This window comes from Canis lupus, chromosome 21 (assembly GCF_048164855.1).
Source record: "Canis lupus baileyi chromosome 21, mCanLup2.hap1, whole genome shotgun sequence".
Lineage (NCBI taxonomy): Eukaryota > Metazoa > Chordata > Mammalia > Carnivora > Canidae > Canis > Canis lupus.
In genome coordinates this window covers 54,867,759-55,156,116 of record NC_132858.1, presented here as the reverse complement: position 1 = coordinate 55,156,116, position 288,358 = coordinate 54,867,759, and the positions used below count along the sequence as shown (strand labels likewise).

Genomic DNA, 288,358 nt, shown 5'->3' with positions numbered 1-288,358 from the left:
GTTTGTTTTGGTTTCAAGTCAGATTTTCTAAATTCTGGACTTTTCGGTTTCTGCCTTTCTATCCAAAGCCATGTAAATAGGTAACAGTTATTTATTTCTTTATTTTAAGGATTTTTATTTACTTATTTGAGAGAGGGAGAGAGTGCACACACACAGGAGCGGGCGGGAGGTGGGGTGGGGAGGGGCAGGGAGCCCGATGTGGGCCTCGATCCCAGGACCCTGAGATCAGGACCTGAGCTAAAGGCAGACACTTCAACGACAGAGCCCCCCGCCCAGTCGCCCCTAAATGGTAACAGTTATTTTATTTTATTTTATTTTTATTTTATTTTATTATTTTATTTTATTTTTTATTGGTAACAGTTTCTTTTTTTTTTTTTTTTTTTTTTTTTTTAAAGATTTTATTTATTTATTCATGATAGTCACAGAGAGAGAGAGAGGCTCAGAGACACAGGCAGAGGGAGAAGCAGGCTCCGTGCACCGGGAGCCCGACGTGGGATTCGATCCCGGGTCTCCAGGATCGCGCCCTGGGCCAAAGGCAGGCGCCAAACCGCTGCGCCACCCAGGGATCCCGGTAACAGTTTCTTTAAAGGGGGAAGTCCATATGCTTCCTTGGGAACGTTCAAGTGTGGTCAGATGTTAAGCTTTAAGATTCAACGCAGTTAAGTAGGTTGACCAAAGCCACGGAGCCAGTACGTGGGGGGACCGGGGTCTGAGTCCTAGGCTGTTGTACACTGATAATCGTGGGCTTCCAGTGGCACCGTCTTAGGTTCGTGACCAAATGGTGATGAAGTGTCATCTTGTGCGTGACGGAGAGAGTTCTAGGCACGTGAAGAAGGGAAAGCTCCTGCAGGTTCAGAGCACCTGCCTCACATTCGTGTCCGGGAGATGTGGGGTCAGCTTGACCAAGCATTTATCGATGTGGGTTTATGCCCTATTTGAGGCCGCCTAGGACAAAGTAAATACCCGTGTCCTTCAACGTATGCCATCTCGAGTTGGAAGGAGGACAGAAGCGTTTACTTCCAGGAGCTCCCTGAGGGCAAGCGGGGGGAGGATTCCCGTGGGCAGTGGACAGAACAACAGATCTCCAGACGTGGGCGGGACCCCAGGCGTTGTCAGGCCCGCAGCAGGCAGACTGGTGGCCCGAGGCCAGCTCCAGCCCAGGGAGGTGTTCTGCTTGGCTCACCACACGGAAGGCGTCCGTTTGGCTAGTACAGATATTTAACAAATGAGTCGCTCGTGTCTATACCTCGATTGCCAATTTGCTGTCAAAATGGAATGATTCCCAAATGGCAGCCACCTGCCGACGCTGTGCTGGGCTGCTCCCGTGGAAGGGCCCTTGCCCTCCAGCTGACCGCAGCCCACGAGGCGCGATTCACCCTCGGCCCTACGGCCACAGGGCTGTGTAATGCCTCTCTGGTTACGGGGGGGAGAGATGCCCGCTGAGGAGCCCGGGTCCCATGCTAGCATGCCCTGCCCCTTCCGTGTGAGTAGAGTCAGCGTCTTCTAGAACTTCGAGGACAGAGAACTTGCCAGCTAAAGAGCTCTGTGTGAGCCATTTTTCCGTTGTGTCCCTGTGTCCCTGAGCAATTCTCAGACCTCCTTGTGGTACAGAGCGGAGAGTATCCTGATTATCTCTCTGTTTATGAGAAGTAGATGAAATATATGTGAAAGCAATTTGAACCTACACATCTCTGAACAAATTAAAAAAAAAAAAAACAGAAACAAAAAAGCCTGCAGCTAGGTTGGTGTGGTTTCTCGATGTGTCTTGTTGCCTGTGCCATCTCATGGGGATGACTACCCCCTGGCGGGGTGTTTGGTCCCTGGTAAGCCTTCCTGCAGAGGCTTGTCATCAGGGAGGGGCTCTCTGGGGCCTGCCCATAAGTATTTCCTTGGTGAACGGCATCTCTGAATCTGATAAATCCCCCAAAAGAATTTATTCTTGTATGCTTTTTAATTCAAGACATTTTTTTCTTTTTCTGTTTTTTCTTTTTTCTTTTTCTTTTTCTTTTTTTTTTTGGATAAATGTTTGCCAGGCACTGCACAAGGTACTGGAGACATGATGACAAACCTTGGAGTGCCTCCAGTAAACAGGCAGTGACCCCAGAGTGTGTGATATGCTGTGAGGAGCATCATGGGGCTCTGCAGGGTACACAGGTGGAAGCCGCCCATCGAGACTCTCTGGTTGCTGGCTTGTTTTTAAGCGACCGAGCAATCCTGGGGCAGGTTTCTAGGGAAGAGATGAGAGTTTGTCTCGAAGAGAACAACTGAGAGTCTGGGTGGAGGATACGATTTTCCACCCCAGCCTACATACCCTATAGCCATCCTTCGTGGTATGGTTCTGACCACATAGCTGGAAATCCTTTTCTTGCTGCTTCTGTTCCAAGCCTGAGATCCTGCCAGCTGGATTTCACTTCTCATTCTATTTCTGTCGGGCACTGGGGTGCGGCCAGGACATGGAGTGCCTTTCGAATCTGCAGAAAAGGATGATGTCAGGCATCTGCCCATGGCCCTGCAAGTTCTCTCGGAAGCCCTAGGCCCCTGGAAAAGCATAGGGATGGAAAATTAAGATGGCATGTGGCTCTGAGCATTTCCAGAAATGATTTTGCTTTAAACATGATGAGACCACCCCTTGCTTGCCTGGGAATATGTAACAACGATAGCCTGAAAACCTACCACTTACAAAACTCGTGAAATCCCAGATATCATATAAAATACATTTTCTTAAAAGCACAGCTTAAATGGCAAAAAAAAAAAAAAAAAAAAAAAAAAGTAAGAGAAATTAATCCCTGGAAGTAGAATCCAGACAGGAAAGTCAGCCCTGCAGCAGTGGCCACCTGAGAGCATCTCCTGATGCCGGGGGTCCAGGCCGTGGGTACTCAGGGCCAGGCTGGGGCACGTGACAAGCCCAGGGCCCCGAGGAGAGAGCGTCAGGTCAGGATGAGTCGCAGGAGACCGTGCTCCCCTCAAGAGCACGTCCTGCAAAGAAGCAGCAGACTGCCCTGCGTGGGCCTCAGGGCTGAGCCCAGTCGACAGGCTTGCTCTGAACACTTGCTGTCTCCAGGGCACACAGTCTCTTATGAGCATGAAGCCCGTATTCATACTCCCCTGGGTGGCCCCCTCAAAACCCGGGTGGGGTATTTTCATTTAAAGGATCCACTGGTATCTGACAGTAGCCGATGCTCCCAGGAGGAATGCACACTCCACCCGGGCTGCAAAGAATCTCCACAAACAGTGTTCCAAGGAATGTGACAGCACAACGGAAATCACACACGAGGAGGGGCATCATAAGCAGAAGTCCGCTGAGACCAAAGTAGTCCAGTAGGACCCAAATGTGGGGGTATAAATAGGGCTACTTAATGTGCAAAAATATACATGTTGACATAAACTGTACGGGTAAGCATAGTCCGGATACTAGTCAGCTTCATGAAAGAGGTGGGACTTCTACAAAGAGAGGATATGAGAGTCTGGATTAATGCTCAACAGGGGACTCAACAGCACATCAGGTGGTTTACGGGTCAATTCAGCGAACCGGCAGATAGATTTGTAGAGGTCACCCAGGTCAGACAGGGACGCACAGATGGAACATAGGAAGGAGATGTTTGGATCCATGGAGGACACGGAGAGGACATTCAATAAGGATCAGATCAGAATTCTGCAAGAGGTGATAGAGAGAATATGGGAGAAACGAGGGGTTGGTGTCTCAGGCTTTTGGATGGAAAGACTGCTATTTTCTGATTCAAGAATCCCCCCTGAACCTAAAGAAAGAGAAACCAAAAGGTTGTCCGACCCCCTTGCCATGTTATAGTGAGACGGCAAAGCACCCAAGGCAAGAGGTTTTAAGAGCAACCAGAGAGAAAAGACTTGACCTGCAAAAGAGCAGCATCTAGGTGGACGGCTGGCTTCTTGTCAACAGTGGAAAACCCAAATGGTAGAGCATCTTTAAAGGAGCAAAGAGGGAAGAAGAGTTAATCCAATTTCTATATCCAGCAAAACTATCCTTCAGGAAGGAGCCTGAACAAAGATATTTGATTTTTTTTAGAATTATTTTTGTTTAAGATTCCATTTATTTATTTACAGAGTGTGAGTTGGGGAAGGGCAGAGACTCTCAAGCAGACTCAGCACTGAGTGTGGAGCCTTACCCGGGACTCAGTCCCATGACCCCCGAGATCATGACCTGAGCCGAAATCAGGAGTTGGATGCTTAACTGACTGAGCCACCCAGGTGTTCCCGATCAAAGATTTTTTTTTTTAAAGATTTCATTTATTTATTAGAGACACACACACACAGAGATACAGACAGACAGGCAGACAGGCAGAGGGAGAAGCAGGCTCCATGCAGGGAGCCTGACGTGGGACTCGATCTCGGGTCTCCAGGATCATGCCCTGGGCTGAAGGCGGCGCTAAACCGCTGAGCCACTGAGGCAGCCCCTATCAAAGATATTTTTAAACAAAAATAGAGCGCATGCTGTCAAACGAGCATGCAGGGCAGCCTCTGACAACCACCTTCAGCAGTGCGGGTGCTGAATGCCCCACCTGCCTGAGGAGGGGAGTGGTCTCCGGGCTGAATTTTGGGTTGGGCACTTTATTTTTGAACAAACAGGAAATGACCTTTGATAGAACTTAAATGTTCTTGGATAAAGGTTATTATGGGCGGGGTGGGGGGGGCAGCTAGCTCAGCTCTAGGCCCAGTAATGCCACAGGTGAGCGGTTCCAGAGGCCCCTCCTGCTTTCCAGGGCTGTTGGACACAGACGCCACCAAGCTTTTATGGCCTATGGGTCATTGTCCTGACCTTCCTGTGGTAACACGTCCAGGCGACAAGCCCCCCTTGCTTGGCGTGCCATTCCTGTGCTCCACGAGGCAGCTCGGAAGAAAATGGTAATGCCTCTACCCGGATCTGCCGGTGGGTTGGTCCTTCTGGAGGGTCTCTCTGCTTTCCCCGTGGGTTGACGTGCTACACAAACATATTTCCCTCATTCAGCTTTATTTCTTTTTTAAAATATTTTATTTATTTATTCATGAGAGACACAGGGAGTGGCAGAGACACAGGCAGAGGGAGAAGCAGGCTCCATGCGGGGACCCTGAAGCAGGACTCGATCCCAGGACCCCGGGGTCACACCCTGGACCAAAGGCAGATGCTCAACCACTGACCCACCTGGGCGTCCCCCTCATTCAGCTTTAAAAACAATTTCTTATTTATATTTTACTTTCAAACCTCATGTGTCTCTTGAAAAAGTATCTCGGTGTCTCCATAGAGGCTTAAGGCAGATAAAACACACGCTTAGTTTCAGGCGAGCCCAGACTCATTTATTAATCCCCGTCAGGGTGTCAGAAGTGATCACCGTGCTCCTGGTCACACTGTGGCATCCTTGACAGTTATGTTCCGGGGACACGAGCCTTCGGCCAGCGGACGGGCTATCACGGTGGCGTCTCTGTCCCCACGGGAGCAGTGCAGGAGGCCAGCAGTCCCCTGTCTCGTCCCTGCGCACCTGTGCCTTGACCCGCTGGTAGCTTCGCCGTGTCGCACATGCGGACGTGTCAGGGGTGCAGAGGTGGGCAGGGAAAGAAATCCGACAAGGCCACTGCCTTTCCGGGAGCCTGTGCGGAGCAGGACGGGGCAGCCTGAGGGATCAGCTGTGTTCTGATGCCAGCCTCAGCTCAGGTCGCCTCCTGCTGATGGCAGAGTCGCCCTCTGGTCGCTGCGGCCTCCGGGAAGCCAAGTAGGAAAGCACATCTTGCTCCTGGGGGCGGCGGGCGGCTGTCAGGACCACGCGGCTTGTGAGAGAGCCCAGCTTAGAGCCCCGTGGAAGGGACCTCGTTACCTGGAGGGACGGCTGGCGGCGTCCTGTCGTGATTCCAGGAGGTTTGGAAGAGGCCCAGCTCCAGGGAGAAGCACGGGGCCCGCGTGTTAGGCGACAGCGCCCGCTGCCCCGGGCTCCGGCCCTGGTCCAGCACCTTCTGGGTAGTTGGCAGCTCACACTTGCTGAACGGAGCCTCAAGGCAGCCAGACTCTGACCTCAGATGCTGTCCAGACAGGTGTCTGCGGGCCACCTGAACCCTGGGGAGTACGAGCCCTGGGCCTGGGGCCTGGCCAGCTTGGGGGAGAGGAAATGCACCTATTCCTTGGCCACTTTGATTCCTCTCCGCGAAGATGCGCCTTATTACTGTCCTCTCAAATGAGGGATGCCGCAGCTGAGCGGCATGGCTTAGTTTTCTTCTGGGGTCTGTGTGCGCACCTGTGAGGACGACGTCGGCCTCTTGTGTCCCGTGCGTTGTTTCCCTTCTAGTGCGTCGCAGTCCCCACCCCTCCCTACTAGGCACCTGTTGTTCACCAGCTTGTTTCCTTACCCTGTAGGCCCCTGAAAAAAAAAAAAATCTAAATTTGTGACCCTTGCGAGAGCCAATCCCCCATCACACCCTCACATCCACCTTTGAAAAGCCTCGTCTTTGGATCATTTTAGTCATTTGTATATTAAGGGAGGGGCCGGGGTCTCCGCTTCTTTCTCTCGGGGGTTTACTCGGCTCTCACCCTTCACTCCAATTCTGAAACAAGAGACTTTAAAATGAGGAAGTCTGGCTTCCGGAACATTTCTCGCAGGGCTGTCGTCCACGGGGTGTGACCCCGGGGTGGGGGGGGGCACTGCCCTGTGGGCCATGTGTCCCCTCTGCTCAGGGCTCGGGTAGGAATCTGTGCATGAGCCGGGCGTCTGCTAAGGGAGCTGCACCCTCTGCTGCCGGGTCGGGCGGCCGGGGCCGTGAGCGGGGGGCCAGGGTGCGGGCTGGGGCTGGCCCTTGGGAGCACGCACATGCCTCCACCGCACACGCTCACAGACACTTGCTTCTCCCCGTGGGGGAGGCCGGGAGCCCTACCCCGAGGTGCCAGCGGACCTGCTTCATTGGCGGCCGGGAGGTGGCCGCCCTCTCCCCGCGTCCTCCCGTGGGCAGTGCTCCCGCGGGGGCCCCAGCCTCCTGACCTCGGCTCCTAGTGTCCCCGCCCCCCCAACGCCGTCCCTCTGAGAACGAAGGCTTGGCCTGGGAGTCCTGGGGGGATGCCAGCCACGCAGCCCAGAGCGGGAGGCTGGCGTGGTCCGACTGCGTCCCGGGGCTGCATCTGGAGCCCAGGAGGAGTGGCCTCCTCGCCGTTGTCCTGACCCCGCAGCGGGTGCCCCGAGCACAGCGCACTGTCCACACTGCCAGCCCGGCCCCTCCTGGGTCAGCTTCCGGGGGACGGTTCTTAATTAAGTCCCTTGGTGTGCACGTCCGTCTCTGACAGAAAGCGGAAGGACAAAGAGAACAAAACAATGCAATCCTCCTTCCCGACGGGCGCGGGAGGCAGAGGCTTCCTAGGGCTGCGGGGCCGGGGCGGGTGTTGGAGGCGGGAGGGTGGCCTGGCAGGAGCCGCATTCCCCTCGGGCCCGGGAGGCAGGTGCGGAGGGGCGTGCGGGAGGCCTGGCCCTGAGGCTGGGGGCGCCCTGGGGGCTCCTCTGTGGTCCCTCAGGTGGGGGCGGGACAGGGCCCTGCGGTGCCGCCGCCGCCTTCGTGACATGGCTCCAGGGGAGGAAACTGGCTGGGCCCTGGGGACGGGCTGAGAATCGGTGACAGCGCGGTCCCCCCACTCCCCAGCTTCCTGCAGGGGCAGGGGGGAGGCTGGGAGAGGCGGCCGGCTGGTGCCTTCCTGGGACTGCCCCGGGGGTAGGGGGGTGGCCTCACCGGGTCCCTGTCCAGGCTGCCGTGCACGTGTTCCTGGCGACGCTCAGACTCCTGGGTGTGTTTTGCTCCAGAAACAAACAAACAAAAAAGGTACAGAAACCCCCACCTGAAGGGCAGCGCCCGCAGTCCTCTCGGGCTCCCAGGTCGCAGGGCTCCTGCAGCAGCGGTCCCACCTGAGACTTCCCTGTGGGCAGTGGGAGCCCGGAGCTCGGGCGCCAGCTCAGCCGCTGGAAAGGACGCCTCTGCCATCTGGTGACCAGAACGCAACTATGACTCGTGGGCCGGCTGCCTGTCATCCCCACCCGGAGCCACCCGGCCGTCTGCCCGCGCCCCAGGCACCTCGTGGCCCCTTCACCAGGGTCAGGATGTGCAGGTGGGGCCCAGGTGCAGGGGCGGGGGAGGGACGCCCCGTAGCTTTGGGACGATTGCCCTGGCCTGTGGCCCCCGCATCTGCCGACGGGCGAGACCATGGCCCTTGGAGCTCTTGGGAGTCTCATGGTTTGGGGTAGTTACTCGGCATTGCAGGATTCCTCCCTGCTTGAGGACGTCTCTCACCTCCTTCGTTCCTCCGCAGACCGTGCCGGGGGCTCACGCCGCCATAGGGTGTTGGGGAGGGTGGCTCGGCCCCCGGAGAGGGGCCCTGGCAGGTGCGGGGCTCCCGTGGGGCTGAGGCCGCGTGTGGGTGCTGTGCCCCCCAGGGCTGCGGCCGGGGCCTCCCTGCAGGGGAGCTTGGGGCGTCTGTGCCGCCCTGACCCCCCAGGACCCCCTGGCCCCTCGCCCTCCCCCCTGCGCTGTCCCCGCCGTCCTTGGCCATCGTCCCTCCCTTTCCGATCAGAGGCCACAGCTTTGCCTCGCAGGTTCTGACCACGCACGAGCTGAGTCCGCTCCGGCCACTCTTGCCCTTCGTCAGCGTCTCATTGACGCGTCCTCGTCCTACCCGGGCCGAGCACCGTGCCGCACAGTGACCTGTCCGCTCCTGACCGCGGGGCTGCGGGACCCCTCAGGGCAGGGGGGCCGTGGGGTCGCACAGATGTGGGGGGCCGGCGTCGGGACCTGGGGAGGCTGGTCCTGCAGTCGCCGTCCTAGGACCTGTGTGTCCGTCGTCACCAACCCACAGGCCGCGCACCGTCTGCTGGCTCAGCGAGCGAGTCTGGGTCCCCAGCCACTCGGACGGAGCAAGAGGGTTAGGAGCGGAGGCAGGAGGGGCTCGGTGTGACCTCTGACCCCACCTGGGGACTGCTCCGGCTGCTCCCGCAGGGTCTGGGGGCCCTGCCTCCCCACGTCGGGCAGGCGCCGCGTCTCTGGTGCACCCGGCTCACCCGCTCTCGCCCCATCCCTCCGGGGACAGGCCTTCTGTTCCGCGTGTGGATGACACGTGGCCCCTGCCCGCGGAGAGGCTCGTCTGTGTCCCCCCGCCCGGGTGTGGGCACCCCGCGTGGCCCCCCTGTTTCCCAGGTGCTGAGCGACCCTCCTGCAGCCGAGCCGTCCATCACCTTTCCAGGGTTTTCCGTCGTAGGTGGTGAGCCGGGCTCACTCCGTGACCACCCCCGTGTGACTGATGCGCGGTCTCGGCTTTGAGTCATCCCGAATCCGGCGGCTGCTGCCCTGGTGCTTGGGAGCCCCGAGCTCCTGGGCCTCCGGGGAGGGGGGGGAGGGAGCGGCCGCCCAATGCCAGGCCCTACTCCGTTCTCAGGTTTGTCTCACTTCACGGCATTGCCGACCCCGGTAGTTTGGGGGTCACGAAGGGAACAGCTCTGCTGATGGCAGACACAGAGCCGGGGACAAGTCTAGCTGACGGGGAGCCCCGTGCTCTCAGCCCCTCTTCTGCTGCTTCTCTCTGGGCTGACACCCGCCCCATCTCCCCGCATGCTCCAGCATTTTGGGGACGGTCTGCCTCCCATGTGCCTGCCCCTAGGGAAGCCTCTGCCTCCAGCCTGGGATGGCTTGCTGGCCACCAGGAGCCACCAGGAACCACCAGGAACCTCCAGGAACCACCAGGAACCTCCAGGAGCCACCAGGAGCCACCAGGAGCCACCAGGAACCACCAGGAACTTCCAGGAGCCACCAGGAGCCTCCAAGAGCCACCACGTCGGGAGCCACTGGGGTTTCGCGGCCGCTCCTCCGGGAAGCGTGGTACAAAGTTCCAGACTGGACTCTAGCAACGGTGACAGGATTCGGGGGACCCGCGGCGTGGTGCACCTGTCCCGCGGCCCTGTCTGGCAGCACACACCCAGAGAGAGGCCGAAGCTGTCGAAGCTGCACTTGGGGGACGTGGGTGGCTGACTGGCCAGCGGACGAGCGAACGCGGTGGGCGGGAAAGACGCAGTCTCAGTCTCCCCGGGGGGACGGGACTTGGGACACGCAAGACCAGGCTTCCTCGTGGTCACGGCGACTGAGATCCCAGCTATGATGTCGCACGAGGCGCGCTTCCCGCCGGCCGACGCCTGTCGACAACCCAGCTGGCTGATGTAAAACATACGAGACGAGGTCCAAGAGATGAGGTCCAAGGGGCGCACGTCGGCCTCTTTAGGACCGTCCCACCCGCCTGTGCCCCTCTGCCATCGACATCCTCACTGATGGCGTCCAGGCACTTGATTCAAGCAACACCCTCCGAGTGGGCGTCCCTGCACACAGAAGAGCCGCTCCCCTCGAGGCTGGGGCGCCTGTGCCCACGCGGCTGGTTGGAAATAGGTGCGACCTGGATCTCCCGGCCCTACTGCTGGCGTCCGGGCTGCGGACACAAGCACCTGACCGGGAGGCCGTGTGGCCGGGGCGCCAGCTCCGTGCCTCTCCCAGGGCCCGCGGCGGCTGCCCGGCTCGCGCACCCGCCCCAATTCCCGCCCGCGCTCCTCCTTCCTTCCAGAAACAGGGCGGGAGCGGGACTCGCCCGTCTGACTTCGGGCCCGGGGTGGGCGCAGGGCTACCGCGGAGCCGGCCGTGCGCGTCCACCTGGTCCCTGCTCTGCCTCCCTCCGGCCCGCGGTGCAGACGCTCCCTCCACGCCCGGGGGTTCCTGGAGGCCGTGCGTGCAAATCCTGTCCATCCGCACTCGGGGCTGCGCCCGGAGGATGGCAGGGTGTGTGTCGCACGCCGTGCTGCACACGCTGGACGAGCCGCTTTGCCAGCAAGGGGCACTGTGGTGTCGAGGTTAGGTCACCGCTGGCCACGCGTCTGTCGGGGAGAGGACAGCTTTGGAAGCAGAGGCAGGGGGCCAGTCTGTCGGCAGAGAGGCGCCCGGAAGTTGGCGCGGCCGGTCCCAGAGGTGGAGGTGGGGACGCGGCAGGAAGCGGGACACGGGACACGGCGATGGCGGGAGGCCTTGCGGAGCTCAGGCTGCTGGGGGAGGACCACGCGGCCTCAGGCCTCCCACGCAGACACAGCGGCCAAGTCCTCCCCCCGCGCCACATGGGCACATGGCGTTGGGGTGGCAGCGTCGGGGGCTCATAGCTCTGCAGGCTTCCCGCCCCGGTGCTGCGTGTGGCCTGGGGGGCATCAGGGGTGACGGGCTCCACGGGGGACCGTGCCACAGGTGCGCCGCGGGAGGCTTCCCAGAGGGGATGCGCTCGGGCTGAGCGTCAAGTGCAGAGGGTCCAGCCGATGCTGAGCCCTCCCTGGGCGACGGGACAGCACACGTGGCGGCGGAGTGCAAAGCCCGTGTCCGCGTGGAGCCGTGCTTGGCTCGCATGGGGCCGGCCGGGCTTTGGTCGGCTGCATTGTCGCCGGCCGGGTGGGTGGCCCGGGGCCCAGCAGGAGGTCTGTGCCGTGGGCTGGGGGCCCCCGCAGGCCCGCAGGGGTCCGGTAAGTGAGTGGATTCCCGGGATCTGTGACTAGATCGGGGAGCTCGGCTCAGAGGGGACCCTTCCCTGGTGGGTCGGCGGCGCCCACGTGTCCTCCGAGGGGATGGGGGTCTGGCCGCCTGTGTGGGCCACTGGGCTCAGCGTGGGGCTCAGCGGGGCCGGACCCCTGTGCGAGGGCGGAGCTGGGCCGGTGGCCGGAGGTGAGGTCGGAGCATGATGCATGCGCACCTGGGATGGTCCTGCCTCTGAGCTTCAACTCATGTGTAGGATTCATTTATTTGAGAGACGGAGGGAGGGAGGGAGGGAGGGAGGGAGGGAGGGAGGGTCGGAGGGAGACAGGGAATCCCGGACTCCGCGAACAGCGAGGGGCCACAGGGCTCGACCCTGCGCCCCTGAGGCCATGACCTGAGCCAAACCCTGCTCAGCCGTTGGAGCCCTGAGCCACCTGCCGCCCCCCCACCCCCCTGCCACTTCATGGTCTTGAGACATCGATGTCCGAGCCGTTGGGGCAGGATTCCTACACGTTCTGCGGCAGCAAAACTCCCCAGGGACCTTGATAGGGTTGCAGAGCCTCCAGGGAAAGAGGCTCAGGCCGGGGCACCGTCGGGCCTGTGTGTGCTGCAGGCGGGAGGGGCGCCGGGACGCGTGTGCCCAGGCCTGTCCTCCCAGGTGCCCTGCCCCGCGTGGGGCTGTGGGCTGAGGTCCACTCTGTCGCACGGCCCGGCGTCTGCGTCCTTTGGGGCCTGTGGTCGCCCCTTCGTGGCTTGTCCTGGAGCCCCCCTGGGGACACAGCTGGAGGCCTGGCCGCCCCTTCCTTCAAGGCCCCACGAGCTTCCCGCGTCCCCACAGGGCAGCCTGGGCCATGGCGCCGGCCTGTGCCCCTCTCTAGGACAGACCCCAGCGATTCCGGGCCCCCTTGTTCCTCTAGGACGACCGTCCCCTCCAGCTGGGCTGTCCTCGCCCAACCCAGGGCCCCCATGGGGCTCTGACGCACCAGGAACCCCGCCTTCTACCTGCACAGCCTTTCCCTGTGGTGCCTGCTACCTAGTCCACCTTGCGGGGGGAGGGGGGCATTGCGGGGGGGCGGGTGCAGAGGCCCTGCCAGGAGCAGGGGAGCCCGCAGTGCCCACTGCCCTCCTGGGAACCACAGCCCCACTGCAGCCAGACAGACGGGCGTCCGCTCCCCAGGCCCCTCGGTCTCCCTCACACCCGGGCACACACTTGCTCACACGCTCACTCACACACACCGCCCTCGCACTTGGCGCTCACTCGCAGCTCGGCCAGCTACAGGCCAGAGCTGGACCATGGCCCTGAATCCTGCCCAGGTGATCTCCAGCCCCCCGAAGCAGCCAGGGGGTGGGGGGGTGGAGGGGGTGCAGGTCTGAATTCTCCTTTCTGCGGGCAGGGGCGGCGGGCGGAGCTGGCAGTGGCCCACCTGGGAGGGCATGGGGCTCGACCAATGGGGCAGTGGCTGCAGCGCAGTGGCAGCCTGGGAGAGGCCTGGGTCACCCAGGTCACCCAGCAGGAGGGAGCCCCGAGGTGCTTGGTGGGGCCACACCTACATTCCCTTCCGGGGGCAGCCTCCTCAGGAAGCGTGGACCTGAGGCTGTCCTGGGATGGCCTCAACAGGGACCTCCTTCCTCACCCTGCCCCCACTCTGCTCTGCCGTCCACCTCTGTGGGGGGGGGGGCACCTGGGGGGGGTGGAGACCTGTGTGCACCAGGCGGGGGGGGGGGCGGGGGGGGCTATGAGCACCAGGCTGGGGGGGGCTATGAGCACCAGGCTGGAGGGGGCTGTGTGCATTGGGCCAGCAGCCAGTGACACGCAGCCCCCCGCTCGGCCTGGGGCTGGAACCTGTTTGACGTTGTAACACACCTGGGCGTCCGCAGGCGGTCGGGGGGGGGGGGGGGGGGGACGCGGTGGGGGGAGGGGCACACGGAGTCTGACCCCGCCTCTGTTACAGGTGTCTCCGTGCGAGCGCTGCCGCTGCGAGGCCAGCGGGGAGGTGCTGTGCACAGTGTCCGCCTGTCCGCAGACGGAGTGCGTGGACCCTGTGTACGAGCCGGACCAGTGCTGCCCCATCTGCAAGAACGGTAGGCCCGGCGCCCCAAAGCCCCAGAGCCACCCCTTGTCGTCCCCCACCGCCCCCAGACCCCGTGGGGGCCTCACGCCTTCCCCCGAACCCCCCTACCCTCCAGGGCCGTGCCCTCCCCCCATATCCTTCATCTGCTGCCCCCTCCCCCCGTGGGGCCACCCCCTGCAGTCCCCTCACTCAGGTTGGCTGCCTGCTTCCTGGGGGAGGAGGGGTGTCTGCGTGGGAGGGCTTGAACCCCTGTCTACCAGCCTCACATGCACCCCACGTGGCCATCAGAGCTGTCCCCAGGACGGCGTGCTCCCCGCGGGTGTCAGCCCGTGTCCCTGATCTGTCAAGGAGTGCGTTGGGGAGAAATTCAGTTTCCAGAGTGCGGAGAGTCACTTATTTTAATTTAACTTTGTTTGCTCTTTGCAAAGCAGTTTCTCTCTTTCCAAGACAAATCAAACTTGCCGGTTGGGCTCATTTACTTTTCATTACTAAGTGAATTAAACTTGGGACGTAATTGAATATTTTTCATAAGTAAATCAGGCAGGAGGAGAACCCCTCTGCAGCGAGAGCCCGTGGCAGAGCAAAAGCCTCAAGGATGTCCTTGATCACCGCTGGCTCGGGGAGAGCACTGCCTCATCCTGGACACTGGGAGTTGCCTTGTGCGTGGAAGTGCCGAGTGCCACGTGAGCCTTCAGGGGTTTGAGTCCCTGCGAGCAGGACGGGGTGTCTGTCGCTCTGGGGCCCGGCGCTAGGACTCGAGGTCAAAGCTGCAGATTGGCTCCCGACAATGCAAGCAATTCCCCAGCCCGAGCAGATGGGAGAGGGGTGGCCGTGTCCCCAGGTGGCTAGCTCGTCGCCGTGGGGTCGCGGGGCCCCTGCGATCGGGCTGTGAAGGTGGCGGGTGATGAAACAAGGCTGTTGGTGCCTGAGAGGAGCCTGAGCTCTGCAGTCAGGCCATTGGAAGCCGGGGGGCCGCAGAGGCCCTGGTGCACACAGATGCTGGGGGCTGCAGCTGCGGGGCCCAGGGGGCCGGAGGCTGTGGATGCCCTGCAGGGGGTACATGCAGATGCTGGGGTTTAAGGGGGTTGGGGGAGCCACAGAGGCCCTGCAGGGGTGCATGCAGATGCCAGGGGCTGCGGGGGCCGGGGGCCATGGATGCCCTGCAGGGGGTACATAGATGCTGGGGGCCGGGGGGTGCCCTTCAGGGGTGCACACAGATGCCAGGGGCTGCGGGGATCACAGGGGCCGGGGGGCCGGGAGTCGTGGATGCCCTCCAGGGGTAGGGGTACATGCAGATGCCAGGGTCAGGGGGTACCCTTCAAGGATACACGCAGATGCCAGAGTTTGCCACAAGCACAGACAGAGGAGGGAGCGCAAGCTTCTGTGAAAGAAGGACGGTCCAGGAGGAACAGGCTCGGGGGCTCGGCCTGCACAGCGCTCTGACCCTAAGGGGACAGTGTGAAAGGGTGGGGAGTGCACCCCGTGGTGTTGGCCGCGTGGACTGTGCCGAGTGTGAGGAAGGGAGCACAGGCTTCGCTTTTTACAACTCGGGTCTCACCCCCGGTGTGCAGAGCGAGGGGCCTGCGGGTGCCGGTGGGCCCCTGAGGTCCGGGCGGCGCGTGTCCAGGCTGCGGTTCCTGCTCGGAGGCAGGGGCGTGCACTGCACAAGTAACCTGGCGGGGAGTCCGCGCTGTTTCATGAGTGGCTTACCTGGGGGTGCTCAAATATTCGGTTTCTTAAGAATCCAAGATAGCGTGTGTCTCTCTGGCCAAGCGCGGTAGGAAACAAAGTTTGGGCATTAAAGAGGGAGTCTGGGCGTTTCCAAAAGATGGAAGATGCGATGTCAGCCTCTGAGGAGGTCCTAATCCTTGGAACTTGGCAAAGGTTTCACACCCACAGAGAAGCTGGACCGCCCGGACGGTGCCCGGTGTGTGCCCTGCACTGCAGTTACCTTTCAAGACCCTTTTGCCATTTTTCTTCATCTCTAGGGTCCCTGTCCTTGTCCCCGCTCCTCCCCGTCTCTGGGTATAACCCAGCGCCCTCAGTACATTTACTTCGTCGCTCTTTCCCTTCATACACCCTGGAGACCTTCCGTTTACACCACCCCTCGCACGAAGCCTACACGGTGCATTTCCAGATTTTTCTTTGTAGCTGTTTGCTCTTAGGATTTACCCCAGTTAAGGCACAAGAGTCAGTGAACGATGTTTAGAAATCGTGTGAAAAAAAAAAAAAGAAATCGCGTGGATTAATTCTTTTTTCTCATCCCCATGACGTTGGTTTTATAAGTGAAAGTTTGCGCCTCTTGATCCCCTTCACCTGTTCCTCCCAGCCCCACCCCTTCCCCTTGGCGGTCACCAGTTGCTGGTTTGTTCCTGAATTAACCCCTAATTGGTATGCGCATGTTAAAGTTTCAAGGATTCTCACTTTGAGAGACGGCTGGGGATGGAAAGAGGCAGGATTCCGGGATGGCATATAAGAGATTCTTAGAAGGAGCTTAAATATGTTTCTTAAAACCAGATTCAAGAAGGATTACAGATTATAGGATTTGTATGGAAAGGCCTGATCCAATTATGTCAAAACATCAACAACTTCTTATTTGCAGGAGTACCAAGTAGAAAGAAGTTTAAATGTGCCCAATGGTATAAACACTAATGAGTTTTAGCATATTCACCAGATGCAACGGGGCTTTCTGCCGGCCACAGATAGCATTCTGACCCCGACAGGGTGGATGGCGTTGGGATTCTTACCAAAAGGTTGGCTTGAAAAAATGAATTTCTATTGAACGTGAATGCCCTGTAATAATTAACTGAGTTTAGCGACTCATTTATGGTAGTCCATCCCACCACCCGCACACGGAAAACAATGTTTTCGTAAGAAAATATTACACGTGGACTCACAGATTATAAGACATCAAAATCAATGCCTTACACAAAATGAAATGGGTGGATATTTAGTCTGGGTAGACTACGAAGGTTGAAATCCTGATCTCAGGAAACAGGCCTTTTCTCTGCATCCTCTAGTGTCTTGACCTGTAGCATGAAATCCTTCCTTCTCCCGACGGAGGGAGAATTGGAGATTGGTTGCCAGCTGCCAACGTCAACATTCAAAAGTTTGAATCCAAGAATGCATGAGATATAAATAAATGATCACAACTCAAGTACGACTTAATATATTCACTTTGGTGACTTGTATAGTTCAGTCCCCCAGGGATTTTCTTTTGATAAAATGGCTTGTGTGGCGCTGCTTTTTTTCTTCTTCTTCTTCTTCTTTTTCCAAGTGATACAAACAGCAAATGTGATTTATATGGATTTTTCAAGATTTCGTGTTTGCTCTGGCGACAGGTGTGCTCGCAGGGGGGTTCCCAGCACTCATCCCACCCAAGCCCCTTAGTCTCAGGACACTTGTGACGTGAGAGATCAGGAGACTGTGCTCTGCACCTGGGCACGCTCTTCCTTCGTGCATGCAAGCAGGGCACGGCCTTGACTCTGTTGGGATCAGCTCTGGTTCTCTAAAGGGGAAGAGCACACCCAAGGGGGCATGAGGCATTTCGAGAGCACCAAGGCCCTGAGTTTGAAGATTGTACATGTGCAGTGTCTCTGCCACGAACAATACAGTTGACCCTTGAACAACATGGGTTTAAACCATGTGTGGGTCCACTTATATGCAGATTTTTTTCCCAATAAAGACAGGACAGTTCTATAAATGTCTTTTCACTTCCTCATGAATTTCTTAACATTTCCTCTTCTCTAGCTTACTTTCTTGTAAGAGTACAGAAAATAACACATACAGCATACAAAATACGTTAATCAATTCTTTGTGTTATTGGTAAGACTCCTGGTCAACCCTAGGCTGTGAGTAGTTAAGTTTTGGGAAGTCAGAAGTTATACACAGATTTTTGACCGCACAGCAGTCAGTACCAGAAACTCCTACACTGTTCCAGGGTCGACTAGTTACTTGCAGCTTTATTTCCACAAGAAAATAAATATGGCTTTTGGGGAAGGAAATGAAAACTTTTATTAAAAGTTTTTAAGAAAAATATTTTATTTTATTTTTATTTTTAAAAGATTTTATTTATTTACTCATGAGAGACAGAGAGAGAGAGAGGCAGAGACACAGGCAGAGGGAGAAACAGGCTCCATTCAGTGAGCCTGATGTGGGACTCGAACCTGGGACCCCAGGACCACACCCAGGACCGCTGAAGGCTGCGCTAAATCGCTGAGCCACCTGGGCTGCCCAAAAAATATTTTATTTTTAAGAAAAATACTGAGACTTCAAAGCACTAGGAGCCTTCCATGAAAAACACATGAGAAACAAAGACTAAGAATTTGGGTTTTCTGTTTTTTGTTGTTGTTCTCTCATGTATTTCAAGTGGGATAAGATCATAATTAAACCACATGTGGTGAGTTGGACAGTACTGAGTGGTGTGTGTGCATGTGCGTATGTGTGTGAGAGAGAGAAGGAGAGAAATTCCTATCAAGGTCCTTCTCACAAGGAAAAACCTACTCTCATTTGACCTCATCATTGAATCTTTCCAAAATCTTTACCAAAGAAATAGTACCAATCTTATGGAAATGCTCAGATGACATGATTTTCTCCATTAAAAATATGAAGAAAACTACAAATATCAGAATTAACCCTTAATACAAAGTTGTTGTACAAGGTCAATATGCAAAAATTAGCCATGTCTCTATACACCAGCAACCAATAGAATGACTTCAAAACTAATCTTTAAAATAGCATCATACACATTAAATATTGTACCGTGTTCATAATTGGGAGACTCAATAATGTGAAAATTGTCAGTCTGTCTCAAAGGAAACTCTTGGTTCAGCACGATTTCAGTAAAAATGAAACCCAATGATTTTTGGGTATGTGTGTGGATGTTAATATTAACATTGATGTTAATAATTAATAATAAATAAATAAATAAATAGCATTAATATTAATATCCAAAATAATTGTAAAATCCACATGGAAATATAAAAGTTAAAGGCTAGCCAGGAAAACAACATAGCTGGAAAATGTATGCTACAAAAGTAATGAATATACTGTGATACAGTCTTGAAGATAAAACGATTGATCACTGAGAGAAGAATGGAATCAGAAAGGACCCAGACATAAGGGTCACTAGATGTACAGCTAAGCTGGTCCTGCAGTGTGGTGGAGAAGGGGTGTCTTTCCAGTAAATGGTGCCCGTTTGATTGGATACGAGGTGTAAGATACCTTGCCTTCTACCTCACACTGTACAAAAAAATCAATTCCAGATAGGATTTAAATATGAAGGTTAAAATAATAATGCTTTTAGAGGAAAACATAGGAGACCATTTTTATGATTTTCAGTAGGCAAAGATTAACTTAAAAGGACACTAAGAACATTAACCATGATGAAAGGAATTGATAAATTAGACTTTGTTAAAATTAAGAACCTCTGTTCATCAAACATTTTTTTTTAAGCCAGCAGGGCAAAGCAAACCATATATTTGGGGAAAAATGCAGTACATATATCTGATAAAGAACCAAACAACCCCAACACATTAAAGCAAAGTTTAGAGATAAAAAAGAAAGAAAAATGTGATGAGGATTCCCAATGCTCTTTTGACCTCAGTGTCCTTCTTCTCTTTATTGATCAGAGAGACAGGTATTCTCACTGAGTTTTGAGCACTGCCACTCCCCACTCCTTCCACAACATAGCACTGGTATGACAGGGCCTATTCTTGGTGCAAAGACATGAGTGGGGGAAGAAAAAATTAGATTTCTTATTTCTTATTTTGGTGAAATTAAATCAGTATTACTCTAAAGGATATTGTGATAAATTGAGATGCATGTTAAAATTCTTAGAATGGTAATTAAAATCAACAAAGGAATTAAACATGGCACGCTAAAATTATTTATCTGACTTTAAAAAGGCAGTCAGGGAGGAACAAGATAAAAGGCCAGAAAACATGCGGAAAACAAATGAAAAACGTCTGGGTGCTTAATAACAAAGCCCCAAAATACATGAAGTAAAAATTGACACAGTTCAAAGGAGAAATAGGAACTTTGAATAACTATAGTTAGAAATTTCAACAAACATTCAATAATTCAAAGAGAAATTAGAAAATTACCAAGGATATAGAAGACTTGAATGACTCTCAACTAACTTGACCTGACGTATGTGTAGAAAATGGCGCCCAGCCACTGAAGAATTCCTTACAAGGAAGGGTGGACGGTCTCTGGTGTAGACCATTTGTCAGGACATAAAACAAGTCTTCACATATTAACATAAAGGACAATCACATAAAATATATTCTTTAATCATGACAGGATTCAACAGAATTGGGATCCCTGGGTGGCTCAGCGGTTTAGCGCTGCCTTCAGCCCAGGGCATGATCCTGGAGACCCGGGATCAAGTCCCACGTCGAGCTCCCGGCATAGAGCCTGCTTCTCCCTCTGCCTAACTCTCTGCCTCTCTCTCTCTCTCTGTCTCTCATGAATAAATAAATAAATAAAATCTTTAAAAAAAGGATTCAACAGAATTAAATTAAACAAGCACTATAAACAAAAATCTTGTGAAACTAAATAAAAACGTACTATATGTCTGAATATTGAGAATATGTGTCCACATAAAGATGTGTATGGAAATGCTCATAGCAGTATTATCCATAATAGCTAAAAAAAAAAGAAAAGAAGAAAGAAAGAAAGAAAGAAAGAAAGAAAGAAAGAAAGAAAGAAAGAAAAGAAAGAAAAAAGAAAGAAGAAAGAAAATGGAAATAACCCAATGCCCAAGGACTGGTAAATGGATCAACAACGTGAGGTATACGTACATAATGAGATACCGTTTACCAGTAAAAAATGAGTAATGGGATGTGCTACAACAGAACGGCCCTCAAAATCATCGCTGAATGAAAGAAGCCGATCACAAAAGCCGACCTGCTGTAGGAGTCTATTTTTGTGGAAGGTCTAGAGTAGGCAAATTTACATATAACAGAGAAAGTCTGTCACTAGAGGCCTAGGCCTGGGGTCGAAGAGGGAGGTTTCCCTGCGAATGGACGTGAGGGGATTTATTGAGGTGACGGAATGTTTATAAATTGGGTGGTTAAATATATTTACTAAAATTATTAAACTATATACTTAAAATGGGTAAGTTTTATGGTATTTAAAATATCTCAATTATGCTGCCAGAAGTATTGACAGTCTCTTAAAAAGATAGACAAAGTTGGGGCGCCTGGGGGCTCAGTTGGTGAAGCATCTGACTTCGGCTCAGGTCGTGATCTCAGGGTCCTGGGATTGAGCCCCGCGTTGGACTCCATGCTCAGCGGAGGAGTCTGCTTCTCCTTCTCCCTCTGCCCCCACTTCCTGCTCATGATCTCTCTCAAATAAATAAATAATTTTTTTTAAAAAAAAAGAAAAAGTGTAACTTTTGTAATTTGCCTCGACTCACTCCCGAGGCTACGCTAAGTACGCGCCCTTTCATCGTCCCTCGGAGACCGCCTTTTCAAATCCTGGTCTGGGGCCTTTGATAACTATGGGCTCTTCTAATGAAGCCTGTTGAAGCTGAGCCCCTGCTGGGTGTTGGGCCCCTGCTGGGTGTTGGGCCCCTGCTGGGTGTTGAGCCCCTGCTGGGTGTTGGGCCCCTGCTGGGTGTTGGGCCCCTGCTGGGTGTTGAGCCCCTGCTGGGTGTATACTGTCGTTGACGTTCAAGAGCTAGAGGGTGGTAAAGAATAGCAGACGTACAATCCCAGCCGAGGTGGACGGCTTCTCCCAGACTGGCCGTGCTCCGGCTCCCCTGTGCTAGCACCGACGTCCGGCTCCCCACACGTACCCCGTCTGGTTATCCTTTGCTTGCATTGTAGATACCTGTCCTCCTTCCAGTGCTCACTTCTCCTAGTCATTCTAGACTCTTCCTCTTCATGACTGAACTCCCCAGAACCTGGGGCCGCCAGTACCAGGAGAACGGGGGCCGCGAGGTGCCTGCAGGCCTCAGGCAGGTAGATATTGTGCTCTTGTGGCAGCCCAGACCCCAGGATGCAACTTGCACCCACCTGAACCCTGGTGAGCCTCAGAATTGCTTCTAGGGCTTATCCAAACACAACCCTGCTGCGCACCCCTGCCAGAGCTCCTGACCTAGAAGGTTTGGGGCCTGAGAATTTGTATTTTTTAAAAGGAAACTTTATGCCCAACATGCAGCTTGAATTCTACCCAGAGATCAAAAGTCTCACGCTCCTGCTTTGGTTGCTCCTGGGGTGGGGAGCCCCCCTGGAGAACCATCGATTTCAGGCAGGCACTTTCTCACTCTGTCCTCCTGGTCAAGTGTAAGAAGAGAAGGACACGGAGGAGCTGTGAGGCTTTACACATGCATGACATCATCCAGAAGTTTGGATGCATTTCCTTTTTTTTTAGAAAGGTTTTATTTATTTATTTGAGAGGTGGGGAAAGAGAGCAAAGAGAGAGGGAGAATCAGACTCCCACTGAGCAGGGAATCTGATGCAGGACTCGATCCCAGGACCCTGAGATCATGACCTGAGCCAAAAGCAGACACTTAACCCACTGATCCACCCAGGCACCCCTGGATGCGTTCCCAAAGGCATTATTTTATAGCTGGTGTTTCTCTAGAGATTTTAGAGTTTATGGAAATCTATAACAGGTAAAAGATTGAACTATCAGGGCGGAGAGAAAATGACTTGCGTGACAAATCAGAAAGGCTCCTCGCGGCCTGTGCTCTCCATCACCCCACACGGCTCATAGGGTAGATGGGCCGCGGATTGGACTCTCAGCTTCCTAGAAGCCAAAGCAAGAGTGAGAAGGGTAAGAAATGGGACCTACAAAGAGAAATACACCACAATTCTGCTTTTCAGTAGTGAACAGTTTGCCTTGGAATAACACAAGAGTGGATTTTTTTTTTTTTTTACAAATATAAAAGCTTTTAAGGGCGCCTGGCTGGCTCTGTTGTAGATGCAAGCGGCTCTTGATCTCAGCGTCATGAGTTCCAGCCCTGCGTTGGGTGGAGGGATTACTTTAAAAAAATCTTTAAAAAAGAAAAGAAATGCAAAAGTTTTATTCGGTTTCTATTAGCATTTCTCAACACATAGATCAAGTGCTCAACTCCTCTGAGTGCTGACGTGTTTCTTCTCCACGCGTCTTTTACTTAGATTTTGGTGTTGTGGGAAGAGTGATGCAGATGGCATCCCATTAATGCTCATAAAGTGAGCATCAATCATCCTTTCTTTCTTTCTGAAGATTTATTTATTTATTTATTTATTTATTTATTTATTTATTTATTTTTAGAGGGGGTGGGGTGGGGGTGGGGGTGGGGAGCAGACTCCTCGCTGAGCATAGAGCTGATGCGGGGCTCCATCTCATGACCCTGAGAGCATGACCTGAGCCAAAACCAAGAGTCAGATGCTTAACTGACGGAGGCACCATTTGTTCTTTATTTTTTTCATTTTTTATTTTTAGATTTTATTTATTTATTCGTGAGAGACACAGAGAGAGAGAGGCAGAGACATAGGCAGAGGGGAAGCAGCCCCCACGCAGGGAGCCTGACGTGGGACTCTATCCCGATCCCGGGACCCTGGGAATGCGCCCTGGGTCCAAGGCGGATGCTCAACCCGCTGAGCCCCCCGGGCGTCCCTCATTTGTTCTTTAGGGAAGCTCTTGAATGTCCCCTGGTGTCCTCCTGGCTCCCTTCACCAGCCCCTCACTCCCTGGAGGTTGCACATTCCAGGCTCAGATCCTCGGGATCCACAGGGGAGCTCGGATGGCTCTCAGGGCTCCTCCTTTCTGTTAGATAAAGGGATGAATAGAGCGTGAAATCTTAAATTCAGGAGCTTAGTTTGTCTTCATCTCCTCCTGAGATCTTTGCCTTAGCTGCTCTTCTTTGTAAATGTGTGAGTAGCTTAAAAGGACCCTTCTGTTTGCAAACATCGGAATCCTATTTGTAAGATAAATAGCTCAAGTGAGACCTGGACTGCCCCAAAGTGCTTGCTACCTGATTATCATGAAGAACTGCTTTCCAGAGTGAAGGGTAATTCTTAAACTCCCGGGCAGGAAGTGTATGACGGTGGCTTTTGTTGTTGTCATTGTCGTTTCCTAAAGTCAAACTGCATTTGGCCATGAATTAAAAAAATAAATAAATAAATAAATAAATAAATAAATAAATAAATAAATAAATAGAAATAAAAATAAAAAAGAATTTCAGACAAAGCAGGGCCTCTCAGGTCAGCAGCTCGCGTCCACCAGGCTTGGCCATTTCCGTTGTGTACTGTACCTGGGATCTTGCTGGGGACCGGACCTGGAGTCCCTCTTTCGTCCCCCTTCTTTGTGAAGAGGTGTGTTCGCCTGTCCTCACCTGGAACACCTTCTCTGGGCTGCTTCTGAAGGCAGGTTCGTGGCACTGTTGCTGCTTCTCAGAGGCCAGAGCCCTAATCACCTTGCATCCTGATGCAGGAGCTGGGGGGACATCATGAGTTAGACGTGGTCTTCTCTTGAACACTTGGCTTTTTTTTTTGGACGATGAGAGAGGAGTGTGTATACGTGCACGTGTGCACTCACACAGGTGCATGGGCGCATATATGTAGCTCTTATAAAACATTGAGGCACCTCTTACCTATTTTACTGCAGGTACAAAGAGGAGTGGAGCGATGGTGCGGGCCCTTAATGAGCTCACAGTCCAGGGGGACGCTAGGCCTGTAAGTGACTCGTGTCTGCTGCTTTGCTGGGATTTAGGATGACAGCGGGGAGGGGGACCTCTGAGTAACACGGCAGTAAGCGTTACCGTGTGAATGGCCTTTATTTGTTTTTGCATCATTTCATTTGGATCAATTCCCAGCAGTGAGACGATTAGATCAAAGGGTTGGAACATTTTTATGATTCGGATACATATCGTCATGTTGTTTTGAGGAAGGGGGTGCGCATTTATAAAGTTTTTGGTCTTGTGGTAACCTTGCTAATCCTTTTAATTTATAGAAAATGTTGTTGTTTTCATACTAAGCACCCAGACTCTAAAATATTCCATGGCGTTTTTTTTTCTTCCCTGCAACGTAGTCTACTCTGCTGCCTTCTTTTTTTTTTTAATGTATTTTTTATTGGTGTTCAATTTACTAACATACAGAATAACCCCCAGTGCCGTCACCCATTCACTCCCACCCCCCGCCCTCCTCCCCTTCTACCACCCCTAGTTTGTTTCCCAGAGTTAGCAGTCTGCTGCCTTCTTAACAAAATAACTTGGAGCAGGACTTTAACAGCCCGTGATGTCTGAAATTTGCTGCTGTGGAAACCACATCCCAGGGGCCCTGCAATGCAGACAGGTGTGGAGAGAGAGTTTGCTCAAGGCCCTGGGTTCCTCTGTGCCTTTTCGTATCCGTAGAGGGGACGTAGGGCCACATCAGTGGAGGTCTTGTAACAGTCAAGGCGCAGGGTGGGCTCACAAGGGCTTCATTGGTTCAGTCCAGATTCTGACATCATCACAGTCTGCCCTAGGAGGTGCATTGGCAAACGGGAAGAGCTCTGGAAGCACACATCCTGAGAGGGAGCCAGCCCCCTGCTCCCCACTGCCGAGCTGGGAAGCTCCTGGGAGAGGAGGAGGGAGCTCTGGACACGGGAGGAGCCAGGACGGTGGTCCCGGGCGGGGGACACGTGCAGGAGTGAAGGGGCTGGGATAGCCTGGACGGGGGAGAGAGGACTGGGGGACTGTAGGATGGGCGCAGAGAAGCTCGCCAAGGAGCTTTGTGCCAGGCCAGTGGTCAGGGAGGCGCCCCACAGGGGGCTTTAGGGTAGACGAGGCACGAATGTATTTGAACCGAAGCAGCCAGTCTGGGTTGGGGCTCGGCCCCGGGGACAGCGGGCTGTGGGCTGGGTGGAGGCGGAGTCTTTGTGGACGCCCTTGCTGGGCATTTGGAGCTGTCAAGTTAGGCTAGATTCCTTGAAGAGGTGTGGAGACCCCTGGCTTTGGAGCCAAGCAGGTGTGACTTTCCGGCCAGCCGAGTCCCCGTCCCCTGGGGCCGGCCCGTGGGCGCCCTGCGGGGAGGCTCAGACACATCAACGCCTTCTGCGGGGTCAAGACTCAAGCTCCCTTTCCTCCGTCCCGAGCTCCGCTGCCCGTTGTGCTTCTTCACAGTCACACTTGTCGCCAGGTTATCGCCGGAGGGACCCCCAGATTCGTAGCAGGGACGCTGTGGCCTCGTGCCAGGCCTCAGGCAGACGGAGGGGGCCGAAGGGCTCGCGCTTCCCTGTGTCTCCGGACTATCGAGTCATGGTCTTTGGCCGTTACTCATCTGGTAAGAGCCGCTTGGTCGTTAGCCCGGGGGCCTACGTGTCCCCAGCCTGTGTCCTGGGCAAAAGGGCAGTCAGTTGTCGCCCTGTGCGGTCAAGCCGTCCGTGCGGAGGCGGGCGGGTGTCTCCGCGCGTCCAAAGCACGGTCCTGGGGCCCATCACCGCAGGAGCGTGAGCCGCATCCGGGGCGCTCGGCGGGGTGCGTCGGGGAGACACGGGCCGACGCTGTGAAGACAGGAGCCCGCGGCCCGGTTCCCCAGTCGGCCTCCACGTCCAGGAGAACGAGCCACGGAATATTCTTGGAGCGGAGCTCGGGGCTGCGCCGGGAATATAAAGTACCGTCTCTGTTGATCAGAAGACACATTTGGCGCTTACGGAAAACCCACACCTTCTATTTGTCTTGCAGGAAGATAAACCTTAGGTGTAAAGGTGCCCATTTCCCCAGGAGGGATCCATCAACCACCGGTTCTGAAAATTGTATCTCATCTTTTCTAGAACAAATGCCTTCACTTAAGGGTGCTTACGGTTTGGTAACCCCGATGGCTGTGTGCTGAATTTATCTTTAACCAGACATTTGCTGAGTCTCTTGAAAGCACATCAGCCAACACTAAGGAAAGCATTATCATACCGGACAAATCATCACCAGTTCTTTCATGAGAAGCAATTAAATTTCATAGATAATGAGAATTGGGAGCCCTGAAAGGAGGGTCTGGGTTTTAACCTGTGTCCATTTAAAAAAAAAAAATTTATTCATGAGAGACACAGAGAGAGAGGTAGAGACCCAGGCAGAGGGAGATGCAGGCTCCCTGCAGGGAGCCCGATGCAGGACTCGATCCCGGGACCTGGGAGTCACGACCTGAGCTGAAGGGAGATGCTCCACCCCCGAGCCCCTCAGAGGCCCCTTAACCTCTCTCTGTTCCAACTTGATTCTCAGAACACGGGAGACAAAAGCAGTTGTTGGAACAAATCTGTGGTCGCGTGAGGCGCTGACCCTGGTGGGTAGACCTCGGACCCCATCAGGAGGGAGGCGCTTCCAACCGTGAGAACAATCCCTCAAGAGTCTGCAAGGCCCTGGAGCCCACGTCACACGTGGACAGGAGCGGAGGCTGCTCTTTGGCTGTAACGCGCACATGTGTCCCACATCGATACTCAGCAACCCACTTTGGACGCACGGAGAGAACAGGGGTGCTTTGTCCGGCGAAGGCACCATGGTTTCTTGTTTTTCCCCCCGTCTTACTTGTATCAGTAAGTCATTTTGTACATGAACAAGATACTCGCTTAAAATAACATGCGCACGCTTTGCAGACCCACAGAGAGACGGAGAGACTCATAAAATCCAGGCAGGGGACCTGGGAACCCTGGCAGGGTGGCGGGCGGGTTCCACTCGGCCCTGCCGCCGCCTGCATCCCCTCCGGTCCTCACTCTCCTCATTTGTAAAAAGAAGTAGGTCACATGGGAGAGAAGACATATGAAGGCGCCTTTGGGATTTCTTTAAAAGGTTATTATTTAAAGGGGAGGAAATGCCTTAGAACATAAAAGAGGTATGACTAATACGGTTTACCTTGAACCACGCGGGTTTGAACTACGCGCTTCTACATGGATTTTTTTCAATAAATTTAAAGGACTCTAATGCATTTTCTCTTCCTGATGATTTTCTTTTTTTTTTTTTTTGAGATTTTTTTTTTAAGAGAGATTGAGCACAAGCAGGGGCAGAGGGAGAGGAAGAGGGAGTGGGAGAGACAGGCTCCTGGATGAGTGGGTAGCCCGACACGGGGTCAGTCCCAGGATCCTGAGATCATGACCTGAGCCGAAGGCACACATTTCCCCATCTGAGCCCCCCACGTGCCTCCCGATGATTTTCTTAAAAACATCTTCTTTTCTGTGGGCTCCTTTATCGCGAGAACACGGTATATATTACATACAATGCACAAAATACGTGTTGGCCAACGGCTTAAGGTGTCGGTGAGGCCTCTGGTCAGCAGCAGGCTGTTAGTGGTTCTGTCTGGGGGGTCAAGAGTAACATGGATTTTCGACTGTGTGGGTGGTCAGTGCCCATAACCTCCGTGTTATTCAAGGGTCAGCTGTATTTACGAGACGTGTTGCACAGTTTACCCCTGAAAAGTGCAAATTTACTTACCTCCTAACGCTTAGACCTTTGGAGCCCTCCCACTGGCCCCCGGGCACGGCACGGCACCCGCACCCCTCTGCAGCCACCTTCTCGTGTTGAATGGACATGGAGCTGCGGGCTCATCCCTTCGCCTGCTCTTCCTCCGTTGCTCAGTTCCCCGGAATGCCTCGAAGCCCTTCTAGAACAAGCAAACCCCCATCTGTTTTCAAGGGCCAGTGCCCGTGCACCTCGCTTGCCTGTTCCCAGGCCCCCCACCCTGGCATCCAGACCCCGAGGAACCATCCCTTGGTGGCCTGGTTCTCCCCAGGAGCCTCAGGACAGCCCAGGGCTAGGGGACTGGGCTAGCTCATCTCATGCCCCATGGGGACGGCTGCGCAGACTAACGTGGAAGCCACTGTGCCCTGGGGTCATGTATCTCCAAGGTCTTTATCTCATCGGAATGAAGCCAGCCCAGAGGGGCCAGCTGCCCTGCGAGCTTTGAGAGGGTGACCACGCCACGCTTCTGGAAACCCCCGGAGGAAATTGTGTCTCTTAAGCCCCAGTGGCTACTTCACCGGCCCTGTACCCCTGGGCTTCCCTGGGCTTCCCCGGGCTCCGAGCCATCTCGGGCCACGCACGTCCCTCACGCCACTGCTTCCAACTGCAGGCCCTGTGAACGCTACTTGCCAAGGCAGCCTCGTGTTCATTATCTCAGCTAACAGCCTCGGGATGACGGGGATGCCTGGTCTGCTCCCTCCAGGCCCCAGCAGTACTGAAAAGCCCGAAGGAAGGGCTCATTCGTTAAGATCTTATAAGCAGGCGAGAAGAAGATGTTTGTTTTAAAGAAAACCAGTTTTGCCCCGTCTAGTCTCGCTTTAGAAGAGCTGTGTCAGAGAATGTAAATTTATTTGAAAAAATAATAATCACAACGAAATGCAGTGTCTGCAAAAGGGGGCTTTGACCCGCTGGTGAAAGGTCTCCCTAGTAACAGCTTGTTCACAAATTCTAATGGGCCTGAGGATCATCCGGGTTTTGCTTTGTGTTCTGAGGGGTGTGCATCCGTACGAGCAAGTGCTGGGAATACAGCTTGGCTCCTCCCATCCTTTAAACCGATGGTGCTGTTACGGCTTCTGACTAAACGGGTAGAAATCGGTCATTTGAAATGACCAAAAAGTTAAAAAGTGACAATCATACCCCAAAGAAGCAACGTGCATCCGCGTAAGCCGAGGCGGGTGCATCCACGGGGAGCAGTGCAGGGGATCCCGAGAAGGCGGTTGGCGTGCGCAGAGGGGAGCCGTCCCGCGGCCCGGGGTGCGCTCCGGGGAGCTCTGTTCGCGGCTAATCACTTCATGAGCAATGAGCTAAAAAAAGGGGGGGGGGAAGGAAAGGGATAAGATTCGGGGGAAAAGTGAACATTTAGCAAACAGTATTGACTTTGTATTTCTCGAGGCTCTTTTTTTTTTAAAGATTTTATTTATTTATTTATTTATCCATGAGACACACACACACACACACAGAGGCAGAGACACAGGCCGAGGGAGAAGCAGCCTCCATGCAGGACTCGATCCCAGGACCCCAGGGTCACGCCCTGAGCTGAAGGCAGACGCTCACCCCCTGAGCCACCCTGGCATCCCCCACTCTTTGTTTCAGCTCAGGTCCAGATCTCCTGGGTCGTGAGATCTAGTCCCATGTCTGGCTCCCCACTCGGCAGGAGTCGGTTTGGATAGTCTCTCCCTCTTCCCCACTTGTGCGTGTGCTCTCTCTCCCTCTGTCTCTCTCTCAAATAGATTTTAAAAAATAAAAATTAAATTTAAAAAAGAAAACATTGCTACCAGTTCAGAAGTTAGTACTGATTTTAAGAAGACTGTCTAAAAATGATGATTTCAGGTGGGAGGCTACCGAAGGTGTATTTAGCTGGCCTTCTCTGAACCATGAATTCTCATGAGAGTCACTAATGGTGGGTTAATGCACTCATTTTCAGTTGCATGTTTTTGGGTTTGTTTTTTGTTTTGTTTTGTTTTGTTTTTTTGTTTTTTTTTTTTTTGGTCTTTGTACAAAAGGTAAAACAACAGCTCTTAATCTGGTATCTCCAATACCAGAAGAAAAATGCAGGGGGAAAAAAAGCCAGTTTTCTATCAGTTTCTCCTATACCTCGGATAGAAAATCAACTTCATTATTTTCCAAACCAAAGTCAGTTTTGTTTTGTTTTGTTTTGTTTTTGAGATTCAGTTCCTGGAATCAAAGCAAAATTTTTGAAAATTAATTCTATCAAAAGTAAAACATGAAAAGCAATTGCTAAGTCTATTTTTGATGCATTTTAATGAGTTAAAGGTTGCAAGTAAAATCATTGTCTGGCTGCTATTATGAATACATTTTTGGCAGAGTATCACCATAAAAACATGATCTTGGGCGCCCGGGTGGCCCAGTGGGTGAAGTGTCTACTCTTGATTTCAGCTCAGGTCATGATCTCAGGGTCATGAGGTCAAGCCCCGGGTCGGGCTCTACCCCAGATGTGGAGTCTGCTTAAGATTCTCTCTCCCTGTCTCTGCTTCTACACCAGCCCCAACCCCCGCCTTGCTCTCTCTCTTTGCGAAGCAAAACAAAGCAAAACAAAACAAAACAAAAAAACCCACTGTGATCTTGCTAACTTCATAAACCAGTAGGATAGAAATGCATTTGAAGTTGAGTGTGGTGCACACGATATTTGCGATTGCATCCCAGCAAACCGTGGTAGTATCCGAGAGATAAATATGGAGGCTCTAATTGTCAAAATTTCAAACTAATCCAAGCACATCATTTTGTGAAAAAAAAAAAAAAAATCGCTGGCTGATTTGTTGGTGCCTCTTTCGCCTGCTGGGTTTTCTTCAGAAACAGGTGAACCTTGGAAGGTCTGTAAAGTCAGCCTAAGTGCCTAACAGTGCTTTTTGACATATATATTTTTAAAATAAAGGCATTGTCTGTATATTTCTTTTGAGATCAATTGGAAATCTTTGGTCAAATATTCGACAAATAGAAGATTTTAGCTTTTGACGTCTTAGAAAGTTACCACTGTGAAAGCCAAATTTTTGAACCAGATAGTACCTCGATGGCTCTGGGCAGACTGAGCAGTGTACACAACGGGCCGCCACCGTGTGTGATTTAGTTTTCACATCATCATGTGTAGGGATATATCGGTGTGAGAAGAATATTTCTATGGAGCTCGTATGTTAAATTGGATCTCTAGGTACTCCGTACTGAAATGACACAAAATTTAGAAGCTCTGTGGCTTTTCTAGCATTTGAATTCTGGGAACACTAAAAAAAAATTTGTAAACAGAGACAAATTATATGGTGAATTTTGTCTTAAAACATATTTTTTTTTAAGGAAAATTACTCTGCAGTGCTATAAGGGTAGTACCTATGAAAATATTTGGGGATCCCTGGGTGGCGCAGCGGTTTGGCGCCTGCCTTTGGCCCAGGGCGCGATCCTAGAGACCGGGGATCGAATCCCACGTCGGGCTCCCTGGTGCATGGAGCCTGCTTCTCCCTCTGCCTGTGTCTCTGCCTCTCTCTCTCTCTCTCTCTGTGACTATCATAAATAAAAAAAAAAAAAAAAAAAAAAAAAAATCTTTAAAAAAAAAAAAAAAAAAAAAAAAAAAGAAAATATTTGGCATACCCATAAATACCATTATTAGAAATGAAAATGTCTGCTGCTTAGCACTTTTTCTGAGTTTGCCAGGTAGTAGCTCAGCACCCATAGAGAGAGAATTTTCTCAATTAAAAACACACTCTTTAAAAAAAAAAAAAAAAAAAAACACACTCTTTAGAGAAGTCTATTCAATTTGCTAGTAATTCCAAATTTATAGGCCCCATAAAATATAATTTGGAAAAAAATTCCATGTAATTTTATGGAAACATTTAAAATAGTAAGACTATTGAAAAAACTCTCTTGAAAATGGGGTTGTATCCTGAAGAAACTGAAATGAAGTTTCTGGACTATACCAAAAATAATGATTCCCGGTGTAGGGGAGAAGAGAGTTTTCCTTGTCCCTTTTCAGGGCCCTGGCTGGGTCTCAAAAGAAAACTGATAGAGACAGATCAAGAGAAAAGCACACAAATTTCATTAAATTTCTACACATTTATGGAGTCTTCACAAGGGAATAAAGACCTGAAAAATGACCACAGCAGGCAGCTCTTTGACCTTTTAGACAAACAAACATCACACCTGGGAAGAACTGCCAAGCATGTTTGGGCCCGGGGGTAGTTGGTGTCGAAGAATCACGAGGCTGGGGCTCCCACCTGGCTCACTCAGACGAGATGGGACTCCTGATCTCAGGATTGAGCATCCGAGCCCCTTTGGGGTGTAGAGATTACTAAAATAAAAGAAATCAACTGAAAAGAAGGAAGTACTAGGAAGGATGGTTTAGCAAGGTTGGTTTGTACAGATTTTCCTTCCTGGTTAAATTAATTTTGTTTGATCATATATAAATGTCACAGTACTTTAAGCTCAGTTTTAGCGTTTACAGTGTTGCAGCAGTTTTAGTTGATACGTAACAAAGAGCCCTGTTTGTGACTGTGTGGTTCACCTCTCAGTCCCCACCAGACACCTGTTCTGAGGCAACTGTTGGTCGGATTTCTGTCTGAAGAGGTTTTTTTTTTTTTTTTACCTATCATTTATGGAATTTCACAAAAATGGAATCATAGAGTGTGAGTCTTTGTGTCTGGCTCGTTTCACCTGCCAGGTTTTTGAGATTCATGCACGCAGTTGTTGCACGCACCGGTCCTCTTACCCGCTGAGTAGCATTCCGCTGTACAGCGCGGCTGATTGCGTTCCTACGTGGAGACCACAGCTTATTGAATTCCACTTATGAATATACTGCGGTGCGTCCATGGACGACTTGATGGTCACTTGAGTCGTTCCCAGTTTCTGACCAGTATGAGTAGGGCGCCTGTGAATCTTCACGTATAAGCCTTTGTGCAGAGCTAGGGTCTCGCAGATTCCTAGCGAAGGGATTGCCGGGAGAGAGTGTGTGTGTTTGACTTTGACAGCACAAAGGAATTCAGATCCCTGGAAGGAAGACCTCTGTTAGGACTCCAAAAGGCAAGGCTCCGGGGGGCCACACAGCTGGTGCATCCAGGGACAGGGTGAAAGCAAACCGCAGCCATAAGAGGTGCCTTGTGTATGGCAGGCGACACTCAGGTGACCAAGCGGAGCTACCTAGACTTCCTGGGGGCCGGGTTTTCAGTAATTCCGTGGTCCCAGGTGAGAAGGGGCCATTCTTGGGTGTGAAGTATCAGGGTTTTGGCAGCTGGAGATGTGTGGGTCCCAACTCAGGAGCGTTAGTGTTTGCTAAGGGAAGGAGCTGGACTGAGGGCTTAGTAAACCGCCTTCAAAGGGAGATTGACAGTTTCAACCATGACTTCAAAACTGGGTCCATGCATTCTGAAATATATTGCACACTCACGTCACATCCTTGCCGGTGCTTGGCATTGGCAGTGTTTAGTTTCAGAAATTCTGGTAGTTCTAGTGAACTTCAGCTTGACTTTCCCTCAGGGCTGTTGCTGCTGAGCATCTTTTGACATGCTTATGTCATGAAAGGCCTGCTCAAGTCTCTGGCTCATTTTTTTTTTATTTTTTTTAAATTTATTTTTGATAGTCACACAGAGAGAGAGAAAGAGAGGCAGAGACATAGGCAGAGGGAGAAGCAGGCTCCATGCACCAGGAGCCCGACGTGGGACTTGATCCCGGGTCTCCAGGATGGTGCCCTGGGCCAAAGGCAGGCGCCAAACCACTGCGCCACCCAGGGATCCCTCTGGCTCATTTTTTTATGGAGTTATTTGGTTTTCATGATTGACTTCGCGTAATGCACCTCCTTTGTGATCCATAGTGACTACTTTCTCTCAGCCTGTGTCTGGCTTTTCCATTTTCTTAATGGCATCTTTCAAAGAGTGGAAGTTTTAAATTTTGGTGAAGTCTAATCATCAGTTTTTCTTTTACAGTTTACACTGTTTATCTATGACGTGTTTGCCTAATTACAGATTAGGAAAATTTATTTTATGTTGTCCTTCCGACGTTTTATGATTTTAAGTCAGATTTGTTGACTGTGGTCCATACTCGTAATAAATGGTGGAAGATTAAGGGTGATGCTTACGTTTATCCCATGTTGATATCCGAGCACTGTATGTTGAAAAGAACATCTTTTCCCTATTGAATTGTCATGACTTTTTTTTTTTTTTTTTTTTTTTGTCAAAAAGCAATTCATTGAAGTTTGGCCTAATTCTTGACCATCTTTATTCTAGTCCATTTATCTACCCATTTATCTTTATGCTAATGTCAGACCCTTGATGATTGTAGAATCATATTAACTCTAATATAATTGGGAGTTGGGAAATGTAAGATTTTTTTTTAAGATTTTATTTATTTGAGAGAGAGAATGGGCGGGGGAGAGGGGCAGAGGGAAAGAGAGAAGCAGGCTTCCCACTGATCAGGGAAACTTTCTGGGATCATGACTTGAGCTGAAGCCAGATACTTCCCTGAGTAAGGGGCCCCCGGAGCTATAAGAAGTTCAACTTTGTTTTTAATTGCTTTGTTTTTTGCATTGTTGTGAAAATTTTAAATCAGGTTTCAGTTTCAGCCTATTTGGATTTTGCTTGAGATCTATTGAGTTTAGAGAATAATATCAAGGAGAATAGACAACTTAGCCAGATTGAGTCTTCAGGTCCTTCATGGTATGCCCCTCCATTTGGGTCCTTAATTACTTTAGATGATGTTTTAGAGTTTTTTTTGCACAGATCTTGCACAACTATTGTTAATTTAATTCCTAGTATTATTTTTCCCTAATGTGAAATGGAAATGTTTTATTGCATTTCATTTTCCAGTTTTTTGTTGCTTTGGCATAGGAATGCATTTGATTTTTGTTAATTCATCTTGCATCTTCCCACCTTGCTAAATACACCAGATTCGCAAGTTTTTCAGCCATTACTTCTGTGGTTTTTTCTCTCTCCTGTCCTCCTTGGATTCCAGTACACATAGGAAAATTTCCTATATTGCCCCACAGGTCTTTGAGGACATAGTATTGTTTCTCTTATTTCCTTTCTGTTGTTTAATTAGATGGTTTCTATTGACGCACCTTGAAGTTCACTGATTCCTCTGCTCTTCAGTGTGCTGTGGAGTTTTTGTCATATTAGGAATTCCACTAAATCATTTTTTAATTTTCATTTCTCTGTGTCCAATTATTAAGATTCATTAAGACCATATTTAAGGAATATGTATATATCTTTTTTATGGATTTATTTTTTATTTTAGACACACACACACACACAGAGAGAGAAGGGGAAGGGGCAGAGGGAGAGAGAGAATCTCCAGCAGACTCTGGATGCAGCAGGGAGCCCGACATGGGGCTCAGTGTGGGGCTCAATCTCACAACCCTGAGATGGTGACCTGGGCGAAATCAAGAGTCAGATGCTTAACCAGCTGAGCCACCCATGCGCCCCTGGACATATCTTAATAGATGCTTTGATGCCTTTGTCTGTGGATCCAACATCTAGACCCTCTCAGACTTAGTTTCTAATAGTCTTGTTGCTTCTGCTTGGGGTAGACCTATTTGTTGTCATTTCTTTTTGTGGCTGCTGATTTTTGTTTAAAAACTGTACATTATAGATATGCTGCTGCAGCAACTCTGGATTCTGTTGTTTCCTCTAAGGATAGACGTCTTTCTGCTCCTGTGGGTGCTAGGCTTACCTGAACTCACACTGTAAATGCAGGCCTCTCCCAGGAGCCTGGCAGCCTTGCCCTGTCCTTTGTGCTTACGGCTGCTTCTTTTCCAGCCAGGCCCTCTTGGGTCTTGCTGTACCTGGGCAGGTTAGTGGCCAGCTGTGTACTCATGCCATTTATGCTGTGATTAGGTCCAGCTTTTTTTTTTTTTTTTAAGATTTTATTTGTTTATTCATGAGAGTCACAGAGAGAGAGAGACAGACGAAGACAGGCAGAGGGAGAAGCAGGCTCCATGCAGGGAGCCCGATGTGGGACTCGATCCCAGGACTGTGGATCATGCCCTGAGCCAAAGGCAGATGCTTGACCACTGAGCCACCCAGGTGTCCCTGGGTCCAGCCTTTCCATCAGCTTTCTTGTTTCCAATTTTCTCTCCGACTTTCCAGCTTCTCTACCCATCCCACCTGTGTCTTCTGACATCTGCCGCCAGCAAGACTTCAACTTTATCTTGCACAAACTACACTTCTGCTGGGAAATGCATGTTGTCAAAGGGTAGCATAGTCACAGATGTGACTCGCTATGCTCTGTCTTTCAAGGATAGACGTCCTCCGCATTTGCACCTACTTTATAGCAAGTTCCTCCGACTCTGTGCTGCACATGTGTACTTGCTAGGAATCCAGGTCGATTTTGTACTTGGATTTTGCATCTTATCCTTCTGTGGCAACTCTCCCTTCAAGCCTGTAAACTTCCAGCTGTTCGATCAATGCTGACTCTGTCCTTAGGGCAGTGAGACTGATATTTCAGTGACTAGAGGAGAAAGAGGGTGTTGGGAGTGCCTTCAAGCAAAAAGCCACACCCTCATTACTCCCATGCTTTGCTGTCTGTGCCTGTTAAGCATAAACACTCTTGGGTTTTTTGCCTGCTTTTGGTGGCTTTCCAGTACCTTCTAATAGTTCATCTTTTTGTGTTGTTTTCATCATTGTCAACTGTAGGTTTTTTTCAACTGCATTACCACCATTACAGGATGTCTACTACTTTTTTAAATGAAAATGTGAGAATTCTTTAACACATTCAGTTCAATAATCCACAAATAAAATCTTGTAGCCAAAAAAGAAAAGAAATGGCTAAAAGTTTTAGGACCTCTAAAAAAAGTAATCATAGACTAGGCCATTAATAGATTATTGATGGATTCAAGAAGGTGAAGCCCATAATCAGGGAAGCAATGATTTTCAGTCACGTACCTGCCACATGCCGAATGTGGTTCTAAGTACAGGGTATGCAGATAAGCAAGTATGGGTCTGTATCTGGAGGTACCTATGTGCCTGGCCTGAACAATTCCAATTAAAAAAGAAAAATTCTCCTCTCCGTTATTTTTAGCTTAATGAAGAAATCAGGCTGAAATCATATAATGTTTAGCAATGAATGGAGGGTGCCTGGGCAGCATAGTCCATTTAGGATCTGACTGTTGGTTTCCACCCAGGTCACGATCTCATGGTCATGAGATCCAGCACAGCATCTGGCTCTGCACTGAGCGTAGTGCCTGCTTGTCCCTCTCCCTCCCCCTGCTCACTAGCTCTCAAATAAATAAATAAATAAATAAATAAATAGAAATAAATTTTACCTGTCAAAAAAATGAGTGACAATTTTTTAAGGATTTATTCATTTCAGTGAGTGAGTGTGCAGTGGGGGAGGAGGGAGTGGAGTGCAGAGGAAGAGGAGAGAGACTCTCAAGCCGACTGCACTGAGCCCAGAGGGTGATGTGGGGCTCAATCAATCTCACAACTCTGAGATCAGATCTGAGCTGAAACCAAGAATCAGACGCTGAACCCGCTGCACCACCCAGGTGCCCCAATGCGTGATAATTTTTATTATTGATATTTTTGTATACTACAACCTGGTCAGAAGTTTTTAGCAGGTACGTGTTAAGTCTATAGTAGATTTCTTTTGCGTGGAGATAGATTTGAATTCCTTTTTGAAACTTTGGAAAACATTATCACAAAAGCTGACATAAGTTATTCTGACACCTAATTAAGTGTACTGTATAAATATACATATGAATTCAGCAAGTACTATGTATTATTTGCCCTGTGGTAAATTTAGCATTGCATGAATTATTTATATTTTCTAGGGTGAAACTTTCATCTTTAGCAAGTCAGGACAAAATAATGTATTCACAACTAATTTTTCTTTGTCTTATATACACCGTATGTATACATATCTCATCTCTGTAACTTTCCCCTGTTTTAATATAATATTTACTGTATTTTCAGTTATTCTTATAATTTCTTTGTGTGGTGTTTCATATTCTTCTTTTTAAATATTTATTTATTTTAGAGAGAGAGGGAATGAGTGGGAGGGGCAGGGGGAAAGAGAGAGAATTCCTCAAGCATATTTCACTTTGAGTGCGGAGCCTGGATAAGGCTCAGTCTCACAACCATGTGATCATGACCTGAGCTGAAATCAAGAGTGAGATGCTTCACCAACTGAGCCACCCAGGTGTGCCTCAGTGTTTCATAGTCTGATACTACAGTTAGATATTACAGATTTCAGTTGTGTTCTTGAGTTAAGGCTTGTAATTTTTGTATTTTTTATAGTTTTCAATGTTTTTGGTTTTTCATACTCGATTTTTATACATTTATATTCATGCCAGGTAGCTTGAAGCTTTGCCCATTCTAAAACTTTAGTGTATATATTTTGATCTTCAGTGTCTTTTTTTAGTTTGAAAAGTTTCAATTGCCTTAAATTTTATTATTCATCTTAAAGGCAGCAAGGTCTAATTTTTTACACAAGAGTTCAGCACATTTTGGTATTTTTAGAGATACTGAATCCCATTTTCCCATAGGTTCAGCATTGTTGCTAGTCTTTTGTTGTCTCTCTTTTTATTGAGGTATAACTGACACATATTAGTTTCAGATTTGCAACATTATAATTGAATATTTGTGTACACTGTGAGATGATCACTTGCAGTAGGTCTAGTTAACATCCATTACCATACAGAGTTACACATTTTTCTTCTTATGACCAGAACTGTTAAGATTTACTCTCTTGACAACTTTCAGATATGCACAATATTGTGAATTATAGTCACCTCTCCATCCATTGCATCCCCATGACTTATCTATTTTATGAATGAAACTTTGTATTTCTTGACCCCTTTCACCCACTTTACCACCTCTAGACACCATCCCCTCAGGCAGCCATCATCCTGTTCTCTTTATCTCTGAATTTTGTTGTGTTGGTTCATTTGTTTTGTTTTGCAGATTCCACATATAAGTGAGATCATATGGTTTCTGTCTTTCTCTGTCCAACATAGTTCACGTAGTAATAACCTTGGATCCAACCATTGTGTTGTAAATGGTAAGATTTCATTCTTTTTTTATGGCCAGGGAGCATTCTATTGTATGTATGTATCACATCTTCTTTACTCATTCATTCATCAGTAGACCCTTAGGTTGTTTCCGTATCTCAGCTTTTGTAAAAACTACTGTGAAAACAGAGGAGTGCATATATCTTTTCAAATTAGTGTTTTGGTTTCCTTTGGATGAATACCCGGAAGTGGAATTGTTGGATCATATGGTGGTTTCATTTTTAATTATTTGAGGAACCTCCACACCATTTTCCATAGTGGCTATGCCTATAGTGAATAAGAGTTCCCTTTTCTCCACATCGCTGCCAATAGTTGTTATTTCTTATCTTTTGTATGTGAAGTCATATCTCATAAGTGGTTTTGATTTGCATTTTCCTGATAATCAGTGATGTTTAGCATCTTTTCATGTGCTTGTTTGCCATTTTGCCATCTGGATGTCTTCTTTGGAAAAATACCTCTGCCCATTTTTAATCAGATTATTATTATTATTGTTTGCTGCTGAGTTGTGTAAGTTCTTTATTCATTTTGTATATTAACCCTTTTTCAGATATATTACTTGCAAATATTTTTCCCAGTTAGTGGCATGCCTTTTCATTTGTTGACGACCTTTGCTGTGCAGAAGCTTTTGATGTAGTACCACTTGTTTGGGATTTTATTGTCTTTGCTTTTGGGTTTCAATCCAAAGAATCACCAGGACCAGTGTCAAAGAGCTTGCCACCTATGTTTTCATCTGTGAGTTACATGGTCTTGGGTCTTACATTCAAGTTTCCAGTCCACTTTGAGTTGATTTTTGCATATGGCATAAGGTAGTAGTCTAGTTTCATGTTTTGCTTGTGGCTGTCTAATTTTCCCAACACTATTTTTTGAAGAGACCCTCCTTTTGCCATTTTATGTTCTTAACACCTTTGTTATGAATTAATTGACAATATATGTGTGAGTTCATTTTTGGGTTCTCTATTCTGTTTTGCTGATCTATGTGTCAATTCTTATGCCAATACCATGTTGTTTTGATTACTGTAGCTTTGTGATGTCATTTGAAATATATGAGTATGATGCCTCCATTGTTGTACTTTTTTTCTCAGGCTTGCTTTAGCTCTTTGGAGTCTTCTGTAGTTTCATACAAATTTTATGATTGTTCTATTTCTGTAAAAAAATACAATTGGAATTTTGATAAGGATTTCATTGATCGCTTTGGGTAATGTGGACATTTTAATAATATCAATTTTTCCAACCAATGAGCACAAAATATCTTTCCATGTATTTGTTCTTTCTGCAACTTCTTGCATCAGTGGCTTACAGTTTTCAATGTACAAGTCTTTCTCCTCCTTGGTTCAGTTTATTCCCAGGTATTTTATTCTACTTGATGCAATTGTAAATAGTATTTCCTTAATTTCCCTTCCTGGTAGTTCTAGTATATAGAAACACAACATAGTTTTATATGTCAACTTTGTACCACAACTTTACAGAATTTATTAGTTCTACCAGTTTTTTGTTGAAGATTTTAGGGTTTTATATATATATATATATATATATATATATATATATATATATAATCATGTCATTTGTAAATAGTGACAATTTTACTTCTTCCTTTCCTGTTTGGATGGCTGTTATTTCTTTTTCTTGCCTAATTGCTGTGGCTAAGACTTTCAATACTATGTTGAGTAAAAGTGGCAAGAATGGGCATCCTTGACTTATTCCTGATCTTAGAGGAAAAGACTTCGGCTTTTCCACTCTTGAGTATATTTGCTTGGATCATGCCCTGAGCGGAAGGGAGATGCTTAACCACTGAGCCGCCCAGGCATCCCTGTGCAGCTATTTTTATTTTTGTCTTTAACCTTCATACTAGCTTTGTAAGTGAATAATCCACTGCCTTTACTATGTATTTACTTTTATCACAGGAATTTTTACATTTCTTGATTACTAATTAGTACCCCTTTTATTCAGCTTAAAGAATCTTTAACATTTTTAAAAGATTTCATTTATTTATTTATTTATTTATTTGAGAGAGAGAGAGAGAGCTCATATTAGTGGGGGAAGGAGCAGAGGGAGAGGGACAAGCTATGCTGAGTGCAGAGCCTGATGCAGAGCTTGATCTCTTGACCCTGAGATCATGACCTGAGCCAAAATCAAGAGGTGGATGCTGAACTTACTGAGCCACCAAGGTGCCCCTCCCTTTAACATTTTAACAAAAGACTGGCTCTGTGGTATGGAATTCTTTTAGCTTTTGCTCATCTGAAAAACTCTATATCTTTCCTTCAATTCTGAATGATAAACTTTCTGGGTAGAGTATTTTTGTTAGGAACTATCTCTTTTAGTGTTTTGCATGTATTTTACCACTTCCTTCTGATCCGTAAAGTTTCTGCTGAAAATCTCCTAATAGTCAAATGGAGGTTCCTTTGTATGCACCAAGTTGTTTTCCTCTTGCTGCTTTCAAGATTCTCTCTTTAACTTTTGACATTTTAATTATATGTTTTGGCGTGGATCTCTTTGGATTCCTCTTGTGTAGAAGTTTCTGGATGTCTATTTTCTTCCCCAGGTTAGGTAAGGTTTCAGACATTACTTATTCAAATATGTTTTCCACTTTTCTCTTTATCTTCTCTTCATGGGACCTCTATCATGTGAATATTGTTCCCTTTGATGTTATCCCATAGGTCCCTTAAGCTATCTCCAGTTTTTAAATTCTTCTTTGTTTTTTTTTTTGTTTTTTTTTCTGTGTGGGTGAGTTCCACTGCCCTGTCTTTCAGATCACTGATTCTTTCTTCTACTCCATCTAGTCTGCTGCTGAACCCTCTATTGTAGTATTCACTTCAGTTATTTTGTTCTTAAGCTCTGTGACTTCTGTTTGGTATATTTTTATGAAAGAAGAAAAGAAAGAAGGAAAGGAAAGCAAGAAAGCAAGCAAGCAAGCAAGAAAGTGAGGAAGGGAGGAGGGAAGGAAAAATATATACTTTCTTATATATCTTTGTTGAAGTTCTCACTATGTTAACCCATTTTTCTGGGTTTAGTGAACATCTTTATGATCATTACGTTGAAATATTCACCAGGTAAATTACTTATCTGTGTTTCATTAAGGTCTGTGTATGTGTTGAGGTTTTATCTTGTTCTTTCACTTGGAGCATATATCTCTATTTCCTTGTTTTGTTTCTTTCTATGTATTAAGCAAAACAGATACATCTCTCAGTCTTGAAGAGTTGGCCTTGCATAGGAGATGAATCTTATCATTCCACTTTGCTCTAGCTCTTGTTGTCTTTCTGAGCTTTGTGATTCTTTTTTTTATGGAGCCTGGTTTATTCCTAAAAGATCCAAGATGTTGAAGGTGTCAGTGTTCCACAGGGAGAGATGTCAGTTAGTACCTAATTTCAGGCTGACTGGAAGCAAGAAGACCCTCAGGCAGCAGCTTTTGGGTTTTCTAAGATTTTATTTTTAGAGAGAGAGCATGAGTGTGAGTGGGGGGGTGGGCAGAGGAAGAGAGAGAGAAGCAGCCTCCCTGCTGAGCTTGGAGCCTGATGCAGGGCTTAATCTCACAATCCTGAGATCATGACCTGAGCCAAAATCAGGAGTTGGTTGCTTAACTGACTGGGTCCCCCAGACCCCCCCAGGCAGTAGCTTTTAAAGTATTCAAACATCTATAATCCTCTGAAACCACAGTTGTAATCCTTGCTGGTCACTAGACTAGGTGATCAGGAGGCAATGGTTGCAAAAATCAGAGCCCTAGACAAGTGCAGAAGCTCCTTTCTTGGAGATACTGGTGAGATTTAGTGAGACTGAGCGAGAACCCAAAGATGGTGTCCCCCTGATCCTAAGAACACCTTTATAGCCTCTAGATATGATGTAAACCTGGAGCCTGTCCCTCAGGCTGAAGCCCTAGGACAAGTAAATAGGCCTTTTTCAGAGAAAGACAGGAGGTCTAGTTCAATCCACTATCTATGAAGTACTGTGGGGATAGTAACCTGCCAAGAACAATCTCTCCAGTAGTTTCAGATCCATGGGACCCAGAAATGCAACATGTCCCCCACCCAAGAACCATGTGATCCAAGGGCATCCCCTGGGTGGGCTGCATGTACCCACTGGCTTTAGCAAGTTGTCAAGATAGCACAGAGCCACGGTGTGTCTGCAAACTTTAGAGTACCAGCAGGAGAGCTCAGGGCTGGGATCCACCTGCCCATTTTAGTGGGAGCAGCAGGAGAGCTTAGGGACTGTGTGCACCTGCCAGAGCTAGCAAGGTAGCTAGCAAGGTAGGGAAACAGTGCACAAATGACAAACCACACTGCCTCCACGTCAGGAGACAGTTCTGATAGGCCCCAGCCCTCCAGCAGACCCTTCAAGATTTGCAAATGAATCTCCCTAACTTATAGTCTAGGTACTTCTTAAAATGCTGCTTTTGTGCCAGGCCAGGGTGAGTGAGTCTGCACATGAGTCCTTTAAGAGCAGTGTTACAGTTCCCTGGGTCTACTGGACGTGAGCCCTGTCGGTTTTCGAGGCCAGATGTTCTGGGAGCTCCTGTGTCCAGTGCAGCTCCTAAGGGCTGGCATAACTGCTGTGGGGCAGGAGCCCCTTGCTTCTCAGAGAGAAGCTCAGGATTTGTGAGATCTCTCCCCGTGTGGGTCACTGCACCAGGGGTGGCACTTTGGCAAGACCGTATCTTGATATGGTCCTTTTAGCGCTTGTGAAGGAGCCGGTCAGCCAGTTTTCAGGTGTTTCTCTGAGGAAATTATTGGATATGCAGCTGTAGGTTCAGTGTTTCCATGGGAGGAGGGGAGTTCTGGATCTGCTTGTACCGCCATCTTGGTGGCCTATTGTCTTCTTTTATTTCTATATTTATTATTCTAATCTCTTTGTATGAGACAAGAAGTAATTGCATGTGATTAAATTTATTTTCTAGGACTGTTTTTGAGTGTAGTTGACACACAATGTTACATTAGTTTTAGGGGTATGACTTATCAATTGAAGAGATTTATACATCATACTGTGTTCACCATAAATGTAGCTACCAGCTATCCCGTTCCATTATTACAATAATTGACTATATTCTCTGTGCTGTGCCTCCTATCCCTGTGACTTACTCACTCTGTAACCAGAAGCCTGTATCTCCCATCCTCTTCACCCATTTTGCCCATCCCCCACCCCCTTCCCCTCTGGCACCCATCAGTTTGTTCTATTTATAGATCTAACTTGTTTATTCATTTTTTTTAAGTTTTATTTATTTGTTTGAGAGAGAGAGCATGAGACTGGGAGGGGCAAAAGCAGAGAGAGTAGCAGAATCCCCACTGAGCAGGGGGCCTGACGCAGAGCTCGATCTCCCAGGACCCTGGGATCACAACCGGAGCCAAAAGCAGATGCTTAAACTACTGAGCCACCCAGGTGCCCCATTTATGAGTGGAATTATATGGTATTTGTCTTTCTCAGTCTGACTTACTATAATATTACATTTTAAAAAGGTGCTTTCATTGCTTTCTGCCATTCTTACAGGAAATCCTCTTGTTTACGATAATCACCATGTGAGATGTCCACTTTATACAGGGAACAATTGTACACTATCTGTAATGTCCTATGGACTCTCTGCCTCCCTGACTTTCTTTGAATCTTCTCTGATGGGGCATCAGGGACAGGTCCTCTGGACATCCCTTCACTTCTTAGTTCTTTAGTTTTGTAGCCTGAGGCTGATGTCTGAATATGTTTTCAAAGTGAATTTTGGTTGTTTCTGTATTCTGATCAAGCTTGTATTGAGGCATGACTTACATGCAGTAAAGTGCATGTATCTTAATTATCCAGTTTGATTTGATGTGTACATTTATGTCATGTACATCCACCTACCCATCACCCCAGAAAATTACTTCAGGTACACAGCATTTAATCTTCACCCCACTCCACTTGCCAGAGGAACCTATGTTCTAGTTTCTATTTCTATAGATAATTTTTGCATGTTTGTAGACTTCATATAAGTGGAGTCATACATGAGATATTATGTGCCTGGCTTCTTTCACTCAAGCAGCATTTCTGGTAGTCTTCCATGACTCTGGCTTATTTGTGTTTTGGCTTCTTTTTCTTGCTGAGTGGTTCTCTGCTGTACAGGTAGGCTACAACCTGGAGATCTATTTCCCTGCTGATGGACATGTGAGTCGCTTCCAGGTCTGGCTATAATGAATGCAGTGCCATGAACGTTTGTGTACCAGTCCTTGCATGGACATACACTTCTGCGGCTATTGACTGAACCATAAGAAGTCGGCCGTGCATTAGGTCTATGTTTAAAGTCACAAGAAATTGACAATTTTCAAGTGTTTGATACCATTTCACACATCTCTCATGGAAGGCTTGTCTTTATCCACTTGGGGCCTTTTTACTCCAAAATGATTAACACATTAAACACCATCAAGCCCAGCTATGGTTCTCGAGTGCATCCAGCTCCTGGTTTTGGTGGGAGGGATGATGTCCTGAGACTGTTTACTTGCTGGAAACAGTTCCAAGTACCTGGAAGCCGAGCTTCCCAGGGCTTCATTTGTATATCAGCAACTCTTTTTTTGGTTATTGTTGCTTCTCTACTTAATCTGCTCTCAGATCTCTGTTGCTGCTTATAATGATTTTTCCAGCCATGGGAGTGTATTCAAGGATTTTTCTTGTGTCCTCCAGCTACTGAGACATTTTTCTTCTGCCTTCAAAAGAACGTCAACACAGCGGAGGGTGGTGTTTGAAGGGGTGGCTTCCCTTCTCTTGGCTGTGTTTGTTTTTTCCTTGAAGGTCTCCCCTGGTTCCAAGTTCCCAGGAGCAAATCTGAGGCATTCTCCTTTTCTCTGTTCTTACAAGTCATAGGATTTTCAATTTTCCTTTAAAGTTTAAAAAAGTATGGGATGCCTGGGTAGCTCAGCAGTTGAGCGAATGCCTCGGGCTCAGGGCGTGACTCCAGTTCCTGGGATTGAGTCCCACAGCAGGCTCCCTGCACGGAGCCTGCTTCTCCGTCTGCCTTTGTCTCTGCCTCTTTCTCTGTGTCTCTCACGAATAAATAAATAGAATCTTAAAAAAAAAAAAGTTTTAAAAAAAAGTTTTAAAAAGTATCCTTAGCAAGTAGAAGTCCCAGAATGGAAGTGAAGCCACTTCCTTAAGAACTCTGGGTGGTGCTGGGTGCTCTATGTGGTTGGAGTTCTCTGATCTCTCTGGAGTCTTGATTTCCTGGTAGGGGGAGTTAACTGGAATTTGTGAATTCACCTTGTGTTGCTTTTGTTTTCCTGTCCATTTGTCTGGTGATAGTTTTCCTGGACTAGCATATATCTCACATTAATCTTCCATTGTTCCTTTCTAGTCAGTAGTGTTAACCTTCTGGAAAGTTCATTAATCCCAAGTCCTCTGAATTCATGTTTTAGCATGCACAATGCAATAGTGTGTGCTTGTCACTTCCTCTAGGGAGTAACCCTTCTTCTGCTGCTTCGGGAAGGCTGTTCCTGGCTCCCAAGGAGAGGACACGTGTCCCCAGCTGCCTGTTCTTGTGTTGTTCCAACAAACTTGCTTCTGGCGGTTCTTTGGGGTTGTCCTAATTAATTTTGAGTGAAATATTATTCTTTTTTTGTGAAATATTATTCTGTGCTTTAGATTATTTGTACTTTAATCTTTTTAAGATTTATTTATTTTATTTTAGAGAGAAAGAGCATGAGCAGGAGGGATGGAGGGAGAAGGAGAGAGACAATCTCAAGCAGACCTTGATTCTCTGTGCTGAGCACTGAGCCCAATGTGGGGTCCGATTCCATGACCATGACCTTGAGATCAGGAGCTGAGCTGAAACCAAGTGTTTGATGTTCAGCTGACTGAGCCACTCAGGAGCCCTTGGTACTTTAAGTTTTTAAGTTGTTTCAGCCACAGTCATAAAAAAAGAATCATTCCATGTAGTATGGACACCAGGATTTAGGGATGATACTACAAAAGTTGTATTTCTTTAGCATAACTATTTAATCTGGAGAAGAGAAGATTATAAGGTTTCAAGGGAGAAATGTAATAACTGAGCCCTTATTTAATGGGGAAGAAACTAGATTTATTCTGCATAGCTTAGAGGGCCCTGTGGATAGAATGAATGCACAGGTGGCAGATTTTGGCTCAGTGTAAAGAGAAACTTTTAATAATGACTAAGGGTGCATTTGTCATGATGAACACTGAATAAAGGACAGAAATGTTGAGTCACTATAGTGTACACCTGAAACTAATACAACACTGTGTTAATTATACTGGAATTAAGAAATTTAATTTAAAAAAATCCTACTTAGTAGGACTAGACTTTCATTCAAGAGGATTATTGCAAGGGGGGAAGGGAGCATTGCAAAAGCCAAAAACACTGTGGCCATAAGACCTGCAGGTGGCCTCAGGCCATATGGGTTTTCTTTGATAGGAATAAACAAGGCAGAGATAACTGGGTTTGGGAACATAGGATGAAGGGAAGGAACATTCTACCTGAGGCCAATGTGTTCCAGGTAGGGGCAGCATTGTTTGCTGCTCAGGCTGACAGTGGACCAGAGGAGAGGTTAGCATGCGTTTTGTTCTGATCGATCAGGGGGGATAAATCAGTCCCACTAATCACTTATGAGAGCAGAGTAGGAGTATAGAGGTTCTGTGTCTGGCTCTGTCATGAGTGAAGAAGGGAGCATCTATGAAACTCATCTAAGTCATGTGGGGAAGAGTCATTCTTGGTAGTCAGTCATTTTCCAGAAGGCAAGACGATGGACCTACCAAAGAAGGACCTACAGAAAAAACTCAGCATTGTCAAGACTTTCTCATGTGTTCTTAGCTTCTTGGCAGTGATCTGTGCCCCATAGTCATTTTGCTTTCCTCGACCATTTATCAAATGCCTACCACATGCTCCACTAGGCCCCAGAGTTAATGATGTGGCCCATAAATTGACCCCGCCCCAAGGAGATCACCCTAAAAATGTTTCAGGGAGAAAGGCATTTCCACAATTGCAGCTCTAGACCATGTATGTCTTGAGTGGGAAATGCACAGAATCCAGGAAATCAGGATGAGTAGAATCAGGACTAAAGACACCCCAGGAAGCCTATGTGACTTGCTAATGGATTGAGTTGGGGCATTAAAGAGAGATGTGCAGATTAAGTACAAGAAATTCAGCCTAAGCAGCTAGAAGAACAGCATTGATATCTGTTGATGCTGAGAATGTGGGCACACCAAGATGGTAGGGATGGGTTAGGAGTCCAGTTTTAGATGAGTCAAGTTTGGCAAGGCTGTTAGAAATTCAAGTGGTTTTATCACTTAGAGAATTGGAGTCTGTCAGGAGGCGTCCAGGCCGGAGAGGCAGATGTGAAAGTGGTCTTTGCATCATCATATCCAGGGTCTGGAAGGTTGGCCTTGTACCACGGGGACAGTATATTGGTTGGGCAAGACTAACAGTGGTTTTCCAGAGTCATGGGTTGATGCATAGATTTGGGAATGAGGTAGGGTTACTATTTTCCAAAAACAATCCTCCCTGATCCTTGAGCAGGGCTGCTGCGTTTAACTGAATAACATTTTATGGGTTATGTGGGCCTTGGGGCAAACTTCAAGGTTGACTTGATGCAATTCATTTGGTATGTTCCTCTGTCTTCTGCTCATTATCCCCAAGGGCTAATTCATTTCCAGGAGGGACTCTGTGGGAATTAAATAGTTCAATTATATGGAGAGTGAATCTAGGCAGAGAGCTTTCATCACACATTAAGAAGCCCATGCTGGAAAGAAGATACAAAGCTTTACGAACAGAATTCCCATTATGCAAATATATATTCTTCCAACAAGCTAATGAGCAAGTTGACTATTCAGCAATTTCATCAGTCCTACTAAGTGTCAGTGTCAGTGTCTGCATTATAGGCTGAGGTATCAGTAGAAAATGTAAGATTTTCTGGAAACATGGGAGACAGTGCTGAGGCTCATGAGTCTTCCTACTACTCACAAGAAATTCTGGAAAAAATATATATATTTTTGTTTTTGAAATGTGTAGCTTCATCTGAAAGTGAAAAAGTAAGTAAAATCCCCCAGGTGCTAGGCATGAAGTGGAAACCAGATTAATATCAGACAGTCATTATCACAGTGACCTGGCAGTTTGGGACTGGCTGGAGGCCCCAGCGATTGGCCTTGTGGTCCCCCATGGGGATGGGGCATTTGGCTGTAGGTGACACAGGTAGGAGAGGAAAATAAATCCCTCTAACTTTATGAGTTCTTGCCCAAGGCCCCTGTAACAAAAGACAGACTTAAATGGGAGAAAAGTAAACAGATTTATTAACTGTACACTCCATGTCTACTTGGAGAGACCCAGAAAAAGCAAATAAGTCCCCAAGATGTTGGGGCGTGGAAGCCAGTTATGGGAGGTGATCAGGAAAACAGCAAACTAGGGTAAGGTTGTTAGGAGATTTAAGGCACTGCCTTTCCCAACAATAAGAGTTTCTTATGATTTAGCCTGCTTTCTCTTCCGGATATGAATCATGATTTCTCTTATAAATTTTCCTCCGAAAGGGCAATCTCTGTTTGCAGAGATTTCCCTGTGTTTGCAGCCTCTCAAAAATAATCAGCCTCAAATGGTCCTTATACTAAAGAGGCATATTTTAGGGTGGTGTATTCTGCTCCCCATCACACACATGGGCTTGGGGTGCAGATTTTTCTGTGTGCAGGGTGAGGATCAGAAAAAACAGGGTTAGAAATTGTCAAGGGGCAGCAGCATGGACAGTTGTTGCAAGGGGCAAGACTGAATCTCTTCAGCCCACTTCAGTCGGGGAGAGAGACCAGTGTAGACAGAGCTCAACGTCAGCCAAGATAGGTAAGGAAGTTTCTGGCAGAGAACAGAGGGAACAAAGGGGTTTTGGGGAAGTGAAAAAGGGGAGCAAAGAGGGGATTTGGAGGCTAGGGAAATGGAAGTTTCCAGAAGAGAGGTGATGGAGAGTGACCGAACGTGGCTTGGCTGTGGGTTGGATGAAGTAGTTTAGCAAAGTTTAGCAGCTTTGCATTTTCTTGAGCAGAGACTCCACAAAGACTAGAGGAGCTGGGGTGGCCTCAGTGGGCCATGCAGGTGGGAGCCAGCTACAGACAGGTTGGAGCATGCAGGTGGGAGCCAGCACAGTCTCAGGGGGCCTATCACACTTGGGAGTTCAAAGCTCACAAATTAACATTTAGACACATGGAACACTGTGGAAGGAAGCTCACACCACCCCTGTGACATTTTCACAAATCAGGAACAAAGGAATCCCTGAAACTATAAAACTGCACTGAAAATAAGGTCACAGTGAAAAATAATGATGGACTCACAGTATGAAGCATAAAATAGAGAAAAGACACAAGCAATATTTAGAAAAAGACATGAGACCTAGTCACAACTATAATTGGGTTTATAATATTTAGAAGAATACAATGAATAATTTTGTGCAAAAATATTGAAAGTGTGAGTGAAATAGACATTTTTGGAGAAAGATAAATTTCCAAAATTGATCCAAGAAAAGAATAAAAATCCAAACTGCCATGCAAACATTTAAAAAAAAAAAATGGAATCAGTGACTTAGTCTTTAAAAGTCTAATCACAAAGAATAGGTCCAGATTGTCTTACAGACTTTCAAGAAACAGGTAACCCTTGCACTTCTATACAGGGTGTGGTTGACAAAGGGTGCCAAAGTCACTCAGCCCTTCATGAAGCAAAAGAAAAGAAAAAAATCTTTGACAAAGGTAGTGTCTGTAACAGTCCCACAAACACAGATAAAACAATTACTACATAAAATATCATCAAACCAAATCCATCAAAGTGGCACGAAAACCCCTTGATGATCAAACAGCATTTATCCATGAATTCAGGGACGGCTACGATAAGAAAATCAGTTGAGATAATCAGTCATATAAAGGGATTAAATGTGCGATTCTTTTAGCAGGCTTCAAAGAAGTATCTGACAACACTCGGTTCTTATTCATGACCAAAAAATAAAAACCACCATAAATGAGGAATAAAAGCGAAGTTTAAAATCTGATACAGTATGAAAACAAGACAAGGACCTAAAGGAAATATATTTAAAGGTGAAACATGTTAAGTATTCTCTTCAAGAAAAAGGAAAGACTACCCGTTCTCATCATTTTCCTTTTTTTTTTTTTTTTTTTTTACTCAACATTTTATTGGAAATCCTAACAAATACAATGAGACAAGTGGAAGACACACGGGAATAAGAATTGGAAGAGGGGTGAAGGCAGTGTAGTAACTGGACTGATGTGAGTCCTAGTGTCAACCCTATGGGATGTCATCACGCAAAGGAGGCTTTATTTGCAGCAAATCATGGGGAATAGCTTCCACAGCCCTGGCTCCCCAAGTAAGGGTGAGTGGGTTCCTTCTATTTAGGGTCAAGATGACTGAACACTCAGGGGAATGTAGTCATCACATGTGAGGGTGGGCTTACGAGTGCACAGGTGTGCTTAGAGCACATGCCTCGACGTGGGTGGGATGTGAGCTTAATGACGCGTGTGCTCCTCCTAGAGTGGAGACCTCAACATTATAATGAAGCAAAGGTATTTCTTGGCTCATTTGCACTGGTGTTGACTTGGTGGCTGAGCTCAAGCGGCCTCGGCTGCCTTAGGCTGGCTAGTTCTGAAGAGTCTGGGGCTATTCTGTGATCTAAGACCAATAGGGTCAGGAATGGAAGACCTGGCTTGCTCCTGGGCTGGGACCGTACCAGTTGACCTAGAGTCCAGGCTTCTGCAGAGACAGTAAAGTTTCAGTTCTCTTCCCAGAAGACAGAATGTAGAAAATCCAAAGAATCTAAAGATAAGCCATCCGAGCTAGTAAGAGAGTGCACTAAATTGTCAATACGAAAATAAAAAGGAAAAGAAAAGAGAAGAAAAGAAAAGGAAAGGCCAGTGGTTTTCCTATGCACCAAAACCAACTAATTAGAAAGTGTGATAAATGGGTTATTGACTGATGTCACTGGAAGGACACATACAAACTATCGTCATTGGCCATCTGGCTTGTTAATACTTTTCGTTTCCTTCCTGACATATTTTCCCCCATTTTGTTATAATGACCATCAGGGGAAAGAAGAAAATGGAAGCCTTTATCGTGATGTGGGTAAGTTCCTTATACAAAACAATTGAAGATAAATTCAGTTGCTTTAGATAAAAATGTCATTCCTTGGCGTTCTCTTCCCGGATGTCGTCTGTAGATAGTAGTGAATAGAAGCGGGAGGACAAGGCTTCGTTAAGCGGCTTTCATTCTGGTTTTAACCGCAGTCTGTGATGCTGTTTTCTTAGATTATTAACCCAATACAGGCATCAGGCCGCCTCTTTAATTTGGACACAATATTTCAGCTGGACCATTCCAGAGGTGTATTGGCACATAGAAAAGAAATCAGTAGCAATCCTTGACTTAAAGTAAATTAAGAGATAGCTGACTAGGTTGACGACGTTCATTAATATTTTTATGATTTTACCAACAATATCACAAGAAGTAGTGTTTTGTCCAGGGCTCTTATTCCAGACTCATTTAAAATCTATACTTAAATGCACACCAAATTCATAAAAGTATTTCTTGGGCTCTGGCAAAATAATTCAGAATTTGGGGACACAAAAGGATAGTTGTGCGCTCAAAAGGAAACCAAACCTCTATTTAGTTGTAGACGTGTCTATATTATGTGGTCTGCTCGGAGAGAAGTCAGGTTCACACAACCTTTGTCCTGCCCGTGAGCAAAATTTCAAAAGACGCGAGAACGTGCGCACAATTAATTGCTACAGAATATAGTCAGTGATTACTCGAAGTTTGAGTCTTTGAAGTCTAAGTTATTTGGTTTGTGTGACATCAAAAATTGGCTTCTTGAGATGATGTCACGTGGCAACCATTGAAGTGAGTTGAGAAACTTAACTGAAACGACCCAGTTCTTTTCAAACATTTTTATTAAACATATTCCATAGAGATGTGAGGATTTTAAATTAAGAATTGCAACTGTGATATTCAATGAGGGAATATTTAAATAACCAGAGCTCTGTGGAACTCAGTGGACCATGCAAACGTTTTTCATACTGCCTTGTGTAATCAAACTTAATTAAATTCAGACATACTTAGAATAATTGGTGAAAAAGGGTGTCTGTCGTTTGCAAAACTCTGGCATTCAGTGCGAGGGAAGCCATACCAACAAGGGACCTGGATCAGGCGAGAGCACAGCTGAGGACCCTGGGGTCCAGGATGTGTGACGGGGAGCTTTTGCATCCCCCCTTCTTGGGCACCAGTGGAGACCCCGTACTCCAAGCCCTCCCCAGAGGCCCGAAGGCCGTGCTGGGCCACGGAGGCGCTCCGGCAGCGGCTCCCGTGCACCCTCCGGTGCGGGCCTCTGCACCCTGCGCTCGCGGGCCGCCTCTGATGATGTTGGGCCGCGAAGGGCCGTCGGGTCACGGTCAGGGTCAGGTTCCCACAGAAGCACCTGTTTGAACTGTCCTTTGCTTTCGCTTATGGTGTGAATTGTGAGATGATGTTTCTCCCCCCAGATATCTGGGGCCCTGACTTCCACGCAGCACCAGGAGCTTTATGCCTAATAAGCTGCAGACTCACCGGTTGGGTCTATGGGTCGGGCGTCCGGGAAGCTTCTCGCGGGCCTGCGGCAGCGGCCCAGGGCCTCCGGTTCGCTCTGAGCCGGCCCGAGTGTGGCCCGTGGCGCCCCATCCTCGTGGGCCCTGAGGCCGCGGTAGCCTCAGGTCAGTAAGGCCACGGGGACGTGATGCAGGGGGGCGGGGACCCAGACGTGGTGGCCGCGGCTCAGGAAGGCACCCACCACCTCGCGCGGAGCTAGAAGTCGCACCTACACGCAGACGCCTTGCAGGCCCGCTTGGCGGTGCAGGCCGCTGGGGCCCATGTCCTGCGGGACCTGGACACAGGCCTCCTCCAGCCGACCTCCCGGGAGGCCAGGCGTCCTGCGGGCCTGCCCTCCCTGGCGCTCGTGCGCACCTGCCTCCTCACCTGCCTCCCCATCCGGTGTCCTTGTGCACATGCTGCGCGATGTGCCGTGGGCCGCGGGCACGCGTGACGCAGAGCCCGTTGCGGGGAAGCAGAGCTCGCCTCTCCCCATGGCCCAGCACCAGAACCTGTGTGGGGTCTGGCCTCAGCCCTCGGGGTCACCAGCCAGGTGCCACAGCGGGCTTGATGGAGAACGGGGTGATGTCGGGAGCATCACGGAAACGCTCGGGCAGCCCGTGCCGATTTTTCCCTCATGTGCTTGCATGAAAAGTAATGGCTGTTGCGACACCGCGGCTTACACGAAAATGCTGTTGCAGGCAATGAAAGTCTTGGAAAAAAATCTCTCCTCCATCCACCTTAACAGAATAGGGGGAAAAAATGCCATGACTTATTTTTATTTTACTTTACTCTTATTTTGCTTTATCTTATTTTATTTCACTTTTTTTAAAAATTTTACTTTGATTGTAAGCAGATGCCTATCAGGCATGGCAGTTCAGGCAGGTCAGTGTGGGAGAACAGAAAATTCCAGATAACAGGAGCACAAAGCATGGGTCAGAGTCCGAATGTGGGCGGGGGGGATCCACCCTGGGGGGGGCACTGGATGGCGTGAGATGAATCTGTGGGATTCATGCAGAAGTAGATAAACAGATCACCCCGAACCCGTGTCAGTGAGCTTAACTGGAAGCCCTTGCCAGAACGGTCCACGCCCGTGCACCTGGTTAACTGTCATCGACGCTACTGAGCATCAACACGGGAGATGATGTAATAAGCAGGGCAAAGGCAACGTGAGCGATTGCTGTGGGGCTGCGGACAGAAGAGAGCCCCGCGGGACCTGCAGGAAAGAGCCGTGCTTGCCCTGCTGAGTCACGGGGCCCGATGCCTCCGTGAGGTCATCCACGTGCTTTGGCGCCCAGACGGCTTACTTCCCATGACCCAGAAGACACAGCAAATATAGGAACTCCAGTACTTGCCCATATTCTTGTAAATCCAGATTCAAATTCTGCTTTTTAAAAAAAAAAGATTTTCATTTACTTATTCATGAGAGACACAGAGAGAGAAAGAGGAACAGACCCAGGCAGAGGGAAAAGCAGGCCCCGTGCAGGGAGCCTGATGCGGGACTTGATCCCGGGACCCCGGGGTCATGCCCTGGGCCAAAGGCAGACGCTCACCAGCTGAGCCAGCCGGGCTGCCCCAAATTCTGCTTTTTAACTTCATTTTCTCTGGGTTGAGCCGCTGTGTCGTGGGGCCCAGTTACTGCAGGCCCCGGAGGGTGCAGGCTGCAGGTCAGCAGTCGCCAGGCCCACAGCTTTGCGGGGTAAGGAGGGGCGTGGCTTGGGGGCGCCGGCTGGCACCGGGCGCAGGTCTGGAGGTTGGGGCACATGCTCTCAGTCGTCGTTCCAGGGCCGGGGTCTGCTGGTGACGGGTCCGGGCAGCAGGGACACAGCCCCTGCCCGTCCTGTTTCCCTAAAGCAGCTCCTTGGGGAGGACAGACCAAAACACTCGAGAGTCCCCCTCAGCGCACGGAAGGGGTTCCCATCCCAAGTGCCTGTGCTCCTCCCTGCCTGCCGTCCTTGTTCCGCGGTCCCCAGGGGGCTGGGGGCTGGGGAGCCCGCTGCAGGGCTCCTACGCAAGCACGGCTAGGGTCTGGCCCCAGGCCCACGAGTGGCCCCCCAGGTCCCGGACACCTGCCTGCATCCTGGGGACAGGCCCCGTCGGACCGTGTGACGGTGCCGAACGCGGACACACCTGCTTTGGGGAGGCGCCGCAGAGTCCTATGGGAAGGCGGCTGGTGCAGGGACCGTCCCCATGGGGTAGGGCCACGTCTTCTGACGCATGTGTCAGGGGCGTGCTCGGGCTGAAATACCGCAAGGATGGGTTTCGGAGTCACGGCAGTGACCACGCCTGGAGACCCCGTGTGAGTGAGCACACACGTCCACACACACCCTCTCCTTCCGCCCCGGATGCCCCCCTGTGCTACTCCAACGGGAGAAGCTTCTGGAACTGGGGCCTCGTGCCACGTGCCACAGAGAACCATAAAGCTTACCCAGCTCTTATGGGTCATTGGTCTGAAATGTCAGCACCTCCTGCCACGAATTATAATTTGTGTCCAAAGCACCACGGGGGCTTGTTGGCTTGACACCGGGGACGCCTGCTTGTGAAGACGGACCTCGTTCTCGGCCCAGAGATTCCTTCTCATGTGAACGTCTGACCCGTGTCACACAGACGCGCGGCCACCTCTTGCTGAGTCCTGCAGTCTCATGGCCTGGCTCGCTCTTCACGCTTCGTTCTTTTTTTTTTTTAATTATTTATTTATTTGGGGGAGAGAGCAAGCGAGTGGGAGGAGGGGCAGAGAGAGAGAGAGAGAGAGAGAGAGAATCTCAATCAGGCTCTGCGCTGACGGAGGAGTCCATGGCAGGACTCGACCCCGTGACCCTGGGATCACGACCTGAGCCGAAAGCAAGAGTCGGGTGCTCAGCCCACTGAGCCCCCGGGGGCCCCACGTTGGTGCTTTTGTAGTGAAACTACTAAGTGTCGAAGGGGCGTCCCTGGCTGGGGCGAAGGTCACTATTGAAGTTACTGACCCACGTGCACATGGGCGTTTGCGTGGAAACTGTGGCCCAGAAGCCCTGGGGAAGCTGGGCTGGGCCCTGGACATCACGCGCTGATTGCCTGCCTTTGCAAAAGAGCAAACTGAGGCCAGAGCTGGGGAGGAGTGACTCGCATACGTAAGGTGGCTGCTGTGTGTCACAGCCAGTGACCCCCCAGACCAGAGGGTCCCGCGTGGCTGGCCTCCCTTCCCCGCCTCTGCGCCCCCTCTACTTGGGAGACCAGGTTTTGCTGCTGCTTCGTGGCTGATGGGTGAGGAAGCCTTATCAGGGGCGCAGGTGAACGGGGTGTTGTCCGCGAACCGCCCAGGGGACTTCCTAGGACAGGGCGAGGACCATGCCCGGAGCCGGGCGGTGGGGATGACAGCCGGGGCTCCCCGCAGTGTGAGGTGGGGAACAAGACCCCCAGCTGAGCCGGCGCGGTGCTGAGCGGCTGGAAAGGTGCAGAGGTGCAGGTGATGGCTGCCCAGGCCCCGGTGGCCATCCTCCCGCTGGATGTGGGCGCCCGCACCCTCCACCGTGGCTTCCCCGTGGGGGGGGGCACCAGGCCTGCCCTCCTCCACCCTCCCCCAGCAGACCCTGGGACCCTGGGCATGGGTCCCCCCACCTGGTCCTGCATCGCATCCCGCAGGCTCCCGGCCCAGCCCAGCCATAGGCCCCCCCACCCCGCCTCCCCTCCCTGACGCCCTTCCTTCCCTCTCCATTCTTCTCGGAGAGAATAACGGGCTGGCCTCCCACCTCCGCTTCCCTCTCACCCACCGCCTGACGTCTAAGGTGACAGTGGCCTCAGGGTGTGGAGCGGCTCACCTCCCCAGGCGCCGGGCGTCACGTCACAGGGCTGGCCCCTCGCTCAGGCTCCTCGGCTGTCCTGCTGCTGCCTTCCTGTCCCCCCAGGCCGTGCTGCTCCCCACGGGCCACTCCCCACGGGCTGTGCTGCTCCCCATGGGCCGTGCTGCTCCCCATGGGCTGTGCTGCTCCCCACTGCTCCTCACAGGCCATCCTGGTCCCCACAAGCTGCTCCATCCTGGTCCCCATGGGCTGGTCCTCACAGGCTGCTCCCCACAGGCGATCCTGGCCCCCCTGCCCTTGTGGCTCCCCACACCTGCAGGCCACAGTGAGGTGTCAAGAGCCTTCCCCTCCTCCCGCTGCCTCTGCACCTGCCGCTCCCTGGGCTCAGCCCCCCCGCCCCGGTTGGGCTGCAACCCCACGGGCCCCCTCAGGACACCATTGTTAGCATCGCCTTGGCCAGGAGTGTGATACTGGGATGCTCTGCCGGCTGCACTCAGCGGGCCCACCACGCGGACGGCGTCGGGCATCCACGGACCCAAGAGTCGCTCACACGCTAGTCCCTCACCAGGGATTGGCGGTGCTCGGGGCCCCTGCATTCCTCCCACCCCCACGTGCACCTGCCTTCCCCAGCACCCCCCACCCCCAGGCCCAGGGCTCAATTCCTAATCACCCTGACGCCTTGGCAGTTTCTCGTGGATGCGGTAAACTATTACGATACAAATACCTGATTGTTCTTAGAGAGAATACTTCGCGGCCTGGCGCCCCGGGCGTGTGATTGCGCAGCGTGAGGCTGTGACTCTCTGCCCGCAGAGTGTGGCTCGGGCGAGTTCCAGCTGTGGACGGCCTCGACGTGTCGGCTCCTTGTTTGCAAAGTGTCTTAAGAGAACAGCGAGCTGCAGGGATGGTCTGGTTGCAGGAGGAGCGGAATCGTAAAGGTCACCCCGCGCCGGGACCTTCCGTCCTAGTGATTGTAAGAAGTGGGAGGGAGAGCGTGTCCCAAGGTAACGAGCAGCCGGGTGACACATGGCTTATCTGACAGGGTCGGGCAGGTGACCCTGGACAAATCATGTGCCGTCTCTTGCCTTGTGTCTCCGATCTAACTCGGTGTAGTCGTGGGCCGCGGGGGCAGGCCTGTCGCAGGGCCAGCAGTGCCCTGGCTCGCCAGCCGGCCCGTTTCTGCGCCCCTCCCGGGACACGCCCTTTGCAGGGCCCTGGCTGGGTTATCAGGGCAGGGGAGCCCACACCTGGGGAGACCAGGGCACCTGGGGAGACGGGGGCACGCAGCTGCAGACGTCACGCCAGGATCCCAGGGGGCGGCCTGAGGTGGAGGGAGATGGACGCACCTGCACCAGAGCCTTCCTTGTGCTTTGCATGGTGGGGAGCGAGGCAGGGCGGGGAGACTGACGGGGGTGCCCTGCTGATTCCAGAGCTCCTGTGCCCTGCTCCCGCCCTGGTGCCCGGTCCCTGGCCCCCGTCTGGCTGCTTGTGTGAGGACGCCCCGAATTGCGTCCTTCTGTAATACAGGTGTGGTGCTTATCTGATACCTGTTGTCCCAGGGGCTCAGTCGGTGAGCTCAGGATGCGCACTGAGGGAAGATTCTGGAACCTGGGAGCCAACCTGAAAGTAAAAGCCCTTCAGGGGTGCACGGGTGACCGGGAGATGAAGCAGGGGTCCCTGGCACTTTGTGAGAGCAGCTGTGCCTTTGCCTGCCATCGCAGGGGCAGGTGGGCTGCGGGCGGCAGGTGCTCCTCGGGGCGTTGGGAGAACCTGTGGTGCCAGACACGCCCCGGGGCTGTCAGGTGTGTGGCGGTCCCCAGCTGGGGGTACAGCTAACACAGGGGCTGCCATTTCCGGGCGAGGGCCCAGGTGGAGCCAGGCAGAGAAGCCCATGGGCCTAGACATGTGTGGAGTCCTCCGCCCTCCTGCTGTCCTCGTACCTGTGGCCTGAGCCAGCTAAGGGCTCTGGGGCCTTGTCGCCTTGGCCACCTGCCTGCTGGGGTCGCTGTGCTCGTGCACATCCGCTCAGAGGACAAAGCGGAGGGGGCCTGGCCAGTGTCATGTGCAGGGATGGCTGGGGTGGGGGCGGGGGTACTCGTTCCCATCGTGAGACCAACGTGGAGGCGCCGGGGCCTCAGGCGGGCACGAGCCCAGCTCTCAGTGTGGCTCAGGTCAGTTTGTGACCTCAGGGCTATGAGGTGGAGACGGACCCACGTGGGGCTCCAGGCTCATGGGGCGTCGGTGGTCTATCTGCAGATCTCTCTCCCCCGCTGGCCCCTTCCTGCACTCTCTCTCTCTCCCTTAAATAAATACGTCTGTTAAAAAAATCAGTTAGCTACAGACTTATTTTGATTTATTATTATTTTTTAAAGATTTTATTTATTCATGAGACACACACACAGAGGCAGAGACCCAGGCAGAGGGAGAAGCAGGCTCCATGCAGGGAGCCCGACGCGGGACTCGATCCCGGGACCCTGGGGGTCACGCCCTGGGCCGAAGGCAGATGCTCACCCACTGAGCCACCCAGGTGTCCCAGTTTATTCCTTTTTCATTTCCATTTTTATACCGAGGTAGAGTTGACCCATGCCGTGTCTGTGTCTGGAAGCATGTGTGCATTTCATCTGACTTAGGGAGCACACTATTCATATAAAATCTAATCCTTCTTACTTTTGCAGGTTCCCATTTTTATTTCCACCTTTAGTTCTTTGTCTTCTATCTCTCTCTCTCTTTCTCTCTCTCTCTCTCTCTCTCTCTCTTTTTTTGGCCTCTAGCTACAATTTGTCTACAGCGTTGATCTTTACAAAGAACCAGCTCTCTGTTTTTCGTTTATTCTCTCAATTGTCTTCCTGTTCTCTGTGTCATCTAGGCTTTCAAGTTTATTGTTTCCTTTCTCCTGTTAGCGGTGGGCCTCATGTAGGCCTTTTCCCGAGTTCTTTAAGGTGTAAGTCTGGTGGATTGATACAAGAGTCTCCTTATAACGTAAGGATTCACAGCTATGAATTTCCTTCTTAGCACGGCTTTTACTGCATCCCATAAATTCTGATGTGTTTTCATAAGTTTATTTTTTATTTTTTATTTTTTTGTAAGTTTATTTTTTTATTATATTTTTTCATAAGTTTATTATTGAAAAACTGGAGATGTGATCGCTACAACGTGACAGAGGCAGTGGTCAGATTCTCGTGGCTGCACCAGCAGGTCGGCCTGGCTGTCGCGTCCGAGGCTGTCGCAATCGGCTTGTGTGGTGATTTTTCTCAACCTTTTTTGTGCAGAGTGTGTACCTTGTCATCGTGCCACCGAGTCTCTGTTCCTTAGCAGCCGTTTCGCATGTGTTGTGTCAGAGATGTCCTTGAGTGTCAGGGAAGAGATGGCAGGCTGTGCAGACAGGCTGTCCACACCCGGCCCCGGCCCCGGCCCCGGCCCCGGCACCGTGCTTAGCGGGGCTCCTGCGGGCTGCACGGATCGGCCAGCCCGAGGTGGGAGCTTAGGGTCTTTGCAGGACTTTCCTGGGCACGCGTGTGGCTTGCAGTGCGTCCGTGGCTCGCGAGCTCCCCGCCTCAGCACCTGGGAGCGCTCGGCACCCCAAGGACACTTGGCCCCGGGCTTCCCCTCCTTCGCTGCGGGAGGCGGCGGGCTGCGACGTCCATGAGGCCGGGGTGCTGCAGGCGGTCACCGTGCACACTGCACCCTGAGCGGCGGGGTCCGAGCTCACAGAAGCCCGTAACGGTCCTGCCGGGCCTGGCAGCTCCAAGCACCCGTCCACGTGCTGGGTGCCGCTCCCCGTGCCCAGGCCCGGCTCCCACGGGAGGGGCAGCTGCAGCCTTCGAGGGGCACACGGGGTGGGGGGGCCTCCGTTCCTCTGCTGCCTGCCCCTTGGTCCCGCGGCCACGGCTCACGGGTGGCGCCTGCTTGTCGGCCCCGCTGCCCGGCTCTGCCGTCTGGCCCACGCGGCCCCACGTGTCCTGAAAGGTCTCGTTCTTGGTTGTAAATAATCATGAATGGTACACGGCATGTGCCACGTTTTCCAGCTGGAACAGGTCGTGTAGAAATGTACTTCGGTCCATTGCTTTCATGAGCACATGGACGTGAGCGAGGGGGACTGTCCTGGAAGCGGGGCCGGGGCGAGGCGGGCAAGGTGAGAGTGTCTCGAGGGGCTGCAACCAGAGTGCACCTGACCTCCCCTCCGTCGGATCACAGGTCCTCTCCCTTCCGCGGGGTCACCTGTGTAAGTCACTGAAACATCAGCCCCGGGGGGCATTTCCCGGCACCATGGCCGATGCCGTCGTGATCTCAGCAGCCGTCTGGACCAGCTGAGGCCTGCACTCGCCTGACATCCTTAGCGTCGAGGCCACGCCGTGTGCTTCCCGGGGCCGTGTCCTCCTCTGAGAGCCTTTCTCTCGTTGGCCATAGGAGAAATGAGAGACTCTTGTGTTTCACCCCTGAAATGCCTGGCCCCCAGATTCCAGTACATTCTGCTTCTAAGCGAAATAGCTCCTCCTTGTCCCCCCATTCACACCCTGCCATTCCCGGCTGGGAGGACAGTGACTCCCAGGTGCATCCCAAAGCAAGTGAGGTGCCAGCTGCCCTGGTTGTCACATGTGCCAGCAGTGTCACCCCCACCAGATCCGGCTTGGCTGGCGGCGTCCGTCTGCACTACCCGCCCAGCCTCCGCCGGTGGCCCAGGCCCCACGCCTGCACCACACGGCAGCTCGCAGCTGGTCCCTGGTGACCTCGGGGCCGCAGGACAGGTGACAGGTCGGGCCAGCGGGTGAGCCCTTGGCAGGCCCACTCATTAGCTGATGCGCCACAGGCTGGAGCAGGTCACACGGCCACATCCTGGCTCAGAAGATGGAGAATCTGACCCTGGTTCTTCCTGGAGGGAGACGCGGGGTCTCGTCACACAGGGGTGCCAGGAGCCGCGTCGGCAGCGCGAGGAGAGCTGCGGTTTCCCGTTCACTAGAAGGGGGCCCGTGGGAGCCGCTGTCTGTCGGGGCTGGACCCGCACCTGGAGCCGGGCTCTGAGCGGCGCAGCCCTGCGTCCCCGCTGTGGGCTTGCACGCGCGTTTGCTCCGTGCCAACCTGGGCAGCGGGGTGGGGGGACGTGCCGAAGGCGGTGCGGGCCGGGGGATCCAGGGAGGCCCCTGGGGCCTCTTGCGGCTGAGAGAGGCCTAGGTGAGACTCCACCGGGGCAGGCGTCATCGTCGGGCCCGGTGACCTTCATTATCCCGTACGTCGCTTCAGAGACTATGGCTCGTGGAATTCAATGGCAACACCCAGCGCTCTTGCCAGCGGTCCGGGGCAGGCTTCGCTAGAGTCCAGCGTATGCGGAACAGGGTGCGGGAAAAATCTTTCTGCTGTGGCCGCCTCGCTGCACGGAGACAGACTAACCGCACCGCCTCCCGACTCCTCAGAGAAATTATGTTGCCCCCAAAGCTGTCACTGCGATATGTATTTAAAGATCTTTCGCTCCCGGAGATGGCCGGGGAGGAGGAGCAGGGGGAAAGCGCGGAGAGCTGTGCCTCAGCCCCTCGTCGGTGCCGGAACCTGCCTGGGCCTCGCGGTGCGCCGACCGGCCACGCCGCGTGTGCTGGCCCGGGGCCCCGTGCAGGGCATGGCCCCGTGCTGCGCTGGAAGGACCAGAGGCCCGAGCAGCTCGCCCCTGCAAGCTCTGGCTCCGGGAGCGGCCCGGGGTGAAGACCGGAGAACCCTGGCCCTGAGGGACACCCGCCAGCTTGCCACACGCCGGGGCTGAGAACGTCCCCCCGGATACCTGTAGGAAGACCGGGCTCTTTCCAGGTGCCCACTGTCCCCAGCAGCACGGGTTGGTGGTTTTTTTTAAGAAAATCCCATTGTGGGTCACAAGGACTCAGCTGATAATCCATTTTCCCAACAGTAATGGCGCTCTTGTCCCTTGAGGTAACGCTCCATCCATCGGTAACCTCTGTCTCCCCAGAGCTCAGGGCGAGGTGACGTTCAGTTAGCAGAAGGCATCAGCTGTTTTAATTTATTTAATTCCATTTATTTATTTATTTTTCACTGCTTTAGGCAGACGCCAGGTTTGGGCCTCCTTGGCCACGTGAAGTCTGTGACTTTCTCAGGGAGCACGGGCGGTTGGTCTCCGTGACGCTCGCTGAGCGCTGGTGAGGCGAGGCGCATCGTGTTCAGGTCACCGTGTGCGCTCGGGGCTTATGTTTATATTTCACAAAAGCACCTGAACCCCCCGGAAGGAGAGAAGGTGCTGACAAACGATCCCAGATGTGGATTCCCGTACGCCGATCATCAAGGTCCCCAACGTTCACACAGCACGAAAACGCTCCCGCGTGGGGAGGCAAGGAAGACGGTTGCGTGGCAGGAATTGTTCTTGCCTCAAATATGTGCAGGGCAGCCTCGAGTATGATTTTCAGAGGGATAAGCCACAGCGTGAGAACACGTCGGTGCCTGCGGATCTTTCTGAATGGCTACTCTGCAAGTGCTGGGACGTTACGCTGTCCCGCAATTCCTCCGTAACTGCAGACGATGACGAGCTACCTGCTGAGGCCCTGCAGGAGTGGCATGTGGCGTCCTGTGGCTTCGGAGAAGGGCCGGGCTTCGGCCAGTGCGTGCGATGAGCGCTGCGGATGGAGGACGTGCAAGGTACACGGTGGCCGGAGGTAACGCTGAGCGGGTCTGCAAGGCGGAGCTCATGAGTCCAGGTCGGGGAGCAGCAGGCCAACAGATGAAAGATTTTAAAAAATCAAGGCCCTGCTAGAGTAGGAGAATCACAGACGAGGGGAAAGAACGGTCTCACGGTGCCACAATCACCATGTGTGTCACAGTATTTTTAGGTTTTAAGTAGCTTAGATTTTTATATTTGATCCTTTTGCAAAAAAAAAAATTGTTTTTTGGTGTTTTTTTTGTTTTTTGTTTTTTTTTGTTATTGTTGTCCTTGTTTTGTGGTTTTTTGGAGAGCACGAGAGAGCAAGCAGGGGACAGTCAGAGGGGGAGAAAGATCTTCAGGAGGTTCCATGCCCGGCCCAGAGCCCGACTTGGGACTCTGATCTCACAACCCTGAGATCATGACCTGAGCTGAAATCAAGGGTCAGATGCTCAACCAAGGAAGCCACCCAGGCGCCCTGATCCTTTTGCCAACTTTTAAATCCTTAATGGGACACTTTGCTGAAAGTAATTGAAATAAGGGTCGTAAACGAAGACTTACCAGAATGGTTAAAAATGCGAAGCCTGCCGGTAGCAGGAGACAGGGGACGTACAGCCGCCGGGGGCTCCCGGACTGTGCCGAGCGCCTCCACTCCTGGATACAGACCCAGGAGGAGCCGTTGCACCAAAAGACATTTGCAGAACTGGGCATATCTGTTTTAGTCAGAAGAGCTCAAAATTCCAAGCGGTGTCGGTGCGCATCCAGAGGAGGATGGACTAACAGACTGTGACAGACCCCAGGGTGCAGCATCACTCAGCCGTCGAAAGGGATGAACTACCTCTTGCACGCGAGCCCCGGTCCAATCTCAAGAGTGTTGTTCCGAGAAAACGAAGCCTTGAACAAAACAGTGCGTCTGTATGATTTTATGTATTTGAAGTTTAATCTACCCTGGGGGCCTGGGGAAGCTTCCTGGGCAAAGAAACGTTTCCGTCGGTGATGGGCATAGGTGGTCCTTCTGCGTGGGCATATGCAAATGTCCTCCAAGCTGTGAGATTTGTATTTTTTACTCTGTATAAAACTTAAGGTTTTTTTAAAGATGAGTAAAGGATAGGGGGGCCTGGGTGGCTCAGTCGGTTAGGTGTCCAACTCTTGATGGCGGCTCAGGTTGTGACCTCAGGGTCGTGGGATGGAGCCCTGAGTTGGGCTCTGCACTCAGCAGAGATTCTCTCCCTCTCCTGGTCCCTCTACCCCCTCCACACACACTCTCACTCTTTCTTTCTCAAATAAATAAAACATTCTAAACAAAATTTTTAAAAAAGACGAGTGAATGATAGATGATAATGGTGATGGTCACCCGGGCAATCATGCACCGGGCATGTCTCCAGGATGGAGAGTCTCAAACCTGCACACGTGAGCTGAGGCTGCAGGTGCCTTGTGCACGGGAGAGGGCAAGAGAGGCTCCCCTTTGGGGGAAGGAGTTGGGGAGCCGTGACATCGTCCTGGGCCGATGACAGAAAGCTCCCCCCATTCACTGGGCTGGGAAGGTGCTCTGTGCACGAGTCATGAGGACAGTTGAGTCCTCGCCGGAGACGAATATCTTTCTTCCATCTCATTTTACACTGATCTTCGTGGAGGGTCCTAATTCAAGAAACTTTTGGGGGGTGCCCGGGGGCTCAGCGGTTTAGCACCACCTTCGGCCCAGGGCATGCTCTGGGATCGAGTCCTGCGTCGGGCTCCCTGCATGGAGCCTGCTTCTCCCTCTGCCTGTGTCTCTGTCTCTGTCTCTCTCTCTCTGTGTCTTCTGAATAAATACATAAAATCTTTTTTTTTTTCAAAAAAAAAAAAAAAAGAAATGTTCAAGAAACTGGTTAGTGACAGGTGAATTCCATAGAGCCTGGGCGAAACTGCTCTGGGAGGTGAGACACCTTCTGAGAAGAACATCCTTTGGAGAACGAGTTGACCATTGAAAACGAGGAACTGTACTAAACACTACAAAGCCGTGGAAAATACCCCATGGAGCCGACACGTTGGAGAACTTAGTCGGAAGGATGCAGAGAGAATGGAGCGTTTCAAAATGGACCTCAAACAAGTGTATTCCGTTAGAAATACATAAAGGGCAGGGCGCCTGGGTGGCCAGGTGGTGGAGCCTCCGACTCCGGATTCAGCTCAGGTCACGAACTCTGGGTTGTGAGGTCAGCCAGCACCCTGCTCTGCGCTCAGCACGGAGCCTGCTTCTCCCCACCCCCGCCCGCCAGGCTGCCCTCCCCCTGCTCAGGTGCGCGCTCTCCCTCTCGCTCTCTCTCTCTCTCTCTCCCTAAAATAAATAAATAAATAAATAAATAAATAAATAAATAAATACATAAATCTTTAAAAGAAAGAAAAAAAAAAGGATGAAGGGGTATAGTCTCCATTTGCAGTGAAATTTTACTGGGAAATGTAAGATGAGTGACAATACGGGTCGCCAGTGTCTTCATGAGACTCCGGCTGCCTCGGGTGAACAGTGGAGCCTAAGGCTGACATCCGGTGGGGCCTCCAGGCCCAGGGGTTGTTCTGGGGAGCGCTGCAGGGAAGGCCTGCGGGGAGAGGACGGGTCCGTGGTGGGCTGGCTGAGGAAGGGCACGCACGCGGTCCTCAGTGACTTCAGGGGCGACGTACTGGTAGACGGGATGCTTGGTGGGGTTTCCAGGGTGTGGTTTCAGGTAGAAAAGCAAGAGACAGAGACGTGGTTTTCCGTAAGAGAAGCGTTAAACAGAACAAACCAAGACCTGTGTGTTTTTCTTCATCCGGTTCCCAAGTGACAGGAGGATGGGAGGAAGCACGCGAGGGTGCAGCACTGTGGGTTTGCACACACATGGGGTGGGGATTTGGGTGAAGGAAGGGGGAAATCCAAACACATGAATAAATGGCTTCTTTCTTTCTGAGGGACTTCGAGGAGTAGGAGGGGAGAGGGGACCTCCAGCAGGCTCTGCGCTGGGCTGGGCTCAATCTCACGACCTGGGGATCATGGCCTGAGCTGAAATCAAGAGTCTGATGCTTAACTGACTGAACCATCATGTGCCCCTAAACAATTTCTTTAAAAAATAGAAATGACAGGGACGCCTGGGGGGCTCAGCGGCTGAGCATCTGCCTCTGGCTTGGGGTGTGACCCCGGGTCCCGGGATCCAGTCCTGCATGGAGCTCCCCACAGAGAGCCTGCTTCTCCCTCTTTCTGTGTATCTGCCTCTCTCTGTGTGTCTCATGAACAAATAAACAAAATCTTAAAAAAAAAAAGAAATGACAGTAGAAAATAGCATGGGTTATATAATCAGACTTCTGGGAAATTGCACACCCAAGCACACATGTACATGGGCATGCACAGCACAGACACAGGGAAAGAGAGACGGAGAGAGAAGCGGGTGGGAAGAAGGAGGAGACAAGGAGAAGTGACAAGACCATGTACATGAACAATCACTAAGAGCAAACCAAGGAAGAGCACCATAGAACAGCTGGGTACAAAGCAGAAAAAAGTAGTTACGCTACAGAAAGAAGTAGAAGCAAACCCCAAACCTCTAACTGCAGTGGACTGGTCCCAGTTAGAGGGCGGATGGGGGAGCAGGGGGTGGAGGGGGCAGATGAAAGGGGCTTGAGAAAGTGCCCCTTCTGTGTCCTGGGACAACCGCCCGCACGTCACACCCAGCTGTGTCCCAGGGAAACCACGGGAGAAATCCTTGTAAATCATCCCAGAGGAAAAGCAGTTGCCCGTGGACGGCGTCCATGCACGGCGACGAACGTTCGTGTCCAGGCGCGGAGAGCAGGTGGTTTGGGCCTAGAGCCTGCAGTTCATCAAATTCCCTTTGCAGACGAGGCCGGAGGAGACCCCTGCGTATCCACAAGGATGAGGAATGCGCCGCTGCCCGGTATTGCTGAGAGACGCAGGGCAGGTGCACCTCAGCAAATCGAGTGTCATGCACGCAGGAGGGGACGGTTCCCAAGAGTGTGCCCCCACGCAAATAATCTCCAAACGGGTGATTTTCAAAAGTCTGGCGGTGGGCATGTTGCAGCAGCAGGGGCGTCGCGGGCCCAGAGAGCGGGCAGGTCCCCGTGGGAGCCCTGGCAGGGAAAGGCCTCCCTCGCGTGCACACCTAAGTCCTGGCTGGCTCAGACGTCCGTGTGTGAGAGCAGGTGATCGGGTCTTCGGGAATCTTACGGGCAGTGAAGATGTTCTCAACCAAGATAAAAATAAAATAAAATAAAATATAAGAAAATAAAAGAGAAGAAAAGAAAAAAACCGTGTGACATTTTTTTTCTCCAGTAAAATATAACAAAGGCTGCGAAGATAAGGACTTGGTATCCGAATTGAATTAAACTATGAACGAATAAAAGTGTTGAGAAGGGAGCAGGTGCAGGAGAAGGAAATATTGCTGAAAATAGTCTACGGAGCACATATCCAAACTTGCTGGTTGCAAGGGGACCGCCAAACACTACCGAGGAAAGCGAAGCCCCACCCGGTACTTAGAGGAATGATCGTGACAGCCACCGGCGAGGATGTGGACGGCCGTGTTGCACCCAGAAGGGCAGCTCTGGGGAAAAAAGGGAAAAAAACCTGGCTGCGTATTTTACGTTTGTAAGTGAGCACAGCAAAGCAATTTGCAGCAACCGTGCATCTTTGATTCCGGGGAGAGAGAGAAGCCCACGTGGAATTCGTACAGGGACCTGGGACCGCGTGCACGGGTGCGACTGTTTTTAGTGACAGAAGAAGGAGGCAGGAGTCCGAGTAGCGGTCATCGGTGGAAGGGTGGAGAGGGGACTCGTGCACCCTGTGCACTGTACTGCTGCACGGCGCCTGTTGCCGGGCGCGCAGAGCACGATTGCAAGACGTGGTAACTACGTGAAAACAGAGGAACCATGATGCGTCCGTGTGAGCATGTGACGGTGTACTGGTTTCGGTGTAAACATCAAGCAAATAATGAAAATCAGTGCATTTTGTTGATGGGGGTGTGTGTCCGTGGAGCCGCAGCGCACAGCACAGCTGGATGGGGTGCTCTCTGCCGCGGGGGACAGAGGGGGACTGGTGGGCGGGCAGGCGGGCCCGTCACCCTGCGGTCACAGCGGCGGCCTAGAACAGGGAAGCCGCGAGCCCGCAGCCGCACACACGTGGACAACACGGGAGGAGGCTGGCGTGGCCGCCTCGTGAGGCACCATGATGAGGGCGTTCATGCCGGGCCCGTCTCTGTCCTGGGACTTCGGCGCTTACTGCACGAGTGGCCGGAGCGTGTCGCAGCCCGGGGGCCATGAACCCGTCAGCCTCCGCCTTCGCCTTCTCTGTGCATGTGGTTCCCCCCACCTGTTCCCTCCTGCTGGACGGAGCGCTGCCGGGACTCCAGGCTCCCCCGGAGGTTGTTCTGAGTTACGTGAAGACAGTTGAAGTGGTTTCATCATCATGATACTATTCACGTGCGTAGACTAAGACTGGGAGACAGGACTAGACGCTGTTGGTGACCTTGTTTCTAGAAAAAAAAAAGAAGAGAGTCCCTAACAGACATGAGTAATGGGGGAAATATGGGTACATGGATGTGATCCAGTCACGGGCCAGGTGGGGGTGCTGAGCTTGAGCCTCACCAGCAGCGTGTGTCCCTGTGCCACACGCTCTGGTTGGACCCGGGGATGCTCTCCACAGGGTCCGTGTGCGGGTTAGCACTTCAGCTAAATCCTGGTTTGAACAAAGCAAATAAATCAATCAATCAATCAATCAATCAATCAATCAATCCTGGTTTGAGGAAGCCATGCAAGTAAGTGAGAGCAGCCCCGGAAGAGGGGCCGGGCAAGAGTCTCCCCGTCAGAGCCTCTAAGATCCCCTCCTCCTCCCTTCCGCGAGGCCGTCTGTGCACTCAGTTATCACCTGTTGGGTATGCATAAATACGGTGTAATTAGCTGGAAAACGAGTCTCTTAATTGCAGTGTGGACTTGCTTTATTTGCTCAGCCGTCACATCTCAGGCGTGTGACACAACCTGCCAAGTCAACTTCAAACGCAGGGTCTAAATTTATCAGCGTGCAGCCTCCGACACGCTCATTCCACGGCCCCCGTGCTCCACTCCTTCCTTCCGACAGGACGGGAGGGCGCGCAGCCACGGTTGCTCCCTGTTCGCCCCAGAGTAGCTGGGCCTTCAGCCTGAGGGCCGATCTCTCCCAGGACGAGGGGCGACGCCAGAAGGATGGGACGGAGGTAGGCCACCACAGTGTCCCCTGCTGCTGGCATCAAAGTCCTCAGAGAAATGATATGTGGACCCCTGGTGCTCTCCGGGCGGGTCGCTGATGCTCACCAGCCTCCCTGCAGCCACCTGTTCGCTCATTAATCCTTTTGCCCTCCTCCCCAGGGGAGGCTCCTGGAGGGACATGCTGTGGTTTGTCACCGCTGGATGTGCCAGCTAGTGGGGGGGGCAGTGGAGGGGACACACAGAGCCTGGAATTGGGGTCACAGGCTTTACGTTGAGTCATGACTTATCCCCTGGACAGTCACTATCAGCTGCTTTCATTTGGCCTTGAGGATGATGATGATGATGACGACGATGATGATGACGACGATGATGACGACGACGATGACGATGATGATGACATGATGATGACGATGATGATGACCATGACGATGATGATGATGGTGACAATGATGATGATGATGATGACCATGACGACGATGATGATAACAATTATGATGATGATGATGACAGTGATGATGACGATGACATGATGACGATGATGATGATTGACGATATGATGATGACGATGATGATGATGCTGAAGAAGAGACGGGCGGTTCTCCGTCCCTGTCATCCCCCTCCCCCATCTGCTCCCCCTCCCCTTGAATCTGGGCTCCATGCTGTGGCTGCGGTGATAATGCAGGTGTTCCACTGAGGGCCTTAGCACCTGTATCAGCTACATTAGGTTTTCCTGTCCTTTTTTAATTCTTCTTTGACGTTTAAGTGGTTTTTATTCAATTTTCCCCCCCACCCCCAACAGCTCCAAAACTATCCATCACCTTATTAGGTAATTAGTTATTTTTTTGATGAGAACACTTAAGAGCTACTCTCTCAGCAGACTTCACATATACAGTCAGTACACAGAGACTACCCGTAGCTACCTGGCTGTACGTCAGATCTCCGGGACCTACTCACCTCACCACTGAGAGTTCGCACCCTCTGACGGCTCTCTCCCTACAGCCCCAGCCCCAGCCCCCGGTTGACCACTGTCTGTTTCCCTCTGATTGATCTTGAGGTTCGGCACATAAGTGAGATCATGCGGTCTTTGCCTTTCTGTGTCTGGCTTACTTCACGTAGCCTAAGATCCTCCAGTTGCTTCCATGGGGTCGCACATGGCAGGACTTCCTTCTATCTTAAGGCCAAGTAATGTTGAACCGTGTACACACCACATTCTGTCCATCCGTTCATCCGTCAGCAGACATTTAGGTCGCTCTCGTGTCCTGGCTGCAGGGAACTTGGGGGTGCAGACGTCTCTCTCAGACGGCGTTTTTATTTCCCTTGTGTGATAGCTGGATCCCATGGTAGTTCCGCTTTAGGTTGTTTCGGGAACGTCTATGCTCTTTTCCATAGTGGGCGCTCCAGTTCAGTCCCCGCCCCCCCCACCCCCCCGCAGCATATGAGAGCCCCTTAATCCAGGTCTCCGCTGACACTTTGCTTCTTTGTTTTGTTTTGCTTAACAGTGGCCATTGTAACAGGTGTGAGGTGATAGCTCACCGAGGTTTTGACTTGCGCTTCCCGGATGATGAGGGATGCCGACCATATTTTCATGTACCTGTTGGCCACCTGGATGTATTCTTGAGAAAGACGCGTCTTCAGGTCCCCTGCTGATTTTTTATTTGGGTATTTTTTATTTTTTATTTGTTTGTGTCTTTTTGCTATTGAGTTGTATACGTTCCTTATGTATTTTGGATATTGACCCTTACCGGGCCATGTGGTTCACAATGATTTCTCCCGCTCCGTAGGTTGCCTTGCATTTTTTTGATTGTTTCCTTTACTGTGTAGAAGCTTTTTAACTTGATACAGTCCCCCTGGTTTATTTATTTTTGCTTTATTTTTTTTTCTTCCCCGTGTGCTTTTGGCATCACCTCCAAGAAATCATCACCAAGACCCATGTCAAGGAGCTTTTTCTCTCAGTTTCCTTCTAGGAGTTTTACGGTTTCAGGTCTTATGTTTAAGCCTTTGATCCAGTTTGAGTTGGTTTTTATGTCTGGTGTAAGGCAGGGGTCCAATTTTTACCATTTGCATGTGGAAATCCAGTTCTGCTGACATCATTTATTGAAGAGATGGTCCTTCCCCATTGTGTGCTCTTGGCACTTTTGTGGAAGATTAAGTTACATAATATATATATGTATATATTATGTAACTTAATATATTATGTATATATTACATATACATGATTTAGATATATATATCTTTAAATAAATACAAAGAATCTTTTTTAAAAATAAATGAACAAAAAAAAGAAATAAACAGACATTAAGATAAAAATGTTTGTTATTTGGTATAGTCAAGTAATTAGTTGAGTAAAGTTTTGCTATTCCTTGTTTAAACTTGTCCTGAAAATAAATTATATTTTGATACCATTTTACATGCCTGAGAGCAAATGAACACAGTTTCTCCATAAGCATCCAAGTGCCATCTGCTTGCTTAACTGTTGCACGCAGATTTTTTTTCTGTTTTAAAAATTATTTAACACAGAAAATGATTGTGTATAAATATTTAAGAATAGATTTACACATGCCATCAAAACAGACTAGAGATATCATTAATACACATTCTGTTCTTTTGTTAATTTATCAGAGAACAGAACGAAGGGAGTGACACTCTCTTCCCTACCAAGAGCTTGTCTGATATTTGCAATAGAAGTAGGAGCAGAGGTTCCTGGATCTCCCTCTCCGTTCTGCAAAGCCTCCCCCCACCCCGCCCGACCTCATCTTAAACGTTCGCACATATGTCATAACAATAAAAAGCAAACGAGGAAAACACTTTCTCGTATCAATAAGCCCCCACTGCCTTCACTTCTGTGTTCTCTTTTATTCTCTCCCACTGGAATGGTTGGATACAACAGTGTCGCTGGGAAGGAAAGGAGATGGGGAGGAGGGGAAAAAAGCGACAGACAGACAGATGTTGTCCTGCAGGGCTGGCAAGCGCGTGGCTTCCCCGCCCCCGATTTCAGGTGAAGAGGTGACCGCGGAACTGTCCTGGAGCCACATGTGAGCAATGTTGCATTCGAGAAGCCCAAGAAGAACCTACGCAAATGAGGTCGATTCTCTGTTCTAATTCCTGAAAGGGGATTAAGGCAATTTTCAAGCAGTAATTATGCACTTTTCTCATCTGAATTCCCCTGCCCCTTGTCCTCCCTGGAGCTGAGTCACGCCCGTCATCGGGCCTGGGAGGGAGGCACCTGTCCTCCCGCCCGTCCCCCGCTGCTGTCACCCGGGGTTTCTCTGCCCTCGTCTGTCCTCCGAGACAGAGAATCCGAGACAAGCCCAGAAACAGACCCAGAAAGTGACTTCTTTGACCAAACCGATGAGAGTACAACCTCTAACAAGGCAAGTAAAGGAAAAGATGAGAAGCATTACTTTGTAAAATTAGGAGACCTGAAGAGGATATAACAGCTGTGGGGCTGAGTTCACAATATTGAAGAAGCCATTGTACACGTGTGACGCTTAGCACATAATTGATTATTTAATTAATAAAGTTTCGAAGTCTCACAGACGTGAAGTATTTCCGGGTTTGCTAAAAATGCTTCAGAAGGAGAAGCAGAAAATTGGAACGGTCTTAAAAGCTTGTAAGAAATTGAAATGGTTGTTAAATAATTTAGTTTCAGGAGGGTTTTCCTGGTGACTTCACAAGCTTTCAAGAAGCAAATAATACGTCTCTAGTTGGAGGGGCGCTCGGTGGCTCAGTGAGTTTCGGCTCAGGTCATGAGCTTGTGAAAGGAGACGTAGTTTCTCAACACATTTCATGAAATCAGGGTATTTCTTCCACAACCAAATTCAAAGAAATAGCTCTGTAAGAGGCTACAGAAAACAGAAACCCCCACTCACTGGGATGCATAGGACGGTCACTTAAATATCAGCAAAGCACATGCTAGGGGGCAGTCACTCAGGAAGAACGTAGGCTTCGTTCTAAAAACGTCTTTAAATACAAGGGGTGTCTGGACCCAAGCTCCCTCTAAGAGTGAAAGGCCAGGATAGGCTTTTAAGGCTGAACACCTGTTCTCACTTGGCCTGGAAGGTCTACGACGTCTGAGACGACACGAGGCTGGTACCACGGTCGCAGAGTTGGGGGCCAAAAGGATGCGTTTCCGCTCCCTTTTTTTTTTTAAGATTTTATTTATTTATTCATGAGAGACACAGAGAGGCAGAGACACAGGCAGAGGGAGAAGCAGGCTCCATGCAGGGAGCCCCATGTGGGACCCGATCCTGGGACTGTGGGATCACACCCGGGGCCAAAGGCAGGTGCTCAACTTCTGAGCCACCCAGGCATCCCCTCCGCTCACTTTCAACTATTCAATCAAACATCCCGAAAATGAGAGCGAGGGGAAGCTAATGCAAATCGCGACTGGTCTCCTCTTTTCCTGCTGATGCAGGACGGACTGCGCGCCCTGGCGGGTTCCCTGGGAGCCGTCAGCAGTGAAGGTGGAGGACAGATGCTCATTCCTAGGGAGGATGGGGCTGTGCACCTGCCTGGGCCCCACAGCGTGGGTGCGGCACCCAGAGCCCGGGGAGGGGGCGGCCGATGGCTGGCTGTGGGTCTCTGCCCACCATCAGGGCGACAGGAGCGGGGCCAGCGGGGGCCCTGGGCTGGGGGGGGGGAGTGGCGGCGGCCCCCAGCATTGCAGGGTGAGTACATGAGGGGGTGCGGCTGAGGAGGGAACGAGGGGCCAAGATGCGTCCGTCCCCCGAGGCCACTGCCGGGGGGGAGGAAGTGGGGGAGCTGGAGTTGAACCGGTTTTTTTTTTTTTTAAAGATTTTATTTATTCATGAGAGAAACACAGAGAGAGAGAGAGAGAGAGAGAGAGAGAGAGAGAGGCAGAGACCCAGGCAGAGGGAGCAGCAGGCTCCATGTGGGGAGCCCGATGGGACTCGATCCCGGGACCCCGGGGTCACGCCCTGGGCCCAAGGCAGGTGCTTAACCGCTGAGCCACCCAGGCTGCCCCTCGGAGTTGAACTTGTGACATGAATTCACAAAGGCGTGGTGGGTGCGGAGCGGGCGGGGAGAGGTTGGGGGGGGTTGCGCGCTCAGGATGCGGGGAGCCGGGTGCACCCACCGGGGCGCACCCAGGGCACTGACCCGCGCGGCTCACCCGGAGTGAAAGCCCTGTTCCTGGGTGGAGGCGCCCTTGGTCGCCGCGGCGCTTGCAGAGTCTCCTGGGGCCCCAAACGCGCCGCTAAAACGCCTCAGGTTACAGACGCGACTCACAGGGATGTGACTGACCTCCTGGTGTTGGGTCCAGAGGCATTTTCCTTCGGGTATTTCACGGGTACGCATGAAGCCTACAATTTCTTCATCATATTTTAGATTTCATTTTTTTTAGATTTCATTTTTATTACAGTTTCCCTATTCATTTCTTTATATGTCATATGACAAGCTATTTTTCTTTTCTTTTCTTTTTTTTTTTTTTGGTAGGAATGCGTTGTTTAAAATTAATCTTTCTATTTAGGATTTCTCGTCGGTGATTTGTGTTTGTGCTCCTTGCCGGCCACGTCTTCGTTGGCTCCTTTTGGTTTCTCTACGTTGCTCTTAATTGCAGACATTGAGCCTGTAGCAGACACGGAGATCTCTTCCGATGAGACCTTTCCACTTCATATTTTATGGCTCCTTTTTGGGGTTTTTTGAGATTTTGTTTTGTTTTTTGGTTTGCTTCTTTTTTGTACTTTGCTGTTAGCCTGTTCTGTTTGCTTGTATCTTCTCGGTGTTTTTAAAACGTATCTTACATGGGCTCCTGCTGGAGTTTGGCCTCATTCATTTCTGGAGTGTTCTGCAGGCTCTGCGTGGCACTGCGCGGCCCCCTTGCCTGCTGGAGCCCGAAGGCTGCACATTGCCTCTGGGCCTTCGGGAGGGGCTTCCTTGACGTGGTTTTAGGTGGGATTGACATCGTGTTCCTTTTGTATCTGATTCTCCATGGTTTTCCTGTTGTGGATAGCATATGTTTTATTTTTCCATAACGCAGAACGACCCCCGCCCCTCGCTCTTTGTGGCACGTGGTGTGTGCACGTGTGCGTTGCCGGAACCGAACCGCGGGGTCTCGTGCGTGGCTCAGCCCAGCTCCCGCTGGCAGCTCCGGGTTGGACTCCGTGGGACGACTGCCCGCATCCCTTTCCTGCTTCTTTAAGCAGTTTTTTCCCTTGTTGCTATTCCAACGCCGGTCGTCAACACCATCACGTCACCAACTGCCTTTAATTTTTTTTCTTTTTTTAAATTTATTTATTCATGATAGTCACACGGAGAGAGAGAGGCAGAGACACAGGCAGAGGGAGAAGCAGGCTCCATGCACCGGGAGCCCGATGTGGGATTCGATCCCGGGTCTCCAGGATCGCGCCCTGGGCCAAAGGCAGGCGCCAAACCGCTGCGCCACCCAGGGATCCCACCAACTGCCTTTTTTTTTTTTTTTTTTTTTTTTTTAGAAATATTTGATTCTTTTTTTTTTTTTTTTATGATAGTCACAGAGAGAGAGAGAGGCAGAGACATAGGCAGAGGGAGAAGCAGGCTCCATGCACCGGGAGCCTGACGTGGGATTCGATCCCGGGTCTCCAGGATCGCGCCCTGGGCCAAAGGCAGGTGCTAAACCACTGCGCCACCCAGGGATCCCCAACTGCCTTTTTTGGTTGTTTTCTTTCTCCTGCTTGCAGTCCTGGTCCCCAGAACCTAGGGGCAAGCCTGGCCTTGCTTCTCCTTACCTGCCCACGATAACGTGGGTTTACCTATGTGGTCGGCCCGGCAGCTGTGCCTCCGGAGTTCAGTTCTCAGGCGACGGCGTCGCGGTCACATGGGGCTGGAAGGCTGTGGTGCTGCTACACGCTCTTCCATCGGGAATACAACGATTTGGGTTTTTCCTTCTGATTTCCTAGCACTGCGATTTACCCCCAGCTTGCCGGGCCACGTTAGGGGAGCCCGCAAGCCCCACTGCGCTCAGGGGAGGGGTCGCTGCAGGTGCGGGGCCTGGGAGCCCTGCCGTGGCGGGACCGTCCCAGTGCAGCTGCGGCCCCGGCCCGGCCTCGGGGCGCAGAGGGTGCTCAGCACCTGGGGGCTGGGCCGGGAAGCCACCCGGTGGGAACATGGGCTCCGTGGGCCCAGCCCTCACGGGGGCCACACGCGTCACCCCGTCCTCGTTACACATGTTGGGCTCCGTGCGTCTTAGGTGAATCCATGGCACCGAGGGGGACCACGGCCCAGGGGCCACTTGCCCGTGGCTTTTCAGGCAGGATGCCACCTCGGCTCCATTTTGGAGGTGACTTTGAGGACATGCCCAGGCCTTGCACGCATCGCTGCTCCATTGTACGTGAGGGGTCCTCCCGTGTGGGGACAGAGCGAAGGTGTGCGTGACACACGGAGGGTGGCCAGGGGCAGGAGGCCGTCCTGGGGGCAGACCCAGGGCCATCAGGCAGGCGGCTGCAGGGCACTGGCCTGGTCTGAAGTCAGGATGCATGAGCAACCCCTGGGGACCTTGTCCCCTCGGAGCTGAACCTGGGGACCCACACGTGGCTTCCAGGTGACCCACACGCTGTGGGAGGGAGAGCCGTGCTGGAAGGAACGCGGTCTTAATGAACATTGTTTCCAATCTCCCACTCGGATTCGAGAAGCCTTCCCTGGTCCTCGGCAACGGCGCGCACGTGTCCTGTCCCTGTGTGTCACCGTCACTCACACCTGGGATCTGGGAACAGGGTGGCCACCTGGCACGGCGGCGGACGGCATCCAGAAAGTCCGAGAGACAGATGCACGTTGTGCGGACCTGAGGCGTCCCGTGTGCCCTCACCGCCGCGCTCTCGGTGTTTCTAGGCCTCTGTTCTCCCGTCTTGGGGGGAGGGAGTCGGACACGAGGTTTCCAGGTCTGACGGTTTGGAAGCCGAACATTCTAAGCCCCAACTCTGCTGCCTTCGGTCGACAGCGGCGCCTCTGCCGCGGGAGCCAACAGAGGAGACACGGAGCTAAAGCAGAGCGAGGCCTTCGCCACCCAGAGCCACACGCGGGGGCGGGGATTACCGTCCTCGTCATCGTAGGGCAGGCGCATTTGCTGCAGACCCGAAAGTCGTATTTTTACATGAATTACAAATGGTAACATTATGTCTTCACATAAGTGGGTAGAGACACGCAAAATTGTACTTGACTTGCTAATGACCAGAGAGCAGGGAGATGAAAGAGCTTGCTTAAAACTGGGGACGGGATCCCTGGGTGGCGCAGCGGTTTGGTGCCTGCCTTTGGCCCAGGGCGGGATCCTGGAGACCCGGGCTCGAATCCCACGTCGGGCTCCCGGTGCATGGAGCCTGCTTCTCCCTCTGCCTGTGTCGCTGCCTCTCTCTCTCTCTCTGTGTGACTATCATAAATAAATAAAATAAAATAAAATAAAAATTAAAAATTAAAAAAAAAAAAAACCGGGGACAAGGGGGATCCCTGGGTGGCTTAGCAGTTTGGCGCCTGCCTTTGGCCCAGGGCACGATCCTGGAGTCCCGCATTGGGCTCCCAGCATGGGGCCTGCTTCTCCCTCCTCCTGTGTCTCTGCCTCTCTCTCTCTCTCTGTGTCTATCATAAATAAATAAATAAATAAATAAATAAATAAATAAATAAATAAATCTTTAAAGAATAAAATAAAATAAAACTGGGGACGTGGGGCGCCTGGTGGCTCAGGGTCCTGGGATCGAGTTCCGCGTCGGGCTCCCTGCTCAGCGGGGCGTCTGTGTCTCCCTCTGCCCCTCACTCTGTTCTCTGTCTCCTTCTCTCAAATAAATAAGTTAATTAAATTAAAAATAAACCCAGGGATGTAGACAGTCCGTTCAGACAGGAGCACGCAGAGAAGACTCAGACCAGCTCCGCGAGCATCGCTGCCTCCCGGCCTCCCTGGGGGGACGTCCTACCGTCACCACAGGCGCACAGCCCACCGCACAGGGCTACGTGGGGTCTGCCCCTCTCACCTGGCAGCTGTGAGTCCGATGTGCTTTGAGAACAAAATGTTAAGTCCATGTTCCACTGTTGGTGGCCGGAAGTGAGGGCCTATGAGGAAGCCCCCCCTTCCCCCCCCATCTTGGGCTGGAGAGAGCAGACACGCATATTCCAAACAAAAACAAGCAAAGAAACTGGTTTGGAGGCAGCAGAGAGCAGGTGCTGTGGGAACAGGGGGCGCACCTGCCGTTGCTTCTCTGGGCGTCGACGTGTCCCCAGAGCTGGGGTAGGTGTTCCCCCACCAGCCGGAGCCCAGGGTGTGTGTGTGTGTGTTCAGGGAGCAGAGCCCAGGGCGGGGTTGGGGGGTGGGGGGTGGGGCTTAGGGAGCGGAGCCCAGGGCAGGGAGTTGGGGGGGGGTGTTCAGGGAGCGGAGCCCAGGGCAGGGGGTGGGGGGGTTCAGGGAGCGGAGCCCAGGGCAGAGGGTGAGGGGTCTCAGGAAGTGGAGCCCGGGGCCGCGGCGGCCAGGAAGCTGGACACTGCGCCAGGAACCAGGAGCCAGGAGCCAGGAGCAGGGCTCGACGGGCGGGCGGTGGGCTCCCAGGACTTGGGGGCACGATCACCCTTCGGGAACCAGGCCAGGTGTGCAGCCCCCGGAAGCACAGCAGAAGCAGGGCAGGGAGCACCTGCTGCCCAGCCCTGAATCAGGGGCGGCCCGGCTCCCGGGCGGCAGGCAGGTAACAAGCTAAGACAGCGGAGCTAAAGGAGGGAAAGCGCTGGATTCATCCACAAGAAGACCACGAAGGGAGAGAAAGCAAGAGGAACAAACAGGACGAACAGAAAGTAAATCCAGGAGCACAGATCTAAGCCCAAAGGTACGCAGCTTTGCATCCAGTAGACGTCAAGTGTCATTAAAAGATACAGATTTCCACGCAGCACTTTTTAGACTCTAGATGCTGCTTTCAAGAGACGCTTTAACTCTAGGTTTAAAATATATATATATTGGATGTGAACACAGGCAAAGACGGACCCCGTAACGTAACCGGTGGGAGCAGTTGGCCCTACATGATGTCAGAGATTTTAGATCCTAAGGCAAGAAGCATCAGGGGAGACCAATGGTAAAAGGATTGATATAACGGTCACACGTCAGTCATCTAAATATATATGTGCCCAATGGCGTGACCTTAAAGTAGGTAAAAAAATGAAAAATAAGAGAACTAAAAGTAGAGACAATAATTCTGTAATTATAATTGGATACTTTATTCACAACCATGTATCCAACACAGGCAGGACCGATCCACGGTATGTGAAGAGTTCTTACAAATAAACAAGAAACTCTGGACAATGAGGTAGGAAATAAATGCATATGACCTGCATGGCGCGTTCTGAATGTCAACACCGAAATCCTGAGTGATCAAGGAAATGCAAATTAAAACCAGGCGTGCCTGGGTGGCTCAGTTGCTTAGGCAGCTGGATCTTTTTTTTTTTTTTTTAAGTTTTTTATACTAATTTATCGATCTATCTATCTATCTGTCTATTTATTTATTCATGAGAGGCAGAGAGAGAGAGAGGCAGAGACACAGAAGGAGGGAGAAGGAGGCTCCATGTAGGGAGCCTGATGCAGGACTCGATCCCAGGACCCCGGGGTCAGATGCTCAACCCCTGAGCCCCCAGGCAACCCTAGGCATCTGGCTCTTGATCTCAGCTTAGGTCATGGCCTCAGGTTCATGAGATCGAGCCCCATATCGGGCTTCGTGCTGAGCTGGAGCCTGTTTGAGATTTCTCTGTCTCTGTCTCTGTCTCTCCCTCTCCCCCTCCCCATCTTGTGCTCTCTCTCCTCCTCCTCCCCTTAAATTTAAAAAAAAAAAAAATAGGGATCCCTGGGTGGCGCAGCGGTTTGGCGCCTGCCTTTGGCCCAGGGCGTGATCCTGAAGACCCGGGATCGAATCCCACGTCGGGCTCCTGGTGCATGGAGCCTGCTTCTCCCTCTGCCTGTGTTTCTGCCTCTCTCTCTCTCTCTGTGTGACTATCATAAATAGATAAAAATTTAAAAAAAAAACTTAAAAAATAATGGAAAATAAAACTACAACCCAGTATTATGACACATGCAGCCGATCTGATAAAATATAATGCAGACTAACAGTGTCAGGTGTTGTGCAGGACCCGCATGAACTGCAATCACCACGTACTGACCCTGAGGGTCCGAACTGGCACCCCCGCTGTGGGGCAATGTGTGTGTCTGGGTTTGCAGCAGGGCCACAGGGCCGCACACCGCATGAGCCGAGCACCCCACTCCTGGGGCCGGAGCGCACCCTGGACTCACACCTAAGCATGTAGACAGCGGCCTTTACTCTGAGAACGGCTGCCCTGGTCCCACTCCAGCCGTCTGCCGGGGACAGAAGTTCAGAGGCTAGACACCTGTCAGTAGTAGGATAAATAAGGTGGAGAATGTTCCTGAAACGGAACAGGAATGAGCCAAAGATGTGGGGGCAGAGGGACAGATCCTGGACGGCGCTCCGAGGAGGAGGCCCGCTGCACAGGATCCGGGGCCGATGGTTCTCCTCCCACCAGGTGCGGACACGGGCAACCCTGGGGGTCGCGGTGCATGGACCCAGGGCCCCAGGAGTCCTCAGGCAGCGCCCCGCCCCTGGGCTTGTGTGCGTCCTCACCGGTGTGTCGGCTCAGGAACACTCACCCAGCGCTGCGACCGAGTATTTGTGTGTTTTTCTGGATGATGAAAAGTTGACGTCAGCAGTGTCCAGAGAAGCGCCGGCTGCCCAGGTAGCAGGTGCGCGCCGGGCGGGCCCATCACAGGCAGCGGCCTCCCCCCAGGCTCCACAGGCGGGTGGCAGGCGACACGACAGTCCCCAACGGCTCCTTATGCGTTCGTTACTTTTAACGGAGCCCCAGACCCACAGCCAGCGGCCGAGGCCTGCCGTCTTCTCCTGGTCTGCGTGGACTGATGACAGGACCTATAGTTCTGGAGCCAAGCTCAGTACAGATTGCCCCCGTGGTTGCCACCCAGTGTCAAGGTGAGCAGTGTGCCCGTGGGCCGTGGGGTGGGGGTGGGAGCGTGGCCTGGGCTGCCCCCAGGGTCCCCTGTGTGCTCTGCAGGTGCGGCGGGGGGGTCTGTCCCCCTCTCTGCCCTTCTGCTATGGCCTCATGTTTCAAACACTGCTCCGTGGATTAGAAACGCGCGTCGGGATGTTAGCAGCTGCTTGTGCGCCAAGGCCCCCGTGCTCGGGGAGGGGGGAGAGAGTCCGGAGAGGGGGTGTCAAGCCCTTCCTGCAAGGCTCTCGGGCCGGGTGGGCCCCGCCTCACCTCTGGGGTCTGCAGACGGAAATTCCACTGCAGCCTTGAATGGAGCTTGCCCCGACTTTGCTGATGGTGGGGGCTTTTTTTTTTTTTTTTTTTTTTGAAACAGCAGACCTTTCACCATATTTCAAAACTTCAGAAAATACTTCTTGCATTTCTGCATAGGATTTACTAAAGTGTTTTCTGAGAATGTCTCACTTAAAAACGAGGGACTGTTTTGTTTCTTGGATTTCGGCGCAGGCTGGGGGTGTACGATGAATCAGAATTTATGGACTGGAGGGACCGGAGTAGGAGGACCTGGGAGTTAGCGCCTCCGTTCCGGGAATCTGGGAAGGACGCGCTCTGAAAGGAAGCGTGAACGGTGTGGGACACCATGTCCTCCCCACACACTCCCGGAGCCGCTCCCAGGGAAGGACACTCACTTCAGAGTAGTGTTCTTTTGGAGAAAACGGTTCCTTTTGCAGAAACCGAGTCTATTTCCTTTTGGTACGTAATTTACTGCCATTTAAAATTTTTCCCCATTTTAATTGTCCTTTTTGCTGCTTTCTGGTTAAGAAATGCCTCTGTACTAGATCCTTCCCGGAAGAACGTGGATGTGCACATGGACACGTGTGCTCACACATACGTGAGCACGCACTTGGTGATTTTGTTTAGCGCGGCAGGAGATGAGACTGCACATTAGGGAAACAGTATTTCCCGTCTTTTTTTGAAACCAGTGCCCTGCGAATCTAACATACGCCAGGTGCATGTCAAGGAAATTGAAATGCATTCGTGGCTTCCTCTGTAAATACCAGTGGGGGGATTTCATGTTCAGAAGAGACAGATTTGTGGGTTGGGAACGTGATTTGCAACAGGGGAGACAAACGTCGCTGTTTCAAGACCGGGAACTGATACCGAGTTGTGCATCGTTGGGAATTATTTTTTAACATCATGGTTCCCAAGGAAAGAATGCCAGTCGTCTAGTGCCCCGAATAAAGTGGGCCGCCTTGAGCCAGTGCTGGCCCCACGGGGCTCCGACACCGCGAGGACCCCTGCTCCAGGGCCCTGATGTTCTCGTGCTCCGGGCTGTGCCTCGGTGTTCAGTCTTTGATGGAAGAGAAGGAGATACGCCTCCAGGCACCGGCATAGGTTTGCCTTCATCAGTACCACGTCTTCTTGCCTCCTGGCATTGCTTGTGGCTGAGATCCACGGGATATTATACTATATGTTGGCAAATCGAGCTCCAATAAGCCAAGTTAGCAGAAGCAGGAGTTGTTTTTTTTCCCCCTCAAGATTCTTAGTAGCTCTGGAGTTACAAATCTGTAAAACTAAATGTGTCATGAAAAGGAAGATACAACCCATCCACACCCTTGAGACAACAGCTAAAGCAGTTCCAGGAGGGAAATTTATGGAACTGAATGCTGACATTAAGAAAGAAGAAAATTCTTACATCAGTTAAGTCATCACTTCAAGAAACTAGAGTAGTAACAAGAAGAAAATAGTAAAGATGGGAACAAAAAATCAATAAAATTGAAAACAGAAAATCACTAGAGAAATATCAATGAAAGAAAAGCTAGTTCTTTGGAAAGATCCACGAAATTTATAAACTTCTAGCAAAACCGGATTTTAGGGGGGAGAAGATGCAAACTACTACCAACAGGAATAAAACAGGATAGATGCCTATATTTATGCTTATGAATAAGTGAAATGAATACTAATATGGATGCAATGGCTGGGAGGGAGGAATTGGGATTATTTGTTATTTGTCATTATTCACACTACTCTTGAAGCACAAGTGTTATTTGCAAGTGGGCTTGGATTAGTTAAAAAAAAGTGCAACATATGCTTAAAAAGAAGAGAAAATGTAATCATATAAAATGCTAAGTTAAATCCAGAAAAGGCAGAAAGAAAAATACAAAAATAGGAACAAAAAATAAAGGCAACAAATAGAAAAGAGTAACAAATATGGTAGATACAAATCCAGTTATATCAGTAATCACTTTATTTGTTTAAAGCTTTATTTTAGAGAAAGCATGCATGTGTGTGCATAAGTGGAGTGAGGGGCAGAGAGAGAGAGAATCTACAAGCAGACTCCCCACTGAGCACGAAGCCTGACGTGGGGCTCAGTCTCACCACCCTGAGATCGTGATCTGAGCCAAAACCAAGAGTTGGGCACCTGACTGAGCCACCCGGGTGCCCCTCAATATTCACTTTAAATGTTAATGACCTAAGAGATAGAAGTAGAGTAGTTCAGAACTTAAGACCCACCTATGTGGGGGCACCTGGGTGTCTCAGTGGGTGAGCATCTGCCTTTGGCTCAGGTCATGATCCTGGGGTCCTGGGATCGGGTCCTGCATAGGGCTTCTCATAGGGAGCCTGCTTCTCCCTCTGCCTCTCTCTTTGTGTCTCTCATGAATAAGTAAATACAATCTTATAAAAAAGACCCAGCTCTGTACTATGAGAACCCACCTTAAATATAAAATACATACATACATATATATATATATATATATATATATATATATATATATATATAGTAAGTGGGTGGAGAAAAATATATCATTCTAACACTAATAAAAAGAAAGCAGGAGTAGCTGTATTAATTTCAGCGTAGATCAAAGCAAAGAAAGTATCCAAGATAAAGGAGGTGATTACTCATGATAAACGGGTCACCTCTCCAAGAAGACATAACGATCCGCCATGTGTACTCACCAACAATAGTGTCAGGATACATGAGGCAGAAAATGATGGAAGGAATACATGAATTCACTACTACAGTTGGAGACGTCAACATCTCCTATTGGAAAAGGACAGATCCAGCAGGCAGGAAATCAGTAAGGACATAGTTGAACTCAGTACCATCAATCAACTGCATATAATTGATACCTATTGACTACTTTATCCAACAATGGCACAATGCACATCCTTCTCAAGTTCACATGGAACGTTTACCAAGATGGAGTGTGATCTGGGCCATAAACACGCTGTGATACATCTAGAAGAATAGAAATCATATAGTGTCTACTCTCAGACCCCAGTGGAATTAAACCAGGAATCAATAACAGAAGGGTAACTGGAAAATCCACAGATACTTGGAGATACACAACAGCCTTCTAAAAACACATCGATCAAAAAAAGACATCTCAAGAGAAGTTTTAAAACATTTGAACTTCATTAAAGTGAAAACACAACTGATCAGAATTTGTGGGATGCAGCAAAAGTGGTGCTTGGAGAGGGATACATAAGGAGGCACTGAATGTGTATATTGGAAAATAACAAAGTAATGAAATCAGTCCAAACTCCCACCTAAGGAACTGAAAAAGAGACAAGCAAATTAAATCCAAAGGAAGCAGAAGGAAAGAAAAAAAAAAGTAAAAATTTTAGCAGAAATCAATTACATTGAAAATGTGAAAAAAAATAAAAAGAAAAGAAAATGTGAAATTCAGAGATAAAGTCAAAGAAACTGAGTTGGTTCTTTGGAAAACTCAGTAAAGTTGAGAAGTCTCTACCAGGCTCACTGAGGAAAAAAGAGAGAGGACACAATTTACTAATCTCAGAAATAGGGGGCATCACTCCAGATCCTACAGATGTTAGATAGATAACAGAGGAATTCTAGGGACAATTCCGTGCCCACAAGTTCAACAACCCACGTGAAATGACAGTGCAGTATTGGCAAAAGCATTGATAGATAAATCAATAAACAGAATTGAGCCCCCCCCCCAATACACCCAAATACGTAGAGCGACCTGATCTTCGACAATGAGGTGAACACAGTGCAATGAAGAAAAGATCATCTTTTCAACCAACGGTGTCGAGCAGTTGGGCATCCACACGAAAAACTATGACCGTGTGGTACTTGTCTTCCTCCGAATGACTTGTTTCACTCCGCACCATACTCTCCAGGTCCATCCATGTGGTTGCACGTGGCAAGATGCATTCTTCCCAGCGGCGGGGTAGCAGTCCAGTGCGCGTAGATTCCACGCCTTCTTCGCCCGTTCGCCTATCAGTGGGCCTTCAGGCTGCTGCTCTGGCGCGGCGGTTGTCCACCACGCTGCAACGCCCGGGGTGCACAGAGCTTCCAATTAGTGGGTTTGTCTTTTGGGTAAATACCCAGTAGTGGAGCCTCTGGGTATACCATTGGATGGTATTTCCATATTTCATTTTCCGAGGAACCCCCATGCAGTGTCCACAGTGGTCGCAGCAGTTTACACTGCCACCAGCCGTGCACAGGGGCGCCTCCCTCTACATCGTTGCCAGTGCTTGTTATTTCTTGTCTTTTGATTTTAGCCACTCTGACAACTGCGAGGTGGTATCTCGTGGTGGTTTTGGTTTCCATTTCCCTGACGGCGAGTCATGTTGAGGATCTTGGCCTGTGTCTGCTCTGGCCACCTGGATGTCTTCCTTGGAAAAGTGTCCATTCGGGGTCCCCTGCCCTTCTCTAAAGGAGGCTGTTAAAGCCCAAAACAATGAAATTACTTAGTCCAGGGTCACATAACTGTTAAGCAGTGCCATCCGATTTTGAATCTAGATGTTTCAGGAGAGGGGACCTGCAAGTGCAATTAGGGCGTGTCTTTAATGTGCAAGGCATACTGAGAGATATTAGGGCCAATTAGAAGGAGATTGCATCCTTGGATTAAACTCCATAAAAGAGACAAACAGAAAGAAGCACACTGCAGAGAGCTAGAGTGGACTGTCAAAATCACAGGTGTCTCATGCGCCGAGTGGGCCAAGTGTAGACAAAGTGGGTCCCACCCAGAACGGCTGTCGTGGCGCTGTTGGGCCGTGACCTCATGGAGCTGAGGAAGCCGTCCTGGGCTGAGGACGTCGGGAAGCAGCCCCGAGTGGGTTGTGCAGGCATGTGCCAGGCTAGAGGGCCTCACACCGGCCGTCTGGGTGGGCAAGGGTCTGTATTTAAAATATGGCAAAGCCGGAGGAGGGGAGGGACCTGACCGCACCCCGGGCGTCTGAGGTATCAGCGGGCGGGACACACGGGACCCTGCTCCAGAGAGAGAGAGGGTTGGAGCTGCAATTTGGATCCACTCCCAGATGGATGATTGTTAACTGCTAGAGGTCTCCAACGGAGGTAAAGTAAGTCCCGGGAGGAGCCCTGTGGGAAGGGCTGGGGGCGAGAAGCAAGCAGAGTCCCCGCGGGAGCAGGGGCCCTGTGTGTCGGGGCGCGGGGACCACGCGGTGGCATCGAGGAGCTGCTGTGCTTGACCACTGGGCTAATGTGAAAACTGTAGCCGCGAAACCGTGAGTTCCTGTGCTTGGGACTCCTCTGCCTAGAAGCGTCGGAGCCAGTCTTGCTCCTGGAGCTTGTTTGGATTCGCTTATTCTTAACAACTGTGTAGACGAATGTTTCTCGTGCCCTTAGGATGGCGTCCCTCCCAGCCCGGCTCGGGGTAGTGGGAGCGTATTATCGAGGACCTAGAAGTGAAGAGGGGGAGGGGGGTGGGGATCTGCCTCAGCGCTCAGGCTCGGGCTGGAGGCCCTACACAGACCCCACACCTGTCATCCCAACCGGGTGTGCGAACCACAACACAGTAGCTTCTGTTCGACTGGTGTCTTGGAAACCACGTCTCCGCATCCTTGACCTTCCACGAAGGAAGATGCAGGGGGCTGGGAAGCGCACGGCGGAGCGGTCGGGGGGTGCAGAGGCCTGGTCACCGCGAAGCCGGTGGCAGCGGCAGCAGCCCCTGGGCCGAGGCCCCGAACCCGCCCAGGGGGGAGGGGGACAGGCAGCCAGTGTTGCCAGCGCCCCACAGCCCACTCTGGCAGGTGTGGAAGCTACACGGCGCCCACCATTGCCCCGAGCAGCTGGCCCGTGTGCACTGCCCCTTGCAAAGCTGCCATGAAGAATAAACCCGGTTCTTTGAAAGCCCCAGTTAATTCATTTTTCCCCTACGATTGCTTAGAATTCATTAAATCAAAAGACTGCAGGTTCGACTCCTGTCTCAGGCCCACAAATGGAACAGCGGGTGGAAGTGGCAGTGTTGCCATAACAAACCTAAACCACACCAGTTTCATTTCGGGGCCAAAAGTGGGAGTATTTCCTTCTAGGCTGAGCCCTTCGCAGCATCATTCCTGAGACCGTGGACAAACTACCCGGGCAACGCGCGAGGTGCACCTGCACGCTCCTGACCTAGACGGTTTTTGTGTGTTTCAGGCCCAAACTGCTTTGCAGAAACCGCGGTCATCCCGGCCGGAAGAGAGGTCAAGACTGATGAATGTACCATATGTCACTGTACTTACGAGGAGGGGACGTGGAGGATCGAGAGGCAGGCCATGTGTACGAGGCACGAGTGCCGGCAGATGTAGAAACGGGACCATAAAAAAACAGACGTTTTTCTAGAACCTTTTACGGATGGGAACCTTCCAGAGGACCCTGGGGAGCATCCTTCAATGGGAGGAGACTTCGGATGAGGAACGTGGAAGGTGGGCGGCGCTTCTGCGATCCTTGCTCCCCCGAGAGAAAGAAATGGGTACATTTCAAAACGTCCACGAGAACTCGGGGCATGAGCCCCCTCTCTAAATAAATGTGCTATTTTCACAGTAAGTACACCGAGGAGCACTATTATATATTCAATGTATTTCTATAATCCCTCCATTAGAGAGCTTATATACGTGTTTTCTATAGATACAGATTAAAAATGCCGTGTTGTCAACCGTCCTCACTGTGTACCTGCCTGTCGCCTCCAGTTCGGGTTCTGTCCGCGAGCTCGGTGGCGGCTGCCGACGCTGCTTCTCTTGCGGGGCCGACGCCCGCCTGTCGATGCACCACGAGGCACGGGACCCTGAGATCCGGCCCCGTCCCGTTCCATCACAGAGACAGGCCTCGTGTCTGTCCTTAGAGACCCAGCACGTCAGTAGCTTGCCTTCCCAGTGACGACCCCCTGCCTTTACCGTCCCCGCTCCCAGGTGCTGGGAGATGCGGGGACAGAGATATGTGGTGTTCAGGGCCCCAGAGCGACCCAGACGTGTACCCCCCGCCCATGCACACTTCTTTCTCTCCTAAGCCCCCCGTGGGCCTCGCAGCAGGGGATGATGACGTAGGCACCGTGGCTCCAGAAGCTGCAGCGGGTGGGCCCGGCTGGGTGCAGGGCCCCCGCCATCCACGCAGCGGACTCAGGCTTCTTGCTGGAAGGACCAGCCACCCTCCGGAAGAGACCGGGTAACATCTGAAGGGCCTCCCCGCGTGAGCCACACTCGGGGAGCAGAGAGGGGACAGAGGGAGCCCCTGTGCGCTGCTCCTTCGGTTGCTTACCTGTGATCCCACATGGATTTTCTTTCTCTTCGCTTGGACAGGGAATTAAAAAAGCCACTGCAAATATCCTGATCTCTGGTCCCCGTGTCCTAGAGAATATTTCTGCCTTTAGCAACCTCGTTGACACCTGGCACACTGATGAGGAAGGGCGCTGGTCTTGACAGGTGTGCGGGGAGACATGATTATAATCGCTATTTGACTCCTTATAGGTTTTTCTGCCATATTTTTATTTACTTCAAAATTTTGAATTGAGCACCTATTAAGTAGCAACCATTGGATGATCAAAAAAAGGGGGGGGATAGAGCATGGTTTCTCGCCTTCATGGGCCTTTGGCCTAACATGAGTAAGAACTGAGAGTGCCTTGGGGCAGCAGGTCAGTCCGTCAGCAAAGAGGCTGGAAAGCTGTCCTGAGAAGAGCAAGGAATACGGAAACACTGAAATCGTTCACTCATTAAAGGTCAACTAATCAAGAAAAATGGATATAGTTGTCGTTATTGAAAACGTGAACCACTGTGTACCTTAATACATGGACAGCCGGCATTAGCGGAAGCTTCCAGAACTTTCCACATGCTCACAGTCTGTGTGCATCTTGTTTATCAAGAACACGTTGGGCCAAACGGGCTCCATGCGCCTAGAGTTTTGAGAAAATCCTCAGGGGAAGGATTAGCAAGTAGCTTTGGAAAACTGAACATTTGGCAGTAAAGGCTCCTCGATGTCGGCCATCGTCACTCTATTATCCCAAGGTAGATTTTATTTTATTTTTTTTTTTGAGACCAGGTTATGCAAGTGATGGTTTTGCCAACAGTGGGCTCTCCTTCCCCCGGGGCGGGAGGTGGGTCATTAGCTGTCCTAACAGGACACCTGGTGTCATGCGCCTTTCAACTAGTGGATGCACTAAACACATCTCACTGCTTAAAATCAAACATCAAGATAGAAAACACCTGAATTGTCTGAAATTGGATTTTTTAGACATTGCATGCACATAACGATTGTGTTGGGGGGACGGAGAAGCGTTTCTTAAACATACGATGCTGTAGGTCTCACAGCGTGTGAGCACGTATCTCTGAGACGCCGTTGGACGGCGCACGGGAGATGGTCCACACCAGCTTAGCCAAAACTTGAGAGCTCACCTCTATTATTTTTGAACTTACGGAAAACAGAATTATAGACACAAGCTGAACCTAACAAATATTAACAGTTTATTATATTTGCCTTAACAGGCAAGAGATCAAGCCTACTGTTACTATTAAGTCTTTAAAAATCAGATGCTTTTCTGCAACGCAATAGGGAGCGGTGAGGGCACCTGGCTGGCTGTCGGTGGAGCACACGACTCTTGATCTCGGGGTCACGAGCTCGAGCCCCACACTGAGGGTGGAGGTTACGTAAGCAATTCAGGAAGGGTCACCAGGTGCCCCCCATCCGTGCGAGGAGGCCGGCCACATCGTTGGCCCGTGTAACCTGACCTGATGTTGCAGGCCGCCCGCCCGCCGGCTGTTTGGTGCTGCAGGCTGTGCGGGGCAGGTGCGTGCTCTCCTGCAGAGACCGCCGCTCACCCGTGGGGTGAAGGCCTCCGAGCCATGCCACGTCCCACCTCCGGGGCCCCCTGGCTCACCCCCCTGCCCCGCAGCTTCCAGTCCGCCAGGCTTACCTCCCGGACACAGGGCGTCTGTGCCCCCGAGCTGGGCCGAGCTCCCCGCGGGCGGCCTGGCATCTTCAGGGTTCCCCGCAGCCTCCCACTGCCATCGGGCCTGGGCCTCACCACGCCCTGAACCAGCCCCTGCCTCTCAGCCCTGGGGGCCCAAGGACTGTCCCGCGGCGCCTCCGCCGTGCCACCCATTTGGTATTTGACGCTCGCACGGTTTAACGATTTAGAGACCACATCATACTTCTCATCACCCGCTTTGTCTGTTTGCTCTCTTATTTATCCTAAAATCTCCTTATTTCAGGCCGTGGAACATTTGGTCCCTGGAAGGTCATCCAACGCCCTTATGTTAAAGGCGTGTTGAGTCGTAGTCAGTATATTAACCCAGAGTCCTCTGCTGTCCGCGTGTGAGGCCAGCAGCTGTTCTGAAGAGCAGCCCAAGCTCCGGGGACTGTTGGCCTTCCGCTGTCACTGCTGTCGCTGTCGCATGCTTTCTCGGGTGACTTGCAAATCTCCATGTCAGGGGACGGCAACCTGACCGGGACCAAACCCCACCAGCCCTTTTTGATGCAAGTCAGGAAACAAATCGCTTTTGGTGCGAAATTTCTGATGGTGGAAATAATTTCTTACATCGAGGTCCTTAGTGACGGTTAAACAAGTGGAGTTTACAGCTTTGGTCTTTGCCGTATTTACTTACCTAGTTTCAACTTTCAGAATATAAACTTCCTGTCTTAGACCTTCACAGTCCAGTGTGTATGCAGACTTTCATCTGCACACATAACATAGTCACTCGATGGGTGTCGAATAAGGTAATTGGGTCATTTCTGCAGAAACACACATTTCCAGAGGCCATTGGAAAAGTGTTGGGAGGTGGTGCTTGTCTATGTTCCACCAGATGCCGACGTTCACTCAAGAGGTTTGCAGAGCACGTGGTGTTTTTTTTGTACACCTAATTTTTATTTTTATTATTTTTTTTACATTTTTATTTTACTTCCAATTAGTTAACTACGGTATTATTTTGTTTCAGGTGTACAATACAGTGATTTAACAATTCTATGCATCACCTGGTGCTCATGACAACAGGTGCACTCCTCCATCCCCACCCCTGCCCACCTCCCCTCTGGTGACCAGCAGTGTGTTCTCTAGAGCAAAGAGTCTGTCCCTTGCTTTGCCTCTCTCTTTTTCCCTTTTGCTCATTTGTTTTCTTAAACTCCACACATGACTAAAATCCTATGGTATTTGTTTTTCTCTGAGTTGTTTTGCTTAACATTTTACTCTCTAGATCCACTTATGTTGTTGTAAATGGCAGGAAAGGCAGGATTTCACTTTTTTAAGGGTGAGGAATATATATTTTCCAACCATATATATATATGTTCCATATATATACACGTATATATATATATGTGTGTGTGTGTGTATATATATATATATATATACACACACACACATACCGCATCCTCTTTATCCACCCATCAGGTGATGGGCTGCCTCCATAATTTGGCTATTGTAGATAATGCTACTATTTGGATGTAGTAGTCCCAGTAGTTCATTTTTTATTGTTTCCCTTGCCTCAAGAGTCATCTCTAGAAAGAAAAATTGCTATGGCTGATGTTGAAAAAGTTCCTCTGTTCTTTTCTAAGAATTTTATGTTTTCAAGGTCTCTCATTTAGGTCTTTAATCCATTTTGAATTTATTTTTGTATATGGCATAAGAAAGTGGTCCAGTTTCATTCTTTTGCATGTTGCTGTCCAGTTTTCCCAACACATGTGTTGAAGAGATGGTGTTTTTTCTATTGGATATTCTTTCCTGTTTTGACAAAGACTAATTGGCATTTAGTTGTGGGCTTATTTCTGGATTTTATATTCTATTGTATTGATCTACATGTCCATGTCTGTACTAGTACCACAGAGGTTTTTTCTTAATTTGTTTCTTTGTTTTTATTAGTTTTAGGGGTAGGATTTAGTGATTCATCAGTTACATATAACACTCAGTGCTCATTACTGTACCACAGTGTTCTGATCACCACAGCTTTGTAATATAACTTGAAGCCTGGAATTGTGATGCCTCCAAATTTGCTTTCTGTTTTCAAGATTGCTTTGGCTATTTGGGGTCTTTTGTGGATCTATACAAATTTTAGGATTGTTTGTTCTGTGAAAAATGTTGTTGGTATTTTGATAGGAATTGCATTAAATGTGGAGATTGCTTTGGGAAATATAGACATTGTAACAATATTTGTTCTTCCAATCCATGAGCATGGGATGTCTCTCCATTTCTTTGTGTCATCTTCAATTTCTTACATTACTGTTTTACAGTTTTCAGAGTCTAGGTCTTTCACCTGTTTGGCTGGGTTTATTCCTAGGTATCTTATTATTTTGGGTGCCAAACAACTAATTTTTAAGGGAATAAATCCTGTTGAAGACTTAAGTCACACCGACATTCATGCAAGGCATGCTCGCTCAACATGTCAATAATATTAGGAAGATTTAAGTGAAAATGCACTCTAAATGCTTGGCACACGGGCATTTGATGGTCCAAGAGATCGGTACTGTTCAACTCCTTCCTGTGAGTTCAGAGTAGTATGTGAACCCTATGACTTACATGTTACATGGGTACAGAATTACCAACAATAATCAAAAGATATACCTGAAGTCACTTTAGTACATCATTGACACATTCTGATGAGTTAAAGCAATTGAAAATATTGCCTCCTTAGTTTCAAATCAATTTTCAGGAAACAAACATTTCTCACTCTTACTTAAAAGTAATATTTAATGATTTTCCTTCTTTTAAAGATTATTTATTTATTTTTTTAAAAAATATTTTATTCATTTATTCATAGAGACAGAGAGAGAGAGAGAGAGGCAGAGACACAGGCAGAGGGAGAAGCAGCCATCATACAGAGAGCCTGATGTGGGACTCAATCCAGGGTCTCCGGGATCACACCCTGGGCTGCAGGTGGCACTAAACCGCTGTGCCACCTGGGCTGCCCTAAAGATTTTTTATTTATTCATCTGAGAGAGAGAGCACTCAAGTGTGAGCACGAGCAGTGGGGTGGGGGGGGGGGAAGGTCAGAGGGAGAGGGAGAAACAGACTCCCCGCTGAGCAGGGAGCCTGATGCGGGGCTCAACTCCAGGACCCTGGGATCATGATCTGAGCCAAAGGCAGATGCTTAGCCGACTGAGCCACCCAGGGGCCCCTGATTGATTTTCTATTTTAAAAATTCCTGGAACTTAAGTTTTAGGCAGAACTGTTTTCAAATACACTATGGGAATATCCCTTTTCCCATTTTCCTTTATTTATTATGTTTACATTATGAAATGAATACAATTCTCTTTTTATTTGATTTCATCAGGAATCCCTTCCTAAGCATGTGTTTCTTATAATTAGAATTTTAAAAGTGAAAAGTATCCAAGAAGTAAAGTCTTTCTATGAAACTACTAAGGTTTTATAAATGTATATAAGAGATTTAATAATCTTAAAAAATCCACCACCAGGCAATTAATAAACATAAATTCTATGCCAAGAATTATGCTAGGCGCTTTCATTATTTATTTATTTTACTTATTGAATGTATTTATTTATTTAAGATTTACTTATTTATTTGAGAGAGAGACAGAGAGTGAGCAGGGTGGGGCGGGTAAAGGGAGAAGGAGAGAAGCAGAGCAGACTCTCCACTGAGCGCAGAGCCCGACAACAGGGCTCAATTCAGGGCTCAATTTCAAGACTCTGAAAACATGACCTGAGCTGAAATCAAGAGTCAGAGACTTAACCAGCTGAGCCACCCAGGTGCCCTAGAGGTGCTTTCATTTATTATCTCATTTAGCCTCAATATCCCCAGGGAGCCCTTGTTTGCAGAAAAGTCAATGTGGGCTTGGGGAAGTTCAGAAATAGTCATAAATTTCAGGCTAGTGAACGATGGGTTTAAGACCCAAACTCTGGCTTACGCTCCAGCCTGGGATTTGAAGTCTTATCATTCACTGTTAAAGGAAGGGCCTCTAGATGATAGAAGACCAGGTTTTCAAAATGCTCTTGTGTTCTGCTCCTCACAAGTGCCGGGAATAGACAGCCTCCCAATCCCCTAATTCAACTATGGAAATCTTGACATTTGTCAAAGTAAAAAGTAGCTCCTCACACAATATCGTGACCATCCTCATCCAAATGTTCGTCATATATTTTGATTCCTATCTGAACGATAATCAGATTTCTTGTTAAAATAGTAGTCAAGCATCAGTGGAGTTTTATATGTCTTCTTTTAGGTAGGGTCCTCCCACTGAGGGCCAGGTATCTGGCCAAATGTCATGACCCCGTCTTCCTGAAGCCAAGTGAAGCTAACTGCCAATGTTTATTGCGTGCCAGTTATATGACAAGCACTACGATAGGCATTTCAAATGCTTTTATTTGATTTCTTCCTTTTGTCCACTCTGCTGTATCAGTGAGGAAATTAACACATGGTGGGTAACTTGTTCAGTGTCAGGGAGAGAAGTGAGGTCATCTCCCTCTGGTTCCATTTTCCTGCACGGGGCATGGTCAGGGCTGAGATGGATCGCGCTGCTTGCGTCAAATATCCTTCCACCAGAGTGGAAGTGATATCACTCTACAGATATTTATTGGGTGTATGGTACGTGTCAAGTAGGGTTTAGGCCTCAGTAACTATGAAATCCATGGCCTTGGGGCCCGTGGAGCTCTTAGCCAAGTGCACCTACGGAGGGGCAAAAATCAGTAAACACGGAGATGGCATCACAGGCCATTTTGAACTTTCACATCAAAGTCATTAACTTGCATCGGTAACACCATTAATAATTTAAAACAGAATTTTGCTACCTCCCACTATATACATCACTAGTGACTGAACGATGAAGCTCATATTGTGGAGAACCAATGACTTTAAAAGAATTAAGTGCCTTCTTGGGTTAGTTAAGCTCTCTCTACAATACACTCTGCACACATTTTCCACTTCAGCCTCACAAGCTCCAGTTTAATTGACTGACTATAATTAATTATGAAGTACTCTGCTCATGTTACATAATGTTAAGTTTGTGATTTCAAAGCACATGCTATTTCTCCAAACAATCGGAGGACGGTGGAGGAGAAGGTACCCCAGCTGCCAGCTGCCGACCACTGGCCAGGTTGATTTCCTCTAGAAGAAAACATTCCTGTTTAAAAATAGGCATCACTGCAATAAAGGGGCTCGATATAAAAATACTTCCCATCTGTCTTTTTGTATGTTGTGGATTAATTATGGCGTTGGTACCAAAAAAAAAAAAAAAAAAAAAGAGATCTTACAAATAGCAATGCTGAAATGAGAATCAAAATGTGCCCTTTACAAAAAACTAAATGTCTTTAAAAGAAACATGATGGGCTTTTTTAGTACAATAAAGAGCGTACATACATCTGAAAGGACAAATAATGTTATAGAAGAATTGGGAGGAATGTATAGAGTGATTATTTTGGATATGCAACTTAAAATGGAAAAGTTGAAATTTGGGGTAATACAAATTTTAAAAGACATTTTAGAAACCTTTCAAATATTGAGAGGTATTTCTTAAAAACTCAAAAATATCTAATGAGCCCCTTTCTTATGGAAACAAGGAAAATAAATGAGACAAAAGTGGTCTATGGGTGAGATAATTTTCCCTCAGTTTATTCCTCAAAAGTATGTTGATTTTCCAGCTGTAAGCTTTCTTTCTGCATACATGCATGCATCTATACAAATGGATAATGTTACCTTATGAATTTGCCAAGACCTAAAATGTAAATATAAGCAGGATATGATCAAAACAAAATGAACAAAAGACAAAAGAAGCAATGCATTATTGGCTAGACATTCCTTTTAAGTCCAATATCAAAGGAAACTGGATATAAGCAGTAACAGGTGCAATGGAGTAGACGGAGACTCTCTTCAGCCGATTTTGCCATTTGTCTGTGTAAATACAGCTACATAAAGCCTGTAACTACTTGTGCGTAGCTACAAATCTAAGCATGTGTATATACACATATGTATTTAATAGTGTTGTTTACTATTTATAATTTGAATCAATCTTTTGGAAGAATTTTAAATTCTAATTCCATGGACCCAGTATTTGAAAGTGAAAAGAGAAAAGATTTTAAATGGCATCATTTACAAATATATGTGATGCTTTACCACGTGCTGGATAATTAGGAGACCATGTCTTTGTGTTTTAATTTTTAAAAGACTGCTGTAGGAAAAAAAAATATAGTAAGATGTTGCATTTATTACATTTATGAATTGCAGGCAGTTTTCTATAGATTGAGAACAATGATATATTTTTATAAGTTCTTTAGTGAAAGTGAGTCTGCCAGTAAGCGTTCCTGTTCTGAGCACAACATCAATTTTATCTACCAAGTGTAACAACAGAGGAATCCCCAACCATCATTTTTCCTGCTTATCTGACATATGGAGACCATTACGCTCAGTGCTGAAGACACCAAGGGGAATTCCAGTCAGGGAAAAGGAGGGAAGGAAACTGATCCAAAGGGAATGCCATGCCCACGATGCTTTTAGAGAACAAGGGCTAGGGCAGGCTGGTTGGAGGGATGACTCTGGTGCCAGCACAGAAGGCACAGGCAAGTGGTTTCCATCCCTGGCATGGGCCTTATTGCACATTTATAGACTTGTGGTGGCTAAAATCCAAGGCCAAAGCATCCTTTTAATATTTATAAGTATCCTCAAAAAAGAAAAAAAAAAAAAACTGTGTTATCTTTCTTTATGTAACTTAGCAGTAAAGACTGTCGCCACTAGAGGTCTGGTTCTAACACAGTCCTTCCACTTACTGAATGCTGATCAGTACAGGATACCTCCCTCTGCACTTCAGATTGTGCTTTAGTATGAGGATGGCGTACCAACCCCTAAGATAAATGAGTTAGTATCTGTAAAACACACAGGCAACAAGAGGTAATACTGATAAAGCACAAGGTCCATATAAAGGTGTTTATTACTTAATATATTGGAAATATGAGAATATTGAAATCAAAACATTTTGAAGATTCTAATTCAGTAAAAGTTAATGTCTAATTTGGGACTCATTTTATTCCTGTGTTTAAATTTAAAACATATAAATTATATAATATCATAGCTTTTATCCCATTTATATATAAGATCTGCCAGAAAAATGTTTTGTAATACCTTAATATTATGTGGAGCTGAATCTATATGGTTAGGCCCAATCTGTGTGTGTTGTTGCATGGGTATGTGCGTTGAACTGATTTATAAAATAAACTATTTATTAAACTGGGTTTTGCACTTCTAGACAGAGTCACATTTAAGAGAATACTTCTAAAATATTTCAGCCTTTTAAACTAGATTAAACAAGAATAAAGTGTGTATCATTAAAAATACTCAAAATTCTACAATTATTTCGAGTTATTTAAACATAGTCCTTGGGGCTTATTCAACTATATATTATGACTTTCACGTGTGTTATTTAAATGAAGGATGGACACTGCTTTACATGGAAGTAATATCTACAATATAATCGTGCCCCACAGGAGAGGTGTGGTGATGGTATGTGTTTACTTTGTCATTTCTAAAAGTGAATGATGTTCCTTAAACCAAGTAACTAGAAATATGGACTAATGGTAGGTAAATATCTTGAATTAAAGTTCTTTTGATGGACCCTCACTAGAGTTTCCTCTGCTGTGGCAGGAAGAAAGCCTTCTTTAAAAATTAATAAAAAAAAATTTAAAGCTAAGAACTTTCATATTCACGAGTTGGCATATTAGGTGATTTGGAAAAATCTGCCTGCCAAAGTCAACAAAATAAACTGGATGGAATATATAATCCCTTCTGAAGCAACTGAAGGCCCAAAACCCTAGGAAAAGCCCAAATACAAAGTGTAGCCTGCCATTCTGAGCATTCCTGCCTGAGTATGACTGCTAGATGGAACAGTTTTTCTACTGAGACACTGAACAGCACTTCTGACATCTCATGGGGTGAGTGTGTGTAGGGTGAAATGTGGAGTCTGGGTGCATCAAAGACAGGGGCCTTGGTCACCTCCCCACACTTCCGTGTGTGACCCCAGTGGGCTGCATACTAGGTGCACAGGTGATCTGACGGTGAACCAGGTGCCATCTTAACTACAGCTCATCTCTGAGTCATTGGATTACTCCAGAAAATCCCAGCTGCTGAAACTGGCTTAAAGTGATCCTTTAGGTTACTGCAGTCTCTGGCTCCTCTGTAGGAATAAGTGATACTATCTTTGGCCCTAAATTACGATTACAAACATTTCCAAACACAAAGCATATGGTCAAAGCTAAAGAGGCACACAGGGCTGAGAGACAACTTAAACACAAAGGAGAAGTCCAGAACAACAGGTGCAGAATCACGGGTTGTCTAATGATGCAATAATCAGATACAGAATATAAAGCTGATTTCCTGCACTCAAGCAGGCACAGGACAAAATTATTACAATTTTTAGCAGAGGATTAGAAAAGAAATTAGAAAAAGAATGTCGGGAATGGGAAAGGCAAACTCACCACAGATTCTGAAGATACGAAGATAATGAAATTAAATTACAGGAGATTGCCAGTTCTGCCAAAATAAAGTATCCCCATTCCTCCATGATTCTCCCTCTTGCTACTAAAAATCCTTGACACAGCAAGCAAGCCTAAGAAACTTTGGGAAGTTGGAAAAGAAAAGGCTGCCTGAGCACCTCAGGAGTTGAGGGACACCCTTGGAAGGTCCCTGGTTTCCCTGTGCCTCCCATATATTCCAGGTCCATCATCAAACACAGACAAAAAATTGGATGTGAAATGATGAGCTAGCAACAGAAGACCTTTCTGGCCATAAACCCACCCTACCAAGGGAAAGCACCAAGGGAAAACTGTACCTCCACCCTGGTCCTAGTGGTCCCATTGGGAGCTGTCCTCCCACCCACCCACCCACCACCCCACAGAAGCGGAGGGCACTCCCATGGCCCTGCTGGGTGGTTTGGGGGCCTTCCCTGTACCTCTTATACTGTGAAGTGGCCCAGACCTTGGCTGGATGCTTCCCTGTGCAGGATTTCATGGCTCAGGGGCCAGGCCTTTGTTAGCCTGGGCAGCCGTGTTGAACATATAGCGTGTAGGTATACACCCCTGAATGGATGAAACACTGGAAAGAGCTGGATGTCATCGGTTCGCTACCACATGGATGGCTGGGGTTCCTGTGGAATGGTGCCCTATCAGGGACTCACTAGTGGCCTCTGTTTGGGATAGATCTGACATTCAGAGATGGTGTTAGCTAGAAGAGCCTGGGGAAGTGGGAGTCCATGCTATTGGACCCATATGCAGCCCCATCACCCTGTCCTGGCCATTGTCTTTACATGTCCCTGTGGAGTGCTAGTGCAGCTGATGGGGAAAGCTGGCTGAGACCCTGGGGCTACTCAGTCATTCAGTACCTCTTTTCAGGAAACTTGCCTTTTTCTGGATGGTAATACAGGATTAAAAGTCTTCACACTTTTGGGGCACCAAGTGGCTCAGTTGGTTGAGCATCAGACTCTTCATTTCAGCTCAGGTCAGGATCTCTGTCAGAGTCATGGGATCAAGCCCCATGTTGGGCTCCATATTCAATGTGGCGTCTGCTTGTCCCTCTCCCTCTGTTCCTCACCCCCACCCCTCACTCCCTCTCTCTCAAATAAATAAAGAGAAAAATTTTCATACTTTGTACCTATGCCATACCTCTATCCATAGGCCCCTACCCCAGAGCTCCCTGTTTCCAGTCTCCCAATCTTCTTCCTTCTAGGCTCCAAACTAGAGCCAGGCTATTGACCACTGACTAGGAACAGTCTCTAGTTTACTCTCTCTCCAGTCTTTCAGGGCCACCTCTGCAATGGGATAACCATTCTCAAATTCTGGCTTGCAACCACTGACAGCCAGCCAATCCAGCAAGAATCAAGCTTGGGATTTCTCCTTATCCTTCAGCTGTATGAACTGATGTGAGCTTGGAGCAGATGTGGAGGTCTGGATCACCAGTTCATGCGGCTTACTTCCGTGGGCCCTCTGGTCCTGCCTGGACTCAGTTCTCGATGTACCATTTCCATCTTACAATGGATTGCCATTGGGTCAATTCGGACCCAACCTACCCATCGTAATAGACAGTTCTGGGTTCATGGTCACTTGGTGCCCCACAGTTAGGCATTCCCTCAGGCTTTATTACTTGTATGACTCTGGCTACTTCCCCTATTATAGGAAACCCACTAATACTCAGACCAGCACATCCCTGATGGCTCCATAAATGGAATGTTCTTGAACTCTCCTGTGGAACACAATGCTGTGTTGGGTTTGTTTTTGTTGGGGTTGTTTTTTTAGCCTCATATAATTTATCAATTCCAGCATTCCTTCCTCTACCATCTTCTGGGGCAGCTCTAGCATTTCTGTGTTGCTCAGTGTGGTCCACTACTTCTTCCAGGCATTGAAAACCCCCAAGCAGTATGTTTCCCCATAACCTAGGGCATGTGCCAGGGGCTTAAATATCCTATCTCTTGAAAAGTGTACTAGTCAATAAATTCTTGCGTAGTCAGTTTTATATTCCAGTTCCTTTGATCAAACATCATCAAACTCCAATCCCGGATTCCTGCCAGTACAATAGGGTCTTTCTGGATGCCACTAAAGAGGCCCTTTGGCTCTCATACATGGTCTTCAACTCCTTGTTAAAAGTCCCTGCACTTCACATTCTTCCTTTTCAAAGCATCTGTCTGACCTGACAGTGGTAAGCCAACTCTGCTGACCTGTTGGCATCACTGTCCCCTTATCTTTCAAAGACCTAAATCATCACAACCTGCAAAGCTGCCATTCAGAAGAGCACGTCCTCTGCCCACTGGGTGATCAGTGACCCATCTTCCTGCCTAGATTCTCAGTCCAGCTCTGGGCATTACTCGGGTTAGTTTGGAACTTCTGGGAAAGTCACAAGAAATAGGATTAGATGCGTAAGAGATGAATCTGGGAGTGTATCTGTGAGAGGAAAAGGAGAGGAAGCGAGGAGATGAAAAGACAGCTTCGTGTAACTATGCAGATTGGACCCCATGAGGAGAGGAGGAGGGAAGATCGTAGGCAGAGTTGTAGACCGTAGTAAGGTTCTAAGAAGGAATTGGCCGAGCTGATGAGTGGTCCTCCAACCCCAGCTGCCCATCAGGAAACTTCCACAGACCTGATAATGCTTCTGCACCATGACCGCGGCCATGCTCAGCCACTGGTGGCAGCAGTCTGTGGGAAGCGTAGCATCAGTGCGAGTAGAGGTGGATTCAACGGGCAGCAGTGGGGGCAATCCTTCCAGTAACGACTGTCGTGGCCACCATGCCTGTACCATCAGTCCCACTTATGCTGGGTGCTGTAGTCTCCAATTTACTTGTATCATAGGACAAGGAAGTACTCAGACCTGCCATGGACGATCGCTAGCATTCCTCCCTGCGCCTCTGTGTTATGGCAAGGCAATCCTCCCTTGATGACTCCGGTCAATCAGTCCAAAACAGTATAGTCACCAACTTTTTATTCATTGACTCAAGAGCATGAGGTGGAAGTTCCAGCCTACAATTTAATACAAGCATTTTTCCTTAGGTCAGTAATACTTCTAAACTAGCAGAATCTAAAATTGCAGAGACAGGAAGCACGTGTTTTTCTAGTGGATGGACAGGGCAATAGTGAGAAGTCCTTCCCATCACCTACACACACACACACACACACACACACACACACACACACACTTCAATTCTGAGACCCATGAGTCTTAACTATAAAAGTGACAACACCCTATATTAGTGTCATGTGGGCAGTTAGAGTTCTAGAGTTTCCCTCTGTGCCCACCTTCAGCAATCACTGTCACTCCACAGGCACAAAGTCAATGGGGGGCAATGTGGCTAGTTGCTAATAGTTGGTGACTCGGAGCATGAATCATCACGCCCAGGAAGACATCACTCTAGCCCCAGTAAGTGACATCACTCAGCTGGCACCGTAAAACGTCTTCAACTTTAGTCCAGATGGCTTCAAGGTAATGGGGAACGTGCTAAGGCCAGTGAATTACATGAGCATGAGCCCATGGCCACGCTTCATTTCCTACAAAATGAGTTCCCTGGTCAGTAGCAATGCTGTAAGGAATATAATGAAGCAATAAAAAGCATTTGCTAAATCCACAGATGGTGGTTTGGGCAGAAGCACTGTATGCGGGGAAGGCAAATCTCTATTCAGTTCCAGGGAGAACAGAGTGCTGAGCCTTTCATGATGACCTTGGTCCAGTGCAGCCGACTGGTATTCAGAGGGCTGGCTGTCTCTCTGGTACATATTGCCACGTTGGGGGCCCGTAGTGGGACTGTGCTGTTGGGAGGCCGGGCGCTCAGAAGTGGCTGTAGCCAGCTCGTTCCTTAGTAGCATTCTCCTCGGAGTTTCACTTTGTGCTCGTTTGGAAAGATCATACACATTTTCTAACACTCTGCCACAAATCTCCAATCTTGTTCCTTCCAAATCTCTGATCAGTGAGCTAAACCGCTGACTTCTCCTTAAAAATCTACACAGACCTGGGGATCCCTGGGTGGCTCAGCAGTTTAGAGCCTGCCTTTGGCCCAGGGCGCGATCCTGGAGTCCCGGGATCGAGTCCCACGTTGGGTTCCCTGCATGGAGCCTGCTTCTCCCTCTGCCTGTGTCTCTGCCTCTCTCTCTCTCTCTCTCTGTGTCTATCATAATAAATAAATCTTAAAAAAAAATCTACACAGACCTACCTATACTTCTAGTCATCTCTCATTCCTGACAAAGTGGAAAAATAGGCACACTGCTCAAAGTTCTAACTTTGGAGAAGATTCCCCTTTACCCCTTCGGGATCACCCCTATGTGACTGTAGCTATTTTTGGATGCTCCCAAAATATGGTGCACAATAAATTAGGACCAGACCCTTCCTCCCTCAGTAAATTTGCCATAGAGCATACCACGTGAGGTCACAGGTGCAGGGGGCAGCCCGGCAGGACTAGGAACCATGAGAGCCTGAGCCACTCTATGTGCAACTGAGCCCAGCCCACGGACACGTGGCTGGCATTCCCACCGGCTGACAGTGCTGTTGTGCGCGCCCACCATCACGGCTCTGTGGGTTAGGGCACAACCATCTTGCTGGCAGCTCAGATCACACAGCAGCTTGGCAACCGGCTCCAGAACACAGAACGAGCCCGGAAGCTGCTTCTGAAAAGGAGAACAGTTGTCTGAAGAGGACAGCGTGGCTTTCTCTCACAACCCAAAGGTTGGCACTGTGAGTCACCTCCAGAATCCTGCCCGAGGCTGTCCACGGTGTCCCGGTGCCTTATCTGCTGCAGCATTCCCGGTGTGCTTGGCCTAGCCAGGTCACGTTTCCCGCGCGGGGAGCAGCTCGTGCAGTGGCTGCAATGGTTGCAGGGCCGCCTCTTGCTCTGAGCCTCGCTCAATACCGGTGGCCTTTCATGCTACTTAGTAAACGAGCAGAAACAACGCTCAAATGAAATAAATGCTGACTTCAAAGCCAAGAAAACCCGCCTCTTAGGCAGTGCATTTCTTTATTTGTGGAAGGAGCCAGGTAAAGAAATTTTCCCATGATCACGGAAGGATATCAACATACCCCGGATCACAGGACCTCGAGAATTTTTACCAAATTCAGGAAGGCTCCTGAATTTTTATTGGGCGCTTATATCCAACCCTCTGACATGCATGTCTCACAAAGTCATGTGAAGAATTCGATACTTCCCATGTACCAGATGCACTCATGATGGTGCCTTTCATGCAGTAGATGAGCATAGTGCCCCACAAAACGGAAAAATTATGAAATTACCCGAAGACAAGATTGTGACAGAGGCTGGAATACAACACAGCCCTGCAGTAGGACAGCGAGTGTGCTTCTGGGCAGCCAGCTGAAAATAAACTGCTTCTGGTGGTCTCTACCCAAATGTATAGAGAAGAAAGTATTCTCTAAAGCTCCAGCTGCATTCCACACACTGGGGACTATTTATTTAAATCTATTCTAGCAAATAAACGGTATCTGTAAAAGCAGCTGCAACTGGAATCCCACCTGATCGAGTGGGACGGCCATTCTCCAAGACCTGAATCTATCTTCTGCACAGGGCGGAGAGACAAGATACACAGTGACGTGGTAGGAATCACCATCCCTTCATCCTTCTAGCCTTTGAAACGGTGTTAGTCTCTGCAATCCCTCCAGAAATGCAATATTCCTTTGGTTTATTGCTCTGGTAGGGAGGGATAGTTCTAGGGCCTCTCACTGAGCCTTTCATCAAAGTCACCATAACTCCACAGTGCATGGAATCAAAGAGAGGAACATGTCCAGCTGGCATTCCAGCTACGCGTTCTGGAACTCACAGTGAGCCAAGAGACCCATCCAACCCACTGTGGAATGGGCCTAGCCCTAAACTCCTTCATTAGTCTCTACCCTAAGTATAGAGGCATTTCGGTTCCCAGAAGGAGCATGAGGTGGGAGCCAGAATCTAGTAATCTCCAAAATAGTTGCTGGGTTTCATAATCGTTTTTGCAGTACCCCTAGCCAATGGCTGTGAGTTTCACTAGGGAAGGCCAGAAAGACCTGCAGCATAAATAGGTGGCAGGCTGCTGGGTTCCTCAAGGGTCACCATGAGCAGCCCTGCCCCACCCTGTTCAAGGTGTAAAAATCTCTGAGTCTGTGACTCAATTCTCATACAATTAGCTAAGAAGTCATGACTCGGCTGTTGTGACTTAAACCAGGCTTCTTTGAAACGGGCCTGGAACTCTAAGCCTGGGTTCTAATACAACAGTGGTCTGGACTGCCATCCCCCTCTCAGTGCTAGGGACACCACCGCCAACAGGCCCTGGCCAAAGGTCCCTGTGGATCAAATCGTTCTGATTACTGCTTCAGCCCTGATGCCCACCTGTCTTTGACCTCCTGTGGGCACAACTGCTAGACGCCATCATGCCTAGGAGATCCGCGCAGTCCATTTCAGTGATAGCATCCCAGCTCCCATTCCTGGACCACAGAGAAGTTCCATTATGGGATTTCAAGAAAGCCAGCACTCCATTCACCAAGAGCTCTTCCAAGCTCTAATGAAAGGAGTGCCAGGGGCCAGAAATAGGGGAGCGGGCAGGCCGAGATTACACAGAAAACCCACTTCAGCATTCTGAAGGTCTTCTCAGCCTTTAGGTACCTTACTCAGCATGCAAGTAATGACACCCTCGTCATCTCCGTTCAGCATCGCCCACTGCCGGATCCAGGCTAATTCACGGATTCCAAAGTCAATCAGATGAAAAACTCAGTGCTGCTCTGAGCTGCTCAAGCTAGTGCACTGAATCTAGAACCTTGGATAATTAGATCCATTTCAGCAAATTCAGTCCAGTCCAACAGTACTTCCCTTCATTCTGAGAAGGGATCTTCTTGGAATCCTTAGGATCTACTCCCATATGTATCAGTTATAAGTCTTCTATTGCTGCGTAACAAATTACCGTGACTTTTGTGACCCGAAACCACACTCATTTAGTCTCTCAGTTTTCTGGAGATGAGGAGTCTGAGTGTGGCTTAGCTGGGTCCTCGGTGTAGGACACAGCTTTTGTCAAGGGGTTAGCTGGGCCGGGTTCCTCTCCGAGTATGGAGACCTCTTCTAAGCTCTTGTGGCTGCTGGCAGAGCTCAGCCCTCTGCACTTGGAGAGCTCAACCCCTGGTGTGTTAGCCGACAGCAGGGGCTGCTCTCAGCATCCAGAGCTCCCTGCAGGTACGTGCCTCCCGGTCCTCTTCCAGGCCCTGTCACAACATGGCAGCTCATTTCTCCGGGGCCAGCTGGACAATCTGCTGCTCCAGTCTGCTGATACAAAGTCTTATATGGTGTAAAGGAATCATACAAGTGACTATCCCACCTTTGACATCTTCTGTTGTCTAAAACCAAGTCACTGGCATGTCCCCACACTCCAGACAGGACTACACAAGACAGAACTCATCGGGGACAGGGTCCCCATAGGGTGTGTCTGACACAGCTTGTATATCCCAGGTATCTTCTGATAAAAACTGGCTAGCTAGTCACCGGGCACTGCCAGGATTCCAGTTTAGGTACAGGTTGAGAAGCAGCGAAAGATTATTATGATGATGGTTGTGGAAGGGAGGCGAGACAACTATTTCAGGAGAGACAACAGGATCTTCAGACAAGCGGAAGACTAACTTCCTCGGGGTGGAAGGGCTGCTTGTATTGGCAAAAGCAACCCAGTCTAACGTCGGGTTTAATGTTCCCGGCTTCACTGGGATCGTCCCTAGGCCATCATCTCAATTCTGAGGGTCCTTCTTTCTCTTTCCCAATCAATGTCTTATCCCCAGTGTGACAAACGTTACTAGGTTGTGAATTCAAGTTGCTTGGTAATTCACCATCTGCTCAGAACGTATCAGAAACCCGTGTGGCCACAGGAAACGAGAGCTACTTTCATGGCAGTCATAGAGGCTTCCTGGTTCTTCAAAGCCCAGACTCACCATTTTCCTTCACCCAGTCTTTATACTTCATGGTATGCATTAAAATACAGCATCTCACCTGCTGCTCGGATGCCAAAGCCTTGTCTTCTACAGGAACTTGACCCGGGTATAACGGGAGTTAACTTAAACGATACTCTGCCACTGAAGTCTGTGAATTACAACCAGCGACAGAGTCCATCTTGTCTCTCCGTCTGTAAGAAGGCAGAGCTGTGGAGGATGAGATGTCTGGGGAAGCTCCTCCTGTGCACACCCAGCGGTGGGTGGCCCGCCTCAGGTCACTGGCGGCCTACGGAGCCAGCAATCCCAGGACAAGGCGCAGGCACAGCACAGTGGGGACCAGCTGAGCCCTTGAGGCATCTCTCCATCTTGTCGCCCCACTTGACCATGATGACACAGCCCCGCGGATCTCAACCCAATGGCCCCTTGGATACTGAAGTCTGACCGGTGCCAGCCTGTGCCCTGAGGCCCCGATCTCTAGCAGAGAGTGAAGTGAAATCACAAAGTGGAAAATAATGGGTAAGAGAGATAAGCACAGGTTAGAACCAGAATTGAATCAAAGAATTTAAACCAGTTTGGTGGTGAGAAGATCTCACTGTATCTTGTCTACCTACGTGGGTTAACTGGGATGTCTTTTGCTCCTCTCTTTTCTGAATGGGTATTTTTAAACTAATTGCTCACTTCCTTCTGCCCCATTTTACATTGGGGAAGTTGGAGGCAAATGAACCGTCTAGACCACAGGGGCCGTGGGCCTCATGTAAGCTTCTCTCCATCACCCCTGAGGCTGAACTTCTACCTGGAGGCAGTAACTAGAGGAGAATTTCAGGCTGTACTGCCTGGGGGAGGGAATGAGCATCATATGCGTAGACCCGGTCATGGGAAGGGGGTGAACTGATGCGGACCAGGTAAGGGGATGATCTGTATGCGAAAAAGATACTGACCCGCTAACACTCAAGTACGTATCTTTTATTCCTTCTATTGATGAGAATACAACTCCTTTGTAGTGTTGGGGGCCTGGTGACATTAGTGCGCTCAGTATAATTTAGAAGTCTTGCATAGGGTTTTCGTTTTCATTTTTTGTTTCTGAGCGGACGGTGAGCTCAATGCCCAGAAGCCCGGAGCCAGGGCGGCCGGGAGGACTGGAGCTGCAGTGAGCGGGGCCCGCGGGCCCCACGGGGCCGGGAGCCGCGGAGCCAGCGCCGAGCGCCCCTCGCGGGACCGGGCAGCGGGGAGGAAGGCGGCACCAGACCACGAGCGGCCCACGTCCTCTCGCTTCCCAGTGCCGGAAACTGGGAAAGTCATAATTACTATGACCATTTTTCTCATACATAAAATGAGAATAAGAAGCCACAGAGCCAGGAATGCTAATTGTGAAGGTCTACACGACGGGCTTCACGCAAAGCCTTTCACGCAGAGTGCGGAGCCCGTGAGAAGGATCCCGGGCGAGGGCCGCAGCGCCCTCCCGAGGAAAGCACTCACCCAGAGGCAAAACAATTAAAATAGGGCAACTCTTCCATCTGTCAAAATAACACTGTAAAAGATGATGTCACCGAGGGTGCAGCGCCGTGAGCTCGAGGGCTCGCTGCTGGGCTGTAGACTGGCCCCTCCGCTTAGGGGGAGCCTGGCAGGTGGCCGATGGCCCAGGACAGACGCCCGAACCCGGGGCCGCCTCGGCCTGCTCAGCACGAGGCCCTCAAACACCAGGGCTGGCTGGGACGCTACACGTGGCCGCGGGACTCTGGAAAGCAACGAACGGCCACCGCTGAGACACTTAACCGTATTAGGTTTGCCAACGTCTATCAAATAGTATAGCAGTTAAAATGACGTTGCTGGGGTGAGCGAGAGAACAGCAGCAGCCGCAGGAGCGCGGGGCTCCTGGACCTGGGGCACCCACCGTGGGCTTGCACAGCCGCCGAGGCCGGGCAGCCTGGGGCTCAGCCGCCACTGGGCGGCCCGGCCCCACTCGGGCGCCTGCACCGCGGCCTCCGCGGGCTCCCCCCTCGGCCTGGGCCGCGGTCAACACAGCAGCTGCCAGCAGCAGCCACGCGGGACGGGAAAGCCCGTGCCTGCGGCCGTGAGGACCACCCCGGGGGCAACAGTGTCTTCTTCAGGGTGCTACTGCTTCCCTTTGTCCAAGGCCATTCCGGCTTCCAAGAGTTTGAAAGTAGTTTCTTTCTTTGTAGGAAACTTGAGAAACAGAGGATGCCAAAAATACCTCCCACATGATCCTATCACCTGAAACGAGTGTTGCTAACTTTCTGGTTTATTTGATTGAAAACCCGAGACTACTACGGAACTCGGTATCCCAAGGAAGCAGCGTAAGCGACTCAACCACTTCACTCCCGGAGGCCACCGATATGAATTCCATGTTCATTACTATATAGAATGTGGGTACTTATACCACCAGCTAGAACATCCCACCTGATTTTTACTTTTTTTTTTTTTAAGATTTTATTTTATTCATGAGACACAGAGAGAGGCAGAGACACAGGCAGAGGGAGAAGCAGGCTCCAGCGGGGAGCCCGACGCGGCACTCGATCCCGGGACCCCGGGGTCACACCCCGAGCTGAAGGCAGACGCTCAACCGCTGAGCCACCCAAGGGCACCTCCAGCTGATTTCTGATTTATTTTCTTAAGATAGTTTCCTGTATGTGACGACATTCCTGGGCCAAACTCCCTAAGGCTCTTTTTACAGATTGTCAAATGAATGCACATTTACACATTTATAATAAGAAAAAAGACCTGCTTAATAAAGTATAAAATGGGAATCATACTTGTCCTAGCTTTGTAAGTTGTTTGAATATTAAAAAGTGCTTTGTTAAAATGAAGGCATTATGTAAATATATTATTCTGATGCAAACAAAATAAAACCACCTATGACAATAATCTCTCAGGGATTAGTTTATAATTTTTACCCCATGCACTGTCATCACTTAAAACAATTTCCAGGAATCTACATTATATCTTAATAAATGAAGTTATCTTAGTTACTGAAGTATTTATACTCACAGGACAATCCCACGCCTCACTCTCCCGACTCCCTTACTGTTTGCCTACTCTGATCCCAGAGCACCTTCTCCTCTTGACTGGATTGTGACCTTCGGTAACTAGCACCACCACTTAACGCGGCTCTGCTTCCCAAGGCTGATTAGCTACTGGGCTGATATTGTTCACCCCTAGGAAAATATTTTGTAAGTTAAATTCCTCAGCATTTTTAAATACCAGGAAAAAAATTAATCCAAACTGAGGGAGTACAAAAGAAGATGTATTTCGGTTTATCTTATTACACAATTAAGAAACTGGAAAGCATTAGAGGCTGCCCTGCTTTAGAGATGGGGACTTAGGAGGTCTTTTTCTAGTTACAAAAAACATGTACTGTAAGAACCACAGCCCCCCAAATAGTATAATGGAAAATATGTGACTACAGCAAGAAAGGCTTTTAAAAAAATCTAAAAATCATATGAAAACAATTACAACATTACTTTATAAAAGTTACAAGATATTAAAATAAAAAACAAAAAGGTCACCAAGGCTAACAAAATAACAAAGAAATGTCATTTCACTTCCCTTTGTACTTATGTGAGAATTCCAGGGTAATATTTGTCCACGGGATGACCACGCCAGGGACTAACTTATTAACTGGTCACTTTTAAACATCAAATAGATCTGATTTACTGATAAATAACTAAATATTGATATACAAGTAGACTTTTTCCCTGTCAATGCACAGTTGTGCCTAGAGCCAACCTGTGTATATTTGCCATTTAGAGATGTTTATGTCTTAAGAAAGGAAATATGAAGGGAAAAAAAAAAACGGAATGTCCAAGAGAATATAAAATGTTACAAATGAAACAATTAAAAAAATGAGGAACTGCTAATTTTGTAAGTTGCTCATGTATTTTTTTGGTACTTTAATCCTTAGATTTTGGGTAATTTTTCATATTCAAATACAGCACCCCAGTGTGAGAGAGGGTGCGGTGATGGTGGCACAAGTATCTGTGATAGAACACTTAAATAATAAAGGGAATGAGACAAAAGATGCAATGACTGCTTGATACTTTTCCCTAGAGGCGTTATCAGGGCAAGAAACTGCCTAATTTCTCTTTCCCTACATGTCTTGAAAGTCCAAAGGTTGATTTGGGCACCTATAATGGTTATTCCCTTCTGAAATGTCAGAAAGGTAATCTGAACATTTCTAAGCTGAAAAGGTGAAGATCGCCACACTGAACTACACTGAAAACCCATCCAGTAGTTGGGGCCTGGCCTCACACTGAAGTGGCTAAAAGTTGCAATAATAAGCTGCACAGGCTTTTTAAAAAAGTGACCTTGAACAATGAAAGGTCAAACTAGAAATAAAATGTCATAGAATAAAATCAAAGGAAGGAAATGAGGTGGAATTAAAATGATTATCAAAGAATATGGTGGCCTGAGATTAGTCAACATACTATAAAGAAGGAATGGTTATTTAAAACAATCCTGAAAAATCTTTTGGGCTAACGCCAGTAGAATACATCTCAAATTCTTTTTTTTTTTTTTTTCAAATTCTTTTTAAAAAGCAGGGATCCAAGAAATATTCTGAAGTCATCTGTAGTTCTGGTATTAATGGATGAAGATTAGTGAGTGCTCCAGTCATAAAGCATTTGGACATACAATGTTTCAATTAAAATGATGACACCATATTTTGTAAAATCTAATGTATTTAATTTTGGCATAATAGTGATTTATTATGTATTAATATTTCAAAAATATACTTTTGTGTTTAACAAACCACCAAAGATCTCAAAATAATGGCCTATAAGCATGCTTTTGCTCCAAACGCCAGGCTGCTGTTGCACTGAAGGCAGTGAGTTCCATCACGGGGGTTATAAGATCCAGGGCTGCAGATCACTGTGAATAAAGAGCAAGTTAATAGGTAACAGCTTCCTCAAGTGCCACATAAATTAATTTTACATGAGGATACATTTTCAAAAAAAGATGATTTTTCCTTTTTATAATTTATTTCTAAATGTGGTAAAATATACATAACCCAAAATAGACCATCTTAACCATTCTTAAGTATACAGCTAAACAGTGTGAAGTATATTCACGTTGTTGTACAATTAACTTCCAGGACTTTCTCATCTGGGAAAAACTGCAAGTCTATACTCACTAAACATCTCTTCCTGTCCCCCTCCTCTAATACCTAGCAGCAACCCTTCTACTGTCGTTTGCTAGGAGTTAGACTACTATTAGGAGTTACAAATTTTCACTCCGATCCCGGCTTAGACCAAGTCTGTGGCCCCACACGGTTTTACTGACCACATAATGTCGAGTTTAGAGAACTAGCTGGGCCACCTGGTCAGCTGCATCAGAAGCCATAGAGGTGAGGACGGCCCACACCAGTAACCACACCTTCCATGCATAGACAGCCCTGAACAGAGGAAGGACTAATCATCTCCTGACCTCACACATCCTATTTGTCACTTGCTGAATGTTTAACTTCAGGAAAATCACTAATTTAATTCAGTTTGATCATCCCCAACATATGGATGACTGAATATAGTGAAAGTGCTACCACAGAGATCTCTGACAGAAAGTAAGGATGGGCAGAAAGAATCCAACGGCAAATACATCCCCTGTCATTGACGCTAGGATCCTGGTAAGTGGTCAATTCTTAGCTCTACCTTCCTCATTTGTAAAACAGGTACAGTAAAAAACCCAAGTCTATATTATTATGTGAGGAATAAAATCAGTAAAATCAGATGACTTAGATGAAAACACATCCAGAATACCATAAGCCTTCAATAAATACTCTGTCCTCTGTGGGACCACCACCTCTCCCAGTGCATGAAGGTCATGTGATGCCAAGCCCTCTAACTGGGCTGAGGTCTCTGATCATACCGTCCCTCCTTTTCCTATTGCAAATGTAGTCAGCCAACGATTCACAAAGATGTTCACTGACCACTGGCCCATGGCCATTATGGGCCGTCAGAGAAGAGTCTTTTGTTCTGGCACCATGATTCAGTAAATACACACCACTGTTTGGATCTGGGTGATAGTACATTATTTAATTTCATATCATTCTTTCAAAAAATATTCTTTCAAACTGTGAAATATTTTAACTGTTTCTCAGAGAAAGTATTTTTCATTCTAGGTTAAACAGATTTCCTCAAGTTTTAATAGATATTTTATTGGGGGAATGTTTCAGATGAAAAAAAATATTGGTTAAACGAAGTTAAATAGATTTTTTGCTGCAGCAACAAGAGTATTTAAAGTGGTGATGTATATGGTAAGATTGTAATGATATGACATTTTTCAAAGATGTGTGACCATGGTACTCTTTCTTTCAAAACATGCATTAATATTTCTGAAAGCACAAATATGGAAATACTGAGAAAATGTATCAGTGTTAAGTCAATATACAGGGAGAAGAGAAACATAAATCTGCATGCAATCTTTAAACACATACTTTATCCTGAGTGTCACCAGCAGAGCAGATGCTGGCATGAAATCATCTAAACTCAAGTTTAAATAAATATGATCTTCTAGTAAATGTCCTTAGAATTAATAAACCTTTATAACACAGTATGTGCAATATCTCAAAGTACTTATCTATAGTATTCTCCCCTAAGAAATATCCTAAAATGTCATGTTCTCTTTTATGTGGAATTGAGGAAAAATTCTCAAATGTTAATTTAAAGCAGATTAGCAAAATTATCTTCTAGGTTTCAGTCTCACTGAGCAGAATATTTCCCAGCTGCAGTTACAAGAGCAACCTGATTAAATCTTGATAAGAGGCAACGGAAGCACTGATGACTGATCAGTATTAACATAACGATGAGAAGCAGACAAAGGACAAGATCTTCATGAATTTTGGATAGGGAATGCTTCCTTAAAAAGGGAAAAAACTAACCATAACATAAACATGTGATATCAAAATTAAGAACTTAATTAAAAAATCATAAAAGTAACAACAGTCAAGCAACAAAATGGGGACATGGTTGCAGCTAAATAACCAACAGAATACTATCCAGAATATACAAATAATTCATATGAATCAATGAGAAAAGGACAGAAAACCAATTTAAAAATAGGAACAAAAGAGAAATAATATGTCATTTTTATTGAGCCACACCCACAAAAAAATTCAAAGAAATGAAGAATTTGGGATGCAAAATAACAGCAAACTGTAATACACCAAGAGTGACTTCAGCAAGAAGACAGCTCCAAGCCCCCCAGGCTCCCATGGAAATACCAAGTAAACAACTAAAGACTGGCTAAAATAATCTTGCAAGAGCTCTGGAAATTAGAGATTAACAGCAACCCAATGAATGTCCAATCAAGATGTAGTCAGACTCCAAAGGGTACAAAATCTGTGGCATCTTTTGCTCTCCCTTGTCCCAGCTTCTCTCCAGGGCAGACCCATGTGTTTCAGGGGAGCAGCAACCCAGCACTGGCTCCTTCCTACACACCAGGGAGCAGGGCAGACTGGATTGGCCACCTGTCTAAGGCCGCCTGACGGACTGATCTCAGTGTTGCTCATTTCAGAGCTAGTTTAAATCTCAGGCTAGAGGATGTCCTGGGCACATTCCTGAACCATAAGGTGACAACAGACCCATAGATACCTGGGACAAGAGACTGATGATTGAGAAATACAACATAACACCTAAGGAACACAGGAGAAGCAGCATGTGGACTCTCAAGGAAATGAAGATATTCAAAAATAGCCAAGTATACACAGGAATCAGAAGAAAGCACATAGGACCAAACACATGGAAAGATCCTCAATGTTAGTAATTATTAGGGAAGTACATATCAAAGTAGAGTATGATATCACTTTACACCCATTAGAATGACAACTGCCCCCCCCCCCCAAAAAAATAGGAAGAAGAACAAGTGCTGAGAAGATGTGAAGAAACTGGAGCCCTTGTGAACTGTTGGTGGGAATGTACAATGATGCAACTGCTATAGAAAAAATATGGAAGTTCCTCAAAAGATTAAAAATGCATGTACCTTATGACCCAGTGGTCCTATTTATGGATATAGAGCCAAGAGAACTGAAACCAAGATCCTGAACAGACATCTCTAGACCTTTGTTCTCTGCAACAATATTTATCACAGCCAAGAGGTGAAAAGATCCCAAGGGCCCCTCAATGGATAAATGGATAGGAAATGTGGTATATATACACAACAGAATATTGTTCAGCCTTAAAAGTAAAATCCTGCAACATGATGCAATAGGGGCAAACTTGAGAATACCATGCTATGTGAACTGACACCAGTTACAACAAGACAAATAATACATGATTCTGCTGACAAGAAGTATCTAAACAAATCAAAGTCACAGAAACAGAAAGAGCTTTGGTTTCCAGGAGTTGGAAGTTGTCATTACAAGGTATGCACCTTCAGCATATGGAAAGTTCTAGGTATCTGCTGCACAGCAACGTAGAGTTAGGGCTACTGAACTGCATACTTCAAAATGGTCAAGGCAGTTGATTTTATTTTATGTGCTTTTTAACTACAATTAAAAATTAAAAAAATAATACAAGAGAATAAAAACCATCCAACAAATAAGAGGCCAAGTCTACATGTCTTCAAAGACGAATTTTACCAAATAGTTAAAAAAAATATCTTAACCCCAATCCTTCTCAATCTCCTCCAAAAAATTGAAGAGGAAGGAAAACTTCTAGATTCATTCTTCAAGGCCAGAAAAGATAGTACATGAAAAACAAAGTATGGACCAATATCCCTTCTTAATACTGATGGAAAAATCCTAAACAAAATACTAAACCAACTTAATAGCATAATGAAGGGATGATATACCACAGTCACTTCGGATTTATTCCTAAAATACAAGGACAGTTTAATATATAAAAATCAAGGACCATTCCATAGATCTCATGAACAAAATGATAGAGGGAAAAACACATTATGATCATCTCAACTGATGCACAAAAAAAGCATTTAACAAAATTCATCATCATATCATGGTAAAAACTCTAAGCAAATGTCAATTATATAATGGGGTGCTATCAACCATAGTTATTACTATGTTAGACTATACTACGGTTAGATCCTTAGACTTTATCCATCTTACAGCTGAGAAAGCTTGTGCCCTAAGGAAGAACTTAAATGTTCTCACCAAAAATAAATAAAATAAGAGATAAATCTGTGAGGTGATGGTGGTGTTAATTAACTAAATGGGAGAAATCTCACCATGCATACATCTATCAAGTCATCACAACGTACTCAAAGATCTCTGAGTATCTTAAAATTTTGTCCATTATACCTCAACAGGTATGAAAGATACTGAAGTAACATCAGTAAAGGAGCACAAGGCAAAGCAGCCAAATAAAAGGAAGAGGAGTTTTGTAGTGAGTCCATTTTGGTTTCAAATTCTAATTTTTCATTTACTATCTTTATGAACACATGCAAGTACCCTAAAACTGTTGAGATTAAAGTTCCTTGATTACAAAATTGGGATACTTCCTATATCAAAAGGATATTTGATGTTTAAGAAAACACTAGCCAAACTATTAGCAAAGCTTCAGTTATTATCATAAATAAACCACTGAAGTGTCTATTTCTGTGAGGTGAGCAGAGCTTAATGCAGTGACTGAAACACGGTTCACATTCAAGATACTAGGACAGAACTCAATCTTGTGCTCTCCTCCTTCTTGAGCTCCTGTAGCAAATCTGTATAGCCCATCTGGCCCTTTCCACATTTGGTCATTAATTGCTACTTATATTTTCATATGTTCAGATTTATATCCAGTTAGATTACACATTCCCTAAAATTCCCACAAGCTAAAATTGTGTGTTTTCGATAATTCCCTCTCATTATCACTTAAAACCATGTTTGGTAATGGGTAATATAATAGATATTTATTTAATGTTTAAAAAAAACACTTAAAAGAGGAATAAAATGGATTTTCCTCAACCTGATAAGGGGCCTTCATGAAAACTCATAATTATCATAACCAGAAAAGACTGTGAACTTTTCCCCTAAATCAGGAAAAAGAGAAGGATGAATACTATCTCTGCTTCTTTTAATATTGGAAGTCTTACCCAGAGCAATTAGGGGGAAAAAAAAAGGAATTCAAATTGGAAAGAAGTAACATTAGCCTGTCCACAGATACTATGATCTTATATGCAAAAAACCCTGAGGAATCCACCAAAAAAAAAAGAAGAAAAAAGAAAAAGAAAAACCCTAATTGACCTAAAAAAAAAAAATTAGCCAAGTTACCAGCTACAAAATTGACATGCAAAAATCCATTGTGTTTCTATACACTAACAATAAACAATCCGAAAAACAAAATTCAGGAAACAGTTGCATCAAAAATATAGTATTTAGGAATAAACAAGGCAAAGCAGCATAATACTTGTCTACTAAAAATCACTGCAAGAAATCAGAGAAGACACAAATAAATGGAAAGACATCTTATGTTCATAGGTTGGAACATTTAGTATTATTAAGATGTCAATGCTACTGCAAACCATACATAGATTCTATGCAAATTCTATCAAAATCCCAGTGACAATGTTTTCAGAAAAAAGAAAAATCCACCCTAAAATTCACTGAAACCTCAAGGGACCAAGAATAGCCAAAACAGTTTTGAAAAACAAAGCTTGGGATGCCTGGATCACGCAGGGTTAAGCATGTGCCTTCGACTCAGGGTGTGATCCTGGAGTCCGGGGATCGAGTTCCATATCAGGCTCCTTGCATGAAGCCTGCTTCTCCCCCTGTCTCTCTGCCTCTCTCTTTTCTGTGTGTCTCTCATGAATAAAATATTTTTAAAAAAAGAAAAAAAAAGAAAAGCTGGAAATTTCATACTTGCTGATTTTAACACTACGAAGCTACAATAATAAAAATAGTTTGGTGCTGGCATAATGACAGAGCCGGAGACAAACAAAATAAAGTAGACAAGAAATAAACTCTCAAATGATTTGGAACAAGGGTACCAAGATCATTCAAATGAAGAAAGGACAGTCTTGTCAACAAATAGTAGTAGGTTAGGGAGATATCCACATGCAAGTGTACAAGGCTGGACTCTTACCTAATGCCATATGTAAAAGCTCAAAAAGATCAAAGATCCAAACAGAAGAACTAAAACTGTAAAACTCTTGGAATAAAGTATAGGAAAAAAAGATCCATGACATTACATTTTTCAATGGTTTGTTTATATATCATCAAAAGTATATGGATAAAAGAAAAATTATTTGCAAAGGAGGTTAATATTCAAAATAATAATAGTAATAAAGAACTCTTCTAATTCAACAACAAAAATTAAACCACCAATTAAAAAATGGGCAAAAACTTTACCCATTTAAAACTTTAGCCATTTCTCTAAACAAGACATACGAATAACCATAAATACATGAAAAGATGAGCAACATCACTAGCCATCAAGGAAATGCAAATCAAAACCACAATGAGACACTTCACACACATTAGGATGGCAAGTTACTTAAAAAAAAGTCTGAAACTATGGTGTACTATTTCTTGGCTAATTGAATTTAAATTTATAAAAAGGAAAATAACAAGTGTTGGCCAAGATGCAGACCAACTGTAAGCCTTGTGCTTTGGTGGTGGGGATGTACCATGGTGCAGTCTCTATATAAAACAGTATGGTGGTTTCTCTAAAAATTAAAAACTGAATTACTATATGGTTCAGTGATTCTACTTCTGGGTATAAGCATATGGACTGAAGATGGGTGCCTCTCTAAAATGTATATGTCGAAGAACTAACTCCCCGTATGGCTCCATTTAGAGATGCGGCCTCTTAGAAAGTAGTTAGGTTTAAATGAGGTCATAAGAGTGGGACTCTCTGATCCAGTGTTAGTGTCCTTATAAGAGACAGCAGAGTGCTTGCTCTCTTTCTCTTTCTGCGCACATTAACCAAGATCATCTGAGGAAATAATGAGAAGGTGGGCATGCTATGTCATCTGCAAGCCAAGAAGAAAGCACTCATGGAAAATAGAATCAGCCAAAAACTTGAACTTAGACTTCTAGACCAGAATTGTGGGGAAAAAAATTGTACTATTTAAGCCATCCAGTCTGGGATCTGGTTATGGAAGCCCAAACTGACTGACACAGTATTTATCCAAAAGAACTCAAAGCAGGATTGTCAAAGAGATATTTGCAAATCATCTTCACTGTAGCATTATTCACAATAACCTAGAGGTAGAAACAACCCAAGTTTCTTTCCACTGACAGATGAATGCATAAAGAAAATGTGATACATACATGTGGACAGAGAAGATGTGGTAGAAGTCACAGAAATAAAAGACATGGTCCAAGGAATATAGTCAATGATAGTGTAATAGCATTATATGGGGACAGATGATAGCTATTCTTGTGGTAAACATAGCATAATGCATAAATTTATCAAATCACTATGCACTACACCCGAAACTAATGTTGTGTGTCACATATACTCAAATAAAAAATTATAAAATAAAAAAAAAGAAGACGTGGTATAGAGAGCGGTGAAACAATGTGGGAATGTGACACTATGGAAAGTAATATAGAATGGGTTGAAAAATGTGTGATGGTAACCTACCACACATTTTAGAGAATGGGAATGTGGTCCATCCATACAATGGGATATTATTCAGTCTTTAAAAGAAAGGAATTCTGACATATGATACAACACAGTTGAGATGCTAAGTAAAACAGGCCAATCACAAAAGGAAAATACCATATAATTCCATTTATATGAAGCACCTGTAGTTGTCAAATTTATAGAGAGAGAAATAAGAATGGGACTAAAGGAAGAGGGGACTGGGGACTTACTGTTTAATAGGTATAGAATTGCAAATGAGGAAGATGAAAAAAGTTCTAGAGATATATGGTGTTGATGATTATACAACAATGTAAATGTACTTAATGCCATGAAATTATACTTTTAAATATGCTTAAAACATTATCTTATGTATATTCTACCATAATTTAAAAAATGTGATGCATTACACAGGGTTATCAGATTGTAAATATGTAAAGTGTGATTATGCCAAGAATTGCATACAGGATTTCTCCTACATTGTTATTGCAAAAGTGTTAATTAATACACCAAATTTGGAAAACAGACTTATATTTTAATGTATTGCATGTCTTATGACTCAGTATTAGTAAAGACCTTGAAGAATCTTGGATACTAGGATATATAAACAAAGATATTCATAACAGCGTTGTTCATCATAGCAAAAAAACAAGTACAAAGCGATTTTGGACAATGAAACAGACATATAAACCTTTATATATTCATATAATAATCATGTAGAAATAGAAAATTTTAAAGATTGTGTTATAACCACAAAAATATGAATGAATTTCACAAATATAGTTTACAGTAATCAGTTATTGATTATTGATCATATTACAATAATCAGTCAGTGAATCAGTTAAAATGGCCTACCATTCCACAGATTCTCAAGCTAGATTTTTAAAAATCCAACTGCTAGAGCAAAAATATAAATACTGACCAGTTAATTTATACCAGCAATACAGTCAAATAAAATCTCAACTATAATTTTCTTTTATGTAACTTGATGAGCAATTTAAAACTGGTAGCATTTAAGAATACAGAAAGTGATTTGTGCTCTCTAAAAATTACCACAGATCAGTAAAACAAAAGAGAGGGCCCACTGAAAGACACATATATGGCATGTACCCTTATTTTTAGATCTGAGGGTAAGGAAACAAAATTTCAACATTAATGAAATAAATTACCAGGAAAATGATTTTTTTTTTTGTCTGTGAGGAAGGCAAGACTTTTCTAAAAAGAAACAAAGAAAAGCAGTAAGGCTTATACAACAACAAACAAAAAATATGTACTGAAAACGTCCACAATGTTAAAAACAAGTGGTAAGAACTTCTATTCAGGCTTCTACTGAATTAATCGATCTTCAATAAGAGTAATAAAATCTGGGGGAAAAAAGTACACACTATTTGACAGCACTGAAGAGGTAGCAAAGGCAGGCAGATACTGAAGGCATGCTAACTCTTGAAAGAAGAGAACTGTACTGGGTAAAATCATTGGCATATACTTCTGCAATGGGCACTCACCAGTCTAAGTGTCCCATAGGTAGGTAAATTCAGTCTTACTGCTTATGAAAAGTAAAAGGACAGACTATTAGGTCTCCAGAAGATATGGAAAGTAATGGGAGAAATTCAGTGAAACAGACTCAGGAGCTCTAAAATCTGCAAATAAACTCCACCCAGATAATTGGCTAATGTATAACCTTCACATTTGTCAATAATATTGCAAGAAGCTCAGCAAAAAGCAAGAGTTGGAAGGCTGAACAAACTGAGAAGATGATACCTACACTAAGGGAGTTTAGATTTTGAATTTGGCATATTATTAAAAGACAAATCAATAATCTTCACAAGAAAAACAAACCAGAAGATTCTAACAGTACTATAAGTTTCGTATACCATAAACATTATTAGATTCTCATAGATGCAGAAAACTGTGACTCCCAGTCAAGAGGATAAAGATCAATAGGAACAGATCCAAAATAACAAGATGTGGTAATTGGCTATAGAGACTTTAAAGAGTTAGCATAAATGTATTTGAGGACATAAAGGAATACATTATCATAATAAGAAAGCAGAATAGAAAACTGCACTAGGGAACAGAAGCTCTAAAGCACGTAAAAGAAAATTCTAGGGCAGCCCGGGTGGCTCAGCAGTTTAGCACCGCCTTCAGCCCAGGGCCTGATCCTGGAGTCCTGGGATAGAGTCCCACATCTGGCTCCCTGCATGAAGCCTGCTTCTCCCCCTGCCTGTGTCTCTGCCTCTCTCTCTCTCTCTCTCTCTCTCCCTGTGTCTCTCATGAATAAATAAATAAATAAAATCTTAAAAAAAAAAAAAAGAGAAAATTCTAGACCCCAAAACTAAAATATTAAAATAAAATCCTGGATGTGTTTAATAGCAAAATAGTAACAAAAGTAGAGTATGTCAGGAAACATGAAGATATATGCATGTTAACAGGAACTGCCCATTCTTCAGAATAAAGAGAAACAAAAGTTTCAAAAATTGAATAGACAGTGATATCAGCAAAAGTACTGGCAGCTCCAAAAGGTTGTCCCAAACCAAAGAACATGAATAAAATCAAACAAAAATTCTGAGTTAACTTTGAAAGAACTATGGAAAAAAAAATCAACATACTGGAAATAGTAATATGGCAGAAATAAGTCTTCACCTAACAACAATTACTTTTAATGTAAATGGATTAAATTCCACTATCAGAAGACCGAGATTGACAGAATGAATAACTAAAACATGATAAAACTATTGAAAGTGAAAGAATGGAAAAAGACATTCCATGAAGATGCTAACAAAGAGAGCTATGTGGCTATACTAATATCACACTAAATACTCAAAAACTATTATAAGAGAAAAAGAAGGAAACTACATATGTACAAAAGGGTCCATTCACCAAGACATAAAAATTATAAAGATATATACAACAAACAACAGGTTTGCAAAATATATAAAGCAAACCAACAGAATTAAGGGAGAAATTGACAGTTTTAAGGTAATAACTGGAGATTTCATTACGTCACTTCAAATAATGGATAGAATTTTTAGACAGATAAGCAGAGGACTGACAACACAGTAAATCAACTGAACCTAACACACATACATAAAACACTTCACCCACAATGACAGAATGCCCATTTTTCTCAAGTGCACATGGAATATTCTCTAGGATAGAGAGTATTTTGGGCCAGAATACAGACCTTAAAAGATTGGCATACAAATCATTTATAATCACAACAATTCAAATGAGGCTGGGAATCCATAACATAAGGAAAAGTGGAAAGTTCACCAATATGTGAAAATTAACACCCTCTTAAATGACCAACTGAATAAAGAAGATATCAAAAAGTGAAATTGGAAATGCAAGGTTGTTGTTTCAACATTAGAAAATCAATGCAAACTTCTATGCTAACATAATAAAGTACAAAAGCCATATGATTATTTCAAAAGATGCAAATAAAGTACCAGACAAAATTCACTAACTATTCATGATCAAGACTTCAGCAAACTAAGAATGGTAGGGGTCTCCTTCAAACTGACAACAAGCATCTAAGAAAATCCTACTGCCTATATCATACTTTAAAAATTATTTATCTTGGGCGGCCCAGGTGGCTCAGCGGTTTAGTGCCTGGATGTGATCCTGGCATCCCGGAATCGAGTCCCACGTCAGGCTCCCTGCATGGAGCCTGCTTCTCCCTCTGCCTGTGTCTCTGCCTCTCTCTCTCTCTCTCTGTCTCTCATGAATAAATAAAATCTTTAAAAAAATAATAATTAATAAATAAATAAATAAAAATAAAATTTATCTCTATGACTGGGAACAGGGCAAGAATAGGTTTTTATTTCTATTCAACACTGTAGTGGAATACCTAGTAATTGCAATAAAACAAGTAAAAGAAATAAAAAGTATAAGACAAAGAAGTAAAACTGGTGTTATTTATAGATAATATATTTATTCCTATAAGAAAAACAGAGTATACAAATAATTTCCTTTTTTTTTTTTTTTTACAAATAATTTCAAGATCTAATCAGTTAATTAAATAGAGTCACATGATCCAGGTCAGTATCTACAAATCAACTGCACTTGATTTCTGCCTGTGGTTGTCACTGAGTAAGCATCATTAAGGTCTCCTCTCCCACTGCTGTGATGTCTAAGTCAGAGTCTCCTGAAGGCATCAAGCAGCTGTGGAAGCTGTTCATCAGAGCTGGATCTTTGAAACAGACAATGAGTCTCAGAGGCCATTGTGAGAACTGGGGAATGTTCCCAGACTGTGTAATGATAAGAGATCCACAGACCAAACACTCCAGAGGTTTTGTCTGTCACATAAGCCACTGCAGAGGTGGATGCAGCCATGAATGCAGGGCCACAGAAAGCAGATGGAAGAGTTGTGGGACCAAAGAGGGTTGTCTCAAGAAAACACTCTCAAAGATATGGTGCCTACTTAACTGTGAAAATCAGTTTTGTTGGTGACATTAAAGAAGACACAAAATAACATCACCTAAGAGATTATTTTGAGAAGTATGGGAAAACTGAAGTGATTGCAATCACGATTGACTGAGATGGTGGCCAGAATAGAGGCTTTGCTTTTGTAATATTTGATGACCAGGATTCCACAGATAAGATCATTCAGAAATATCATACTGTGACTGGCCACAGTCACTTACTGTGAAGTAAGAAATGGCTAGTGTTACATCCAGCCAAAGAGGTCAACATGGTTCTGGAAACTTTGGTGATGATCATGGAGGAACTTCAGGAAGCAAAGCGGCTTTGTTGGCAGTGGAGGTGGTGGTTGGTGGATACGGAAGCAATGGGGATGGCTATCATGGACATGGTAATCATGGAAGCTATTCTGCAGGCGAGGAAAGCTACAAATGATTTTGTCAATTACAACAATCAATCTTCTAATTTTGATCCAAGAAACGAGGGAAATTTTGGAGACAGAAGCTCCAAGCCCGTAAGGTGGTAGAGGCCAATGTTTTGCCAAACCATAAAGCCAAGGTGGCTGTGGTGGTTTTATCAGAAACAGTTAGCTATGACAGCGGCAGAAGATTTTAACTAATGTCAGGAAACAAAGCTGAGCAGGATAGGAGAGCCAGAGAAACGATAGGGAAGCTACAGGTTACAAAAGATTTGTAAACTCAGCCAAGCACAGTGGTGGCAGGGCCTAGCTGCTACAAGACATGTTTTAGACAATACTCACATGCATGGACAAAAACTTGAGGGCTTTATTTTCAGATAATTGTATAACAGGTTATTTTACTTTCTCTTCTATGGAAAGTGTAAAGCATTCCAACAAAGGTTTTTATTGTAGATTTTTCTTTTTTTGCACTGGTGGTATCGATTGCTAAATGTAATAGTTTGATCATGATGCTGAATGAATGTGTCTTTTTAAAAATGTAGCATAAAATTAGTCTACTCTGAAGCCACTCTGGTAAACTACCCCAACAATATGAAGTTAGAATGACTTCAAGGTGATTCCAGGTTCCATTCAAGATGTATTTATGGGACAGCCTGGGTGGCTCAGCGGTTTAGCGCCACCTTCAGCCCAGGGCATGATCATGGAGACCTGGGATTGAGTCCCTCGTTGGGCTCCCCACATGGAGCCGGCTTTTCCCTCTGCCTGTGTCTCTCATGAATAAATAAAATCTTTAAAAAAAAAAAAAAGAAAAAGAAACCAAAATGTATTTATAACCTTCTTGAGCCATTGTCTCCAGAAACTTTAACATAGTTGAACTGACAGTTACTGTTGTGACCTGGAGTTCACCATTAAAAAGATCACCCAAACAAAGTCACAGAGCTTATTTGGTTATTAATATGATTGTTGGCATATCTTACATGATTGATCTAAACTGAATTATGGTATCAAAATAATAAATGGGAATAAAGCCTGTGTATCATACAATATCATGGATAATCAATAAATGATTTAATATACTCTTGAAAAAAATCAACTGCACTCTTATATGCTAACTAGAAATTTAAATCACTAAAAACAATTCCATTTACATTCCAAACAAATCATTGAGAACAAGAGCAAAAAAGAGAGCACAACATCTTTACGAATAAATCCAAGAAAAAAATCTGCAAACAACAAAACATCCTTGAGACAAATTTAAAATAATTGATATGGAGGTTAACCATGTTTCCTGTTCAGAAGACTAAACGTGTTTGGGATGATAATTATTTTCAATTTTGTCTCTAGAATCAATACAATCTATTCAAATTGCAGCAAGCTTGTTTGCAGAAATTGGCATGCTAATTCTAAACTATATATAATAATTTAAAAAGTAGAATGACCAAAGCAATCTTTAAAATGTAGTGTAACAGTTACTATGAAGTTCCAACAATTGACACTTTGGTATTGGTGAAATAATAGACATGTGGATGGATGGAGCAAAATTAAGCCTACACAAAGATATCAGTTGAATTTTGACAGAGGTACCAAGAAATTTTAATGGAGAAAGAAAAATTTTCAACAAATAGTGCTTGATCACCAGAACAGGATATCTGCATGGTATAAATTAAAAAAAAAAAATAATAATAAATATTTTAAAAAATCACCAAACATTACTTATACCAAATGGACATTAACTCAAAATGGACCACAGACCTAAATGTATAACCTGAAAGTACTAAATGGAAAGCACAAGAGAAAATCTTTGTGAGCTTAGAACACAAAAACACGTAAACCACTGAACAAAAATATTAGTAAGTCGGACTTCAAGATTTTTCTCTGAGAACAAAAAAAGCAGGCTACAGTCTAGGAGAATACATTCATGGCAAATACAGGTCCCCCTCACTATCTGAAAGCAGAATGTGCCACTGAAACATTTGGAGGATGAAATGGTATAAAGCAAAGAAGCACCTACCACTTCACAGAAGTGGAAATCCTCTTGGATGTTCTTCAGTTACCGAAAACCAGTTCTAAGGCAGGTCTTTCATCAAAGCAAAGTGGCATAAAGTGAAACTTAAGATAGTGGGGAAAGCCCGTATATTAGAAAGTGACTTTCGTCTATACTATATTAAGAACTCTTACAACTCAGTAAGACAAAGAATCCACTTAAAAAATGGGAAAGATCTTTGAATAGATACTGGGCAAATCAAATACCAATATCCAATAGGAGCTTGAAAATATCTTTTTAAAAGGAAACTGATAATTAAAACCACAATGAGATACCACTACACACACACAAACACACACAAATGGAATTGCTAAAATGAAAAAGAGTGACCATACTGTGCTTTGGAAAGGATTTAGAATAACTCGAACTTCCCAACTTTGCTGGCAGAACATGAAATTGTAGAGCCTTAAGAAAATAATTTGGCTTTTTTTTTTTTTATAAAGTTAAACATACACTTACCGTATGACCCAGCAATCGCAGTCATAGGTATTTTCCCAGGAGAACTGAAAACATATGTCCACACAAAGACTTGTACAGGAATGTTCATAGCAGCTTTATTTGTAATGGCCTAAAACTGGAAACAACCCAAATGTCCATCATCAGGTGAATGGATAAACAAAATGCGGTATATCCATACAACGGTATATCCATACTCAGCAATAAAGAACAAACTATGAATACGTACAATAATACTGGTGAATCTCAAAATCATTATGCTGAGTGAAAGTAGTCAAACATTATATACTGCATGACTCCACTTACGGAGAGTTATAAAGACGCATGCTAATACATAGTGACACAAAGCCCATCAGTATCTGTTCGGGAATGAATGTGAAAGTAGTATCAATTACAAAAGGGCATAAGCAAAATTCACCATGCAAAGATCCTTTTCTTGATTGTAGTGATAGTTTCATGGATATATGCATGTCCAAGTCAATAAACTGTATAATTTCAAAATGAGAAGTTAATTGTAAATCAAAGTTGAGCCCCAAACAAAGCAAGTTATAGAAGTTAAGGTAAGACAATGTGTATTTAGTCATTACCATGCAAAACAATACTGTCATTATTGATTACTGAAATAAAAAAAAGTTAAAAGTAAAATATCCTGAATTGGGATAAAAAATACCAAATTCTGACAACAGATCTATCTGCGCAGAAAGAAAAGACAATGGACTGTAGAGGCCTGGTTAATAGGAGGCTTCAGCTATTTTGTATTTAAATTGCCTTAAATCTTAGAATATGAAGTGACAATATAAATTTTTTTTGAACAGATGACATACTTGTTTGCTTGCTGGAATGATATGTGTGGATACTTGTTTACAATATCATTTTCTATATTTCTATATGTTTGAAATATACCATTATAAAAAAGGGATTTATTTCCAAACAGCCATAATAATTCTCTGCCACACACACACCTTCACACCAAAAGCAAAACCAAACAAAAATAAACCTCCAGGTACAGATAGCTTCAATGAAGACTTAAGCACTTGAGGAGACAATTATATAAATTTTACACAAACTATTTAGAAAAAGCAAGAAGAAGGAATGATTGCAATTCATTTTTTAAACAGCAGTGCCCTAATACTAAAATTTTATAAATATTTACAAAACTATAGACCAAAGTCCCTCAAGAATATAGATACAAAAATCCGTAACTGTTAGCATATAAAACCTAGTGATATATAGAAATTATAAATGATGATCACTTGTAGTTTACATTATGTCAGCTTATACAATGTCAGTTCAACATCTGTGCATCCATCAATGCATCATAAATGTGATAACAGATAAAAAATATATGATTATTTCAATAGTGTATAAAAAACATGACAATATTCAACTTCATTCATAATCACAAATAAAAATAAATAGGGTCTGGAAGAAAATTTCCTTCATCAATCAATGGAACCTCTGAAAAGCCTCCAACTAGTATCACATCTAACTGGGAAAGCCTGTGGATCATGACAAGGGGAAGAGGAAAAAGATGCCAACTCTCACCACTTCTCAGCCCTTTTCAGAATGTGACAGTCAAGATTAATGTGGCAATAAAAACAAAGGGGATAGAAACTTTAAACAAAAATGTCATACTGCCTTTATTCTTATGTGACATTATTAGGTAAGAAAAAAATCCTAAAAATAAAAAATAAATTCTCAGTGCAATAACTGTGTCTAGTAAGACCACATTAGACAAGGTCGATATTTTTAGAAGAAAACAGGAAAAATTTTTCATAAATTTGGGATAAGCAGAAATTTATTGGATGAACACAGTATCTGTGAGCCATTCAGAAAAAAATTGAGAAATTTAGTTTTGTCAAAATTAAAATTTCTGTTATTTGAAAGATACCATACAGAAAGTCAAAAGAATACACGCTTTATTTCCAGCATATATGAACCTTTATAAGTGAACGTTGAGAAGAAAAATGACCTGATAAAGGAGTAGAAGAAAATGTTTGAACAATTCACAAAAGAATATGTGTAAGTGCTCAAAGAGAACATTAGAAGATACTTGGTACCATCAATTGTATGGTAACTGTAAATTATACTATAAATGAGATAGTACTACACTCTGAGATGGCTAAAATTTAAAAAGTGGACAATACTAAGACTGCAAGAACGTGAAACAAGTAGAAATCTCATATTTTGCTGGTGGGTATGAAAATCTTTCAATCAATACTCAATAAACTTTGGGAGTTTCTTAACAGGTTAAACATACCTTACCATATTACCCTACACCTTAACTCTCATGTATTATCCAAGAGAAACAAAAATATAGCTCCACACAAAAACTCATACAGAAATGTTCATACAAGCTTTGTTCACAATAGCCAAAACTGGAAACAACCCAAATGCCTTTGAAGAGTTGAATGGATAGTTACATTTAATAAGTAGTTGTAAGTGATAGGAAATGGCATAAGGGAATAATTTGGGGAACAGAAATTTCTGTATGTTCATAGTCATATCAGTTAAATCAATGAATATATACATCAGAACTCACTAAACTGTGAAATTAAAATGTTTACCTTAAAATTAAAATGTGTGCACTTATCAGACATCTTAATGAAGTTGATTAAAAAATATTTTCCCCCCAAAAAAAAAAAAAATATTTTCCCAAAGCGCCCAGCTGGCTCAGTTGGTTAAGCATCTTAACTCTTGATTTGGACTCAGATCATGATCTCAGAGTCCTGAGATTGGGCCCCAAATCTCTCTCCACGCTGGGCGTGAAGCCTGCTTAAGAGTCTCTCGTTGCCTCTCCCTGTGCCCCTCCCCATCACTTGCACATGCTCTCTGAAAAACCGCCATATGTATTTGTCCACAAATAAAGTTCCTAATGCAAATGGTTTCATTGGGTGAATTCTATAAAATACTTAAGGAAAAAAATTATTATTACATATATATATGAACATATATATCGCATATACACAAACACATGTAATATATATATGTACTATACATACATACATATATAAAACTTTTCAGAATACAGAGAAAGAACACTGCCAACTTGTTTTTAATGGCCAGAATATCCTTGATTACTAAAACCGAGAAATAAATTATAATAAAATGCGTAATATAAATACAATTCCTTAAAATATTAGTATGTTATATCTAACAATATGTAATGATGAAGTGGAGTTTGTCCAAGGAATGTAAAGTTCAATAAATATTTTTAAAGATTAAATATAGTTCATGCTTTTATTTTAATAAATGCAGAAAAGCAGCTGACAAAATCCAATTCTCATCTATAATAACTCATAAACTAAGAATAAATAGGAATTTCTTAATCTGATAAAGGACAAACCCTACAGCTAGTATCATACTTCAAGGTGAAATACTGCATGTCTTCTTCCTAAGATTAGAAACAAGAAAAGCATATTCTTTCTCATAATTTAAATTAAATATTTATTCAAGGCCCCTGCAAGAGGAAAAGAAGAAATAGGGGGCACAAAGATTGACAGGAATAAGTAATGCTTTATTTGCTAAACTGTATGATTGTTTACATAGCAAATCATAGAGGTCTACAAATTATCTGCTATAACTAAGTTTAGTAGGTCATAGGAAATAAATCCTATATACAAAATAAATTTCCATTTTTTAACAATCAGCAATTGAAAATTAAATTAAAAAGTCCAACTTAACATAGAGTAAAAAATGTGTAAGGCATTCTCACTGAAAATGACAAAATATTGATGAGAAATTTAAGAAGCCCTAAAGGAACCAAGATACCTCTACACTGGTTTCCATAATAGCTATAGCAATTTACATTCCTGCCGATGGTGCACAAGAGTTTCTTTTTTCCACATCTTCACCAATATTTGTGACTATTTTTTGTCTTACTGGTAATAACATATCTCATTGTGGTTTTGATTTTCATTTCCCTGGTGATTTTGAATACCTTTCCATATACCTGTTGGCCATTTGCATGTCTATTCAGGTCATGTGCCTGTTTTTTAATTGGGTTACTTGTTTTTATGCTATTGAATTGTAGGAGTTCCTTATATATTTTGGGTATTAACCCCTTAGCAAATACATGGTTTGCAAATATTTTGTCAAAATATGGAAACAACCTAAATGCCCATCCATGAATAAAAGAATAAAGAAAATGTGATTTATATATACAATGGAATATTGCCCAGCCTTTAAAAAAAAGAAGGAAATTCTGCTCTTCATGTCAATGTGGATGAACGTAGAAGACATTAAGCTAACTGAAATAAAGCAGATATAGCAAGACAAATACTGCATGATTTCACTTGCATGCAGAATCTAAAATAGTCCAACTCAAAGGAGCAGAGAGGAGAATGGTGGTTGTGAGGGGCTGGTAGGCGAAATGAGGAGATATTAATAGCATCAGTTATGTAGGATGAACTAATTTCTAGAGATCAAAATATAGCAATGTAACTATAATTAATAATATTGAATTGCATACTTGAAATTTACTGAAGGGATAGTAAGTGATTCCACCACACACACACACACACACACACACACACACACACACACACACACAAAGTGGTACCTATGAGAGATAATGGGAGGCTGATGGATATGTTAATTAGCTTGATTGTGGTGATGATTTCACAATGTACACATTATTAAAACATCAGGTTGTACATCTTATACAATTTGTCAATAATACCATAATAATGATGAAAAAAATAAAATAGCTCATGAATACAAAGCCACATTCTCTCCAAATCGTAATTCTATCACACTTACTGAAAATGGAAATTGACCAGCTGATTCTAAAATGTAAATGGATATATATAGGACTTTTCCAAAGATGGCAAACACAATATATCCCATCCTATACATTCTTAAATTGTGACCTTGTTGAGCACCAGAGACTGTGTCACCTCCCTCTGAACCTGATTAGACCTCTGTATGGCAAAAGTGACACAAGGTGACTTCTGAGGCTAGTCCTAAAACACACAGCTTTCCACTGTTTTCTTAGGACATGAGCTTTTAGATTCCATCACCACACTCTAATAGTACCCAGTGCTCATGCAGCGCTGGTTTCAGTGCACAGTATTACCATGAGTCAGTATGGAAACCCTCATGAATGATAGGCACATGGCCTTAGTCAACAGAAACTGTTGCAATACAGGGAATAACTAGCCTAGACTGAACTCTGGTTCAGCCTAATAAACCTTAAAAGCAAGATCAGAAATGGTCAAAACAACTTCTCTATGGCAGAACAAAACTAACATAAAAATACAGAAATACAAAAATAATCAACAACAAAAAATATGCATAATGTCTGGCATTCAGTGAAAAATTAACTGTATGACAGGCAAGAAAATATGACTCATAATAAAAAGAATAAATAGAAATAATAAAATAAATAAAAATAATAAAAAGAAAAATAAATTGCCATGACCTATGAACAAACATGTGAGAACTAGGAGAAAAGAACATTAAAACAATTATATAGCAATATTCCAGTAAGTTCAAGACTTAATACATGGAAGATATAAAAAGTGTTTAGATTACCTGCAGGTCAAAACCGAGATGTGTGAGATGAAAATGTACACAGGACAGGCTTAGTAGCCAATATGACGCTGCCAAAGAAAAGACAAGGAAGTGTGAAGAGGCAACAATTGGAACTCCAGTATAAAACACACAGAAAACTTTATGAAGAAATCAATAAAAGCCATGAGAAAATGTCAGTCAAGGTCTAAAGGACAAGGGTCTCTAAAGGAGTCTCTAAAGGAGAAGGGGTACTTAAAAACTATTTCAATAAATAAAGCAAAATAATTTTCCATGCCAAAAATGTCAATTTGAAGAGCACTGGGTATCCACAGATCGAACACACTCAGAGCCAGACTCCCAGCACAAGAATCATGAAGAAACTGAACCAAGGCCCAACATATGCACATTCATACAAGCAGGGACAAAGAGAAACTCTTCAAAGGATGCTCAGAAAGACATCATTGACAACACTGAGATGACAGCACACTTCCCACTGGAAACAATTCAAATTACAAGACACGGCAACACTAGGAAAATGTATAAAGAACAGAAAAACGGTCAACCTAGATTTCTATATCCAGTAAACAAAATAGCTCAAATGAAGAAAATGAAATATTTAAGAAGATGAAGTGTTTTCAACAGCAGAGTCACCCCAGGATAAATAAATAAAGTCCTTCAGGCCATTGGAAATCAACTGCAGATGGACGTGGGTCTATGTGAAGAAGGAACAGCACTGGAAATGGTAATTATATGGGTAAATACAAATACATGAGATTTTCTTATTGTTTACATCCTCATAAAAGATAATCAGCTAATAAAAATAGTTAACAATGTGGTGTGAGATTTGTGATACATGTAAAACTAAAATGGATGTTGGGCCACCTGGGTGGCTCATTGCTTAAGCGTCCAATTCTTGATTTCTCCCTCTCTCTCTCTCTCTCTCTCTCTCTCTCTATATATATATATATATATATGTGTGTGTGTATGTGTGTGTATACATATATACATGTATATGTGTGTGTGTGTATATATATACACACACACACACACACACACACACACAGATTCTATTTCTCTGGTGAAACCCTAAACTGATAAACCATGTCAACACTAATAAAAAGAAATCTTTAATACTTATTTGGCAATGTTAACATTAGACAAACTACTACAGGGGAAAGAGCATTATAAGGAATTACTTTATGGTGATAAGAATATTAATACAAACAGAAGGCTATAATACCTTACCCATTTATGTACCAAAGAGCAGAACTTTCAAAAGAAATGAAAAAAACATTGATAGAACTATAAAGAGAAATAGACAATCCATTTACTAAGACAGGTAAATACCTCTCTCTAAATAACTAATAGACAGAAAATGAATAAGGATATAGGAAATTCGGGCAGCCTGAGTGGCTCAGCGGTTTAGCACCACCTTCAGCCCAGGGCATGATCCTGAGACCCGGGATCAAGTCCCACATCGGGCTCCCTGCATGGACCCTGCTCCTCCCTCTGCCTGTGTCTCTGCCTCTCTCTTTCTCACTCTACTCTGTCTCTCTCATAAATAAATAAAATAAATAAATGAAATCTTTAAAAAAAAAAGGATATAGGAAATTCAAATAACATCAACAACCAAACTGACCTATTTGATATTTAGAGAACATTCTACCCAATGAAAGAAAAATACATATTCTTCTGAAGTATAAATGGTTCATTTACCAAAATATACCATTTGCTGGGCCATAAAACATGTCAATAAACCTAAAAAGTATTCAAATCATGTAAAGTATGCTCTCTAACAACAACTGAATTAAATTAGGATTCAATAGAAGAAAGACTTCTGGAAATTCCCATAACATTTAGAAATTAAATACACTTCTAAGTAACTGATTGCTGGAAGGAGAATCAAAAGAGAAATGAACATTTTGACATAAATAAAGATGAAAACACAACATGTGAAAATCCGTGAGGTGCCACTAAAGGAATACTAGGGTATTAAAGGATACAAATTATCAAAATGCTGCCCCCCAAAAGATAACCTGAATAGCCTTCTGTATTCAAAAAATTGCATTTTTAGCAAAAAACAGAAGACAAAAAAAATATTGCCTAACAAAACAAAATAAAAGGTGTACTATGGTTTTGCCTTGTTATTTACAGTAAAATGCAGGAGAAAAGAGATCAATTGAAGATTGTACTGAGAAGCAAAATAGAGTCAGCACCTGAAGATTTGAAAGGTTCTTGGCCTATCCACCTTGCAAAAGATGCTAAAACTGGGGAATTCACTTGCTGAAAAGCAAGCTCTGGAGAGAATGATGGTATGGCTAGATAAACTTTTGCCACTGAAATTAGGTCTGTGACTCATAGATCCACTCAACTATCCTAGAAGAAATCTGGAATCGATACATAGCTATTCTGGAAAGATCTGGGTCTCCACAAAACCTGTCTGTCTTGATGAATGGTGTGAATACCCAGGACATACACAGAAGATCTGCCAGTTTTTGAGAATGTTTCACAGCAGAAACATGGCTAACTTGGACTAAAGGGGATACAGACAAGATAAAATTAAAGAGGTCTGTTAGATTTCCAAATGTTTACAACAAGCAGGAAATGGCTGGCATTATTATCTTCAAACACATGCTACCCTTCAATAAAAAAGAATGACTGACATGAATGTGTCCCCTGCCCAGAGGCTGACCCAGCAAAGCCACAGGCCTGGAATCTGGGACAATGGAGACTCCACGGAGTTAGCACCTCTGTGAGTCCCATGGGAAGAGGACGGAGCTACACAGGTCTATTCCAAAGCCCTGAAATTTAATAGAATTTTCCCTCCTGAGTTTCAAACTTGTTGACCCCTTTCTGCCAGTTTCTCCCTTTTCAAAATAGTAATGTCTACCTTATGCCTATCCCACCATTTTATTTTGGAAGTATATAATTTTTTTCTAAGTTCAAATGTCCACAGAAGAGAGAAATGTTACCCCAAGATGAATTAATTATGCCTGGAGTTACAACCATACATAATTTGGGTGACTTATATAATGATAATTTGGAATTTTTGAACTAATATTTAGATGAGATTTTAGACATACAGTTGATGTAATCGTATGAAATTTTAGAGGATGTTGGGACAGGGGGAATGTATCTCAAAGTGGTATAGTCAGAAATATTTGAGGGCTAAAAGGCAGATTGTAGTGTGTTCAATTATGTCCCTCAAAAGGATACTGTCTACATCTCACCTCTTAATACCTTTGAAACTGATAAAAACACTATACTTAAGTGAATAATACAGCATATTACAGTATACTTAAATCCAACCATAGATTAAATGGATTAAAAGACACTGTCGAAAAAGGATTAAAACTTGAAGACTTAGTTATAATTCCTTATAGAAGAGACACACATTAATTACTTCAATGAAAAGGTTAGGGCCCCTGGGTGGCTCAGTCAGGTAAGCGTCTGACTCTTGGTTTTGGCTCAGGTTATCGTCTCAGGGTCATGAGATCAAGCTCTGAGCTGGGCTCCATCTCCATATCTGCTTGAGATTCTCTCATCCTCTGCCTGTCCCCCTGCTCATTCTCTCTTTCTCTCTCTAAAAAACAAACAAAAAAACAAAAACAAACAAAAAACTCAAAATGAAGTGAAAAGTCTAGAAAAAAATCACACAAATAAAAATCTGGAGTAGTTTTATTAATGTCAGAAATTATTTTTAAAAATCAGTATTTGAGAATTTTAACTATTTTATCTTGGTAAATGACAACAAAGATTCACAGAAAACAAAAAATCCATGTGAATATAAGATATATTAACAAACATACAGTATCAAATACATGGACATAACTGGTATTTATAAATCAATACACTCAATCACTGCAGGATATACATGTTTCCAATAAAATAACTATAAATATATGGATTAAATTAACACAGAGTATGTTAATTCACTACCGTAGATTAAATCAGTACCAAATTAAATTTTGAAAATCTCCAAATATTCAAGAAGCATATTTTTTTTTTGAGGAGGGAAAAAAGAATAAAAGGGAAAAGTATTCTTTGGCAGTTGAGTAGAGATGTGGAAAAGGAGCAAAGGGGGAAAAAATTAAGATCCTTAAAAATATTTAAGAAAGAACCAGAGCAACAGCTGTCCTTCCTGTCAGGGTGACCCCATGCCCCAAGCCCACCATCCATGCACCACCTCAACTCCACCTGTCCCTGCGCAAAGCACATCAGAACTCCTGGTCTACATTCCACCTTAACTCCAGCCACCCAATCAGGGCACCTCTGGCATAGAACAACACAGGACGCCCACTTCAGCATCATCTATCCTGCAAGGGTGCCCTTCGTATACAGAGCCCCAGGACCCACTGGCTTCCATACACTTCAGGTGTCCTGACAGGGTATTCTCTGCATGGAGAGCCCTAAGACCACCTGACCCACACCAACTTCAGCTCTAGTCACCACACCATAGCACCCCCAGCCATGCCAGCCACAGTCAGCAGGTACACACACAACCCAAAGAGGGAATGACCATACACAAGACCATTCTTTCAAGTTTAGGAGAAGTACCTGTTCCACCTAATTCCCAGAAACACAAAAAGTCAAGCAAAATGAGAGGATGAGAATTTACTCTAAAAAGAAAGAAAAAGACAAATCTTCAGGGAAAAAAACAATGAAACAGAGATAAGAAGTATGCCTGGTAAAAAATTTACAGTAATGATCATAAAGATGGGTTGGAGAGAAGAGTATAAGAACTCAGTGAAAACGTCAACAAAAAGAAAATATAACAAAGAATCTAACAGAGTTGAGAAATACAATAACTGAAATGTGGGGCACCTGGGTAGTTCAGTCAGAGAATACACTTTAAAAAAGAATACAATAACTGAAATGAAAAATATACTGGAGGGAATCAGCAGAGTAGCAGATGCAGACAAATCAGCAATTTGGAAGATAGGGTAACTGGAAAGCACCCAAGCTGAACAGGGGAAAAAAAAAAAAAAAAAGGTTTTTAAAAAATGAGGATAGGTTAGAAGATCTCTTGAAACAATATCCAGTGAACAAACTTGCATTACAAGGGGCCCAGGAGGCGAAGATAAAGAGATAGAGGAGAAAACACATTTGAAGAAATAATAGATGAAAACTTCCCTAACCTGGGGAAGGAAAGAGACACCTGGGTTCAGGAACTACTGAGCTCTCCCTACAAGATGAATCCAAGGAAATCCACACTATGACACATAATAATTAACATGGCAAAGATTAAAGACAAAGAGAATTTTAAAAGCAGCAAGAGAGAAGCAGATAATTAGGTACAAGGGAAACCCCATAAAACCTCCAGTTGATTTTTCAGCAGAAACTTTGCAGGCCAGAAGAGAGTGGCATGATATATTCAAAGTGGTGAAAGGGAAAAACCTGACTCTGTAATGAAACCTCTATAAAAACCTATGAGAACAACTTTTTGATCTTTTTCTTTTACGAGCTTCCACACTTGTGTACTCAGAATGCTTTCTTGTGTTACTAAGGTAGGCTGCAAGGTCAACATGGACAGAAGCTTCTTTTTCTTCAGGTCCTCATCCTATATATCTTTTCATCTGGCTGCTGATTCAGATCTTTTGTCACATTCTTTAATAAATTAATAAACATAAAATAATAGTTGTCCCTGAGTTCTGTGAGCTACTCTAGTATATTAATCAAACCTAAGGAAGTTGTTGGAACCTCCAATCTACAGCCGGTTGATGAGAAGCCCAGGTTAACAGCATGGGGCTTACGACTGATGCCCAAAGTTGCAGAGGGGAGGCTGGGAACAGACTTGTAGACTATACATTATAATATTCCAATGCCCAATTAAAAAAGAAAAAAAAAACATGCAAGAAACAAACACACAAAAAAACCATGTGCCCTCAAAGGAACATCATAAACTGATAGAAGTCATTCTTGAGGGAAGCCTAGAATTCAGACTTACTAGAAAAAAGACTTTAAAAAACTATCTTATGTTTAAAAAGCTTAAAAGATTACAAAGAACAAAAGACAGAGGAAGATGGTATATGAGAAAAAACATGAATAACAATAAAAAATATAAATCATAAAAAGGAAACAAATTTTGTAGCTGAAACACAGTAAGTGAAATAAAAACTGATTAGAGGAGTTGAACAGCAGATATAAGTACATATAAGAAAGAATCAGTGAATCTGAAGATAGGACAATTGAAATTATCAAGTCCAAGTTATAGAAAGAAAAATAAAGAAAAATGAATAGAATCAGAAGGACTTGCAGGAGACCTGGAAGTTGAAATTATGGGAATCCCAGAAGGAGAAGGGAAAGACAATAAAATAATGGTAAAAAACTTAAAGAAATGCATCAATTTACAAATGAAAGAACTTAACAAATCCAAGTAGAACAAACTCAAGAGACCCATGCTGACACACATTAAAACCAAACTGTTGAAAGGTAACAGTATAGAAAATTATTGAAAGAACCAATACATAAGCTACTCATCATGTACATGAGATCCTACATAAGACTATCAGCTAATTTATCAGGAGAAATCTTGTAGGGCAGAAGAAAGTCACATGATATACTTAAAGAGCTAAAAGGAAAAAAAATTACCTGAAAATTCTGTATCTGGTAATTATGCCCCTCAAAAATGAGGGAGAAATTAAGCTATTTCCAGAGAAAGAAAAGCTGAGGGAGTTCATTATCACTATACTTGCCCTATAAGAAATGCTAACGGGAGTCCTGGTAGAAATGAAAGAATGCTAGAAAAATAACTCAAAGCCAGGTGACAATATAAAGATCTTTGGTAAAGGTAAATACATGAGGAGTATAAATGTAGGTATTATTATAATTATTTTTATTTATAATCACTTTTTTTTTATTTTCCAAAGGATTTAGGAGGCGAATGCATAAAAATAATTATATATCTCTGTTTGGGGTATACAGTATTAAAGATACAATTTAGGACACAAATAATTTAAAGGGGGTGTACAGCTTTTATATTTGAATAAATTTAAGTTGGTATCAGTTAAAATTAGACTGTCATAAAATTAGGTTGTCATATGTCATCCCTGTTGTAATCAGAGAGTATGCTATACATACAAAGGAAATAAGGGAATCAAAAAGTGTCACCATAATAAATCAACTTAACAGAAAAGAAGGCATGAATGGAAGAGATAAGGTACAAAAAAAGTTTTAAGAAATACAGGAAACATGTATCAAAAAAAAAAAAAACCTCTGAAGCCCCTCCTTATAAGTAATAACTTTAAATGTAAGTAAATTAACCTCTTTAATAAAAAGATAGATACTGGCAGAGCAGATAAAAAATTATGTGACATGTTATCCACAAGAGACTCAAATAGATCTAAGATGCAGATAGGCTGAAAGTGGAAAAAAAAAAAAAAAACAGAAAAAGTTACTATATGCAAATAACCAAGTGAAAGTTGGGGTGGATATCCTAATATCAGACAAAATGGACAAACAAAAATTGTTACAAAATAAAAAGATGAGACATTACATATTGATGAAGGAAAATGTCAGTTCATCATAAAGACACAATTATAAACATACGTGCACTGCACCTAATAAAATAGTCCCAAAATATTAAAGCAAAATGACAGAATTGAATGGAAAAAGAGTTATACAAAATAACGACTTGAGAACCCCACTTTTAATAGTAACAACCAAACAAAAAATCAATACAGGGCTTGAACAAAACTATAAACCAATAGGACTCAAGAGCCATACATAGAAGCCTGCATCAAAGTAGCTAAATACATATTTTTATCAAATGTACACAGGACATTCTCCACTACAGACTACATTGCTGGGTGACAAAAAAAGAAGTTAATAAATTTTAAAAGATTGAAATCAATGAAGTATCTTTTCTGATCCCAACAGAATGAAGCTAAAAATAAGTAAATTAAGAACACTAGAAAATTCACAAATACCTGGAAATCAAACAGTATATTATTAATCAATGTATCAACTAATAAACACAAAGAAAATAAATACTATGAGATAAATAATAATGAAAACACAATATACCAAAAAGCTTATAGGGTGCAGCAAAATGAGTGCTAAGTGTGTTTATAATTCTAAACACATACATAAAAAAAGCAGCAGGATCTCAAATTAATAAACTCATTTAGCTTAAGGAACTAGGAAAAGTGGAACAAACTGAGCACAAAGCCAGCAGAATGAAGGAAATAATAAAGATGAAAGGTGAGGTAAATACATATATTATATATGTATACATATAATATATACAATAGAGAAATATCAACAAAAAAAAGTTGGTTCTTTTGAAAAGATGTGCAAAGTTGACCACTTCAGGTAGACTAAGATTAAATGAGAGAAGACTCAAGACACTAAAATCACAGTATTAGGGAATGCAGGAACATTACCACTGATTTTACACATTATATAAACTATATTATGAGTAACTGTATACCAATAAACCGAATAACCTAGATGAAACAGGCAAATTTCTAGAAGCACACATCCACTAAAAATGACACATAAATAAAAAATCCGAATATACATGTGACTATTAATATAGTGGGATCAGGGGGATCCCTGGGTGGCTCAGTGGTTTGGCGCCTGCCTTCAGCCCAGGGCATGATCCTGGAGACCCAGGGTGAAGTCCCACGTCAGGCTCCCTGCATGGAGCCTGCTTCTCCCTCTGCTTGTGTCTCTGCCAATCTCTTTCTGTGTGTCTCTCATGAATAAATAAATAAAATCTTAAAAAAAAAAAAAAAGATAGTGGATCGGTAATCAAAAACTTGCCCAGAAGGAATAGCCTAGCCTAGGATCATATGGCTTCACTGGTGAATTCTACCAAATTCAAAAAGTAACACAAAATTTTTTTTTCAAACTCATCCACAGTTTGTAGATGAGGGAAAACCTCCTAAATCTAATAAGGCTAGAATTACCCAGACGAAGACACTATAAGAAAAATATAGTTCAATATCCCTTATGAGTATAGATGCAAAAATCCTCAACAAAATAAAAGCAACCAAATTCAGCAACTTATTAAAGGATCATACACATGGCCAAGTTGGTTTTATTCCCAGAATGCAAGAATGACTCAACATATGAAAACTTGACCAATGTAATAATACACATTAGCAGAATAAAGGGAGAAAATAACCCAACACATGCTCATCTCAACAGATACAGAAAAACCATTTTCCCAATGTTGACACACATTCATGGCAAAGATAATCAACTATGGATAGAAGAAGAGTTCCTAACCATGTTGAAGGCCATATGTGAAAAACTCTTGGGTAACACCATGTTCAACAATGAAAGACTGAAGCTTCCCCAAGATCAAAATCAACAGAGACATCCACATTTGCCATTTATATTCAACATATAAATATGTATAATCTGATATGAAAAAGAAAAGCAAAGGAATCCAACTGAAACTGAAGAAGAAAATTATTTCTGTTCACAGGTGACATAATCTTATGACTCTAAAAAAAATTCCTAAGAATCTAATAAATTTAGCAAAGTTGCACATTAATACAAACAGTTGCATTTCTATAAATTAGCAATGAACAATTCAAGAGGAAATTTAAAAATAATTTACAATAGCATCAGAAAATATTCAGAAATAAATTTAAGTAAGGAGGTAGAAGACCTGTACACTGACAATTACACAACACTGCTGAAAGAAATCAAGTTAGATGTAAATAATAGGAAAGATATCTGTATTATTGGATTAGATGACTTAATACCATTAAGATAAAAATAGTAATACTACCCAAAGCAACCTATAGATTCAATGCAATCCCTATCAGATAAAATCCCAATTGCGTTTTCTCTCTGCCAAGAAAACTCAGTTCACAGATCTCTGCCATGACCTGCTTCTTATCACACAGGGCTCGACTCAAGAGTCACTTTTTGGGTGAAGTCTTCCTTGCAATCCAATTAAGGGAGGATTTTAGTGACATGAGGGACACAGGCCTTACTTTCAATGGCTTTGGGAAACAAACAAAGGTTGCAGAAGGGCAGGAGGGTGAGGGGATGGAGTGAACTGGGTGACGAGCACTAAGGAGGGCACCTGATGGGATAAGCACTGGGTGTTACACTCTATGTTGGCAAACTGAATTTAAATAAAAAGTTAAAAAATAAATAAATAAATAAATAAATAAATAAATAAATAAATAAATAGTTAAAAATAATAAAAAAATTAAAGTCCACTTTTTATTGTTCAGGAAGTGATGCTCAGAGTCCAATAAAAGTAGTTCCAACAAGTCTAATTACACCTCTATTGTGAGAAAGGTTAAGATAGGATGAACATCTTAATCTGAAATAAAATATACCAAAAATATCCGAGTCAAAATGCTCACTTTTTAAAAATCAGTTATCACATCCCTGTAAATTCATACAAGGAAATAACTCAAAAAATAAAAGCTAAATGTAATTGTAAATCACCTTTATTACAGTAGTAAAAATAGGAAATAATCTAAAGGTCAACATAAACAAAATGCTGAAAAATAATTTTTAGTTAGCCATTTTAAATAAATAAAACTAGTATGAAGGCAGCAGAGTAAAACAGAACTATGTTTATAACTGAATGGTTAACAGATAATAAGTCATAATAATCTCATTACCATTGAACAAAACACTTCTAATAGCTCCATTAAAATTATAAATTTATGAAGACAAAGATCAAGTGACACTAAACAGAAACGATAAGTTGGAACTATTAGAGGAAACACACAATTTTTTTTCCTTCACCTCTAACAATGGTGTTCAAGCTTCGGGGGAAAACTTAATATTTTTTCACATTTTATTATGAAATATAACCCATGGAGAGAGAAAAAAAGACATAACTGCACAACATGATGAAACCTGTCCAGAAACAGTGTAAGCCATCACATAGAAATCTGGCTTCCCCCCCAAATTCCTCCTCTGCCCCCTTCAGTCACGCTCCCTCCGTTCCTGCAGACGCCAGCACTCTTCTGTTGGGTGTACTAATTTCCTTGGATTGCATGAGAGTTTGGGCACTCACAAATGAATCTCTAAAACAGAGGTTAGCCCTGCCTGTTACGTGGATTCTGCGGCGGTCAGCTTCTTTCCCAGACCATGTTTATAAAATGGATCCACAGGATTGTGATCCCCGCTCATTCACCATCACTCCTGTAAAGCATTCCATTGTAGGAACAGATCACTGTTTATTCATACGTTTTACCATTAGTGGACATTTGGGCTGTCTCTGGTTTGGGGCTATTAGGAAACAGGCTGGGATGAAACTTCCTTCCATAAGAGCTGAATGCGAGTCACAGTGTGTGCACCGCAGTCACCGCCCCGCCACGCTGTGTTCCAAAGTGGCAGGACGTCCCCTGAGGCAGGCAGGCTGTGGGGCTCCGCACCCTCTCCAGCACCTAGTCAGTCAGGGCTGCTCACATCTGCCCATCTCAGAGTTGTGCAGTAGGATCTCATTCTGCCTTTACATTTCCCTGATGACAGAAAGTTTGAATATATTTTCAGGTATCCATTGATCATGTGGAATTACTCTTTTGTGAAGTACACTCGTTCAAATCTTTTCCCATTTTTAAAAATTGTTTTGACTTTTTTAATTTACATGTTCTGAGTACTAATCTTTTGTTGGTTATATCCACTACAAGTTTCTCATTTTGTGGATTATCTTTTCTCTCTCTGCACTGTCTTGATAAACAGAAATACTTAATTTAGTAGAAAAAATTATCACTCATTTTTTATTTAACTTAGGATTTTTGTGTTTTGGAAAATCTTTTTTTTAACATAAAGATATGATGATAATTTCCTACATGATATTCTAAAATATTTATAGTTTTTCTTCATGTATTTACATCTATAATACATCTGGAGGTGATTTTTTGACTGGGTCCAATTTCATTGTTCTTCTATATGGCTTGGCATTACCTCTCTGACAATTTTTGTTTTATGTATTTAAAACATATGTTATTTACTAAGTAATCACAAATTTAGCAGTATTTTATTATTATATCTACTTTGGTAGATTTATCCTTTTATCATCATGTAATGCTGTGTATGTGGTGAGACTTCTTGCCTTTGTGTTTTGTCAATATCAGCTTATTTTTTGGTTTTGGATTTAAAATTAAAACAAAGGTTGAGGGTTGCATGTCTTAGCAGAATAAATTTCAGAATCCAAAACATCTTATTAAAAACAACTGTACCTATTAAACAATTCACTTTCACTACATGAAGAACAAAGGTATACAGGACTTTATTAATAAAATCACTTTATTAATAAAATCATCTCAAGATGTTTGAATACTCTAACCTGTAATCTAATTACTTCTGACTGCTCACACAGACACTATATCACTATCAAAGAGCTCCTTGCTTGAGTCTTCCTAGAATTCCCAAAAGTGAATGTATAACAGCAAATCTTATGTATAAAGAAGGCAACAGAAATTAATGATATTGCATAAACTACTATTGAACTATACATTGGATTTGCAACAGTCAGTGAAAAGTAATGTTTCCCAGTAGAAGGAAAGTTCTCTTACCTAGATACTGCCTTTCCAAGGCTACTACCCAAGCACTTCCCCCAAGGTATTACCACACCAAAGCTAAGGGTACGGTAAGCATTTTACCAGGTATTGCCATGCCAATGCTGATACCCAGGAATCTCAAACTTCTACTTGTTTCAGCATCACCTAAAATGCCTATGACAGATGCAGATGTCTGCTTCACATACCTTGACTTATTTTTGAGAAAATCTTTAGGTAATTTTGATACACATCAGATTTTTAAAACCACTACCATAGTTTAAAGTGGAAAAAAAAGAAGGTGAAGTGGGATATTATGTCAAAAAATGTTATTTAACATACACGTGTTTTTCTGAGGTGATAAGAATAAAATGGAGAAAGATAAAAACAAGACATACGGAGTTTTACAGAAATAACAAAAACTATAGAAATTACCAAGAAAATCCTATTTCAGAATCTTTGTTTTAAAAAAATTTTATCAGAATACTCTAGCTGGTCTTTGGTTGTATTATCTTTGCAATATAATTTATGAAATTATGAGACATCTATAATTCCCAATTTAATTAGAATCCTTTTCAGTGCCAAAATGATTGACAAATCATGCATATAATAAATGCTAAATGTAAAACTAGAGAAGTAATTTAGAGTGAAAATTAATTTTAAATGCTAAGCAAATGAGAAATGAGGATGAGAACACAGGTGAAAATGTTAAGTCTCCACTAGTTAATATACAGTGTTCACCTGTCATCTATAAGTAAAACTCGCAGAAGACATCCAAAAGAGAAGAAAACACCACTGCTCACTTCACCAACTGCTAAAAAAGTATGTAATTTTGTCTCATGTAACAAACATTCATGCCCCAATCAATCTTCTTTGTTAAACATAAACTTGAAACATACAAGGTTTTATTTGCTGCTATCTAGTATTACATTTTATACTCAAAAGGATTTTAAGCTCATTTAAAATGTTAATTTTGTCTTACAACTAGTGTTATATTTTATACTGCCTTCCAAATCAAAGAATGATTTATTTTTTTTTTAATTTTTATTTATGTATGATAGTCTCACAGAGAGAGAGAGAGAGAGGCAGAGACACAGGCAGAGGGAGAAGCAGGCTCCATGCACCGGGAGCCCGACGTGGGACTCGATCCCGGGTCTCCAGGATCGCGCCCTGGGCCAAAGGCAGGCGCCAAACCGCTGCGCCACCCAGGGATCCCTCAAAGAATGATTTAAATGTCCTTTTGGGTAGTATATGCTCTTCAAAAATTTTGATGGCTTCATGTAAAATAGACAAAAACCACCATATATGACAGACACGTTAGACTGTGCTCCATTCAGAAAGCAAGCTCAGTCCTGCTTCATTTGTCTGACAGATGATAACAGTATAAAGGTTAATTCTAAATTAAAATATTTACTGTATGATGGCATGAGATGAAATTTAGCAAATCACTAGTTAATAAGTATACTGGGCAATGATAATGATCCCATAAAATTTTTAAAAAACATTGTATTTCTCGCCTCTATTCAAAGATGTGACTCATGCTGGCACGCTAAAGTTGAACTCTTCCACTGTGCTCTGTAAGCCCCGCCAAGGCCACAGCTCCTGTGCCACCAGTCCTCTCACCCGGTTACACAGAACTCCCCCAGAAATCTGCTGCTTCTTCCAGCTCTAGCTTGGAGAGTAAATGCTACCGCTGCATCTTCAAAGCCCCTCCAGTCTCACATCCTCCTGAAGGCAGGTGGTATCTCCATCACACCCCACCCACCTTTATCTCAGTCTCCTCCGTTATCTCCTCACTCTCTTCCCTCCTGCTTTTGTTCCCTAACTATTCCACAGATGTATCTCCCGTGTCTCTAAACTCTGTGGACAGAGGCCATATTTCTGGGAAAGCAAAATAGTAGGGAGAAAAATTTTTGAGATTTTTAAGTTTCACTACATACCCCCCATGGGGTCTGTTGTCAGGAATAAAATAACTGCTTAATGAACTGGATCAAACAGTACAACGTTTAACAAACCGAATGTTATAATTATGTGGTAAAATGAGGGAATCTGACAGCTACATTATTATCCAAATTTTATAAATGCAAAAAATTTTAGTAGTAAAAATTTTTGTGCTTCTCACGGGTTCAGTTCTATTATTTCACTTGAAAGAGCTATGTTTAATTATTCCAAAATCCTTGGAATTCATGAGATGCAAACATTTAAACTTTTTCATTTATCTTAGGTCTTTATTAAGGGAAAATATAAATGCATTTACTAGACAGCTAAACTATCAGGTTCTGGTTTCACTGTTTGGTTTTCCAGGCTTTCTTCATCATTTCTGTGATAAAGTGATATACATAATCACAGATCATCAAAACAGCTACAAAGCTGGCATATGTTATAGTGTTTTGTTTGTGAAATCCGTGTCCTATTTCCTAAGATAACTTTCCAAGTACATTTTGTCAACTTCATATCCTTTAAGGAAAACTAAGCCAGAAAAAAAAAAAAAACTAAAAGTAAAATCTAGCAGATTAAATACACAAAGCAAAAGGAACATTTAGTGCTCTATTATAGGAAAAAGATTTTGATCTGACTCGAGCTCGCAGAAAAGAGAAAAAAAGAGAGAAGACCAAATGATAATGGTACTAATTTATTGATGTTGATATATGCAAGCCTTTTAAAACTGAAGATTAACTGCCTCACTCAACTTTTGAATATAAAAATTTGAAAATGTGGAATCCATGAATTAACTCATCCTAAATAGCCTCTGTAGAACTTTCTTCAATAATAAGAAAAAGACAGATGAAAGCCAGAGAGTGGCTCATTAGAGCTAGGATCAAGTCAGAAAAAAACAACTAGTAATAAAACACTCCACATACTTAAATTTTAAAAAAGGTAAAAATATACCTAGTCTAGACTACACAAATGTAAACGCAACCATAACTGATTCCAAACAATATGTCACTCAGCTCCTGTTAGGGTAAGTAGCTCTGACTCTATTCTTTGCTTTTCCTTCCAGGCCACTGCCTAACACTTCCAACCAACCCCTTTAGCATAAATATTAATACAAAGGCTGAAATTAAGCCAGCTTTTCTTCTTTCAGATCTTCAGATTCACATAGTCTTTTCAAATACTGCTTCGAATGAGCTAAAGGAATATCTATATGACAGTAAGAATAAATAATAGGCATTCGTTTAGGCATTATAAAGTGAGTTCATAAGTATAAACCATGAAATTATAGTTCATTACATACCACAGCATTCAGGACATCTTGGATGTTTCAGGGTATTCATTCCATACCCTGGAAAGCAGCGATTAATCCAAACCATTTGGAGAGTACCTTCAATATAGTATATTTCAGGCAATGGCTCTGAACGTCTGCCTAGAACTTCTACTTGTTGATTAAAAAATCTCTCTATAAGATTTTTAGCCTAAAATTGAAATACAACATGAGAAAATTATCAGAAATAAATGTAATTTTAGAACAAATAAGGGTGCTTATGTACTTAGAAGCACTGAAAACAAATTCTTGAGGTCCTTTATCCTATATTCATAGGACATAAATAACACATGTGAAAATTAAAAGATGTCACCTATAAACATCAAATTTCCAAATGTACTTCAAATACAACACAAAGAAATCATTCAGATATATAACCAACATTTTGGTCTCTTTAGATTTTGAATAATATATGGATGGGCATATGAGAAAAATCAAAACAGCTTTTTGAAATGAAACCTCTCCAAGAAATGTACTCCAACAATTAATGTGATTTTTAAAAAACATGTACTTTAAGTATCTTTAAAAAGCATACATACCCTTTCAAAAGAAATACCCTCTGTTCTTTCCACAAAGAGAAATTAGGTTTAAAAACAGGAAATACAGCAAATGTTAAAATTTCCAAAATTAAATTTATAAAATAATTATGGCATCACTCTGATCTATAATTACCTTTATGCTTGTAATAATTATTCTGGGCTGAACCTGAAAATTAACAAGAGGCTTATGATTTTCAGTGTTAAAGCATGAGATAGGTCCACGAGTTGAAACCTTCTACAAGCCAGTTAATTCTCCTCCATTTTACCCTTCTAACTTCTAATGCAGTCAGAAGCAAATGGACTCATGCCAATCTATAACGAATGAAGGTGGCTACAACATACTGATTTCTTCAAATGTCTTACAAATTACATTCCTTGCATGACGATTGTAACTGTACAAATGTTATGCAATATATTGCATTTAAAGTAAATATACAACATTTATTCTATTAGTCAACTACTCACCAACTTTTTATAGTTTAAATGGTTTGCTTTTGATAAATTTTGGTAAATTTGTTGCTATTTATTTGATCAAAAACAAAAAAAATTTGGTTAAGAAAGTACTTAAAAACTAATTTGATATAAATATGCTATCCAATTAACTATATTTAAATGCCAGGCCATAATTAAAAGTTTCAAGAGACACAATCATAATCACTCAGCTTCCTAATACTACTTCCCCTACCCCCACCCCCCCCAAAAAAAATCAATGATGCTAGATATGGGAAAAACTGATAGGAACAAAAATGATCACATAAACAGTTTGCTATTTCTTATGCTCCCTCTAAAAAGAATAAAGATAGATATCTTCTTTGACAAAAATAAAAAGAAAGCAAAAGACTGCTAAATCATTAATTAAATGTTTTCTATTAAGTATGTTTATGGTTGACATGGAATTATTTATACCAATGGGTGAAATTGACAAATTCTCTGAGTTGGGTAAGAATTATGGATTTTTTTTAGAATTATGGATTCTTTTAAAAATTTTTATTTATTTATGATAGTCACACAGAGAGAGAGAGAGGCAGAGACATAGGCAGAGGGAGAAGCAGGCTCCATGCACTGAGAGCCCAATGTAGGATTCGATCCCAGGTCTCCAGGATCGTGCCCTGGGCCAAAGGCAGGCGCTAAACTGCTGCGCCACCCAGGGATCCCTAGAATTATGGATTTTAATGTAAAACATTTTCAACCAAATTGGATAGTATAAGAACAAATCATACTTCTAGAAACTCTCCACTAATTATCTGGTCTCAGATATGAAGAATTAATCTGACTGAATAAATATCAGAGTTCCTAGTCCATGCTACTCCTCCCCTCACAATCCCCCAAAAAACTAAAATATGATTAAGCATCTATGGAAGGAATATATTCTACAATGACTGGATAAATTAATTAGAGGACTAGAACAAGAAACCATTACTATTTCAATAATGAGCAGTCTATAAAATATCTGAATTCCATAAAAGAGATGTTGAATAGCTTATTTTAAATACCACAATCTGCTCCACTGACCATGCCAAATTAGGTAGTGAGTAAAGGTGCCTGGAAAGGCTTTAATATCCACTCCACATTAGTCCAGCAAGCCTAGAAAGCAGTAACTACCTAACATCATGGGAGTTCCACAACAGGCAACACAGCACACATTACATAAGACCCAAGTCCAACTAGAGCTCTACTATCCACTAGGAAGAGCTACTATCTACCAGGCGTTACAGATAGTACACTCATAAGTTAGAATCCTCTAGAAATTTTAAGTTACACCTATATTTGGAAATCTCTGTGGAAAATAACTATGGTCTTCAAATGGGGATGGAATTAAGAAACAAAGGAGATAGAAGCTTAAAGGTATCTTGGATGAAATGGAAAGAACTGTGAGTTTGCATAGGAAAGACCAGTGATACTGGTGGTCAGCGAGCAAGTGACAGAAAGGATGTCATGTCTCCTAAGACAAGGTCCCAAAGGAGAACTATAAAAAATTATTGAACAGAAACACAAAGCTGTCCATTTTGTGGTGGGAACACTGTAACATGGATGCTGTACACATATGCTAGTGAACTGGGCACAGAACTATGAGATAAAGTTCAGTTTCTTGCTTTCTTCTTTCTTTCTTTCTTTCTTTCTTTCTTTCTTTCTTTCTTTCTTTCTCGCTCTCTCTCTCTCTTTCTTTCTTTCTTTCTCTTTCTTTCTTTTTTTTTGATAAAGTTCAATTTCAAAGCAGAACCAAAGGCAAAAGAAAGAAAATAAAAACTTATGTAACAGTTAGATTTTATGAAAGTTGGAATCCTTTCCAGAGATACATACTGAATTCCAGCGCATAGAACAGAATAATTTAACTTTGCAGTGTGGAGATGACTTAATCCTGAAGCAAAAGACAAAAGAGAGTCTACTCTTCACTCAGCAATGTCACTGCAGTGGTCGTGGTTCCAGAACAACTGAAACTTGCACAAGAAAAACTAGGCTCTTAAGAACTGAAGGCAAACTGTAATTTGTTTTGAAATTATTAGGGATTTAAACAGTTATATTTAAAAATTTTAAAGTAGCATATTTCTAATTGCCCACAGGCAATGGGAGTATGAAAATGACATTTAAAAATACAGGAAGGTTTCCATTTCCAAACATACAGATTAGTAGATATCCTGAAAAATCCTCCTGCTACAAATCATCTCACTGAACATAAGAGGACAAAGACCTTGTTTCTACATTTCAACAGTGAGAGAGAATGAAAAGAGAAAGGAAGGAAGAGACAGAGAGAGAGAGACAGGGAGGCTAAAAATGAGGAGACAATTGCAAATGTAATTGTAGCCAAATTCCTGATTGATTTCACATCAATCCAAGCATTCCAGAATGTTCTAACTTAGCAGCCTACAGAGATAAGGGGAATAAGAAAAAAACTCTAAGTAAAAAAAATGAACCAAGAAAATAATTTAGTCACAAAGGGAAAATAACAAGAAAGCTTCTCTATCAAAAGCTGGGGAATAAAAGGAGCTGGAAGGGGAAGAGGGAGTGGAAGGATGGGGATAGCAAAACCTCCTCTGTAAATTCCTACACGATGGTTGACCTTTAAGAGGGAGGACAATGGTACCTGTACCCACTGGCCCTAAATCTAAGTGCACTGCTTTAGGGAAAAGAGAAAAGTAACCATTAGCATAGCTGGTGTGACCCTATAGACTATAATAGAAGGAGCAAAATCATAAAATACCTCCTCCTTTAGAAGGGAGGGAAAAAAGTGGAGCTGGCACACAAAGCCCGGACATTTCAGAGCACTGTTACAGAGAAAAGGACTGAGTTGCTCTTAACACTTGCTGTGATTCTCAGCACCCAGCATGGATCTATGGAATTGAAAGAAGGAATACAATTCTAAGACATTCCCCCAGGATAGAATTAGAGGAATTAAGCAGGCGCATCCACAGAAAAGGTTTGAGAGACTCCCCGTCTGATCCCACAAAATCTCTAGTCTGGTCATTCCCTTCTAGAGCAAGACCATAAAGATTGGAAGAAGTGACAATTTCTTTAAATGTGCAGGCACCAACCATGGCTACTATCATCAAAGAAATCAGGGAAATATGACACCAAAAAAACTCCAATAGCAAACTATAAAGATATAAATATCTATGAATTGCCTAACAAATAATTTAAAATAATCTTAAGGAAGCTCAGTAAGCTACAAGAAAACACAGAGGTAATAAATGAAATCAGAAAAATAATACATGAACAAAATGAAAAAAAGTTCAACAAAGCAACAAAAAACAATAAAAAAGGACCAAACAGAAATTCTGGTATGAAGAATATAATGATTGAACTAAAAAATTCAATGGAGAGCTTGAAAGGCAGACTCAATCAAGCAGAAAGGGAATCCATGAACTCAAAGACAGATCATTTGAAATTATCCAATCAGACAAAAGGGGGTAAAAAAAAAGAGTGAAGAACCTCTACAGGACTTATCTGACATCAACTAAGTCAACAATATGCATTATAGAGGTCCCATAAGTATAAGAGAAAGACAAACAAATAGAAAGCTAATTTAAGTGAATAATACCAAAGAACTTCCTAAACCTGGGAAAAGAGACAGACATCCAGACTGATGAAACTTTAAGAATCCCAAATGAGTGCACAAAGGGGACTACCAAGGACACCAAGAAACGTTATAACTAAATTGTCAAAATTCACAAATACTGAATTATGAAAGCAGCTGGAGAAAAAGAACCAATCAAACAAAAGGTACCCCTCCCCCCCCGCCCTATGATACTATCAGTAGATTTCTCAGTAGAAACCTTGCAGGCCAGAAAAGTGTGTAATAATTCACTCAAAGTGCAGAATGAAAAAGAAACTACCAGTCAAGAATACTATACCCATCAAAACTTCCCTTTAAAAATAAAGGAGCCCCCGGGTGGCTCAGTAGGTTAAACATCTGCCTTCAGCTCAGGTCATGATCTGTAGGCCCTGGGATCCAGTACTGCATCAGGCTTCCTGCTCAGTGGGGAGCCTGCTTCTCCCTCTCTCTCTGACCCTCCTCACTGCTTGCTCTCTCTCTCTCAAATAAATAAATAAAATCTTTAAAAAAATGAAGGAGATTAAAAAAAAAATGAAGGAGAGATGAGAATTTTCCCAGGCAAACAAAAACTGAAGAAGTTCAATACCATCAGAAGTCCCAAAATCTGAGTAGAACACTGCCTCACAAGAAGTGTTAACCAGAGTTCACCAAAATGAAATAAAAGGATGCTAAATAGCAACATTTAAAAAAAAAATGAAATATAGAGATGCCTGGGTGGCCCAATTGGTTAAGCATCCAACTCTTGATTTTGGCTCAGGTTATAATCTCACAGTCATGGGATCAAGCTCCACACTGGGGTCCATGCTCAGCATATAGTGTGCTTAAAAATTCTCTCTCTCCCTCTGCCCGTCTCCCCTACATTCTCATGTCCTCTCTCTCTAAAATAAAAAAATCTTTTAAAAGATGAAAGTATAAGCCTCACTGGTAAATGTAAATATATGTGAAAATACAAAATAATGTAGTACTATAAGGGTGACACAAAAATTAAAGCTAGTATAAAAGTTAAAGACATAAGTATCAAGAATAAATGTAACTACAAAAATCTGTTAATAGAAGCACAATAGAAAAGACAGGAATTGTGACATCAATAACAAAGTGTGTGTGTGGGGGGATAAAATATAGATTTCTCATATGGAGTTAAGTTATCTGCTTAAAATAGACTGTTACAGGCTCAATCGGTTAAGCATCTGCCTTTGGCTCAGACATCCCTGCTCTGCAGGGAGCCTATTTCTCCCTCTCCCTCAGCCTGCTGCTCTCCCTGCTTGTGCTCTCTCTCTGTCAAATAGATAAAATCTTTTTAAAAATTGACTGTTATAAATATTAGATTTAAATATATGCTTCATGATAGCCACAAAGAAAATATCTACAGAAAGGAATCAAAGAATTATCAATACAAAAAAAATCATCAAACAAAGGAAGACAGCACCAGAGGAAAAGAGTAATGAACTATACAGTAGACAAAAAACCATTAACAAACTGGAAAGAGTAAGCTCTTACATAACAATAATCACTTTAAGTGCAAAAAGATTAACACCTCCTAGTCAAAAAACACAGAGTGGCTTAATGGATAAAACAAGAGCCAACTCTATGCTGTGTACAAGAAAGTGACTTTAGATTTAAGGAAACTCATAGGCTAGAAGTATAGGATGAAAAAAGATCTGCAGATGAAAACCAGATAGACCATGTTCTGGACCATCTAACAAAGCTCAACAAATTTAAAGGAATCGAAATCAATGACATCCTCTGGGTAAATACCTAGTAGTGCAATTGCTGGATCATGGGTAGTTCTATTTTTAACTTTTTGAGGAAACTACGTAGTGTTTTCCACAATGGCTATACCAGTTCACATTCCCACCAAGAGTGCAAGAGTGTTCCTCTTTCTCCACAACTTTGCCAACACCTGCTGTTTCCCATGTTAATTGTGTTGACTCTGACAGGTGTGAGATATCTCATTGCAGTTTGATTTGCACTTCCTTGATGAGTGACGTTGAGCATCTTCTCAAGTGTTTTGTTCACCATCTGTAGTCTTCTTATTTACAAAAATGTCTATCCTTGTCTTCTGCCCATTTTTTAAACCAGATTGTTTTTTGGGTGTTGAATTTTATAAGCTTTTTATATATTTTATAAGTTTTTTTATGTACTTTTGGATACTAACCCTTTATCAAATCTGTAATTTGTGAATATATCTTCTCCCATTCTGTGGGTTGCCTTTTAGTTTTGCTGGTGTTTCCTCCACTGTGAAAAAGCTTTTTTGTTTTTGTTTGATGAAGTCCCAACAGATCACTTTTGCTTTGGTTTCCCTTACCTTGGAGACATACCTAGTAAGAGGCTGCTACGGCCAATGTCAAAGAGACTACAGCCTGTTTTCTCCTCTGGGATTTTAAAATGGTCTCTCCTGTCTCACATCTAGGTCTTTCATTCATTTTGAATTTATTTTTGTGTGTGATGTAATAAAATGGTCCAGTTTCATTCTTTTGCAGGTTGCTGTTCAGTTTTCCCAACACTGTTTGTTGAAGAGACTGTCTTTTTTTTTTTTCCATTGGATAGTCTTTCCTGCTTTGTTGAATGTTAATTGACCACATAGCTGTAAGTCCCTTTCTGATCTTTCTATTCTGTTCCATTGATCTATGTGTCTGTTTTTATGTCAGAACCACAGATCTTGATCATTATAGCTTTCTAATATAAGTCCAGAATTGTGATGCCTGCAACCTAGCTTAGCTTTGGCTATCTGGGGAGTTTTGCAGTTCCATACAAATCTCAGGATTGTTTTTTCTAGCTTTGTGAAAAACTCTGGTGGCATTTTGATAGGGATTACACTAAATGTGTAGATTACTTTTGGTAATATAGGTATCTTAACAATATTTGTTCCTCCAATCCATGAGCATGGAATGTTTTTTCATTTATGTAGTCTCCAATTTCTTTGATCAGGGTTTTTTTATCTTATTTTTCTTAAATTCAATTAACATATAGTGTGTATCATTAGTGTCAGATGTGGAGTTTAGTGATTCATCTGCTGCATGTAACACCCAGTGCTCATCCCATCACATGCCCTCCTTAATGCCCATGACTCAGTTACCCCATCTTTCCACTCTCTTCTACTCTAACAACTCTCAGTTTGTTTCCAGAGTATCCCCTCTCTGATTTTATCTTATTTTATTTTTCCCTTCCTTTCCACTACAATCCTGTTTTGTTTCTTAACTTCCACATATGATAATTGTCTTTCTCTGACTGACTTATTCCACTTAGAATAATATCCTATAGTTCCATCCACATCATTGTAAATGGTAAGATCTCATCCTTTTGATGACTGAGTAATATTCCATTGTGTATATACCAAGTCTCCTTTACGTATTTATCAGTCAATGGACATCTGGGCTCTTTCCATAGTTTGGCTATTGTGGACACTGCTGCTATAAACATTGGGGTACAGGTACCATTTCTGATCAATAAATTAGTATCTTTGGAGTTAATACCTAGTAGTACAATTGCAGGATCATAGCACAGCTCTGTTTTCAACTTTTTAAGGAATTTCCATACTGTTTTCAAGAGTGGCTGTATCAGCTTGCATTCTCACCAATAGTGTTTTATAATTTTCAGAGTACAGATCTTTTACCTCTTTGGTTAGGTTTATTCCTAGGTTACGGGAGCAATTAGAAATGGGATTGATTCCTTGATTTCTATTTCTGCTGCTTCATTATTGGTGTATTGAAATGCAAGAGATTTCTGTATGTTGATTTTGTACCCTGTGACTTTACTGAATTTGTGTATCAGTTTTAGCAACTTTTTGGTGGAGTCTTCTGGGTTTTCTCTAAAACAAAGGAGTGGGGGATCCCTGGGTGGCGCAGTGGTTTAGCGCCTGCCTTTGGCCCAGGGCGCGATCCTGGAGACCCGGGATCGAATCCCACGTCAGGCTCCCGGTGCATGGAGCCTGCTTCTCCCTCTGCCTGTGTCTCTGCCTCTCTCTCTCTCTCTCTCTCTCTCTCTCTGTGACTATCATAAATAAATAAAAATTAAAAAAAAATCTTTAAAAAAAAATAAAACAAAGGAGTGGAAGGGATAGATACAAGCCAAGATACAGGCTCTTAATTACAGAGAACACACTGATGGTCACTAGAGGGGAGGTGGGGGGGGGGGTGGGGGAACCAGGTGAGGGGAATCAGGAGTGTACTCATTATGATGAGCACCAGGTGATGTACAGAAGTGTTGCATCACTAAATTCTACACCTGAAACTAATATTACACTCTATGTAAACTGAAATTTAAATAAAAACTTAGAAAAATAAAATCAATGACATATGAAAATATGAGATGGATCTAAAGCAAAGCTGAGTGGAAATTTACAGAACAAATTTTTATATTAGGAAAGAAAAAAATATAAAACCAAAGTTCCAATAACCAAAGTTCCTACCTCAGGAAACTAAAAAGAACCAGAAGACAAAAAAGGAAGCAAATGGGGGAAAAAAGGAAATGATAAGATGGAAGTAAAATTTAATGGAATTGAAAATAAGAAAATAATAAAGTCAATGTCACACAAAGTTAGTTCTTCATAAAGATCAATAAAGTTAATAAATTCTAGCAAGAGTGGAAAAAATAACACAGAAGACCAAACAGAAGGATTAGCAATAAAATGGGAATATTACTCACAGGCACTGAAAGTAACAGAAAACTCCACATGACTTTATGCTCAGGCATATGACAACTCAGAAATGGACCAATTCTTCAAACACCACCAAATATAAAAATTCAACAATAAAAACAAGTATCTAAATAGTTCTATAACTATTAAAGTAATTAAATATGTAAGAAAAAAGCTCCCTAAATAGAAATCCCCAGGTTTCTTAAGAAAATTCTACCAAATGTTCAAAAATCAATCCTGAATAAAATCTCTTTAGGAAACAAACTTCCCACTTCATTTTGTGAAGCTAGTATTACCTAAGTACTAAAACCAGACAGAGTCTGTATCAAAGAAAAGCTATGGACTAATATCTCTCATGAACTCAATATAATATGAACGAATTAAATCCAACCATGTCTAAAATGTTATGCAGCATGACCATGTAGGATTTATTCTGGGTAGGCAAGCAAGGGTTGCTTCAATATTCTAAAACCAATTAACATAACCCACATATCCACAAGTAAAAAAAGAAAAATCCTATGATCTCAACAATTAACTCAGAAAAGCCCTGGACAACACACAATACTTATTGTTAATAAAATCTCACCAAAATAAGATCGTAAGGGAGTTTCATCAGATTTATTTACCAAAAGCATCTACAAAAAACCTACAGCAAACATAATACTTCATGTTAAAAGGATAAATGCTTTCTCCATAAGCTCAAAAAAAGGGAGGGGGGAAGAAAGTCTATTCTTACTACTCATATTGAACACAGCACTGGATGTTTTAGGCACTTGAATAAGTAAAAAAATCAGTAATGAGCCAGAAAAAAAAAAAAGAACATTGGAAAGGAAAAAATAAAACTGCCTCAATTTGGAAATGACAAGACTGTCAGCCAAGAAAATCCCAAGGAATATAAAATACTCCACAAATATTAAAAAAAAAACCTCCTAGAGCTAATATTTAAGTTCAGCAAGTACCTCAGAAACAAGATGAACACATGCTGATAAAATGCATTACCACACACTGACAATGAGCATACAGAAACCAAAATTAAAACACAGTATTTCTTAAGGTTGTTTCATAGAAAAGGAAACAGTATAAACTTACTAAAACGTATAGGTTATGTATGCTACAAATTACAAAAAAAAAGATGATAAAAAAATCACAGAAGATCTAAAAACATGTAGAGGCATATATATGTTCATAGATTGGAAGAACGAACATAGTAAAAGTGTAAAAGTTATTCCCAAATTTATACAGAGGCATACCTCAGATATATTGTGTGTTTGGTTCCAAAGACCACTACAGTAAAGCCAATATCAAAATAAAGCGACTCACGTGAATTTTTGGGTTTCCCCAGACATACAAAAAAAATTATATCTACACTATATTGTAGTCTATTAAGTGTGCAACGGCAGTATGTCTAAACAAAACACTGTATATATCTTTTTTTTTATAAGGTTCTTTTTTTTTTTTTTTAAGACTCCATTTACTCATGAGAGACAGAGTGAGAGAGAGGCAGAGACACAGGCAGAGGGAGAAGCAGGCTCCATGCAGGGAGCCCGATGTGGGACTCGATCCCAGGTCTCCAGGATCCGGCCCCGGGGTGGAGGCCACGCAAAACTGCTGAGCCACCGGGGCTGCCCAACACTGTATATATCTTAACTAAAAAATACTTTTGCTAAAAATTGCCAGCAATCATCTGAGCTAAGAGGAAGTCATCTCTTTTTGTTGGTCGAGGGTCTACCTTGATGTTGACAGCTGCTGACTGACCAGGGTGGTGGTGGCTGAATGATGGCAACCATGGCCATTTTCTTAAATGATGCATTTAAGAATTTTGCTACATCAATTGACACTTGTTTTCAAGAATGATCTTTCTGTAGCCTGTAATGCTGTATGATAGCATTTTATCCACAGAACTTCTTTCAAAGTTCCAATCAATCCTCTCAAATTCCGTCACTACCACTTTATCAGCTAGGCTTCCTCAATATTCTAAATCCATGGTTGTCACTTCAACCACCTTGACAGCAATTTCACCAGGATCAGGTTCCATCTCAAGAAACCACTTTCTTTGCTCATCCATAAGAAGCAAGTCCTCATCTGTTCAAGTTTTATGCTGAGATTCCAGCTCAGTCCCATCTCCAGTTCCAATTCTCTGGCTGTTTCCACCACACCTGCAGTAACTTCCTCCACTGAAGTCTGGAACCTTCAATTTGTAAAAAAAATGCAATAACTGTGAAGCTCAATAAAGCAAGGCACAGTAAAACAAGGTATGCCTGTGCAGGATTGATTAACATAATTCCTACCAACATCCCAAAGGTTTTCTTAGACATACACAAAACTCTGTTAAAATTTATTTAATGATACACAGATTCTAAAATAGATAAAACAATTTTGCTAATACAGGAATACAATGGGATGAATAACTGCCCATCATTAAGGCCACAGTAGTTAGACAGTGAGGTATTGAGAAAAACATAAACACAAAGAAGGGAAAAGAATAAAGAACCCAGAAATAAAAAAAAAAAGAACCCAGAAATAGAGCCACACAAATATTCTTAACTATAGTTTAACAAAGGAACAAAAGCTATTTAGTGGAGAAAGGACAGCATTTTTAACAAAGGATGCTGGAGAAATGTGACATCCACAGGCAAAACAATAACAAAAATAGCCTTGCACCAAATCTCATACATAAAGCAAAAACTAACTCAAAATGATTTGTAATGTAAAAAAATGTAAAAAAAATTTTTTGAGAGGAAAATCTTCAAAATGTAGATATACAAAGAGTTCTCAGATGTGACCCAAAAAAGCACAACCCATAAAGGAAAAATGGATACAATTGACTTCATAGATATTAAGAATCTCTTTCTTGAAAAACCCATATGAAGAGGAAGAAAAGACAAGCTAAAATGTGGGACAGATATTTACAAACAACATATGGAAAAAAACCCCACTAGATCTAGAATACATTGAACCCTCTTGACTCAACAGTAAAAAAGCCAACAATCCCAAGAGAAAATGAGCAGCATAGTTTACCAAAAGGATGTGTACGTGGCAAATAAGCATAACATAAAATGACCAACATCATTAGTAATAAGGGAAATGCAAATTAAAGCCATAATGGGATATTATTAAATAACTCCCTTGGGGAATAAAATAATCAACAATACCACATCCTGTTAGAAGCTGGAGAAACTGGACCACTCACACACTGTTGATGGAAATGTAAAATTAAGTGTAATATGACTCAGAATTAGTGAGCCAAAATGGTAAATTATTTTCTCATGAAAACTTGTACACCAAAGTTTACAAAAGCTTTAATTTTAACAATCAATAACTCCGATCAGTCCAGATGTCTTACAACAGATAAAAAGCTAAACGAGCTGCAGCATATGCACCATGGAACATTACTTAGTAATATAAAGGAATAAACTATTGGTACATGTACCACCTTGGATGCATCTATAGGAAATTGTGCCAAGGGGAACAAAGCCAACCCTGAAAAGTTACATTCTTTATGATCACTGAAACTTCAGAAACAGGACAGAATAGTGAATGCCAAGCTTAAAGGGAAAGGAGTGGTGGGAGTCAGGAAAGAGGTGGGTGGGCATGGTTATAAAAAAGCAACACAGGGATCCTTGCAGGACTGGAACTGTCTGTACCTGGACTAAGGTGGTGGATTCATAACTGCACAAGAACTTAACACACAGAAATGAATACAAGTAAACTGGCCAAAGCTAAATGAGAGCAGTGGATGGTAGCAATGTCACTACCACTATTTGTGATACTGTTCTCTATCAGCAGGTTTGCAAGACGTTACCATTGGGAGAAATTGGGCAAAGTATACAAGGGGTTTCTCTATAATTTTCTTACAACTGTTAGGTCTAATTAAAATTCTCAACATTTTAATGTAAAATAAAAAGATATTAAAAACAACTGAGGTAGGAGTGTCTCTTTATAACTGTTATAATTTTAAAACAAGGTCACTCTATGGCATTCATCTCATAGAGTAATGGTGTTTGAACCCCTCTCTTTAAATCAGACAGACCTGTGAATGCTTTGACCAAGATACTACAATACATAAGATGCCAAATGACTCCCAAAGGTGGGTCAGAAAAAGCCTTACAGTTTATGGCTTTCACTTCTCGGAACACTCACCCTCCTATGGCTTTCTTACAGAAGGTGATACCCTGGGGACACTGGTGGCTCAGTGGTTGAGCATCTGCCTTGGGCTCAGGTCATGGTCCCAGGGTCCTATGATCAACTCTCACATCGGGGTCCCTGCTTCTCCCTCTGCCTACATCTCTGCCTCTCTCCCTGTGTCTCTCTCATGAATAAAGAAATGAAATATTTAAAAAAAAAAAAAAGGTGATACCCTGTCTCAGAAACAATCTGCTGTGAGAAGTTTAAGCCACATAGATGTTTGAAAATATGGAGATGGTATAGAATAAAGTGTAGGAGAGAAAAAAATAGAAGAGATCATAACTATAATTTTCCCAAAAAAAGATAAAAAACATGAAATCACAGGTTCAGTAACCACACACCAATCTCATATAGAACACATACAAGTAAGACTGAACCAAAGCACACCATAATCAAATTGCTTATAAAGATACCAAAAATAAATTGAAAGCTAAAAAAACCAACACATTAAATATGGAAAACAACAACCTGTAGAGACACCTGGGTGGCTCAGAGTTAAGATCTGACTCTTAGTCTCTGCTCAGGTCATGATCCTAGGGTTGAGAGATCCAGTCCTGGGTCAGGCTCCATGCTGGGTGTGGAACCTGCTTAAGATTATCTCTCTCTCCCTCTTTGCTCTCCCCCCCGACCCCCACTCTCTCTCTCTCTAAAATAAATAAATAAGTCTTAAAAAAAAAAACTTGTAAATAATGGACCTCTTATCAGAAGGAATAGAGGAGAGTGAAAAAATTACTTAAAATGCTGAAAAAAAATGGACTACCAGACCAAAATTCTCTAACCAATGAAATATTCTTTATAAATAAAGAAAGGAAATAGAATTTGTAGGTAAAAAAAAACTGAAAGAATCCTTTGTCAGCAGATGATAACCACAACAAATGCAACAGAAGACTTTTCAGACGAAAGGGAAATAAAAGCAGATAAAAACCCTAACCCTCATATGAAATAGAAACATAGAAAATGGTACTATACATGTAAAAGACTATTTGTTCTTGAAATATCTTTAAAACATGTATAACTGTTTACAGCAAATCACCTTCGACAGTATTTTTATAGATTAAAATATAGGTAGATAGACTGACAGTGCATAAAGGATGAGGGTAGTTTAAATGAAGCCATAAAATGGCAACATTTCTATATTTAGCAGGAAGAGGCAAAATATAAATTTTAAGTGAACTGTGAAATAATAAACAATGTATATCACAATTTTTAGAGCAACCACTCAAACAAATAAGGCAAAGAGTATATAGCTATGAGAATAGCTAACTAAAAACAAAATCCTGAGAAGCCCATCTGCTTACTTTAATAGCTGTGGCCTATGGGGAAGGCTTCCAATCTAACACACATTAAGGGGCCAACTGCATACTTTCCAGGGATCAGAAAGGCTGAGGTGCAACCTGTGTACTCTCCCTCTGTCTCTGTCCAGGTCAGCTATCTCCTGAGAAGGAGCTCCTGTAAGTGTCTTTGTGCCCTGGTTTTTGCAGCTGCCACTAAATGGAAGGCCCCTTAATCACTGGGCTCTGGTGGCCAGCAGGGCTCATGTTCAGGGACTCAATGGGCACTAGCAAAGAAACCCACAGTCTCCTTACAGAAGAAACAGACAGAAACTTCCATCTCTCCCTCTTGCCCTGAAAAGAGGCATATGTGCATAATTTAAATGCTGTTTCCTGAGGACCTGGCTTCTAATCAGCCAGAATATAGGTACTGACAAGATCTTCCCTTTGGGACATGGAGAGTTCTTGGCACACCTTCAACTACTGGGAACCACAAAAAACAAAAAAAGTTGCTTCGAAAATCACAAAAATCATGAAGACAATCAAGAGTCAAAGCAGGGTTGAATGATAAGGTTCATCTCCCCTAAAAAACCATACCTTCAAGACTGGGAGAAGTGATTGTTTTATCTAATATAGAAATCAACACAAAGTATTTAAGGACCATAAGGAAACAGCAGAAAGTGCTTAAAAAAAAAAAAAAAAAAACACACAGAACAAGATAAAACTCCAGAAAAAGACCTAACTGGAACGGAGATAACTGATTTACCTAGTAAAGATTTTAAAATAATGGTCATAAAGATATATACTAAGGTCAAGAGAAGAACGCATGAGCACAGTGAGAATTTCAATAAATATAAAAAGAATTATTACCAAACAGAAATCACAGAACTGAGCAGAAAATTCAAGAGATGGGTTCACTGTAGACAAGATAAAGTAGAAGAAAGGATTAGCAACCCTAACAATAGGGCAATGAAGTTCATCCAATCAGAATAGTAAAAAGAAAAAAGATTAGAAAAGAATGAAGACACAGAAGGGACTTAAAGGACAGCATCAAATGGCCCAATATTCATATCATGGGGGTCTTGAGAGAGAGAGAGAGAGAGAGAGAGAGACAGAGACAGAGACAGAGACAGAGAAAGAGAGAGAAGGGGCAGAAAGCTTATCTGAAGAAATACTGGCTGAAAACTTCCCTAACCTTAAGAAGGAAACAAATTCCAGGTCCTGCAAACCCAAATAGTCCTGAAGAAGAATCCAAAGAAACCCACACCAAGACATATTTACTAAATTATCAAAACTTAAATGCAAAAGAATCTTATAAGCAGCAAAAGAAAAACATCTTGCTACATACAAGGAATGTATTTGGGTTATTAATAGGCTTTCAACAGTAACTCTGTACGCCAAAGGGAATGGCACAATATCTTCAAGGTGCTGAAAGATAAAAACTGCCAACCACAGATTCTCCTACTGATAAAGCTTTACAGCAGAAATAAAAGGAGATAAAGAGTTCTGCACACATTCAGTAGTTGAAGGAACTCCTCACCACCAATCTGGCCTTATGAGAAATGTTAAAGGCAGTTCCTTACACTGAAAGGAAAGCATGTTAAGTAGTAAAAAGAACACATGTGAAAGTATAAATTTCTAGGGAAAAGGTACATCTACAGGTGGAATTCTGAATAATGTAGTGCTAACAGGTTAATTATAAATATAGTATTTGTGATTTTTCGTCAAAAGACAAAAGGTAGTAGAAATAACTACAACAATAATAAGTACTATAATTTGTTAATGAATACACAAGATAATAAGATTTAAATAGGGACATAAAAACATAAATACTTAAGGGGAATAAAACTTAACTAATCAGCTTAAAATAAAATGTTCTAATTCCAAGATGTTTTATGTAATTCTCATGGTAACCACAAAGGAAAAACCTATGGTAAGTACAAACAAGACAAAGAAAGGAATCTAAACATAACATTGCAGATGTTCAAATCACAAGGAAAGTGAGCAACAGAAAAAGGAATAGCATTTTTTTAAAAAGCCACAAAACAAGTGACAAAATGCCAGTGAATCCACATTACTTGAAGTGTAAAGGGACTAAAATTTCCAATCAAAACGCACAGAGTGGTTGACTGGATACAAAACAAGACCTAACTGTATGCTGTCTACATGAAATTCACTTTAGATTTAAGGAAACGCAAGAAGTGAAAGTAAAGGAACAGGAAAAGTTATTTTATGTAAATGGAAACTAAAAGAAAGCTGGAGAAGCTATATTTATATAAGACAAAATAGTCATTAAGGCAAAAAACATAGTAAGAGAAAAAAGAAGTCATTGTCCACTGACTGATGAACAGATAAAAAGATGTGATACACATACACACACACACACACACACACACACACACTCACTGGAATATTACTCAGCCATCAAAAAGAATGAAATCTTGCCATTTGCAATGATGTGGATGGAACTAAAGGTGCTATAGTAGCCAAAATGCTAAACAAGATAAGTTAGAGAAAGACAAATATCATATGATTTCACCCAGATGTGTAATTTATGAAACCAAATAGATGAAATAGGGGAAATGAAGGAAAGAGAAAAATAAAATAAGACAAAAATCAGAGACAGAAACAAGCCATAAGAAACTCCTTTTAACTACAGGAAACAAACTGAGGGTTGCTGGACAGGAAGGGGGTAAAAGGATAGGGTAACTGAGTGATGGGCATTAAGGAGGCATGATGTAATAAGCACTGGGAATTATAAGGAAATGATGAATCACTGAACTCTACCTCTGAAACTAATAATATGTTAATTAATTGATTTTAAATAAACATTCAAAGTACATGTCAGCAATGAAAAAGAAACAAATAATCAAAAGGTACAAAATTCCAGTTAACAGTACTCCCCACATCCATGGAGGATATGTCCCAAGTGGATACCTGAGACTGTAAATACTACTCAACACCAGACATACCATGTTTTGTTCTACCCACATATACTTATGGTCTAGTTTAAATTATAAAGTATACCACAGTAAGGGATTAACCATACTAACAAAATAGAATAATTATAATAATGTATGATAATAAAAGTTATGTGAATGAAGTCTCTTTATCTCTCTTTTTAAAAATATCTTATTTATTTATGAGAGACAGAGAGAGAGAGAGAAGGGGGTGGGGGGGCAGAGACACAGGCAGAGGGAGAAGCAGGCTCCAAGCAGGGAGCCTGATGTGGGACTCAATCCCAGGTCTCCAGCAACAGGCCCTGGACTGAAGGCGGCACTAAACCGCTGAACCACCTGGGCTGCCCCTATATCTAACTCTTAAAATCATACTTTACTCACATGTGATATGAGTGATGAAGTGACATGATAAAAATGCCTACATGACGACATCAAGTGTGGTGAATAATGCAGGCATTGTTAACACAGCATTAGGCTACTAATGACCTACTGACAAACAAAAGAAGGAAGATCATCTGCCTCTGGACTGTAGCTGACCATGGGTAACTAATACCACGGAAAGTGGAGCTGCAGATATGGTGGGACAACTGTATAAGACAAGTAAGTCTCGGGATGTTAAGAACACTGTATTGTATATTTGGAAGTTGCTAGAAGAATAGGTCTTAAAGTTCTCATCACAAACACAAAATGTGCAACTCTACGTGTCTGTACACATAAATTTAGTGTGGTAATAATATGGCTTTACTTATATCAAATCATTATGCTTTATACCTAAAACTAATACATTAAATTTCTAAAACCAATATCATGTTATATGTCAATTTTATCTCAATATAAATAAATCGGTAGATAAAATGAAATGTATTCTAAAAATACAAAGAATGAAAAAGGGGAAAAAGGGATCCCTGGGTGGCGCAGCGGTTTGGCGCCTGCCTTTGGCCCAGGGCGCCATCCTGGAGACGCAGGATCGAATCCCACATCAGGCTCCCGGTGCATGGAGCCTGCTTCTCCCTCTGCCTATGTCTCTGCCTCTCTCTCTTTCTCTCTCTGTGACTATCATAAATAAATAAAAATTTTAAGAAAATTTTTTAAAAAGAAAAAGGGGAAAAATTAGGAAAAAATAGTAAAAAATAGGCATAAATACAATTGTATCAATAATTACATTAAATTTTACTAGAATTCCAATTAAAGATTTTTTTATTGAGAACAAAGGGGTCAATTATATATTGTCTTCAAGAAATATGCATTTCAAATATAAAGACACAAAAATTCAGATTAGTTAGAAACCTACATCCCTTGAAAACAGTAAGCCTAAGAAGTCTGAATTAATAACATTGATTTTATTTATTTTTTTTTTAAAGATTTTATTTATTTATTCAGAGAGAGAGAGAGATGCAGAGACACAGGCAGAGGGAGAAGCAGGCTCCATGCAGGGAGCCTGACATGGGACTCGATCCTGGGTCTCCAGGATCACGCCCTGGGCTTGAAGGCAGAGCTAAACCGCTGAGCCACCCGGGCTGCCCAATAACATTGATTTTTAACATGATAAAATTTCAAAGAAAAAATTAAAGGGGACGTTTCATAGGGATAAAAGAAAAAACTGCAGTTTTTAGTTTTAAAGGTATTGCATGCTTTCTGCTAAATTTATAATGAAGATATATGTGGGGTTTTTTCTCAATAAAGGCAGAGTTAATATTCAACACAAATGAAGGAACATACATAACATAATCTCTCAGTAAACTAGGAATAGAAGGGAACTTAACTGATCTGGTAAAAGGTATTGAAATTTTGAAGCTAACAGCCTATTTAATAGTGAAAGATTAAATGCTTTCCCCCTATAATCAGGAACAAGTAAAGGATATCTATTCTCTCTCATCTATTCAACATCATACTGTAGCTACAAACAGGGTAAGTAAAGAAATAAAAAGCATAGACATTAGAAAAAGAGAAATACTCTTATTTGCATATGACATGATGATTTACATAGAAAATCCTAAGCAATCTTTAAAGCAACTACTGTAACAAATGAATTTAATAAGTGGCTAAGTACAACATGCAAATATGCAACATGCAAACCATCTATTGAAAACTGAAACTGACCAATTTATTTTTTAAATATCCCGTTTAAGACAGCACTTAAAAAAAAATACTTAGGAATGAATTTAGCAGAAAATGTGCAAGACTTTTAAACTAAAAACTGCAAAAAGATAAAATGAAATAAAATAAAATAAAAATGAGTAAAAATAAAATATTTTTAAATAAAATAATAAAATAAATAAAATAAAATAAAATAAAATAAAATAAAATAAAAAGGTAAATTTTGCAAACCTTAATAAGTCGGGAGAACTAACATATATGTATTGGAAAATTTATTAGTATTCTCAAAACACCACTTCTCACCAATTAACCTATTGATGCCTATCAGAATCCAGGGCATTTTTTGTTTTTAGAAATCTGACATAGTGATTTTAAAAATTTCTGGAAATAAAAAGGACCTAGAGTATCTAGAGAAGCCTTGAAAAGAAACCAAGATAAAATCCTTATACTACTTATTAGATTTGCTATAAAGGTACTACTTGATTAATAATTATAAATTAACATGGAACAAATAAGGCCAAAGAAATGGAAAACTTATCTTCCTTAACACAGTAACAAGATGCTAAACTTTAAAGCATTTCATAAAAATAACTGTATTAGTTAATTCAAGTTCTTATCATTTATTATTTGATGACATTTTATTTTTATTGTTGAATTTCCTAAATGTAATGGGTGGATCTGATGTGTTCAATAAATAGCTAAATGCTTACTTACACACTGAGCATGTTCATTTTTTTTTTTAATTTTCTCCAGCCCCACATAACATACCTTAGACAGTCTTTTGTAACATACCTTAGACAGTCTTTTGGAAGATTCACAATTATGGTCCACACATGGCTTAGGTCCTTTTTCAGTGTCTAGAGATGAAACTGAGAAAATACAGTATATTTTATAAAGGGCCCCAAATCTATATCACAGTATTAAAATTGGCTTTTGAAATATAAAATAGATCATTTATCTAATATTTCTCTTCCAGTAATAATTAAGCGTTTTTCTAATGTTACACTAAATCATTTAGATATAAATCTAAGCCAAAGGTTTGTTCTATATAAATCAGGAAACCCTCATGATTGCGATGAACCTAAGACTTAATGATAATGATTGTAACAATAATAACAATGATGATTTTAATGATGAGAAGAAAGATTAGAGCAGAAACACATGAAATAGATAATAGAAACATCACAGAAAAGCTTCACCAAACTAAGAATTGTTTCTTCAAAATGTAAACAAAATTTTCAACCCCCTCATGAAACTAACCAAGGAATAAAAATAGGGCCCAAAGCAACAAAATTATAAATAAAAAAGGAGTCACTATAACTGATAACACAGAAATTCAAAGGATCATTAAGAGACTACTGAGAATAACTACGTACCACTTAACTGTACAACCTAGAAGACATAAAAACTTGTAAAGTCATAAAATTCAAAGAGAGAATAGATGACAAAGATTTCCACTAAATAGCTTTCTAAATTATGTCAACTTAATTACCACAATTCTAAAAGTTTTAGTTACTTCTCACTATTGGTCAAAATACATTTAGAAAAACTGATTTCTAGCCCTAGGTCTAGCACTAATAAACACAGGCTATTATTTAATACCTCCATGAGACCCACTCTCTGCTCTGTAAAACAAGAGACTAAATATTATGATTGTCATTCTTTCTACCTATAAAAATATTATTTAAAATACATCAATCTTAACTATCTAAGCTCTGTATAATATAACCACAAGCAATGACTAGTTGACTGTCCCCAAATTCTCTATATGTCTTACCGATTAAATTTTCTAGAATGTTCCCCAAATATACCCCATGTTGTCTGTATACATGACTTTAAATTGCTATTTTGCATGGAATTCTTTTAAAACACCAATAATGTTTCATGGACCTCCTCAACTGTTCATCTCCTAATGACATCTTTATGTACATAGAACCCACAGAGTACCTAGAATCTCTGCCATAATATTTACATAACCTGTACTACTGTTATATATTTTCTTTTAACTAGAATATGACTTTCTTGAAGACAGATCCTTGCTCATATTATTGACATTTGCCTAATATGTTATGTAAAATATATTAGATGGATAAGCATTGATATGATGAAGATAATAAAACTGACCACAAAAGTATTAATAATGCAGAATACACTTGCAGAAAACTGGGAAATCCTCATTTTTTCAATATCCTTTTTAAATATCTCCCCAAACCAGTACACACATGAAATTTCTGTGTTGCCATTTGAACTGATATCACAAAGTATTATAAAATATCACAAAAAAGACAACATATAAAATATAAAATCAAAGTGATTTTATAAAATCAAACAGAACAGATGTGAAGCTAAAGCAGACCTCCCAAAAGGGCTGTAGATTTGGGGGGAAAAAAAAAAGTTTTTGTCAATGGACTATTTTTTAAATCCTTTTAAAATGAAATCATCATAAAACCAGACCCAGGAAATGTAGAATCTCTAAGATTCATAGATCAAAAATATACAGTGGAGTTACGGAAAGCATTTTCAAAATGTAGCCAAATATTTAAAATATTATTTACCTAAGATAAAGCTTTTGAAATTACCAAATATTTAAAATATTTAAAATATTATTTAAAATATTACCATTTGAAATTACCGTTCATTAAGTAATTCAGAAGATGGTAGACCAGAGTCTATATGTATTATAATATGATTGAGATCAAATCATATGAAGGTACACAATTACATTTTTAATTTGAATCCTTATAAAAGTTTAAAGCAAATTTAAAAATCCATCAAAATCTACTATCTATTAAACTAAAGCAAAATTGTTAGAAACAACACAGAATCCCCAGAAATTATCCAGTCTTCAGAGTCAGTACAGATAGTGATTAACCATGTCATTAACACCTAGAATGTTTAAGTTATAATCCAGTACTAAAGGTAGTAAAGCCAAAAGGCAGTATACTACTCCCCCACCCCCTGCCCCATGTTAGGCAAACCACATAATACTTACACTGTCTAGATCAGTTTACTCAATTAGCTCTCTGGATCTGAGAGAGCACAACTTCTTCCTGAACTCCTGCCTTCTTTGATATACCTGCTTTACTTAGGTTAGATGGTTAACCTCAACCTGTATGAAACTATGTACCCTCTTTGTCTTTTTATATGAAACTTTTTACAAAATTTAAAAATAAAAAAGAAATGACACCTGTAAAATGGCGAGGTAGGATACCTCAAGCCACATCCTACCACAGGAACGCTGACAAACAAGACTCAAAACAGAATCAAGTATGTTGAAACTCTGGAAAATAGCTAAATTTTTGTAACTGAGAAAATGCTGAGTCACCAGAAATTGACCTCCGCACAAAACAAAGAATCTTTTTATCAGAACACTAGCTAACATCAAGCTAAAGGACATCAGACATCACATACAACAAGGAATATAGTCTTTACAAAGGTAACTTAGATGGATCACTAAACAACTACAACACACACAAAAGAGGTAAAAGAATCTTATTTCATGATTACTACCTGTTAGAATATTAAAAATGTACCATTTAAAAAATATATATAAGGAATGTGAGGAAAGAAGGGTATGAACCAACATTCAAAAATAATAATACTTAACAATTCATCCCTGAGGAAGCACAGAAATTGGAATTACTAGACAGACTCTATGTCAACTGTTTTAAATATACTCAAAAAGCTAAAGGAAATAATAAGCACAGAACAACAACAACAAAAAGGAAAATGGTTTCACAACAGAATATATTAATAAAATGAAAGATGATATAAAAAGAAACTAAACAAATTCCGGAACTGACAGTTACAACAACTAAAATGAAGAACTCACCATAGGCTTTCAATTAGAGTTGATCTTATGAAAGAATCAGTGAACTTGAGGATAGGTAAACTGAAATTATCCAGCTAGAGGAGCAGAAAGAAAAAGCAGAAAAAGAAATGAAAGCCTAATAACCCCACCACGTACGCATAACAGAGAAAAAAAGGAACCGAAAGGACATCTGAAAAAATAATGCCAGAAATGTCCCAATGTGATAAAAGACATGTATTTATGTATTCAAAAAGATCAATGGAATTCAAGTAGCATAAAGGCAAGGATTTGGGGTGCCTGAGTAGCTCAGCTGGTTAAGCATCTGCCTTCAGCTCAGGTCATGATCTCAGGGTCCTGGGATCAAGCCCCACATCAGGCTACTTGCCTCTCCCTCTGTCCCTTCCCCTGCTCATGCTTTCTCTCTTTCTAATAAATAATTTTTTTAAAAATCTTTAAAATAAAGTCAAGGAATTCAACAGTGAAACACATTATAACCAATCTGTCAAAAATCAAACAGAGAGATTATCTTGAAAGCAGAAAGAGAGAAGAAAAAGAGGAACTTGTCACTTACTACAAGTCCATAGTAAGATTAACAAATGTCTTGTAAAAAAAGAAAAGAAAAGAAAACAACAACAACAAAAACTACGGAGGTCAGAAGGCAGTGAGATAACATATTTAAAGTATTAAAAGAAAAAAGCTTTCGACCAAGAATCCCGTATCTGGAAAAATATCCTTCAGAAATGAAGAAGAAAGTAAAATATTCCAAACACAATGTTTAACATTATTAGCCAGTAACAGGATGACAGATAGTAATTCAATGCTGTGCAAAGAAATAAAGAATAGTGATAAAGTCAACTCTGCAGATACAAGGCAATATTGTTGTATTTTTACTCTTTTAACTCCCACTTTTTTCATGCATATGATTAGAAATAAATACATCAGATAATAATTCTAAATCTGTTAGTGGTAAACAATAATGTAAACAATAATAATGCAATGACAAAGACCATCATAGAGAGGAAGGAGTAAACCAGGCTAGTATTAATTCAAACAATATAGTTATATATTTAAGTTATTAACTGTAAAACTCAGGATAGCTGCCAAGATAATAACTGGAATATATTCAGAAAAGAAAATGAAAATAAAATCAAAATGCTATTTTACAGTCTATTAAACCCAAGAAAAATCAGTAACAGAGCATTAAGAAAAGAAAAAGGATAAAAGAAAACTTCTGGTTCGGAGTCCCACATGAAAGGCACTCGGATGCTATCACTCCTGTCCTCACAAGAAAAGCTGTAAACAGACTCACAAACTTTTCTTTGATTTAACAGATAACTGAGGTCTCAGGGAAAACTGCTGCCCACAAAACGGTAGAGAGAAAAAGGTGTTTATAGAGAATTATTGCTTATGAGGAACAGACGCACCAGAGAAAGACCCTGATAGGGAAGCAGGAAAAAACCAGCAACTGAGAATCTGTTGAAGGCTCGCAGTGAGAAAGCCCAAGTGTTAAAAATTCCAGCTCACAGGGTCCCCCACGCTTTCATGAGTCCCAAGACTTCTCTGGGAGGGAAGAGAAAACAAATCCCCTTGTACTTCTAGCATGAGGAGGAACAAAATAAACATTCTGAAATGTACCAAGAGTACTCACTTGTCTTCAATAAAAGCCTGCCCTTAAGGAGAAGTATTTTTCCACAGCTTAAGCACCTGGAGGTTTGCCAAAGTCTAAAGGACCTTGCAAATTGGAAATGTCCAATTCCAGCTACCTGTAGGCTTCCAGTGCAAACCAAGAAAAAGGAGGAAAAACACTGCTGAAGGTTTCAGACCAAAGATCTAAGCTCTCTGAAATCCTGAGATCTGATTGTTGGGCCACACAATGCTTCTGCTGCCTCTACTAACTACCAGCACATCAACAGGACATCATACAAACCAGGAGATTACAAGAGAAGGATTTTAAGTCTCATACTTTACTTAGGAAGATGACTTTGGGGAAACTCAAAGACAACAAAGCAGACAAAGATAAGCATATCAGATATTTTTAGCCCCTGAAGCCTATAGTTTTTGTAAATAGCCCAAATCCTAAACAATAGCCCAAATCCTAAACAAATAAACAGAAAATGTTACAATAAGACATACCTAACTCAGTTCTTACTATGACGTACATCATATCCAGTTTTCAATAAAAACTTGCAAGAAATACTAAAAGACAAAAAAACGTTTAAAAACACAGCAAGCAGGTTGCCTGGCTGGCACAGTAGGCTAGGCATCCAACTCGTGATGTTGGTCATGACTTCAGAGTCATGAGATTGAGCCCTGCATCAGGCTCTGTGCCTAGTGCAGAGTCTGCTTGAAACTGTCTCTTTCTCCCTCTACCTCTCCCCCGCAGCTCACACCCTCTCTTTCTCAAATAACTAAAATCTTAAAAGAAAAAAGAAACAACAGCATTATAATCATACTCAGATAAGGCAGAGATGTTGACATTATTAGACTGGAAATTTAAAATACCTATGACAAGATGCAAAGGGCTGTAATGGAAAAGGTAGCCAACATGCAAGAATGGATGGGTAATATAAGGAGAGAAATTAAAACTCCAAGAAAGGGGGCAGCACAGGTGGCTCAGAGGTTTAGCGCCGCCTTCAGCCCAGGGCCTGATCCCGGAGTGTCTGAAAATTGCAAAGAGACTTTTAAAAGTTCTCACCACAAAAAAATAAGATAAATTGTAACTATTTTACATGCACACACACACATCAAATACTTATGTTGTACCTCTTAAACTTACATATTGTTATATGTCAATTTATTTCAATAAAGCTGGAAAGAAAATAAAATCTGGATAAAGAACTTGAATATACTTTTCTCCAAAAAAAAAAAAGATATACAAATGGCCAAAATGCACATGAAAAAATGTTCAACATCATTAGTCATTAAAGAAATGTATATCAAGCCCACAAGGCCTCATTTCTATTGTGTATCATCTCTTTTATAGGTTCAACTTTACTTTCAAGGTCTTCTAAGGATTCTTAAATGCCTATTAATTGCACCTGTGAAGCACTCTAGGTACAAAAGTCTCATAACTCATGAATGCAAATACTATTCCTTGAAGAGCTAAAGCAAGAGTCTAACTGTGATAACTTTGTCTCCTTGGCTACAAAATAACTTTCAAAATTTTTCTGGAGGGGAAGAAAAGTGGTAAAGAAGATAAAGATAGTAAAAATGAGGTTGAACTTCTCGTTCTTTTCCTGTAAAGCTTTACAACTCTTAGTTGTGTCTAAAAATTCAATCAGAGATGGCCAAAAACAAAACAAAACAGAAAAGTGGAGAAATGAGTGGGTACAATACAACACCAGCAGTGAACAAATCAAGGACAGAGTAAGGAAGAAAGGAAAACAGTAAGCAATATCATTTGAGATGGATAGAAGATGGAGTCCTACTGCCATGGGGACTCAATAAAAACATAGGGATAGTTATTCTGCAGTGTTTATTCATAAACAGACCCTTTTATAAGTATTGGTACAAAATCAATTCTTCGCTTTCCAGAAAACACTGGGCCTCCATTCTGCATCATTAGGAAAAGCACTGTAAGCCCTTAGAATGGTCCTACTGATCTATAATATTAACTCATGTTATCAGAATTAGGTTCTTTTACAAATTAAATCTTCGTAACAGTTAAATATACAGACAGGCATTTCCTTATTTTAAATTTCATTCTCTAGTAAATTATCACAGCAAAGGTTAGTTATTTGAGAGCTGTTACCATTACAAGCTAGTTATTTCACTAAGTACATGAATCCGAATTTTATTTTGAGGCCTATCAGACCTAAGCCAAAGTAGAGAACATTATAATACTCAGATCTATAACATTTACATTTAAAAAATGCTGCAGATAATTCATGTCTTCAAAATTTGCTTTTTGCTTTTAATTTGTTTTCTTTAAAAAATTATATATACTTACCTGAAAACGTAAAGAACAATTCATTTTGCAAACCAGCTCTTTGCATTTTAACACGATGGCACTCCGACTTCAGTAAAGAAACTTCACATGAAAGGTCAAGAACCAATTTGCTTAAAATCTGAAGAAGTTTCTTCTCAAAAGAAATATTATAGATACTGTTGCAGGGAGCTGCATGATATCGAGCTGTGAACTGGTAATAATAATGAGGCTCACGATATGCTGTAAAAAATTAAAGAATAACACAAAAGTGGTTATTTAAACAGTTAAAATATATTGCAACTGTCGAAAAGAAATGATTACTTGTAATAATTTCATAGTATTTTTATATCCATCCTAAGAAAACTGAAGGATACAAGAATTATGCCAAATATCCAATCCCTATGGTATCAAAATTAAGATTCTGAGCACCTGTGTGGTTCAGTCAGTTAAGCATTTGATTCTTGATTTCAGCTCAGGTCAGGAGTTGTGAGGCTGAGCCCTGTATTGGGCACCATGCTTGGCAGGAAGTCTGCTTGAGATTCTCTCCCTCTCCCTTCTCTTGAAAAAATAAATAAATCTTTTATGTTTCTCATAAATCTACCAGTTTTATTGAGTTCCATTACAATATCTGAAACTGAGAACATTTTTTTCTTAAGCACTTCAAAATCTCACTGAAATAAGAAAATATATAAATATGACAGGAAATCCATAATAATTATATACATATCATGTAACCACATTTTCTAACACAATGACATCAAAATAAAAATCAATAATTAAAAATCCATCAAAAATTTTAAAATAAAATACTACAATACTACTAAATAACAAATGGCATATCCAATAAAGTAATGATGATGAAAAATGTTCTTAAAACAATTATAGTAGCAGGACATGACAGTTGGAAAAATGGTACAAGACCACTTCCCAATGACAGTGATGTAAATTATTTTCAGAAATCAACTATTTATAGCCTCTGAAATGGTCCTAATGGTCCTAACAGAGGTTCCCAGAAAAAAGAAAGACATAGTTTCCCGAACATAAGTCATGTTAGGTCCCAGCCATCTTATGAAAGGGTATAGGAAATAACAGCCTGTAACAGGCCAGGAGACAGCCTAATCATATCAGAGACAATAAATTAGTGATAAAATTCCCAGTGCTGGTTAGTTATGACAACTATCTCAATTAATTATGAGCAGACAGCAGTTCACTGCATTTTTTTTTTCTATCACCACCTTTTAGAAGAATCTCTGCTAAAACTTCGAAGCTCCAAAAGAACTGAGAGATCTAGTCCAAGCCACTCATTTTGCAGTCTTGTACACTATTGCTCAGGGAACTCAAAGTAATTTAAACACATTCTTTTGGGTGAGAGTAGGCGAAAGGATGTTATTTTACCCAGGAGGTAAAATAACACTGGCCTGCAACACAATCCTTGACCAATCCACAGGGTGGTGGCTAAGGTCCTGGTTGGGGAGGAAGCAGTGTCTGTACACACTAGGGAAGGCTAAATATTTTCTTGTAGTAAACAGCCAGTAAATGTTCATCAACTATTATCTACTACTTTTCTTGATAACAGAAATAATTATTGTGGAAAGACAAACAAAAAATTTGTAAGCAGACAACCAATCACAAAAACTCCCAGTGCTGATTTCACCGTGAGGTCTGTTATGCTCACTCTTGAGTTACTTTCAGTCAGGGGCTTTTAGGATCTAAAACCCTCTGAGTGCTCAGACACTGGACCCACCTGAGCCCGAGAACCGATGACACCCACCCCTGCTGGCCCTAGGACTCAGTCACCTTGAAATGACCTTGCCCCAATTCCATGCTGTATTCCCCCTGGAGCAAGCCCCTTCATGAACATGGACACACCCTCAGATTATAGATTCCCCAATTTTCTTGTTCCAGGACACACTGCCGTGGGTAAGATCCTCAGTGTTCTCCTTACTTGTTGCAAGCAAAATCCTTCCTTCCATTCTTTGGCTTGGTTGTGTCCTTTGGCTTAACACCCACCAAGAGGGGAACTGGGTTTTGAATAACACTTGGAGCAAAGAAAAAAAGTGGAAAAAAAAAAGACATTTATTCAAAAAAATCTACTAGAAGTTGGTAAGAACAGGGAGTCTGGGGATTTGAACCCAGACCTCCCTCCCTCCCCTCAGCTACTCCAGACTGGTGCAGAAAGGAACGTGGGGTGCTCTCTTCCCCCAGCTCCCAGGCAGTAGCCTCCCAGGAGGGGCAGGATGGCAGTACTTCTGACCACAGCTCTCTGTTGCTGAAGTGAAGCTGCAGTTGACACACTGGAGGGGGAGGACTCCTCTCGTCCTCCCATCGGCATTCTGTGACACAGAGGCTCAAACCCAGCTGCAGCAATGCTGGGAATCCCTGGACGCTCACAGCCCTTGCAGTTTATGGTGTGAAGGCTGCACAGCAGGAACAGCCAACAGAGGAGTCCACAGAAGCTGCTACTATTCCCCGCTCCCCACTAAGCTCCTAGAGTAAGATGGCTCTCAACAGGAGCACAGCACTGTGCCCACTCAGCTCCAGGGCTGCAGGTCAGAGAATCTGCCAAGGGGCAGGAGCAGGCTGCAGAACAGAGTTCAGAACCTTTTCTCAAAGGAACAGACATCACTTGAGATAAAGTGCAGGGAAGTCTCAAAAACAGCAGAGGTTTAGTGAAAGACAAAGGGGTGGGGGAATTTATAGATTCATCTGCTAAGTAGGTGAGTAAGAGTGGGGCTAGTCTGTCAGAGAGCAACACTGGAAGAGTCAGCTGGGAGGCGCTATCCCGGGTCAGAAAAAATATCACACACTCACCTGGGGAATATCCCTTCAAAGGAACCCAAATTTAACCAGATCAGTCTTCGGAGGAATTTATGCCCAAGGCATTGTTGAAAACAAAAGATCCATCAAACTACTGTGGGTACACCTCAGCTGCACCTTCCTAAAACAGACTCGGGGAAGGGGCGTGGTCTTCACGTTATGGTAGGTGAGGAGTGAACTCCACAGAAATGATGTAGGCACTTGCTAAGCAAAAAACATGAAATAATTATAGCAAGCCTGGGGAGGGCAGGGGTGTGGGTCCCTACCCAGAGTTCCTACACTATCTAAAAAGTCCAGTTTGTGGAAAAAATTTGAGTCAAGCAAGTAAACAGGAAAGTATGACTCATGTACTGAAAAAAATAGGAACAGTAACTATTTGAGTAAATGACAGATGTGGGACTTAAAAGATAAAAATATCAAAGCATTCAATATTTATAAATATTATAAAACAGGGGCGCCTGGGTGGCTCAGTCGGTTGAGCATCCAACTCTTCGTTTCGGCTCAGGTCATAATCTCAGGGTCACTAGACTGAGCCTTGCTGAGCTCCCCACTGAGCATGGAGCCTACTTGAGATTCTTTCTCTCTCTCCTCATCTACCCCTACCCCTGGCTCATGCACATGCTCACTCTACTTCTCTAAAATAGAAGGAAAATGTTAAAAAAAAATTAAAGGATATTATGATTAAAGATGGAAAGCATATGACAATCTCATATCATATAGAATATCTATAAAGTTAGAAACTATAAAAAACAAACCAACTGGACATTCTGCAGTTGAAAACTGAAAGCACTGAAAGGAGAAATGAACCAAGGAGCTCAGCAGGAGATGTGATCTAGCCAAAAAATGAATCAGCTAAAAGCAATTCTTCATAATGAGAGAACGTGACCCCAGTCAATAATGTGAATCTACATCAAAAAAACAAAGTGCCCCAGTAAAGGTGATTATATAATTATAAGGTAGTATAAGGGCATATTTCTTCTACTTTTTTCCTCTTTAAGGATTTAAAAAGCAATTGTATACAAGAAATCTGCATACGATGTTAACACCAATCCCCTTTTTGGGGCTACAGAAAGGACTACAGATGGCAGCTTGATACATGGGAGCAAATGATGAAAATCAAAATGATCAACAAAATGACTAAATGTTTAAACCTATAAACATACACTTTCCCTCCTTTCTATTTCTGGCTTCTCAAAAACACACAAAACTATATAAAGTAGGGGCACAAAACAATCTTCATTAAAAAAGAATAGTAGGAGGAATCACTACTTGGTATTGAATGTTTCTATGTACTTATATTAACTAACTATTAGCAAGGAAGAAATTAGAGAACCCAGAAACAGGGGATCGCGTTGGTGGTACAGTGGTGAGCACAACTGCCTTCCATATGTTCATAAGACATGTTCGACGTCCATAGACACGAGGTAAACACTAATGAAAACCACAATGAAGTATCACTTCAGACTCATCAAAATGGTTAAAATAAATTACAACAACCAATACTGACCGGTGAGGACAGAGAAGCTGCTGCTGGTCAGAACGTAAAATGGCAAAGCCACGGTGGCAAAGAAATTGGCAATCTCTTGTAAAACTAATATGTAACTATCACATGATCCATCCAGTGCACTTCGGGCATTTATCCCACAGGTAAAAAACCTCTATCTACACAAAAAACTATACATAAGGTTCATAGAAACTTTATATGTTACAGGCCAAAGCCTGAAACAATCCAGATATTCTTCAGCAGGTGAGGGATGAAAAAGAGTCTAGCACATCTGTGCTATGGAATACAGCTCAGAATAAAGGGAATGGATAATAAATGTACACAACTTAGATGAATTTCTAGAAAATTAAGCCAAATGGAAAAAAACAATCCCATAAAACATTATACTATATTCCTGCACTCATATAATAGTTTGGAAGTGATAAAGTCATAGAATTGGAGGAAATTGTGGTTGTCAGTCATAACGAGATGGTAAGAGGGAAATGGCTGAGTGTAAAGGACAACCCGGAGTATACTTCTGCTGCTGGTGTTGCTCTGTATCTCAACTGTAGCGTGGATACGTGAGCCTACACCTGTGATAAAGCCTAAGAGAATTAAATACACACACACGAAGGAGTACTATAAAACTGAAGGAATCTGATTAAGGTTGGTGCTCTACATAAACTAAGTATCTTGGCCCGATAATGTGCTAGATGTTCACAAGAAAGCACTAAAAGGGGAATCCAGGTAACACATACATGGGATCTCTCTATTACTTTTTACAACTACACATGAATCTATAATCATCTTGAAATAAAAATTTTAATTAAAAAAACATAGGCCATGGGTGGTTCAGTTGGTTAAGTTTTCTACTCCTGATTTTGGCTCAGGTCATCATCTCAGGGTTGTGAAATGAAGCCCCATGTCAGGCTCCATGCTCACACTGGAGTCGGCTTGAGATAATCTCTCTCCCTCTGCCTCTCCCTCCCTTTGCTTGCCCTTTCATTCTCTCTAAATAAACAAAATCTTAATAAAAAAATAATTTTAAAAAACACAAGCCAGCAAAATAAATACAGGAAACTTTTTACTTTTTAGGTATAAAGAACAACTTCTTAGAAAAAAAAAATCAAACCAAAAAAATCACAACTCAAAAAAGTAACGGTAAAGCTCACTACAAAAATATTTTAATCTTCTGGGACATAAACATAGTGAGAGGCAGGCAGAAGGTCCTGCAACATGATAGAGAAAGTACTGGTATCCAGAACGATAAACTCTATCAATTACTGAGAAAAAGACAAACCATCCAAAATAAAAATGGCATCAACACTGAAAAAGTAGTATAATCTAAGTGACAAAAATATTCTTAAATGCTCGAATGTACTAATTAAGGACGGCATCTTAAAAGAATGAGTCACTATATACCCATGGTCTTGCCATATTTAAATCTGAGAGTAATTTTCAGTGTTGTGTTATTTTTGTTACTTTCTAAAATTTTACACATCTTATATATAAAAATGTAATGTAATTATAAGTGAGTTTGGTTCTTCTGATTCAGGGAAGCTTGCTCAGCACAAGCCAAAGGAATCTCAGAGGATGAGGTCTTCGTGTACTGCAGCGGGGTATTGGTTGGTCCGCTCTGGGTAGGAAAACTGGCAAAATCCAGCAAAATAACCCCGAATACTCTGTCGAAGGCTTTGCCTTACAAAATTCTTCTTATAAAAATACGGACACTTTAATTTCCATTATATGACACAAAAATACGTGTGACCTTGTGGTGAGCAGAGCAGAATGCTTACAGCTGTCAAGTCGCCATGCTGTACACCTGAAACTCATGTAACACTGTGTCGCCTACACTAAAAAATAATCATAAAGCCCATTTATATACCAAGGGTACATAGAGAAGAACTTTTATTTTTTCAAAAAAGATAAAAAGGGATCTGATTGGCTTTTGTACCTGTACAATACAAATTAACTTTGACTTTTGCTAAAATCCACCAACTGACCTAACTCCATGGACCTAATCAATACAGGGGCTCAAATTATGGTTACACCTGGGGTATCAACTAAATTTAAACATTTTACTCTCTGTTATCTTAGAATAATACATGTAGAGAAAAAGAAGTATGCCTCACTTTAACTGGAGCCTTGCCTAAATTTGCCATAGTCACGGTACTCACTGCCTTAAAACAACCCATATTGAGCACAGATGCTCTAACAGAAGCAAAATTAAATTAAATTGAGTATTTAGCATTTGTAATTGGCTTCATAAAATGGGATCTCAGAAACGCTCAGGTAATTAATTATTTGGGCCAATCTATATATTGGATCATAGTAATAGAGTCTAACATATATTATTAATTTTTTAAAAGATTTTATTTGTTTATTCATGAGAGACACAGGAAGCAGAGACACAGGCAGAGGGAGAAGCAGGCTCCTTGAGGGGAGCCCAATGTGGGACTCGATCCCAGGACCCCGCTGGGGTCATAACCTGGGCTGAAGGCAGATAGATGCTCAACCACTGAGCCCTGCAGGCGCTCCATAGAGTCTAACATACATTAAAAAGGGATTTCTAGGATTAAAATCTATTATATCAAAACTAGTTAATAAAGAGGTGATTATCCCCATCATTTCTCCATCTGATAGCCTAATTTTTCCTGTTCTTAAATCTGGAAAAAATAAAGTGTGCCTCATGGTGGAAGACTATGAATAAATAAATACATATATACATAAGTACATACACACGTGCATGCATACATATATACAGAAGGTGTGTAGTCTGTGTGTTTACACACAAATAGGCTGGAGACAGAGACAGACATACACATAAGTGCAGAAAGGAGGGGGAGGGATTTATTTAAATGCTCCATATAGTACTGTCTGGAGTAGGGAAAATTTGAAACAAACTCAAGGATCATCAACTGAGGACTGCTCAGATCTGGAAAACTGTATGACCATTAGAAAGATAAAAGTGGGTCTTTGTAATGAAATGGCACTAAATTATGTGATCTGCTTTAAGCACAAAAACAATAGGTCGCCCAAATCAGGGTTTATTAAATGAGGTTTCATCCTCCTGGCACACAAGGATAAAAACAACTGCAGAATCAGAATTCCTAGGGTCACAGCTGAGTCTCCCCAAATTCTCAACAGTGTGGCTTGGACCAAGTCACTTAACCCCCTGGTGCCCCAGTGTGTATCCACAGATGGAACACAGCACTGTCTACTGTCTACAAACAGCACTGTCTACAAACCACAGAGGTTTGTCGTGGGGATTAAAAAAGTAGAATACACGTAAAGCACTTCCGACAATGCCTTGCACAAGCATTGCATGCGTTTTATTGTTAGTAGAACTACACCCTAAAAACACAGCGCTGCCTGGCACCGATGAGCGACGCTCATCGTTCCTATAAACTAGCATTTATCTGAGGCACGGCCACAGTTGTCAGCTTATACCTACGAGATTACAATTGGTATAGACAAGACCCCTGAAATAACAAGATGGAGAAAACTATGTAACGAAACAAAAGTGAAGCATGACTGATTCAGAAGTTGAAATAAATTTTTGCCTAAAAAAGTTAATATAATTTCTCATAAAAAAATTATGTCTTTCTTTGGATATATGCGATAGTGGTTTTTTCAGTGACCCAAATTGTCAGGAAACCACTAATAATTCTGCCATTTGTTGTGCAACTCAGCTGTGACAGGAGGGTACTTTAGTTTCCTATCGCTACTGTAACAAATCACCACAAATACAGTAGCATCAAATGGCACCAATTTATTGTCTTGCAGTTCTGGACAACAGAAGTCCAAAGTTACTCTTAGAAGAATCAGGGTGCATTCCTTCTGGGAGCTCCAGGTGTGCCATCTCCAGCTTCTAGAGGCCCTCTCCTCCATCCTCAAAGAAACCCCGAGACCTCTCCTTCCACCCTGAGGTGTCCTTACCTGCCGCTGACCCTCCGCCTTCTCTTCTAAGGACCCTGTGATGACACTGGGCCTGCTCTGCTACTTCAGGATTATCTCCTCCTGTCGAGATCCTCAGCCTATTAATATGTGCAGAGTCCCTTCTGCCACCTTTGAGGTAGCACATTCACAGGTGCTGGCGAGCGGACATGTGCCTCTGGGAGGGGCAGTACTCTCTCCACTACACGTGGGCCTCCAGGAGAGAGGGAACTAACAACCTTTGCTCAGGCTGTTCTCCTGGCCACTCCATTATCAACCCAGCTCTCCCAATCACAAACTTCCAGAGATCAAACTGCTTTTAGAAAAAGATTTTACAGTGGCATTTCATGCTCCTGTCTGGGGGCTGGCAGTGAGCCATCAAACATGAAACTCAGAATTGAAAAGCAGTGCAGACTATGATATTGTAATAATCTGAAAACGTGATTTCCATAACCCCTATTTTCATTCATTGGCTCAAATTTGTGTGTTCATGTCAACTTCCCCCTGAAGAAAAAAAAAAAAAAAAAAAAAAACAAGACCCGCCCTCACCACTAACACTTTAGAGAGAACTTTGTAAAATACAGGAAAGCAGGAATTTTTCTTTAATAAGAAGACTAAAAATGACAAAGTGCCTTTAAGACAAATGTAAAGGTATTTAAATATTTGAAAACATTAAAAAAAGTTAAAATACAACTAAATGCACTTCTTACCATATATAAGATATTTTAGTTGAATATTTTTAACAATTTCTTCCACAGTTGGTTTGTATTCCAGGAAACACGTGTATACGCCACTCATGCCCTCCTCAAAGTTCTGGAATACAAGGCTTCCTGTGGATGTAACTTGTGCAGTGCTGTTCTCTAATAAAGGAACAAGACATAGTATTCAGTTGCTTAAGTTATAGGACACTGAGATAAAATGACAAAACATTTTCTGAACAGAGCAAAACCATCAAAATGTACCTATAGAATCACAGAAAGCGTTGGGGGCATAACTAGTCATTGCCTCTGGCGTCTGTTGGCAGCAGGTGCCAGGATGACCTGCTTAGTATCTGGTTTTTAACAACCGGAGTTCACCTCCGGCGTGGCTGCCTACCTGGTAAGAGACTAACAATTACATGTACTTAGTGCACTTCTGATCTCCTTGCACTGACATGGGGCCTATCAGAAATTCACGGAGTATGAAAGCCGCAGACATCCGCATACACTACAAAGTAATCACATATACACGTATTTTATCGAGGAGTTATGCCTGCCCTAAGCTTACAAACTGCAACCTACATGTGAGAGGGAGGAATGCACCCAGAACCAAGGCTAACCTGACATACTCACTGACAACTAGGTACTTCTGGTCATTACATGTGATAGCAGGCAAAGGCTAGATCACAACCTTAAGTGTTGCTCAAGGAAGAAAACAAAGTAGATGGGGTCACCCAACTTGTCTGAGGTCACATAAGCTCAGAGCTGCAGTGTGGAGAATTAGGACTGGATGGAAAAGTGCTTCTATACTTCAGTATCACACTGGCAGAAAGCGATGATGTGTGACGGGAAAGAATGTGATGTAGAGGCTTCAGACATGAGTTTTACGGCTGCCTTTCTTTCTCATGAATGCTGTAATCCTGGGGTGATCCTTTAATCTTCCTGGAGTCCAGTTCCCTCATTTGTGAAACAAAGAATCATAATACATGATGGCATCCCTCACAGGATTGTTTACTTGTGACAAATGCAACAGCTGTTAAAGTACTTAACAAAGCTACAAATCCTGAAGCAACTCAAGTTGTCATTCTGAAAGTTCATAAACAGGTTTCCATTTGAAAATCATTATATTATAACTCACCCAATAATTTAATATGCCATTCATTGAATGAAAAGTATCATCCTAGTGAATGAATGCTTGTTTAACTTTTTCTACTTTAAGCAAATAACATTATAAATTTCAAGTTAAATTTATTCTGAATATATTTATTTCCTCAAAATAAGACAAAAGATGAATATTCTTAGGAAATTTTCAATGTTAATTTGCTCAATAAAAATGTGTTGGATTTCTAGTAAATGCAAAGCTGTACTTCAGATACTGAAGGAGAAATAAATAGATGGATATATTCCCCCTCAAGGAATTTACAGAGTATTATGCCTTAAGTAATCCTATTTCCATATCCTGGATGAAGTTGAAAAAGGATTACAAATTCGGACTATGTTTCTTTTTTTATTTTTAAGATTTTATTTATTTATTTATGAGAGACATGGAGAGAGAGGCAGAAACTTAGGCAGAGGGAGAAGTAGGCTCCATGCAGGGAGCCCGATGTGGGACTGAATCCCAGGACCGTAGTATCACGCCCTGAGCCGAAGGCAGATGCTCAACCACTGAGCCACCCAGGTGTCCCAGGACTGTTTCTACTGCAATGCTTATTTATGAATATTTTTAATGAAAGATTATATATTTATCATAACATGTCTCTTTTCTAAGACAAACAAGTTTTTAAGTGTTTGCTATATATTTCAGCACAAATACTTGACAGTAAGTATGATAAAAGATGCCCATATAAATCAAAGAAGAGAAATGCCGTACGATTTCACTCATTTGTGGAATTTAGGAAACAAAACAAATGAGCATAGGGAAAAGTAGAAAGAGAGAGAGAGACAAAACAGGAAATTGACTCTTAACTCTAGAGAACACACTGAGGGTCACCAGAGGGGAGGTAGGTGGGGGATGGATGAAATGGGTGATAGGGGTTAAGTTAAGGAGGACACTTACGATGAGCACTGGATATTGTATGGAAGTGCTGTATCACTACATTGTACACCTGAAACTAATACTACCCTGTATGTTAACTAAGTGGAATTTAAATAAAAACTTAAAAAAAAAAGAGTTAATACTTATTCTTCTCAAACTATAAAGAAAATTAAAATTGCCATATTAGGACAGCCAGAAAATCAAGAAGCATATGATCCATAATAAAACACCCTTTCACCTTATTTTTAAAAAATTAAAAGTGGCACACTAAAAGATACCCAGATGATTTCATAGCCAATAGGAAAAGCCACTGTGTAATAACAATTCAAATGATTCTTAAGTAACTAAGTTTAAATGAGAATTTCATGATTCCAGGGATAGTACTGTAACAATTCATACAACAGCATATAGTTAGTGAATAATTGAATTAAAGTCAGTACTACTTCTTTACAACTTAGTTTGATCATCTAAAAATTCAGAGTTGGATTAGATTTCCAGAAATCCATGTTTTAGAGCTCTAAAATTAGATGGCAAATTTAAAGCACTTGCATTACAACTTCTTATTTTGAAAAATAGGTCTACACTTTTGGTTTCTGCTCAGTTATGGAAATTGACTATGAGAACATCGATCCCACTACTGCAGTAAGGAAAAAGATAAACTGTCAATTAACAACTTTTCTTGAACCTATCAAAAAATCAAGGTGGGAAGGCAACCAACAAACCTAAAATCTGGGGATAGACAGCTATCTATAAATAGAAAAAGGACCCAAGCATTTAAGAAGACTCAGCTAGGGATATCTGGGTGGCTCAGTGGTTGGGGCTGCCTTCGGCTCAGGGCATGATCCCTAAAGTGGACAAATTCTTTAAAAGATACAAAAACTCACAAAATGGTAAGAAGGGAAAATCCTTTTCCTACCTCATTTAGATTATACCTGTTAACTCTGCAGCCAGACTTCAAAGCCACATGACTTCAGGTAAATACCTTCTTCTCTCAATGCCTCTGTTTATCATATACAATGGAGCATATGATTGTACTTACTAAAGAGGGCTGTCCAAAAAATTAAATAACTAGGATGTGTAAGTGCATCTGTGGATGTATTTAGGTATGTGACAAATGCATAAAGAAAAGCTAGGGAATAATACTGTAAAAATTCAAGGTAGTGTTTACCTACAAGGGATTTGGGGATAGAAGAACAGGATTTTTAAGGAACGTATCTAGAGGTGCAAACCAACAGTCTTGGTAATGATATATCCTGACTTGTAGGTTCTAGAATGTTTGTTTTATTGTATGTCAAACCTGCATATATCTTATATACATTTATATATATAAAATACTTCATTCCATAAAAGAAATAGTAAGGGAGAATAAAATATACTAGCATCTCATTAAAAATAAGAGTGTAGTTACAGGATAAAATTTAACATATGTGCGTTTATGTGTTGTAGATGTTCAGAAAAGTGGGAAAGTCCACACACCAGAATGAGTTAATTCATCAGAATGAAGGAAGGCTGGCATAAGAGGTACTGGTCTTTTTGCAAAAAAACTATGTTTGTAAATAAAAAATATTGAAAGAAGGGTGCTGGGTGGCTCAGTCAGTTAAGCATCCAACTCTTGATTTTAGCTCAGGTCATGATCTCAGGGTCACAAGATTGAGCCCTGCGTTGGGCTACATACAAGCATGGAGACTGCTTGGGATTCTCTCTCTCCTTTTCCCTCTGCCCCTCCCCTGCTCATGTTTGGTCTCTCTCACTCTTAAAATATAGAAATTGAAAGAGAAACTGGGGGCTGAGAGAGAAAAGGAAAGTAGGGAGAGGGAAGGAGAGAGAGACCAAATCTAAGATTGGTCTCCTATATTTTACAATCCATCTAAGCAATCTGAATATTTCTCTCCAAGGAAATGTGCAAGTAATTACATAATTACATTTCTTTTGTTCAATTTCTGGGAAACTATCTTTGGGATACTCATAAAAAGATAACTAAGCACAGTGCAGTTTAACCTAAAGTCTAAAGAGATTCTCCATTTTTCAAGCTTAGGAAAATTAGACAACATTTCCAGTTCAAATGATAGTATAACTAATGAGCTTTAAATCTGATGGACAAGTGAATTATGATGCAATCACATACTGCAAACTAAAATATGATCATGACGTCAGAATACCAGAAATTCCTGAGAATAGTTTTTATAAATAAAAAAACACTGCATTAATATTTTATCCTTACATGGAAATAACTACATTTTTGTAGTTATTACATATAATTCATATTAGAACATTAATTATTTTTTTAAAAAGATCTTATTTATTTATTCATGAGAGACACACAGAGAAAGGCAGAGACACAGGCAGAGAGATGAGCAGGCTCCATGGAGGGAGCCCGATGCAGGACTCGATCCCGGGTCTCTAGGATCACACCCCGGGCTGAAGGTGGCACTGAACTGCTGAGCCACCAGGGCTGACCAGAACATTAATTAATTTTGTAGTTAGTCCATGTAATTCATATTGGAACATCTGTTTTCCAATATGAAAGTGAGTAAAATAAATTATTGCTCCTAGTTGAAGGATTCAAAATTCAATCATATGCTATCCTTTGTAATATAAACTACAAGACTGGCATGGCCTCTTGGAGAAGAAAATGTTTAGACTGCAATCCCCAAATCAAAGGAGTAACAAATTACAATAGAACAATACTTAAAAAAAAATAAAAAAAAATAAAAAAAAGAACAATACTTAAATGCTTCTGTTTCTGAGCTAACAGAGTTGTAACATCAAACTTAAACTATATTTAACATACATGTGTGTGTTATGTGCTACTATTACAGAGCAGTAAAAATAAAATCCAATATATTTTCAGTACTGGATGCTTTTATACCTGGCCCATTCATGGATTTATATTAAGTGCCCAATCTCTTAGGATTTCTGTTATTGATCTCTGTTAATTCCCTCTGCCTGCATCACTACTGTCAGGCAGAGATATTAGATTTGATCTTTGAATTTCTATCAAAGCCTAGCACAATGGGACCCATCAGGCAGTCATTCATTAGGGGCTGAGTAATTCACTCTAAAGGACCACACCTAAAGAGAGGGTACCTCTTCAAACCTTGAGCTACTTTAGAATCCACATAAATATTATAGTAATATACAGGTGAGATCATTCAAATGTAAAAAAAATATGAATTAGCAAATTACAAAATAAATACTTCCAAGGAATGTTTCCTCAGCAAGGGCTGGTATGAATATACTGCTTTCCCTCAACTCACATAACAAAATAAACCTGTAGGTTTTTGCCCATAGGCACTGTCTCAAAATACCAATAGGGCTTTTTTAAAAAAAGAAAAAACAGAAAGGAAGAAAATGTGGTAAACAGAGCAATAAAGAAAACTTCCTCAGAAGGTATGCAAAAATAATTAGGTGTTTCATTGAACAGATCTTTAGGATGAAAATTCATTAAGCTGGATATTTATCAAGGCTGAAAACAAGAACAGCTAAGGTAATTTAATATTTTTTAAACCATGCTGCAAAAACAAATCAGCTTTTAGCAAATGAAAAATTAGAATAAAAGTAAGATATGCATTTCCAGACAACAAAAGCAGCTGAGTAAAGAAAATGTTGATCAGTCATACCAACAGTAATCTCCACATGGAAAAAAGTACCTTTGCGAGAACAAGATCTTGTTTCCTCAAAAATTTTTCGAAAACTGTAAGGCGATATCATTCAGATGGGTTTCGAGTTTACCTTCTCATCTGGATGAATACCTGAATACTAAATTCCTTCTTTTGTAAACACAGCACCAATAATATATTAGTACATAATTGTTGTCACTCCACACAGCGTATCTAAAAGCTTGTTTTTAATACTAGAATACTGTGTTATATTTAGTCTTTTTTTAATGGAAATAATATTTAAGTTAATTCAAGTATAATCCACATTGGTATGGATTTTAGTCAGAGAAAAATATAAGACCAAAAAGTGTAAATCTCTACTAATAAAGTCTCAAGTTGTCCCTATATGGGGCTGCAGAAAAACAAACAAAACCATATTTGTAAATTTGCAGCTCAAAAGGCTTGTTAGTATTTTTAACAAAAACCAGAACTATATCAGCTTCTTCATAGCCACTTGATTAACAAAACTCTTAAAGTAACCCCAAATGACTTTATGAACTTAAAAAGTCACATTTTTGTCGAATATAGCTGCCTAGAGAATTTTCCAAACATTTAAGTCTTCTAATGTGTCTCTCAGATTAAGATATGTGAAGAATGGTTACATTAGGCACACACCGTGAGACCCTCTCACTCCAAAGGGAAATCACAAGAAAAACACGTGAGGAAACAGATACATAGATGAGATACGAATATTCTCTTTATTCTGAGTATAGTAGATATATTAATGTAATTATGATAATTGAAACAAAAGCCTACCTGAAATAATTCTTCCTTTTGGCCCATGCCATTGGAATGATGGATCTATCATTTCCGAATTTCGCAGCCGTGGGGTTACACATAACACGTGTGGACTCTTTTGATGGAGCATAACATATACTTTCACTGAAAATACAATATTAAAATGTTCCAATAATATTTTGTATTATTTCATGCTCTATAATGCCTTAATTTGGTAGTCTGGGCTGCATGTTTTCATAACTTTTCTTTGGGGGATATTGCAATTACTTGATACAAACTAAATTTCTTTGCATTCCATGTAATAACAAACACTCAAAAATATACACATGTATTTTATTTGAGCATGTGTATGTCTCAATTTGAAAATAATGCACTAGTTTTTTATGAAGAGCTCACCATGCTAACTTATTTTATCCCCAGAATATGACTTTAATTACATATTATTAACACAATTATGAATTAAGACTTTGTTTTTGCAATGATACCAAACCTGAAAGGAACCAATATATTTGTGTAAATTAGAGGAATAGTAAATTATTTATATTGATGTGACCCAAAGTACTCAATTTAAAAATTATGTGTGTAAAAACTCAATAAATTATGCTATGTTTTATTTATTAAGCATTTTTCCCACTTTAAGATTTATTTTTTTTTTCCACTTTAAGATTTAAAGGTTTTGATCACTAACCATGTAAAAATAGTATCTTCAGGAGATACAAAAGGAATACAGTAACAATTCAATTATCCTGAATTTGCTCATAAGTAAGCTGTTAGAAAAGCTTCCAGTAATTCCTCAGTAATTGCATGCTGACTCTTCACTGATTCATCAGAAAGTTTGTGATTTAATAAAATAAAATTGTACTTGAGAATTGGAATTCCTAACTTCAAATAGAGACTATATCTCTCATGTTTTAACATATATCCTGATGTTCACTGAATGTAGCTTTCTTTTTTCTTTAAATTCAATCTGCCAACAATAGTATAACACCCAGTGCTCATCACATCACATCACATCACAAATGTATATTTTAGATAGATACTACTCCGTAGGTTAAGAAAGTTACCCTGTATTCTTGGTTATTTGTTTTTATCATTAATTGCTGTTGAATTTTAACAATTTTTTCTTTTTTTTTCTTTTTTTTTAACAACTTTTTCTATACTGAATGAAATGATTGTTTTTTTCTTCTTGAATATTTTAATGGAATGATTGATAATATTATTGCTTTCCTGGAATAATTCTAACTGATCATGCTCTTTTATTCAAATACTGCTGGATTCAGTGGTGCCTGATGGATAAGCATCAACTCTTGGGTTTCAGCTCCGGTCATGATCTCATGACCTATCTCATAATCCTCGTACCTCAGAATGTGACCATAATTTTGACACAGAATCTTTACAAAAGTAATTAACTTAAGATGAGGTCATTACGGTGAGCCCAAATCCAATATGACTGGTGTCTTATGAAAAGGGAAAATCTGGACACACATACAAATACAGAGGGTAAATGACATGAAGAGACCTTAGACGGAGCTGACCACCCACGAGCCAAAGAAGAAGAACTGGAACAGACCCTTCCCTCACAGCCCTCAAGCAGAACCAATCCTGCCTCCATGTGAACTTCTGGCCTCATAATTGGGAGACAATACACTTTGTTTAATCTACCCAGTCTGCAGTAATTTGTTACGAGGGCCTCATGGGCTGGCAGCATCGTAAACTTCCCCATTCCCATCACCCCCCACCCCCAGCTCTGCCCTCACTCTGACAACCACCACGCCAATCACTCTAAGAACCAGCAGCCTGGCAGCTACTAAAGGGGCAAACAGGGTTGGAGGGACTTCAAGGCCTCCTTCCCAAAGAACTGTCTTTATTTGACTTCTCTGGCAGTTTCCTGGAAGACACTACTCACAAGCCTGTCTTCATTTATCTAACTCAAAGCACAACCACTGTACAAACCTTTTCCCAAAAAGTATTTTTTCAAAAATAACTAGATGCTGTCATTTAACTTTGAAATGCCTGATGCAGTGGGTAACAACAGCTGGCTAACCAAAAAGCTTGAGAGGAAAAGCTGGGAATGACATGTCCATAGGGGCTCTGAAAAGTTCTAACATTTTCTGGGAAAATAGAAGGCCACATGCATGCACTGAGCATGATCCGTCAAGACTGAGACTTAAGTTTGTACCTTCAGCTGAAACCAATGCTCTGCACAACAGACAGTAAAGAACAGAGTTATCGACCACCTAGCTAAATGTTTAGGGTGTGTGACAACAAGCATGCAAACACCCTCAGCAGAGACCAGATTAATGAGCTCCAGGTGTCAATAAAATCTCCATCCAATAATCAGCCTATGCTAACTGAGAAGAGACTTCAGTGGCTACACATAAGTATAACTCAAGCAGTTCAGAAAAGTTGTTAAAATTACCAACAATAACAATAAACACCAAAAACATTTATACCTGACTTCCAGAATTTCTATATTAAATTATTTAAAAAGTCCAGTTTTCAACCAAAATATGAAACATGCACAAAAAAAAAAAACCCAAGTATTATCATAGGTAGGGGAAAAATGAAAGCAACCAAAAGAAACTGCCCCTGAGGAAGCCCAAATTTAGGACTTACTGAACAAACGTTTTAAATCAGTTGTTTTAAATATGATCAAAGAACACCTAAAGTACCCCAAAAAAAAAGTATGAAAATGATTCCTCTCAAAAAAAATCAATAAAGAGACAGAAGTTACATATATAAAAAAAAGAACCCAAAGGAAATTCTGGATTAAAAAGTACAATAAAAATTTGAAAAACCCATTATAAGAATCAAAAACAGATCTAAAGAGGCAGAAAAAAAGAATCAGCAAACCTCAAGATATATCAATTTGTGATTATTCAGTCAAAGAGGAAAAAAAATACAGATAAATGAACAGTACCCAGAGACCTGTAGGTAACCATCAAGCACAGCAGTGTATATGTAACACAAATTCCATGGAATGGTGGAGAGTATAAAGGCACAAATAATACTTGAAGAACTAATGGCAAAACTTCCACAAACTGATGAAAGGCATGAATCTACATGTCAAAGAAGCTCAATGAACTCAAACTAGGATAAATTCAGAGATCCATATCTAGACACATAATAGTCATTGTTAAAGTCTAAAAAGATGACTCTTGAAAGTGACAAGAAAAGCAACTTGTTGCATACACATGATCTTCAAATTAGTGGCTTATTTCTCATCAGAAACCATAAATAAAAAACAAAGTCTGAATAGACCTAAGCAAGTGAAGTGACTAAATTAGTAATTACAGATCTTCCTACAAAAAAAGCCCAGCACCAGGTGAATTTGCTGATGAATTTCACCAAAGAAGTCAAGTCAAATCAACAACACTTCATAAGCTCTTAAAAAAAATCAGAAGAGGAAGAAACATGTCCTAACTTGTTCTATGAAGCCACTATTACCCTAAAACCAAAATCAGACAAAGACAAGAAAACCACAGAACAATTTCCCTTATGAATACAGATGTAAAAATCCTCAGGATAGTAGCAGCCAATCCTGCAGCATGAAGAAGGATTATCCATCATAATCAACCAGGATTTATCCCAGGAATGCATGACTTATTCAAAATACAAAAAGAAATCAATGTAACACTGAATTATATCAATAGAACACAGGACAGAAAATACAGGATCATCTATGTATGCTGAAAAAGGATTTGACAAAATCCAAAAACTTTTCACAATAAAAGCACTCAACCAACTAGGAACAGAAGGAACGTTCTCAATTTCAAAAAGCATCTACAAAAAACTCGGAGCTAAGGTCATATTTAATAGCAAAAGACTGAAACCGTTCCTTCTCTCTAACTAACATCAGGAGTAAGACAAGGATATCTGTTGTCATCAGCACTGAACTGCAGGTTCTGGCTGGAGCAACTGGCAAAAAAAAAAGCCAAGAAATGATTCAGCAAGGTGACAGGATACAACCACCACATGAAAAATTCAACTGTATTTCTATAGAACAGCAATGAGCAATTTAAAACCTAAATAAAACTGTTCCATTTACAACAGCAACAAAAAGAATAAAATACTTAGGAATAAATTTAACAAAAGTGGTGCAAGACTTGTACACTGAAAGCTCTAAAACACCACTAAGGGAAATTAAAGATCTAAGTAGATGGAAAGATATTCCAAGTCCATGAATTGGAAAAGCTAATAGGGTTACGTTGGTTGTACTCCCAAAATTGATTGACACTTCAATGCAATCCTTACTAAAATCCTAATGGGATTTTCTGCAGAAATGGACAATCTGACTCTAGCATTAATATGGAATTACAAGAAATCCAGCAGGGCCAAAACAATCTTGAAAAAGACTGAATTTGAAGGACTCTGACTTAATGATTTCTAAACTTACTGTAGAGCAAAAGAACTCAAGACAGTGTCATACTGTCATACGGACAGACATAGAGATCAATGAAATAGAATTTAGAGTCCAGAATAAAAACCCATCCATCTATTGTTTTTCAACAAGGCACCAAGAAAAGTGAACAGAGAAAGAAAATCTTTTGAATTTTCTTTGTGTGACACACACATATGTATATAAACACAAACACACACAGACCACACACACCCTACAACTTCTTTATCTATTCATCCATCAATGGACAAATTTGGGCTGTTTACAAATGAAGAAAGGAAAAAAAATAAGGGAGGCAAACCAAGAAAGAGACCCTTGACTATAGAAAACAAACAGATAGTTACCAGAGGAGTGGTAGGAGGAGGAGTAGAGAGATAGGTGAAGGGGATTAAGAGCACCCTTATCGTGTGTGATGAGCAGTAAGTAACATACCGAATGGTTGAATCACTATATTGTATATCTGAGACTAATATAACATTTCATGTTAACTATGCTGGAATCAAAATTTAAAAATTAAAAAAAAATTTAAGTGAAAACATAATCCACAGAATTGAAGAAAAATTTTGTAAATCAAACAAGGGTTTAGTGATCAGAATGTTTAAAAAAAAAAGTCCAACTCAATACTTTTTTGAAAAAAAAACACTGAATTAAAAAATGAGTAAAAGATCTGAATAGAAATTTCTGCACAGAAGATACTCAAATGTCCGTTAAACACATGAAAAGATCTTAATCATCATTAGACATTATGGAAATGCAAATCAAAACCACATGACAATCCACCTCACACACACTAGATGACTATAATCAAAAAGATAAAAAACAGAAAATGTTGGCAAGGATGATGTGAAATTTGGATCCTCATCCATTGCTGGTGTGAAAGTAAAATATTAAAGGCTCTTTAAAAAAGTTTGACAGTTCCTCAAAATGTTAAACATAGAGCTACCTGACGTTCTAGGTATATTCAGGAGAAATAAATTATAATTGAGTTCACACAGAAGCTTCTTCAGGAATGTTTGCAACGGCATTGTTGGCATTTGTAATAGCCAAAAAGTGGAAACTACCCAAATATCCGCCAATTGATGGATACACAAAAAGTGGTATATCCATACAATGGAATATTATTCAGCCCTAAAACAGAATGATGTGCTGATACATCCTATGACATGATAAACCCCCGAAACACTGTAAGTGAAAAAAGCCACATGCAAAGCACCACATCACATACGATTCCACCTATATAAAATGTCTGGAACATGCAAATTAATAGTGATAGAAATATCAGTGATTTCCAGCCTTGGAGGGTGACTGCTTACGGGGTACAGCCTTCCTTGCTGGAGCTGTCAAAGCGCTATGGTAATACATGGTGATCGCTGCAAAACCCGTTGCCAGTATGCTAAAAACCACTGGGATGTGCACTTCAAGGAGGAACTTTAAGCATGTAAATTGACTTCAGTAAAAAACAAACAAACACCAAAAACTTTTAGTACCTCTCATGTGTGTCCTGGAAAAGCATGAATCCAAAACCTTTATGACATACAGATCTCATCTGCAAAGACTCTCAGCATATTCAAACTGTGTAAGTTCAATATTATGGCTAATAATTGTAACAAACACAAGCACTATAGATGACTTCAATCAGCTAACTTCTGAAAACATTACTTTTCACACACTTCGGCAGTTATGGACAAACGGAATCACAAGTGGAGGAATAAAACTACACAGAAAAACCTCTAATACATCTCCATCCCAGGAGACCAGGATGTCTGGGGAACGTCAGCCTTTGGGACGGGGCTGATAAATCTAAACAAACGTTAACTACTTTCTTAAAATGACTGAAGGTCTATTTATTCATACCTGGAAAACTGGATGATCCCACAATTTTCACCGTTTCTTGGGTCAAGCGAAAACCTCTTGGAAATCGAATGAAATATCCGACTATGAAAAACAAGAAGGCAAGATCAGCAACATGCGTGGTCAGAAGCTGGGGCACCGCAGCGGTGGGTGTGGCAGTGCCCGCGGCCGGGTCACCGGGGAAGGCGCGGCCTCCTCCGCCTACTCCCCCAAGATTCACCTCCTCCTGCTTCCCCGCTATCGCCCGCCTCCGGCGTCTCCACAACCACCTGCAATACCCATTTTCAAATGCCCAATCCTCTGCACCTGGGGACCCGCACCTGGCGACTCAGGTCACCAGGGCCTCCCCCTCGAGTTCCCTCACCCCGTGGCCCCGGCCCTCCAGCTGCTCTAACCCCGTGGCCCCGGCCCTCCAGCTGTCTAACCCCGTGGCCCCGCCCCTCCAGCTGCTCTAACCCCGTGCCCCGCCCCTCCAGTGCTCTAACTCCGTGTCTCCGCCCCTCCAGCTGCTCTAACCCCGTGGCCCCGCCCCTCCAGCTGCTCTAACCCCGTGCCCCGCCCCTCCAGTGCTCTAACCCCGTGGCCCCGCCCCTCCAGCTGTCTAACCCCGTGGCCCCGCCCCTCCACTGCTCTAACCCCGTGGCCCCGCCCCTCCAGCTGCTCTAACCCCGTGGCCCCGCCCCTCCAGTGCTCTAACCCCGCGGCCCCGCCCCTCCAGTGCTCTAACCCCGCGTCCCCGCCCCTCCAGCTGCTCTAACCCCGTGTCTCCGCCCCTCCAGCTGCTCTAACCCCGTGGCCCCGCCCCTCCAGCTGCTCTAACTCCGTGTCTCCGCCCCTCCAGCTGCTCTAACTCCGTGTCTCCGCCCCTCCAGCTGCTCTAACCCCGTGGCCCCGCCCCTCCAGCTGCTCTAACCCCGTGCCCCGCCCCTCCAGTGCTCTAACTCCGTGTCTCCGCCCCTCCAGCTGCTCTAACCCCGTGGCCCCGCCCCTCCAGCTGCTCTAACCCCATGCCCCGCCCCTCCAGCTGCTCTAACCCCGTGTCTCCGCCCCTCCAGCTGCTCTAACCCCGTGGCCCCGCCCCTCCAGTGCTCTAACCCCGTGGCCCCGCCCCTCCAGCCCCCTCACCCCGTGTCTCCGCCCCTCCAGCTGCTCTAACTCCGTGTCTCCGCCCCTCCAGCTGCTCTAACTCCGTGTCTCCGCCCCTCCAGCTGCTCTAACCCCGTGTCTCCGCCCCTCCAGTGCTCTAACTCCGTGTCTCCGCCCCTCCAGCTGCTCTAACCCCGTGGCCCCGCCCCTCCAGCTGCTCTAACCCCATGCCCCGCCCCTCCAGCTGCTCTAACCCCGTGTCTCCGCCCCTCCAGCTGCTCTAACCCCGTGGCCCCGCCCCTCCAGTGCTCTAACTCCGTGTCTCCGCCCCTCCAGCTGCTCTAACCCCGTGGCCCCGCCCCTCCAGCTGCTCTAACCCCATGCCCCGCCCCTCCAGCTGCTCTAACCCCGTGTCTCCGCCCCTCCAGCTGCTCTAACCCCGTGGCCCCGCCCCTCCAGTGCTCTAACCCCGTGGCCCCGCCCCTCCAGCCCCCTCACCCCGTGGCCCCGCCCCTCCAGCTGCTCTAACCCCGTGGCCCCGCCCCTCCAGCCCCCCTCACCCCGTGAACCCCGCGGCCTGCCCTGGTCCCGTCTCCAGCCCCTCCCTCCGGGCACGTGCTCTGCCCCGGCCTACGGGTCCCTCGAGCGCCTGCACGGTCTCCCACTGCGTCAGCAGGTCCAGGGGCGCAGGGCTCGCCGTGACCCCCCTTGACCAGCAAGCACCCTGCACGTGGCACAGACCGCGTAGGGCTCGGTACGATCCGCGCTCACGTTCGTGGGGCCAGTGCTGCCGGGCACGCGGACTAGCAGCAGCAGCAGCGCAAAGCACAGCACCCGCCCCCACAGCGCGGACACGGGGCGGCGAGTGTCCTCGGGGCCGGGAGGCCGCTGCCTGCCCTAGGGGGGTCCCCGTAGGCTCTCGGATCCCCAGGGATGGGGGGGCTCAGCGGTGCGGCACCCGCTGGGGCGCAGGGCGTGACCCCGGGGTCACGAGCCCGAGTCCCGCACGGGGCTCCGCGGGGCGCCTGCGTCTCCATCCGTGCATCCACACGAGTCTTACAGGCACGCGCGGCTCTAGCATCTCGCGCTCCGCCGCAAGCAGGGGCCTCGGCGCGCTCACTCCCCGCCTGCCCGGGCCGCCCGCAGGCCGTGAGCCCCCGGAGCCCCCCCTCCGGCGCGTCCACGTGGACCGCGTGCTCCGAGGTCAGCTGCGGCTCCAGGCCTCGGAGGAGCGGACGGACGGACGGACGGACGGGGGCCCCGCACGGTCCCCGGCGCCTCCGCGGCTGGGCGGCGCCGACGCCTCACCTGGCGGGGACGCCCGCGCCACGAAGGCGGACAGCACGAGGCCGACCGCGGCCCAGCTGAGCGCGCAGCCCGCACCCCGGGCCCGCCGCCAGCCCCACCGCCGCCGCCGGCCGGGGGCCGAGGCCTCCATCCGCTCGCCGCCGCTGCCCACCGTCGCCGCGGACGGTCGTTAGGCGGCGCGCGCACCTGCCCGCCGGAAGTCGGCGCGCCGCGGGCCGGAAGGGAGGCCGGAAGGACGGGCCGCCACTTCCGGCGGCGGGGGCGGGGCTTGCGGGGCTGCCGCGTGCGCGCGTCGGTCGACGCCGCGCCCAGAAGCTTCTGGAACCGGGCGGAGCGCGGCGGGATCCGGGGCCACCCGCTCGGCCCTGCGGCTGCAGGGATGGACGCGGCACACCCGCGACCCCGCCCCCCATCCCGGAGCCTGCCGTCCGTGCGCGCGGGTGGCCGCGGCCGCCGCCCCTCGCTGAGCTGCCGCCCGACGCCCCCGGAGCCGGGCCCTGCCTGCCTGCGCTGCCGCCGCCGCAACCTCAGCTCCAGCCGCGGAGGACGGAGGAGGAAGGGGAAGAAGGGAGGGAGGAGAAGGAAGGAGCGGGAGGAAGGAAGGGAGCAGAGAAGGAGGGAGAGGAAGGAAGGAGAGAGAAGGGGAAGGGAGGGAGGGAGGGGGAGATGGGAGGGGAAGGAAGGGAGGAAGGGAGAAGGAGAAAGGGAAGGAAGAGGAAGGAGGAGGAAGGAAAGAAACTGGAAAAAGGAACAAGGCCTTTTTCTAGACCAGGATCAGGACGTGCCTGGAGTTTTCTGGCTCTGTCTGCAGAGGTTGGATGTTTGGTGAACTGTCCACAGTGTGGTTTATTCCACGGAGTACATTTACATATTTAGAAATTCTTTCTGATTAAATTGTGCCGGAGCGTGCTTTAGTAGGATTTGGATCTAGCCGGGTTGTGGTCAAGACCTTGCGGTTCCTTTGAGGACATCAAATCAATACAGATTTTACTGAAAAGGGCTCATTCACTATGCCTAGGTATGGCACCTGCTGAATCTCCTTTTCATTTTTTTTAAGATTTTATGTATTCATGAGAGACACAGAGAGAGGCAGAGACGCAGGCAGAGGGAGAAGCAGGCCCCATGCAGGGAGCCCGACGCGGGACCCGATCCCGGGACTCCAGGATCTCACCCCGAGCCAAAGGCAGGTGCTCAACCACTACCCAGGCGTCCCTGTTCCAGTTTTTGTTACAACAAATATGCTGCCGTGAACGTTCTTGTGCCTGTGTTCTGCTGTGCAGGTATAATCATTTCTCTAGGATATATAATCCGAGGAGTAGCGTTCTAGATTGTAGGGTATGTGAATGTTCAACTTTTATGAGATCTAATCCGTTTGGTCTTCAAAGTGATTGTACACTTTAGCATTCCACCATCAGTGCATGAGGTCCTATTATTCCAATCTTCTCCGATACTTGGTTTTATAGATTTTACTTTTTTGTGTTTAAATTTTTTTTTCCATTTTATTCATGAGAGACAGAGGCAGAGACACAGGCAGAGAGAGAGGCAGGCTCCATGCGGGGAGCCCGATGTGGGCCTCAATCCCAGGACCGCAGTATCACGCCCTGAACCAAAGGCAGATGCTCAATCGCTGAGCCACCCAGGCATCCCTCCTTTTCATTTTTATAAACTAGAAAGCCTGACCAACACCAAATGGTCCTCTGACTGCCACTGACTTTTGCCATTAAGAATTTGCATAAGTTCATCGGTCCCTCCTACCTTCATCTGCTGTGTAAATTCCTCACGTTTGACAATAGGACAAGCGTTGTGGTCAAGGACATTATATTGGAGATTAGTTCATAAGTATTGGGAATCTAAAGATGGAAAGCCAGCTGCTAGAATAAGGAAGTAGGTGTCTCATTGATGTTTGCTTTTTTTTTATTCCAATAGGGATGGATGGTGTGAACCTCGTGCCTCAAATCCAATATTTGGAATTCCTGTGAAACTTCCTTTTCGTGCAAGTCCAAATTATCCCATTGAAATGAGCTTATGAATAACCAATATATTAATGTTTTTATTTTTTACATGTGAGGTAATAGCTCATATTTTACAAGTTTTTCTAGTAATTTTCTGAAATGAGTGCACAAACCCCATTGGTCTTACTCCGTACATTGGTAGCCAAAGGGTAAGATAATTTAGGGCATTTTAAGATGAATTTGTACTTGGACTATTATTTTTGTTAAAAATTAGGTGCACTGAATTAACTATAGTCTAATACCCATTCTTTCTTTGCATTGCATTTAAATTTACATTTATTTAGGTTGGGAGTTTTGTAATTTATCGTATCCTGTCTTTAAGTACTAAATTTTAGTCAAATGTATTTATACATTAAAAAATATATTCTCACTTGATTAGCTGCTCTATACCTTTAGTGAATAAGGTGTCAACTTACGGAAGCATTTAAAAACAAATTACAAATGAGCACAGTTTTCCTGAGCAGTGGTAAGGAGGCTATCATGAAAATACTTACAAGGCGACTCTTGTTCTTCCTAAGAATTAAATTATGACATATATAGTAAATGGTCCAGTGTGTGAGTTCCAGCTGTTGCCAAGCAACAGGGATTCTGTTTTGTTTTTCTGTCCTGGTCCCTTACTGCTCTATACTTTTGGTAGAGAAAAAATACTTGTCTTAAAAAAAAATACTCTATCGACATTTAGAACAGCAAATCAGTACCTTTATGTTGGATGAACCAATACTCAACTATTGGAGATAGTAAGTTTTATAGTTAAATAGAAAGGAGTCCTCAGACTTAATTTACAGTCATCCAGAATTCAAAAGAGAAAGGCCATGGATATGGGTTCACAGTACGGACCTGGAAAGATAAGTATCTCTGAGAGGTCCATCCTTTCAGGAAAAAAGGCCATTGAGAATATAGGTTACCCACACTACTGTGATCTCTTAAGGAAAATGAACATGCCTTTTGTGAAAGGAGTTGAGGACAGACACAACTATGGCAGAATCGAAAAGAAATGCAACCCTGCTTTTCTTAAATTTCACCCTTACCCCCCTTCAGTCTTGCCAGACTACCATTTACACTACCCTTATCCCCCACCGTATGGGCAGGATTATCCATTATTTCCACTTCGAGATGACGTGCCCTTGGGCGATTGCTGTTCAGGGTTTTTGAGTCCTGGTGGCGATGCTGATCTAAAGCCTGGCGTTGGCAGAGCCATACCAAGCCTGGTGGATTTCAGTGATGTGAAACCACAGCATCGAGTTCCCAGGCCAGATGCGGGATTTCAAACAACGCTAAAAAGGCAAAACATTTTGTTAGAAGAACTAAAACAGGATAGGAGATGGAATTCCAGGGCAGTACCAGACATTTCCATCAGAGCAAGACTTGGAGGTAAATAAAGTTACATGGCCCTTACAATTTTTAAACAAGGGAGAAGAGTGTGGATATAAGATTAAGTATTTAGCAGTAAATTTAACATAAAGTTGTAAAGAACTGAATAAGGATTCTTATTTTAAGATTCTAGATTGGGCAGCCCGGGTGGCTCAACGGTTTAGTGCCGCCTTCGGCCCAGGGTATGATGCTGGAGTCCCACATGGGGCTCCCTGCATGGAGCCTGCTTCTCTCCCTCTGCCTGTGTCTCTGACTCTCTCTGTGTGTCTTTCATGAATAAATTAAAAAAAATCTAAAAAATAAAATTATAGATTGTAAGAAAAAAAGAATGATTAGCCTTTTATAAACCTATTTGTAAAAAAAAATGGTTTTTAAAAGTGCATTAATTAGGGTAAGTGACCAACGCAAAGCGATATCAGATAACTTATTCTAGACATATGGATGATCTAAATTTTCCACGAGGACATACATGTTTAGTTTTGATAGTCATGTAGCATGACTGCGTATATCTGTCTTCCTTGAAAAAACATATCTGATGGTGGTTATAAAAGAGCGAGGTCATAGGAGCTGAAATGAAACGGAAGGTAGTTACAGGTAGATTCCGGGTCTACTGGGAAGCAACCCTTACGTAGCCCTGGACACGGAACTGATGACCTCTTACTGATATTTAACCTTAGGGTTTCTGTATGAGAACTCCCAGAGAGTGTCACAGGCCTGCTACGGGAAGAGTGAGAAACACTTCCAAAGGAAAGCCACGCAGATTATTTTAGTATGGAGGTGTGTGTGGCAAGCAGGGAGTGCAAGGAGGTTAACATCTTTGAGCGTGTGGAAGGGAAAGGACCACATGCTGTTAGCAAGAGATGCTAAGCTTCCTCTAGCACCAGAGGCTACACCCCCCTCCACTGCTCTTGGGCACTGCCCATAGACTAGAGGCTTACGGGACAGTCTGGAGGAACAGTGATACCACCAGTGTTTGGAGCAGTGAGGATTCGTGGTTCCTGCCACTTTTCTATGGAGAGAGGCCATAGGCTCTCGGGACCTGGCAGAGGGTAAGAAAAAGGGAAAAAGTAGTAGACAAGAAGAGCCCCTCTTCCCCACCCCACCCTGCAGACAGCGATCTGGAGAGATGCAAGCATATGATAAGAGTTAGGCTTTTAGTGTGCACTCCAGCTCTGGACTTGGCACGTGGGCTTCAGGAAATTCCTTCGTTTGGAATTTCCATATAAAGAGTATGGATGAGGTTCACAACCTGTTTTAAGAAATGAGTATTTTATAAGCCACTGGAAATGCCACCTAGTGAATCACAGCATTACTGAAAGCTACCATCATTCGCGCTGAACCACTGATGAGTTCAGGGCTGTGTTGCCAACGCAGAACATCTTACTGATTCCCAACCAGTGACTGCTTTTCAACTCTGTGAAGAAAAGAGCTTGAGCTCACTCTTTTGCTAATGTTTCAATGTAAAATAATAGAGTATGTCTTTAAAGGAATTGAAGTCGTTTTTCCTAGTACTCCTATCGTAGACAAGCATGCTACTTCACGTAAGCAGTCACCCTAGGCTAGTGTAGTGTAACTTTTTCTAAGACTGGACTCCCAAAACATTATTACAACAAATTAGAGGTTGAAGAAATCATTTATTAAAGCTGACATACAACGAGAATAGGGTCAACAGACTGCACCAACAATTCAGAACCAAGTATAGAACTCACTACCTGGATCACTACAACAGAAGTCAGTAGACTTGCTGAGCTTTCGTCCTGATTGAAGGCTTACTTGTACTACGACCCAGGGTTGGCTGCTAATCTTTATGCCTTTACATATCTATATTTGTAAATTCATGTGCCAATAATACTTCCTAAGGTCATAGAACTATTTCGTGTAATTCACATAGGAATATGTAAATGCACCAATAAATGTTAGTGATTAGAAAGTCCAGAATTTTCATTTCCTTGGCATTAACAGTACTTCTCATAAAATTATAAGGATTAAGTGAATTAAGACATGTAAAACACAACAAAATTCCTAGAACTTGGTTAAACCATTCAATTAATAGTAGCTTTTAATATTAACTATTACAGTTTCAAAGAGTAATACTGGCAGGCCATGGATTTGGTTTAATATAATTTGTCCTAGGTTTTCAATGATTTTGTACATCTTGGAAATAATCATTAATTGTAAATAATAAGTACTTTTCAGTTTTTAGCAAACCTAAATCCACATAATTTCAAATACATTCCGGTAAAGGAGAATGTCTTTGTAAAATTAGGTAGATATCACACATCAGTATACTTTTAAGTGGGCTTTCATAAATACCAAAACAATATCATAAACGATTATATTGCCAATTTGCCAATTTCTTGCCTTATTCCAACTTTGTCTAGACAATTAATTGGGTTCAGCGCTCTTTTGTTCCTAGTTGACTTACTTTCTCATATACCAATCAAGTACTCTACACTTACCCTAATTGTAGTCAAACCTTTCATTGATCTTTTTGCCTCTCCTTAAGCAGATGACACATCTTCCTTACCACAGAGAAAGTAGAGGTTGCCAGTTATCACATCCTTGATTTTCCTACATTCAGCTTCCTAATATCAATATTTATAATTCTTAGTATATCTTCCTACATTTTTCTTTTTTAGCCACTGTCTCAGCTCAAGCTGCTAAACCAAAATACCATAGACTGGGTGGCTTAAGCAACAGGCATTTATTTCTCACAGTTCTGGAGGCTGGGAAGTCCAAGATCAGGGTACCAGCTAATTTGGTTCCTGGTGAGAGCCTTTTTTTCTGGCTTGCAGAGGGCCTGCTTCTGCTTCCTCACATGGCAGAGAGAGAGAGAGAGACAGCTCTGGTCTCTCCTCCTCTTTTTATAAGAACAGTAATCCTATCATGAGAGCCACACCCTCCAGACCTTATCTAAACCTAATTATCTCCCGAAGGCCCAACCTTCCAATTGGGGTTAGACGTTTCAATATTCAAATTTGTGGGGGGTACACAAACCTTCAATCCATAACAGTCAACCATTTTTAAGTGTGTGGTTCATTGGTATTAGGTGCCATCCTCACTATTCATCTCCTTAATGCTTTTCATCTTAAAAAACTGAAACTTTGAACCCATTAAATACTAACTCCCTATCTCCTTCCCTACCTCTACCCCCTGGCAATCACTGTTTTACTTTCTATCTCAGAATTTGGCTATTATAGAAACCTTATATAAGTGAAGTCGTAGTAGAGTCATAAAGTCTTCATGACTGGCTTATTCCAGTTAGCATAATGTCCTCATGGACAACAATGTCTATGTTGTTCCAAGTGTCAATTTCTTTTTAAGGCAGAATAATTTTCTATGTATATACCACATTTTGTTTTTTTATCTATCGATGGACCCTTGGGTTGCTTTACCCTTTGGCTATTGTGAATAATATGGCTATAGACATAGAGGTGCAGATACCTCTTTAAGAGCCTGCTTTCAATTCTTTGGGGTATATACCCAAAAGTGGAATTTCTCTATTACATGATAATTCCATGTTTAATGTTTTGAGAAGCCACCATACGGGTTTTCCATAATGGCTACTCCATTTTACGTTGCCTCTGACAATGCACAAATACAATTCCTTGCACTGAAGGAATAAAGCTCACTTGGTCATGGAATTTAATACTTTCAATGTGCTGTTAAATTCTGTTTTCTAGTATTTTGAGGATTTTTGCATCAATATTTATCAGCGATGTTGATCTGCAGTCTTCTTATACTGTCTGTGTCAGATTTTGGAATCAAGGTAATGTAGGCCTCATAGAATGAGTTTGAAAGCATCCCCTTATCTTCAGTATTTTCGAAACAGTTTGAGAGGGATTGGTATTAATTCTTTGTTTTGTAGAATTCACCGGTGAAACCATCTGGTCCTAAACTTTTCTTTGTTGATAAGTTTTTGATTATTGATTCTCCTTATTAGTTACAGATCTGTTCATATTTTTTGTTTCTTCATAATTCAATCTTAATAGGTTTCATGTTTCTAGGAATTTGTCTATTTCATCTAGGTTATAAAATTTGTTGGTGCACAGTTGTTCATAGTATATTCTTACCCTTTTTATTTCTGTAAAGTTGTTAGTTTGCAACCTCAAAAGTTCTTTGGGTGAAATCCAAAACTGGCTCTCATACACAGAGGGCAGAGGGAGAACAAAGAAAGAGGCAAGCCACTCCAGATGGGTAAGTGGCAGGTTTAATAAGCAAGAGGACTTACATACAAGGCTTATCTTGGGTGGCTGCAAGACAAATTGATCTCCACAGCTGGCCGCTGGAATCCTAAAAGTTTATATAAAGACCTTGCCAGGGTCTAGACATATATACCATCCAGATGACCTCAACAACACCTTACTCTGGGCTACATTCTTAGAATAGCTCCTACTGGGGGGGAGTGGGGGGCAGAAGGTATATTTCAAGGATGGGAGTGGGTGAGAAGCTTCCCATGCCGGAGTCCAGCTTACAGTCACATCTTCTTGATGACTTCCTCCAACAAAAATCAGTTGCCCTGTGTCCTTTCTCATTTGTGATTTTAGTTTATTTGAATCTTCTTTTTTTCTGAGTCAGTCTAGCTAAAGGTTTGCCAATTTTTTTTTATGTTCCCCAAAAAACAACTTTTGCTTTCATTGATTCTGTTGGGTTTTTTTATTTTATCTCTATGGTGATCTTTATTATTTCTTTCTGCTAGATTTGGGTTTAGTTTCTTTTTTTGTAGCTCCTTAAGTTACAAATTTAGGTTGTTTACTTGAGATCTTTTTTCATTAATATAAGTATTTAGGGATCCCTGGGTGGCGCAGCGGTTTGGCGCCTGCCTTTGGCCCAGGGTGCGATCCTGGAGACCTGGGATCGAATCCCACGTCGGGCTCCCGGTGCATGGAGCCTGCCTATGTCTCTGCCTCTCTCTCTCTCTCTCTCTCTGTGACTATCATAAATAAATAAATTTAAAAAAATAAGTATTCTTATAAATTTCTCTTTTAGCTTTACTTTTATTGAATCCCATAACTTCTGTTGTATTATGTTTTTGTTTTCATTTGTCTCAAGATAATTTCTAATTTTCCATAGGATTTCTTCTTTATTTAGGGATGTGATGTTTAATTTTCACATATTGATTTGTAGTTTCATTCCATTTTATCAATTTCTACTTTAATTCCATTGTGATCAGAAAATATACTTTGTATTATTTCAGTTTTTTAAAATTTATGAAGACCTATTTTGTGGCCTACAATATAACCCATTCTTTTTAAAAAAAGATTTATTTATTTATTCATCAGAGATAGAGGCAGAGACATGGGCAGAAGGAGAAGCACAGAATTCGATCCTGCCGGGATCATGCCCTGAGCCAAAGACAGACATCTCAACCGCTGAGCCAGCCAGGCATCCCATAATCTGTTCCATGTGCACTTGAGAAAAATATGTATTTTGCTTGGGGATCCTGTTGGATAAAGTGTTCTGTATATCCTTTTGGGTCAAATTTTTGAGTCCTCTATTTCTTTTTCATTTATTTATTTATTTATCTTATTTTTTATTTTTTATTTTTTTTAGATTTTATTTATTTGAGAGAGACACAGAGAGTATGAGTGGAGAGAGGGAGAAGCAGACTTCACGCTGAACAGGGAGTCGTATGCGAGGCTCCATCCTAGGACCCTGAGATCATGACTCAAGCCAAAGGAAGATGATGCTTAACCAACTGAGCCACCCAGGCACCCCAAGTCCTCTATTTCCTTGATGATCTTTGTCTAGTTGTTCTATCCATTACTGAAAGAGTATTAAAGTCTCCAACTATTATTGTAGAGTTATTTCTCCTTTCAATTCTGTCAATATTTGTGTCATGTATCTTGAAGATCAATGTTTGGTGCATATAGGTAAAATAGAGAACAGAAAAGCAGAAAAAAAATCAACTAAACCTGAAAATACTTCTTTGAAAATAACACGATTGGCCTACTGTTAGCTATATTGAGAAAAAAAACTCAGAGAAGACTACTAACAATGGTATTTTAGATGTTGAAAAAACATATTCCTAGCCATTAGAGGAGAGAAAACACATGAATGAGAAAATATCAATAGAATAATCCTTAAATCTTTCTTTTAAGGTTCTGTTTCTTTAAAAGCACCACATTATGGAAATGTTTTATAATAATAGGACCTATGGAAAAATAGTGTTCATGGCAGACCTCTCCAAACTCATACAATTTCATGGGTTACATACAAAACCAACTTACGATGAAAATATCACATTTTCAAATATGTTAAATCTCTAATAAGTGAAGAAATCGTGTAGTGGTTTCCCTGACAAAGGACTTGATACTGGTTTGATGGCCTGAAAGTGGTGAAGTGAGGCTGTACATTGTGAAGTAGACATGAGCGATCGCTGATCCCAAAAGTGGCCCTTGGCAATTCACTGCTTCCTATGTGTGCCTGCTTCCCCTCCTACCATGAGATGAGTGAGGTCTGTTTCCTTCCCACATTGACTCTGCGCTTCAGCCTATAAGATGTTAGCAAGTGGAGACTTGTTTTAGTACTTGCACATTGGGATTGGGCCTCTTGTGATTCTCCCTCTAAATTCTTAGTCACTATTTTGTGAACAATTCAACATAGGCCCATAGGAAGAAAAAAATAACAAAAAGCAAGGTACTGGTCAGCTGCTCCAGCTGAGCTCCCCAGTAACAGTCAACACCCACTCTGACAAGTGGGTGAGATAATTTTGGACTTCTGGAGCTCTCCCACATGACATGTAGCACCCCAACTAGCTTCAGAGTCCTGGAGGACAATGAATGGTTGTTTTGAGATCCTAGGCTTCGGAGTGCTTTGTCTTGCAGCAGTAGATACTGAAGGCAACGGAAATGACCTCATCTTATTTAGGTGTGAATGTCGTGACCCTGACATTCATAGTTGTAATTCAGTGTCCTGTTCCCTATCTCTCTGGCTTACAAATCAAATTTTAGGTTCTGTTCTACTTTCCTCCTTTTTCAAAGCCGCTGCTTCAATGGCAGCAAATCTGAAGGAACCACAGAGTGCCATCCTCCTGCTGTTGGCATGGTAGTCCTCTGGAGCATTTCCTTCGGCCAGCTGTGTTGCAGACAGAATTATCCTTATTCTCAAAACTGAAATAATCATGGGGTTCAGCACTGCCTTTCTCACTGTGGCTTGACCTCTCGCCTATGCCTCGATGTTTTCTATTGCTGCTGTGACGAAGTGCCTTAGACTTAGCAGCCTAACACAAAACCCATTCATTAGCTCCCAGTTTTGTGAGAAGTCTGAGCAGGGGCAACTGGTTTTCTGTTCAGGACCTCACTGCCCAAACCTGCAGCATCTGGGGAAGATCTACTGTAGGCTTGTTCAGGTTGTGCAGAATCTGGTTTCTGGCACTAGAGGTGTTAGTTTCCTCGCCCTCAGACAGCCAGGGATGCTCCTCTCCTGGAGGCTGCTCCCTCCCACGCTGCCTCCTCCGTCTTCCAAGCCAACAGCGGTGTGTCGAGGCCTCCTCGGCCTCTAATGTCTCTGACTTCCCCTTTGTCATGGTGAGATCATGTATCATCTTCAGGAAGATGTTCTTATCTCCCCACAGTGTGGCTGAGCTCCTGTTCTTCCTCTGCCCTCTCACAGCACTCAGTGCAAGTATTATTACAGTTGCTGCAGGACATGGGAATCATCTACTTACGTGACTCTTTTCCATTTGTTCATCTCAGCATCAGGAACCCCTTCTGCCTTGGTGTACACACCTACCTCCATTTATGGCGCAGTAAATACTTGTTGAAGTCAGTGTGCATGTTTGCTAGTCTCTTAGGACATCTATTGTGAGATGATAAGTTATCTGCATAGTAACCTGATTCCTTTGTGTTGCCACCATCCCCAAAACATCCACATGCTCATCACATTCATAGTACCCAACAGGCCTCTTCAAGTAATGAGTAATAACAAATAATTCTGCACTATTATAATTATCCTAACATGTACATTCCAGAGCTATTCAGTTCTCACTGCTAAGAAAAGTTGTTAGATAATCCATTGGAAGTTAACATCAGTTAACATCACACAGTTTAGCTTTCTACTAGGAAGTATGTCTGGTGAAAGAAAAGTGTATCGCATTTTTAACCCAAAGCACATACATTTTTGTTTTCAGGTTGGACAAGCCCACTGAAAGTTCCTCATTTACAACCTCGTCATGAAGCATGCTCAGTAAATCACACGTATGCATTTGATGAAGAAGCAACATGTACAGTAAGATGTCCTTGATTATGTTATACAGTATTTGTAATTTTATTGTCTGTATGTGTGATATTTCATGCAAAAAAATAGCTACCATTTAATAAGTGCTGCTTAGGTGCCAGGCACCGCGCGGCCCTTCACAGTGATTGCATATCACATATGATCTTGTGCTTCCTACAATAGTCAAGGGAGGAGCCATGTGCCCTTTACAGGCAAAGGCATCCGCCTCCAGTAGCGGTGAGTGGTGGCCACTGAATGGCTGACAGCCACCTGGAGGGCTGCACCTCCCACGCTGTCCCCTCAGACTTTGGCCGATGGCTGCCTTATTTCCTTGAGGAAATAGACCTAAAGCTAAGCTGGGTCCTGCTAAGGACCTTGTCATTGTCACTCACTAGCTTCTTGTCCTGCTTCCACCCTACTCTTCATCTAGATTGCTCCTACATGTATTACCCCACAAAAATCCTGTCTCCATCCCCTCTTCTGGACAAGGCAATGTTGCTATCCCCACTTTATTTAACAAGGCTAATCCCCAGTGATGTTAACTAATTGACTTTTAACCACACAGTAAATATGAAACCAAAATTTAAACCTAGGTATCCTTCTGAATTTAAGGACTGTGTTATTAACCATTTTTCTATGTGGATTGTTTAGTTCCTAAAACCATGATATTTAAATGACTCAATGACCCCAAGGGATATACAGATAGCTCAAGGTTTTTTCTTTCTTTAAAAAAAATGACTTTATTGAGATATATTTCATACAGCACAAAAGTCATCCTTTTAAAGTGTTCAGTTTTTTTAAAAGATTCAGAATCTTTTAAAAGATACAGAATTGAGCAATGTCACCACAATCTAATTCTAGAACATTTTCATCACCCCGAAGAGAAACCCCATACCCATTAGCAGTAAAGATGTGAATACTTTTAAGGAATCAGTTTCCATTTCGGTAAGTCCCATATGTACTCCTTACTAAAATTGATCTGCCTGCTAATTTATCTGCAGTTATGGTGTTAAATTTATTTCTACTTTTCCCACCTCTTCCTTCACGATTGCCCATTCTGATTTTACCGTAGAGGGGATTGGGGCATACCTCCCACAACCATCAGTTGTACTATACAGGACATGACTAAGGAGCAACAAGGGCATTCAAAATACATGTCATCAGTTCCTCCTTTATCAAGACATCATGCACCCATGCCAAGGCTTCCTGCTTTTTCTTGTCTATAGAGTTTTCTTTTATATATATACATATATATATTTTTTTTTCTTAATAAGAAAATCTTGGCCTTAGAAATGCAAGTATTTTGGCCTGTTTTGAGCCATTCTAAACCAAGATAAAATGCAGAATTTGGTTGCAAGGGTAAAGAAAATGTGTACTATAATAGTCTCACGTATTCCATCTCCAGACTTCTCAAAGTGTTCATTGCTCCTGTAGGTAAATCCTTTGAGAGCTAATCAAAGTAAATGTTATAAGAAATTGAAGGCATTGGTGCCTTTTGTTTTTCATTTAAGCTGCAAATTCATGGCAAGTCTCCATGCTTTATCTAGTTACCATTTTAGAGTTAGAATATTGAAGTAGGTGTGTGTCATGTAAATGCTTATTCACATACTTATTCAAAGTCAAAATAAATTTAGACTTTCTGTTGCAGAAAATAAATCTGGATATTTTACTTCCAGTAGTGGAAGCTAACCAGGTAACATGGGACAATACTTGTAATGGAAAACAACTTAATTAGTATTTCTTTTTCCTTAAAATATCAAAAAGCTAATAGAGAAAAGTGACTAGGTCAACGAAAGGATAGAAACTAATATTTAAGCCTAGCGCTCAAATTTCTGCATGCCACTTTGGCTATGCAGAAATTTGCCATTTTAGGAGGGGTAACTACAACTTTGAGCTGGACCTTGTAGTCTCATAAGTATAAAAGATCAAAAGTTGGAACTGATCTCTGAAAATAATCCACTGCTTCAGGATGAATACATCCACCGCATGTTCATTCCTGGGGTCTCCTGCAGGGTCCCCTCCCATTCCCTGCTGTACATTGGGCGCTAGGGCTCCACACAGGCACCACATACCACAGCAACACAGCTGTCGGTTTTCATCCCAGCACCAACGCAAATGGCAGCACAATTTTCAAGAGAGAGCCAAAGCATGAAAGACACAAGAATGGAAAGAAATAGTAAATTCCTGATTTTTTTCCACATTGTTTATGGTAATTCGTTGTTTGGAATCTGGACATCAACAGTCATTTTTTGTCAGCTCTTGTGAAATGTGAGGAAATTCTAGGAAGTTGAGGCGTTTATGATGTTGATGGTGATGAAGGACCTTAATGTGAATGATGCTAAAGTATTAGGACGTAAAGGAAGATCTTCTTCGATGTCTTGTCATAGAACCTAAGAAATATCTAGCATTGGTAGAGAGGTTCCCATTGAAACAAATTCCAAGAATACTGAAGATGAAGCCAAATAGCAAATTTAGTCCCTTCTTTATGAAATAGTACACACAAAACATGTAGAGAACAGAAAGAGTAAAATATTACATCTGCAAGAGAATAGATACTATTAAGATTTCTTTGACAAAATGGTGTTAAGTAATACATTTGAGGATCTGAAAACCAACGTTTCATAAAGAAATTGAAGATACATAAAATATAGAAGTGGCAGCTTATAAAGACTAATCAGGAAAGAGAAAAGATGGTGTATTGGAGAAAAATCCAGGTACCAATGAAAGAGTATACCATGATATCCATGATATACTAAAATGATGATGAACAATAATATGAACCACCAGAAAATGAGAAGGCATAAATTTCAGATACTGCTAGTGAAGATTGGATACAGGTTCAGAAGAATTAGTTGTCTCCCTAATGAAGAACAATAAGGACACACAAATTTCAGAATCTCTGCCCCTAAAAGAAGAGGACCATTCCTATCCACACATTACCCAGCAACCTCATCAATACGTTACCCACAGAACATGGCTGATTGTGACAGATCTTGCGAATTGCTGAGCTCACATTAAAAGATATTTTAAGTGAATTGTTATCAATCCTAATTTAGTATACTTTTTAGAAGTGAAAAATTTAAGTGATTCTGCATTCCCACGTCTCTTCTTTCTGACAATGCATCCACTGGTTTTACTTGCTTGCTTGTTCTGTCTCTAACACTCTTACTCATGTTTACCAATAGTTCTTATCTATATTTATATGTGATTTTTCAGAGAAGATATAGATATTATACTGATGATGTTGCAGCAGTTGATTTGGCAAAGATTCAATGCTTATTAGGATAGGACATCAACAATGTTAGATTGATATGGGGGACCTGTATGCTAAACATAGATTTCTTTTTAATCTGTTGAGGCACTGAAATATTTGTTCATGACTCTTGCTGGTAAGAAGTCATTATATTGGGGAATTTAGTATAGACAAAACTACATATAGTAGAATAAGGCAGCACAATTAACAACTTGATCTAATAGACATATATAAATATATGTTTTCGCAAGGACCATTAATGAAAATTACCACATACTGTACCATAAAACAACCAGAAATTTTTTAAATATTCAATTTTTAAAATTTTTGTCTTATATATTTATTTAACCTTTTATTTTAATTTCATAATGATTAACATATAGTGTTATATTGGTGTCAGGTGTACAATATAGTGATCCATCAATTCTATATATTACTCAAATATTTTAAATCATACAAGGTATGTTCTTTGACTACAAGACAATTATGACAGATCAATACACCCCAGAAAATCTTGTATTTGGAAATGTAAAAATATATTTATGAATGAGTCATGGGCCAAAGAAAAATCATAGAGGAAGGAAATAATAAAGATAATATAATAAGGAAATAGAAGACAAACATTTTTTAAAATCGCCAATGCCAGGAGTTAGTTTATTGAAAAAAAAATTGATGACTATCTGCCAATGCTGATCAAAAAGAACAAAAAATATAGCAATTAAGGGGCTAAATATAATGGCAGCTGCATAAAACTGTGCTCCCCAACATGGCCTAAAAGCAATGCAGAATAAGACAAACGATAACACACAAAAACCATACCTTCAATACACATAAAAGAGAAGTATAAACTTCAAATTACTGCAAGTTAAAAAAGAAAGAAAACACAAAATCCTAACAAGTTGTGCTTCAAGCTCTTAACAGAACCTTTTTGTTGTTGTTGTTGTTTGTTTTTTGTCTTTGTAAATGAGGAAAACCTTGAAAAATAAAAATGCATGGTAGGGAGAAGCCAGCCTAGGATTGATCTAACAAACACTGATGGAAGACAAAGGAGACTTTCCATCTGCAGAGAAGGAATTTAAAAAGCATACATGATTTGAGGTGGCATTGTGAACAGCAATATTATGTAAGAGAAGAAGTTTAAAAGAAAGGAGAGTCACCCTTTGGAGGTTGGGTGACGAAAAGAAAAAAAGTGAGGGAAAGAGGAACAGTTAATATTGTGAAAGACAAAAAGAATAAACTGGCAGTCACAGAACCCATCTGGTAACAATCGGCGGCCAGAAGAAAACTTTATTCGAGAAAGTCTGTACTTTGCAACGCTGACAGGAGGGGGCAGCATTGAACTAAGAATATTGCAAACCTCAGCAACTTCCACCAAGGGAAGGGAAGAAAACAGGATATACCTCTTCCCAGGAAACTGTAACAACACAGAAAATGAGAATCAAAATACTTCAACGAAAAGAAGAATCAGAGTCAGAACCAAAATACTTTGATAAGAACACAAAATACCAAATCATCTATAAAACAGAAGAAAACTGTGCTGTAATACTCCAAACTGAATTATATGTTTCAAACAAGCATTTGAGGATGTGAAAAGCTGCCTTCCTACAGAAATTCAAAAATTAAATACAAATAGAATTGACCGTAAAAAATGAAAGAAATGGAAAACTCATCCAGAAATTAAGAATTACACAGCCCAAGAGAAGAGATTCAAATAAAAATTTAAAGAAGGACAGGGGCGCCTGGGTGGCTCAGTCGGTTAAGCATTTGACTCTTGATTTCAGCTCAGGTCATGACTCAGGGTCCTGAGGCCAAGCAGCGTGTCTGGCTCTGCTCTAAGTGGGGAGTCTGCTGAGAGCCTTTCTCCCTCTCCCTCTGCCTCTCCACCACCACTTATGTGCTCCCTTTCTCTTTCTCTGTCTCTCTCTCAAATAAATAAATCTTTATAAAAAAAGTTAAGAAGGGACATTGAGGAAAGGCAGGAAAGAGTCCAATAGAAAAAAGGAGATGGATCCACTAAAAATATCTATGTGAAACTGATTGAGATGAAAGATAGTCAAAGGAGAAATGGTATCCATGTCGGTGGAACCCCCGGAAGGAAAAAACCAATCAATTGAATAGAATTAGTAGGTTCAACCAGGGTTTGTCAACCTTGAACCATTGACATTTTGGGTTAGAAAATTCTCTGCCATGAAAGACTACTGTGTGCAATGTAGAATAACTAGCAGCATTCTGACTTCTGCCCATAGGTGTTGGGAGCACCCTCCTGGTGAGTGACAGTCCCTTCTCCAAAGCTAGAAAATGAACAGCAAAGTAAACCAGAAGAAAGTACAAAAAAACCTTTAAAAATAAATAAGAAAAGATATAAATGAAGTAGAGGAGATGGAGTTTCAGGTGCTGCATTTACTTTTCTGCCTTAAACACATAGAAAATTGGAAAAAATATGAGAAATAACAGTTTCCGGACACTGAAGGATTGGCATCCCAGAGGGAAAATAAGCATGTGAAAATAAGCGTGTCACTCGCTCTCTGCCTGTAGGCAGTTTCCAAGCTTCAGTCCAGGGAAACTAAGCCCATGCCTTCTTGAGTTGAGAAGGCTGAGATTGGAGTTCTGGGAGCCCAAGGCATCCGGAGTCTGCAGACTAGGGCCGCAGAGAGCAGGGAGCCGCAGAGACAGAGCTCTGGAGAGCTGGTGCAAAGGGCGTGCAGGTCCACGAGCAGTGCTCTGTGCAGTGCCAACAGGAAAGAAACGACTGGCGGGGAGGAGGCCCATGCTGTGGAGCGCTGCATGGTCGTGGTCGCTCTCTGAAGCTTGGACAGGGCAGAGGACGGGTCGGGCCCCCGCAGGCTGGATGAGGGAACTTGTAGAACACTTTGTTAGCCCCCCTCCAGTGTCTCCGTGGACTTGCCCCAGGGTGTGAAAAGCACCTGCTGATTTTGATTCCTTAACTTTGTGCTGGAACATAACCTAACAGTATCTAAGAATACAACAAGCTTTAGCAACCAACAACCCAAGTACTCAAAAACCCATAAGTACTCAAAAGAAAGTAATTTACACACTGAGAAGTAGGAAGATATCACCCCTAGTCGGGAGGAACACCGAGTCAAATACCGGACCTGGAAGCAGTAGATGTGAAGGAACAGCAGACAAGGATATAAAACAGCCACTGCAGATATGTCCCATCCATTCAGGTGGGAGAGGAAACCACAACTGTGGAGATGGGGAAAATGCACAACATAAACAAAGCTCGAGGACATTTGGACACGAAAAACACAAGGTCTAAAATGACCCATGAATGGATATGGCTTTAAGAGCAGATCAGACACGGCAGGATAAACGGTTGGTAACGTTGAAAACATAGCTGCAACTATCCAAAATGAAATAGAACACAAATAAATAAAACATCAGTTAGCTGTGGGATGATATCATACTGTTTAATACACATGTAACAGAAAAAAAAGAAAGTGGGAAAAATATTTGGAGAAACAACGGCCAATGTTGTTCCCAACTGATTTTAAATCCACAGACCTCAGAAACTCAACAAATGCCAAGCTGTATAAAGATAAAGGAAACCATGCACATAAATTATATTGTTGGAAAACAGCGATAAAAAGGACATCTTAGGGAACCCTGGGTGGCGCAGCGGTTTGGTGCCTGCCTTTGGCCCAGGGCGCGATCCTGGAGACCCGGGATCGAATCCCACATCGGGCTCCCGGTGCATGGAGCCTGCTTCTCCCTCTGCCTATGTCTCTGCCTCTCTCTCTCTCTCTCTCTCTCTCTGTAACTATCATAAATAAATAAAAATTTTAAAAAAAGGAAAAAGGACATCTTAAAACAGCTAGAGGAAAAAAATGGGTTATATACAGGGGAACACATACAAGAATGACAGCAGGTTCTTATCAGAATCTGTGCATGCTACAAGAATTTGGAGACATATTTTACATATCAAAAATGTTAATTAAGAATACATTAGCCAGCAGGACGCCTGGGTGGCTCTGTCAGTTAAACATCCGACTCTTGGTTTTGGCTCAGCTCATGATCTCAGGGTGGTGACCTCAAGTCCCACGTCAGGTGCCACACTCAGCATGGAGTCTGCTTGCGATTCTCTCTCTCCTGCTGCGCCTCTCCTGCTTGCGCTCTCTCTCTCTCTCTCAAATAAATATATCTTCTTAAAAAAAAGAATACATTAACCAGCAATAACGAATTTCAAAAAGAAAGAGTAGACATTTTCAGAAAAATAAAGCTGAGGGATCTATTGCCAACAGACATGAAGGAGGTACTTTAGACAAAAGAATATAGTGTCTGTGAAAATTTGAGTTTGTACAATGGAATGAAATTGAGGTCAAGAGAAATGGTAAATGTGTAGGTAAATAGAAAATGCTATTTTTCATTTTGAAATTCTTTGAATTTCAAATATCATTGAATGCTTAAACCGACAATAGTAGCAACGTATTTTGTGGGTACAGTACATGCAGACCTAAATTGTACAACAATAGCACCAGGGAGATAAGGATGAAAATAGGCATATGCTATGGTAATTTTTTACACTATTCATGAAGTGGTGTAATATTATCCTTTAAACCCTAGAATTAAAGATGTATAAGTCTTAGAGTGACTTAGAAGCTAATCTATCAATCAACCAATCATAGGCAATAAGCTAGTAGGAGGAAACAAAATGAAATTTGAAAAAGAGAAAAACGGGGCACCCAAGTGGCTCAGCAGTTGAGCGTCTGCCTTTGGCCCAGGGTGTGACCTCAGGGTCCTGGGATCAAGTCCTACATCGGGCTCCCTGCAGGGCACCTGCTTCCCCCTCTGCCTGTGTCTCTGCCTCTTTCTGTCTGTCTATCATGAATAAATAAATACAATCTTTTAAAAAAAGAAAAAGAAAAAAACACCTCAAATAATACAAAAGAAAGTAGCATAAAAGGAAAAGAAAAAGATGAAACAAGCAGTAAATACAGCTGCATTTAAACCAAATTACGTCAGGTGTTATATTAGCTACAATTTAATATAATGAAATTGAAAGTCAGCAATTTTTATGTTGGATAAAAAAAATCAATGCCTAACTATATATGCTGACTACAAGAAAACCATGTTAAATAGAAATAGAAGTGTAAGATGGGAAAACCTTGTGTATTCTCTTATTAAGTTGTTTTGTAGTTTCAGTGGAATCAAAATCAATATCTTAGCTGTATTTATGTGGAATTGGACAAGTTCTTTGTCAAGTAGATACAGAGAAGCAAAGGATCAGAAATGACCAAAAGTATCATTAACTAAAGGGAAAAAAATCAATGCTCATTTATGATCAAAACTCTCAGCAAATTAGACTTGGATGAGAACATCTTCAATGTGATATAGAGCATCTGTGAAAAACCTGAAGCTAAAGTAAATGATGAAAAAAGACCAAATGTCTTTCTCTGAATATCAGGAAGAAGACAAAAGTGTCTGCTATCATCACTACCATTTTCCATTTAGTGGAGGAGATAGCAATTGCAAAAAGGCAAGAAAAAGAAATAGAAACCATAAATATCGGAAAGAAAGAAGAAAAACCATCTCGTGTAGAGATGACAGGATGATATTGAGGGTTTTTTTTTTTTAAGATTATTTATTTGAGAGAAAGAGAGAGAGAATGAGTGGGAGGGGGAGAGAGAGAGGAAGAAAGAATTTCAAGCAAACTTCATGCTCAGTGCAGAGCCTGACGCAGGGCTTGATCTCAGGAACCTGAGATAATGACCTGAACCTAAACCAAGAGTCAGATGCTCAATTAACTGTGCCAACTAGGCACCTCTGATGTGATATTTGTAAGAAATCCTTAGAAATCTTCAAAGAAACTGCTAGATGTAATGTTGAATTTATCAGAGACATAGGCTTATTGTTAATGTACAAAAATCAATTGTAATCTTACATATAAGAAGCAAACAACTAGAAAATGAAAGTTTAAAAGACTCCATTGACAGTAATACCAAGAACCACATAAGATTTAATAAAATACATGATTTTTTTTTCCACTGAAAACTTTGGTACATTACTGAGTGAAATAAATTAACAAGGACATAAATAAGTGGAAAATAAACCAGGTTAATGGGCTGGAGGATTTGTTGATATAGTAATACTTCTCCAATTGATCTGTAGATTCAATGCAAACCCTATCAAAATCCTAAGAAGCTGTTTTGTGGAAATTTACAAGCCTATTATAAAATCTCTATGAATTGAAAAATCTAAAGTGGCTAAAACAATTTTGGATAGAAAGAATACAGTTAGAGGATTTGTGCTACCTGATTTTAAGTCTTACTATAAAGTTACAATAATCAATACCAGTTAACAAAGTGATTGACAAATGGAGCAATGGGAAATATAGTCCAGGAACAGAGTCCTCTACCTGCATTGCCATTGATTTTTTTTTAAAAAATGTGCCAAGATATTTTAATGGAGAAAGAAAACTACTGAAACAACTGGATATCCTTCTGAGAAAAAAAGTCAAGTTTTATTTTATTACCATATACAAAAAGTTTTACTACATTACCATATACAAAAAAATAACCTAAAATGGATAATAACCTCAACATAAAATTAAGATTATAAAACTTTTTGAAATAGTTGAATTTTTAAAAGACATCATTAAGAAAATGAAACAATGGGAGAAATATCCACAATCATATATCTAGAACATATAAAGATGTCTTAAAATTAGTAATAACAAGATGAACAACCCAAATGAAAGATGACTAAAAGATCTGAACAGACATTTCTCTCTCACACACACACACACATACACAGCAGAAGAATGACAAATAAACAGTGAAAAGATACTTAACATGCTGAGTTATCAGTAAATATAATTTAAAATATCATATATCCTTACAATGGCTAAAATTAAAACAACTGAAAATTCCAAGTGTGGCAAGGATACAGAACAGTGGGACTCACACACTGATGCTGGGAAATGTAAAATGGTAACTACTTTGGAAACTCTCAAACATGTTGTAAGATTGACATATACCTATGCCAGTCATGTAACAGCCAATTCCACTGCTAGATATTTGGCCAAGACAAATTTAAATATATGTCCACACAAAAACTTGGACATTAAAGTTGAAATCAGCTTTACTCTATAACAGTCTAAAAATGGAAACTAAATGTTTATGTGCATGTGAAAGAATGAACAGATATGGTATATCCATACAATGGAATAGTAGTTAGCAATCAAAAGGACCAAACTAATGATACATGCAACAAGATGAATGAATCTCAAAATCATGCAGTCAGAAACAAAATATTACATACCACTGATTCTACTTGAATGAAATTCTAAAAATTCAAACCAATACAGAGTGACAAAAAAATAGACCACCTGTCGCCCTGGCCTGGGATGAGAGGTAGATGTGAATGGCCAAGGAGCATGAGAATCTTTTAGCAAAATGTAAACGCTCTGAATATTGTGTGTTATGAGTGGTTGTACATAATTCATCAAATTGTATGGGTTAATGGGTTACATTCATTGCAAGTACACTATACCTCAATACAGTTTATTTTTTATTAAAAAATGGTATTTATGCCAATGAAGTTGACAACTTAGATAAAACAAATTCCTTAAAAACACAACTTACCAAAACTGACATGAGAAAACCTCAATAGACCTGTGTCTATGAAAATAGTTGCATTGATTATCAAGACATTTTCTACAGAGAAAACTCTATACTGGGGTAGTTTTACTAATGAATAAGGTAAAATATTTAAGGGAGAAATAATATCATCATATCCAAATAATAGATTTCAGGACAACAGAGCCCTGTCACCAAAATACAAAAACTATATTACAACAAAAAATTATAGTCTAATATACCTACAAACAAACAAAACAATACCTAATAATATTTGATTAAGTTAAATTTGGCAATATATAAAATGGATAATACATCATGATGAAGTAGAGACTATCCCAAGATTGCAAGATTGGCTTACCATTCAGAATTCAATGAATGCGATTTATTGTATTAACAGAATTTAAATATACATTTATATATTATTATTATCTCTGTCAATGATTGAAAGCCAAAATATAAAAAAAATAATTTTTTTCTAGTGAGTAGAAAGTGGAAAATAAGATTATAAAAATTCCACTACAATAACATTTTAGAAACTATAACATTAGGGAAAAATTTAATAAAAGATATTCAAAGCTCTGCACTAAAAACTATCTCAAAATGCTGAGACAAATAAAAGGAGACCTAACAACATTCAGAAATAGATCATTTTCATGTAGTGGAAAATTCAGTGTTTTTTAAGATATCAATATTCAAATTAAGCTCCAAATAGTTGCAGTGCTTTCCCTAACATAATTCTTCTGTGCTTTTTTTGTGCAAAGTTGCTTTTGTCTCTGAAATTTACATTAATTTACATCTTGAAAAAAATCATGCAGTAAGAAACTTAATCTACCTGATTTGAAGACCCACTGTAATGCTGCAAGAAAGACAGTATTGTTTTGGTGTAATAATAGAGAAATCAACCGAAAAGAATTGAGAGTCCAGAAATAGACTGGTTTTACACAAAAGTAACAAGACGGTTCAATGGTTTACACACAATATTTTCAACAAATAGTCTCTGAACAGCTGGACATCCATGTGGAAGAGGAGTCTTTATCCCTTTCTCAAAAATTGCTTTGTGCTGGTCAATGACCTAAACTGAAAAACTAGCTGGAAGAAGCTTCTAAAACAAAATGCAAGATAAAATATCTGCAACGTTGGTTGGCAAAAATCTCTCACAGAGGATGTCAAAATCACTATGCTTTGAAAAAATTCATTCTGTTAACATTAAAGTCTTTTGGTCTTTGGACCACTGTTAAGAAAACACAAATGTGAACCACAAACTGGAAGAAAATGCTTGCAATATCTGTCAAAGGTCTGTGAGCCGGGATATATAAAGAATTGCCACAACTTCATAGCAAAAAGATTTTTTTAAATCCCTCAAGACTGAAATAAATGTTTCATGAAAAAAGATGTATGTGTCCAATAGGCCCATGAAAAGGTGGTCAACATTTTCAGTTGTGAGGGAAGTGCAAATAGAAACCAAAACAAAATACTACTGAATACCCACCAGAATGTCTAAAACTAAGATGCTTGAAAACCATCAGGAAGTTAGTATGATGTAAAAAAAGCAAGCAAATAATTCTTTGCCTCAGTATTTTTTAATATGTGTATAATTTGAAATGATTTTTTTTTCAAGTTAAAGTTGCTTGCCAACATTGTATGTTGGTGAAGACGGAGAGCAACTGGACTTCTGATACTTTTGGTGTATCTTATAAAGTGACACATCTATCCCAGGACCCAGTAATTCTATTTTTAAGTATTTACCCAATAAAATCAAAGTCTGTGTCCACAAAACAACTTGTACAAGAATGCTTGTAGCAGCTTAATTAATATGTACACAAAAAAATCAATCAAAAGGAAAATGGATTAATAGATCATAGAACAGAATAGTATTCAATAAAAACAAAAGGGTAAACCACTGATATAGACCAGAGAACATGGGAGAAGCTTAACAATATTAAAAGCCAATATTAAGGGGCAGCTGGGGTGCTCAGTGGCTTAAGTGTCCGAATCTTGATTTCAGCTCAGGTCATGATCTCAGGGTCAGGATATTGAGCCTTGTGTCTGGCTCCAAGCTCAGCAGGAGTCCGTTTGAGACTTTTCTCTGTCCCTCTCCCTCTGCCCCTCCCCTCCCAATAAATAAATAAATCCTTGTTAAAGAGCCAATATTCATAAGCACAAAAAAAGTCAGGCTCAAAGGGTACATACCTCCTGATTCCAATTACATGAAGGTCAGGAGCAAGCAAAAACTAAGTTTTAGTAATAGAAAATAGAATAGTGGCAGCCTACAGAGAGTGAAGATTGATTGAAAGTAGAAATGAAGTATTTGGAGAGATGACAAAAGCATTCTATATTTTGCCTGAGGTATTGGTTATATGACTTTCTAATTTAAGTCAAACTGGTTAAATCGCACAGTAGAAATCTACACCTTTTCCTGTATGTAAATCTCACAGTTCTAGAATTCAGGATTAAGAAGCTTCCTTTCAGAATTATCAAAAAATGAGCTTTTCCCACAAATCCTCCCTATCACCTCCTATCACCACATGGAAATACTACAGATATGTTCTAATGCTGCATATATTTTAAAATTAATACTTAGCTGAGCTCAAAAGCAAGAGGAGAGAGAGGAAGATCCAGTTTCCAAAAGGAAGAGAAAGTTCAGTTCTAAAAATAGATGTGCAGCTTAAATTACATTTGTGTTGGATGCAGCTTTGGAGAACAGAGACCCAAATATGTTGCAGTTGGGACACTATGAAAATTCATTTCTCTTTTACGTAACAATCCATAGGTCCTGGACTAGCCGGCAGATCTAGTCTATGATATTTTCCTAGACACATTCTGTTGGGCATCAGGATAGGATAGAAGCAAAATCAAAGAGGGACATCTTCCCCTTTTAAAGACTTATTCCAGAAAATGGACACAGCACTTTAAATGATGTTGGCAGAACTCAATATTGCACTAGCTGCAAAGGAATTGTGAAAAACTCATTTTTAATCTAAGGTCCTGGGTCCAAATAAAAATGAGCTTCTTTTACTATAGAAATGGGGAATGAAATTGGGTTAGCTAAAAGCCAAAGAGTCATGGGCTAGAATCTGAATATCCACATAGGAACAGGCATCTGAAATCTCATGGTGGATATTTGGAATTGAGTTTTCTGTGTAAATACAGGTACTACCAAGGCCTATCTCAGCAAAGAGTAGGAATTTGAATGAATCTTTACACACCGGAAGGAAGTTGGCCATCTGACCAAGACAATAAATGGGAAAATTCAGCATTTTATTCATGAGGAAATAGAAACTTTGGTCTGTACCACGTGGATACATGGATCACGATTTCTTAGTACACATGTAGTGTGGGAATGCCACATTCTAAAATCAAAAAAAAAAGAAGAAAAGATTTTGTATCCAGAAACCATAAACGATGCTCTGAGGGAACATTTCCACAAAGTGGCATCAACATGCAAGATCCCACAGGGAAAAACTATCACTAAACCAAATCACAGTCAAAATCATACTCTGTGCGTGAAAAGGGTCATTTGTGAGACAATATCAGCAGGTATGACAGAGCAGGACCTCTCACCCAAAGAGCCTCAGATAATAGAGCCATCTGAATACACATTAATTTTCGAGAAATAGAAGTTCTAAGGAAAGAACAGGACTTAAGGAAAAGAAGAGGCAGATATGAAAAAGAAACAAATAAGATTCTTTAAAATCAAGCATTTCTCTTAAAATACATCATTAAACATTTTTGCTTCCTCTGTGGCAGAGTAAGCTCCTAAGAGCCTAACCCTCCCACCAATAACAACTGCAGACTCTGATGAAATACCCATCCATTGGATCAAGACCCCTGGTGATGGAACAAAATCAGGCAAATTTCAGAGTTGAACCCTAGATGGTGAACTCAGGGTGCTTTTCCCATTGTGGAAGGTGGGCTACATTCAGGAAACTGGAGTGATTACAAATTCAATAGAAATCTCTGTCTTTCTACCTAAAGAGATGGAAGAATGGAGCATGTCCCAAGAATGAAAGGAAAGACTCCAGAACAGGAGGCACCTGGAGAGGGAGCCATAGTTCCATGTGTGAACTCAGCCCAAGTCCAGTTGATCCCTGGACTATCTGCTCAAAACAGACCCTAAGCAGTTCTGTCAAAGGCAAACAAGGTACTGACCTAAGATCTGACTATTACCCAAAATGCTCTCAGGAATAATGCAGAATCCTGTGACTTCTCCACATAAAATGTACAACCTCCAATTAAAAAATCCAAAATTATTTAACATATAATAACCATGGAAAATGGGATCAGCACACATGGAAATATGCTAGATGCTAGAATTATAAGACAGGGATTTTTGTTTTTAAGACTTTAGTTATTTGAGAAGGACAGAGAGAGCGCAGGAGCAGGGAGGGCAGAGGGAGAGGGAGAAGCAGACTCCCCGCTGAGCAGGGAGCTGACACAGGGCTCCTGCATATGGGGACTTGGAGATCATGACCTGAGCTGAAGGCAGACCCTTAACTGGCTGAGCCATCCTGTCACCCCCAGACAGGGATTTTAATACAGTTGTTGTAACTGTGCTCTGTGACATAGTAGAGAATATATTCATAATCACAAGACAGGAACTTTCATCAAGGAAATAGAATATAAAAAAAGAGCCAAAGGGAAATTTTAGAACTAAAATTTCCAAATCTTAAATAGAAATGATATGGGCTTAATAGCAGGAAGGCTATGACAAGGAAAATATTAAGGATTTAAAAATAGAACTTGGAGAGGGTGAAAAAAAAGAATAAAAAATAAATGAAAAGAATCTCAGAGACCTATGGAACATTATGAAAAAGTTAACACTAATTGTAGTCCAAGCATAAAGGTAAAGGAAAATGCAACAGAAAATAATATTTGAAGAAATAATTACTGAAACTTCCCCAAATTTGGTGAAAGATATATATTTACAATTTTCAAGAGGCCTATTGAATTCCAAACAGAACAAAATTTTTTTCAAAAAGCCCAGGCATCTGATATTCAGATGCAAAAGATACGAAGAGAACTTTGAGAGCAGCAAGAGAAAAATAAGTTGAAATATTACAGGCTTCTTTCTAATCACACTACTGAAACAAGAAGACGGTAGAGCGACATATTTACAAAAGAAAGAAACAAAAAAAAAAAAAGAAAGAAACACATCACACAAGAACACTACATCTAGAAACTCTCACTTTCAATGATGAAGGCTATGTTGGTCTTCTACTGCTGTTATAAAAAATTAACATTAATTCAGTGGCTAAGAAAATATAAATCCAGCATTTTATACTTCCGGAGGTCAGAGTAAAAAATGGGTCTCACTGAGCTAAAATCAAGATGTTGGCAAGGTTGCATTTCTTCTAGAAACTCTTAAGTAGAATCCCATTTTCTTGCCACCTGCATCCTTTGGCTCATGGGTCTTGTCTTCATCTTCAAAGCCAGCAGTGGCAGGTTGAGTTCTTCCCTTATCTGACTACTCTTCTGCCTTGACTTTCTACTTTTAGGGACCCTAAGATTACTTTGTGCCCATCTGAATGTCTAGGACAATTTTCCGATTTTAAATTCACCTGATTAGCAACTTTAAATCCATCTGCAATCCAAATTACCTTTCTCTGTGCAAGATAACATATGCAATTTCCAGGGATTAGGACCTGGAAGAATCTGGGGGCCTCATTATATTGAACATATTAAAAGATTATGTAACGAAATTTGCAAGAAGAGAAAAATGAAGGAAGTAAATTTACAATGAACATGCACTACAAGAAATCTTGTCTATTTAATAAGATTATTTTTCCTTTTAATTTCTTTAAAGTATACATAACTGTTTAAAACAGGAGTCTAATATTGTTCTCTGAAGTGTATTATGAATGTAGATATAGTATATGTGACAACTAATAGAATAAGGAATGGTGAGGTGTGGTAAATGGACTAGTGGTTGTGACATTTGTACATTTTATGTGAATTGGTACAATATCAACTCCCAAGTGACTGTGGAAAGTTAAAGACATCTAATTTAATCTCTAAAACACAGAAATGTACTATAATGGGGTATCATTAAAGAGCCGCCCAATGACAGAAATTGGAATTCTAAAAGACCCCACTCATTTCAATAATATAAGGAAGGAAGAAAAAGGGAACAGAGGAGCAGAAACATTGGGACAAATAGACAACTATTATGAAATGGTACATCTAATCCTAATATATCAATTGTTAGATTAAATGCTAATATACTAAACATTTCAGCTGAAAGGCAGAGATTATCAGGGTGGATAACAAAGCAAGATACAACTATGTGATTGACAAGAGGTACACTTTCAATATGAAGATAGAAATAGGCTGAAAGTAAATGAATAGAAAGCATATCAATACAAATGATATATTTATCATAATCATATGCTGGAGCATAAAACAAGTCTTCATATCTTTAAATGTATTGGAATAATTCTATTTGTGTTCTTAAACCACCACAGAGTTAAATTAAAAATAAATAACCATGAGATATTTAGAAAGACATCGAATGCTTTTAAATTAAAAATCATTCTTCTAAATAATCCATAAGGTCAATGAAGAAATCATAAGAAAACTTAGAAAATGTTTTAAGTTGAACAATGATGAAAATATAAGCTATCAAATCTTGTATAATGCAGTTAGAAGTCTGCTGAAAAGAAAAAAAATAGCCTTTTATGCTTATATTACGAAACAAGGAAGTTCTGAAAATTCAAGATTAATGATTAAGGAACCAGAAGAATGTTAAAACAAAAAGAAGAGAGCAGATTAAAAAGATAAGAGTAGAAATCAATGAAAAGAGAAAAGATATGTTAAGAGAGAAAACTTAAAGCTAAAAGCTGTTTCTTTGAAAAGATCAATGAAAGTGATAGTTATTTTATTAGTATGATCAAGAAAAAGAGAGAGAACACATATTACCAACATTGGAAATGAAAAAGTTTATTACTGCTGATTCGCAAAGCAAAATAAAATATTATGAACTACCGTATGCCAGTTCATTTAGTATCTTAGATTAAACGAACAAATCCCTTTAGAAATACAACTTACTAAAATCGTTACTAAATGAAATAGAACACATGAGTGCCCCCAGTGTATTAAATAAATTTAATTTTTCTGATCAAAAAGCTGCCCGCAGTGAAACACTAGGATCAGATGATTTCACTGCTGAATTTTGTCAAACATTCTCAGAAGAAATCACATCAATCTAAGTTATTTCAGAAAATAGAAGAAAGAACACTTTCCAGCTAGTTTTAGAAGTCCAACTTAACGTAATGTTCCCAAACCACAGACATTACAAAAAAAGAGGAAATTACAGAAATTATATTCTTCATGTACAGAGACACAAAAATGATTACAAAGTGTTAGCAAATCAAAATGAGTAATTTATAAGGATAATATATTATGATCAAGTGAAGTTTATCCCAGGAGTGAAAATATGCCCTTAACATTAAAAAATCAATCCATATAATTCATTCTACTGGTGACCATCAGTGTGTTCTCCAGAGTTAAGAGTCTGTTTCTTGGTTTGTTTCTCTCTTTTTTTCCCCTTTGCTTGTTTGGTTTTTTTCCTAAATTCCACATAGGAGTGATATCATACGGCTGGTATCTGTACAGAATTAGGGGAAAATGTAAGGCCTGCTGTGACTTTGCTAGGAGACATAAACGCTGTCCCTCGACAGCTTTTAGGATAATTTTATAAAACACCGTGGTAGTGTCCTCCAGAGTGCAAGTGGAGAAAACTCTGAGAGGAAAAATGAAGAGCAAGGAGGCTGCATCCCAAGGATCACAGTAGTTTAAGATGGAAGAAACTTGCCTCTCTTCTCTGGTGTAGGAATATCAGAGGGTGCCCCCTCCATCTTGGGGATAATCTCCAATGGGCCAAAATAGCACAGGAATTAGCTTCCCCCAAATCCCTGCCTATGAATTATTACACAGCATTTGACCATGTTCCAGAACAACTACCTGGAAACTGTTTTTTGGTGAGTGAAGGAGCAAATTCAGAATGACCTTGCCCATCATAGGCTTGATGCGAGTACTTTTGGAACGATGGGAGTTGGTCTGAGATCTTCCAGTGCAGCCTCTATAGTGGCTAAAGATAGAAACCCAGGGCAGCGGGCCATCTGTGTGGAAGGAGACTGCGCATTTGGCTTTCTGGCGTGGAAGTGGCAACTACCGGCATGTACAACTTGCCCATTGTACTTTGGGTGGTGATCAACAATGGAATTTACCAAAATTTCAATGCAAACACTTGGAATGAGATGTTAAAATCTGAAGATGCTGTTCCGGTGGCCCCTCCAGTCAGTCTTCTTCCAAACTCACATTATGAGCCGGTTATGACTGCATTTGGAGGCAAAGAGTAGTTATACAAAACCTGAAGAACTCCAAAAATCACTGAGGCAGTTTGGCAGACACACCTAAACCCTCTCTTAACCAATATCTGACTAAACCACGAGCCATATGGAAGGCCCCGGATTTTCACTGGCTGATTTGCTCTGATACGTAAGTTAAAGATGCCACGGAGTGGTCTTGAAGAGTGTCCTCTTTCTTGTAAGGTGGAATTTCATTTTTCACAGCAAAATTACTAAAATGTCAAAATTATTGTACCAATAAAAAATTTTAGAAAACAATTCTAAGTGAAAAAATTATGCATGATTCATCCTACTAGCAGAATATTACATGATTTCACTAGATGTAGCCTTGGTGAAATTAAAAAATATATGACATGCAAGTTTAAACAGACACTAGAAATGGGAAGAAGGAAGTGTGGTGAACAGGAAAGTGGATAAGGCTAGAAGGGGAATTTAAGGATGGAGAGATGCAAAAGTTAGGACACGTGGAGAACAGAATGAGGAAGCCTAGTATTTGCTTAATGGGATCTTCATAAGAAGAAAATAAAGTGAATCCACTGACAATAAAGAGACCAAAATGGAGACTCGTCTAAACTGGTGAGAGTTATGCATTCTCAGATTAGAGAAGCACAGGAAGTCTTAAGCCAGATGAAAGAGATATGTCTTCTCCTGAACAAATTTCCTCCATAGGAAAACCAAGACAAATATCCTAAATACTACGAGTGGGTGGGGGTGGGCGGACACAGAATACCTGCAGCCAGTCATACTCCATGCTCTTGAAAGCAAGGAGAACAGTCCAGAAGTCAATACGTATTTAGGTTACTAAACAATCATAACCATTAAACTGGAATTCTAAATTCAAACAGAATGGTATAGAAAAGTGAGAATGAGTTAGTTAAAAAGCTGAGTTAGAAGAAGTTCATACCCTTGAAAAAATTACCAAAAGTAGAACTTCAGCCAAAGAGAATGGAAGCAGCAGAAAAAAAACAAATAGGATCCAAGAAGCAAAAGCAGGCAGAGAACCACTGATAAAATATTGTGGAAACTTTAAATAAGTAATCCTTAAAGATAGTAATGATAAATGTTATAATAATAAGTAATTTTAATGAAATAAGATGAAAGGAAGAGGGAAATAGTGCCGCACTAATGTCCTATCATTAGAAGACAAGACAGACGAGACTTTTTAACATGTTTGAATTACATGGTGCTGAAAACATCATTTGGCAACATTTACAATTCAAGAGCTTTCTCCTAAAGAAGTGACTTTCCCATGAACTTGAACACACATTTTGTAAATTTTAACTTAGTCACTAGGAGATTATACAAGGAAGGCAAATTTCCAAGGCGATTGAGGGAAGTGGGCAGTATTAAACCTGGTCCACCCACCGGGTAACCGGTACCATGACAGGAGAAAAGCAGAGGGGAGGGGGGAAGCATGGTGCGTAGAAAACAGGGAGGGAGCACTTCCCCCGTATATGTGATTCCTGTGATCCCCTTTAACTTATTATTCACACCTTCTAGGAGGATGGAGAACCGCTTCCACAACCAAACAGGAAATACACTGCAAAGGACTCATTTTACAAGTCCTCAACACAAAAGTAAGCATTTTTCCCAGTAGAATTTTGATTTAAAAATGTATTTCTGGGGACACCTGGAGGGCTCAGTAGGGTAAGCAGCTGACGGTGATTTCGGCTAGGGTCATGATCTCGGGTCCTGGGCTGGAGCCCCGCCTCAGGCTCTGTGCTCAGTGGGGAGTCTCCTTGAGACTTTCCCTGTCCTCCCTTTTCTCCCTCTGCCCCTCCTCCCTCAAATAAACAAATCAAGCTTTTTAAAAGATACTAAAAATTGGAAAAATGAATTGTTTCTATGCCTCCTTTCATGACACATCCTCTTTGTGTCCACCATGGCCCAGATTCGGTGAGTAATGCAGAGAACATCAGACGCAGATACTCACATTGACGGCTAAAATAAGGAGGTCAAGGAGAGTCTTAAAGAAAAACTGTGTTTAATAGAAGAATAAATCCAAAGCAGAAAGGAAATGGTGAGAGAGGGGAGGAGGTAAGAGTACAGCAGCACAGAAAACAAAAGCAGGAGGGCCTGAAGGAGGCGGTTTACTGGGAGCACGGCCGCGTGCAGCGCTTGCTGGGTGTCTGTGCCCTGGGCCGTGAGCGTCACCTGGGACTATGGTGGACGAGGCTGTCCCTGCCCCAAGAGCTCTTATTCTAGAGGGAGGTGGGCCGCAAGCGCACGCTGGACTTGAACACAGCTCCCATCTCAGATGAGTCTGGCAGCTGAAGGGAGCAGCTGGAACAGGATGAGAGCATCCGGGGCGCACGGGCAGGGCTGGGAGGCGTCCTTAGGGGAGGAGGCCTGGGCCCTCCTCCGGGGTCGGGCGTTGAGAGGGCTTGGAAGGCGTTCCCGAAGGAGCGATCCGTGGATCTCTGCGGTGGCCCTTCTCCAGGTGGAGGGGACACAGAGGGCCCGGAAGGCTGGAGGGGGGTGCGCCCGGGCCGGAGAAGAACAAGGCCCAGGGCCTGGAGCAGGGTGGGACCAGCGGGAGTTAGGGGGAGAAGCGGGGGAAGGAGGGCCTGGAGCCCGTGGTCGCGGGTACCGGGAGCAGCTGAAGCCGCGGGGCCTCCCCGGAGGGACTTGAGGGCAGGACAGACGGGCAGGGCGGGCGCCGGCGAGGGAGGAGGGCGCCCTCGGGAGGGTCGGCCCTGCGGCTTCGGGCTGCACCTGTACCTGCACCTGGGCTGGAGCAGCACGGTTTCCAGGTGGAGGGGATGGGCCTAGAGGAGATGGATCAAGAACAATGGGGCTCCAGGCCGAACAGCAGCGCGGACCGAGGTCGCCGGGTCAGCAGGCAACATAGCTGCGGCGGGGCCCGGGCCCAGAGAGAGACGCCCGGGCTCGGCGCCAGACGGGCCGGATAAGGGGACGCTACACCTGCCGGTGGCCTCGGCCCTGGGCCGGGGGCTGTGGGCCAGGGGCCGTGGGCCAGGGTGCCGTGGCCGAGCTACCGGAGGGAAGCATGGGGCTCTGGGCTTAGGGACGTGCGTTGGCGGGCTCGGTTAGGGTGCTGGAGGGGCGCGCGGAGCTGCCAAGGGCCGAGGGCCACGAGCCCGGGAGCAGATGAGTTCGGTGGCCCGGGGAGGCTTTGAAGGCAGCAGAGCAACAGAGAGCGGGGAGGCAGGTGCAGAGGGGTGGCTGCCCCGAGGCCGGGGAGCCGGCCACCTGGGTGGGTGCCCCAGAGCGCTGGGTCCCCCCAAATCCTTCCCTCCGGGGCGCTGGACTCAGCAGGCGAGCCTCTGCCACCAGCTTCCTGGGCCGCTTGCATGTCAACGGCACACACACCCCCAGGCTTCACAAGGTGTCCTCAGGAATAGGGAGTTTCCCGGAAGGAAGGAAGGAAGGAAGGAAGGAAGGAAGGAAGGAAGGAAGGAAGGAAGGGGAAAGAAACATGGTATGGATCTGGGTTTCTGAATTTTAGAACAAGTTGAGTAAAGAGCTCTGAAGAAAGCATTCCCAGTTGGGGGCCACTGGTGAGACCCCGGATTCTCAACTTTCTCATGTTAAACATGAAGGATTTTAAGGAAATGGCCTCTAATTTCCTCTCTGGCATTATCATTATTATTATTATTATTATTATTATTATTCACGAGAGACACAGAGAGGCAGAGACACAGGCAGAAGGAGAAGCAGGCTCCACGCACTGGGAGCCCGACGTGGGATTCGATCCCAGGTCTCTAGGATTGCGCCCTGGGCCAAAGGCAGGCGCTAAACCGCTGCGCCACCCAGGGATCCCCTTTTCATTTCATTTTCTATCGTATTCACATCTTGGCGTCTCTCAGAAAAAATTCCGCGGTCCTCTTAGTTACTAATTTGGCTGAACTCATGATGCTTTGCTCATGAACCTAGGAATTTCTGAGGAAACAAAGTATGACATCACATTATTCGATAGTCTCTTTAAAAAGTATCCTATAAAAGTTTTCTTAGGAAAAACAAACTTGTATAACCTGGATGGAAAATTCTATAAAATATTCGTGGAATGTATCAGAGGCTCAAACAGAGATGCATCTTGCAAGGTTTAATTCAGCTCACAGAACCATTCAGATATTATATCCAAAAAATGCGCCGTTTAAGCTTTTGCCACAATTAAAACTATTTCATAAGACTTAGCCTTTCTTTAGGCCACGGTCATTTCAGGGTGAGTGAGTTGAAAGCATATGCACACCAGTGACCACCAGTGTGGAGCCATCGCTGTGCTATTTAGGTTCACAAATATTAATTTAATGAATCCTCGTATCATTTTATGCGGTAAATATAATTTTTATGTTGTTCCTTATCCACTCTTTCATCCCAAGCCCTTAGCACAGTACTTGAAACATAATAATCTCTGAATAAGAATTAGTCAAGGGAATGAGGATCACTGGTGAGTCAGTGTTTGCAAACTGACTACGAGAAGGAGAAGGCTCGTTGATGGCTGGAGCCTTCGGCTGGGTGCGCTGGGGGGCGGGACGCTGGCGCTGGGGCTGCCGGAGCTCGGGCCATCCGTCTGTCTGTCCCTCCGGTGCGGCCCCTGGAACGAGAGCTGTTTGGTTTTCCTTCAGGATTCAATGGGAGGCAGTCGACGCAGCTGCATGTGTCCTGCGTCTCTGCGTGTCCGAAACCACAGAACTTCCGCGCCTTAGAATCCAAGGCGGTACCGTTAGCTGTAAAGCCTGTGCGCCCGGCGCTCCTTCACCCGCGTGGCTGGCCTCCTGGCACCACGCTGCAGGCCCTGTGACTTGGGATCACGGGGGCGCGGGAGCGTGGCCCACTCTTGCGGGCGGAGCCCCAGACCTGCGTCTTGACTCCCGCCACCAGGAGCCACAGTCTGCTTACCTGTAAGTCGATGGCCTTCCTGCCCTGCTGCCAAAGTCAAGGGCAGTGTCTGTGCGCGACCTGGGAGATGCGGATAATTAAAGGCACTGGTTTCCTACCGCCACGCGGCCTGTGACCACAGCTCACCAGCCTGAAACCTCGCGCTGGCCGTGGCAGTGCCGGCGCCCAGCTGGCTTCAGGGCCCGAGCTTCCCGGGCGGGGATCCGCGTCCTCCACGAGGCTGGGGCGCAGCTCGCCCTGCAGAAGCCCAATGCACTTCGTTCCAGCAGCTGGGCTCGTGAAGTGTTTCCTTTTTCTTTTCTTTTTTTTACTATAGGCTTTATTTACTTATTTGAAAGAGAGGAGGAGGGGCAAAGGGAGAGAGAGAAGCAGGCTCCTCGATGAGCTCGATCCCAGGACCTGAGATCATGACCTGAGCCGAAATCAAGAGTCGGATGCTTAACCGACTGGGCCCCACGCGCCCTTCGTGAGGCGTTTCTCTAAGGCCAGCTGAAGCATGTCTGCTGTGTGTGTGTCTCTCTTGTAGGGCTCACCTGTTTGGGTCACCTACTTAGGAGAATCCACCTTTTGATTAACTCATATTCAACCAATCGGGAACCTTAACTATGTAGGCACAACCGCTTGGCCGTATAAAGTTGCCAACTAAGCATCGTGGGAGTGACATCTTGTCATTCTCATCTGCTCTCCCACAGCAGAGGGGAGGGGCTTGTGTCTGATATGTAACAAGGGGGCAGGAATCGTGGGGGACACCTCAAAATCTACCCGCCACGTTGCATGACAATGCTGGGGCTCATGCCATCTGAATATGCCTTTTTCATAAAATGTCCTTAATCATTTCACAGAGCATATGAAATTGTTCCTTGGGACAAGATGCTACCACCAAAACCTGATCCAGAAGAAACAACGGTGGAAAAAGCTGCTGACCTGGTTTCACAGTGTTTTACACTGAAAAGATATGAAGGGGCCCTGGCAATAACCCAGGTCGGTGAGTAGGGACTTCAGTCGTGTGTGCATAATAATGCCTTTGCCAAAAAATATATATATATATAGTTGCATTTTTGCAACCATGCATTTATTTCTAAGCTGAAGGCCAAAACCCAAATACTCATTTTATCGTAAGAATTGTGGAAAGAACAAGGAGATGTATACATTTATGGACTGGAAGTGCCATAACCATAAAGTCATCAGTGACCTCAAATAGTTCAGTATTACCTACACTGGACTTCTTAAAAAAATTCATTTAAAGACTGCCTCCATCTCAAAAATCAAAAATGCACAAGGAGGAGTAAATGGTGACTAAGGCATGGAAAAACAGTTATGATTCCACCAGAGAACCTGTGTCCAGAACAGTTCTTGAAATTGAATCTTGAACTAACCCCTGTGCTCTGAGACAGAATGGGGAAACCCGTGAGTCACGGCGCTCTTACTATCTAGCAAAACAAAGCTGAGGTGATCGTCTCCAGAGATGTATGGTTTCATTTATATTATATTATTATATTGTATATTTTTTTTCTTTAGAAAAAGAGGGCAGGGAGGGACAGTGGGAGAGAGAGAATCTCAGCCATGGTCCACATTCAGCACGGAGCCCAATGCGGAGCTTCATCTCATGACCCTGAGATCATGACCTGACCAGAAATCAAGAGTTGGACATTTAACTGACTGAGCCCCCCAGGCACCCCTCAGTTTCCATTTCTGAACGTCAAGAACTCAGCACACGAATTACCACACTATCCACACTACAGCCAGGGTACTTTTCCTAAATCGTGAATCACTTCCTATCACTCCACTGATTGAAACCCGTCATTTTCTGTAAAGTGAAATCAGTGCTCTACGCTGAGCCTCTGTGAAATCCGCGCTCTTCCTCACTCCACGTCTTTTGCAGACAGTGTCCCACTACCTTCAGCGTTTCATTTTCTCCAGGTCAAGTCCTGTGACTCAGGTCTTCTCTCGGACCTCCCTCCTGCCCTCCCGACCCTGGATTAGATGGCCCTGCTCTGTGCTTGCAGTGCACCTCCGACCTGCATTGAATCTCTCATCCTTTTGCTCTGTTCCTCATCCCTCAGAGGCCTGACAAGCCCCAGGACCATCTCTCACGATGAAGCTCTTTACCATGTTTAACACATGGCGTTAAAGAGGAGAGTAATTATGTATATGAATACTGTGGACCAAAGCAGATCTAATGAGCATAGTTTCTGGGACGAAAACCCAAATCAGACCTTTTGCAGGGCCTCAAACCAAAGGAGGTGGATAAGGAGGCAGCTTCCAGCTATGGGAAAACAAATGGGAACCACAGGTCTGAGAGCAGAGCAGAGAGCAGGAGGGGTCCTGGAGCAAACCCCTGAGTTGCTAAGGATGCCTGGGGAGTGCCTTCCGTTGTGAGACTGAGGCTTGCCTTTCACGCGGTGGGGATGGTTAAGACCACCGGAGCTTATAGACAAAAAATGACAATAACTTGTTCATTAAATATGTCATTCATTTTGATGCTGATTTTAGATGGTTGGTGGACTCTGGGACAGATTTCAAACAAGGTCATTCTTGGCACCGGTCAAGCCAGTTACTTTGTAAGTTTTATCTCCTTGTGTTCTTATCACTAAATTTTTTACTCTCACAGATTCGTCATTAATATGTCTGGTGCTCTAGTCCATGGCTTAGAGAGGGGCTGAGGGGCATATCCTCTGGAGAACATTCCAGAGACCTCAGGTTTCCATCCCCGTGATGGGAAAGAGAACCCAAGTCCCCTTCAGTTGTTCAGTGTTGCCTGCTTTCTCTTGTTTTTTCTTAACCTTCCTTACAATTTAAACTATGAATGGGACGCCTGGGTGGCTCAGTTGGTTGAGTGTCCAACTCTTGATTTTGGCTCAGGTCATTATCTCAGAGTCCTGAGATCGAGCCCCACATTAGGCTCCGTGCTGAGTGTGGAGCCTGCTTTAGATTTTCTTTCTCTCTCTGCCCCTCTGCCCTCATACACATGCTCTCTCTCTTAAAAACAAACAAAAACATTTTTTTTACTGCGTTTGTGAGATTTATGCATGTTGGCATTTAGATTTTTAGGTGCTCACTTTTTCCTTGCTGGATAGTTTTGTGTTGTATGGATATACCACAATTTATTTCTCCATTCTCGTAATTTAATTATTTTATTGATTTTATTGCAGTTGGAAACAATGTTTCCATTTCTTCATGTACCCAAGCACAAAACTATTTCTAGATTTTACATATACATATTTATGTCTACAACTGCTACATCAAGAGGTGTGCATTTCTTTATATTCCAGGTATTGGCACATTCTTCTCCAGATGAGTCGTATGCATAAACTAAACCATTAGCAATGCTTGAGTTCCCATAAGTGTGCATTGTGGCCGGGGTTTGGAATTTCAAATCTAAAAAAAATTCTAATCTTATGAGTATGAAATTGTGTTTTATTATCATTTTCACTTACACTTACCTGATAGACAATAATCATTTTTTTGTAGGTCATCACTTGGGTGTTCACATCTGTAACTTACCTGTTCACATATATTTCCCCCTTTACAGTTGGGTTCCTTAACTTTAACTTATTAATTGTATAAATTTTTGTGTTTACCATTCTGAAAAAAAATTATTGGTAATATGCAACATAGTATCTCCTTTTACTCTGGGACTTTTCTGTTTTATACTGCTCTTTGCTGAACTAAAGTTTTGAATTCATCAATATTTTCTTCCATGTTTGATGATTTTTATGGAGCTTTTAAAAAATATTTTTATTTATTCATGAGAGACAGAGAGAGAGAGAGGCAGAGACACAGGCAGAAGGAGAAGCAGGCTCCATGCAGGGAGCCTGATGTGGGACTCAATTCCGGGACCCCCAGATCATGCCCTGAGCTGAAGGCAGACACTCAACTGCTGAGCCACCCAGGTGTCCCATTATAGAGTTTTTTGGCAGATCTTTCCCTACCTAGAAGCAATATATTATTATTCTTTACTTTTTTTTTTTTTTTAATCAGTTTGCTTTCCACATTTATCTCTTTAAACCACTTGGAATCAACTCTGGCTTAGAATGTGAATGGGGGGATCCATTTGTCCACATGATGGAATATAATTACCCTAGTACAGTTTAATGAGTAGATTCTACTGAGTAGTTTAATGAGTGAAGTGTGGCCTATTGATTGCAACCATTGGTGGTGAGTCACAACCACCATTTTGTGAAATTAAATAGAATAGAAAATATAAGAATGAATCACATGGAACTCTAAACAGATATGTGTATTTTGCAAAAAATACTGCAGATATTTATAAGGAATTGTGTGAAACAGACAGATAATGCATAAGAGAAGTTCATGTCCACAGTGTGATTATTCTCTTTTCTTTCCTAGAGATTCAATCATCACCTCAATAGGAAGGTTAATATTGTAAATTAAATTTTATATTTACCTAATCCACAACTAATTGCTAAATCCAGGAGATTTTTAACTGTAGTGAGCTAAAAATTAATGAGAGTACTTAATATATTTCAAATATGGAAAAATAATATCAAAGACAACATTTTTCAAATCTGTGTAGCACTTCAATAAAACCAGCATATTGCCCTTTAGAAATTAATTTTTATATCAGTAAAGAAAAAAGAATAATGAAGTGAAAATATGCAAAATCATAATCACATTTAACTCCTGTGTCTAATATTGTAAATGGTGAAACTACGGAGAAGAATGTTGTCTTGTTAGCAAACTCAGATTTTATCAAGCCATATTCTAAAAGTAGTATGTAAACTTTATGACCAAGATTATCTAAAATATGTTCTGCCAAATGCCTGAGCCACCCAGGCATTCCTGGTGCATTTTTTATGCAGGAAATCATTGGATGAATGACAAACCTACACATCTTAGTCAGTATCGCCACATCTCTGAACTTTAGAGAGTGCTGCTCGCTCTGCAGCCTTCCCCTACACACATGTTGCTCCCAGGACCCCACACTAAAACCCGTATTAGAATATTTGTGCAGCTGTACACATAATGCCAAAACCTAGAAGCAACCAAGATGCCTTTCCACAGGCCAGGGGGAAGGACGCACTGGACAAACATACCAGAGTGTCCCAGCGTAATGGCATACTACACAGCAATGAAAAAACCAAATGCAACACGCAGCAGTGTGTGTGAATCTTAAGTGCATTTTGCTCAGGGAAAGCAGCCAGACCTAAAAGGTAACTTACTGTATGACTCCATTTATATGACATTTAGAAAAGGCAAAACCACAGGGTGGGAACAGAACAGTGGCAGCCAGCAGCTGGGAAGGGAGAGAGGAATGAATGCAGAGGGCCTATAAAGGGAACATTTGGGGCAATAAACTGTTCTGTATGCTTCTGTGGTGGTGGCCTCATGACTCTGTATTTGTAAAACCCATAGAACCGTACACCACAAAGAACACACTCTACTGAATGCAAAGTAAAATAAACACATACATGCATATACAAATACGTATGTCCATCCATACCTGCCAGAGGTCGGGGGAATCCAGGGTGGGATGCAGATGGTGACAAAAGAATCTAAGTTACAAATAAATGACATAACTACACTTAAGTGGATGGTCCCAAATAACGCTGGACCTTAATAAGTTTGGAAACAGTATTTTGACTGAGTAACATAAGGCCAAAAGAATGGCATATAAGGGCGATGGTCTAGTGCACGTGTCTCCACAGGCAAATGGGTTGGTGGTTCTAACACTTCTTACGTGTATAGATTTGAACAAAATGAAATGTTTGGTCAATCCTGGGAAGCAGGTTTCATATTATCAGGAGGAAATACAAATAAGTAAGGGAGAAAGGCTAAGAATGAACGCTGTGGTGGGGATTTAATCAGGAGGGAGGTATCCTGGGAACTCAGGTTGACTTTAGTATATATACAGACAGCAGAAACAGGAATATACCCCAACATGTGGGCATGTACAGGTTCCTACACATCTGTGCATACCTAGCTCCGTCCGCTCAGAGGACCCTGGAGCAGGGACACCTCAGTGGCCACAAGCACCTCTAGCACCCAGATCTCCAATAAAAGAAATTTTGAGACTCCTAGAGAAATGGCCAATTCTGGGGCTGGAGCAGGGAAAATATAAAATAAACCCAGAGCTCCTTGGGATGCTATAAATAACCGTGATCTCCTGTAAATCACTGACCTTCATGCCGTGAGCTTCATCTCTACCCTGGAGGGTTGCACTGGACGGTCAGTAAGATCCACTCACCGGGCAAACTGCGTGTATCTAAGAAAATCGGAGGCTCGCCTTCGCCCCGTACGGGCCACCCGGGGCCCAGGGAAGCCTCCAGCAAAAGGGAGGCCAGAAGGACGGGCTCTAGAACAGGGCTTCGGAGAGCAAAGCGGGACACGGGTGTCTGCAGGAGCTGGACTCCATTTGTCTTGTTTTTGATTTTCACCTAAAACTACACCTTTAAATCACCTCTGTTTAAAATTACAAACTCTTAGAGGTGAATTCCCATGAGGTCTCTCTGAAGACTTTGTTCTTCTTTTAATAGAAATACTATGATGATTTGGTGCTTATTAAATTAATGTCAGTAACTCCATTGTCCATATTTTCTCCTTTTCTAAGCGTGAGTCCAAGTTCCAGAAGCAAATACATTCCTCTGTATACGTAAGTGAGAGTGTTTCTTAATGTCTTAAAAATTACTAGATTTACATCTAAATTGTAGTGGCTTTCAGCTCACTCATGTTTGTAATTCACTGTTTAAGACAACTTATCCTTTCGAACAGGTTTCTGACGTTTTGCCGGCACAGAGCCTGCTCAATGTCAGGACTTCCATCACAGATCGGTTAACGATTCTGATAAAAGAAAGAAAGGGGGAGTGGTATTTTTCTGTTTCCCCAAATTGGTTATTTTATGAAGTGAAATACCCTGGGTGCTACTAATATTGGGTGTTGTCAACCAGAAAGACTCTGATACTCGGTGCGGAAGGTGTGACATGCTCGCTAACGCAGGAGGACAGGCAATGTCTCATCTTCCTTTCCTAAATTTAAACTTGGCTTTCCTGAGTCGGCAGAGATGCGCGCCGCCCCCCGTGGGGGGGGCCTCGCGAGGACTGAAGTCCGCTGGGGCTGCTCTGCCAAAATGCCACGGGCCGCGTGGCTTCTAAACAGCAGACATTTATTTCTAACAGTTCTGGATCCTGGGAGCCCAAGATCTGGGTGCCAGCATGTGGGGACAGGACTCTCTTGAGGCCCAGACTTTGCAGTGTGTCCTCATGGGGTGGCAGGGCAAGAGAGCTCCGGGGACCCCCTCTTAGAAAGCACTCTAATCCTGCTCCCGAGGGCGCCCCGCCCTGACCTGAGCTCCCCTCCACTACCTCCACCTGCTACCGCCCTACCCTCAGGCATTAGAATGTCAACATAAGCACATGGGAGGAGCATAAAGACTCAGATCATAGTACCTAGGACAGAGGAAATCTGAGAAAGTGTCTTTCATCTTCGCCCTCCCCTCCCCCATTACTGCTCAATAGCGGGGTTGACCAGTCTTTCTAACCCGTGGCCCCAGAAACACTGCCAGGACACGGTGACAGCACATAGCCTTGTGTCAGGGCCCTGAAGGCACTGCTGGCTGCCCTGGATTCCTGGGCTCCCGGATTCCGACCCCAACAGGCACCCTACAGGCTCCGGCGGGTACTGGCCTCTGCCCGACCCCGGGTCTAGCCGTCCTCAGTGAAGGCGCCAACCCAGGGCTGCAGAGACAGCCTGGCTCCATGCAAACACACCACCCCCTGCTACTCCCACCCCAGCCCATGCTTGGGATCATCGGGGTCTGGCAACCATTGCACCGAAAATGGGAACATCTCTTTCCTCTCTTTCTTTTTTTCTTTCAAATTATTTTATTTACTTATTTGAGAAAGAGAAAGAGCGGGAGTGGGAAGAGGGTCAGAAGAAGAAGCAGACTCCCCGCTGAGCAGGGAGCCGGACACGGGGCTCTATCCTGGGACTCCAGGATCATGACCTGAGCTGCTGTCAGAGGCCCAACCTGCTGAGCCACCCAGGTGCCCCTGCATTTATTTTTTTTTTAAGCAAGGTGTTTTCTCATCATGGTTAATATTAATTTATTTTTTTATTTTTTTTAATAATAAATTTATTTTTTATTGGTGCTCAATTTGCCAACATACAGAATAACACCCAGTGCTCATCCGATCAAGTGCTCCCCTCAGTGCCCGTCACCCAGTCACCCCCACCCCCCGCCCTCCTCCCCTTCCACCACCCCCAGTTCGTTTCCCAGAGTTAGGAGTCTTTACGTTCTGTCTCCCTTTCTGATATTTCCCACACATTTCTTCTCCCTTCCCTTCTATTCCCTTTCACTATTATATATATTCCCCAAGTGAATGAGAACATATAATGTTTGTCCTTCTCTGATTGACTTACTTCACTCAGCCTAATACCCTCCAGTTCCATCCACGTTGAAGCAAATGGTGGGTATTTGTCGTTTCTAATGGCTGAGGAATATTCCATTGTATACATAAACCACATCTTCTTTATCCATTCATCTTTCGATGGACACTGAGGCTCCTTCCACAGTTTGGCTATTGTGGACATTGCTGCTAGAAACATCGGGGTGCAGGTGTCCCTGCGTTTCATTGCATTTGTATCTTTGGGGTAAATCCCCAACAGTGCAATTGCTGGGTCGTAGGGCAGGTCTATTTTTAACTCTTTGAGGAACCTCCACACAGTTTTCCAGAGTGGCTGCACCAGTTCACATTCCCACCAACAGTGTAAGAGGGTTCCCTTTTCTCCGCATCCTCTCCAATATTTGTGGTTTCCTGCCCTGTTAATTTTCCCCATTCTCACTGGTGGGAGGTAGTATCTCCTTGTGGTTTTGATTTGTATTTCCCTGATGGCAAGTGATGCGGAGCATTTTCTCATGTGCATGTTGGCCATGTCTATGTCTTCCTCTGTGAGATTTCTCTTCATGTTTTTTGCCCATTTCATGATTGGATTGTTTATTTCTTTGGTGTTGAGTTTACTAAGTTCTTTATAGATCTTGGAAACTAGCCCTTGATCTGATACGTCATTTGCAAATACCTTCTCCCATTCTGTAGGTTGTCTTTTAGTTTTGTTGACTGTATCCTTTGCTGTGCAAAAGCTTCTTATCTTGATGAAGTCCCAATAGTTCATTTTTGCCTTTGCTTCTTTTGCCTTCGTGGATGTATCTTGCAAGAAGTTACTGTGGCCGAGTTCAAAAAGGGTGTTGCCTGTGTTCTCCTCTAGGATTTTGATGGAATCTTGTCTCACATTTAGATCTTTCATCCATTTTGAGTTTATCTTTGTGTATGGTGAAAGGGAGTGGTCTAGTTTCATTCTTCTGCATGTGATGTCCAATGTTCCCAGCACCATTTATTGAAGAGACTGTCTTCTTCCAGTGGAGAGTCTTTCCTCCTTTATCGAATATTAGTTGACCATAAAGTTGAGGGTCCACTTCTGGGTTCTCTATTCTGTTCCATTGATCTATGTGTCCTTTTTTGTGCCAGGACCACACTGTCTTGATGACCACAGCTTTGTAGTACAACCTGAAGTCTGGCATTGTGATGTCCCCAGATATGGTTTTCTTTTTTAAAATTCCCCTGGCTATTCAGAGTCCTTTCTGATTCCACACAAATCTTAAGATGATTTGTTCTAACTCTCTGAAGAAAGTCCATGGCATTTTGATAGGGATTGCATTAAACGTATACATTGCCCTGGGTAACATTGACATTTTCACAATATTAATTCTGCCAATCCGTGAGCATGGAATATTTTCCCATCTCTTTGTGTCTTCCTCAATTTCTTTCAGAAGTGTTCTATAGTGTTTAGGGTATAGATCCTTTACCTCTTTGGTTAGGTTTATTCCTAGGTATCTTATGCTTTTGGGTGCAATTGTAAATGGGATTGACTCCTTAATTTCTCTTTCTTCAGTCTCATTCTTAGTGTAGAGAAATGCCACTGACTTCTGGGCATTGCTTTTGTATCCTGCCACGCTGCCAAATTGCTGCATGAGTTCTAGCAATCTTGGGGTGGAGACTTTTGGGTTTTCTATGTAGAGTATCATGTCATCGGCGAAGAGGGAGAGTTTGACTTCTTCTTTGCCAATTTGAATGCCTTTAATGTCTTTTTGTTGTCTTATTGCTGAGGCTAGGACTTCCAGTACTATGTTGAATAGCAGTGGTGAGAGTGGACATCCCTGTCTTGTTCCTGATCTTAGGGGAAAGGCTCCCAGTGCTTCCCCATTGAGAATGATATTTGCTGTGGGCTTTTCGTAGATGGCTTTTAAGATGTTGAGGAAAGTTCCCTCTATCCCTACGCTCTGAAGAGTTTTGATCAGGAATGGATGCTGTATTTTGTCAAATGCTTTCTCTGCATCTAATGAGAGGATCATATGGTTCTTGGTTTTTCTCTTGCTGATATGATGAATCACATTGATTGTTTTACGAGTGTTGAACCAGCCTTGTGTCCCGGGAATAAATTCTACTTGGTCATGGTGAATAATTTTATTTTGTTTTTTCAGTTTTTTTGATCTATGTTAGCAAATAAGATTTCTTTTGGCTGTCAGGACACTGTTGATCTTTTCTTCTGTTCTTCTTCTTTTTTAATTTATTTTTTATTGGTGTTCAATTTGCCAACATACAGAATAACACCCAGTGCTCATCCCGTCAAGTGCCCCCCTCAGTGCCCGCCACCCAGTCCCCCCACCCTCCGCCCTCTTCCCCTTCCACCACCCCTTGTTCGTTTCCCAGAGTTAGGAGTCTCTCATGTTCTGTCTCCCTTTCTGATATTTCCCACTCATTTTTTCTCCTTTCCCCTTTATTCCCTTTCACTATTTTTCTTCTGTTTTTCTTATAAAGAAACCCACGTTTTCTTTCCTTGTCCCACCAACAGTGGTTACGTGCAGTCCACAAGTGCCGATGACGTCGACAACCCCTTTGGAGACATCACGTCCATTGCCAAGCCTCGGAGCTCTAAAATTCTCTATACAAACACAAGTCGGTGAGTCCCACTCATAATTATTCCCCTTATGTTACCATTAAGGATGGAACATGGTGATGGGCTTTATCTTAAATGAGAAATAAAAGATGGACTGTCATGGACATAGCTTAAGAAGAAAGACACCAGCTGCCTGAAAGCACTTGTCACAAACTGAGATCACAGAGCTTTGCACTGACTAGCCTGGGTGCCTGGATATGTATTCGTGTAATATATTTTATATTCTATGTTTTAAATATATATTTAAAATATTTCACATAAACTATACAAAATATATTTATATATTATAAAATTATGTATAATATACTTATATATTTATACACATATAATCTTTTACAACATAAATATATATTTTATAATACATAAATAACAATGTATATAATATATGCTATTATATACAATATACTTATATAACACATAACATGTAAGATAGATGATAAAGTGTGTAACAATAAAAATTATAATATATAACTTATAATTCATAATATGATATACTATATATAAAATATATAATATCTAAAATATATGGTATTCTATATTGCACATAATATATCATATATAAATACAAAAATTTATTTACTATGTGATTTGTGGGGCTCTATAAGTATATACAGTATAATACGTGTAGCTACTTGCTCTCACCCATGGGAACACTAGAGCTCAGGCGTTAGCCCCCCGGGAGTCCCCAGATGCTGCTGGGGGTTGAAATCCCGTGCTCTTTTCATCATGTCCCTGAGTTGCTCAGTGTCATGGATATTATTCCACCAGTTTCTGTGATGACTGACAAACTTGCACATTTCTTTTTTTTAAATTTTTATTTATTTATGATAGTCACAGAGAGAGAGAGAGAGAGTGAGAGAGGCAGAGACACAGGCAGAGGGAGAAGCAGGCTCTATGCACCAGGAGCCCGATGTGGGATTCGATCCTGGGTCTCCAGGATTGCGCCCTGGGCCAAAGGCAGGCGCCAAATTGCTGTGCCACCCAGGGATCCCCAAACTTGCACATTTCACGCGAGACCAAACTGAATCATGACAGCATTTTCCTTTGTTTTTTATGACAGTATTTTCGATGCTAATTGATTCCTTTTAAAAACAAACCAAAACAAAAAACCCATCAGTCGTGCCCATAAGACGAACCAACTGCCTTTCGCACGAGCTGCCCTTCAGACGTGCTGTGTGGCAGGGCAGATGCAATGCCATCTCCTACAGCAATCTTACATTTCCTTCCGTTATCTAGTCTATGTAATGCTCTTGACTCCCTGGCCAAACTATAAAATACGTTTCTAAACTAACTTTGGTGTTAAAATACAGTTATGTAACGCATCTCACTTAAATCTCTAGATAATGCACCCAAAGAAAAAGACCAAAGAGCCTATAAAATGCTCCAGGTACTATGTTAAGAACTGTGGTAACATAAAGAGAAAAAAGACAGAGACTTGGCCCTGGAGTAGCTCAAGAATCTGAAGATGAATAAGCGCTGTACACAAATATTTATGGTAAAGAGCAGGATGCAATGAGTCCCTGGAAAAGTCAGCTTCCTGTTTTCAAAGCTCAGGTGCACAGAGAGATCAGTTCACCCGTGGGACCCCAAGGCTGTGGGACAGCTGAGCTGAGTCTTGAGGGAAGGATCCGTTGGTGTGATTCTTCCTCAAATTTTCCAAGAAAATCAATGCTATTAAACATAGTAATTCTAAAGATCTTAAAAGAAGGACCTGGGGATAAAATCAATTTTAAAACATCCTATGCGTATAAAATTTAGTACTCTTTTCCTTTTGAAATGTTCCTTTAAATTTTGAAAGATTTTATGAAACATTCTTGCCAAAGATCAAGACATATTCTTTTGGGTGGTTCTTCCAAGAGAGTGAAACAGCATCTTAGGAAGTGGATGTCAAACACGCCGTTTTTCCTGACTAGCTCCGGGACCAGGCCTTTCTACTCCTCCTGCTGTTGACTTCTGGTCAAAGGAAGTGAGAGCAGGAGTGGATCACAGCAAAGACTCAAAGGCATTAATTGTACTTGTCCGATTTGAGCGCTAGAGGGCCGCCAAGCTCGCAAAGTTTCTTCTTTCGGTCACCTTTCAGTTTTAAACGTAATTTTAACCTTTGAACACAAAGAAATGCTTTTCACTTTTATCATGAAATATTAATAGATCGGCAAAAATACGGAGCATCAAATGTAACATATGGAGTAAGATAACACATAATGCATGTGATTTCCTGCCTAGATAAAGAGATAATATTTTACTAATACCTTTTAAACCGCTTGTGTGTGCATCCTGTGCTCATCAACTGGGTCCCCTTCCCAGGCTGCAGGCTTATGCTTCACTTGCGCTGCTGCATAGTTTCACTACATACACATAGATCTCTAAACACGAGATTTTGTTGTTTTTACAGCACCGCACTGAACTAAAAGATGACGCTCTGATTCCATTTGCATAAAATCCCAAACCCAGAGCCACATGAATTTACTACCTTTGTGCCAAGTGCAGAATATAGGGTGCCATCCTCTCCCAAAGCAAATGTGACTCTTCCCTTGTTTCCTCATCTTAAACTTTCTTTCCTTTTTTTTTTTTTTTTTAAGATTTTATTTATTTGAGAGAAGGAGAACAAGAGCTCACAAGCTGGGGGGAGGGGCAGAGGGAGAAGCAGACACTCCCCTGAACAGGGAGCCCGATGCGGAGATCGATGCCAGGACCCCGAGACCATGACCTGAGCTGAAGGCAGATGCTTACGCAACTGAGCCACCCAGGTGCCCCAATTTTAAACTTTCCTAAAGAAAAAAATGTCTTCATGATATTATCTTCAGAATTTTCCGCATAATTCAGGAGACTTACTCATGGTGGGCAAGCCAAGCTATTTCCTGCTTCAGACGTCAAGGCCACTGGCTCCACGTTCTGGTGGTTCCATCTTTGGGATCACCAATCTCCCAAAAGAGTGAATGTCTTTCACACTTTTTCCTCACTAACGTCAGGTTCTGTTCTCTGGTTACCACGTCACCTGACGCAGCCAGGGTTTTTCAAATTGCTGGTGAGGTCATTGTACTATTTGTTTAAAAAAGGGCTCAAAAAATAATTGTAGAACTGAATCTGATGTTATGGGAAAAAGTACAGTGAAATCGGTCACAATAAAAATGATAAGCACACTCTCGCACAAACACATAACCATTATCAAGATTTTGACATAATCTCATCTGTCAGATGCACTTTTTAGTCTTGTTTTTGTGTATTTATTAGCTAGGATCCTACGACATTTAAAATTTTTACCATTTTAACATCACAACATCATCACCAGTACATTTATTATGCACTCGTTATAATTTTTATTTGTGTAGATGTGTTTGTCACCAACTAGTTCACTAGACTAGGTGACATATGCAAATTGTTTGCTTTTTTTTTGTTATGATAAATAATGCCGTCAAGCACTTTTTAATGTGACTCTTTTTTGTGATTTGGGATCATTTACTAAAGGGAGACTCCTTGAAGTGAATTATGGAGGCAAAATATACAAATATTCTTAAGCAAGTTTCAAACTCATTTTGGGGGGAATTTTATATATATTATATCAGAACGAGTCTTGTCCTTAACATTTGTCTTCTCCTTTGGTACTGGCGTTAAAGCTCACCAGACATCTTTTTTCCCTTCCAAATGTTCTCACTGTAAAAATAATTCAAATATTTTTCAAGTGCAGAAAGTGAAATATCTCTTCCATTTTCAATTCCAATACTAAAGCTCGGTATATTTTTTACTCTCCCCCACACACATGTGAGTAACTAGAATGCACAGGTGCATGTGTATTGTCGTCTATGTGTGCAAAGTTGAAATACACAATGCACGTTCTCCCTGACGATACGCAGGACTATTAAAATCTTGTTAATGGCTGCATGATATTCAAACAAGGCTATATGACAGTTTACATAGGCCAAGGACTTAGTATCTTTCCTATTATAAGCAATGGAACCATAAATACCTCCACATACATATTTGTACAGTTATGCAGGCATTGATGTAGTAGAAATCCCTAAAAACAGTTTTCCCACTAAAATTGAAATATTTTCTAATTTGTAGGAGTGCCCAGTTATCACAAAACATTCACAGCTAAGGAACTCAAAATCTTAATGCAGTTTACATTGTAGTCCTTCACTTCTAACTTGAGACTAATTTAGGAACTAAGTGAACCCACAACATCTATTGAGTTCAACAGGAAATCCTAAAGCTCAGGAAAAATGGCTTTTTCATCCCTTCTCCAAACAGGTACTATTTACTGGATCAGAGTACTGTTCAGAAATTAAAAAAAAAAAAAAAAAAAAAAAAAAAGAAGGTACAAAGTCACTCCTCTCTTAGAATCTATATCAAGCAAAAAAAAAAAGTAAGGCAAACACTAACGTAAAGAAACCCCTTTCCCTCCAAATCTGTTTTTTTTTAATCCTTTGCAAGAGCTTGAAGACCAAGATTGAAGAGGAGTTTGTCTTCTTTTGGTAACTATCTCTCATTCCACGTAGCTTCGAAATGCTTTGTGCTCATGGGGCTTCGGTGCCAAGCGTGGAACCGAGAGGATGATAGGGAACAGCGGATCTGTGCCAAGTCAGGATCCAAACGCACGACATCCTGCCCTTTCCTAAGGACGTGCTGGAAGTGAGTTTTCTTTTGCCGAGGACGAGCTGTTGGAGCTGCCCACGTGGGGTGTCAGGGGTGCCTCTCACCTGGCTCAGCCCCCCTAGTTTCACCAGCAGGGAAACAGGCCCAGAGGAGGAGAGGAGCCCACTGGAGGAGAGGAGCCCACTGGGGCCATAGCCCCGGGAAGTGGAAGCTGGCCATGAACCCATGCCTCCCGCCCCCACACCTGGTGCTTTCCAGACACCGCTGGCCTGTTTTCCCAACGGGCCAGGCTCCCCGCTGCCCCCACCAGGCTGTCTTCCACGAGGTTGTCATCCTGCCTTTCAGGACTCTGCACGGTTCCATAGTTACGGGCCTTCATGTCTGCAAACAGCGGGTGTCCCACATGGATCCTCAGGCAGGTGCCGGCTGAGGGCTGAGGTGGGAGGAGCGGGGCCCTCCTGCCAGTCACCCTGGGACGTACACCTTAGAAAAAAAACAAGCAACCAGCCTTACCACAACCCAGGTTGAAGAGCGAGCTATGAATAGTAGTTCCTTACCCCGGCCACACTTCTGCCTTTTCGCAGGACTTTCACATCTACTCCTTCATTTGTTTTTCAAAACAGTGTGATGAGGCCAGAGGCGCGGGATCAGGGTCTGTCCCCACTTCACGGAGGCGGCGGCCGAGGCCGAGGCCCGGGGTGAAGGGCTGCAGGGCCCCCCCTCCGGGTGCCGCCACCGGATGCCCCGGGCCCAGGCCCCTCGGGCCTGCCCAGGAGGACGTGCCTCGGCCCCTGGGCTCCAGCCCTGCCGCCCTTGGGAGCCTCTGCCTCATTCTGTGTCCTCTTCTAGGAAGGGGGGAAAGCAAGTACAGGCCCTCGGGGGCCACAGTAAAGCTGCAGCTCCTGAACAGACCTTGGGGCCCGCACATCTTCCACTCTTGAGAAGCCCGGCCCAGTGACCCAAATGCTGTGGTCCTACCGACATTTGTCACCCGACAGTCCAACCGAGGGAACCCCGGCTCACGGCTGCCTTCCCTGTCCCCTCCGCCTGTGCCCCCAGGGCCCTGCAGCCCCCTTCCCTCCGCTCCCCTTCCCCCTGCAGCCCGCACCTGACCCACCAGCCGCGCCCAGCCCCCTCCAGGACCCTGCAGTGTGGCCCCGAGAGCTTGGGCTCCGCCGTCTGAAGTCCCGGGGCCAGTAGGGACAGCCCCAGGGCTGCACCAGCCTCCAGACCTCGGCTCCTCTTGTGCGCCTCCCGCACCCTGCCTCCCCCACCGCCCGCTTGGCCCCAGCAGCCTGCCCCTCTTGCCGTCTTCAGACCTCTCCACGTGCGTCTAGAAACGTGCTGCTTAAGCCGTCGGGAGCCCGACGCCTGCAGGGACATATGCCTGACGCGGAGCCGCTGGCCCTCCCCGAGAGCTCGGCGCGGCGACCTGACCTCCAGGTGGCAAGGCCCCCCAGCGCCCAGACCTTCGGGGCGCCCCCACGGCCCTGCACACGGCCCCTGGACCTCCTCTGAAACCTCCCTTCCTGCGTCTGCACAGCAGGCGCGACTCTAGGACCCACGAGCGGGTCTTCTGAGGATTAGGTCCCCCCAGGCCAGCGTCTAAGACACTGCGGGGGCTCAGCACTCACTCAGTGAGCTTGGGGGGTGCTGCGGAACAGCAGAGAAGCTTCTGCGGGCTGAGCCCCAGGCCTCGCGCACACCCCCTGCCCTGCACACACAAGCCCTCCCCACACGTTTATTCCTTTATTTCCTATTCAGCTTTTAAGGAAACACCCTCTGTGCTCCCTTCTCTAAGAGGCTCACCAAATTCCTTGTAGCCTAAAATCATTTATTTTCCATTTTGTCATGCTAGGTTGACAAAAGCCATTAGTCGCAAATTTAGGTGATGATGTCTTCCCATGCCCTCCGTAGAGCATGAAATCCCACCTCACTCCGGGAATCGGGGCCATGAGAAGGGGTTCACAGGACTCCAAGCTGCGGAGTAAAGACAAATGAGGAAGACTTGTCTGCCTTTTAAATGAGCTCCCGCTTCTCTCCACTCCCCTCAGGTCGCGGAGGGGGGTCTTGGAACGCGGAGCCAATCTGGAAGTCCGCATCAAGGCCTGCACATCTCAGCGCCCTTTGTAGATTTGCCTCCTTCCCTTGGAAAACCACGTCTCCCCTCAGCAGCCAGGCTGCAGAGTGTCCCCCAGAGACTACTCTCCCCTTGACAGACGGTCAGCACGTTGCACTGAAGGTGGAAAAAGGTGCCCTTGTGACGCCCCTGCAGAGGCATAAATGGAATGGATATAGCAGCAGCATGGGAAAGGACTTTTGTTTTCAAACATTTGGCCACATTTCAAAATTAGTTTATTATGCAACTGGATTCATTTCTTAAGGCCGAGTGGCTTATGGTCTGTCGCTCTTGGATGTGACATAACACAACGTAACAGCATCATTAGAGTCTAGCGTATAAGGTGACTTCGCAGCACTGGCCAGCGTGCCCGAGGCCCACGGAGCCGTACCGTGTTCCGCATCAGGCTCTGCCCCGATTGACAAGTCCTCGCCTCCGTCTTTGGCCTCTTAACTGCTCTGCTGGAAGGCCACGGCTTCAGAGGCATTTTAATTCTGCAGGTGTTTTAGGGGCAGTGGAAAAAACATCTCAAGCAGAGGAAGGGGATTTCCTCCCTAGCATGCATGGAAGCTTTGCAGAATGTTTGGGGGAAAGACAGACACATGAATAATTTTGCCCCGTTTTTGGTTGCCTCTCTGACATACACACACACTTCTTCGAGAAAATTCCAGGAAATCCTAAAGGGCACTGCCTAGAATTTGGCAACTCTGATTTAATCACCCGGGTCCCTCCAACAAACCTGAAAATGTAGCCCTAACACGGGGATTTCCAAACTTCGAAGCGACACTTATCTAGAATTATCTCAACAGCTTTTGAAGACCCCAATTCCCAGCTCACACCCCCTCACCAGTTGAATCAGAATGTCGGGCAGCTGGGAGTCAGGCATGGGTACCTTTGCAAAATCCCCATGAGCTTTCAGTTTGTGGGGACGTTGGGAAACCACTGAACATCTTTTCGGCTGCCTGTGCTGGATAAACTTCACGTTCTCTGCCCACTTGGCTCCTGTTTTGTTCATTTCTCATTAAAATCCTAAGTTCTTAAGATCTTGGATTTCAACTACAAGTAGTTGGGCTCCTACGAAGTGCTAGAGATTTGCTGGCTGCCTTCACATTGATCGAACTCCTCCAGCCCTGGATGAGCCGTGAAGAGGTGGATGGGGTTTTCTCCCTGCTGCAGGTGACCGGGCTGGGGCTCGCGGGCCTCCATCCTCGGAGGAAAACTTCACAGTCGGGTACGGGGCAGGTCAGCCTGGAAGAGAGGCGTGTCTCCCCACGCGGCGGGCTTCCCCGCTCTTGCCTTGCCTCATTTTCCTCGTCTCCTAAGATCCAATACTTGTGCTAATCCAGTTCTGCTATTACCATCGATGCAAGTTCCCGTCGCTCTGTTAGCGTCTGGGGTCCCTGTTTGGCCGCCTGTAAGCCGTCGTCACCTGTAGTCACAGCAAGACTATAACGTGGCATTTGCAAGACACAGATGGGGTTTATTAGTACAACCTCCTGCCTGGCACCTATTTTTTTCTCTAGCGTTCCAGTACTGACGCATCACCACGTGAGGAGGGACACCTGTGGAGGGACACAGACAGACTGTGTCGGGAGTAAAGGAATCATGCACAAAGGTCTGTGCACGGCCCCCAGTCCGTGGGGAAGGGGTACACGGAGCGCCGGCACCATGACCCGCGTGTGGGGGGCACACTGTGGTTGGCTGCTCTCCACGATCCATGCGTGCGGCAGGGGGCGGGGGGACGCCGAGAGTCTGCATTAAGAGACGCTGCCTTTCCCCACCAAGCACGGTCACAGCTGGAATCTCACTGCAGCCTCACGCAGGTCGCGGGGTCGCCCCCTTGCAAGGCCGAGGCAGTGAGGCTAAGGGGTTATGCGTGTGGTCCTGTGTTGCGCGCTGATGAGTGGAGTTGTAGGGCTTGAATCCAGCCCTGACCCTTGAGACACCCACACCCCGTCCCCTCTCTGCCCCCCCCACCTGTCACTGTAGGGACCTCCCCGAAGCCCTGTATTTCGAAAGTGTCCTCTAAGACAAATGGACCCCGGATGTTTCCTCTGGCTCGTCTTGGGGTGTGTGAAGGCTGTGGGGGCAAGCGAGGGGCCTGCAGATGAAGCCTGCCTCCCCCTGCATGGAGGTTCGGCTGCCGCTGCCGTGTTGCCTTTTGCGTGTGCGTCCGTGTGGGACGAGGGTCGGTGCCAGGGAAGTCAGCCACCGAGCAGGTGGCACGGGTGGCCTGCTGGCGGCTGGCCCTGGCTGCAGCGGATTGGTGGCTCAGGGCGATCCTGCCCGTCCCAGGCCCGCACCGCAGGCTGAGGCCCCAGCAGGGCGCTGGCCGCTCAAGTCCCCGCTTCGTGGACGGGGCGGCAGGACTCGAGCGGCTCCTTGAAATACGGTTTAAATTCCCTGCTGACCCTGGTCCCCGAGGCCACACCACAGGTCGCAAGCGGCCTCGGGACCGAGCCCACCAGCCTGCCCGAGCTCAGCCTCCCTGTCTCGCTCAGCAAGGAATCCACCGAAAAGCATTTGTCTGCTGAAAAAAATGGCAAAAATATTTGTCATTATTCACATGCCTCAGAGCTATTAAGATACTTCTTTGGGATACCTGCTTGCCGGGTCTCGAGGGAAGAGCCTGCCTGCGTGTGCCGTGCTGGCCCCTCTTCCCTCTCGCTGGAAGCAGGACCGGGGAGGCGGAAGAGCAAGCAGGGTGGAGCTGAACACGCCACCGCTTATTTAAATCTGTGCAATTTTAAGAAATTGCCTAAAATCAGGAATGCAGTAAAACAATGGTGATAAGAAAATACTATTTTAGGGTGGCCCGGGTGGCTCAGTGGTTTAGTGCTGCCTTGGGTCCAGGGCATGTTTCTGGGGTCCAGGGATCGAGTCGGGTTCCCTGCATGGAGCCTGCTTCTCCTTCTGCCTGGGTCTCTGCCCCTCTCTCTCTCTCTCTCTCATGAATAAATAAATAAAATATTAGAAAAAAAAAGAAAATACTATTTTAAAAACGCAGTTGTGTGGGGCACCCGGGGGCTCCGTGGGTGAAGCGTCTGCCTTCGGGTCAGGTCGTGATCCCGGGGCCGAGGGACCAAGCCCCCCGCCAGGCTCCCCACGCGGCTGGGAGTCTGCTGCTCCCTCTGCTGCCCATTCTCTCCGTCTCCCAAGTAAATAAATAAAATCTTTAAAAACGAGCCCACAAGTGTGTCTGGTAGGACTGGAGTCAGCATGGCAGGGTCACATGTGGGTCTGCTGTTCCGTGAAGAGCCGGCGTCCGCCCTCGTTAGGAAACAGCTCAACAGTGAATCATGTATGTAAATTCATGCAAATTCAAACAACAGGGGGCACATGGGCTGGAGAGAAGGGTCTTAGTCCCAGCGTGGGCTGCTGTCTACCTGCGCGTCTGAGTCAGCGTCTCCCACCCCACCCCCGTCCCCTTTCCCGTTGGCCCCGGTTTCCAGGGTCCTCCTTTAGGTTTGCACACATGGGTGCTGGTGACCCTGACTGCTTCACGAACACCTCTCTCACCTCCCCTCTCTTTGAACCCTTTCCCCCAGCTCTGCCGACATTCCGGGGTACACCAGCAAGCGGCGCTCCGTAGCCAGCCGCCCTGCACATCCTGAAATCCTGCCGACAACCCCGTCGACGGACTCCGAAGCCCACCGGTGAGTCTGAGTCCTGCCACCCATGTGCTCACCAGATGTGCGGGGCGGGGCGAGGGGGACTCTTGTCAGGGTCATCGCACACCCAGGGCAAATCTGCATCTTTTAGAAAATGGGGTGTCGAGTCCCAAAGACGGAAGCGGTCATTTTCCCGCTGTTGCTGAAGGAGCCCAAATCCGGACACGTTTGGCGCAAGGCCTGGCCTTGCCGACAGGAGGACACAGGTGTGACCAAGCACACGAGGGCTTCGGCAGGTCCCGACCCAGTGGCCTGGGAGCCAGCGGGTGGCGGTTCTCCCTGAGGGTCCTCCCTGCCTTTGCTGCAGGATCCACGCATTCATCAAACACCCGAGGAGCCCACGCTCCGGGCGGCCCCGGACCCCGAGCCCACGGGCTGACAGCCAGGGCCGCGGCCCCCAGGAGCTCACAGGCTGCCATGGCTGCGCAGAGGTGCTCGAGGCACCAAAGAAGCAACAGGGGTTCGGGGGGGGGAGCTGTGGGCACTGGAGGAGGAGAGGGGGGCACGGGGGACGGGGTGCTCTGGAGGGCTTCCAAGGGGGGCCTTCCCGCGGGGGCTGCGCTGTGCCCTCGGTGTCTTGCGGGTTCCTAGGGGCCATCACTCGGCTCATCAGCTGCCCACTCGCCCCCCCACCCCCCTTTACCCACCCCCGCGTCCTTCCCGGAGCCAACAGACGCCCGTGCTGCCCCAAGAGCTCACCGGAGCCAGGCCGGCCTGCAGGAGTCACGCAGCCCTAGGACAGGCTGACACGTGTCACCACACGCTCACTCCCTGGGGGTGCTCCCCCCACCACCAAGGGCTTGGTATTTGCCGACTCGTCCACCTTCCCAGGGATCCTGGGACGACGTGCTCCTGTGTTCCCACTTCACAGATGACGGCGGCGAGGCAAGCAGAAGACCCTGGGGGCTCCTCTTGGCCACGACGCAGGGCTTCCCGGGAGACGCTCCCGCCACCAGCCCTGGACGAGGGCCCTGGTCTCATAGACATGTCCGGGCTGGGCGTCCAGGGATCCTGGCCATGCAGCCGGGGCCCCAGGACGGCCATGTGGCCTGGTGTGCAGCACCCAGACCCTTCCACACCCTGTGCACCCCACCTGGCCCCTCGGGCCACGGCAGCGGAGGGAAGGGTTCGAGGACTGCCTGGGCCACCTGAGGGGAAGCGCAGGAAAGGAGGTCGCTGGCTCTCGGACTACCCGGGGCTGGTAGCTGGCATCCGGTCGGCCTTCTCTCAGGACACGTGTACAGATGTCACAGGTCTATTTGCGAAGGCAGGACTGAGGGAAACTTGGACGATGAATGAATTTGATTTCACTGAAGAACCTAAAACAGCGACAATACTAAATGCGCCCTGATGCCTGCCACTTAGACGGTGTCGGCCAGGCTGGAATCACCCCCTGCCCGGGCGCTTGGCGACGGCGGAGAGACCAGGCTGCCTTCCCAGACGGTGGCGAACATGCCCGACACCTGCCTCCTCCTTCGTGATCCATCCTCTCCCTGAGTCTCGGGCCTCCTCTCTCACTCCCCGTGGCTCCAGCTCATTTCTGCAGCCGATGACCCCGACGACCCCGACGACCCTGCTGTCCCGCGTCCGCGGTATCTCGAGGAAACCTGTATCTCCCAGGGGAAAACCGTTCTCCACTGTTCCCGCTACTGGTCCCACCGCTCCTCCTGTTGCTCTGGCCGTTACCACCTGGGGAAAGAACTCGAATCTTTTGGCCAAATTCGAACCCACTGCTGACCCCAGGAAGCCCCGCTCCCCACCTGCACACCCCGCACACGGCGCTCTGGCCCACTGTTTCCAGCCAGGGCCTGGGGACCCTGAGAGACGGCTCCTCTGGGGCTCTTATCCTTGGGGTGCACACGGCTCTGGGAATAGGAGCCCCAGGCTCACTCCCAGCGAAGACCCCAAGCGCTGCTGGGCCAGCTCCCACACCTCCAGCCCACGCCCCCGACGACCTGACAGGCGCCGGGACTGCGGCGAGAAAACACGGGGGCGCTGGCAGGTTTTACAAAGCTCCCTCTACGCCAGGAGGCACCCTGGCCCTTGAGATGGGGGCAAGCCGGGCCTTCGAGGTTCTCCATCGTGAAGTATCACCTCTCCATGTTTGTGACGTTATATTTAATGTATTTTTGTTGAAAATTCCCCCAGGAAAGTGGAGGTGGAGGGCGCTCTGTGACGAGTCTGAGAACTTAGTGAGCTGCCTTCCCCCCGATGCTGCCTCTGATCTGCTGTGTTTTTCCTGTTGTTTCGGGGAGGCCGTGTGCACACGGGCATGCCCCGGGCACCCCGCCCCGGGCACCCTCACCGTGGCTCTGTCACCCGCCTGTGCTGCCGGGAGTCTGCACGCCCCGTGGTGCCGGCAGCCCATCTCCCGGGGCTGCAGTGGCTTCTCCCCTCCTTCTCCCAACATCAGAATCTTTGCTCCCACCACTGTTTCTGTCTCCTTCCCCCCGCAGAGACAAGGTCTCACTCTTCTAGAAGCTTCATCCTCCCTCCTCCCTGCTTCTCCCCCCATGCCTCCCACTCCAGCCACCTCCCTGCTGCCTCAATCAAAGTCATCCCCTTTGAGTAGCCACCCCTTTCTGTGCCCTCCCTTCCTCTCTGCTCTAAGCTTCTTACAGAGGCAAACACCCAGCCTCCCTTCCCCTCCCTCCACACGCCCCCCCAGCCCACTCTTCGTCAACCTCCTGACATCCACATTCTGACATCACCAATCAACCAAGATGCTCCTGCCTGCCCGGTGTAGGCCGGTAAGGCCACCAGGAGAGAAGAGACCCTTGACACCTTTAGTGCAGAGGGTGGGCTGGTGTGTCTGCCGGGGATCTTTGTGCCTGGGAGGCCACCGTGGTGGTTTGGGGTTAAGATTAGGCCTTGAATGTCAATGCCAAGGGGCTGTGGTCCACGGGGTCCCGGTAACTCATACTGAGCAAGGTGTGCAGGACGCCGACTATGCTTTAGGCTAATATTGAGATGAGACACAGAATAGCAAGGAAAGAGATCAGTGGATGAGATTGTGCAGGAGGTGGGGGAGACGAATGTTGTGACTCTCCCATTTCGAGAGGGAAGGAACATGCATGGGTACTTATCCTGACTCCTGCTTCCGTGACAGCCCACTGTTTCCTGTGGGTTCCTTCTTTCACAACAGAACGCCCCCTGCACAGGAGCTGGAGTTTGCTCTTCAACAGCCACTTCCCACAACTTAATAAAAAATTATGACTTCATGATAATCATAGCATCAAAAAAGTCCACTTTAGGTTGAGTTGCTCTGTGCTCTGTAACTTCCTCCACATATGAACACCACACTGTGTGTGTGTGTGACTCAAATAGCACCAAATGCACAGCAAAATTGCCACTGGCTATAAGCACTTGTTCAAGAGAGTTGGCATGACCCATGTCCACGCTGGGAAGACCACCTCTGGGTGTAAACTGCGGTTGGGAAAGCGTTATTTGCGTTGTGTTCTAGTTTCGTTTTCTTTTATTTTTTGCAACAGATGAAGTAGACAGCATTATTCCTGCTGCTTAATGAGCAAATTAAAGCATGTGAGGATAAGGATGTCATGTGAGAGCATTCAGCTTAACCCCACTGCTGGGGGGAACCCACTCTCAGCCCTACATGTGGCTCATCGCCCCCCACCCTGAGCCTCTCCCCATGTCCCCTGTGCCCTCCCACCTCTCTCTCCTTGCACCCCTTCTTTATCTACCACCTGCCTTGGTCACAATTCCCTTAACTCCTTGCTGACATAGACTCTGGGGGATGTCCTTTCTCAGCACAGACAGGTGACTCTAACTCTCTGTGTCTCTTGCCCCAGACCCACCCCCATAGAGCCTCTGTATGGTAACTTTTGAGCGCTTCCTTGTCTATATTCTTAGCATTCTAGGCACAGAATAGATTTTCAGTCAACGAAACTGATCGCAATATAATGTATACAACGCAATAAATGAAACTGAGTGCCAATAAAAGAAATAAATGAAACAATGCACCCAAGGATTAATCATTCCCAGTCTCTCTTTCTCTTATGTGCCCCCTGACCCTCATTCACTCTCCTGAACACGTGTATTGTTAATTGGAAAATAGATGAGGTTATACGTTTTTTATGTTTATTTTATGGGCCATTTTCTTTTCTCTTCTTTCTCCACCATGCTATAGCATCTTACGGAAAGAAATGGAAGTTGACCTCTTCGGTCACCAGGCACCGCTGTCTCGAATGGTCACAACTGTAAAACCCTACAATCCCTTCAATAAGAAGCAAAAGGAAACTGCTGGCTACTGACAAAGGCGTGCCCTCTGAATGGGACTTATAAACTTCAGCCCTGGGGAGGCACTGTGCATGGTGCGACGGGGAAATAAAAGACCCAGGAGTGTCCCGGGTATGTCTGTGGAGTTCGGATGAGGTCTGGTGCTTTTTTCTGCCTGAGACAAAGTGTCCTGGACTCCGAGTCCAGTCACTCACCTGACCTGGCCCTGGAGTACCACCGTTCTCCTAATAGCAGCCAAGATTTTCTGGAAGCCATCCACCAATAGCAGTGGTTCTATTTCTAGAAGATTCCTCGCTAGAGTTGGAAGGCCAGGTCCGCCTAGAGGTTTCATGTCTTGACCATGTCAGTGCAGTGATTATAACTCTAGAGCCTAGATCATAGATTTTTGTGACCATAGACTATCCAATTGAAACCCCATATGTTCTTAATGGGAAGACTGAGTGGCTGAGAGAGAAAGTGGTGGTGGTCTTTTCACATAGAACATCACACAGTGACCACAGCTGTGCTAGAGAAGGATAGAAGCGTCCCTTGCCTGGCTGTAATATTTCTCTTTCAGAAAATGAAGGACTCCCTAGGCTCCATGAGGCTCGAGGAGCAGCAGTGACCAGTCACGACCACTTTAGGGTCAGGCTGTGGATTGTCCGGGCCTTGGCCAAACAGAGCACCAGCTCCAGAATCACTCAAGAGTGAATGTAGTCTGTGTGGGGTCCCTCCGGCCACACAACTGTAGGTTTACTTGTACACACGTAACGTTTATTTCTATTTGTGTACTCGTATCTATAGATCTCGTCAGAGTTCGCAGAGTGCTTTCACAAACCTCAGCTCATTTGATCCTCCAACCCCATAGCAGGCACCTTAAAAATACCTTGCTACTTTATGAACAGCCAGGCTGACACAAGGAGAAGTGAGGTATTTATTTCAGGTCAAAATACTAATAACTAGTAGGGTTAGAGCTAGAACCCAGGGTTTCCAAATTTAGATACTGTGCCTCCATTTCTCTACCCACCAGATAACCTTCACTAAGCTACTCACAAACAAAACAAACAGAAAAAAGACAAAAAAAATTCTATGTACCTAGACTTTTTAGAAGTATTTCTCAAGATTTTGTGTGTGTGTGTGTGCTTCCTGCTTTCTCCTTCCAAGAGGTTCCAGATGAGATAATGGTCCTACAGAACCTCAAGCCAATGTGTACAAGCCCCACTTATGCCTTCAGAAGGGCAAAATCAGCTAATTTTGTTTGTAGATTGGGCACTGCCTCAGTGGACATCCATAGATCTGGTGTCGGTTCTTTAGGCCATCTCCATGAGCTGCCTTCCTGCCAGAAGAAACGAGAAGGCACGTGTCCATTCATCCTGGGAAGCTGACTTGCCTTCACAGAAAAGGAATGGCTTCACCTGAACCCAATCTTGTGGCCTAATTATTTTCAGAATAAGCAATTTTATTAAAAAAAAAAAAAGTCATCAGACCACAAAAATCTTCATCTCTGGAAGATTCTCACCCAAACACAAATGGGAAGGATTAGCCTGTCCAGGAAGCATATTAATGCAGGTGCCAGAGATTACATTTTGTGGTAAACATCTCTGGCAGACCACTTTGTCAGGAGGCGTTACTGCTCAAAATCAGAGGCACCTGTTTATTATTCTGGGCTTTTCTATGGCAGAGCACTAGTCACACCTAATCTTCACGTTCTGCAGGCTAAGAAAAATATTTCCATCCTCTACTGTGAGGATTCACTGGACCCCTCCCCGAGCACTGAGCACCCTTGAAGCTGCTTCTGGAAGAATGTTGGCTTTGCCTGTAGCATCCTCAGGCCACATCCAGCAGAAGAGAGATGGCGGCTGTCCATTTGCACTGTAACTAGCTCAGATCTGTTTCCCGTGAATGGAAAATGCAAATCCTGCTCACCACAGACCTTGATTCCAAGGCCAACATAGAAATTTCTGCCAGCCTGTTGCAATCCCGGGCCTTTACCTGTGACTGCCAGCTGTGTTACTCAGGTTTCCTTGGTCAGCAGTTCAAATGAAAATTGTAAAAGTCAAGGACGACAGCCTCAGGGGTATGCATGTGCTCATCAGGATCTGAAGTCTGATGTCGGGCCATTCTGAAGCACTGGGAGCCAACACACCCTCCTCGGATTAGCCACTTGCCCTTTGTTCTTCTCGCCACAGCATGGGCTGCCCTACAACATTACTGTCTCATTTCATCTATCCCTAGGGGTGGCCCGAACAGAGGACCTCAGCAGTGTCCATGGAACTTAGGTGGAAGAGGAAGATGGTGATAGGAAGTCTTATAGAGTTCGTCCATAAGAGAAAATGCATGCCAACAAGCTTATTCTAGAAGATAAGGGTATTACAATGAAATATGGTAAATACATTGTTCAAGCTCAATAATATGAAAAGTATGATACTCATGATGGAGAAGAGGAAATCTAGAAATAAGCAGATAAAGAAATTATGTCACAGGAGCCTGAGTGGCTCAGTAGGTTAAGTGTCTGCCTTGGGCTCAGGTCATGATCTCAGGGTCCTGGGATTGAGCCCCGAGTCGGGCTCCCTGCTCAGCGGGGCATCGGCCTCTCCCTCTGCCTCTGCCTCTCCCCCAACTTCTGTTCTCTGGCTCTATCTCTCTGTCAAATAAATAAACAAAATCTTATAAGAAGAAATTATGTCAAGCCTCTGAGTACAGGATAGATTTGTTTCAATAGATGATATTGAAACAACTGTTTGGAAACAAAACAGAAAAATACATCCAGGTCTCCCCCATAAATCAAAAGTAAACTGCTCATAGAGCTTTAAATGGATAATTGACAGCCTTAGGCAGGTTACCTGGAAATGTAAGAGAATTGGCTTATTGGGTGAGGAAAATTTTTCCAGAGGTCATTGAAGCCAGAAATTATGAAGAAAAATAAATAGCTACTTTAACTTAAAAAATACCACCAAAAAAAATTTTTAAGGAAAAGCTGTTGGCAAAATACGGCAGATGAAAATTCATATTCCTCACTATACAAACAGTCCATGATATGGGGGGGGGAGATCACACCAATAGATACAAGGCAAACGATACTAATAAATGCACTCAAAAAATAAGAAATATAAATGGCTAAAGAACAGATGCTATTTTGACACCTCGGGAGTGTTAGAGACATGACTGTAGGATCACGTTCACCTGCTGATCTGGTAAGAAAACATCCATAGCTTTGTTTTCTGTGAGTAGGACCTGCAACTGCTAACGCCTTTCTGGAGGGCATTCGGCAGTATTTCCAGGTGGCAAAGGTTCAAACTTGGTAATTTCACTTCTAGGATTTTGTCCAGCAAAGACTTACACCAGTGAACAAATGTTTATATATATATATATATATAAATTGAAGGTTTGGCAATTTATGACAGAGAAAAATTAGAAACTACTTAATGCCCGTTGAGAGAAAATTTAGTAAAGTGCAGTACATGAATATACTAAATACAATACATGCATTGAAAGGACAGTAGAGGTCTCTGTGATCATGGAAAGATGTGCACGCAATTATCGGTAAGTGTAAAAAGCAGATTTTATAGCGGTGTGTATTTAGTTACCCTATTTTAACTTTAAATGGGTGTACACAGAATAAGGTGGGGAGATACAAAACACGTTAATAGTAATTGCGTATTTTTATACTTACGGTGACATATATTTCTTGAAAATTGGAAAATTTGAAAAAGTTACAAGGAGTCTGTATCCCTGAACTATCAGATTTTTTTTTCTTTAATGAATTTAGTACCAAGGAAACACTGGCCCCTCCCGGTGTCTGAGAGTGAGAATCATGCAGCCACCCACCTCCATCTTTTCTAAAATGTAGTGGTTGGTAATATAGATAGGTGTGAAATTACAGAGGTGCCCTAGGTGGAAAATGCTAAAATGGAAAGTGCTCCCATTTCCCATGCCTGCCAAAGACTCAAGGCTGAACTAAACCAGTAGACGAACTTAGAGGCGCTACAAACACAAGTCAGGCTTCCACATTCAAAACCGATACCCTCTGAAGCCTCTTGAGTCATTCTGGTACGCGGTGCCGTCTGAGAACCTCTGGCTCTCTACCTGCTTTTTCCCCTTTCCACATAGATTCAGATTTTTCTGTTTCCACTTTAAGATCCTCATGATAGTAGGAGATGCCTGACTGTTGGGGGACATCGGTAGGTCACCAATCTCATCAGAAGTGTTTTTTTGTTTTTAAAGATTTAATTTATTCATGAGAGACATAGAAAGAGAGACAGAAAGAGAGAGGGACAGAGGGGGAGAGAGAGGGAGAGAGGGAGGGAGAGACACAGGCAGAGGGAGCAGCAGGCTCCATGCGGAGAGCCCGACGCGGGACTTGATCCTGGGACCCCAGGGTCATGCCCTGAGCCAAAGGCAGCCCTAACCACTGGGCCCCCGGGCCTCCCTCATCAGAAGTGTTGAATGTGGTTCCCACAAGCGCTTCCTGCCCCGGTGGGGCGCCGGCGCCAGAGGAAAGCCCAAGGCCGGACAAGGAGTGAAGATGTGGCGAGGCTGCGTGAAGGGTCATCCCCGGCCTGGAGGTGCAGCGGTGGAGGCGCCAATGATGCCGCAGCAGCAGGGATCACCTGACCCCTGGGGACTATGTTCTGATAAGTGAGAATTTTCTAGTTAGATCCACTCCGTCCACAGAGCACGGGGCAGCCTGGAGGGCTCTCACCCCCGGGGATCACGGAGTTCTGCATGACAACGTGTAAACCGCCGAGGAAAGAAGACAAGTGCCAAGTAACTGCAATTAACTAAGGAAAATATGTGAGTTTCAGGATCAATTTTTTCTTTTTTTTAATGCCTACGTGGGACGTGGTGCTTTCTCCGAAGCCGCTCAGGGAATCCGCCGGGAGCCCGGGCCCTTCGGCGGCCGGCAGGTGCCTCAGAGCCGGTCTGAATGGGCCCGCGGGTCGGGCGCCGCTTCCCGGCTCCGAGCCTCAGCTTCTGCAGAAAAACAAGTGACCCGGCCTGACAGAGCCATGGAGGTCGGGCTGTGCTTATAACCATAAGCCCAGGTGCAACGGTGCCCGCTAGCACCTGACGAGCGTGTGCGGGGATGCACCCCGTCCCCGGGCCCAGCGGCGGCGAGCACCCGGCGGGGCAGTGGGCCGCGGGGTCCGAGTCAACAAGGCCGCAGAGTCGCCGCGCCGGGCCCGAGGCTCTCCTAGGCTCACACGGCTTAAACCCTTAGCGTAGGCAACGGACTGATGCTTCTCCAAAACGTGACGCTGCGTTAAAAAAATATGCATTAAAAAATAAAAACATGACTTGCTATGGTGAGAGATGTGTCCTGCGCACACGCACACACAGATACGTTTAAGGGATGATCCAGGGAACTGGTCATATATGGTGACCAGAAAAGACCTTGGTGCGCCCAGCTTATGCCCCTCCTGGAACTGGGAATTATTTAATTACACTGGGGCAGGGGAGTGCAAGTGCTAACCGGTGAGGTGGGCGGGAGGGAGGCACCCAGGAGGTGCACAAGAAATTCTTGACAAACCTGTGTAAAAAGGCAAGTGTTCTGCTCTGGGCCCCACAGCTTCGATACTTTTTTCGGACTCTGTACCCGAGTAGATCCTCGGGCTTTCTGCCGAAATGGAATCCAGATGCTGTACTGTGGTTTTATCGAAGCTCATTATGGTGGGTTCTGAACATCCTCACAGGGACCGTCATCAGAGCACTTCCCACCCCCAACCCTAGTTCCTCACGCGCTGGCGCACACCGACGCTGAGAGGTCGAGCTGCCCGGTTCACCGTACCCACTGTTCATGATGCACAGGAAGAGGGCTCATTTCCTGAGTGCCACCCCCACAAGGCAGTCACCCCGAGTGGGTTTCCAGGGCAAACCCCACTGGTTCTAGCCTGTGAACTGTAAACGAAAACAGCTTTACTTCCTTGCATTTGTACTTTGGCCATAAAGCCGTAGAGAGTCAGTGTAAATACTTTCGCAGCGTTGGCAGACCAGTTCCACGTGACTTTTGTGGGCAAAGCCATGAGATACGACGCAGGGGGCTCGGCAATGTACTGGGCAGGGCGAAGGGGCAGGCACAGGGCGGCCCGGGCCGCGGGGTCCTTGGCAGAGAGCCTGGTCCGGGGGATCTGCACAGAGGGTGGGGATGGTCCAGTTCCGAGTGCAGCCCTTGGTCTTCAGGACGGATGGTGAGCTTCAGGGCAGGTCAAAGCAGGTCAAGGGAAAACCCAGCCAGACAGGCGGGAAAGAGGGAGCCCTGGGACCTTGCGACCTAACCTGTGCAGCTCAGAGCCTCCAAACCCAAACTGGCACGTTGGGTGAATACCCCCAGCACCCCGAGGCTCATGGCCGCTCGTCTGTGCTCAATCACATAAGACGACAGAGGCAACAAGTCTTCCTTGAGAGGACCACTAAGTGACCTTGGCATTTTGAGCCAAGCGTCCTGTGTGCCCTTCCTGAGGTGGCTGTGAGAGCACCCGGGAGCAATTGGAGATGCCGCAAACTGGAACACAAGACCAAGACGGCAAGGTCGTGGCTTCACGTGGACTGGTTTCTAAGGGAACGTTGGCCCTTGTCTCCTCTCTGCTCACCACGACTCTGGGGGTGCGGCCTCTGCTCAGGCCCAGCTCTCGGGGCTTCTATCCGCCTTACGCTGAGCTCTGCACGCAACATGGACCCGGTGGGAGAAAACTGGGAGCCGCCAGGGAGGAGGTTCATGGCTCAAAGGAAATCCAGGTCCTGAGCGCAGGTTTGGGCCTACCGGGCACTGAGCGCCACGACCAACACCGATGCAAATGGGAGGGCGTTCGGCCTCCTGGCTGGTGACGTGCTCAGAGCTGGCCTGCCCAGCGTTCTCACAGGCGGCCTTCTGCTCTCGCCTATATTGTCATCCAGATATAGACTAAACGTGCGATCCTTTAAAAACTCAAGTGAGTATCTTACTACCTAAGATATAATATGGATCTTAAAGGTATACAAAGTGCTACAGCATATCACAAGATGAATCTGAACCCATGTCTGAAAATATTGGAATCGATCTCTCCATCTGTCACCTGTTCGTCTCTTTGTCTGTCTATCTATCCATCGACCACCTACCTATGCATCCATTCGTGTATCTATAATCATCCTACTTGAACTTTACAAGTCCTCTTGACTTTTTCTTTCCTTTAGGAAAAAGGCTTATCTCTCCTAATTTGTTCATCAAACCAGGGTCAGTAATATGTATTTTAAGTCATTGATTTTCTTGGTTTTGTTACTTAAAAGGATATATCTCAACTGCCATCTAGTAAAGGTCACAGAAATATTAATATACTTCTTAAACAAGAGGACCAAAAGGCTCAGCTTTCAGCACAAGTTAAAGTGTGGTGTAGCAAATTGCAGAAAATCAGTGGCCTGTATCTCTCCAAGAATTATTTCATAATGAATTTACCAGTTGAGAAATAAAAAGGACCTCTCTGGAGCCAGCCTCATACACAAAGCGGTGAACTACACGCTGGGACTATGGACTTTCAAGGAGGCTTTCTGAGAACAAGGGGACAGGTGAGTGATGTCCACACACCCTGGGGGGTGGGGAAGGGGTAGCCCCCAACGATCTGGATGCAAGTCACGGTTCAGGGGAACAGAGCAAACTCGTTTCTTGAAGGAGTGTGTGAGGAGGACGAGCCGTCAGGGTGCGTGGTGGGATCGCAGGTGTGGGCTGTGCCCTGCTCCCTATGTTCCCAAGGGCCAGTCTGGTGGAAGCATCCCCCAGATGTGACCAGATGTGACTCCATTCAGCAGACACAGATAGGGCTCCACATCACCCAAGGAAGTCTGGCCGCTGCCTGTTTGGGGGGCTCCAATCTTTTGAGCACTGACGTCAGCTCTTGGCTCCACAGAGCAGTGGAGGACACCCCAGCCCTCCAGTTGGCACCTGGCATTGGTAAGGGCCGGTGCAGGAGGCTGTGCCATGCCCAAGAGTGGTGGCTGGACAACCATACCCTGTGTGGGGTTCCAGGCTGACCCTGGAGAAGGCTCCAAGAGCTCAGACCTGGAGATCATCATACCAGGGAGGTGAGAGTTCCTGGTATTTCTCCAAAGTACGTGGACCTTTGAAAAACCCTCACCCTCTTCTGCTTAAAAGGTGAGGTTAGCTAATGTGGGGAGTGCTGTTGTTCATGTTGACTGTGGTTTGACCCTAGTTCCTTTGAATTTTTTTATGGTTTGTCCTCGAGGGTGCATGGAGTCTTAGGCTCCTGAAGGAAGGTTCTGTTCTTCAGAAAAAGCTTTAGCCACCTTCCTTTCTCACAGGCCCCACGGAGAGGTGCCCTTTCCATCAGAAGCACCGCATGTGAGAGAGTTGCTCACTTTCACTTCCTGCCTAAGAAGAAAGCAGTGGGTGATGGGGAGAAGCAGGGCAGGGGCTTCACAGGGGCCAAGCGGGGAGAAACTGTCCTGTGTAGGGGGGGGACACCAAATTCCCACTGCTGCCCTTCCTGGGCTCTGGCCACTGAATGTGGGACCAGGGTATCTTATTACTCTTGGTTGGAGCTTTCTCCTGATTCAGAACTTTTTATCTTCCTAATTCTCTGATTTTCTAGTAAATGCATCCTCAGTACAGGCTGGGAAGATGCACAGGTTCTGGTATTTTCCTTGATTCATGGCAAGAACTTTTTGTCCTTGATGCTCACATTTCATATTAGAAAATTTCTGGGTTGTTGAGGACATTCAAAGAGAGAACATACAGAAATACCAGGAACTTTAGAAGCATTCGACACACAATAACGTTCTTTTTATTAAAAATAAGTCTCTTCTGGGGATCCCTGGGTTGCCCAGCAGTTTAGCGCCTGCCTTCAGCCCAGGGCATGATCCTGGAGTCCCAGGATCGAGTCCCACATCGGGCTCCCTGCATGGAGCCTGCTTCTCCCTCTGCCTGTGTCTCTGCCTGTCTTTCTCTCTGTGTCTCTCATGGATAAAAAAAATCTTAAAAAAATAAGTCTCCTCTGAAACAGTTCATAGCTCCCCTCTTGAGCTGTACTGCTGCCCGTGTGACAAGCTGCTCTTCTCCCACCCTGAACAGCACCTGCGGGCCACTGGCCTCTGACCCTGCTCAACCTCCAGCCATCCTGATGAGCTGGTGACACCATGACTCACCCATGTGCCAAACCCAGATGCTGAGAGCCATCCTACCTCCAATGTGGATTCTACTTTGTCTCCCTTTGATATAGCTGTCAAATAAGTCCCCTTATTTCTGTGACTCATAATATTGCCTTACTTTGGTTATGTATATAAAATATAGCAGTTATCTCCTTGTAGTGAAAAGATCCATTTATGTATTTTTCTTTCCTATTCCCTGAAGTCTGGGACCATGTTTTATTTATCTTGGTATCAACCAGGGCCCTGTAACTAGCCAGCCATGTATTAGGTACTACTTGAAAATATCTGTGTAATAAATAAATGGAAGAATGGATGATGGGTGGATGAGTAGATGGATGGATGATGGATGGATGGACACACGGATGGATGGATGGACGGATGGATGGATGGATGAATGCATAAACATATAGATGGATGGATGCATGAACATATGGATGGACAGACACACAGATGGGTGGATAGATGATGGTTCACCAGGACTATGAGCAGTCTCCATGTGCACATGCATTTTACTGGGACACAGAACACGCCAAATTCTTCTACTAAGGGCTAATTTGTATAGTGTAGATTGTACACATTTTATAGCCTCATAGGAAAGAAAGACACTTGTAGGTCAGGGCAGCTGGGAAAGACGGTACAAGATGAAACCATGGAGTTAAAACTGGAATGAAAATAGAAAAGGATCTAAAATTAATTTTTTGAAGATTTTCTTTTTGTATCCAGTACGATCTCACTGATTTGGACCCGATTCTCAGGGTTCTCGAATACTTTTAGTAGACTTCCTCTGAATTTGCCAAGTAAAGATGCAAACAACATCACAAGCAGATGACGAACCCACTAATTAAGAGTTTGCAATTTCACTGAGGGCTGGACAACAGAAGGGAAGGGAAGTGAGAAAGCCAAAACCTTTTTAATGCGCCGTGTGCCAGGTCAAAGTAATATTTCATTTTACTACCCTACACGGGATATATTCTTTTGTACAGTTCACAGATGAAGAACTGGGATTCAGACGGGTGCTCAGGGTAGCACACTAACTCAAGTGGAATGAGGACTCTAGTCAAGGCAGGGCTTCCTCAGAATCCTTGGCCTCTGGCTGCCTCCAGCCAGGCTCAGACAATAGATAACTCTGATTGCAAATTATTGTGACTCTATTTAATCAAGCACCAATCATTTTAAATATGACTGAGAGAGAAGAAACCACTTCTTTGAAAACACCCAACAATTCAAATTTCACAGTAAGTCGAGGTGGAACTGCCAGATTCCTTCCAAACAGAGACCTCTGACTCTGCTCCACTTCAGGGAAAATGACTGTCCTCCACCCGCTTCTCTGGAAGTAAGCTCCGCCAGTCTGGATTACGAACATCCACCATCTCTGTCCCTAATCGCACTCCCGTGTACGTCTCAGGCTTTAGCAGAGACCCGAGGGCACAGCTGGTTACTCAGTTAACGCGCCTGCTGGGGGCCCACTCCACGCAGCTAGGTTCCCGGGGCGTGTGATGTGTTCCAGCTGCAGAGAGAAACAGCATAAGGTGAGACGGGCTTCTGGGCAGCAGGTCTAACCAAGGACCCCTAACAGAGAACAGAATAGAAGGTGCTTCCTGGGGCTCATGACCTGAGCTGAGCCCTGAATAATGCCACGAAATCCACTAAGGGGGGGGGGGATGGGGAATGGAGAACCTTCCAGACAACATGGGAGCCGGAGCAAAGGAGGAACATACGTGGTTGGACTGGAGATGGGAACTGATGACTTCCTCCATCATGTGGGGTGGCGATTCTCCAGAACGGTGGTCTCAGGACTCCGCGACACTCTCAAAAATGATTAAGGTTCTGGATGTGTTCGTGTGACTTCCACCACTGATATTCATTTACTATATTAGGAGTTAGAGCTGACAAATTTAAAAAATCTTATTAAGTCATTTTAAAACTATAGAAAGAAAGTCCTCCCATGTTAACAAAACCCACTCTTTATGAAAAATAACTACATTTTGCAAACCCCCCAAAAATCTAGTAGAGTTTTGTTGTTTTAAGCTTTGCAGATCTTGTTAGTGTCTGGCTTACTACAAGGCAGCCGTATTCTTGTACCTGCCTCTGCATTGCAAATCTGCAGCAATAGGTGTTTTTGGTCGAAGTACAGAAAAAATGTAAAGATTGGTAACTGGTAAGGAGAAGCAAGTTTTAACAGTCTTTTTAAGTAATCGTGATATTTTTCTTTGATCATTCTTATTTTTTTTAATTTTTTAATTTAATTTTAATTTAAATTCAATTTGCCAACACATAACACCCAGGGCTCGTCTCATCACGTGCCCCCCTTAAGGCCCATCACTCGGTGACCCCACTTACCCATCCAACAGCCTTTCTGCAACCTTTTGTTTGTTTCCCAGAGTCAGGACTCTCTCATGGTTTGTCTCCCTCTCTGGTTTTTCCCCACTCAGTTTCCCCTCCTTCACTTATGGTCCCTTTCACTATTTCTTATATTCAACATACGACTGAAACCATTTAATTGTCTTTCTCCAATTGATGTGTTTCACTCAGCATAATACCCTCCAGTTCATTCCACATCCATGTAAATGGTAGATGTTCACCCTTCCTTTCTGATAGCTGAGGAATATTCCACTGTATATAGACCACGTCTTCTTTATCCACTCATCTGTCGAAGGACATCGCAGCTCCTCTTATTGTGGACATTGCCGCTGTGAACACTGGGGCACAGGTGTCCCGTCATTTCACTACATCTGTACCTTTGGGTTCGATATTGACAATAAGTGGCAGTTTCTTCAGGATGAGTTGCACTGTAGGAGTAGAACCACATTCCACAAAAATCAACTGGTCCATCTCCCACTTTGTGAGCTCCACTCTCAGGATCCCCCTTCTAGTGCGTGTCCCCTCGGGAGGAGCTCTAAAGGAAATTTTCTCCCCAGAGTTAGAGGTGGAAGGGAGGCAACGACCACTGTGCTGTCATCTGTAGCACTGTCTTCCAGTTTTTCAAGTACCAGTCAGTCCAATACTACCCATGGAGGCCCTCCCACGCGGTTCTTCCTCTGTCTCTGATCCCTGGGCTACGTGTGTGTAGTTACCTGAGGAAGGGGCTCTGGCTCCCCCAGGACACCCACCGCACCAAGATCAGAGACAGCAAGAACAGACACACAGGCAAGGGTTTCAGTGAGTCCTTGTAAGGTTCCAGCTCCAGCCTGTGGGTGCCGCCTCCTCCTCCTCTTCCTTCCCAGTGGCCTGCTGGCGGGTTGGGGGCAACAGCAGCATCAGTTGGGACGGCCTGGTGCAGGCTGCATGGCCAGCCCTCTTCTGTAGTAGGTTTACTAAAAAATGATGTGTGTGCATGGAGCACCCGGGTGGCTCGGTTGGTTAAGTGTCCGACTCTTGATTTCCACTCAGGTCCTGATGTCATGGGTCTTGAGATCAAGAGGAAGTCAACTAAAGTTCATATATAGGAAAGATGGAAGGTGGTATCCATTTACACCTCCACCATGTTATCTCACATGATTGCTAGGGCATCAAAGATGAGTGGGAAACATTGCAAATTCATTCACCTCAATCTGTTACTACCGTAGGCAACACTTATTAAAAACCCACCATGCCCCAGGAAAAAAATCCCCTTTATGCTGCATCCAGATAGAAATGAGCCTGGGACATACCTGGCTAAAAAGAACACCGATCAAGGGCCATATATGCAGACATTTGGAGATTTTCTGTGGATTGACCAACAGTTGCATACTGACCTGTTCAAAGTTTGCACATTGAAGGTGCTCAGAAAAGTGTAAACACGTAAAGGATGGGCTGTCTGCAGGTGGAGAGTCACAGGGCAGGGTGGGTGGGAAATCTGCCCAGCGGTGGGCTGCTGCTTTAGCTTATTTTAGACTAAAATAGAAGTGTTTTCCCTCTGAGCCTGGCAGAGAGAGCTGGTCTGGAGAGGAAGTCGACCAAAATATAATGCATTTGATTTTGGACACTGCATGCTAATGGGAAAATTGGATTTGATGACCTGGTGCCAGCTGTGTCCTGCAAGCATGCCTACTGCCACTGAGGGTCACGTTCTTACATCCAGATCCTGGGTGGCTCAGGTAGGATAATTTGTCATATCCTTCCACATGAAGTTGGTTTCTGCTATTTTAACTCAAAAGAAGAGTCCCTGTCTGGTCATCAGCTGGAAGCCCGTTCCCTTGATTCCCCATCACGGGCAAAATCTCTTCTGAAGATCCCGAATCAACCCAGAGTTCCCTTGGAAGCATGTTTTGTGCTTCTCTGTTAGGAGCTTTACTACAGGACAGCTGAGGGCTGTGTATGCGCCGCCAGCCTGTTAAAGGGTTTTGTTTCCAGATGTCCGTTAGGATGACTACTATCAAAAAACCCAAAAGACATTTAAAAAAAAAAAACAGATAAAAAAACAAGTGTTGGTGAGGATGTGGAGAAATCAGAACTCTTGCACCTTACGGTAGGAATCTAAGATGGGACGGCCGCTATGGGAAACCGTATAGCAGCTCCTCAAAATATTAAATACTTGATCCAACAATTCCAGTTCCAGATCCAGATCCAGAAGAATTGGAAGCAGCCCTGGAAGAGGTATCGGTCCGGCCACGTTTGTGCTGGCCGTATTCATAAGAACCTAAAAGGCGAAGCAGCCCGTGTGTCTCCCCAAGGATGAATGGGTAACAAGATGTGGTGTGTACCTGGATCGGAATATTGTTCAACCCTAACAAGCCATCACGTTCTGACACCTGCAACGACATGGAGGGACCTTGTGGACCATACGCCAAGCGAAAGGAGTTCGTCTGGGCAGCCCGGGTGGCCCAGCGGTTCAGCGCCATCTTCAGCCCAGGGCGTGACCCCAGGGTCCTGGAATCGAGTCCTGCATCGAGCTCCCTGCATGGAGCCTGCGTCTCCCTCTGCCTGGGTCTCTGCCTCTCTTGCTCTCTCTGTATTCTCATGAGTAAATAAATAAAATCTTAAAAAAAAAAAAAGGAGTCCGTCACTAAGGGACAAATACTGCGTGACTCCATCATACGAGGTCCGTGGGGAAGTCAGAGTCCTAGAGACAGAAGTAAAGGGTGGCCGCCCGGAGCTGGGGGGCCCGGGGCAGCGGAGCTGGTGCTTAGTAGGGACAGAGCTTCTGTGACTCAGGATGGGAAAGTTCTGGAAGTCGCACGACTTTGTGAATATACTTAACATCACCGAACCGTACCCCACAATGGTGAGTTTTGCGTTGTGGATATTTTACCACAACTAAAAAAAAAGCTTATGCGATGAGGAGTGATCCATGTTGGCATCAGGAAGACAGGAGGGAGAAGGCCAGCGAGGAATGAGCAGATGCCTTGGGGTCAGGGTTCGGTGGGAGGAGCCGCGCTCAGTCGCTCAGTACACACCTGGCGGACAGGTGCACCGGGTCCTGGCTGCCGACTGCACCTGGGCTCGTCTGAGCATGTGCCCGTCTCTGGGGGGCTGCGTATGGGCATGAATGGAGAGAGGAAAACATACCCTGTGCATCCCCCTGGCTGGCTACCCGGGGGGGCCCCCGCCGTCCGCGCTCTCACGGGATATCACCAGAGCTCAGCCCGTGTTCCCCGGGCGCGCCAGGCCCGCCAGCTCGAAGGGAGGCAGCTTCAGAGTGAGGGGGCACCGGTCGGGGGCAGCGAGGCCCGGACGGACGGCAAGCAGGACGCTGTCCTTAGAGGCAGCCACGGGGCCCTGGAGGGGCGCCGGGGCTCCCGCGTGTCCCTCGGTAACGGCCGCGGGCGTTCCTGACCAAGAAAGTGAGCCGGGTCCCAGCCTGGCCGAGGAGCCACCGACATGACGCTGCCCCTCCTCGGCCCCTTGGAGCGCCCGTTGCCCTCTAGAGGCCAGGCCAGACCGTCGGGGGCGTGCAGGGCGCAGATGGCCTGAGGCTGATGGCAAGGCCCGCGGCCCGGCTTCCCCTCGTCCGGGGAGAAGGGGGTGGCAGCCTTCTCGCTGTCCTCGGACAGCCACCCGACGCACTTAGGGTGGGAACACAGTGACAGGCAACCCGCCGTCCCCTCCGAGCCCGCAGGAGGGGCCCTGTGCCCTGCGCCGCCCTCAGAGGTCACTGTCACGACGGGGTCATCGGACAGACCAGAGAGCTGAGGCCCCGTTAGGTGACCTGGGACAGTGGTGCAGCAGGCGGCAGGCGAGCGGAGCCAGCCGCGGGCCGGGTCTCGGAGGAGGGGGGCCTCGTGGGGCGCGGCCAGGCGGGGGCACCCCCGACAGCATGGAGCAGTCTGCGGGCCGGGACAGCCGGAGGCGCCGGGGTGGCCGCCTCAGGGCCTTGCCTGCCACGTTGTGCACCGTGCGTTAGTCCGGCGGCTCCCGTCGGGTTCCTGGGGGACGTCGCCTCTCCCAAGCCTCGCAGTTGGACGACCGTGTGGCCCTGACGACGGGCAGCTGCACCCGGCGCTCTCACACGCCCCGCTGCCCCTCGGTGGACTCGCAACGCGGCCGGGCCAGCGGGCCCAGGATGGAGGCTCTGGGCGGCCGACCCGCAGCCCCCGATGCCCGAGGGCCCGGCAGGGGGGGACCGGACCCCGGGGGCCCCGGGAGGCCAGCACGCTCTGCAGCACCCGGTGAGTGCCAGCCTCCGCACCCGCAGAGCCCCCGGGGGCCCACGCGGAGCCCGCCGGACCCCAGGAGAGGCCGCCTGTGTCCCACCTTCCAGGACGGGAATCCTGCCAACCGCGGCAGGGGCCTCCTCTATCCAGACACTTCCGTTAGAAACGCGTCTTGCTGTATAATAAATTGCTTCTCCTTGGCGGAAAATCATTTCTGGTTGTTATCTTTGTGATCGGTTATCTCTCCTGTCCTTTAATGGACTCCCTGATTATACGGCAAGTCATTAAAAGCTTAGTCCCCAGCACAATGGTATCTTATGTAGAGTGATCCATGAGAGCTTTATAGAGGCTTACCAGCCGCGGCCTTAATTTTACTCATTCGTCTTAATTTTTTGTAATCATTTTTTGTAAAGAGGGTATAATGTCAGGCTTGCTTCCCTGCCTCTGACAGATCCAATCTAGCAGATAATTACCATAAGGAAATTGATGCTTTAGTGTGCGGGAGAGAATTTAATTTACTCAGACATCCTACAGTACAATGCATTCCAGAAGATATGAGGATTTAAGTTTTTAAGAAATTAAATTTTACTATTTAACATGATTACTTATGTTGAACATCATTAACTAGCTTTTTTAACTGTTTGAAATAATTACAAGCACACTTGCTGTGTCTAAAATCCAGAGTCTGCATTAAATATGGGTTAAGGACCCATGAAATGAAAAGAAAATCCCGTGCTCTTTTCTCTCTCTCTCTCTCTCTCTCTCTCTGTCCAGTCTTCCAAAATCTGCTCTTTAAAGCCAGTGGACAAGGGCCCAGGAGGTGCCTGCTTTGAAAGCTGGGTGCTTTCCTCTGCGTGCGGTGGTAACGCATACTTTTAACAGCAGTGTTTTCTTCACCGGCTGGGCCTGGTGTTTTATTTCCACCAGCCCGGCTGCCGGAGGGAAGGTTTTGGGCAGAAAGTGCTGGGAGGAGCGAGCTACCTTTCGGGATGGGCTGCGGGGGGCGGGCTGCAGGGCTGAGGCTGTGGGGCTGAGGCTGTGAGGCTGCAAGGTTGAGGCTGCGGGGCTGAGGCTGTGCTGGCTACAGGACTGCAGGGGGCAGGCTGCAGGGCTGAGGCTGTGAGGCCACGGGACTGAGGCTGTGCGGGCTGCAGGGCTGCCGGGGGGTAGGCTGCAGGGCTGAGGCTGTGGGGCTGCGGGGCTGAGGCCGCGGGGCTGTGGGGCCACTTCCCGTGCTCCCTGCCTTCTTCTGGGCAGGCTCGGTGTGGAGGGGGCGGTGCGGGGCGACAGGCAGGGGAGGCATCGCCGCAGACGTGACCAAGTGGCCCTCCCGGTGGGGGCGTGGGGGTGGCGGCCCGGCTGGCGGGCGCGCGGCCCTCAGGCCCGGGGAGCCATGGGGGTAGAAGTTCTTCTCTGCGAGTGTCGCCCTCGCTAACTGGATTCCCAGGAGTTCCTCAATCCTTTCCTAAACGTGAAGTGAAACACCCGACAGGAAATTTCTGGACAAGGCCAGCCCAGCAGTTCCCTTTATCCAGTAGCTCCGGCTGTCACATTTCCTCCGGGGACGCGCTCCGGGCAGGCCCGGCGTCCTGTGTCCGCGGCGGCCCTGTGACCGTTTGGGGAAGAGCCGGGGGATTGCCCAAGGGTCCCGCCGGAAACCCCCTGCCCCGGGCGGGGAGGCCGGGCCCCCGGGGCTCCGAGGTGGTCGCACCAGTCCCCTCCTTCGGCGTCCCCAGCGGCGCGGGCCCAGACCGCGGGGGCCCCGGGGGCCCCAGGGGCGCGACCTCTCGGGACCGGCGTGCCCAGTGTGGCCGAATTACAGTCGTCCCTTGGGCGATGGCGCCTTCGGCCGAGTGGCCACCTCCCCTGCGAGTCACTCCGTCACTTGAAACCTCAGGTGTGATCTTATTTGCGGATGTGCCTGTGCTCGTGCAGATGGGTCCTCAGCTGGAGGGTGGGAGGGGAGCAGAGAGGCAGGAGCCCTGAAACCCTAGACGGCGGTCTCTGTCCCAGCGGCCCGGCCACGAGCCCGAAGGGACAGCTCGGCCGCATCCTGGCAGCTGCAATGGGCGTTCGCGGGGTGGAAATGCCCCGACGTCCCCTGTGGATGAGGAATTTGGGCTCAGGTCATGCATGCGTCCAAGTGCAGCTGCCGTCACAGTAACGGCTAATGACGTCGGAGCCCCTGGCTCTGTGCCCCCCTGGTTGCAGGTGCCCCACGTGAAATGACTCACGCATGTGCTCACACGCGCGTGCACTGGCACACACATGGAGCTGTCAGCACCCGGTTTCACAGCTGCGGAGACCCTAGTGTAGGGAACGAGGGGCCACACTCGGAGGGCTCACGGCAAAGCCGTGGCTGGGCCGGGACTTGAACCCAGGGCGGCCGGAGCCGGGCTCCGGGGTCTTGGCTCCCAAAGCCTCGGCTTCCCGGACTCGCCCTTCAAGTCTGGCTTCCAGGCTTTGCCAGATTGTTCCATCAGCCGTCAGACAGCGACCCGCGTGGGTCACGGGCATTTGCCGTGGGCGGACGCCGCCGGCAGCAGGGCCGCGAGCGCCCTTAGAGGGCAGGCCACGGTCGCCCGTGCACCCCGCTTGTGCATCGCCTGCGGGAGACACATGCTCCACGTGCACCCACGTGCAAATGCCCACCTCTCAAATCGCTGCATCGTTCATCGGGGACATTGCCGCCCGCCCCAGGTCCCGGCCCGACCTGTCCCCCGCCCGCCCGAGCCCTGGCGTCCTCCTCCCAGGTCCTGGCTGCTGACTTGTTCCCCCGCGGAAAGGCTGCCGGGGGGCCCAGCCCGCCCTCGGGTTTCCGACTATAGCAGGCCCCGGCCCCTCCCCCTCCCTCCCCCTCCCTCCCTCCCTCCCTTCACTGAAGACCCTATCCATTCATTTGAGAGAAGTGCGAGTGGTGGGAGGGGCAGAGGGGGCCTGGCGGGAGCCCCGCGCGGCCTTGACCCCCATCCGCGGAGTCCTCGGCAGCCGCTCAGCCGCCGGCACCCAGGGGCACGGCCCGGGCTCGGCGGCGGCTCGGAGGCCCGTTCCTCGGGTGCTGTTGCCGCTGCTGCGGAGCCACGGAGGCCGGGGGGCTCCCAGGTTCCTGCCCTCCCCGAGCCCCCCCCCCCCCGCAAAGCCCAATAATGCCCTGTGAGAGCGGGGGTCACTGAAGGGCCCTGGGGTGCAGCACCGTGCAAGCACCCCGAGGTCCGGAAAAATGTCCAGGACTCGGGGGTCTCAGGGCTTCCCGAAGCCTGGCACCCAGGCACACCGGTGCCCCAACACCTCCTCTGGCTGGGAGGGCTCTGGCCCAGTTCCTCGGAGGCATCAGGCCCCAGGGCCAGGTCCTAGCTCACTTGCCGTCGGGGGTCGGCGCAAGAGCAGCCTGGGCCGGTGGGTGCCGGACCCGGAGCTGCAGGGAAGGAGCTCGTGTTGACACGTGATTGCCTTTCGGGTTTCCTGCCAGTTAGTTCTCGACTCCTGTTGCTCAGCCTACAGCCTGTGGAACTTTCCAGAACCCGACTGACCGACTCCGAGGCTAGGGGGGCAGGACCTGCCGCAGAAGTATTTGCTGACATTTCTGAGGACGTGGGTGCTTGGACTTGAGAAGCTGGGCCCCAAGGTCACAGCGAGGACCTGCCAGGGCGGCTCCACGACCCCAGATCCCTGCCTGCGGGTTCCTAGTGTGCACATGGCCTTGAGTCTATGCCCCACGTGAGCGCTCGGACCCCGTGACTCCCCCAGGCCCCCGACTCTGGAGCTTGCGGGGCCTGCAGGGTGCTCCACATCGCGGCCGGTAGCCAGGCCCCCCATCCCGGGAGCGCCCTGTGTACGCTGTTCCGAGCAGATGATCTCTCCCAAAGATGTGCTTTCTTCTAGATGGGGGGGGGGGGGTCGGAGCGTAGGAGTTCAGGACGGGGTGGTCCTGCAGGTGGGGGCAGGTGTGCAGGTGGGGGAGGCCTGCAGTGGGGATGGGCCTGCAGGTGGGGGGCCTGCACGTGGGGAGGCATACAGGTGGGGGGCCTGCAGGTGAGGGCAGTCCTGCAGGTGGGGGGGCCTGCAGGTGGCTGCTGTGTCGCCGACGGATCATACTCCTGCTCCACACCCTTGGTCCCTCCCACCCGTCCCCGGTCTGAGAGCCTGCTGTGCACCCTGCAGGAGGGGCCCCTGCTGGGTCTGGGGGAGGTCGGGGCTTCGACCTGAGGGCTCAAGCCCCCACCTCTGACCCCTGCTGGCACCTCCCACCCCGGCAGCCCTGCATCTGTTGTCCTCACAGCCCGCAGCCCTCCCCAAGGGAGTCGGGGTGACAGGGTCTCGGGTGCCCGCCTCCTCCCTCAGCCGCCGGATCCCAGGGCCCTGCTCCGGCCTGTGACCTCTGACTTTGGAGCTGGGCTAACTGGCAGCCTCTGGGTGGGACTTAGTCGGGTTCTGCTGTGTACCGTGTAGACCCGGGCACCCCAGTGTGACCCCATCATGCACACCCAGGCTCTGTAGACCAGGGCACCCTAGTGTGACTCCAGCACACATACCCACGCAGTGTAGACCAGGGAACCCTAGTGTGACCTCTGGCACACACACCTGCAGCATGTAGACCCAGGCACCCTACTGTGACCCCTGGCATGCACACTTGTGCCGTGTAGACCAGGGCACCCTAGTCTGACCCCAGCACGCACACCCAGGCCGTGCAGACCAGGGCACCTTAGCATGTCCCCAGCACACACACCCAGGCTGTGCAGACCAGGGCACCCTAGTCTGACCCCAGCACGCACACCCAGGCCATGCAGACCAGGCACCCTAGTCTGACCCCAGTATGCACACCCAGGCTGTGTAGACCAGGCCACCCTAATGTGTCCCCAGCTCACACACCCAGGCTGTGTAGACCAGGGCACCCCATGTGTCCCCAGCACGCACACCCATGCACTGGTTCACCAGGTTCTGATCATTTTTCCCCGAAATATGCCTGACCAGTCAATGCTCTCCTCTCCAGAGCTGCCTCAACGTCCTCATCCTGCCGCCCCGGCGGTCACGGAGCCCTGTGCTTGTACCACGGGGACCTTCCTCCGTGCACGTTTGGTCAGTGGCTCCTGAGGTCTCCCCCTCCTCACGGACCTCCACGGTCGGCAGGACCAGCTCCCCAGTGTCCCCAGAGCCCACGGGGGCCTCTGTGACCTGACCCCCATATCAGCGTCGCCACTTCCGCTTAGTTCCCTGTCCCACTGCCCCACCCTCACCAGGAAGTTCGCTTGAGTAACACCACACGAGGTTCCCAACCCATGAGATGACCTTGACCTTCGGGCCTTGGGCCATGCTCTTTCTTCAGCTGGGAATTTTCTTCTGTTCTTATTCCTGGGCAAGTTCTCACTCAGGCGTTAAAGTTCTAATAAACGCTGCCTCCTCCGCGCAGCCCTCGCTGGCGTTCCCCCTTCCTTACGCTGTCCTTGATCTACCGCGGAGCCGCCAGACGGAGGCCCCGGCCCAGACCCATCACCTGCAGGCCACGAGACATGGAGGAAGTCAGCTCACTTATGTGCACGCCGGTTTCCTCGCACTCAAGGTGGTTTTACCAACCTTGCCCCCGACTTCACGGGGTTCCCTGTGAGGACGTGCCCCCAAGGCCTACCGCCTGGTGCTCGCCCAGAACGAAACGTTGAGGACGTAGTAATTCTCTTCCAGCTTGATTCGTTCATACTCGTGTTTCTGCGCCCCCCTGTCGGCCAGCGTGGGGCAGAGACGCGGTACCTGACACCCGCCTTTCCCCGAGCATCCGCCCGGGGCTGGGAGCTGAGGGGTGTGCGCCGCCCTCAAAAGACCTCGGTTCCACGGGGGTTGAAGCCAGGCTGGGCTAGCTCCCGCTGGGAGGCACTGACGCGGGCCACCTCCCTCCTCCAGGAGAAGGCCCAGAGGGGGCCTCTAGGTACCCTCCCCCCACAGCCTTTGCCGTCACGGGACACTTGAAAATGCCAGCCCAGGACGGATGAACCCTGACAGCAGAGCCCTCGGGCACCCTGTAGCATTTTGCCCAGGACAGTTGAGGGCAGAGGCGGGACCTACCCATGACCCTGAGGACAGTGAGGAAGCCGTGGGGAGGCAATTCAGGGAAATGGTCACAGTGGGGGGCTCTGGGCCCCTCGAGTGAAGGACGCCTGAGGTAAAGGGAAGTGGGAAGCGGTTGTCCCACAGAGCACCTTTCTCTTCTGAAAACCAGGCAACGTCATGCACGTTGACCAGAGGCCGAAATCGGCCCCCGCGTCCCCCGGAATCCTCCCAGGTGCCAGGTTGGAACTGCGGAGAGCACGGGCCGAGGGTCAGATGGTTTTTCAGCTCCGCCACTTAATAGGCGCCTCGTGTGAATTTGGGGACTTTTTAGCATCTTCAAACTTCAGTATCCAAGTGCTGCGTGGAGGGGCGCCTGGGTGGCTCGGCGGTTGAGCGTCTGCCTTTGGCTCAAGGTGTGACCCTGGGGTCCTGGGATCGAGTCCTGCCTCGAGCTCCCTGCATGGAGCCTGCTTCTCCCTCTGCCTGTGTCTCTGCCTCTCTGTGTGTGTGTGTCTCTCATGAATAAATAAACTTAAAAAAAAAAAACATATTTCAGTTGGAAACCACAGGGCGCCTGGGTGGCTCGGTCAGCTAAGCATCCGACGCTTGATTCCGGCTCAGGTCATGATCTCAGGGCCGTGAGATCAACCCCGCATCGGGCTTTGTCCTCAGCATGGAGTCTGCTTGTCCCTCTCCCTCTGCTCCTCCTCTCTCTTTCTCCCCCTCTAATAAATAAATAATAAATAAAATCCTAAAACAAAACCCCAGAATCAATCTCATTGTCCTCCTGTGTAAAAAGGCATCACAATCCCTGCTTTGTGGGGTTGCAGGCAGGATGGATGCTCTGCTGGGTAAGCCCGGTGGGCGCCTGTAGGAAATTCTATAGGTCGTGGCAGTTGCAGATAGGGAGTGTCCTAAGGCACTCGGTGTCACATATATTCTAGATCCAGTGGGAAAAGGAAAATAATGTTTGGAAAACAGCGACTGAACTTTAAGAAACGGAAGCTGTTTATTGGGGGCTTTTTGCATTCCAGGCGTGACGCCAGGCACTTCATGTGCTTTCTTATTTCCTTGGCGTCCGACAATTAGACCCCAAAGTCCTTCTCCTCCTAGACATTCTCGGGGCTGGAGATACCAGACTGTGCGTCCGTCCAATCACACCGGACGGGCATCCGTGTTTGAACACCTCGGTACATTGATCAGCAATAACGGGGTTAATGATGCTCTTATTCAAAGAGTCTCAAATTATGTCTCAACATTAACACCCATTAGGATGAATGACAACGCATTATAAGTAGTGTTTCAATTTGAAATTGAAATTGTATCAATTAGCCTTTAAACTAGCCTAAATAAATTCCGTTTGGTAGCTCAAAAACTATTCAAATGCCACAATTTTGAATAAGAGGTTTTAGAAGTTTTCATCCTGTTCTGAAGATTCGTACTAATACTAATTGTATCTGCGTCTATAATCTCTTAAGAGGGAAAAAGAACAGGGACCATCCGCTGGTAAAGCCTCACGGCCTGATGGGGAATGTGTAGCCGTGATAAGAACGACCACGTCCCTTCCGACGGTGGTGGAGAGAGAGGCTTCTTGAAATCTGGGAGGAGTGGGGTCTACAAGGACAGGGGGCTGACGCCCGAAGGCATTCGAAGACTCCCTGGCCGAGACCTTCAGGGCGCCCCCGGGGCCAGCCGTCCCTGGCGGGGCCGCACCAATAGCCGGTCAACCGCTTGTACTGATGACGACGCCTTTGAAATACTCCATCCTTTTAGGGGCAGCTGGGTGGTTCCATGGATCACGTGTCCGACTCTTGATTTCAGCTCGGGCCTGGGGCTCAGGGTCATGAGTTCAAGCCCCAGGTTGGGCTCCATGCTGGCCGGGGACCTACTTAAAAAAAAAAAAAAAAATGCAACCTCTACCTCTACCCTTTCAGGCAAGGTGCCTTCCTATGGTTGGCACACCTGCCGGGGACACGCGAGGACGGGTGGCCCCTGCAGTGCTCGCACCCGACCCGCCACGTCTGCACTCAAGCCGCGCGGTGGACATTATCAAAATGCAGCTGAATCCGGGGCTGCTGCAAGGCGGTGGTGGCATCAGGCTCCGAGAGGGCCCGGCGCAACAGCTCATGCAGGGCGACAGCAGCCCGGGGACTCGCTCAGGGACCTGAGCGCCGCCGCCGGGGAGCCACCGGCCCTGTCGGCTTCGCTCTCCACTTAGCTCGACGCAGCTCCTCCCGACTCACCTGTGTCGCTGACCCGACGGCAACGGATGGGCGGGCGCCCCTTCTGTCCCGGCCGCGCCCTGGGAACAAGACTGGGGTCATGTCACCCTCCCCTTGGGCCCGTGTCAGAGACCAGCCCCCAGTGCCCCCCTTGGGAGGGGCAAAAGGGGGTGACGGGCACCCGCTGCTCCCAGCCTCTCGCCGACTGCCCGATGCCCGAGCCCCGGACCACAGACAGCTCGCCCGGGCACCTTGCCTCCCGCCCCTAGGCCTCCTTGGTTCAGCCTTTAACTCGGTTCGCCCTCTACACACGTGCCTGACGCTCACAGCCACCGTTCTGCCCCAGGGTCTGCAGAGCTCCGGCCACGGGAGCCACGCTGGGCAGGGGCACCGGCCCCAGGGCACCCGCTCTTCCCTGGGAGGCGGTGCCCTGCGCCCACAGGCCGACCGTTTGCCTCTGTCCTGCGTGACAGCTTTCATAAAGCTGCTTCCTCTGCCAAGCCCACGTGCTGGTGGCGCTCAGACTGGTCCTGGGGACAACAAGTCCTGTTTACCTGGCTAGCTTTTTTCTGTTTTTAAAGGGTTTTTATTTGAGAGACAGAGACAGAGACAGCAGAGAGGTGGGAGGGGCAGGGGGGGAGCAGCCTTCCCGCCGAGCAGGCAGCCTGACTCCCGACTTGGGGCTCAGTCCTGGGCCTCTGGGGTCGTGACCTGGGCCAAAGGCAGACCCTTAACCCACTGAGCCCCCCGGACGCCCCAACCTCGCTACCTTTAAGACAATCGCTGCCTCTTTCTTTCTTGACCTCTCGTGTCTCTGATGCATTGGCTGCATGGCCTGCATCTCAGCTCTACCAGTTTCAGGCCATTTGCCCTGGAACGTGATTTTTATCCCTTGAAAGTCTTGGTTTCCCGGTCCATGGAATGGAAGCAGCAAGGATACGCATCCTGGAAAAAAAAGAACATGGTCCAGGAAAATAGTACATCCTCGATAAGCATGAGCTGATACTTCGAGGCGTGATGGCTGTGTCTCAGTCCCACTGCTGCGTGGCCGGAGCCCAGAGCCAGCTGGGGCAGACGGAGGGCAGAGGCAGGGAACCCTGTCCCCACCCGCAGATGACGGTTGTACCATTGAACAAACAACTTCCTCCCCAAGAGCAAGAGGTGGCTTCTCCCGAAGTCTTCCATCCCCTTGTGTCTCCGAAGGTCAGTGGGACCCGCGCTCGCTGTGGCCTCTGGGCAAGCTGGCTGCTGCATGCACTGGGGAGCACTCTGCCCCTGCGTTGGGGCTTATGCATAAAGTGGGGACGCCGGTGTCCCCCACGCTGCGAGGGCTGCTGTGGAGCTGAAGGCACAACCTGGCACATGTGCGTGCATGGAGCCGGTGCTCAGGAGGGAGCTGTGGTGCATGAATCAGGACGGGACACGAGATCAGCTGTGACATCTATGAACCATCCGGTGCTGGTTGGCGACGGCGTTGATGGGGCGCTGTTCGGTCAAGGTGCAAACCGGGAACAGAACTATGAGCGAGGGCCTCCTCCCGGGGAAGACCCACAGCACCTCTCAGTCCCCACCCCAGGCTCCCACCCACTGCACTGCACAGCACCCTGAGCACTCAACAGACCCCACGCTGGGGAACTGGGGGGGATTTTATGTGCGGAGAAGACCTACTGACGTCTGGGAAGACACAGGCACGACGTGGTGAGCAGGACAAGAGGTTGGTCAAGGCCAGGAGAGCCCTGGGGCTGTGCTCCCTCACTAACAGCGGGGAGACTCGGGCCTCTCAGCAAGGTCTCCCAGAGCTCCCGAGGACCCGAGGAGCTGGCACCTGGAAAGCCCAGGCGAATGTGATCGGGTGTTATTGGTCCAGCCTGGAAAAGACCCAGACATTTCCCGGGCAATGCTAGGGGCCCTTGATCCTCCTGGAGCTGGGAGGGAGTCACCGTCTTGGAGAAGAGAACTTCCCAGTTGCGAGTGAGCCCTCGTGATGGGCAGTGAGTAGCGAGAGGGGTGTCCGACACCGGCCGCGGCCTCGCTCCCCCCGCCAGGCCACCTGCCTGGTCTAGAGGCCACCGCCAGCCGCCAGCTTCCCACCGGGGTTGCCCACAGCACCAGCCTCCGCCTGCCTCCCTCTGGAGCTGCCGAAGTCCAGGCGGGGCTCTCTCCGAAGATGACGTGGGCCCCGCTCTCCGTGCCAGGGCTCGGGGGAGTCCCACACGACCTGCTGAGAGGACAGGCCCAGGGGGACCAGCATGGGCCAAGGCGTTTCCATCCTTGTCCCCACCAGGGGCTTCTGGGTGGGCCTGGGCGGGTTAGTTCCCCTCCCTCTCCACTGTCACCACCTGCGGTATTGGGCTCCCAACACCATGTCTGCGGCACGTGCGGCCCGAGTGACGCCAGCAGCTGAGCGGAGCCGTCCCCCTGACAAGGCTGGCGGAGATGACCTGACCCCGTTCTCCACCGCTTTTCTCAGTTTGCTCCGTCCACAAGCTGATGGACGCTCTTCCTGTCTATGCGATCCCTTCCCTTGATAGTTCAAATCGGTAATAATAATAATAATAATAATAATAATAATAAAAAATACCGATTCCTTTTAACATTCTCTCCAATTTTGTTTTTTCTCCTCTCTTCCCCGGAGCCCTAACTGACCCCATATGATGCTCCTGCTCCCTCGTCTTCCATTTCCAATATAGTTCCAGGCGGATAACTCTAAAGCCCCTGCGTGAACTGTCTGACCATAAATACAATTTGACAAACTATTTCCAAGCAGTCGGTAATGTGAGAAGGGCGGCG

General features: G+C 44.6%; 3 protein-coding genes, 1 long non-coding RNA gene and 1 pseudogene across 46 annotated transcripts in view; 3 read left to right on the top strand and 2 right to left on the bottom strand.

The window, feature by feature from the left end:
- VWC2 (von Willebrand factor C domain containing 2) overlaps positions 1-89,028 on the top strand; it is a 94,513-nt gene extending 5,485 nt beyond the window's left edge. The window contains exons 2-3 of the mRNA XM_072791772.1: positions 13,467-13,596; positions 88,525-89,028. Of these exons, the coding sequence (XP_072647873.1) occupies positions 13,467-13,596; positions 88,525-88,676 (282 nt within the window). The 3' untranslated portion in view covers positions 88,677-89,028. The remainder of the gene's footprint in view (positions 1-13,466; positions 13,597-88,524) is intronic.
- Positions 89,029-112,375: 23,347 nt separating this feature from the next.
- ZPBP (zona pellucida binding protein) lies at positions 112,376-200,511 on the bottom strand. Of its 7 annotated transcripts, XR_012014387.1 has the most exons (11): positions 200,328-200,511; positions 197,937-198,017; positions 191,702-191,827; positions 185,264-185,413; positions 176,339-176,557; positions 169,371-169,447; positions 149,512-149,544; positions 148,813-148,990; positions 133,114-133,181; positions 127,582-127,696; positions 112,549-112,583 (listed from the first exon to the last, which is right to left on the bottom strand). XR_012014387.1 is itself a non-coding variant. In XM_072791768.1 (10 exons), exons 1-10 carry the CDS (start codon positions 200,455-200,457, stop codon positions 112,581-112,583), a joined length of 1,065 nt encoding a protein of 354 aa, XP_072647869.1. In that variant the 5' UTR covers positions 200,458-200,511; the 3' UTR covers positions 112,376-112,580. The 7 variants fall into 7 exon arrangements, 5 of the variants coding, with proteins under 5 accessions (XP_072647869.1, XP_072647868.1, XP_072647871.1 ...); XR_012014388.1 differs by lacking the exon at positions 133,114-133,181 and having other exon boundaries at positions 112,376-112,583; positions 200,328-200,510; XM_072791768.1 differs by lacking the exon at positions 127,582-127,696 and having other exon boundaries at positions 112,376-112,583.
- On the bottom strand, positions 171,571-174,003 carry LOC140613211 (uncharacterized). Its single transcript, XR_012014389.1, has 3 exons — positions 173,814-174,003; positions 172,411-172,484; positions 171,571-171,662 (listed from the first exon to the last, which is right to left on the bottom strand). It is a non-coding gene; the product is annotated as an uncharacterized lncRNA (long non-coding RNA).
- A 482-nt stretch (positions 200,512-200,993) lies between the features above and the next one.
- Positions 200,994-264,276, top strand: SPMIP7 (sperm microtubule inner protein 7). 37 transcript variants are annotated; one of them, XR_012014377.1, is made up of 14 exons: positions 202,327-203,710; positions 211,842-211,939; positions 212,789-212,872; positions 232,648-232,724; positions 235,737-236,012; positions 236,853-236,991; positions 238,504-238,571; positions 242,582-242,623; positions 246,877-246,984; positions 257,242-257,349; positions 257,456-257,570; positions 258,236-258,617; positions 258,730-260,114; positions 261,512-261,745. XR_012014377.1 is itself a non-coding variant. In XM_072791753.1 (13 exons), the coding sequence occupies exons 4-13, from the start codon at positions 211,361-211,363 to the stop codon at positions 255,452-255,454; spliced, it is 1,230 nt and encodes a 409-aa protein (XP_072647854.1). In that variant the 5' UTR covers positions 200,994-201,510; positions 202,254-202,320; positions 207,394-207,479; positions 209,264-211,360; the 3' UTR covers positions 255,455-257,226. The 37 variants fall into 37 exon arrangements, 25 of the variants coding, with proteins under 25 accessions (XP_072647854.1, XP_072647853.1, XP_072647864.1 ...); XR_012014380.1 differs by lacking the exon at positions 257,456-257,570 and adding exons at positions 251,478-251,610; positions 251,709-251,989 and having other exon boundaries at positions 258,236-260,114; XR_012014379.1 differs by lacking the exon at positions 257,456-257,570 and adding exons at positions 251,478-251,610; positions 251,706-251,989 and having other exon boundaries at positions 258,236-260,114.
- On the top strand, positions 228,186-232,636 carry LOC140613580 (2-hydroxyacyl-CoA lyase 1 pseudogene; annotated as a pseudogene).
- Positions 264,277-288,358: the final 24,082 nt, after the last annotated feature.

Bases quoted from the DNA above. Each gene is read 5' to 3' on its own strand.
- ZPBP (XM_072791767.1), bottom strand. From the start codon at position 200,457: ATGGAGGCCTCGGCCCCCGGCCGGCGGCGGCGGTGGGGCTGGCGGCGG. The intron at 191,828-197,936 runs GTATGAATAAAT...TTGTATTTTCAG, and splicing joins GGGATCATCCAGTTTTCCAG to TGAAAGTATATGTTATGCTC. The intron at 169,448-176,338 runs GTAAGTATATAT...GTATTTTCTCAG, and splicing joins ATTGTTCTTTACGTTTTCAG to TTTCATCTCTAGACACTGAA.
- SPMIP7 (XM_072791741.1), top strand. From the start codon at position 203,152: ATGGATATGGGTTCACAGTACGGACCTGGAAAGATAAGTATCTCTGAG. The intron at 203,711-211,841 runs GTAAATAAAGTT...TTTTGTTTTCAG, and splicing joins CATCAGAGCAAGACTTGGAG to GTTGGACAAGCCCACTGAAA. The intron at 236,013-236,852 runs GTAAGTCGATGG...ATCATTTCACAG, and splicing joins GAGCCACAGTCTGCTTACCT to AGCATATGAAATTGTTCCTT.